Source organism: Pogona vitticeps, chromosome 7 (genome assembly GCF_051106095.1).
Source record: "Pogona vitticeps strain Pit_001003342236 chromosome 7, PviZW2.1, whole genome shotgun sequence".
NCBI classification, from domain to species: domain Eukaryota; kingdom Metazoa; phylum Chordata; class Lepidosauria; order Squamata; family Agamidae; genus Pogona; species Pogona vitticeps.
In genome coordinates, this window is record NC_135789.1 from 3,590,300 (window position 1) to 3,832,587 (window position 242,288).

At 48.1% G+C, this 242,288-nt stretch overlaps 2 protein-coding genes and 2 long non-coding RNA genes across 20 annotated transcripts; 2 read left to right on the top strand and 2 right to left on the bottom strand.

The window, feature by feature from the left end:
• Positions 1–77,525: 77,525 nt before the first annotated feature.
• Positions 77,526–81,774, bottom strand: LOC140701626 (uncharacterized). The gene is made up of 2 exons (XR_012080532.2): positions 81,485–81,774; positions 77,526–78,930 (listed from the first exon to the last, which is right to left on the bottom strand). It is a non-coding gene; the product is annotated as an uncharacterized LOC140701626 (long non-coding RNA).
• SAMD11 (sterile alpha motif domain containing 11) lies at positions 79,239–195,943 on the top strand. Of its 17 annotated transcripts, none has more exons than XM_020782262.3 (14): positions 79,239–80,233; positions 87,339–87,430; positions 120,940–121,118; positions 131,993–132,043; positions 149,981–150,105; positions 159,728–159,820; positions 166,767–166,961; positions 171,686–171,836; positions 180,623–180,738; positions 181,162–181,240; positions 182,339–183,045; positions 188,935–189,059; positions 192,415–192,525; positions 194,533–195,943. In XM_020782262.3, exons 2-14 carry the CDS (start codon positions 87,359–87,361, stop codon positions 194,779–194,781), a joined length of 2,253 nt encoding a protein of 750 aa, XP_020637921.1. In that variant the 5' UTR covers positions 79,239–80,233; positions 87,339–87,358; the 3' UTR covers positions 194,782–195,943. The 17 variants fall into 17 exon arrangements, with proteins under 17 accessions (XP_020637921.1, XP_020637918.2, XP_020637914.2 ...); XM_020782255.3 differs by lacking the exon at positions 79,239–80,233 and adding an exon at positions 83,138–83,858; XM_020782258.3 differs by lacking the exon at positions 79,239–80,233 and adding an exon at positions 83,138–83,858 and having other exon boundaries at positions 87,339–87,379.
• A 300-nt stretch (positions 195,944–196,243) lies between these two features.
• NOC2L (NOC2 like nucleolar associated transcriptional repressor) lies at positions 196,244–239,963 on the bottom strand. Its single transcript, XM_020782267.3, has 19 exons — positions 239,870–239,963; positions 237,824–238,006; positions 237,135–237,309; positions 236,872–236,991; positions 236,460–236,580; positions 235,542–235,632; positions 233,772–233,850; positions 232,695–232,805; positions 231,668–231,781; positions 230,534–230,722; positions 227,399–227,538; positions 222,814–222,925; positions 217,461–217,574; positions 216,475–216,576; positions 215,001–215,144; positions 213,996–214,109; positions 212,571–212,709; positions 200,681–200,833; positions 196,244–198,029 (listed from the first exon to the last, which is right to left on the bottom strand). The coding sequence occupies exons 1-19, from the start codon at positions 239,887–239,889 to the stop codon at positions 197,902–197,904; spliced, it is 2,349 nt and encodes a 782-aa protein (XP_020637926.3). The 5' UTR covers positions 239,890–239,963; the 3' UTR covers positions 196,244–197,901.
• LOC140701627 (uncharacterized) lies at positions 219,458–220,089 on the top strand. Its single transcript, XR_012080533.2, has 2 exons — positions 219,458–219,692; positions 219,958–220,089. It is a non-coding gene; the product is annotated as an uncharacterized LOC140701627 (long non-coding RNA).
• Positions 239,964–242,288: the final 2,325 nt, after the last annotated feature.

A 242,288-nucleotide genomic window follows, 5' to 3' on the forward strand; every position in this document is an offset into this window, starting at 1 on the left:
ACAAACAGCTTCCCCTGTTGTATTGGATGCGTGAGTTGACATTCGGTCTCTTAACCTCACCGAGATCTGACCCACAGGATCTGTGTGGGTGTGAAGCTAGGGAAAAAGGATTTTAAAAAAGGCTTGGAACTATTACTATTTGAATTGCACATCCCATAAACCTCTGACCAGGTTAGAATGCTGTCCCATTGCTAGTACTGAAGTAAGATTCAGTTCTTAGCAGCGGTCTCTGTGATTTACACCTGTGGGTTTTGCACCCACACAGAGATGCACCCAGAACATTAAAGAGCCAGGTAGGTTTTGCTAGGAAGAAATCCCACCTCAGCTCCTCCACTGCTTATATAATCATCATCAGCATCAGCATCTTAGAACTGCAAAGCTGGAAAGGACCCTGTGGATCATCACATCTGTCTCCTGTTGAGGAAGCTCAGTGGAGGGAATCGAACTCCCAACATCTGGCTCCAAGCCAAATACCTTAACCACTGAGCTATCCAGCAGTTCATCCTTAAAAGGTTTCCTCCGTTTTGTTTTTTTTTAAAATCTACCATCCTAGCAGATCAGCTGTACTAGTTCAAAGCCTTACTTTGCTAAGTTGTTTCTGCCATATTTTCTTCACAGAGAAGGTGCAATGCTTACTCTCCTCTGGTCAGTTACAGCGAATTCACCTTCAGCTTCCTAGATGTGAATTCACAGCAGGTCAATTTGTGTTGTATAATCGCATCCTGAGAGAGAAAGATTTTCATGCCTTTATTTGTCTGGGGTTTTTTTTACCTTTTATGTCTATCATGGGTTTATTTTAAAAAGGGGATGCTGTCGACTGTTCCCTCCAGACAGATACACCAAATGCCATCTTTGTCACAAAGAGGGACATTCTTCTGTTTTCTCTTTGCTGCAGTTTTAGTGAGTCTCAATCAAGAAATAATAAATCATGTATTCACCTTTATGTTTGTGAGGAACGTCTCCAGGTGGCCAATCTAGCAGCTAAAAATAAGCCTCTCAAAACAACTTCTACCTCTATCAGCAACAGTCGATTTCTAGTTCCCTATTTGAGCACGATCCTGAAAGCAGTCCAATTAGCATTGGTATCTACAATTCTAACACAGAGAACCATGTCCAACTGCACTAGTGTTGATAGACCAACTGTAGGCTTTTCTTCCACAAACGTCAGAGAAGTTAGTGGAATTATATCATTATGACTATTTGATGTCCTCATTTAGCTGACTTTCTAAGAAATCCCAAGTCACGAGGAAGAGCGGGCTGGGCAGGCACGAAGAGCAGCAAGTTTCATTTGGCTTTCGTAATGTGTCAAGGAAGTGGTTTGAAAAGCCTAGCTGAAAATCCATCCACATGCCAAGAGTCTTCTGAAGGAAATCCCCTAGTGTGAGTTTGATCTTGTCAAGGATGGGTTGTGCGAATCCAGAACCGCTGTACTTGCGTGGGAGGGTGGCTGCTTGTCAGCCAAGGCCGAGCAAACAAATATGTTTGTGTGTCTGAGAGAGAGAGTCCTGCAATCCCTATGTGTATGTATTTTAATTTATTACATATGTACATAGAGGCAAACAGACCACTCACAATTGGGGCTGGGGGGGGGGAAAAATTGGAAGATGTTATCAGCCCCATATCCCTTTTGGGAACTGCATGGGAGTATGGTTTCAGTGCCTCAGAAAACAAAGCCGTGACCATGTGGGTGGGATGTACACTTGTCCAACCTCATTCTGAGAGACTGCCGTGCTCAAGTCCTTTTCCTTCCAGTCATTTCCACCCTCCCCGAATCACTAGGCCTTGGGGTGAAAATTTCTGCTCCTGCTGAATTGTAACTAGAACACCAATTCAGCTTTTCTGCTCACAGCTTTCGAAAAGGGATGCATTTGATTTTTAAAAAGAAAGAACAGGACAGCACTTCAGAGATTCTGAGGCTGACCTGAGGAGGTTGGTGAAGGCAGGGAAATGAGAAAGAAAATGGGGTGGCATTGGTGGATGGGTCACCCGTCTCAGTCAAACGAGGTCCTGTCAACTTCTGTACTTCCTTCGGCCTGTTGATATAAGCTGGCACGCCTTTTCCATGTCAAACTGCAGGATAGCTCCCTGGTTTAGGATGTTGGGCCTTCTTCACAAGGGTTGGATTTGACTATCCGACCTATAGGGTCACTTTCAGCTCTGCCGTTCTGCGTTGATGATGATGATGTTGTTAAAGGAGCTTCCAAGTTTCATTCAAAGGTGCAAAAGGAGAACCACAAAGACGCCTATGCATTAAACATGGGGCAGACTTCTGGTTTTGTCCTCTAAACTACAGAACGCCTGATAAAACCAGAGAGGTACAGCTAGTTTAGGCTGCGGGAAGCCTGGGGGAATCAGCTGAGAATGCTTGATTGCTTACTATCTTTTGAATAAGCTGGACATTTCAGTCAGCTTTTCTTTTTCTTTTTTTAAATCCCAAATAAATATAAATGTGTGAATGCAAGATTTTAAAAAACAGAATATAATCAATAATCATGAAACGGGTTCCAGGGCATTAAAAACACTGAAATGCTATGGTAGTTAGCAAGCGTGAATATACTGTGTAAACTGGCACTATTTCTTCAAGACAACCTCCCCTGGTTTTCTTGATCTGGAGCCCTCTGCCTGGAGTATGACATCTGCAGAGGCCCATAAATCATCCCCTAGTCCCCGCTGTCTGCTGTCCAGCAAGGTCTCCGTGCATCCTGGCCCTCTCTTGCCTCGAACCTGTGGGGCATTTCTCTGGAAACTGACGCACATACGGCTGGCGGGCCAGTGCTTCCCTCCAGATGTGCTCCTTCGCTGAGCCAGCTGCATCCCAAGAGATGATGGAGATTGATGCCAGGAAACTTGCCGTCAGCTTGGGAGGCTTTGTCACACTAGCTTTGCTGCAGCCCGTTTAGTTTCTTTCTTTCTTTCTTTCTTTCTTTCTTTCTTTCTTTCTTTCTTTCTTTCTTTCTTTCTTTCTTTCTTTCTTTCTTTCTTTCTTTCTTTCTTTCCCTCTCTGCCTGCCTGCCAGAATTCAGCAAGATGTGTTGTTTTTGTTCTCTATAGGTTTATCCTAGCCTCTTCTGGTTTAATATGTGTAGCTTGAGATGCATGCAGAAAAGTTTTCCCTCTGTTTTAGCCATTGTTTAGGATGTGGATGTCTGTGTTATTTCTTGCTTCCCAGTTACCCCCATTTTTACTGTAATTCTCTGGCAGTGCACCCTTTACATCCCTATTCAAGGAGGAATTAAACATTTGATTTCTCAGCTTAACCACTGAGCCCCACGGGACAGAGGTTAAACTGCAGGGCTGCTGCCCAAACTCTGCTCACAACCCGGGTTTAATTCCAGGTAGCCGACTCAAGGTTTCGTCAGTCATCCATCTTTTCAAGGTTAGCAAATTGAGTACCCCGCTCACTGGATGGGGAGGCAATGTGTAACCTATATAATTACATTATAAACTGCCCAGAGAAGGCTCTAAATTCCATGAGACAGTATATAAGCAGTATAGTTTGCTTTTGCTTTATATCCCAAATGTGCTTACCAAACTTCAGTCTAATACTTGGGTATTCAAGAGGGCGATATCTGGTGCTGAGCAGTCTGGATAATATAAAAGATCTCACTTTGAGGGGAAAATAACAGGCAAGAATTAACAGTTTGGGCATTCTGTGTCTCCCCCCCCCTTTTTTTTCTTTTTTTGTTTTGTCTGCCAGAGACTTGGGATATATGTGATGCAGAACCAAGTGGGTATATTCAGAGTGTGATTTACTGTGCCTTGCTTGAACAGCAGGGGTGGGAGCCAGTGAGGGGGCTGGGCTGGTGGGGACCTCAGCCCCCAGCGGCCTTGGATGTGATCCGCAAGCGACGGCTGTCTCCACTCTGATAGATTTGCTGTCACCTCTCTTGGGCAGGAGGTGACAGATTTCTGCATCGCGTGAAGCCAAAACCAATAGCCATCCATCAACCCCCGGACAGATGGACAGTCAGGAGTAGGAGGGGAGACGGAAAGGATGGAGGGGTGCGTGGGTGGCTAAGAAGCAATACTTCCCAGGTGGTCCCCTCCCCATGCGCTGGTATGACAGACGAATGGGCCCCTCATGTGTGCTCAGGCTAGTGTGCCATTGCAAGGGTATATGCGCCTTGAGGAGGAGCATCATGAGTCTCTAGGCTTGGGTAATTAAAAAGATGCACTGCCCATTAACACCATTGTCTCATGTTCTTAATATAGGCCTATAGCACTTCGTTCCATAATAGGTCGCTGCCTTCCAACCTTACAGGTTTGTTAATTTCCCGGCCCTCTCTGGTGGGGGTACCCTGGTGATTGAACCCAAAGCCCTGGAGATGGTTGGCTTCCAGTTTGCTAATAGAATGCTCTGACTGCTGAAGAACTCTGTGGCTTGTTGGCAGCTCCGTGCACTGAGGGACTCACACCCTTCTGCACCCGACGACACCAACTCCCTCCATAAATTGCAGCCGCCTCTGTTGCTCTTTGTCACCATTTACATCCCTTCCCTTGGAATCAAAGCCTGCCCCTCCTTCTGCTAGGGTGTCCTCTGTTCCTTTCTTGTGTTGTGCCTTAGAAGGAGGGTCACTGGTGCTGTGTGTGGTCACATAATGGACTTTCTGCTTCTCCAGAAACAGTTGTTGTGTGGGTCCTCTTCTTGGCAGAGTTTCCGTGCTTGGTAGGTTTTTCACTTCACAACCTGCAGATGAATTGCTTCTCCATCTCTCTCCCCTGCCACCATGTTTTATGAGTTCTCCCTTTGATGGTCTGCAGTGCCCTCTCTTGCAAGGTTTGGGTGTCCATAAAGGCTCCACATTCTTTTCTCCCACAAAAAAGGTCCTTCAAATAACAATATCCCCAGAGAGGGGAAAAATTCAATTAACTCCCCTTGGTACCTTCACCCCGCTTTCTGTAATTGCTCAAGACTTCCTTCAGATATCTTTTCATAGGCCTTTACCCCAATTTTTCTGTTGGAGAACTGCTCTCCTCTTGGATTTTGAAGTTAACCCTAGATTTCCAGAAGCGGGTGGGAGGTCTGTCCTTCGGCTAGCCTAAGTCTCAGCTTTGCTGGAAAACAGTCAAACAGTTAATGGTTCTCATTTGCTGGCCATTTTTTAAAGCCCAAAACTTCTGGTGCGCTAAAGGTTAAGAACCACTGCAATTGCTGATGGCCTTATCCAAAGGAACATTTCAATTATCTCCTGATTATAGAGCGGTAGGAAGCTGCCATACATCAGGTCCGATTGTATCCCCATTCTTGTGAAGGGCTGTGTTTATTCTCAGTGGTAAATACTTTTCTCCAGCAGTCTTTAGCAGAAAAAGATTTTCCAAGGAACTTTTTCCTGATAGCTTTGGGTTGGAGGTGGTGTAGTTTGAAGCTGGGAAGGTCTGCATGTGTTGAAAGTTGGACTGTAACAAAGGAGTTGCCTCTTCTGATTTGGTAGGAATTTATTTAGGACTTGGGAATTCCTTACCAAAGCTTAAACCCGGGATTCCCAACCATGGGTCCCCATATAGTCTTGGATTACAACCCCCAGAAATCTTGGCCAGCACAGCTAGTAATTAAGACTTCTGGGAATTTTAATCCAAGAACATCTGGGGACCCAAGGCCGATCTGAGCCTTCTGTGCCTCTTAACAGGAAGGCATGGACCATATACAGACCTGGGCAAAATCCGGCCCTCCAGATGTTGCTGAACTGGAACTCCCAGCAATCCTAGCCCACACAGCCAATAGTGAGGAGTGTTGGGATTTGCAGTTCAGCAACACCTGGGGGGCCGCATTTTGCCCAGGTCTGCGGTAGGCCAAACTTGTAGCTGATTGCTCATTCTGATTCCAATTTCACATAGAACATAGACAGTTATATTCTGGATGCATATAGACAACATTAACAGCTTTTTGGGGGTCAGATCAAATGTACTGTCTAACACAGCCACCCAGATACCTCTGGATATTCACGAGAGCAAAGAGCTAAACCTCCCTCTTCCTCTTCACACTGTGTGTGTGTGCGTGCGCGCATGCATGCAAACCAAACACCCGTGTTCCTGCATATTGTGCTAACAGACCCGTGAGACAATTTGGCTCGTGTCTTAGCTGGTGCCCTGGAACTATTGATCTATTAGCCTCTGGAAGAGGCATGGTGGGAAGGTATTTCTTATCTGCTGAAGTGAAGGAACCAGCAAAAAAAAACAAAAAAGTATTTGCAGATAGGAATTTTACGACCCTAAAACAACGTGAGGCTCGATGTCACAAACCCAGTTAAAGATGGTCTCAGAATGAATCGCTTAGAAACAGAACTTTTTTCCCCTTGCCACTACATACAATGTCATCTGATTGGTCCATCTGTCTTATCTGTCTACCTGTCCGTCCATCCATCCCTCCATCCATCCATCAAGGCAAGGGTATAAGGAGCCTGCTTCGGCTTAGGGGACTTCAGCAAAAATCATAGGAACTACATTCCCATGAGGGTCTCTAGATAAAGAGGAGAGTGGTCTTTAGCAGCGAAGACCACCTCGAGACCATTTGCCACCTGAGGCAAAATGCAAAATAGCATTGGTATAATATTGTTAAGGTGATGTCGGAGGGCAAATCTCTCTAAGTTTGTCAACAGGGCTGGCCTAACCATTAGGTGAGGCAAGGCAATTGTTTCAAGCGGGAGACACCGCAGTGGCTTTGTCCTTCCTTCCTGGCCCCTGGACATTCACCCATGTTGAGAGGGCAGAGTTATGTGCTTGCTCTCCTCACAGGCAGCTCAGGAGCCAGTCAACCTGAGAGTCACCAGTTTGGTTCATTTCTGGCGTGACATCTTGTCTTTCAGCTTAGGCAGTGAAACAGACTGGGTCTGCCCTGTCTGGCAAACTGGCTGTCCTCTCCCTTGGCAAAGATAGAGCTTGTGGGGGGTGTCCATCTATGGGGCCTGCCCCAAGTCCTTTTGCTGCCTGAGGCAATGGGCAAGAATCTTACTTCAACACTACGGATGAAACAGCATTTTCTATTACATTTTAGGCCATTGGGCGAGATGGCTAGCTTGATGGGTTTAGGGCCATATGGGATATACTACATTTATATCCTCCGTTGCCTCATCTCTTCTCGCCGCCTCTGGGGTTTATTGATCACTGGACACAACCACAACATTCTGCCTAACGGTAGGGCCAGCCACCATTACCTTGTCTGTTTGCCACTAGCTTGAAAGCTGTGGGTACTTTCTATGAAGCTTTGAGCCTCCTCCTCTGTCAAAAGGGAAAGCTGCGGTGCTAAAGGAAAGGGTCATGTTCCCCTTTAATTCACATGTCTCCACCTTAACCTTCAAAAATAAATGTGGGAGCTCTGGCTTGCGTTTCAAGCCCCAAACTGGTTCCTATTTGCCTTTTCCCAGCAAGTCCGCAGCGGTCCAAAGGAGGGCAGATCCAACAGAGAGGGCCACTTGCTTCATGGACCTGAGGCAGACTGGCAGCCACACAACAGCCCTCGCCTGGGCTTTTGATATGGATGCTTTGCGACGGGGGGGGGGGGGAGGGTTGCTGGAGGAGGCACAGAGCGCCAGAGGGCTCGGAGCAGGGGCTTCCTCCCACTCTCCCTTCGCCAGACAGCTCCCAGTCAGCCAGAATGCCAAGACCAGCTTCGGGTTGGCGTTCCTCACCGCAGCACAAACGGCTTCTTGTTTTTGTGGGGCGATCGCTTTGTCAGGGCCATCATTTATGCTCTTAATTCTCTCGGGGAGGGAAAGGATGTGGTGCCACCAAATGAATGGATGTTTTGACTCAGATGGGGGCTGGATGAATAGGTTGACTAAACCTTGATTGGGAACTTTGCGCATTGGCTGCTATCCCTCGTTAGTGGTTCCTGTGCTTTTACCAAAATCCTTCCCTTCCCTCTCTCCCCCCTCACTTCCTCCCGGCTTCCAAATACAATTTTTGAGCCAGGGCTCCAGTTTTTTTTAATTGTTTTTTTCCTCCCCAGTGCGATGGGAGATCAATGCTGGGTTAATGGAGCAGGCTCTCCAATCTGCGCTCGCTGTGCACAAGGGAAAGCGGGAGGCTAGGCGGCGGTGGGGGGAACGGATGGGGCTGGAAAGAACAGCTTGCTCTGGACACACAGCAGCTCTCTCTTTGCTTTTAGTTTTTGGGTTCCTTCCACAGAAAAAGTCCCTTTCAGGTCAAAAACTGAGGCCAAAGAAGGGATTACATTAGACTAAATGAAAGGTTCAGCCAGGGTTTGTGCGAACAGTTCCAGAGGAAGTGTTCCCCCCCCCACGCACAGAGTGTTGCAGGTTAATTAACAAAATTAGGAGACTATGGGTCAACTCTATGGTGTGGTTCTCTGTCACCTGTTGTCCGTACAGTACCTGAAATTCATTAATGTTCAGAGGTGCAATTCAGGAACACTTTCAGGACTGAGCAAACACAGACTTTCAGATGAAGTCTGTGTTTCCACCCAATGAAAGCCAATCATAAAGTAAAGCAAACTGTTCAAAGTACAAGAGGCAGGGAAAGCGCCTGCTGTGACAATCAGCCATATTCAGCACTTAAGGCATTCCCTCTTTGAACGTTGCATAGGGCCCTCGAATGGCGTACTTGGTAGGGGCGTAGAAACATGTCCTTAAAACATCTCACAATATATTTTTGTCACAGCTAGAGTAACAATTCCCTTCTATAATTAACCAGTGTGGTGTAGTAGATAGAGAGTAGTAGACAAGGACTCCTGTGGCCTGAATTCAAATCCTTGCTCAGCCATGAAAACTTACTGGGGGAATGGAACTGGTAAAGCCACTCCTTAAATATCTCACTTACCTTGACGGCACATAACAATGAATGATTAGTGATTGCTCTTCCGGATCTTCCCCCCCCCCCCCCGAGAATAATCCTTGTTCCTATCATCTGCTGCCTTTAGATCTTTTTGAAATAGAGGCACCGGGGACTGAACCTGGGAGACTGCTTTCTTATGCCCAAAACAACAGCAGTTTGGCCTTCTTGCCTGAACTGAGACCTGTGTTTCCTACAAACTCCACTCCTGGAAAAAATCCCAGCTTTGCAGAGAAGGGGGAAGGGGAGCCAAGCCCGAGAGATCTTGCACGGTCTCATCTATCACCTTGAATTGTGTTGCGGGATAAAATTACTCATCTGAGCCTAATGATAAATTAAATCAAGTCTGGAGTAAAGAGGATTAATGGTCCTGCATTTGTGCCGGCACCGGGAGAGGTGGTCACAAGCAGCAGCCGCCCCGGCTGGCTGCAGAGAGTTTTTAAACGCTCATTAAAAACAATAAAGCTGATTGTCGGGTGGAGATTTCCTCATTTTCCAAAGCAGGCAAGCAGGGCCTCCCTGGGGAGGTAAGGAAGGTGTGAGGTGCTTGCATTTCCTTCGCAGTGTATGGGTTTTATTATTTATCAGGTAATAATAGAGAACTTTTTTATAACGTGCAAAAGGGCTGTAACACACTTCCAATGATTCCCAGCCAACGTGACGCAAGACATGAGTAATTCAAATACTTTAAAGCTTCCAATGGGCCCAGAGAACTCTTTCTAGCTGAGGAGTTTGTCTGCAGTGTCTCTGCACAATTTAGTGTTCAATTACCCACCACTAGAGGAGGCTGCTTGCAGTATCTCTGCATGAATCACTAGAAAGGGACCCCTTTTTTTGTTTTTACAGTTACCGACGCTGCTTATTGTTGGCAAAAGAGGGATCCTGGAAAGAAGGTGCAAGCTTTAGAGACATTCCAGGAGGCAAAATTATAGAAGCTTAGTGAGGTGTTTGTGGCCCTTTCCCGAGAGCTTTCCCGTGTGTCTATTGGAGAATGATCTGCCTTTGGAGTAGGTTGCATGCAGTGTGCAACATACGTAGATCAGTTGATTTAACAAGTTTCATTCATTGAATTGCAGTATTCTTGTTAGAACTAACATTTGGATTCAATAATAATCACATGCTGTCAAGTCAATTCTGAGTTATGGGTTATGGCAAACCTTTTCAGGTTTTTCTAGGTAGAGAATATGCAGAAGTGGTTTCCTGTTCCCTTCTTCTGCTGGGGATCCCTGGGACTGCACAGCTTGCCCAAGGCCACACAGGCTGGGTCCTCTCCTGGGAGCCACAGAGGGGAATCGAACTCCCAATCTCCATAGCCAGAGACCTAAACCCCACTGAGTGTGTGTGTGTGTGTGTGTGTGTGTGTGTGTGTGTGTGTGTGTGTGTGTGTGTGTGTGTGTGTGTGTGTGAGAGAGAGAGAGAGAGAGAGAGAGAGAGCAAGTGAGCGAGCGAGAATGAGAGAGAGAGAGAGAAGCTCTCCTAACCTGTAACAGATGCTGTGATGGGAGGACTGATAATTAATATTGTGGATGTGATACAAGGTGGAAAAAGAAAAGAAACTCAGACCTGCCCCACCCATTCACTGACTATCCTCCACCCACCCCAAGCCTGATAAATAAATCTAATGCCCCAAGGGTGGGGAAAGGAAGGGCACATAAAAAAAAAATACACAAGCAGGCTGTGGCAACTGGGACAAGGGGATTTCTCTTTCCGTCTCTTGGGTTTGGCCTTGTTTTATTATTATTCCTTCTCCTTTTTCAAAAGCAAATAGACCACAAGAGGAAACATGTCACGGTACAAACTATAACCAGATGGTTAGGGTGTGGGTGGAAAGGGGCGGAAGGGGAGGGGGTTTTGCAGTTCTCCAAACGGAACATGTTTGTCAAAAAGAGGAGGCAGCGGCAGTGAAAGAAACCTCTTTGTTTTGGCTTCGTGGTGGGTTTCCCGGGGGTGTGTGTGTGTGCGAGGGAGGACTCCTTCTGAGGAAGCTTCGAGGAGGGGCAGCTGGTGGAAGGTGGACAAAACCAGCGTTTGGTTTGTAATGGGCCACCGCTCTGTGGGACCTGGAAGTTATCTTTCCACCCTGAATCCCAACTGTGCAGGACTGGAGTTGTGTGAATAGACAAACTCTGCATAAAGCCAAGACCCACACCCTCTACTTCATGGCTAATTGTGTCATAGGCTTTAAGGTTTCAACCTCCTCATCACACATAAAAGCAGTGGCTCTAAAGAAGTGGGGAAGAAGCAGGGAAGGATATTGTATTTCCTCCAAGGGGGTTGCTTTTTGTCTTTCTGGGGGGGGAGGGGGGCTGAACAGGAAGCGAAGGCCTTGGTCTTGCATGGTGATCCCTATGGTTCCCCAAAATAATTTCCAATAACAGATGAAATAAGAATTAGGATGAAAACAGTGGTGTCAGGAACAACTCTAAATATCCTCCTGCATTAATTTGTTGTCTCTCTGTCTGTGTTATCATCTTAAGTCCAATAATAAAAAAACAACCCTGAAAATGTTGGGAAACACTTCAAAACCAAATTTAAATTATTGAAAAACAGATGACACCCCCCCTTTCCCAACTGTGGCCAAATTTGATAGGTACCACTGTTTGCAGCATGGAGAGGGCGGTATTTTTCCTGTCTGATCTGTATCTGCTAAAGATGTAGAGTATCTTGCTTGAGGGAGATGTAGTCAAATGTTCACCTTTTTATTTCTCCATCCTTTGTTCCATCCAATCTTCTCCACCAATACAGAATAGCCTTCAGAGACGGAAAGATGGAATGACCACAGTATACAATAGGATTCTTCCCCCCCCCCCCATATGCATAGGAATAGTATCCGCTGATTCACTTGTCCTCTGCCTGAAAAGACAATGAAAACCCCCAGAAATACATACTTTTTCAGAGTGTATTTACCAGGGCTGACCACTAGAGAGAGCCATAGACCATGTAATGTACAGCGTTCAATACATGCACATTTTCTGGCATCTGGGGCTGCTTGGTCCTACCACGTTGTTGTCAGTAGTAGCAGGATCCGTCCATCTGGAAGCACGATTGGAGTGGTTTAATTTAGAGCATTTTATTCTACAGGCCAAAAACTTATTTTCAAAATAAAACTTGGGGGGTGGGGGTGGAAAAAGTGAAGCCCTTCTGCAACCCCTTTCTGCAACACGCTTTCCATCTCTTCCGTTTGTGCTTTCAAATCCTTCTGTTGTTTCTTTGAGTGGATGAGGTGCCCAAATTAATCTTGCCATTAGATCTGGCAGAGAATTACATTTCGATTGGGCTTTCATCCAGTTTTTCAGACCAGCGGGCCTTTTGTGTTCCAAAAAAAAAGGTAACTGCACCACACTGTGTCTGAACCCCACCAAGTACAATCTGCTAGGATGTTTCCCTGCTCAAAGCCTGTGTAAACCATCCTTCTAGATCTTAGTTTCCAATCAACTTCTTTCATGGCGAGAGAATCCCAGTGGATGAGGAAACTGGGGGCTGCCCAGATGTTGTGAGGCTGCGATCCTCCCTGGCCAATGCAGCCGTTGGTGACAGAGTGTGCGTATTATAGTCCAACAGCATCTCGGAAGCCATGGTTAGCCAACCCTGAAATAAATTGTCCCCCAGGTTAACTGGGTTTGTCTTACTGTCCTCATGCAACCTCAGGCTCCCACGAAACACATCTAGTTTGAGAACAGGACAGCTTTATTTTTTTATTCACAGGCGGCAATGGGATCTGGGCAAGGGGGAGTCAGGTGGGAATCTCCAGGTACCTTTTCCTTCCCTCTTTGCCTCCTCCATCATAGTTCCCCCCCCCCAAATCACTGGAGAAACAAAATAATGCAGCTCCCCCCCCCCGCGCTCCGGCTCTCATGCCACCAGGGAGACAGACAGGCTGTGGGAGTTCAACAGAGGAAGGCATGAAGGATGGAGGACGCACGAGGGGGCGGGGGGGGGGGGAGAGACCTGGCTGCTTGATTTGGCTGTGCTTCAGGGGAGTTGACAAAACTGCCAGGGCTGATTCAGCCAAGCAGGAGATCGTTCATTACTCAAGCCTGGCAGTTGCGTCTTGCTCGCCTCTGGGCAAGAGACGCTGTTGCCGCCGTTGCCTATTCATTCTGGCCTCGCAGCCTTCCCTTCCCCTCCCGTGTCTCTTCGTCCCTATTACTCCATTCTGACAGCTTAAAATTTCTGCTCTGCTTGCCAGGTTTGAAGGTTAATGTCTGTCTTTACAACCTCTCCCCCTTCCCTTGATTCCATTCAGAACCTAATTCCCCCCTGGGCCCAGTTTTCAGTTTGCCACCTCTGCTAATTAGTGGTTTTGGACTCATCAGGACCCCAGTAAGCTTAGGATCTTTGGAGTCCTCCTGAAAACAGGAAGCCGCTGGTGCTTTGGAAGGTTTGTTGTCTAAGGCCGTGGTTCCCAACCTTGGGTCACCCAGGTGTTCTTGAGCTGCAGTTTCCAGAAACCTCATCGAGCACAGCTGGTGGTGAAGGCTTCTGGGAATATCTGGGCAACCCAAGGTTGGGAGCCACTGGTCTAAGTGATTGGCAAAGGGGCAGAGTAATACAATGCTGTACAGTGAAAAGAAGCATGCAGAAACCCTCACATACAGGCAGGCCCCTGTCGAGTGTGGGCCTTGAAGTGGGGCGGTACATGGATAGCAGGCCCTACCTCCCACAGCACAGGGTCCACCCTTGATTTGAACAAGTGGACTTCATTATCATTTCATGTTCATTATGGGAAGTAAGCAATACACACACCTCACACTTTCTATTTTTTCTCTTAAAAATATACATCGGACTTTGTAGTATTGCATCAAGAGAACCTGGCTGGGGAATTAACCAAATTGGACATAAATAATTGAAGCAGCTTGAATCGTATTTCTTCACTCATCAAAGAGAGTGGTTCAGGGTAGCCAGAGATGCAAAATTATAATTATTAATTATCAGTTTGATTTAGTACATCAATATCATCCTTTCCCACCCACCATGGAACTCAAGGTGGCATATCTAAGCTTCTCATAGAGTTTCCCATCCAAACTCCATTCTACTCGCTTAACTTCAGGGTGGTGCCTTGTACTGTATTGCTTTCGGATAACATAGTTGGATTAATAATAATATAATTATGTCCCACCAAGTCAATTCTGACTCATGGCAACCCATTTTTGGGTTTTCCGGGTAAAGAATACATGGAAGTGATTTACCCTTCCCTTCCTCTAGGGGGAGCCCTGGGACTGTGCAGCTGGCCCAAGGCCACCCAGGCTGGCTCTTCCCCTTGGAAGCCCAGTGGGAAATCGAATTCTCAACCTCTGGCTTCAGCCAGAGACCTAAACCACTGGGTTACCCAGCCAGCTATCTTTGGATAAGACATTCTTAGCTCCACCTGCCTTAGCATTTCCCCAGCTGTCATCCAGCCAACGTTCACACCAGCTTGAGGAAAGCATACAGAATAAGAAACAGGGACCACTATATCAGCTCAACTTTTTTGGCTTTCTTTTCCTTTTCCCTCCTCCTCCTCCTCTTTTTTCTTTTGCGTTGTCACTTTCTAGATTTTTAAGTCTGGTGGGAGGCTTGTCTTGTTTTCAGTGAACTATAAGCCACTCTTAAGAGTCTTTCCAGCTATAAAACAGAATATAAACACTGTGAATAAATAAATAAAAAAGTACAGATCGTGGCGGTCCTGGAATAAACCTTTTAGGCACATGTTGTAACAACTTTGCTGAGGTTAACAAGTGGGTTTGGCCCTCTTGTTAGTTTGTTTGGATTTCTTGTTGATTGCTTCCCCCCCCTTTTTTTTTTTTGTTTGCTTATGCTGGCTTTGTTTTCTGTTTCATGCGACTTTAAGTTGTTTTGGCTTGTAGGGTTTGTTTGTTTCCAAAGACCACAGATGGTTCACTAGCTTGGTCTGTCTCATCTGGATAAAATATGGTGTTTGTGTGTCTATGTAATATACATATTTGAAACAAATCAGGTTTGCATTACATGGTCTTTGGTGTCTCGATGAAGGAATATCCTGGAGCCTTTTCTACTCTTCCTTGAATGTAGTGGACTAATTGTGCTGGTAACTCACTGCAGAAAGAGCTCGCTTCTTATGTAATATTTTTTTCATGGGAAACACCAGGAATCGAGACTTGTCCTATCACTGGGCAGACCGAGATGATTTCCTCAGGTGCCAGATGTTGGGAGACAGCAGCAAAGCATCAGGGGAAAGAGCTGCTTGCCTGCCTCATGCCCCCTAAACTAGACTCCTGTCTACAGGTTCACTGGAAGAACGGCTGGGTAGCTTAATGCTTTATGTATCTGACTGTGGCGCCAGAGGTTGGGAGTTCAATTCCCCACTGGGCCTTCTTGGCAGGGGCTGGACTCCATGATCCATAGGGTCCTTTCCAGCTCTGCGGTCCTAAGATTAATTATATTATTATTACGTCTCATCAACAGTAAGACTAAGGAACAAGTGCCAACTCAGTCAGCTTCCTTAGATAGAAGGGCAAGGAGCCACACTGAGTGTGGAGGTATTAAGAACTGGAATGCAGCTAGAACACATTTTTAATCTGCTCCTATCAACACCTTGCTGATTAAAAAAACAACCACCAACCTCTTCCCCCCCTCCCCTTAAAAGCACACCGATTTCCTTGCTTTTAAGCATCTGGCTAAGTCCTTAGAATAAGGGAGGAACCTTTGTTTTTGTTTTTCTGAATGCAATAATTAAACACATATTTTTCTTCCTGTCCCCTCCCTGCTTCCCCTGCAAGCCACCATCTGCATGGGAAAGAGTCCTAAAAATGGAGCTGCAGAGGGTGTCAGTCCTGCAACGGGGTGGGTGGGGACTTTAAAATGTGAGCTTATACCACCAGTGGAGTTCAAAACAGAACCCCTTTCTCCCCACTGTTGTTGCCTAGTCTCTCCAAATGTGCTTTGGTCCTAGATGAAAGCTGGAGAAAGAAAACAAAGAATATAAATACATTGACACACACATACACTGAGGCACAGAAATACATATAATTTCTGGGAATCAGCTTAGAGAGAAGACAGTCAGGAGACTGCCAATACCATTTGAGTGGTTTTGTAGTAATGAAGGAACAGAGTAATGATGTATTGAACCATACCAGCTGGGACAGCGGGTGATAGTTATCACCCCCTTAATTCTTATCCAATATCTGATGTACATATCTCTTTCTCTTCAAAATTATTTTCCTGTCCTCTAAACCTAACCTGGTAGTTCTGCCCAACTCATCAGCAGCTCCTTTGGCATTTTCAACCCCTTCCTCCTCTATGTCTTCCTTTGGCAACTTGCTGATTTCTTTAATTGCCCCAGTGTCAGAAGGCTAAGAAACCCCCATGCAGCTCCTTGGTGATAGGCTGCAGATTGGCCAAAGACAATACTTATTTCATTCTAAGGTGGACTTAATTTGTGGAACTCACTGCCACAAGAAACGGCAATGGCAGCTGGCAGAGGTGGCTCAAACAAACAAGGTGAGAGATGGTGATTGAGTGGTAGAAAGGAAGGATGATCAAGACTTTGGATGGGTTGCTGGCAGTCAGTTTAGGCAAGGCTAAATTATCCAGTGGTCTAACATGAAATAAGACAGTTGTATATCTTCATCTCAGTTCTCTCTCTGTGTGTGTTGACTTGCGCTCGTGGTCCGCTTCTTCCTAAGCCTACTCCAACCCAATGAAATGATGAAAGACAGTGGCTAAACACAATAAGCATATCCACTGAATATTCAGAAGCAGGAGGGAGGATAGGAGTATTAATCAAATCAACTATGGCGACTCTTGACTGTAAAGGAAATAAAGCTGCGATAAAATTCATCGTACTGGAGCGGCACAGAGTTTAATAGATGGTGAGAGGGGGAGAAGCTGCAAATGTTGAGTTGTTGAGGGTTTTTTTTTTTCCTTTTTTCCGGAGCCATTTTTATATCCCTGGCTCATGTCTTTTCAGATAAAAAGTAATAAGCTAATTAAAATGTGCCCAAGCGTATCTGTGAGCAATAAGATGGAAGCATGGAAAATAAAGGTAGGGAAGCAAGCAAACAAACAAACATACAGTACTGGCAGCACTTTCCCTTGTTCACATCAGGCCAGGAGGGTCAAAGCACAACTTTTTGATAAGCCTGGGATCAGTAGGCAGGACAGTAGGACTCGCTTTGAGTCTTGAGCTTGTGGCAGTCTTTGGCTAACTCATCTATATGACCACCTTTGCACCATTGCATCACTTAATGGGATTCTACCCAGTGATTATTTAATGTAATGAGAAACAGGATATATTCCACCCTGACTGGATAAAGTGCATGTTTGCTTATTTTATTGTCCAGTTGCTCAATGTGGGTGAGTCGCTTCCATAACCCTGTTGCTGTCTGTTCTAAATGGTTTATTTTTAAACTAGATACCTGTTCAAACAGAGGAATGTGTCCTGTAAAGTATTTTACATGACCATCCTACAGGGTGATTTTCTTTCCCCTCAACAATAAGAAGGATCTTGGAACTATTGTTGATTCCAAGCTTAATATGAGCCAACAGTGTGATGCGCCTGCAAAAAAGACAAACATTCTTTTAGGCTGCATTGTTAGATGTATAGTCTCCAAATAAAGTGAAGTACAAATTCCTCTTTATTTGACGCTGGTTAGGCCTTGTCTGGGGTACTGTGTCCAGTTCTGGCCACCACACTTTAAGATGCAGACAAACGAGAACAGGTTCAGAGGGCAACAAAGATGTTCAGGGGACTGGAAACCAAGCTGTATGAGGGCAGACAAAAAGAACTGGGCATGTTTAGCTTTGAGAAAATATGACAGCATAGATATGATAGCGCTCTTCCAAAACTTGAAAGGTTATCATCCCAGAGTGCAGGACACATAATAATGGGCTCAGGTTACAGGAAACCAAGTTTTGGCTGAATATCAGGAAAAACCTCCTAACTCTTAGAGCAGTACGACAATGGAACCCATGACCTTAGGAGGTGGTGAGCGTTCCAACGCTGGAGGCATTCAAGAGAAAATGAGACAACTGTATGTCAGCTCTGCTTTGATTTGTATTTCTGCATTGACCAGGGAGTTGGACTTGATGTTCTTATAAGCCCCTTCCAACTCCATTATTCTAGGATGCTAGGATTCAGGTAGATTCCACCCTCCTCCCTTGCCCCCCCCCCAATTCCCTGCATGTACAGCCCAACCAGAGACCTGCACAGAGCCCATAATGTCAGTTTTCAGAGCTATATTAAACGTTGTTTCATTTTCTGCAAGGATGATAAATGCAGAGAGGTCTTGGCAGGGAACACCCAACACTTGTGGGAATCCTCAGAGGCCTTTCTATCTCAGGCCCCATCTGCCACGGGGTGGGAGTGAGTGACAAAAGGTTGTTTCCATTTCCTGCTACTGAGCAGAAGCCGGGGAGGGAAAAACACAAACCAGGCCACGCTACCCACCTCTTCTGCAGAGGTTTTCTCCACCCGCCCACGCTATAGAATAAGAAGGGAAGTTCGAAAAGGGGAAGCCCAAGCTTAGGGGTTACCCCTCCGCTGCAAACGTGGGCAATCTCTCTACAGCAGCAGCAGCAGCAACAACAGCATCCTATACGACCTCTGCATTTATGAGCCTGCCTGCCTGTGTCTGAAAGAGAAACCTCTGTTGGTTTTGGGTACTTCCAGTGAACTGAAGAGGGGGCGACTAATTTCCATCAAGCAACCTGACTGGGGCCACCCCTTTGTTCCATTGCAAAAATAAAAGATGTTGGGGTTTGCTTCTGTTGTGGGAAGGGAGACACTCTGAACTCCACTCAGATGTCATTTGCTGAGCAGCGCAAGTCTGGCTTACCAGGGGCCTGCCTCTGAGCTCCTGGACTGTAATAAGCCCCTTAGAGCAGGGGTCCCCAACCTTGGGCCTCCAGATGTTCTTGGACTACAACTCCCAGAAGCCTTCACCACCACCTCTGCTGGCCAGGATTTCTGGGAGTTGAAGTCTAAGAACATCTGGAGGCCCAAGGTTGGGGAACCACTGCCTTAGAGGACATACAGGGTTGTACTCAAGCTGGATAAGTTATTCCCCTCTCTGCTTTCTTCCACGGCTCAGCTACAGTTATCTTTCCAATATAAAAATAAACCTAGAACTGCAGAGCTGGAGGGGATGCTATAGAGATCATCAAGTCCAGCTCCTGTCAAGGAGGCCCAGTGGGGAATTGAACCCCCAACCTCCAGCTCTGCAGCCATAGACCGAAACCACTGACCTACATATCACTCAGTTCCCTCTGCAGCTCTCTTGGGGTACTGTCCCCCCCTGCCTTGCTATCCACCCACAGCATCCCATTGAAGAACCACCAAGGCTGATTTCCTTGCCTCTCTCCCCCCCTCTCCCCCCCTCTTCTGTGCAATAGTTGGGCTGCAGTTCAAGATTTGCAACCCTTGGCCTGACACCAGCACACCAACAGACTAATGTGCTAAGCAGCTGTTAGGATGCCATACTTCATGTCCACACTTTAAGTCTCTGTAGCATCTGCTCTTTCCAGGCCTTTTCAATGTGGCTGTTCCGCCACCTGTGTGAAACCCTCCCTCCCTCCCACCAGCACAGCCCCTGCTTCCCCATATTGTGGTGTTGAGTCATGCTTTCTTTTCATTAATGGGACTTCTGGTCATTTCCTCTGCCTTATCTTCTTCTTCGGAGGCATCTTTTAAGAACAAGATAGTTTAAGAAAACTCTCTCTCTCTCTCTCTCTCTCTCTCTCTCTCTCTCTCTCTCTCTCTCTCTCACACACACACACACACACACACACACACACACACACACACACACACACACACACACACACACACACACACGGACACACGGACACACGGACTTCCTCTTTTCCTGTTGCCTTCCATCTTTCTCAACATTATTGCCTTTCCCCTATAAATCCTCCCTTCTCATGATGTGCCCAAATTAGGAAAACCCCAGTTTCATCTTTTTTTGCCTCCAGAGAAAGTTATAGCTTGAGTTTACATGATGAGACAGTCTGAATTAGGATTTCCACTTCCTCTTTCTTTCTTGATGAGAGACAAACAGAGAGAGAGAGAGAGACTCCTAATTAGCATTTATAAGACAGGTAGAGATAGAATTGTGATTCTCTCCATACTAGGTATAGCTCCACCTGTTGAATTCACCTGGTGCAAACACAGAAGAGTTTAGCTTCAGATTGCTTTTGAGAGATTTACCAGCATCTTTACCAGGGACATGGTGGTGCTGTGGGTTAAACCGCAGAAGCCTCTCTGCTGCAAGGTCGGAAGACCAGCTGTGGTAAGATCGAATCCACGCGAGGGAATGAGCTCCCATCGCTTGTCCCAGCTCCTGCCAACCTAGCAGTTCAAAAGCATGTAAAAATGTGAGTAGATAAATAGGTACCACCTTGGTGGGAAGGTAATGGTGTTCCGTGTCTAGTTGTGTTGGCCACGTGAGTCACGTGACCATGGAAGCTGTCTTTGGACAAATGCTGGCTCTATGGCTTGGAAATGGGGATGAGCACTGCGTCCTAGAGTCAGACATGACTGGACTAAATGTCAAGGGGAACCTTTACCTTTACCTTCCGTTTCTTCATATTCAGGACAGAAAGAACTTTAGGTTTGAAAAAATTTAAATGCAAGAAAAAGCAAAATTACAAGATTCCTTAGGCCAAATGTTTCCATGTGGTGGTAAATGCAGAAGAGAGAGACATTCCTTGTGGATTCTGCTACTGGACTGTATGGCATTTTCACACAGAGCTAAACTTGCTTCATAGTAAAAAAGGGAAATACTTCTGAGTAGACATACATATGATGGGGCTGCCATTAACTACATAGTTTATGTGGTGTACATTTTTAACAGAAAGTGGGATGTGTGTGAAGTGTTTCAGTAAATAAAAGTTTACAGCGGAGCACTTCTAGATAGGAAGGATTAGCCCGCTGTACGCCCAGGGGATGCCGAAGTATACCACTCATCATGCTTTCCACTCCTTGGAGTGTCTCCTCCTATGTCCCCCACCAATGCCTTCCACCAGGATAAGATTCTGGCTGGATCATATGGAAGTCACTTAATAGACTCTGAAGCCAAAGAGGAAGATCAAAGAACAATCAAATAAAATACAGCTAGTTAGAGAACAGTTTTTCTTTGAAATCTGGAGAAATTCAATCAATGCTGCATTTATGTGCATGCAATTTATGCCCCATCTAGTAAATCTGGTAAACGGCATTGAAGTAGCCTGACCATTTTAAATTTGTTTGAACTTCACATACGTTCATATACGTCTATAATTTCAAACTTTGTAACACTCAGATACAGTACAAATATTGAAAGAAAGAGCAATGAAAAGCAAAGGTCCCACTGATACACTAACCTACGTTTGTTCTAAACAGAAGTGGGGAACTTTTAACCTTCCAGATGTTGGCTGACAAGTCACACCATCCCTCATCTGGAGGCCCGAAGGTTTTCCATTCGGTTTTAAACTCTGCTTGACAAGGCTATGGCTGTGGGTGTTTTGTCGTACAGGGTTGTGCACTTGGTACATGCTCAGAGACAGTGTCATCACAGCCCTTCAGCCCAGGTGCTACGCCTGTTCCTGGCTAGGGAACAGTGCTCGGTGCCTGGGCGCAAAGGCTTAACGGCTCTTTTGGCCTCTCCCTCCTCCTCCTCCTCCTCCTCCTCTTTCCCTTCCCGTCTTTCGAAGGGGGAAGGAAGGAGCCGGCGCGATTCTCTCCAGCGAGCGGGTTTCCATCCTCGCCTCGCTCGGCCAGCCATTCCCCCCCCCCGCCACCCGACCCCGCTTCTCTCCTCTCCTCCCCTCCCCTCCTCCCCGCCTCGCCTGGCCTGTCAATGCGCTCGGCCAGTAAACAACGGCACCTCCCGCCTCGCCTCGCCTCGCTTCGCCTCGCCTCCCTCCTGCGCTCTCGGCGGCGGCTGTTGCTGCCGATTCCGGGAAGCCTGGATTCCTCCTCCCCTCCTCCGCCTCCGCCTCCGCCTCCCCAGAGCGCCGCCGGTCAGATGAAAGGCGAGCGGCATCGATCTGACTGCCAGCGGGGGTGTCTCGCTGCGCCGCGCTGCGCCGCCGTCTGGAGCTGTCAGTGGAGGAGGAGGAGGAGGAGGAGGCGGCGGCAGAAAAGCCAGTGGCGTCTCCACGTGGGCGGCCCGCGACTGCCGGAGCGGAGCCAGGCGGCCAAGAGGTGCCTTGACCCCGGCTCAAGGGCGCGGAAGGCTCCCCCGTTCTCAGGGCCTCCTCCTGGGAAGGGCAAGGAGGGCGGCAGGGGGCGGGGGGGGGGCGGGCAAGCACCCAGCCAGCCAGCCAGCCAGCCAGCCAGCGAGCCGCGCGTCCGCCCAGCTTTCCATCCATCCGTGCGCCCCGAGCAGGGCTCCTTCACCAACTCGGCTCTTTGATGGGGAAGGGAAGGGGGAGAGGGAGGGAGGGAGGCCGCGCTCCCTCGCCCTTAGGAAAACAACATCCACCCTGCCTGGGCGACAGAGCTGTGGGGTCTCCATAGGAAGGGCTTCCAGAGCCCTGTGGCACCTACACAACGACCAGATTTATCCACAGTTGAGAAAAGCTTGTGCTTTTTTGGGCCACCAGCTCCGATAATCCCACAACCAAGAGGCTTAAATGGAGGGAGTTGTAGTCTGAAAGGGTGGCCTTTTCTGGGATCTTAGCGTGTCTTTCTTTTATTGTTGTTTTGTCCTTCAGCCACGATGCTCAAGAATTAATGCATCTTTGGCCTTCTCAACTCAGAGGAGGGCAAGGATTTAAATCCAGGTTTTCACGGGACCAGAAAAGCCTCTGTAAGGTTTGTAAACTTACACAGAGTCACCTGGGACTAAGCCTGGTACTGCAAGGCGTTAGTGTGTTCGTGTGTGTGTGTGTGTGTATTTCCCATGGCAGTCTGAATACCCCAAGACTCTCTAGAGATGGGCTCAGGTTGGTGTGAATCAGAGATGGGAAGGAAGGCACCCTTTCATATGCTTTGACTTTATGATATACAAGCATAGGCCAGCCATTTGGATACACAAGGCAAAAACAAAATAACAAGACATACAATATTTACAATCTAAACAAAGCAAGCTGAACTTCACATACTTGGGGATACCATTGAGTCCCTTTGTTCTGTGGGAAGAGACGTTGCAGGCAGAAACTGCCAGTTTCGATCCCTGGAAAACGGAGACCCCAGGGTTGTGGCCACCAAGTGACCAACACTATGTAAAATGGTTTCATCCTGCTCCAAAGTGTTTTTATTTTCTGGAGTGTCCTATGTTGCGGGATGCAGGACTTCGAAAAATGACTCATTGGCACTACAAGACTCATAATCCTTCAGTCGTAGGATCTGGAGTTAGAGGATTCTAGGTCTTTTATTCCAAACAAGGCCCTCTTCCAGGTTCTGAATGTGATCAAGAGATCTCCTGTGCCTCATCTGACCTGCAGTAAATCCTGTGTGGAATTAAAGCATAAAAACCACAGTGGATTAAAAGCAGAGCTAAGAAGTAATTGGCTGCCAGTAATGTAGTTATGTGTAACTAATAACTTGTTGGTAAAAAGTAACGTACCGTAGTTATAACATTACAGTAAAAGTAATGTTAAAAGTTATTGCAAAGTTATGTTTTAGGTGTAGCGAATAATGTTTCTAGTTACTTCCAAATGGTACTTTTGAAGGTCATTTTCAGAGGCATTTTGGAAGAAATATTTCAGGTTGTCTCTATCAATCTTAAGGAAAAGTGTTACTTTTATCGTTTGTATTTTTTGCAAATATTTTGAAGGTGCAGTATCAGAATTGGCTGCTGGGTGGCATCAGAGAACATCCCCTTGCAATTTTCCCCCCAACCTGCTGATAAGAATAGTGCAATGCCTAAATAACAAATTGTTTGGGATGGGAGCCATAATGACAACCTGATTACTGGGTAGTAATGAAGACCCAGTAATACAACATATCCAACAAGTTCCTTTTTTTAAAAAGGGGCATTTTACTTGGTTGGTGACCCACACAGATCCACCCCACATTAGAGTTATTTGTACCTTCCTATGATGGGCCTTAAGGTGACCACATCTGGCATGGCATTAGGTAGGGGAGATGCCAGAAACCTAAGAATTCTGTGATAATTCATAGCTAATTTTTCAGATAGGCTTGAGACGACAGTACTTAACAAAATCAGTGACTTACAGCTTGAAACATAAAACTTTTTGACTTTCTCATCTATTCAACAGTGGAGGAAATATCTCTTCCCTCAAAGCCCTTCGGGGCACAGTAGTCATCAACAGGTAGGGATGGCTAGCAAATTAAAATCCCTAGTCCAGTACTTCCCAATCTTGAGTCCCCAGATGATCTTGGACTACTGCTTCCAGAAATCCTGACCAGCACAGGTGAAGGTTTCTGGGAATTTTAGTCTAAGAACATCTGGGGACCTAAAGTTGGGAACCATTGGTTAGAGGCTGGCTGATTTCCAGGTGGTACTTGTTTCAGGATCAACAGAGTCCTACCAGAGAGTCAGGTAAACCAGGCACAGGAGATCCAAAGTCCAGCCACAGTCCAACAGTCATATAAACAGGAGCCTCCATGGACTGGCTTAACTCTCCATGGTGGGGCCATCCTAATTGTCTACCCTGCAGCCTGCTGGTGGGAGGACACTTGGTTGGAATTAAACTCAAAGAAATCTCAGCATTTTGTCCTTGGCGGTGGCCATGATCCAAGAAAGCCAAATGCTGTGCAGGATAGCTTTCCTTTGAAGTCTGTCCTACAAGGCAGCTACTAGCTGCTTCTTAAAGCTGTAAACTTTTAAATTTACATCAGAAAGTGGGTTGTCACAGCAGCAAGCTGAGGAAACTTCAAAGAAACCTCTGGCTGAGATATTTTTCCTCTGTTGTTTTCGTTTATGCGTCTCTGGGACCAAGCTGAAAGGCAGGGCAACTCAGGTTCATATTCCTGTATTAACACTGGCAGTGAAATGCTCCATTTTTGCACCATTTGCTCAGATGCTTTAGTGGGGGTTTGCCTCCTGCTGCTTCTCCTCTTTGCCTTGCCAGCCACGTTAGGATGCAGGAGCTATCCTACAGTATATTCTCTTGAAGGAGGTATCTCATAATTTATTGGATTGCACCCTGTAGTTCTTGCCTCCCAGTTAGCTGGGAATGGTTTTAATCCCAGTCACATGCTGTTAGAAATATGTGCAAAACTCAGAAACTGTAATTAACTAAAGATAATGCATTTTCAGGGTGTTCACTGCTAATCCTTGCTGCTCTTGCATTGATTGGCTGACTTCTCTTCAGCTAAGCACAGGTCATTCTGGGGCGCATATGCACCTTACTTGGGACTAGATCAATCAGTGATGCATCTAATGTTGACTGTAACAGGACAACCTATTGGAAGAGTTTGCCCGCTGAATCTCTGAATGAGTTTCCAATCTGGTTTTTCTTCTGCCCAAATCCGGGTTGTGTGTTTGAACAGGGTCATGATCAGAAATACAGTATGAGAATTATGGGTGTGTGATTCTTCAAGTTGTACATGCAAATATTATAAAAAAGGAACATGTGTTAGAAGTTTGAGGAAACAAAGTTTTCAAACACACTAGCCTTTGGGTGCTGGCAGAATCAAAGGGCAAACATAGTGTTTTCATGCTGCCAATGGCCCTTCTCAAAAGGTGTCACTCAAGATGCTGATATGAAAGGGATTTACAGGGTTTTCCCTGGACTTCCAGGATATATGAAATTTGGAAGAGAAGCAATTTTAATTTTACTGATACTCAAAGTGTTATTCTGTAGCTGTCATCTGTTCCTGCCAACCTCACTCTGAATACTACAATCCCATTTGCTGTTCCCATTTTGTTAACAGACCTGAAAGACAGAGGAAAAATGGTCTTTCTATTACCAGAGCACAGAGGACTAATGCTGAGGTAATTATGGCTTTTAAACAGGACTAACTAAACTGGGAACTGGTGATTAGATGAAAACAGAAAACTTGTTTATTGCTTCAAGAAATCTTTTTTAGTGATAGTGCAGGAGAAGGAGCCTCAAACTTGCTTACAGAAACCTTGAAGTTGGCTTCTAGGTCTCTTAAGTCTGCTCAGCCTTTGCAGCAAAGCTTAGCTTCTTTTTAAATAGAAGAAGGATAAAGTGACCTCAAAGGATGAAGGAAGCCTAAGGGTATATCTAGAAGGGAAAGGAAGATGGGAAAAAAAAACAATAAAAAGGACATCTATTCTTCCTTTTCTTTGCTGACCAGGTCATTAACTCCATTCTTTGGCCCTCAATCCCAATGCACACTCAGACTGGTCTCTGTTGTGTGCTTTTTCGCTGCCATGAACACTTGTGTTGCTAGGTCTCTGTGCCCGCTTTTGGCTTGCCTGTGAACCAAGGCCCTGAGTGAATGATGTCCTTATGACAGGCGCCTTGAGATATCCAAGGCTACTTCCAGAGGCTTCTCTCTCTCTCTCTTTCTAGCACATGGTCTGAACACCTAATTTGCCCCCAGAAAGCAGCCCCGGTATATAACCTTGCACCTGAGGATACTAAAACTGGCCATCAGCCTGCTGGAGCACAACGCTCCTTGATGGTGGGGGCTTGAATTTGCTTGTGCTCCCCTCCCTCCCTCCCTCTTGGTTTTTCTTCTCCCGCACCGACTGGATGAAATGCAGTCTTTCTATGTTTTGCAGCAAAACTGAAGGGATATATGAAATATTTATTTACAACTCTTCTCTTTCTTTCTCCTGCCCTGAAGCACTTTTGAAGGGGAAAGAAAACTGAGAGCAACATGAAAAGAGCTCCTATGGTATAAATATGATGGCTTCTTTATTCCCTCATCCATTGCGTCCCACCCTGCCTCTACCCCATCTTGGTTGTATTTTGCTTTTTCGGAGTTTGGCTTGTCAAGACAGGGATGAAGTTGGTCTTGTCACATGAAGGATAGGTGGAGGAGGGGAATCACTTTGAAAGGGAGGCAGTGTCTCTATGGCAGCATCGGCCAGAATGTGAGATTATTTGTTTCCAGGTTAAGGTGCATGTAGTATGCAAATTAATCAAAGTTATTATGGCACAGAGCAGGAGATCCTAGTGTTTGCTTGATGAGGTACTGTATACTCATATCATGGAAGCCTGCTGGGACTCAAATTTCCTTGATCTGAAAGCGATGTTTTGAAAGTCTTTGTAAGCTACCTTGAGTTATTTTTGTGGAAGAAAAGTGGGGTATGAATGAATGAATGAATGAATGAATGAATGAATGGATGGATGGATGGATGGATGGATGGATGGATGGATGGATGGATGGATGGATGGATTGATTGATTGATTGATTGATCGATCAATCAACATGCTCCAGTCTACTAAATGTTATTCTGTATCTAAGCATTATAGGGAAAAGAGTCTAGCTGGTGGGCAAATTGTCTTTTTAGGATTATTTCTGGGGTGTTACTCCTCTCCTCAGATTAGGAACCCTGATATGCCTTGTTGAAGGTCTCTGGCAGTGCCCCAAATCTAGGGATCAGGAGCAATGTCATTGCAGTTTGTTTGTTTTTCAATACAAGAAATCTCCAATGTTTTGAAATATATCTGTATTCAAAATGGAGGGGGGGGGAATTGAGAATTGAAAAACCAACAAGAAAAAGCAGATTGTTGGAGAAAGTAATCCATCCAAGCCCAAAGATCTGAGTGTTCAAATCTTAAATGTTTGACATTAATCCCCAAGATTCTCTGGTAAAGACAATAATGCTGCAAAAGGTTGAAGGCAGCAGGAGAAGAGGAAGACCAAGTGTGATCTGGACTGACTTGCTAAAGGAAGCCACAGGCTTGAGTTAATAAGAGTTTAACAAGACTGTTGAGGACAGGATACTTTAGAGATGGCTCATTCATAGAGTTCCCATAAATTGGTGGCAACTTGTGAGTACAGAACAACAATCCCCAAGAATCACCATGTATTTTTCATGAGAGGATCCTCACCTTTAGAACCTTAAGTACAGTATGATCCATGCTGTGAATAGCTGTAGCTACTTAATTTTTCCAGTGCAAATGGCTGAATTATCTCTTCCCAACTCCCGTTCATTACTGAAAAAAATTATCAAAATCTGCAAGCCTCTTATTTAGGATGGAAGGGAGAGTGAAACTTACATTATTTCCCTGTCTAAAACTACTGTACTAAAATACTTACCATCAGATCAGATTCTTTCACCAAAAAACAGTGTTTTAGATTTTATAGAGGTATGAACGTTTGCAAGCCTCAGCCAATTACATGTGTTGCTCCAATCCATACGGATCTTACTGCTGAGTCCTTGCTTTGCCGTGATTTTGAACAGAGATTGAGATATATTAATTAGAACTGCCGGAGGTGACAATTAAGGAAGGAGGAGGAGATTTCAGGGAAGATGGGATTCTGACCCAGCTACTTGAAAGCCCCCCGAAGTACAATCCTTATGTCCTAAACTGAAAACCTTGCCAAGATTTCTCCCAAGAAGCGTTGGTAACTGAATATGGGCTGTGTGGGATCTGGAGACGCCTTGTTCTGATTTAATAATTAATGCAGAGTTAATTGAGGCTTTTGCTGAAGGGAGAGGGGGGTGGGAAGAGCCCTGTCTGCATTGATGTGCCGCTCTCCCTAAGGACAGGCGGTTTCCTCCAACTGCCTTCCGCTCCCTTTCCCCCTAAACTGGAGTACTCTGGTGAAAAGTGAGCTGGGGCATAGACCTGGCGTTGGAGGGGGTGGGTTGGTGGGAGAGAAGGAAGATAAAGAGTCTCAGCTAGAAGCAGATCTGCCTTGCCTTCCACCTCATCTTTCTTGCTTGCTCTTTGTTGGCAAAAGGTTGCCCAGCTTGGGCATGGAATGGAGTCAGACTGGAACACATTTCTCTGTTTGTCATGTGATCGCCAGGAAATGGGTTGCAGCAGACTGCACCACATTAGTCCAAATTGTACACTATTTCTCTGCTTGATGACACCCTGAACCTCCTTTGTCTGTCGGGTAGAAAAACTTTACCATATTCCTTTCTGATAAGGAAAAAAAATATGTGTTCCAGTATACTGTGTGCAGAAGGCTGCTGGTTGGGCATTCACAGGGTCTCCAGGTAGGGTTGCCAGAGACCCCCAACCTGGGGTCACAGGGAGCTGGTGGTGGTCAGTGTTGCAGGCTGTACTAAAGCAGGTAGGCAAAAAGGTTTTGTGGCAGAGCACAGCAGCTTCCTAAGAAGGAGGAAAAGCTTGAGTTGAGCAGCAGATGATCTGCGTTGCATCCTAAATAGGTAATTTTGAAGCTCTAGGGCAAAGCTTTCAAACTGATCTTCAGGCGATATGGAGGAAAACTCTCTTACTTGCAGTAGGCTAGAACAGGTAAACCCAACCGATGCCTTAACTTTCCAGGTCTGGCTGGGTTACGAGTGCAAAGGAACAAATGCTCCTACTGCGGCACGTCCGTCTGTGTGATCGTTTCAGCTCATCACCAAAAGTGCCACCTATCTGCCGGGTCAGCAAGAACCAGTCTTCACATGTGAATCCCTTTGCAGGGAAATGGTGAATGATGGATGCCAAACATTAAGGCCAGGGATCTTTGTGTGCTTCTACTGAGCGGAGATTCACACTAGGGCGGTAACACAGGATCACATGCCTTGTGCAAGTGTTACTGGTGTGAAACCAGAGAGTGGATGTTTATGCAGACTGCTGTTCGTGCGGGAACAACAGGCCACCCTCTGGTGGGACTTCCTGCTTGGCCGATGCTTAGTAGGATACTGGCCTTGGTATTTTTCTCTTTGGGGAAAAAAAAGTATGAATGTGTTGTGTTGTGATTTTATTGCAGAAACCACCGAAATTGAGATTCGGTGCAGAATTAAGTATTCTAAGAAATCCGGCTTTTCTGAGCATGCAAACACACACACTATGTTTGTGGGGTCAGGTTCTTGCCAGGGAGCTTTTTAACCAAAAGGCACCCTGGCGAGATAAATACATGGGAAACATTGTTGGGATTGATTAGCAGATGTGGAGGAAATATTTCAGGCCTCCTCTTTGCTCCCTCCTTCAAAATAAATAAATAAATAAATACATCCACATTATGTGATCTCTTTGTATGCTCTCCCTCCCCTCAACCCCCAATCATTTACCCTAAATAATTCCTGCACAGCCAAAAAAAGGGCCCTTAGGCTTCTTGCTTGTTTTCCTTGCCAGTGTTGTTGAGGGGCATCTTGATTTATCAAAGACAGAGGGGAGTGGAAATAATAATAACCAAACCTGATAAACAGAGCAGGGATTTGGACAGTGTGGCATGGCAGGGAGGCAGAGATTTGGATACACAGACGGAGGGGGGGGAGTTATTGGGGGAGGGCTGCTCTTCCTTCTCCCTTCCCCCAGCCCAGCCCCACTTCTTCTCCAGGGATGATTAGGGAGGTCAATGAACTGCCGGTGCTCAGGAGAGAAACTCAAGCGCTGTTGACCCTTCGGCTTCGGGCTGGCCTCTCTTTTCGCCTCCCCCTCTTCCCCCTGCTGTTGCGGCTGCCCCCGCCATTTCCACACACCCCCCCCCCCGCTCCATCCCCGCCACCACTTTCAGTTTCCTAATTAAGGGCTTTTGTGCGTGGCCTCCCCCCCTGGGCTTTCAGCTGCCACTCATTTTCTGCTGTGAAGCCTCGCTGGGTTGGACGGCGGCGGAGCCAGAGGGGGAAGCGAATGCATTCATTCAGGCAGGAGACTCCAGTTTTAGCGGCTCTGAGTTGTAATGAGGATTATGGAGGAGAAGCCCCCCCCTCTCTTTTTTTTTTTTACTGGCTTCCTTTTCAGGAACCCCACCCCCTCCACTTAAAAAAAATACTTCTAATAATAATGATAAAAAAAGGTTTCTCCTGATCTTTTCAGGCCAGTCGCAATGAAGGGCTGGCTAGTTGCCTTTCAAGGTTTAAGGACATAAAAGACTTGTCTTGGTGGCTCTCACTGCTAGAGAGTCCAGAGTTGCAATTTGAGCAGCCACTGAACAGATGGGCAGAGCATAGACTTCCACAAGCTGTGACGTCACCTAGCAAAAGAAAGCCTTCCCTTCCTACTATATATATATTTAAATATATAATTTTTTTTAAAAAAATCTCCTGATCTTGCAATCCTGCCATGCAGGCAGGAAACAAAACCATGAAAGTTGTCAAGAATGAGAAAAACAACAGCAATAACAACAAAAACAACAGTGAACTTTGTTGCAAGTTAAAAGATTAAAATACATTTATGTGGCATAAACTTTGGGGGACATCAAGGAGCCCAGATACAAGAGATGAACTGAGTTGACGTCCACAGAGGTTTATGCCGAATAAAACATGCTTGACTTGTAAGAGTCCTCATAACTCTTTGATGTACTAGCTGCAGTTGCATTGCCATCACACACACACCCCCAAGAAAATTTAAGGATAAGGCAGGCCATTGTATATCGCCTATGGGCTGCATTCATCAAGTTTTATCACTCTTGAAACTTGCAATAGTCGCATCCGTGTACATAGTCTCTGCTTAACTATCCTTGGTAAGAATTGCGTACATGTATGGTCTCCACAGATCTGTATGTATCTTAAACAGTGACAAAGGGTGCAGACAGTCAACTTCCAGCGGCTTGTCTTTTAAACTAATTACAGTTCCTTGTGATGTCCAAATTAGGAACTGCCATTATTTGTAAACTGTGGTTTAAACATGCCAGGGTCATAAACCATGGTTTCAAAGTTGCTTGTGCAGACAAACCAGAATTAAAATTAATGATGGTTCCTCCCATCGTAAGTAGTTGAACAACATTTGGGAAATCACAATTTCACATTTTCCGGCAGAGGAACTTGAAGCAAGAAAATATAAATAATCAAAACAATATGATGCAGCACAATAAAGAATCAAACTGCAGAACAGATGATTGGTTTTAGTTTCCCATTTCCAGACATTGCATAAAGCAAATAATGATGGATCTATGTGGGCCTCTCTTGGGAGGGCATTGAAGCATCTTGGTGCCACAGACAACAAGCCCCTGTTCTGTGTCCTGAGATGGCTCTGTGTGTGTGTGTGCCACAGAAGACACGCTGAACAGAGCACCCAAAGAGCACCTATTTGGGGGGGGGGAATATAGTCAAGGGTGGCCCCTCAGAAATATCCTGTAAGCTGCTTTGCTTGGTCGAGAGAGTGAGAAGCTGAAGGTTTCATTTTGTTCTTTGATAAGGACAAAAGACTTACATCCTCCCATTTGGAAAAGAAAGAAAAATAAAATCCCCCTGTTAAATACATTAACAATCCTTCTGCACTTCCAAAGGAGTCAGGCCTGCTGGAATTTATGACGTGCCTTGTGTCTCTGTTGCATGCACCAGCTGGCAGCTGGGTCGGAAGCAAGATCTTCTGGAAACACACCTCTTTATTTCTCTCGAGTGAACTTTCCTGGCACGGAAAGCTATGTTTGTGGATGCCAGGCCAGGAAGCAGACATTGCATATTAGAGGCCAGGGTCCCGCCCTCTCTCTCTTTCTCTGTCTCTGTGTCTCTCCTGGCCTTTCCCTTCCTTAAACCTGTGCAGTGCTACCTCCCCTCTAAAATGGGGCCAGGAGAGAAATGCCTAGCAACTGACTAAGCAGGGGGATGTGGAAAGGCGCTTTGGGGAAACAGCAGGACTGGGAGAAAGCATAAATAATAGAAAAGAGATACACAGCAATAGAATCGCATGCTCGGTATTCTGGTAAGGACACCAGCAAGAGGATGAAACTTTATTTGAACTGTGTTTTGAGCCAGGAAGGTCTTGATTCAAATCTTCCAAGAACTCACCAGGTGGTCCCTGAGCTTGCGTAAGAGTTTTTTATTTTTTTGTTTAGTTTTGAGAAGGACGAGACAACAACTCCTGGAATCCTCCAGTGAACATGGCTACTGCCTTTCCGGGGGAGGGTAGGTGGGGATTCTGGGATTTCTCTCTTCCCCCCTCTCCCCTCCATGTTCTGGATGGCTATGGGCAAGCTGTCCTCCAGCTTCCTTGCTAGAATTTGGGACAAATGATCCTGACTTTCCTCAGAGTATTTTTGTAAGAATTATGGGTGTGGAATGCTTCCAACATCCAGAAGACCTATAGACTATCCAGGCTAGACTACTATAGTGTGTTCTACCTGGAGCAACTATGGAAGACTGTCTGCTGGAAATGTTGGTACCAAATAGGTGGGTTGCGAATGGGAATTCACATACCTGATCAGATACTCAGTGTGATGGACTGGATACAGTAGATACAGAGTAGGACACTGCCACATGGATTGGGGATATAAACTTTAACCAGGTTGCCCCCCCCCTCCGCCATTTCCCCAACATTAAACAAACTTTTTTAAGCCATTCGTTCATTTGGTCTTGACAGTTGCCTGTATCCATTAAATCAGAGAGGGATGAACTAATTTATTCTTAGGATGATGATATTCAAGCTAAGATGGAGAATAACAAGGGCAAGTTCAGCTCACACTGGATCATGCTCATCGCTCAGTGGTAAAACCCTGTTTGTCTGAAACTCTCTTCAAAGGTCACGCACCACATAGCCTCCTATCTAACAAGGTGTCTGCTGTGGGGGCGGATCACACCTTGGTAGTGAGTCATCAGAACTAGAGACATCACTCTCAAAGTGGTGGTGAACACCTTGCTTTGTAGGCTTGAGTATTTCCAGTTAAAATACACAAGAGACCGCATGCGGCCCCTGGAGGCATTCAGTGTGGCCTACACAGGCCCCCAACTCACCGCTTCTACTGCCTGAGACTCACTCTGTTTGCAAAATTCACATTGTCACTGTTGTGCACTGTTTAGCTCTTTGGCAGGCATCTTTTTCATAAAGCAGACAGGACAGGAAGATGACCTTCCTCATCAAAGTGGCTCTTTCCTTTCCAGCATGCCAAATTAGAGCTCATCAGACTAGCTATGGTTTAGTATAAGTCTAGAATAAGAATCATATGCTGTCAAGTCCATTCTGACTTAGGGTGACCCTTTTCAGGGTTTTCCAGAGAGAGAGTACTCAGAAGTGGTTTCTCATTCCCTTCTTCTGGGAGCATCCTGGGATTGTGTAGCTTTCCCAAAGCTACACAGGCCGGCTCTTCTCCTAGGAGTCAAAATAGGGAATCAAATTCCCAACTTTTGGCTCTGCAGCCACATACCTAAACCACTGAGCTATCCAGCCAGGTGGGGAAGACTATGGACACATGAAAATGTATGTTTATGTATTTGTATATGAAGATTGTACGAACATATGTGTGTGAGGATGCACAAAAGGCTACATGCATTTCAGAGCATGCATGAATAGGTTTGATGCGAAGCCAGTACTAATCACATATTGGAGAAGTCCTTTAAAAAAACAACTGCAACATACCGTACTGAATCTGCAAGAAAGCCAAGCAGTTTGCTATCCTGGCTTGGGGTGGCGGTCCTGGCAGCCGTAATTTTAAAAATTATTTAAAAAAAGAAGAATAAGTAACTTTTCCAAGTTCTGCTTCTTGGATTGCTCCAGTGCTAGCCAAGTCTGCTCAAGACAGGATGTGTGTGCGCGTGCGTGCTCTCCGAAGGCTTGAAGAAAGATCTGTGGTAGCCAGAATAGCAGAGAGTCTCTGACAGCAGCTGCTGGTCAAAGTAGACACTATATTTCACAAGTGGATCAGGGCCCCATTGATGTCCCAGTGAAGCGATCAGAGGATGTCTTGCAAATGGTGGCAGAGGGGGGAACGAGCGAGCCAGCAATCTTCTGACTTCAGTGTGGGTTTTTTTTGGGTGGTGGTGGTGGTGAATACCTTGTTTTCTTGAGCTTTGGTTAACTGATCTGAAGAGGTTTTTTTGTTGTTGTTCTTATCCTTGCTAGTGAGGTGCAGGGGAAGATCACAGCTAAGGCAGCAGCTTTAATAGATGGCATTTCAACCTGGAGAGGTGAAGATGTGAGGTTTCCAAAGCTGATCTGGTTGGAAGAGGAATTAATCAGGACAGGAAAGTTAAAAAGCAAAGCTTTGCCTGGCCTCTGAGGGGAAGATATTAAAACTCTCTCTCACACACACACACACACCACAAAGAAAGGGCAAAATTCTAGAGCAAAATCCCACCTCCCCTGCGCTTTTAAGGGCTGGGAGAGGAGCAGCTCCGTCTAGCTGATCTGCTTATGATCATTGTATTCCTCCCAATGCTACAACTGATGTTGGGGCACGCATTGGAAACACCCAGGGAACACTCCCCTCCTGTTTCTCTGCAAAAAATTTTCTCCACTTGCCCTGGAGGTGAGTAATGGAAAAGTATGGGAACCTCATGGCCTTTATACTGTAATGGTAGCAGAGCCAGAATATTCCAGCCAGGAGGGACAGAGCTTTCCTTTGGGGGGGGGGTGTTTTCACACCACCTAAGCACCTGGAATTTTTATTCAGAAGAGAAGCTTTTCCAGCCTAGCAAAGAGGCCTGGAGCACAAGAGGTTTGGCACAGAAAGGCTGCTTACAGCCTCCCTCTGCAGGAGGGATTTATTTTGTTACAGTACTCTTTCTGTCAAGAAGGTTGCCTGCTGTTCAGTACAATAGGGTCCTCCACGGATTCACTTATCTGCTGCCTGAAAATATTAAAGAATTTTTTAAAATCCAGAAACACATATTTATATGTAGTTTCAGGTGTATTTACTAGAACAGGACACTAGAGGGAGACAGAGACAATGTTATGTACAGTGTTTGCTGCTTCTGCGGTTTCCAGCATCCAAGGAGGGAGGCTGGTAGCCGATTTCCTGCAGAGAGCTACTGTAGTCAAAACTCCTGTCAGATCTGAACCAATGGTGTGGTTGAGAAGAACGCTTTCTGTCTGAAAAACAAAACAAAACAAAGCACAATCTTGTATTCAACCTGACGCATTTCCACAGGTTGTGACTCATCAAGCAGTCCCAGAGATCTCTCCTGTTAGGAGGAAATCCAAGAGATTTCAAGTAAAAGAAGAGACATGCCACATTTGCATAAAATGGCATTTTTAATGGGGCCAAGTCATCCCTTCTCAGAAAGCAGAGGCTTCTTTCTCCCCCAAAGGGCCTGCTTCTCATCTCATACATACATATGCAGAGTAACTTTAATATCTGGCGCTCAAAGCTGAAGGAGGAAATGATTTAACAAGGCCTGCAAGACAGAGAAGCCATTCCGCCCCCCCCCCCCCAAGAAAACAAGCCGTGACTCATCTTGGGGGTCATGACCACCAGGTTGGGAAACACCGGTTTAAGATTACAACTTTGTTTTCAGAAACATGAAGATGAGCACGGCCGGCCCGCGGGCATCTCAGGAGATTTTTGTGCCTGCAGTAAAGGGCACAGAGCTGCCCTCTTTGTCTCTATAGAGAAACTCTCTGGAGAGCTTGGTTAGCAGGCTAGTTTCGGGGGGGGGGGGATTGCTGGGCAGGCTGTGGGAGGGGCAAGTCCTGAGGATGGGAAATAAGCTGAAAAAACGCATAGTGGTAGTGACTCACCTGGGCACATGGGCTGCTGCTGCTGAGGCCCCAGGTTTACTGCTTATCTACAAATCTGGCAGCAGAGAACTCTTTCTTTCCTCCTCCTCCTCCTCCTTATTTGAACTTGATCTGGAAGGCTTGCACACATATGTACAAGCCACCCGGAGCTAGGTGAGTCAGACTCAGAGTTGCTTCAGATCTTGCTAGAAGCCGTTTGCTGCCCTTGTGTGATCGTGCAAAAGGTTCAGGTGACATGTGTTTGTTTTCCTGGAAGGTCACCTGGCTCAGGTTACATGAGGCCTGTGTACAGCCCGACCCTGGTTCCCCCAAAAAATGCCTGCAGCCAAGGACTTGCTTTGTAAAGGAAGAATGCTGAGTAGACAGAAGCCATTCCGTAGGAGGCTGATGGCTCCCGACCTTTGTAGAATGCAACTCCTAACATGGTAGTCCATGCTGGCTTGGGGATTCTGGTACCTGTAGTCCAGCAACTGAATGTTTCCCCTCTTTGCTTTTTACCATCAAAGATCATATGCACAGAAGGTAAGCTGGTTGGGTCCATCGTTCTGTTTCCTAAAATGAGTCAGTCACATAAATGCCACTGGGAAACTTAGAAAGCAGGTCACCGACGCAGCATAACTGGCTATGTTTTCGTTTGTCCCCTCAAATTGTTAACCAGGAGTAGACTGCTTCTTGGCAAGGAGGTTCAGTACAACCGGCATGACTCACAGCAGTTTACCTTGTCTCGAGGGGAAAGGAGATGGCCTTCTTAGTGTTAGTTCCCTGATTCAGAACCATCCTCAGTGAGGAAACATACGGTAATTGGAACCAACTTTACCATATTTTCATCCCTAGATCAAGACTGTTTTATATTTGCCTAGCTAGTTTGTATTAGTTTTATTGCTTCCTATCTGCATTACAGCTTTATGGTTTGCTGCCCATCATTTATTGTCATAAGGAGGATGATATGATAAATATATCGTGTTGATTTTATTATATTGTGATTTTATTAGGGTATGTTGCCCTGGAATCCATCAGAATGAAGAGCGGTTTAGAAGCCCTTAACTAAATAGATAAAGATAGACTGGATTGTCCACCAGCAGAGCTTTCCTCTTGATTGTAGATCTTGATTGTTCCTTGAGAGTGTGTCTTTTCAAGTATGATTGTGAAATAAGCTTTTAGGTTTAGGGAGGGTAGATTTGGGGAGACACAGCACAGGGATTGGAGAGCAGCCTCCCACTGCTCTGCGGTGGGACTTTAGCAATCTTTGCTGGATACTTTGTTATTTATTTATTTATTTATTTATTTATTAAACTTGTACTGTACAGTATTCCACACCAATTATGGATAAACACTACTCTGGGTAGTTTACATCCAGAGTGAGACAAACATAAAATAAAACAAATCAAAATGTAATACAGTAAAAACAAATACGTGTAATCAATACACAGCTATCTAATGAATCAGTCATAGCCAAACCGTGATGGACAATCTAAAGATAATCATACCATTATAAGATAATGCTCTCAAAAGCTTCAGTAAACAGCCTTGTTTTGAGTATCCTCTGGAAGGCTGTGAGGGCGGAGGCCAGGCGTAACTCCACGGGGAGTCCTTTCCAAAGGGAAGGGGCCGCAACCGAGAAGCCCAAATTTCTGGTTGGTGGCTTCCTGGCCTCTCTCAGAAGAGCAACTTAGAGGAGCATGGCCTGAGAGGAATGGGTGGCACAGGCAGAAGTTTATAAGGAAAGATGTGCCAGACAAGTACTGAGGTCCCAAAACGTGAAGGGAGTTTATAGGGAAGAAGCAACACCTTGACTCTGACCTGGTTCAACACAGGCAACCAACGCAGGCTGGCCGGAACCGGAGAAACACCCATGTACCTATTCATGTTTGACATCAGTCTGGCCACTGCCTTCTGTACCTGTTGGGGTCTTCAGGTTAGCAGAGATCAGCAGGGTAGACCTTTGCTCATATCTGCAGCATCTCTTGTTGCTTCTGGACAGGCTCTCACTGTTAACAATGAATTAATTGCCCTTAATTGCCCTTAGCCTTTATCTGCTATTGGTACAAATCGTTAATTGCTTTCTCATCTCGTCTTCGCTCAGGTACACCTTGGAATCATAGAATCCCCCACCTCCTTTCCATGTTAGCCTCAAACAACCCTGAAGATATAAAATGGGCTGAGATATAATGACTGCCCTACCGTTAAGCATTGAGGTTCGTGGCTGGATGAGAATTGGTACACAAGTGTTTCCAGTCTTGGTCCATCCAACCAGTGGTACAGTATAGCGCAACCAGGGCGTGTTCTGGAATCTTCTGTTTAGCAGAGACAGTGACTTTCTCTGACAGTGCTACTACGTATTCAAGCTTCTAAACCACAACCCGCACCCTCAGTTTTAAGTGTAGTCGTCACACTTACGGAGCAATATACACATCTCGGAAATAAATAAATACATGGAGTAACTAGAAGGGAAACAGGTTTTTATAGTATATGTGCAGTGTTGCAAGTTGTTCTTATTATAATGAATAGTCTTTTGAAATGGTTTGGTCTTCAATAGGCTATTAAGATCCATTGTCTTTACAAAAGACCGGCTCCTTCTAGCAGTGAAAATGGCTGGAACTATTGTTTTTTGTTTGTTTTGAAGATCAAGACAGGTGCCTGCATTTTTGGACTTTACTTCTGGATGTGGCTATGGGAACTATCACAAAGGTTGCCTGTATTTCAACATTTGCTGTGTACCGCTGCGTTCAGCACCTGTTTAACCACTGAACGTCTGGCCCCTATTTGCTGCCATCTTAATTTGTGCTTTTCATGGCATGCTCCACAATATACAAAACATTTTGGGAGACTATGTTAATGTGTGGGTGAGAAGCTTTTTGGGTCCATGCTCCTCAATTACAATCTTAAAAAAACAAACCAAATAGAAAGAAAAAATCCTTCTTGGAAGAAACCAAAATGCAAAAGCAGGGAGTAGCACGAAAGCAGAACCACATTTTTCCTCCTACCCTTCTACATACCTTTTGGGAAATAAAATTTCTTGAATAAGCCCACCCCCTCTTAGGGGCTGAGTGACTGGAGGCAGATTTATAATTAAGCATCAGACAAGTATGTGGTTGGTCCTGCCCCTATGTGGCAAGGAGTGCACGGCAGAGAGAATGGCAGAAATCTGTCTTCCAGACATTCTTGCTGGGTCCCTGTTGTTTGGTGCAATAAAAAGGCAGCATTTGGAGGCTGGTCTTAATCCTGGTTGTTGCTGCTCTCTCCCTCTCTCTCTCTCTGTTGCGGGGATGGCAAATGGCTCACGTAGGAGGCGGCTTTGGGTCGGCCTTGCTAATTGAAATGTGCCGCTGCCGGCTTCATCACAGTTTCTGCTCCGCATCCCCAGTGACTCCAGCTGCGCCTGCTATGGCTGAGAAAGCTGATGGAGTCACGGCGATGGGTTAGAGTCAGGCCTGTAGCTGAGAGAAAAGCGTGGAGTGCAGGGGGAGAGGAGGATGACACCAAGCCTCCTCCTCCTCTTCACTTTGTGATTTCCCTCATTTTCCACATAGGATGCACAAGAATTGCCTTGGTGGGTTGGAGCAATAGTCTGGAGTACCCAGTTTCAGGGGGCACTGATGTCAACCATGCCTGAAGTCTCCACCAGTTCTTTGTACTTCAGATCGTGCAGGTTTCATCCAGCTATTGAAATGCACAGTTACCAAGACAATTGGCCCATTGTGAATTTAGCTAAACCTTTTCAGGAGCTGTTAAAAGCAGAAGCTGGCTGTCTTTTGTGGCACTGAGTTCCATATGTTAATAGAAAGAAACTTCATTTTGAAGGCACACATTTTCCCACTCTTATACTGGCTTGTCATGCCCATTCTAGAGGCAGGATGGCAAACTGGGGTTTGTTTGTGCAGGAACAAGCCAGCTTTCTGGATTCAAATGACAAGGCTCAACAGACCACTCCTGTTTCCTTTAGCAGTCATTCAAGTGGGAAGCAAGAAAATAGGAGCATAGATTGTTGATAATAAATGCTGTTGGTGCTCTGGACCAGGAAGAAAGGAAAGGAAGGGCAAAGTTACAGTGAATGGGGGGAAAAGCTTTTCCGTGAAGATATGTACAAAATGCCAGTTAGAGGAAAAGCACAGAGGCAGAGTGGAGAAAATGACATATCTAGTAGAATCTAAGTGCTTTATTAAGAAAGCGACAGTTTGACCATGTATAATAGCTTGTGTCTTTCCCAAGAGAGAGAGGCCCTTCTGCTTAGGCATGTCCAGGTGGAGAGGAATCAGGGCAGGCTCTTCTCCTGCTCTTCCATAATAGAATTGCACTTCAGGATAAGACAAAGAGCAAGACCATTCACTGGCAGAGGAGGAATTTCGTGTTCAGCATCTTAATAGCCAGTGACGGTCTTATATGAACTATCTGAGCAGTGTACCTTGTGAGTAAACAGTGCAAAATTGCTTATTTGTTTAGCTCCTGTTGTGAGAAAGAAGGTGCAGGCTTTGGAAATAGACAGATCACTTTATCGGTCAGAGCAAGCCACACTGCAGGGCAGACGGTGCTGCGTAGCTTTTTAGCGTCCGTGCCTTTTGCTTTTGGATGGATTCTCCAATTCAGACTCAAAAATACCTCTCAGTCCAGGTTTGACAGCAGAGACTTGATTGTAGCTGCTACCCAAATAAGTATTCCAGGAGAGGGATAGCTCCCCGCCACAGGCCTCTGCCCGATTTACTTGGCCATTAGTCACTTAACTCCCAGGAGCATGGATGGGAAATGTGATCAATGCCTGTCAGGGGGCTGGAGAGCTGTGGGCAGCTGTTGCTATGGGAGGTGCCAATATTTGCATGGAGATGGCCTTTTGTGGAGGAAATGGGCAAAAAGGGCACCCTGGCCATTCATTTTGCTGATTATTGCTCCCAGCTGAAAAGCGAAGGGAAAGCAAAACCATGTTAATCCTTCAATTGTCCCTTCCCATTCTCCTAAAGCTGAAAGGAATCAAAATGCCTCATTATACAATTTCTGGAAGATCCAAACATTCAGGAGCTTGTAAAAATTTATCCTTGGCATTATAGCTCTTCAGAGTCTTCCACCAGTGCAGCCACTGAACACACACACTGTACCACCTTGGATATACTTGATTCTGTCTTCTTTTGGAAGGGGGTCAGAGTATGATAGTACAGAGCAAAGGAAAAAAAGCCAAGTGCGTTGCCTATATACCACCCCATAGCACCTAAAGCACTCTCTGGGCAGCTTACCATTTCGTGATGCAGGCTATACATTGCTGTCCCCCAGCAAGCTGGGTACTCAATTTACTGACCTCGGAAGGACGGAATGAGGAGTTGGTCTTGATCTGGCTACTTGAATCTGTCACGATCGAACTCAGGCCATGAGCAGAGTCTAGACCTGCAGTACTGCAGTTTAATCACTGCACTACGTCTTCAATCCATTCTGGGAAGTATAGTCTAACCGCTGCCATTGATTCATGCTTGGGAACCACTGGCCTGTGCCATAGTTCTGCGCAAGAGACGATGACAAGAGGTGTGGGTCTTTTAGAGCTTCACACCAGCAGGGTAGTAACTCCTAGATTCTACAAAGGGAGCAGCCAAAACCAAAATGTCTGTTGGTGTTATCCTTTTGATCATCTCCCCAAGTGCTATGGATCTTAAACACATGCATGCCCATGTGTGCACGGAGAGAGAATGAGAGAAAGAGGTGTTTAATTTATCTTCCTGCCCAGAGCTGGGCTGATAGAATTTTGGCTGCCCCTCTTCACCTCCCTCTGGACAGAAACCCATCCTTCTCTTGGGTTGTACACCAGATTGCATTAATTGCGCTTTCAGGATAGGGTCCAGGCCATGTTTCCAGGGGCTGTTTTTGTAGTGGAGGTGGGAGAAGGAGAGACCACCCAGTCAGAAATTTTTTGGCATGGATTTTCCCTGTTTTCCCTCAGCAACCTGGGATTCAGTTCCATTCACTCATCAGCTGATGAGGTCACTCAACTGTTGCCGTGACTTTTTATATATATACTGTATATCATAAAGCTCACTGCCTATAGTTTATACATGAGGATGATATAGCTTCTTTTCTACCTTTCCATGCTGTCCCCATTCCACAGGGTGGAGTGAGTGATTTGCCGCTGAGAGGAAATACGGCTTACAAAGAGCCTGGTGCGTGGTGTGTGTTGTGAGTGGGCGGGGAGTGTTAGATGGTGCTGAGGAATTACTAGGAGTGGATCTTCAGAGGAGTGTTTATTTTAAACAGGCCTCCCCTCTGTTCCCCACTGGCTCCCTGCCATCTTATTTTATAGAAAGCACGGCCTTGACAGGTGCTAGTGGCAGGAAGAGAAATCCTGTAGGGAACTTTGACAAGAGAGAGGAGTGGGAAAAGGAGGAGGAGGAGAGGGGCTGTGGCAGGCTCTAATAAATGCAAAGAAGAGTGATAACATTTCCAGAAATGCTTTAGGTCAAAGTCTGGGCAATACTTTTGGGTATGGCCAAGGCAAAGATGGGAATGTTCTCTCTCTCTTTCTCTCAGATGGCGCTTCTGTAGTAGCCAGACTGGTTGTGGAATTCTGGGAATTGTAGTCCAGAAAAAATCAGTATATTTGCCTGTCTTTGCCCATCTATGCCTAAAGACGGTGAGGAGAAAATGGCCATCAAAAGCCAGGCCTTCCCTCCCTTGCAGCAGTCCTACTAGCTTCTGGTTTTGATTCCAGAAAATGTCCTGGCTGTCCCTTTTAAGTCCCTAAATGATTTTTGAGCATGGGTGGGATGATGTAAAGGACCACCTCCCTGCCTAGGGAGCTGCCTTTATATTAAGTACATCTCTCCCCAGGCCATTCTTCATGTTCGCATCTCTGCTGGGAGGCAAGAAGGGGTTTTATCCGCAGATGCCCAGCAGTTGTGGAAGTCTTTATCTCAGAATGGGCCTATCTTGCCCTCTCCCCCTAGGAATCTTCCACCCCCTTTGCAAACACTTAAGGAAAATCAAGCAATGAACTAACAAGTATTTCCCTTCTTCTTTTATCAGTGTTCAGGGCTTCCAAATTTTTGTTTGCAAGAATTATGAATGAAATAGTTTCTTTCCCCAAAAGTACTTGAGGCTTCTTGCTGTTGATGTCTGGGGGTGGGTGGGGACAAAGTTTCCCCACTCATCTTTTCATGGTTAGCCTCTTGGTTTTATGAATGGTTTGTGTTTAGCCTTGTCTTGTGAGCAGTTTTGCGGGTTTGTTAAAACAAAACAAACCAAACTTGAAGGCAAGACCTATCAGGAGCAAAGTCTGATGAAGACTGGTATACATACATCAAAAGCTAGCAATATTAAATATTTTTTTAGTGGTGTAATAAAAGTATTGCCTTTCCTTGCTTTTGTATTGTCAAGGAGGATATGGATTGTGTCAGTCTGGTGGACCAAGGTCCAAGGGCAAATCAGAGAGAGAGATTACTGGCGTTTCCACTACTGAAACGTTTGCCAGATTGCTCATTGCCTCCTCAACATATCATGTTGCCTGTTGCTTTCCGATTCTCTAGAAACGGTTGTATAAAGGATCAAAAACATCCTGATTTCATTCATGGCCACCTTTTCTTCACCCTAGATTTTGTATTCACCCCCCCCCCATAACTCTTCCTGTGGCTTTCTTTTTAAGTTAGCATTTTATAAACTATTCCACCCCCCTCCACCCTTCACCACCCTCCTGGTCTTGATTATCACTCAGCAGGGTGTTTCTAAAATATAATTTCTCCCTGGGGAGTAGTTTGGGCTCCTGTCTGCTTACTGCTCTTTTTGGTCTCTGTTCTGCGTCTTGTCAGACTCCAGCAAGGATCTCTGCCGGTCACACAGGGGGTGTAGAAGGACACACCAAATTTTGTACACTTCTTGGCATAGGGCTTGGGAATCTGAATGGAATAAACTTTGTGGGTCTGTCCCATCGCCACCACCTTGTGTTCAGCTGCCAGCTGGATTTCAGATGGAAATTAAGAATTTGCATCTGAATTTGCATCTGAGAAACATATGATAAGATGGTTACTCAACATCCAAAAGATCTGACCGTGTTTATTTATTTAATTTATTTATTAGATTTCTATCCCGCCCCCCTAGACAAAGTCTGCGGAACACACACACCTCAAAGCAGACCCTTGACGTCTCTGATCTTCACATCTTTCATCTCCAGAATGGGCAGAGATCAGGTCTGGATGCAGGAGATGGGGTGTGATGGATGTCAACCCTGGGTTAGAAAGATGGGTGACTCACCTTCGCTGTGTTGCATAATAACTGGCAAACATCTCAAAAGGCTGCTGCTGAGTCATCAATCTTGCACTGACCAGTGGCTTTCCCGAGTACTCCCTTTCCACTTTCTCCTTTCTGTCCTGCCATCCCAACCCCCTTCATATACACATGCAGAGACAGGCATATGCCACTTGGCAAATTATTTTCTTGCTGATGGAGATTAAGATTCAAGGCATCTGCCCCATGGTAGGGTCTTTTGTAAGCCAGAGTAAAAATGCCAGGTGGGTCTCCTGCTGGCCCTAAGCCTCTTTCTCTCTGTCTCTGCTTGGTCACCCAACTCTGCAATATATAATAGTTCCCAATATATATCAATATATATTGGAAACTACAGTTCCCGTATCCTCATTTGTCATCAAGGTACTCTTCTAGATGCCAGGGAGGAAAGTACCAATACGGCACCAAACAAGACATGGAGAAAGATGTCCGATACTCTCACAGAGGGTTGAAGAGCCAGAGCAAAGAGTCTCACCTGAACGGGAGGTTATTTGAAAAACTTAGAAATGTTATTTTTCGGATTATGGTTCCTATAATTTGTAGAAAAGCTTTCCCATTTGGGACTCTTTTGATTGCTTGACAGTTGACTCAGGGTGGAATGCCTGGAAGTCTCTAGCAGGCCGAAGATTATTTTGTTGGAGTTTTGTTTGCAACATTGCATGCTGTCCGGGAGGAACTTTTCTGGGCTGAAGTGGTTGTCTATCTGTCCAGCACTAACGGGTCGTTCCTTCCAGCCTTTGATTTTCACAGAGAGCCTTGCCTATCGGCTGAATGCTGTTTCTCTCTCTTTCCTGGGCTGGTGCCAGTTGTTTGTTCGCTGTTGATCTGTTCAGTTGGTTGCTGAGAATGTGTGCAGTAAAGAAAGCAGCATACACAGATTTGTAATTTCAAGTGCCTGTAAGTGAAGAAATGTTTTTTATTCTTTTTCTTACAAATGTCTCAGAGACTTTAAATGCCAGTTAATGAGAAAGGGGTAAATAATCTGTGGAACTTGTAGTTCTTCTCCTCTGTATACTTCTACTGCATACTAAAAGGAATTTTCTCAGGAATTCAAATCTCTGCAACACTTTTCACCCCTTCAGAGCCAGAGACACCTTTGATAACTCTGAGAATTCTTTTATTTATTGCTGTTTGTGGATGGGCTGGATATCCCATCAAGCCAGGACCCTGTTAAGCATAGAAGGGCTCAGCTTGTGCCATGCCTTGTTGCCGGTAGTCGGGTCTCCATCTGTCTTCTTTCTTGTACGTTCATAGAGCTGTACTTTTCCTGATATTTTGGACAGCAGTTCCCATTAGCCCCATCTGTCCTGAGGGCAAACACATGGGATCCTGAGAGTTGTAGTCCAACGTTTTCTACCGAGCCAAGCATTGGGAACACCAGGTACAGACAGCACTATCTGTTCCACCAGAATATGTTTCTTTTTAACTTTTCAGAACTCTTATCCCTGAAGTAATTTGTGTGTGGGATGCTTTTCAGAAACTGTATTCCCCTTGCTATTTGGCTTGGACCAGTTTCCACATACAGCATCAAGGGGACTCTGGCTAAGATTAAGCTCATTTTTCTAGCCCAGTGGTTTCCAACCTTGACTTCCCCAGATGTTTTTGGACTGGAACTCCCCAAAAGCCTTCGCTACAAGCTGTGCTGGCCAAGATTTCTGGGAGCAGTAGTCCAAGAACATCTGAGGACTTGAGTTTGGGAACCACTGCTGTAGCCTTTCACCACTGGGCCAGCTAAGTGAGTTTCCTCCGCCCGTTTTTGCTTGGTGCCAAAGCGTTTGAGCACCGCATATACTCAAATCTTGCATGCTGAGGTTTGTCATCTTTTCCAAGGCAATCCTCCCCATTTAGCTCTCTGTCAGGGTGGCTTGCTGAGAAACATATGCCACCTTCTTGCTTAAACTCCAGATGGGTATCTCATCAGAACTGGGGAGAGGTGGCATGATAGGGCTGTCATTTTGCCACCCCAACTTCTGTCAACAATGGGTGTGTTTGTCAGAAGTGGAGTCAAGGGTATCTGGTGGAAATACTTGGATGTCCCCTGCAGGTGGCCGGATACACTCCAGCGACACAGAGCACACACCGTAGTTGCCAGGACTTTGGGGAGGTGTGTGTCGTCTGTGAGACGGTTGTATAATTAAAGGCAGAATAACCGCTTAGACTGCTTCTCCGCTCCTGCAGCATGAAATAAGAGCATGACTGGGGCCTGGCTGCTGGCGATTCAGCCGTGGCAGCATGAAAAATGGAGAGGAGAGTGATAAGAAACTAATAATTTATGTTCCAAGCACAGCCTCACACCAGAGCGGAGGGGAAATTTGTGCCAATAACTCCTACTAACTCAGAAAGGCACGCAATTTTTTATTGCACAAATTATTAACGACCAGAAAATAAATGACTCTGTAATCAGATCGGCGCTGCCGGCACTTTGAGTTTCTTCCTTTATTTGTATAAATTCTGAAAGCTGGCCCGCCCCTAGAGCTCCAGGCAAAGAAGAAGGAAAAAAAAGAGGGAAGGGAGGACTTTTACTGGCCGGCGGCTCTTCCTGACAACACAGCAGATTAAACAAGGAGAGAGCAGGCACATCCTGGTTATCTCTTTGCTTGTCAGGGGTGTGTTTGCTCAATAAACAAAGCATGGCCCAGTTTCTGCCATAGAGTAGGCAGGGCTGTGCGAGGGAACCTGGATTTCGGAGCTGGCTGTATTTTGTCGGAATAGCAGTAGTGTTCTCTTGCTAAAGTAAACAGCTTTCTGCTGGGTTGGCCTCCTTTCCCATTAACACCACTGGGCTATATTTACAGTTTCAGCAGCCTAGGTCTCCGGCTGCGGAGCGAGATGTCGAGAGTTCGATTCCTCCATTGGGCCTCCTTGACAGGGGCCAGACTGGATGATCCACAGGGTCCCTTTCCAGCTTCTGCAGTTGTTGGGAAAGGCTTTTCTCTACATGCCACCAGTTTCTTCCCACCAACACAAAGTTTATTTGGGGATTCAGGTAGCGGCCATGATGCCCCATTATCTATTTTCATTCTGAACACAAAATGAATGTGAGAGAAACTGAGGCTTGACCGCAAACAGGTTTTCATGATTTAAAAGGGAAGGTCCCTCTTGCTTCTCATCCCACCTCCCTTTTCAACCGCACTGTTGGGGACGGCCTCACACGAGACCCTTTCTATCCTTAATTCAGGCCATTTATTACCACTGCTGTTATCTCCTTGATGGCTCCTTCCGAAATTATGGGATGGGGTGGAGGGAAGGGTGGCTAGCCCTTTTAATGACAAGGAGGGGGATGTTTGCGAGGCTGCAGTAATGAATTATATTCTCAAGAACTGTAAGTGTTTTATTAGGGCTGGTTAGGGTTTCTTCCCCACCTTCCCCAGCGCTTAATTCTCTCCCCACTTCTTTTCAGACTGAATGCCCAATCACTATAGAACTGTGAAACTCAAATTGCCTTCCCCCTCTCTCATGAACATACTTTTAATCTCGTTGACCTGTCGTTATGCTACGAGGCATAAATTCAGATTTGGAGATCTTATGTTCCATCATAAATTGGGCTGGCAGTCTTCCGATCAACAGAATAAAACTGTCTCCGTCGAGGTGGGTTTTTTATTTGCCGGAGCTGTTCCAGGAGACGAAGCAGAGGTAGAGTCAGCTTTTCTTAATAAACTATCATTAAAAGAAAAAAAAAAGAAAGACGGAAAATGTTAAGAGAGAAATCCAGGCGTGAAACTTGTAAGGGCAAGAAGTAAGGGAGGGGGGGAAATAAGGAGATGTTTAAATAACATTAATGTCAAACATAAACTTAGGGAAGGTGGGAAATTCTGAATTAAAGCTGGTGTAATGGCGGCGGCAACAGTGGCACCTATTCTGGTAACAGTGAAGAAATTATGAGTTGTGGGAAGCAAAAACTGAAGGCCTTGGGAGAGTGGAATGGCTGGATGGCTCAGTGGGTTGAGGTCTCAGGCTGCAGAGCCAGAGGTTGGGAGTTTGATGCCACCCCCATTGGGCCTCCTACGAGAAGAGCCAACCTGGTCGGCCTTGGGCCAGCTGCAACGTCCTAGGAGGCCCCTGGAAGAAGCGAATGGAGAACCACCTGTGAATACTCTCTACCTAGAAAACACTGAAAAACGTTGCCATAAGTTGAAATCAACTTGAAAGTATGCAATTATTAATTATAAAAATGGAAAGAAGAGCATCCATTGATTTGCTTTGAGTTCTGTAAGCTCTGGTCTGTTCAAAGGCCTTAAGAATCGGTGACCAATTCTGCAGTACATATCTTGGGCAGCAAATGTTGAATGCTGTTTAACAGGCAGCAAATTATCCGTTTTCTTTGTATTTTAGTTGTATTGCCAGGGATGGGGAGAGGTGGAATAGTGTTTTCAGCCTGATGATGCCAAATAATGCTGTTGGGCCTTGGGTATTACGAAGCTTAGCTGGAGTGGGGTGGGATGGTACTGTATTTCTTGCTCAGTCTCAGGTGGCAAAATTGCTTTGGCCAGTCTTATTTGGTGAATATCTTGTCCGGATTATGTTGATTGTTACTCTTTAAATTACTGTGATGTCTTAGAATTGTGTTAGCCCTGAAAGCAGGCTTTTGAATCTTTTGGTGTGTTAGAAGGATGGAGGGCCTTATGAAGCCCCAGAATCCTATAGAGCCTGAAGGGGTAGGTAGACATGAGTAGAAAGCAGACGGGCACTAGAACAAGGTCTTTTCACACCCAGGAATGATTTTCTCAACCCATACAATATGGATATAAACATACTTCCCCCTGTGTTTCTGCACTGCTTTGGAAGCTTGGAAAAGTTACTTTTTTTGAGTGAGAACTCTCAAGGCCCTCCAGCTTTTATGGGTGGTGGCTATGAGATGGGTGAGTTTTCAGTGAAGAAATGGACCTTTCCAGCTCGGGTTAGCCAGAAGACCCAAGGAGGGTTTTAATCTAACAAAATAATTTTTCTAGCCTGTGTGAGGTGGAAGATCTAGGGAGCCCATAGGACTGCCTTCTTGGTTTCCCCACATTCCTCTGACTTAGAAAGGGCATTAGCTTAGCATGGATGCACCTGCTTTACGTTTTGATGTGAGCCATAGGGCTAGGAAGGGACTCTGAAATGCAGCTGCCAGCCAGAGCAGACGATCCTGAGGCTGATGACCCAATGTTCCAAATGTAGTAAGCACAGGCAGCTTTCTCTGATTATGTGCTCCACCCTCCGAGGAGCGATTCTCCAAAGAGTTATCAACAGTACATAATGCTTGTCTCATGCCATATGTTTATTCCCTAAATCTGTCCACCGCTGGTGAGACTGTGGTTATCTGTGAAAGCACATAGCTGGGATTCTTTGGCTCATCCGAGTGAACCCTGATTCTCCAGTCAGAGGCAGAAAAGTGGAAGGCTGGTGCAATTCCTCTAGATAAGGAAAAGAAGTACGTGCGTGCGTGCGTAAAAGGCAGACAGTCAGAAGCTCCCATTCTATAAGGAAACCAACCCGTGGCAAGAAAATGGGAAGCCTAAAAAATCCCTATATGTAGCTGCATCTGGCATGCGAATTAACTAAATGCAAACCAGACATCACCCTGCAGATGAAGCACAACTGCCTGCAGGGACACTGCATCAGGATGTTCATGGGAACGTGGAGTCCAGTTTAAGGATAGCGCAGAGATCTTAAGCATGGCAGGCAAAGGGGTGTGTTCTGCTTTAGCTTAGTGTGACCTCCATGTGACAAACCCAGACCTACTGGGATCTGCCACACGTTAACTAAGCTGCCACCAACCATTCCCTATAAGAAGTCACACAGACCAGGGATGGATTTTTAAACAAATAAAAGAACAAGGTTTATTTAAATACAACACACAGGGAAAATAAAATAATCAGGTGAATAAGATAAAGTAACGTGGCTTATTCTCATTCATACATGCATACAGTTTGGTTCACACAGAACCCTTAACTTGAAGCACAGACCCTGAACCTATCAGTTCTGGCTAACCAACAGACACCTGAACCTATCAGGTTGGTACTCTGACACACAGTAGTACCCTGTCTGACACACAGACTCCCACACCAGCTTCTTCTTCCCAGCTGCTGCTTCGTCACATCCCAGCGTCTCCCTTCTCCACACACGCATCACATATATATACAGTACAGCCCCTCCTCCTGATGTCCCGCCTTCCACTCCCCATAGGATGGAACTTTCCCTCCAAACCCATGACAGACAGGTAACATCAGTGCTGTATGTAACACCTCCCCTCTTTATAAGTTGTTTTGTAGGGGGAAAGCTAACGTGCTTTTTCCCAAAAAAACAACCTGAATAAAACACACAACAACAGTTATACATACCATATCATACTTACTTATACTTACATTCTAAGTTAACCATAGCAATTAGGCATTTAAACATTTACCATATACATTACATCAATTTACCTTTATTCTTACAAACCAAATTCAAAAAATAGGTACATTTAACCTTTTGTCACCAATATATACGTATAGTCCATGTTTCTTTCGCCGTCTTCATTCTTCAGGTCTTCTTGACAAGGCGTCAGCAACACAGTTCACTGACCCTCTGACCACCTTCACTTCAAAGTCATAGTCCTGTAGGTTTAAAGCCCACCTCATAAGTTTGCTATTGTGGGTTTTCATTGTCTTTAACCATTGCAGTGGTGAATGGTCAGTGCACAGAACAAAATGTCTTCCCCAGATGTAAGGCTTGGCCTTCTGGATCGCGTAGACTATGGCCAAACACTCCTTCTCCACGGTTGCCAAATGTCTCTCACCTTTTTGAAGTTTCCTACTCAGGTAGGACACTGGATGCTGGTCACCATTCTCATCCTCCTGGCACAGAACTGCTCCTACCCCGCTGTTAGACGCATCGGTGTAGATGATGAACTCCCGGTCGAAGTCTGGAGCACGCAGGACTGGATAGTTGATTAGCGCCTGCTTCAACCTCTGGAACGCCTCCTCACAGTCGCTGGTCCACGGGATGCGGTCATCAGCCTTCTTCCTCGTCAGATCGGTCAGCGGAGCCGCAATCTCGCTAAACCTCGGGATGAACTTTCTGTAGTAGCCCACCAACCCAAGAAATGATTTGACTTTTTTCTTGGTGATGGGTCTGGGCCAATCACGAACAGCTTCTATTTTGGCCTCGAGGGGTTTTATCACTCCTCCCCCTACCATGTGACCCAAGCACTTTACTTCTGGGCTACCCAGCTGCAGTTTGTTCCCTTTGCAAGGCCTAGGCCAAAGCACTTCCTCCCCTGGGTTTAAGTGCCTCTCCCTGCCTTCCTGGTCATCCCAAGCTTTCTTTCTGACCTTTTGAGCTTGCAGGGTCTCTGCTGCTAGCTCTAGGTTTCTCTTTAGGTCTTTCCTTAAAGAGTCTATGTATGTCACAACGTTTTGTGGGTCATCCTGGGTGATCTGCTTCCAATTTTGTTTGATCAAATCAAGGGGCCCTTTCACCCCTCTCCCAAACAAAAGCTCAAATGGACTGAACCCGGTACTGGCTTGTGGCACTGATCGATAAGCAAACAAAAGGGATTGCAGCTTCTGGTCCCAACTGTTTGGATTCTCTGCCAAGTAAGCCCTAATCATGCGCATTAGAGTCCCATTGAACTTCTCAGTTAACCCATTACTTTCAGGATGATAGGCAGTGGTTTCCTTGTGCTTAATTCCACAGATTTGCCATAAGCGTTTCATGAGCTTCGATGTGAACGATGCGCCCAAATCTGTGATTATTTCTGAGGCAAATCCCATCCTGGACATATACCCCACCAAGGCATCTGCCACTGTGTTAGTTTCAATGTTAGTCAAGGGTATGGCTTCAGGGTATCTCGTGGCATGGTCCACAATGGTGAGAATGAACCTATTCCCCCTCTTTGTGGCCTTGGGCAAAGGTCCCACAATATCCACCCCTATGCATTTGAACGGAGTGTCAATCACAGGCAAAGGGCACAACTTTGCTTTGGTCCTATCGCGGCTATTCCCCTGCCTTTGACACACATCACATTGTTTACAGAACTCCCTGATCTGTTTTCCTATGTCAGGCCAGTAGAAATTCTGTGTGATTCTCTGCTGTGTTTTGTTCACCCCTAAGTGTGCAGCAAACATGTCAGAGTGCCCCCTTTGTAAGATCATGGGGCGATACTTTTCAGGTACCACCAGCTGACTTCTGATCCCATCTCCCCCTTTTGAGATATTCCTCAGGGTCTCTCTATACAAAATCCCCTTTTTCTCCAGAAATCTCACTGGGGTTTCAGGTGTTAGCTGGGCGTCAGTCACCTGTTCAAAACACTTTTGGAGAGTGGCGTCTGCCTTTTGCTCTTGTCCAAATCTGCTGTCTGTGGTTAAGGTTTCCACCACAGCTTCTGAACTCCCCTCTGCTTCCGTCTCTGGCTCATCATTACCCCCCTGAACTGTCCCCGTGGTGGCTTGTGAACGTGTAATCACTAGCACCCTCTTCACATGTTCAGCCAGGTCATTTCCCACGAGCACGGCTGCTGGCAGAGTCGATGAAATCGCTAGCCGCCAAACTCCCCTCCAGCCTTGAAAGTTGACAGGTACCTCCGCGACTGGGAGTGAGATTATCTGCCCCTCAATCCCTGCTACCTTTATGCTCTCATTCGGGATTATATATTCCCTAGGAATAATATCTGGATGGCACAGGGTCACCTGAGAACAAGTGTCCCGCAGCCCCCGATACTGACGGCCAAGTATTCCTACGTCCACCCCTGCTGTCTCAAACAACTGAGAATCTGTTCTCACGAGCAAGCATCGCTTGACCTGCACAAGAGGACCACCTTCCTCAGCCTGATCAGCAGATGCAGCCGTTCCAGACTGAGCAGCCATGGCAACAGGCTCCCTCAGTGACAATGAGCCTTGCTCTTTCTGGACACAGAACACAGCTTTTGGCTTGGTTCCACTAGAATCCTGAGGCACCATTCCTTTTAGCTGTTTTAATTTCTCACACTCTGAGATTAGATGGCCTTTTCCCTGACAGAAATAACATTTTCTGGTGTATTTTGATTCTCTCTCATCTTGTTTTGGTTTTCCCTCCAAAATCTGAGGTCTTAGTTTCATGTCTGAGGGCTTCCCTTCACCATGGGCCCCTCCCCCTTGCTGGCTTTTCCCTGGTCCCTGAGAGTACTTGCTGTAGGTTTCTTTAGGTTTCCCCATCGCTTTCCCCTCACCCAAGGGCTTTCTTATTTGGGAAATAAAATCTGCAATCTCGGCGGCTTCTGCCACAGATTTTGGTTTCCTTTCCCTCACCTGGAACTTCAATTCTCCATGGAGAACTGAATAGAACTGTTCCAGCGCTATCAAATCTTTAAGCTGTTGAAAGGTCTCTGTCCCCTCCTGCGATAGCCATTTCTCAAGCAGCCTCACCAATTGGGCCCCCACTTGGGTAAAAGTCTGCTCTGGCTTTTTGGTGATTGACCTAAATCTTTGTCTCAACTGTTCCGCATTTATCCCATGTCTTGCAAACACCAGTTTTTTAAACTCTGCAAAATCTTTCATCAGTTCCTCAGGCATCTCGGCATAGACCTCAGCCAGGCTACCACTGATTAAAGATCGCATGATGGTCATCTTCTCAGTTTCCCTCACTGAGAAGTCCACAAACGCTCTTTCCACTAAGGAAAAGAACACCTCAGGACAATCTCCCTTGTGGTACACAGGGAATTTCTTCAGGTCAGCTTTAGACAATTGGCCTCCCTCAGAATCCCTATTGTTATTATTGTTCTGATTCATCAGTTCCAATTTTTTTAATTCAAACGCCATTTTCTCTCTCTGCAATTCCCTCTCCATTTCCATTCTCTCTCTCTCTAATCTTTCTTCTTTTTCCAATTGCCTCATCCTCAGTTCATGCTGTTGGGCTATGAGCAATTTTCTGAGCTCTGGGTTCTGTTCTCCCGTGCTGTCACCTTGCACTGAGCCAAATTCATCCTCAGAACCTTGGTCTACCTGGGGGTCTTTCACTTCACCCATTTCTGCCATCTGGCTTCGAGTCAAGGGCATAATCCCCCCTCAGAACAGGCTGCTTTAAAAAGTCAAGCCTCAAAATAAAACGACCACTTTTTTTTTTTTTTTTTCAGAACCAGCTTGCTATAGATTACTGCTGTTCTTCAGCACTAATCTTGCAACAGTTGCGAGCCAGAGTCTACCCCCCTCTGCTGGGCCTCTCAGCAGACAAGCTAGCTCACTGCTATTTCACAGTTTTGCCTCAGCTTTTTCCCGCCAAAACAGGCTGCCTCAGAGCTTCCCTTATCTAGCCCCCAATCTGAGGTTACACGTTCTTCTACTAGTGCACCCCCCCGTGAGGTACACCTAGAAGATTACCTACGTGCTCTCAGATTGTCCCTGACTAGACCCCCCTTGCTCTGGGCACACTTGCCAAGGCTTTGCTGGACCACTGGACAACTGGACCAGTCGTATCCCACACGCTGGACACCAATCAATGTGACAAACCCAGACCTACTGGGATCTGCCACACGTTAACTAAGCTGCCACCAACCATTCCCTATAAGAAGTCACACAGACCAGGGATGGATTTTTAAACAAATAAAAGAACAAGGTTTATTTAAATACAACACACAGGGAAAATAAAATAATCAGGTGAATAAGATAAAGTAACGTGGCTTATTCTCTTTCATACATGCATACAGTTTGGTTCACACAGAACCCTTAACTTGAAGCACAGACCCTGAACCTATCAGTTCTGGCTAACCAACAGACACCTGAACCTATCAGGTTGGTACTCTGACACACAGTAGTACCCTGTCTGACACACAGACTCCCACACCAGCTTCTTCTTCCCAGCTGCTGCTTCGTCACATCCCAGCGTCTCCCTTCTCCACACACGCATCACATATATATACAGTACAGCCCCTCCTCCTGATGTCCCGCCTTCCACTCCCCATAGGATGGAACTTTCCCTCCAAACCCATGACAGACAGGTAACATCAGTGCTGTATGTAACACTCCACTTTTGGAAAGTACAAATTAGACCTCTCGCCCTTTATACTCTGCTCTTTCTCCCTCTCCCTCTTCTCCTTACCTTCCCTTCTTTTCTCTCTCTCTCTCTCCCCCCACCCCCCACCATACCAGTTTCATTGGAAATTGTCCTTTCACACTGATTTCCTCCTTTTGTTTTCTCCTTTAATGAATTTTCTTGTTTTACTTGTCCCAAAGAAAAAGCAGAGGTCTGCTTTGGAACATTTAAGGGTTGGGGGGAGGGAAGTTCTATGTTTTCAGTGTAATCCTTTTGACATGCCAGCTGAAACATAGGCCTGCAAAATGTGCAAGCTTTAAAGAGTTGCAATATCTCTTCATCAGGCGACATAGGGCTGTGGTAGAGATCGGGGAAAGGCTTCTTTAGTGTTGTGGCCACAAAGTCAGCAAAACCAGTTATTTGTCGCATTGAAGTCTTAAAATGAAACAGGAGACATCTCTCTTAGGGTTCTACCTGCCAGTTTGAGGGTTCCTGGTGGTATTTGGGATTGGCCTGGAATTCTTAAAAACAAGAAAATTACAATTACAAAGGCGGAGCCCCCTTTGAAGTTTGCTGTAATCCAGCCAATGTGATCTTATGTTCTTAATGTAGGAGCAGAGGGGCATGTACTTGAAAAATTACATCAATATACAGTAGGACCTCCCTATCTGCGGGATCAGTTTCCACTGATTCACCTATCTGCTGCCTGTAAATACTAAATAACCCCCCCCAGAAATAACTATTTCCACGTATTTCCAGGATGTATTTATCAGAACTAGCCACTAGAGGGAGTCAGAGATAATACATTCAATACTTCTCCATTTTTCAGCATCCACAGAGGAGGGAACCTATTCCCCCCCCCCATACCATGGTCCTACTGTATTCCCATGTCATTCCAGATTCTGACATCTAGAGAGGCTTCATATACATATTTAATTACATCCTTAAATTTATTTTCTGGCTTCCTAGGTTTCCTGCTACAAGTCTCAGAATTCCCCAGATAATTTTAAATTAATGGATAATTCTTGGACTTGTAGTACAGAAAAATAACTTTGCCTAGCTCTGGGCCCAGCCCCAGTGCCAAGAAAACCTTCTGCTTCGAATACTAATTATGTTGGCTTCCCTGGAACCTGAGGAATATATGTGTAAGGACTGGAAAGAGAAGGAGAAGTGCAAAGAGTAAGAAGAGGTGCCAGGCATTAAACATGAGGACTAGGAACCTGAATCTGGTTTGAGGACAACTCAGGACATGGAGTTATTGCTCAGCTGTTAAATGGAACTCAGGCCCCTGCCAGCTACCTCATCCCTACCTGCCTCTTTGCACAGAGCTTGTCTCTGTGTTATGTGTGAGTAATTGCCTGCTTCTGTCTCTCATATTGGGCCAGCACCAAGAAAATGCCTTTGTCCGTGGGATGCTGTGCTTTCTGCCCCGCCAACCACTATGGCCACCAGTCAGCACCATGTACGCACCTTGTGTGGGAAGATCTCCTTTTCTATCATGCCTTTGCAACCCTTTCCGCATTTTCTGTGAACTGAAGTTTGCCTGTAAAATAAATCCTTCTCCTCCTCGACTCCACAAGCGGATGGTTGTTCCTCTTCCAATTGCTCTGTGGGTAATCTCCCTGGCAGGCACTGTTCTCTCTCTCACTCTCTGGGGCTTCCGGCGGGGTGGGGGGGGCACATAAAGCCCCGTCGTTCAGTGCTATCTCACCAGTTTTAATCATAGCATTTTTCATTTAATTAGGGAAGGGAGGCATGCTTTGCATATTAATCTGAAGCAGCGCCTTTGCCTGCCTGCCTGTGCATTTGAGAGGGGAATTTCCAACCTGCTGGGGGTGGCCTGCCTGACAATCAATGGGGGCTCTTGTTGCTCTCCAGATCTCTCTCTCTCTCTCTCCCCTTCCCCCCCCCCACCCTCCAACACACCAGGGGTTGGCAATGCACAGCTCACCCGATGTTCCCAGATGATACCTTCAAGCAGATCTAGCCAATGCAGCCAATCCTGGAAGATAAATATAGTGGTATCAAGAGAACTATACTTCACCTGCTCTTGCCTGGCAGTCTGAAACGGAACTGAGGTCAGGAATGCTGGCCCTTGCTAGTTTTATTATTTATTTATGTCCCACCTCCAAGAACCTCAAGTTTCTGTCGCCTTCTCTGCTTTATCCTCACAATAGTCCTGGAATATCTGCCAGGCTGAAATGGGCTCTGCTTTAGGCCTAGGTAGACGTTTGTGCACCAGCAGGCAGCTTTCGAGGGGGGGGGGTGGCGGCGTTGGAGGAGGCACCACCTCTGCCTCAAGCAGTGAAATATATTGGGCCAGCACCAAGAAAGCCTCAGTGCAAAAGAAGAGAAGAGAACAATCTGGGAGGCAGGAAGCAGAATTTCTTTCATACGTCCCTTGCTGCGTTTCCAAATACTGTAAAGGCATGCCGCCAGGAAATGACTGGTGCATGCCCTCATAAATATATCATCATTATCATCTTAAAACTACAAAGCTGGAGGGGACCTTATGGATCATCGAGTCCAGCCCCTGTCGGGGAATCGAACTCTCAATGTCTAGCTTCGCAGCAAGAAGCCAAACCACTGAGTATTGCCAAACAGGTTGCATTGATCCTAAAAGGGATACAGAAGATAACTAAGCCCTCCCTGCCCCCCCCCCAAGTAATGAAAATGTTGCTCTTTGTAGAAATGGCCAGGTCTTGGTGTTTTATGAAGTAGAAGCAGTTTGGTCGAGACAGTGAAGGAGTGTTTTATTAATCCAGACTGAAGTCTCTTCAGAATAAAAGTTTTCAACAAGACACTAGTTGAGAACTATCTTTTTAAATTCTTGCTCAACCAATTGGCCTAAGCTAAAACATGGTGGAGAGGGCGGCTGGGTGGTGGTGGGATCCAATGGGTCTCTATTTCCTTTTCCACCAGTGAGAATTCCATTTTGCTAAGTCTCCCTGAGTGGGTCTCAGGCTTTGCAAATATAAATTTCCACTTGTCAATTGATAGGTCTTTGCTACTTCAGCCAACCTTTTTTTCAGGCTGCAAATAAAAACTTTCATAAGCAGGCAAATTAGTGTAATTTTTTAAATGCTGGCTTAACTTGCAGAGAACAGATAAAGCAAACTGTGCTTTAGGGACAGGTTGGGTTAAATGTTGTACTCCAGAACCAGGATGGACTTCACAGTGGCCCTATCATGCCACTTATTTATGGATTTTATTAATTATCTTTGTGCCTGAAGAAGTGGATTTTGATCTAGAAAAGCTCACACTGAAATAAATCTGTTAGCCTTTGAAGCGCTACACCATCTTGACTCCTCCCTCCTTTGTCCTTTCCTCCTTTTCACTCTCCCTTCTGGATAGAGAGTCAAAGCTGTTACTCTCAAGGAGCAGGAAGGGGAATGATGACAGAGGTCAGCTGGGGAGGAGGAGGAGGAGAGTTGGTCTCTTCTGTGCGCTCTTGATGGCTTCTGGTTGTGCACGAGCCATGAATGGGCATACCTTGGCCTACTAGCAGCACATCCATATCGCCTACAGGCCATGGCTGATCACCCTGCTTAGAGCTAGCCTGGGATGCCTACCAGCTCTCTTTTCAAACATCTGCTTCCCCCCTTTCTCCTCCCCCCATGTCTCCCCATGTTAAGGAGCTCCCTTTTTTTCTTCTCGCCCCCACCTTTTCCAACCCCGAGTGATTATAATTATAGATGTTTGCCAAACTCGTTCTGCTCAGTTCTGTTTTTGAAAAGAAACAGAGAAGGAGAAAAAAAAAGTAAAACCACAAAAGAGGAGGCGAGAGTCGGTTTCTGGGTGTGCTAAGCGTCTTCAGCGTGGGTGCAGGATTCCCCTCTTCCGAGAAGGCAGCTCGTGTTCCTCTCTCCCTCTCTCTCTCTCCCTCTCTCTCTGTGCCGCCGAGGGCGGCTGGCATGATAAAAGGAAAGCGCCAAACCGAGCGTATAAGCTGTCTCTTGCCACATGGCAGATTGCTGGCGGAACCGTCATCCTTGCTTGACAGCTCCGGATTCTCTTTCTCTCTCTCTCTTTTTAGAAAGGCCAGGGAACAAAGGAGATAAAAACAGGAACCCTCTTCCTTTAACACTTTGTGGGTTTATTGCTTTAGAGGTGGCAGCAGCCACCGCTGCCGTGTTTAATAAATCCTGGGATTTAGAAGGGGATGCATCAACCAAACCAACTCTCCCATCTCCCCCTGCTGCCTGCTTGTTAAAACTAGTTAAAACCACCAAATGCCACTGGCTTTTTCCAGCTAGTTGCTCATCTTCTGTCAGTCACAATGTTTATTTATCATGCTGTCTCGGGAATGTGCAGTGGGAAGTGGTGGGGTGGGGGGGCGTAAAGGAAATCAGGGATGCATGTTCCTAAAACAGGGAAAATTAAAAGTTCTCTCCTGTTCAAACTCAGCTGCAGTAAAAGATTAGATTCTGCAACTGGAATAAATTATGCAAATATGTATAACATCTATTATTTTGCATACTTTGTTATTAAAGTTTTGTGCAATGTGCATCGGCATAGAAATAATTTTTTAAAATATAAACTATTCAAGCCCTTCAGGCTTTGGTGATGTTAAAAATCTTGAAGTTTTAAAAACTGCTCACATTCTTTTAAAGCTTTCCTTCAGCACAAGGACTAGAAATGTTGTTTCCCAAGAAACAACGTTTCTGAAACACCATGGCAAATGGGTTCTGCAGCCAGCACTGCTGTGTTAGGTGATTTCTTCATATTTTTACAGTCACATAGGGAAGCTAGCTTACTGCTTCTAAGGTGCATCCATACAAACACTTGGAGGTTATCAGGCATCTGGCTGTGGTGCCAGAGGTTGGGAGTTCTAATCCCCGCCGGGCACCTTGACAAGGGCTGGACTTGATGATCCGTAACTGCTGGGTTTAGGTCCCAGACTTCAGAGCCTATAAAGAATAGGATCCGGTCCTTGAAAGGACTGCGGCGGTTTGGTGATCATACTTCTTTCCAAGGATCACAGGCTACATAAGCCTAGTTTGATCTTTCTTGCTTCCAGCGATGCAAGTCAACATTATGTGCTACTCTTCTCCTTCATCAAATGGACTGGCGTTTCTGATTGTGGTTGCTCTCACCTGCTTGAGCCACCCAGAGTTATCTGGCAAGGAACCACCTTTCCTGCAGGGTTCCTGCTCCTTACTTGCTCTAAACATGAATTCAAACAACAGGGTTCTTCAGTTTGATATTGAGTCTGGTAATGAATGAGGCCTGCCTTTGGGACAGCCGGTTAGAGACACTCTTTCGAAACGCACCCATTCCAATAAGAACAAGTATTGAACCATACAGGATGTTGAAAGGATCTGACTTACAATGAAGAGAGAAAGGGGAGAAACATCAGACAAACTAGTTTTTCAAGTATTGCAAAATAAGGTGGGTATATGTGTGATGCTCCCAGACTCTGGAACTCCCTCCCACTGGAGGCCAGCTGGGCCCCATCTTTGCTGTCCTTCCCCAAGCAGATTAAGACTTTTCTCTTCAGGCAGACTTTCCCTGAGTGACTGGCTGTCTAAAAGGGTTTTTTAAATAGAGTGTAATGCCTTGTTGCTTTTAAATGTCTTTTTGCTATTGATTTTATTTCGGCAGTTGAAGGAAATGCCTTGGAAAAGGGCATACAAAATAAAATAATTGTTTAATTCTTTCCCAGTATTTGCATACTTCCTGTTTTTAGCTTTTAAATTTTTTGTGTGTCCTTTATCAGAAGAAGGGTGGGGTAAAAATATTTTAAATAGACATTTTAAATATTTATTTTAAAATAAAGCTATATAGGAGGAAATAAAAGATACTGCCTTTGCTTCCTATGCAGAGCTTGGGTAACATCCAGTATCGCCAGCATGGCCAGCACCTCTGGTGAGGGGGAATTCTGGGTGTTGACTGGGGATCTGTAGAGCTTTGAGTTTCTGAGCAGGATGATGATGGTCCCAGGGTTTGTGGGGAAGGACTAGTCCAAAATCAGCGAGTCTTTCCCCACAAACCCTGGGATCATCACCATCCTGCTCAGAAACTCAAAGCTCTTGACCCCCTGCCAGAGGGCAAGAAGGGTGACATGGAACCAGAACTCTCCCTTGGGACCCCTCTCTCTGTCCCTCTTCTTGCCCAAGGGAATCCAAGCGGGCCGGGAAGCTTGGCTGACTGAGTAGCCTCTCCCTTTCACGGTTTGCTCATCCAGCACCCCTGGTGTTTACCCAAGACGAGAAAGGTCGCCCGACCAGTGTGCGGCTGGACGTGGATCAAGGGGCGCGGCTGGCACGGGGGTGGTTGGGTGGGTGCGATGCTGCCCCGGGCAGACCGGGTGGCCAGCTGCGCGCCCTCCCAGGTCTGGAGCCTTGGCTGCCGGGCCCGATCCCGTGCGCCCAGACAGACGCTCACCGGCCCCGCCACCCGCGCCGAGCCCTCTCCAGAGAAGACGCCTCTGTCTCCGGGCGGGTTCTCGGCGACTTCGCCCGGCGGGACATGCCCTGATCCGCCTTCCGCCTCAACCAGCCGAGCCGGGACAACGGGGGCGGCCCCCGTCTCCGCCCGTGCGCCCTGGGCTGCTTGGGGGCGCGCCTCCCCTCCCCTCCCCTCCCCTCCCCTCCCTCCCTCCTTCCTTCCTTCCTTCCTCCCTCCCTCGGTCTGGCCCGGCCGGCTCCTGGCGCTCGGGGGCGGGAGGGAAGCCTGGGGGAGTTTTCCAACTGCCGCCGCAGCAGCCGCGCTCGTCTGCGCCGCCCTCCAAGCTCGTCCGCTCCTCTCGCCGGGTTATTTATTACCTCTCTCCGGCGGCGGCGGCGGCAGCGCTGCGGCTCCGGGGCGGCTGCCAAAGCAGGCGGCGGCGGCGGCGGCGGCGGGAATCCCGCGCAAGGGGGATCCGGAGCCACGACGCCATGGCCGCAGCTTCAAAGAGCCTCGCTCAGGGGAAAGTTCTTTCAGATTGCTCTAAAACCGTGGGGCGGCTCTTTCCTTTTTCAGTGAGGGGAAAAAAATCATTTAGCAGTTGCTCATTCAACAGGTGAAGCTTACACTTGCGGTTGATTCAACAGGTGAAGATTAGAGTGCAGAGCGGCGGCGGCGGCGGGGTACCCTCGTTAGATTCATGCTTTCTTTCCACACTAAAATAAATGACAGACGAACTAACTAAGCGAGTCTGGTCCGTGCTTCGGTGGGCAGCCGCTTTCTGCCTTTCATCATCATCATCATAGAACGGTAGAGCTGGAAGGGACCCTAGGGATACTCAGATCTGGAAGGAACAATTTATATTCTGGCCAAGATTAGGCACAGATGTGAGATTTCTTTCCCCCTCTCTCGAATGAACAATGGACAGGTAGGTGGAGATTCAACAGGTGAAGCTTAGTACAGGGGCAGAGATGGGAGGAGGCCATACCCCTTCAGCTTCTATCTGCCTGACCCTAACCAGACCTGGCAAACCAGGGGTGGGGAAATCAACAAATACTTAGCCTCAGAGGCAGAGCTATGAGGTTGGGTGCTAGCTATGCCCTGTTCCAGTTGCCTCAGTTTTCCGTCTTCCACAACTAGGTCCTTTTATATCCCTATCATATAAGTGCTTTGGGAAATTCTGCTTAAAATTTCAAACTTAGGGTATGTGCTTGGGTAGGTGGATGACATAATGATGACCATATTGACACTCATTTCCCTTCTCTTCCTTTTGATCTATTGACAAACTTTACTAGCTTTGCATACGTGGACTGGGCTCTGATTGGGTGGAAGAGGAAATAAGTTACAGAAGTGGAAAAACTGTGCATGCCAGCAGGATATGTGTATTGATACTTACACATGTCTGGAGCTGGCTCTTTGGCTGAGGAATCAGAAAATGGGAGTTTGACTCTCCACTGCATCTTCTGGGGTGGGGGGGAGCCAGCCTGGGTGGCCTTGGACAAGCTGCAGGGCCCGTCCAAAAGGAACGGTATTAGTAAACCATTTCTGAATACTCTTATGCAGAGAAAACCTTGGAAAGGGTCACTAAAAGCTGGAGTCAACTTGACAAGTTGTTGTTCTAATCTCTAGATACATAGGCTCCAATAAATTCACAGTTCTATTTCACACAAACTGTTTGCCAATGTGAGGGGGGGGGTCACGAAGGCAATTTCCTTGATTAGAGGAGGCCGAAGTTTCCTGCTGCAAAAGAGGTTTAATTTTCCTACTGCAAAATACAAAATCTTAAATGTACTTTGCTATACATTTAAGAATGTCTTTGTGACTAGGTCTGAAGGCGCTCTGCTCTGGTGCCTCAAGGCCTTCAATAACATTTCGCCATTGCTGTCCCCACACCCGCCCCGAAGTCTAGCTGATTTCTCTTCATGTCCTCAATTGTCCCAGTTGCCAGGCCATTCATTTTCCAAATGGTTGATGGGAGGGGGGTTTAAGTAGGAGCCCTTCTCTGGAGTGAAGCTGAAACTTGTCGGGACTAATTTTCCTGGTATGTAGCTACTAAAGTCACAGTACAGAGATGAGCCTAATATACAGGAAGGAGCAGAGGCTCAGGGGCCTTGGTCAGAGCTTTGGACAAGTTATATATATTTTTTAAAATCATAATCTTAGAACGGCAGAGCTGGAAAGGGACCCTATGGATCAATGAGTCCAGCCTCTACCAAGGAGGCACCGTGGGGGAATACAAACTCCCAACCTCTGGCTCCGAAGCCAGGTACCTAAACCACCAAGGTATGGACTACAGTTCCCAGAACTGCTGGCTAGCATAGCCACTGGTGTTCTGGGAGCCATAGTTTGACAGAGTTAACTTTCCCTGGATCTCCTCTAAGATATTTATTGAAGCACATCCGAACAGACCAGGCCTTCCTAGATTGAGCCAAAGGTCCATCTGCTCCTTTGTTCTGTTCTCAGAGCAACCGGCTAGAAGTGCACAAGCTAAGGGTGAAGGCACTGGCTTAATTTTCCTCTGGCATTTCTCCCCTGTTTGGAAGATCATATCGCACGCTGCTGTTGCACGCATGAGCTACCTTTGCACATAAGAATGGCCTTGCCAGATCATCAGACTACCCTGAGCAGCCAGACGGTGCTGGGAAGTTCACCAACAGAGTGACAACTGCAGCCTCTCTAGATTTTCCTTAGCACCTGCTCCTGGTGGGCCGTGCTGCTTTTATACATGGCAGAACTATACGATCGGTGTTGCAATTAAACATTTGACAGGTACCGCAGGTGATCAGAAATGTCGTGCAGGGGAGCAAACTAGCTGCCGGAAGATGGATGAATCACTGTGTCCCATCTCGGTGAGTCCTGCCTAGAAAGCAAGGGGGGGGGGTCCTGGCAGGAGAAACTTCATTTTCCTTGTCTAAAGTATTGTCTTCCATCTTTTGCCAGCTCTAGCAATCTTGGCCTTTTAAATGTTTTTTTAAAGTGACTTTTGTATGAGCTAAAAGCATTACACTCCTCAACCTAGGACACATAGCCTCTGCACAGCTGGGGAATTGGATGAAACACTGTATGAGGCCAGATGATCCAGTTTGAACTGCATCCTTACAACCTACTGCAAAATCAGAGCTTTGGGAAGTTACATTTGGAGAACTGCCCTCTAAATGGGGGAATATTGGGAATGTGTAGTGTGAAAAAAGGCAGTCACCCAGGTCAGGAGGAGGATCCATGCCAGGCAATACAGAACCCTTGGTTGTGCACCTCAGCTTTTCCTCCTTCTGTACCTTTGGAGGTTGGGTCACATCAGACCCACCCATCCTCAAGCATCTCCCCCTCCCTTGTCCCCCCCCCCACAACAGTTCTTCTCCATTTTCCTCAGCCCTCCTACCCAAAAAGAGAAGCGGGCATAAATATCCTTCTCCCTTCTGGCGAGCAGTCTTTCTTTTCCACTGGCTGCCTCCGCACGCCGTCTGCAAGCCCAGCAATGTCCCTAGAGCTCCCTGGCCCATTTATTTCCCCATCCACTCTCTCTCTGCACTGCCTGAAGCACGGCTAATGCATCTCCAAAGGTCTTTGGTCCTCATTAATTACATCGGGAAAAAGCCATTGCAGCTGCCTGGAGGGTAGGGTTGGGGGGGTATATCTAGCCAGGGGGATGTGTTGGGGTGGGGGTTAGGATCAACAAGCCTTAGAATGAGGCATATGAAGGTATGGGAAGAAGCCTTACAGCAGCCTCCCACACTCTTTATTTTGATGCTCTGGTATGAAATAACCCCTTGGCTCCTACACCCATCCCCTGGGTGTTACTTGAGGGTCTTCGGGGTGTCTTCCAAGCCTAGAACAGCACTTTATATAGTGCCATCGGGTATCAAGACACACACAGTGTGGTGTAGTGGGTAGAGGGATACACTAGGGCTCTGGATACATGGCTTCAAATTCCAGCTCAGTCATGGACACTCATTTGGTGTGGAGAACTGATAAAGTCACCCCTTCAATATCTCGCTTAGGGAGCCTCATGGCACAGTGGTTAAAACTGCAGTAGAGCAGTCAAGACTCTGCCCGCAACCTGAGTTCAATCCCAACAGGCTCAGGTAGCCAGCTCAAGGTTGACTCCGTCTTCCATCTTTCTGAGATTGGTTAATTAATTGCCTAGCTCTTTGTGTGTGTGTACACATTGCAATGTGTAGCCTGCATTATTAAAATGTAAGCTGCCCAGAAAGTATTTTAAGCACTATGAGCTGGTGTATAAGCTTTGCTTTACCTTGAAAGCCTTTTTTAGGGTCCCCAAAAGTTCCTACTTAACAGCACATCATATGGAGTGTCCACAGTAGGAAAGTGTGCAGAATCTGATTATTTTGTTGTTAAAAACTTTCCAAAATCTGGCAATTTTTGCAAATATGTAATAGAAATAATTTGAGACTTTTAAAAAATAAATTATATATAGGAAAAGGGGGAAGCAAACAGATTGCCCAAGTCTATTGATTCACCCCAGACTCCAAAAGGAATTTGAGTATGCTTTTGAATATGATTTTTGACTATCTCACAGAATTCTGATTTCAGATAACAGTGTATTTCACTTTGTTCCAAATTAAGATTGCGTTCCCCTGGGCAGGCTGCTTAGCCTGTACTCTGTTGGGGATTTCTGCTGCTTTTACTGGTATCCCATCTCTGACCAGGGCTGATGCCAAAGCCAGCTATTGCAGGTGGAACAGGAAAGATTGTCATCTCAGCTTTGCCTTGGGCTGTGAACTCTTTGCCTTGGGCCGGCCCAGACTCTGTCTAGGTGGAAAGGCAGCTGCCATTCAGCCTTGCTCTTTTTGAAAAATTAATGCCTGTGTTCTTGGATGCACGGAAACCAGAAGGGAAAGAGTTGAGCACCAGGGCCAGTGGTTGAGAGAAGAGTTTCAGTGGAGAGCCGTTAATGCTCAGCAATACAGGATTAAATGCTTCTTGTGTCGAGAGTAAAGAACCCTGGGTTAGGTGGACCCACTATTTCAGCGTACTGGCCCACAGCACGTTGTCACTTTAGACAAAGGACATCAAGAAGCTTGTCTCAGCAGTAGTGAGATCTTGTTCAACAGAGGAGGTACTGCAATGCCCTCCACCATACCCGAGAAGAATAAGCTAGGTGAGGGGGTGTTCGCAACACTTGGCTGGAACTCCCCAACTTGGGCTGCCTCACTCTGCCAAAGGGCAGTGCCAGCCCTGTATGGTCCTTTCATTTCTTCTCCATGCCTGGCAAAGCAATTGAAGGAAAAGCAACCCTTCTTTACAAAGCGGCGGCCGTTTCTTCAGGTGGCAGAATTTGTTCTCTCTTCATCCAGATCTTGGGTTATATTGGGAATCAAACCTGGATCCGATTCTGCCCCCACCAACACAGTTTATACACTAAAGCTACAACCTCCTCTGTGAAGATGCTGTGCTATTTAAGAACTGCCGGATAGCTCAGTGGTTTAGGTATAGGTTGGGAGCTTGATTCCCCCACTGGGCCTCCTTGACACGGGCTGGATTTGAGGATCCATAGAGTCCCTTCCAGCTTTGCAGTTCTAAGAATATTAAGACTGTTATTAAAAGCCTGGTGCATTTTATAGGTAAATATCACCCTGCCCCTTAAGAAGGTACCCAGATTTGACAAGGAATTTCCATCAAGTTTAAAAGGGGGCCCGTCACCTGGCATATCACCTGCCTTTCCATGATTAAGCTTAATCTTAACCTTTACCAGTGTAAAGGTGTGAGGATAGTAGCAAATAATGAGAAATACCTCATGCAATAATGCTAATGAGTTGCTGCCTATCAGAGCAGACAATACTAGGCTAAGTGAACAAAGACTGGACTTGATGATCTATATAAGGTCTCTTCCAGCTCTGCAGTTCCAAAAGGAGATAATAGGGCTTTCTTTGGTGCAATTTCAGTGTGTCCCACCCTAGATGGTCTCTGAAGAAGAAAAGATAGGCTGGCTAGGCTAGCTTATGGAACACCTCCACTCTCCAGCATAAGTTTATTTTTTTTCTTTATTGAGATTGCAAGAAAGGGATGTGAAGTTTACTGCCATGTGTGAGAACAATAGCACTTAACCTTGGCGAACTGAAAGGATAAGCATTGCTCAAAATCTCATTAGGATAAGCTTGCACTGTCTTTGGCCTGGGCAAAAGGAAAAAGCAAGCAAGCAAGCAAGAATTGAAGGGAGGGTGGGAAGAAGAGAAAAGGGAAGGAGGAAAGAAGGAAGACAGGAAAGAAGACAGGAAAACTGATTGATGGACTTATTTTGGGGCATCTGAAACCATCCATAGCAGACACATCCAGTTTAAAGGAAAGAAAAACATATGAGAAAACTGTGTGTTTGTGTGTACATGCATGTTCCAGAGGGAGAATAGGCTTTGAAGAGAGGTTTAATTAACAGAAAGCATTTGGGGGCTGGACTTGGTGTGGCAAAAACAGTTGAAAATGATTTGCTGAATTGCTGATCTGGAGTGTGTGTGTTGTCATTGTGAGACTTCTGGCTTGGCTGATGTCTACAAGCCAGCCACATATGCCTCCTCCCTGGTGCCCTACCTGTTTCTTGTTTGTGATTTGCACAGGTTGGCCTGGGTGAGAAGCATTTTCTCTCAACATAGGGAGAGCTAGTCCAACCCCAAGAGGGAAAAGCTCTCCATGGCTACTGGCCGTGATCATCGTTTGTTACATCCAGTGCTAGAGGGGATATGCCTCTGAAAGCCAGTTTCTGCCCTCGTGTCCAGCTTTGTGAGCGCAACCGCTGTGGAAAGAGGATGCTGAAACAGATAAGCTGTTTGCCAGCTCTAGCATGAAATTACAAAAACGTTAGATTCCTCTTACAGTTTTAGGTCCTGGCATCCCTTCTTTGCCTAAAAGACTTGGAAAGACTTCAGCTTAAGAGCCAGAAAGAAAAAAACATTGCCTGCCAGCCTAGACAAGAAGGAGCGAGAGACAGAGTAGTGGCTTCATGTAGTGTCACAGGAGGCGATTGAGTGCAGCCCATCTCACAGAGAAGATGCCTCTCTTTGCATGGAGAGATGCTCAGAGAGGAAGGAGGAGGGGGGGACTGCTTTTTGTTTTCTAGACCAGTGGTTCCCAACCTTGGGTAACCCAGATGTTCTTGGACTGCAATTCCCAGCAATTTCAGCCAGCACAGCTGGTGGTGGAGGCTTCTGGAAGCTGTAGTCCAAGAACACCAGGGTTACCCAAGGTGGGGAACAACTATTCTCGACTGTCCCTTACAGCCTTTGACCTACACTGACATGCTTTTAGCCTAGATCTGTACCCTTAGACTGCTGAACTCACTTCCTCCTTCCCTCTCTTTATCTCTAATGTGTGTGTATTTCTCTCTTTTTTCTTGGTTATCTTGTCCTTGTTTCTGTGGGGTAGACAGCTCCAGCTCTGTAGGTCTACTATAATTAGTTAGATTTTAGCATTTCTATCATTTTTCCCTTCTCTGTGCATATTTCTGATAAATACTAGCCTTCACCTTTATTTTTTTAAGAAAAGGAAATCTGGATGTGTTTTCTTTCCTATCTTCGTCTAACCTTTCTGATAATCAGGTGCTGCATCTACTCATTAGCTGGGCTGCAGCTTGCTCTGCTAAACGTGTGTTAAAGCAACTTCCTCTGTGGCTCGGGGAAGGTTTTCAAACTTGTACATCTTTGTGACCCATATAATACATCTCCAAGCAGTGACATAAAGAACCAGTGCAGTAGAATTTAGAAAGTTACTTTTCTGGACTCCTGGAAGGGCCCCAGCCAGAAAATCACTAGACTTCTTGAGATATTAAAGAAAAAGGTAATTTATTCAAGTTCTATGTTATGATGTGACTGATCCTGTCAGCCTCTTTATAACATTAGGTAGAAATGCTGGAGCAGGTGATACATTTATTAGACTACTAAGAAAGAAAAAAAATAAGTCAGCCAGGTTTTATTGTTCAAGTCCACTTCCTCAGACAAAGAAACAATATCTTGTGCATAGTGCAGAAAAAAATTATTTGGAATAAATGCACCTGATGGGTGGGGACTGACAACCCAGGTATTTCCCAGTTGCTGGTTTGGCTCCTAGTTTTGCACATTGCAGTGAGTGCTATGTTGCATCTTTGGAATAGCCACGGAAAGTATGAGGAGACCTTTTCTCTCGGTTTCTGTCTAGCTGTTCCTAAATATCATTATTCATGGGCAACTCGTGTTTAGAAGACGTTTCTCTGATGGTCCACAAGTGGTGAAGGCAACCACAGAGGGGCTGAACTGTCGTTGAGTTTTTGCAGCTGCCTGGGGCGGGGTAAGAAGTGCTGCAAACACATGATGCTTCCTTTGGGGGAGGAAAGGCACTGCTCTGCAGATTAGGATCATCTGGATGTCCGCCCGCTCCCTTGTGCTCAATTTTGAAATAAGCAGAAATTACAAAAATGCTGGAAACTGCCAGTAATCTCTATGCATGAGCAAAATGACCTGGTCAAAGGCCTCAGTTCCATTTCTGTCCCTGCCAGATGAGAATCAAGAATATCAGAAGAGCCCTGCTGGATCAGACCAGGGGCCCATCGAGTCCAGCTTCCTGCATCTCACCGTGGCCCCACCAGAGGCCTCTGGGAGCACAGGAGACAACGAGATACCTGTCTCCTGATATCCCTCCCCTGCATCTGACCTTTGGAGGTACCCTCCTTTTAAGCCTGGAGATTATACATCGCCATTATGGCTTGTCACCTGCATTGGACTTTTCCTCCAGGAATCTGTCCAATCCCCTTTTAAAGGCCTCTAGGCCAGATGCCATCACCACATCCTGTGGCAAGGAGTTCCACAGACTAACAACAGGCTGGGTAAAGAAATATTTTCTTGTGAATAATGTTGTGGTTGTTACCTGCGGTCATGTTGCCTCTGGCTTATGGTGACCCTGAAAGTAAGAGATTTCCAAAAGGTCCCATCGTCACCAGCTCTGCTCAGCCCTTGCAAACTCAAGTCTACCTAAGCATGTATTATTCATTTGTAGATTTGACTGTAACAGTTTTGAGCTCAACAGAGTAGCTAGCTCACTGCAGTAAAGGCTATTTTTTTAGCTGTTTATGGCATGCACATTATTCATATGGCTTTGCCAGTTCATTGAATAGGAGAAATTGGGTCCTACCTATGTATCTGGATGGGAGCTTTTACTCCCTTGACTGAGGAGGGTCTAATCTTCATTTTCTTTTGAACTGCTGGGTCTTCTGCCCCCACTTTGCAACACTATCTTTTCCCTTTCTTGATCTGTCTGTGTCTAAGGATATAAATACACATGCATGTCAGTGCTTCATGCACCCAATGAAATATTTTCTGACCCATGAAAGCTGATGTCATGTAATAAATCTGTTGTTAGGTGTCCTTTTGGCAAGTCAAGATTTTGTTGGACAAAGACTCCCATCACCCTCAGCTAGCATGAAAGCAAGGGTATTGTGGTCTATCATGGGCATTGTAGTCCCATGCATCAGGCCGGGGGCAGTTTATAGTAAATGATGTGTAATGGAAATGATCAAGTTTGCCAGTCTCTCTCTGTTCTAGCATTTAAACTTTAACAAGTTGTCAGATTGTCAAAACGTTGAAGTTTATGAAGAAATCTGCAGATTTTATTTTAAAAACTGAATCAAATTAAATTCTCATCTATCATGTTGAGCTCTGGATGCAAGGGAACCATCAACATAATTCTTTCTTGGTGGTCACCCCATTCCTATATTGGTGGCCGTGGTTTCTTATCTGATGGGAAGGGCAGCTATGGTTAGCTGTAGGAGAGACACCATTTAAGATTTTCACAGTACACCCTGAAAGCATCCTTCTGGTGCATTGTAGGAGAGTTAAATGATAGTGGCCATCTGACTTTGCTGGAAGAAGTGGAAAAAAAGGGAGTCAGGGTGTTGATAGCTTTTTGGTTGAAAACCGAGCATCAACACACAGAGGAAAGAATCTGAACCAGTGGATTGGAATGGACATTATCACACGGGTCCGTGTTTTGTTTTATTTTGCTTTACTTTTCTTATCTTTTCTAAATCTACATGTTTAGATAGATATTTTCAGACTCACTTCCTTCCTCCTTCCTCTGTCAAGTCAGGAGCACCAAAATAGGGGACTGCACACCTTGTGCATGGGGAAGCTGCCTCTTCCTAAGGGTTTCTGTAAATAAATGCAGAGCTCTTCCCTCCTGTTCTATCCACAGATGGATTTCCTGGGACAATTAAAAACATTAAGTATCCATTCACATTTTATTATTATTATTATTATTATTATTATTATTATTATTATTATTATTATTATTATTATTATTATTATTATTATTATTATTATTATTATTATTATTATTATTATTATTATTATTATTATTATTATTATTATTATTATTATTATTATTTTGCATAATGGCCCATTTCTGGAACATTTTTTTCCATTGAACAGTCACAAGCTCGACACTAGACCACCGCATTCTGCTAGGATAAATACTAGATAATCCTTATACTGGAAGCTACGCAAGGACGCCATGTGTTGACACTAGACCTGGTAATGTACTCGCACGGACGTCAAGTAAATATTGGCTGAACTTACTGAGTATTTCAAGATGTGTAGATGTGCAGATGAAGAGGAGGAAAACTCCCTTGCTGTCAGATCGCTGGCTAAACCATGAAGTCCATTCCCTTGCTCCTCCTCCTGGCCCCATGCCTTGCGAAATGCAACCGAGACCCTTCTTTTTAAGACCACAAGCTTGAAACAGAGGAAGGGAGGGTAGAACAGGAAGCTTGGATGCCAAATGACAAATGCAAATAGACAACCCTCGCCATCTTTACCTTTGATGTCAGTTTGACCCGGGCTGGGCTCCCAAGGAAGCAGCTGGCCTGGAGCCGAGTTCCTGTCAGCAATGGGGTGGAAGACGGAAGCTGCGGCCCCGGCCAGCTCAAACAGGAGCCAGTCTCAGGCTGTGCCTGTCTCCTTTAGCAGAGCAGGTGGCTTGGCGCTGGAGGCAAGGTGAATCTCTCTCGGTCCCCTAGATGTGGCTGCTTGATAGCACCGTAGAAATGATAAATGCGGCTATAATCAGAATAGCTGCACTGGTGGTTGGAGGCCCTTGTGAGTTTGAGGCTCGCTTCCCTTCAGGAGGGTAATTGTTTTGAAGAGAAAGAGACGTAAGGAGAAAGAATTGGAGTGTGGAGTTATATAAATAGCTGGATAGCTCAGTGGTTGAGGTCTCTGGCTGTGGAGCTAGAGTTTGGGAGTTTGATTCCCCGCTGGGTCTCCTTGACAGGAGCTGGACTTGATGGTCCAGACGGTCCCTTCCAGCTCTGCAGTTCAAAGATGATTGTTATTGGCCTCATTAATTCTCAACATCAGCTGCAGATGCTTCTGGGGGGGTGTTATTAAGAGCATGCTTTGATCTGTCAAAATTGCTTACCATGAGTATTACTATTAGCCGAAGCAGTCGTAATGATAACCACCATGTCCTGCATTTCCTGTATTGTGCTCGGGTACATGGCTCTCCTCTGCCACACTTAAGTCTTTACAGCAGCCTTGTGAGGTAGCTCAGTTTGAAAGCGAGTAGCCCACTGTGAAATCCGATTGTCAAGTGGAATTGTTGTTCTTATGTGCCCTCAAGCTGGAACCAACCCATAGTGATCCTAACAGGGATTTCAAGGTAGATGAGATATTTAAGGAGTGGTTTTACCAGTTCCACCCCATTGGTGAGCTTCCATGGCTAAATAGAGTTTCAAACAATCTGCTGGATAGCTCCGTGGCTTTAGGTCTCTGGCTGAGGACACAGAGCTTCAGTTCCTCCTTGAGAGGGGCTGGACTTGATGATCCATAGGGTCCCTTCCAGTTCTGCAGTTCAAAGGTTATTATTATAATATTAGAATAAACCCAGGCCTCCCAAGTCCTGGTCTGCACTCTGTCCACCACACTGTCTATATGGCCATTAGAGTAGGCCCATTGTATCAGTGGAACTTACACAAGTCTTGACTCACCAAATGCCCACTAAGGGAATGGGCCGACTCTGGTTGCCACTTGTTCAGCCATTGAATTTCATGGCCCAGAAGATGTGTGAACCTAGATCCGTAAACCATCACTACCTGCCTCCGATTCGAAAGATGCTAGGAATCAGTTCTTGCTCTTTTGCTCTGTACGAAAAAGCTTGTTTCCTCATTCCACATGTCCAGTGAATTTGTTCAGTATGGTAGGGGGAGGGACTTTGTACATGCCCAGAGGCTGTTTTTCTTTTTCTTTCTTCTTTCTTTCCCCCCCCCCCCTCACATTTGTTATTACCTCTATGAAAAGGAGCATGGCCAAAAATCAGAGGAGCAGGCCTGGTTAAAGTTGGATCAAGGAAGACAAAACTGTCAGGGTCAATAAAAGTGAAATTAAATGCATATACAGTATAAGAATGGAGAGACTCTGAGTTTTATATGCCTTTTGTGCATATATAAAAATTCAGCCAGCAAATTTCAAGACTTATTAAGAATGTGATGAGTGTGTGTGTCTTTTCGGTTTGTTTATTTGTTTTGTTTTCCTACTCTTGTCTTAACCTGGAACAGAGGTGAATTCTGATGGTATATTTGCCTCTTACTCCCAGAAGTATCAGAGAGGTTTCTCTCTCTCTCTCTCTCTCTCTCTCTCTCTCTCTTTCTCCTTGATCCCCTATCTTCTCAGTTTGGCTGTGTTGATTGTGAGCACTGATCCCGAGGGAAGTGGAATGGTAGAAAAAAAGCTGAGACGGTTGTGAAAGAAATTAGGTAGGGTGAAAAGCCTTACATCTTTTTTTTAAAAGTACATTAAGTGTGAAGGACATCTGATTGCTAAGAGGAAGGCAGGAGCTGCATGAAGGAAACTAAGGATGGATTTTGTTTCCCTCCATATTAAAAAAAATAGATCTAAATTAATAATCTGGGGGCATCATCAGGATAATTCCACCTCACCCCCACAATAGCACATTTTGATGTTTAGTTTAGTTTTTTAAAAAAATTACAAACACTCCTGATTTTGGATGAAGTAGCTTCTGTTCTTATTGAACTCCGGAATCCATTCAGCACTTCTTACCCCATCTTCTCAGTCTGAGGAAAAAATCTGCCTGGATAGCTCAGTGGGTTGAGGTCTCTGGCTGCAGAGCCAGAGGTTTGTGGAGTTGATTTCCCCTTCCCCCCCCCCGGGGCCTCCTGGGAGAAGAGCCAGCCTGGGTGGCCTTGGGCCAGCTGCACCGTCCCAGCGCGCCCTCCGGAGAAAGGAATGAAAAACCACTTCTGTGGATTCTCTATCTAGAAAGCTTTGGAAAGGGTTGCCATAAGCCAGAATTGACTTGATGGCACATCATTATTACTATTATTAAGAGTTGAGCAGAGTGTTGTTTTGAGGGGAAATACATGGTCAAGCCAATTTTTTAAAAATAATATGTTTAAATGCCTATTTGGGGAAGGAGTCTTACTAAAAATGTAAGATTTGTGATTTGCCCATTATTTTGTTCCTTTTCAACAAGTGATTGCAACATAACTAAGAGCACAGTCACATCCTGGTTTGGATCTCGAGCCCCCTTTTCCAATTATGGCTCTTTCTATGGCTGGGGAGCTCCTGTTTTATAGACCAGACTTTGAGAATCTTCCCGGCAGCCTGTAACATTGACACGGGCAGGTCCTTTGAGAAACTGGGTGATACCAGCTTTGATGACCCCCTCAGAGGCCTGTGAGTGATATCCAGGCCCGGGCTTGGTGTGGCATGAGCTGACAATCCCCAGACGCTCCCCTTGGTCTGCTCTGCTACCATTGTGTCAAACTGCCTTGCACGCCACAGCCACTGCGGCTGGTGTGATCTGCTGCCATGGGTCTGTCATCAAAGACTTATGCCTCTCTTTTGATGAATTGCACACGGGTCTGTCTGGAAACTGCCCTTGTGGGAGACAGTTGTGGTGATGACTTGTTGGGGTGGCGGGCGGGGGGGGGGAGAGGAGTGGGACCAATGAAGCAGACCAAGGAAATGAGGCTTCCACCTCCTTTCCACGCCTCCTACTGGGGAAATAAGCCATCTATAAGGGCAGCAACCCCCTCTTCCCTCATTCTTCCCGTAAATCTGTTTCATTTCTCCCTATCTTTCTCTATTAGTTGAGTGATAGATGCGTTTCCTCACTAGCTTTTTACAGTTTGGTTTTTAAAAGCCCTATTTTATTTTATTTTATTTTTTCGAAGGGGCCCACCATGCCTGTCAAATCACCAAACACATGGCTCGTAATTGCGCAGGCTAGCCTGGAGCAAACTCCTGGCTTGAGAAACAAAAACTCTGAAAACAGAACAAAGGAAAAAACCTAAAACTAAACAAAAATCCTAAAAGGAAAAAAAAAGATAATTAACTGGGGGCGGGCACCTCTGTGGTATGGAGAGGATGTTAGATAAATGACTGAAAAAGTGCAGCCAGAGAACTATTGATCTTTTTATACCCATGCTAAAAGAAGAGGAGCTGGCTGGATAGCTCAGTGGTTTAGGGACCTGACCGTGGAGCTAGAGGTTGAGAGTTTGATTCCCTACTAGGTCTTCTTGATCCACAAGGTCCCTTTCAGCTCTGCAGTTCTAAGGTTATTATTGAACTGCTGGATAGCTCAGGGGTTTAGGGATCTGGTTGTGGGAATCTGATTTCCCATGGGGCCTCCTGGGAGAAGAGCCAGCCTCGGTGGCCTTGGGCAAGCTGCACAGTCTCAGGGATCCCTCCCCTCAGAAGAAGAGAACGGGAAACCACTTCTTAGTATTCTCTACCTAGAAAACCCTAAAAAATGGTTTGCCATTAGAACGGACTTGGTGGCACATGATTACTATTAAAGAAGAAGAGGGAGAAAAACCTGCAGAAGCACATCAGGATGAGTAGAGAGAAAAGCAGCAAAAGACTTTCTTTTAAGGAAAGAGGACAAGCCACCTTCTCCTATCTTAGGACTGCAGAGCTGTAAAGGACCCTACGGATCCTCAAGTCCAATCCGGCCAATGAGGCCCAGTGGGGAATCAAACTCCCAACCCAGAGACCTAAACCACGGAGTTCTCCAGCAGGTTCACCTTGAGTACTTTGCCAGGTGGGTTGAGGGCGAAAGTGCCCACATCTCACAGCCCTTGACCTGGCGGAGCCTCACCCGGCTGTCCTTGAGTGCCCTTTGGTCCCTGCATAAAAATTTCACAGCCAGAATCAGGGGCGGGTGGGTGGAGAGGGGGAGACAGGAGAGAGCCACCTGTTGACATTTTACAACATGAGGGCAATTTTTTTTTCACTGTGGATCTTATTTTTTGTTTTGTTTTGTTGGGTTTACCTCTCTTCCCCTGTCTTATCGGAGTTTTGTTTGATTAAAGCTCCGCATGGCGTGGTTGCCGTGGCAACTGGTTTACTTCAATTAATCCCTTGCCTGGGGAATAAGACTAAAAGGAAGCAGGGGGTGGATGGGGAGGGGGGGTAGAAAGAAAAATAAACAAACAAAACTGGCATCTCATAACAGAGAATTAAGGGCCCCCCAGCAGATCCAGTCTTTCCTGCTGCTGTTGAGAAAAGCCCTCACTTTTTCCATATATTATTATGGGATAAACAATTTGGAACCTTTCAAGTACTGTATTTCCCCTCTCTGGAAATACCCCACTACCTGCTCCTATCTTTTGGGGCATGTTTCTTTTTGAGAGGGAGAGCTTTATTTACTAGACTTGTTTGGGAAACTGGTTTGTGTTTCTGTTGATGAAATATTTCTTCCTTCTCTCTGGAAAAAACAACAACCCAGTGTCATATTTTGACCTTTGGTTTCTCCCTTGGATTAAAGTGGAGGAAAAAGTGGGATCTTCCCAGTCCTGTTGTATTTTATCAACAACAACAACAAAAATAATAACAACAATGAGTCTAATGTCCCTCTTCCTTGGGCCCGCCTCATCTGACCCTGTGTTACAGCACTGTCAGACTATCTCCTGTAATGAAGCAATTTGGCTTTAGGCTAGTGTGACCTCTGATACTGATCCCGCCAAGCAGAGCTCAGGCGGCAGAGCCAGGCAGCTTGCACAAAGAGTGTCCTACATTTGGCTTTCTCTCCTGCCCGGAACAAAAGGTCTAAGGAAAGTTCCCAGGTTTCACCAGCTGTATCTCCACTTAGAAGAATGAAGGAGCAAGCAGTAGGAAAAAGGCTGGTCTCTGAAATCTGCTGCCTGGTGAGAGTAGACTGGAGGGCCAGACTATGCTGTAAAACAAGCGTTCTATATGTGAGGGTACTGTTTCTACCTCTGCAAAAGTCCAGGGATGGGTATCTTGAGGTAGCCAATTTTCCATCCTTCTGGGCCCCACAGAAACTGTTTTAAAAAAGGCATAAAACTGAAAGGTAGAAGTCCATGTCCAGTTATGGAAAATTTATGGCTTAAAAAACTCTAGAAAACCTTGAAAAAGGATCGCTGTGAGTCAGCATTGATTTAATGGCACATGATTAACTGGGTGGTTAGTTCCATGTTTCAGGTTTCTGGCTGCAGAACCAGAGGTTGGGAGCACAGCCCATCTCTGTGCATCCTAGAAGAACCAGCCTGTGTGGCTTTGGGCAAGCTGCACAATCATAAGGCGCCCCCTGGAGGAAGGGGATGGTAAGCCACTTCTGAGTCTCGTGGGGCCTTAGTCCTGTTTTGCTCAACAGTCTTTGATAAGGATGGATAAGCATTTAAGCTTGGTGTATTTGTGTATGAATTTATCAACATAATTCTACATAGTTCTTCATATGCAAGGTGGAATGAACAGGAGTTTATTTAGTAGCAGCAGCAGTGTGGAGGGAAAACAATTGCCAGATTTGTCTATCCAGGGTTTGAGAGCTAAACTCATAAAGCTCTGAGTTTGAACCCAAAATAGTTAGCTAGCACTTCTGCTTGGAGGCAGCCATGAACATAAAAATGTCCAGAGTGCATCTCTATCCAGAAACAATGTCCTGTGGCTTTTTTCTTGTTCTGCACTTTTAAACTCCCAAAGCTTTGACATCAAGAGCATTGGGCTTTGGACAAACCATTTTGGCACCCAGATCCTCCTTGGCGACAGCAAGCAGAGAGACAAAACATGGAACCCTCAGCTCTGTCATGGAGACACATCTTTCTTCCTCAAAACTGAGAGCTGGTTATTGCCAAACAAGCTTTAATCTTCCAAAGGGGCAGGAAAAAAGTCAATTTTTCCAGCAGACTTGGTGCGAGGCTTGCATCTCTTCTCTTCCCCCCACTTGTAGCTTAAAAAAACAACAACCAAACAATGAAATATTTGCAAATAAACAGCTGGTGCATATTAATGTACATTTTAAAGTCATGCTGTCAAACCCTTTTAATGGAAAGCAATAAATGTGGCAAGTGGGAAATCCCCTCATATGCCCAAGCTGTGCACTGCCTCTGAGGATCGACAGGACTTCTCATTTCCTCAATAGACAGGCAGCTGTTCCACAGGGGAAGGTGTGGGACTTGAGTTACGATAATATATCTGGTCCTTTTCATGAGTGATATGCAAGAACAGCTGGACAGGATCAACACCAGGCCAAGGAGAAAGTGACTCCCAAAGCTCTACTTGATAAGTGGCTAAATCAACAGCCAAAATCCTCTTGCTCAGCATAGTAAATCACACTAGACTTTGCCCCATTGAATCATTAAGGATTTAGTGAGTGATATCTCTTTCATAAGTTCCACTGATTGAAACAGGCCTACTCTGGTGCTAAAGTAAGTCACATAGAGTTGATTTGTCAAATCTTCATTCATTCAGTGGGTCTACTCTAGTGTGACTTACTTTATTAAGCAACAAGATAATAAGTTTCAAGAGAAAGGTGCCCAAATCACTAGGTCCAGAGTAATTTTTCCAGCTACTTGATAGTCTAGCCAGAACATTTTCAATGTTGTACGAGATCTTTAGCTGGCTGGATAGCTCAGTGGTGGAGTCAGAAGTTGGGAGCTTGATTCTCCACTGTGACTCTTGTGAGCAGACCCAGACTGTGTAGCCTTGGGCAAGCTGCACAGATCCAGGGTGCCCCCTAAAAGAAGGAAAGAGGTAACCACTTCTGAGTATTCTTTACCTGGAAAAACCTGAAAAGAATCACCATGTCAGAACTGACTTGACATCACTTTATGATGATGATGGTGAGATCTTTATAGGTTTAGGCAAAACCCAACCGCTGCCTCTCCAGCTATTGCTGAGTTGAGATTCCCATCATTTCCCAGTTTTTGTTAGGGGTCTTAGTTGCACTCCAATGTTGTAGGGCTGCCATTTGTTCCCAAAATCCAAACAGGAATTCCATGCTAGAACACTGAATTTCAGGGTTTTTTTCCTTAAATGTTTTGACTGTAAGTTATGTGTTTTGTTGTTGTTTAGTCATTAAGTCATGTCCGACTCTTTGTGACCCCATGGACCAGAGCACGCCAGGCCCTCCTGTCTTCTACTGCCTCCCAGAGTTGGGTCAAATTCATCTTGGTCCCTTCGATGACACTGTCCAGACATCTTGTCCTCTGTCATCCCCTTCTCCTCTTGCCTTCACATTTTCCCAACATCAGGTAAGTTATGTACACCTACACAAAAATGCATCCGGCACTTGGTAAATTGTCTTTAAGAAGAATGGATGTATAATGAGATGCTAAAGCCACCTATATCTGAGCAGTGGTAAGATGCTTTGGGGCCTGAAGAATCATCCTGTCAGTGTTCAGTTGTGAAAGGATCCAACATATCCTTGATGTGCCTGAACACAGTGTTCCTTTACTGCCTTCTAACAGGAAGGGCTAATTTTTATGGCGGAGGTGCAGAGCACCCTCTGGAGAATGGAGGTGCCTTTGAGTTGGCCATTCTTAATGCATTTGCCAACAGAACTGATGTCACTGCAGGATCTCAAAATAAGGTGCTTTATTCTCCACCAAAGTCTGCTTCAATTGCATGTACTGTAGACAAAAGGCTTGTAATGGTGGCCATGCGTGAATGTTTGGGACTGTTTGGGAAGGTTGTGTCGTGTGACTGGCTTGGAGTTTTAAGCAGCCTCGCAGAGCTGGGATGGAGCATGGCTGAAGTTGCTCAACTGGTAATCTTCCATCCCCATGGCCCATCAGAGGTTTCCCTCCTGGGCCACAAGTTTTATTTGCTGTTGTCCGGAACCTTGTTATTGTCCTTCTATTCATATGACTGGTTGTGAAATGTAGACGTACCTCGGTGCCTCTTCAGATTAGCTGCAGTAAGCCATGTCAGAGCTGCGTATTGCAAACTCTGACTGGCAGCAGTGGCTCTCTAGGAATTCAGACAGAAACTTTTCCTAGCCCTGTCTGCCATTTCTTAATTGTTTCCTATCCCAGACCCTACCTGGTTTCTGAAATCTGAGGAGACTGGTAAATTCAGGCAGTATGGTCCTTCAGACAATAAGCTTTTTAAAGCCCAGAAACTTTTGACTGGATCTGGGTTATTTTTCGCAACCTGGCTTGAAGTTATAACTGGGGCTTACTCCTAAATTGACATTATAGAATGGAGCTGGGCCTTTTAAAATCTGTGGGGTAAAAAAATCAAAATTAATTAGCATGTCATCTGGCAGTGCCAACTTTGCCCCACCCCCCTCCTGGGATGGGGGCCAGAGTATCTTTCCAAATTGGAATTTGGCACTAGAACCGACTAGGGCCCTCCTTTCCAAGCTCCTAATGGGATAATTTATGAAAAGCCTTCGTTTAAGGGGAACATATCCAAAAGTGGGGCTCTATTTTTTTAAAAAAATTATTATTATTATTATTTTTAAGTGCAGTGACTCGGTAAGGCTTGGCCCGTATCCTCACCTTGGCCTGGAAGTCTGCTTAAACTCTAGAAGAGGGAATATCTGTGTTTGCAGAGACGGGACAGTTCACTCAGCACGTGTCACTCCGGGTTGAGCTAGCCTGCTTATGAACACCGGTCCTTCTGGGGCGAAGCAGGAGGCCCCCCCGCCCCCCCTCTGCGGAGCGAAGGCTGCTTAAAAGCATCCAGCGGCGCGTCTTAACTTTGTCCCTGAAAACGAAAAAGAGAGCGCGCCTTGTGCGCGGTCCATGGAGCATGGCGGTTGTCCGTCGCGAACCCCCCTCTCGCAGCCTCCTTCCCCCCACCTTTCACATCCCCCCCCCGCGCCTGTCTCCCCCCCCTCCTCCTCTGAGCGCCTTGTGCCGTTTAAATGGGCCAAGTTAGGGAAGCGGCGGCGGCAGCGGCGCAGGGACGCTTGTCTGGCGGGAGCCTCTCGGCGAACTCCGCGCCGAGTTTGACAATCTGTCTCTCCCTTTTCCCTGTACATATTTCAGTCCCAAGCGGCGGCGGGGGCGGGGGGAAGAGATAAGGGAGGAAGAGGGCGAGCCCAGACCTCGGAAAGCCGCCCCCCCAGCCTCTCAAAGGAGGGGCAGGCAGGGGAGCGCGGGGGCGGGGATGCCCGCGGGCGCCCCCGGCAATCCGTGACCCGTCCGGGGAGGCGCCGTGGGTTTGTCCCAAATTAGCCCAAAGAAACAGAAGTTCTTCTGACAGCGCCCCGCGTAGGGAAGGACGCTGCGATCATAAGGAGCCCATAGGGTTTTTTTTTTAAAGGGGGGAAGAGTCGTGGGGTTACGAGACGCGGGCCCCTTCGCAGGTGCACGCGTGGGATTATTGCTGGAGGGGGAGGAGGCAAGAAAACCTCGAAAAGTTGCCCGTATACCCACCAAACCACCCCAGGCAGGCAACTTTGGCAAGCCTGCGCTTAACCGGCTGGAGTTGCCAGTTCCAGAAAAGTGGGTCTCATTATTTGTCGTAAGCGGCGGAGACGGGAAGGGGAGCGAAAGTTGAGTTTTCGCCTTACAGTTCTTCATTGGAGGCGTGGGACCAGCCCCCCCCCAACACTCCCTCTGGAAGACTGAAAAATAAAAACCCGGCGGCGAAGCGGGGGCGGCGTGGGAGAGCAAAGGCCGGCCGCCGGGGGAGGTGGGTGCGGGGAATCCTTCGGCGGGTGTGCCGCGGAGCGGAGGTCGGGTCGATCAGCTGCGGGGGGGGGCGGCGCGGCGGGAGTTTTGTGTGTGTGTGTGTGTGTCGCGGGGGGGGGGGAAGGGAATCAATAAACCTTTGGCGACCGAAACCATGTCTCCGGCGGCAGCTGTGGCGGCGGCGGCGGCGGCGGCGGCGCCCTCGCCCTGGCCAAGATGTCAAGTATTAACCCAGAGGGGCAGATCTGCAGCCGCCGCCGCCGCCGCCGCCGCCCTGAGCTCCTCCTGGGCGCATTAAGCTTGGCTTGCTGCCTGCGGGATCCCGGCGCCCTTTGGCTGCTCTTGCCGCCGCGCCGCTGGGGAGCTTTGGAAGCGGGCTGCTCCTCGGAGGGCTCGACGCCGCCGCCGCCGCCACCGTCGCCGCCGCTCCAGCCTCCGCCGGCGCCTGCGAGGTGCAGTTGCTTCTGCTCCTCCTGCCGCCGCCGCCGCCGCCGCCTCCGCCTCCTCTTTCGCCGCCGCCGCCGCCGCTGCTGCTGTTCCTGCCTGCGCTGTGGCTGGTGGTGCCGCTGCGCTTGCAGGCGGCTGCCTCCGGGCGGGCAACTCGGAGCCCGGGCAGGGAAGCCGGTGCACGCCGCCGCCTCCGCGTGGTCCTCCACGTCTCCCGCCGCCGCCGCTGCCAGCATGCCGGCCATCAAGCGGGAGCGGCCGGACCGGGAGGAGCTGGCGCTGGCCGCCTTCAACCAGCCCATGGAGACCCTGCCGGACTACCTGGTCCCCTTGGCGGCCGCCGCCATCCCCGTGGTGACCCCGCACCCGCCGGCCTACGAGCAACTCTTCGCCACCGCCGCCGCCGCGGCCGCCGCCGCCGCTGCCCATCATCATCACCACCACCACCACCCCCCGCACCCGCACCCTCACCCGCGCGCCTACCTGGACTTCCACGCCGCCCCCCAGCCCCCCCACTCCCACTCCCACCCGCACCCTCTCCCGGAGGACCTGATGCTCGAGCGCTTCTCCTCCATCCCGGACTTCCAGCCCTTTTTTGACAACGGCGAGCCCTGCATCGAGGTCGAGTGCGGGGAGAACAAGGCGCTGCTCTACATCAATAAGTTGTGCCAGGGCAGCAAAGGGCCCTCCATTCGCTACCGGGGCGAGTGGCTCACCCCCAACGAGTTCCAGTTCGTCAGCGGCCGGGAGACCGCCAAGGACTGGAAGAGGAGCATCCGGCACAAAGGTACGGCGGGGAAGGGTGGGCGGGCGGACGGGTGGCGGTGCCTGCGCGGTCGGTGCCGGCGGTCGCCTAGTTTAGGAGGGCTTCTCCGCGGCCAAAGGGTGTCGGCTTTCGAGAGGGTTAGGGCTCTTCGTCGGACTGAGCCGCCGGCCGGGAACACAGAAGCGGTGGGGATTTTAGGCTTCCCTCCTCCTTCTCCCTCCCACCCCGTTATTTCAGGATCCAAAACTTTTTGAAGACGACCTCGGCTCGGATAAAGGGGCGTGTTGGAGAGCAGAAGCAGCAGACGTGCCTGCCTCACCGGGCTCTTCATCCGGGGTTTGGTGTGTTGGCTGAAACAGCACGTAATTTGCTACAATTCTAAGCGGCCAGGGTTCGGATCTTTCCCTTCAATTCTACACACGTGTGTTCAGAGGCATGTCGCTTCTCACGTTCCGGGTCAGCCAGAAGCGTTGGGCTCCGTGAAGTCGCCAGAGTCTTTGATCACTTTTGACTGAACCAGAGACTGGTGAAGCTGGGAAGGCTGCACCCTTTTCGTTCCCCTCAGTGGGGGTCGCATTATGCACCTCTCCCTCCCTCCGCCGTGAAACCCCCCCGCGGACCACCGCGTCCTAATAACTTGTCTTGCAGTCCAAAAGACCTAGCACTGTGTGTGTGTGTGTGTGTGTGTGTGTGTTTGCGGGCGCGCGCGCGCACGCGTTAAGGGGGGGGAGGGCAGAGCACCCTCTGGAGTGATGTGGGCGCGCACGCCTCTCTCTGTCTCTCTGTCTCTCTCTCTCGCCTGGCTTCTCACCCTCTACCTCCTGCACTCTCTTCCTCTCGCTTTGGGAAGGCGGCTGACCCGCTTTGAGGTAAAGCGTCCGGGCGATTTCGAAAAGAGGCGGACGCAGGACCGGCACAGAGCTGGGGAAGCCGGAAGAAGGGGAGAAAGAGGCGGTGGGCTCCGGGGCTGGGGGACGGGTCGGCGGTCGGGCGGTCGGGCAGGGGCGCGACGTGGGCTCGGAAGTTTCACGCGCGGTGGGAAAGTTGCACCGAGAGGGAAGGCGCGACACCAGCGACGAGATGGGCTTTCAGCCCCCCGAAGGTGGGGGGGCGGGCTCTGGGGGGGAGTTGAGGATTTGCCCGGCGGCGGCTACGTGGAGAGAAGGGAGCGGGAGGGGCGGGCGGGCGAGCGAGCGACTCCTCGCTCCTTTGCTCCCCTTCCAGCCGGAGGCGCCTGGCGCGGAGCGAAGGGCTGCTGCGCCGGGAACACTGCGCCGGGGGGGGGGCGGAGAGAACTGACCCGAACTTGCCGCTTCCCGAGGCTCCGGGTAAAGGCTGGCGCCCGGAGGCTGGGCTGTGCAGGGGAGGGGGCGGCGGCGGCGGGTTGGGGGAAGGAAGGAAGGAAGGAACTGGGGCAGGGCTGCGGGCAGGGCAGGAAGGGATCGGGTTCCGGGCGAAGCCCGACAGCGCCGGCGGCCCCTTCGCGTGCGCTCTGGAGCTGGCGGCGGGTGGGTCCGTGCGCGCCCCGGCTGGGACGAGCGGCGGCGGGGCTCCCTCGCCTGGCGACGGAGTTGTGGTTTGGCGCGGGCGCCTTTCGGAGTTGTGGCTGCACAGCTGTTGTTTATCTCCAGCTCCGCTTGCGTGTGAGTGTGTGTGCGTGCGGGCGCGAGAGTGTGAGAAGGAGAGAGAGAGAGAGAGAGAGAGAGAGAGGAGGAGCGAGCGCACACGCGTAAAACTGAGCCATTTCGCCCCTGAAGTGTCGCTGGACGTGCGGGGACCTGTTCTGGTCTACTTTTTGGGGAGCGGAGCGTCCATTCTGCTCTGCCCGGCGCTGGGTGGCCCAGACCCCCCCCACACACACATTGTATACCGTATAGAGGTTTCCCTTGTGTTGGTGACAAGCTTTTTTGCTCACTCGGAAGGTATAAATTTTACGTGGATCCTGCGCCTCCTGAACTGGGGGGGGGGATTTGCTTCGGAATAAACGGAGAAAGCTGAGTGGGTGGTGTTTTGCAGGAGGGACTCCTCTCTCTCTCTCTCGCTCTCTCTCTCTCTCTCGCTCTCGCTTTGCCGCTTTCTTATCCGCGCGGGCTGGCTGACTGCGGCTTCCGCGTGGGTGCGCAGGATCGGAGACTGGCGTGGATGGATGCCCTTCTGGAGGCGCGGAGGAGGGAGCCCCCCGGAGTGGAGGCGCCGGGCTGCTGGGCGAGGGGAGAAGCAGCCTGCCACTCTTGGGGCGTGTGTGGGGGTGTTGGCGTGCGTGCGGAGCGCGCCCGTTGGGGGGGGGACGCCCCTCCCAAAGCTGATGCGAACAGAAACCGAAATGAAAACCGGGCTGTTGGCTGCTCAGCCCGGATCTGCCGCCGGAAGTGAGCAGATGGGTGGCGGCGAAGGCTGGGATCTCAACTGACGGCTGCTCTTCCTCCTCCTCCTCCTCCTCTTTTTATTCATTCGCCTATTTAATCGCCATCACACTCCTCCTTACTTTCCTTCCCAAGCCGCTTGAGCAGCCCAAGGATGGTGCGTTGGTTGGTTGGGGGCCACGTCCCCCTTTTTTGGCACTCTTTGGGTTTTTTTTTTCTTTCGGAAGCGTGGCGCGGCAGGGATTCTTTTGGGGGGGGGCAGTTCTATTCACTTTCTGCCCCCTCCACCCGGCTTCCTGCAGCCCCGGGCGCGCGGTGGAGGCCACTGAAAAAGATGGGGAGGCGCGCCAAGAGTCGGAAGGAGAGGGCTGGGGCGAGCGGCGGGGGGGGGGGGACGACGACAAAATCCGAGCGGCAGCCTTGACATGTCATTAGCCCGAGGCTGGAGTCGTCAAGCCGGGAGTCCGAGAAGCCATTAGGAGGTGACTGACACGTCGCCTTGTTTATTGATCGCCGGGAAGGAGGGAGAGGGAGGGAGGGTGCGTGGGCGGGGAGGGCTCGCCGCCGCCGCCGCTGTCCTTCTGCTGATGCTGCTCCGTCCTCTGGGGAGAGGGACGGTCCGTGGCAGGCAGAGAAAAAGAGGTCGTCTGAAGAAGCCGCGCTGGGAGTCGCCGATTGCCGCCTCCCACGCTCCCTCCCCCCCCCGCCCTCGCCTGCCTTGTCTGCCGGTTCGCCTCTCGCTGCTGTTTCCCGGGTGGGGCTGGGGGGGCCGGGAGAGGCAGCCCTGATAGGTGTCAGCAACTCCAGAAGAGTTTGGGGGTGGGTGGAGGGGGTGGGAAGGAGCAGGCCGGCTCTCCCTCCTTCTCCCAGGTTGCCCCCAACCCCTTTTAACAAGGTTAGATATGGGGGGGGATGAGGTCTCAGGCTGTGGATGTTTTTCATCACTCCTTCAGGGCAGAAAGTTCAGTGAAGGGCACAGCAAGCCAGAGAGGCTTGGTGGGATGGGAAGAGGCTCTTGGGTAGGGTGGGGGTTTACGCCTGTCTGGTTCATTCTGTCCAAACCCCATCCTAGGCCAAACTAAAAACCTGTTTTTTTCTCTCTCTCTCCCCCTTGCCTTTTTTTCTCTCCTCCTTCCAGGGAAAAGTTTGAAGACTCTTATGTCCAAAGGAATCTTACAGGTACATCCTCCAATCTGTGATTGCCCTGGGTGTCGAATTTCGTCTCCAGTGGTAAGAGGATTGTTAAAACCCCAAATGAAACACAACCCTTTTCTCTGTTCTAAGTAAAAAAACCTTCCTTGTTTCTCCCATCTAATATTTTATATCTTTTTTCCCACCTGTGCTTTCTTTACAATTGGGTGTTGGGAAGGGCTGAGACTACTCCCACCCCCACCAGGCCAAATATCATGCAAAAATGCCAGTCCAGTGGATATCTTAGCGCATGGTAGTGTGGGGGGGGAGGGGGAAGAGAGCATGCAACCAAACCTTCAGGAGAAAACTGAACACCCATCTGTCAGACCTGCTTTGATTTAGATTCCTGCCTTGAGCAAGGGGTTGGACTCAATGGCCTTTAAGGCCCTCTTCCAACTCAGCTGTGCTGTGTGTGATTCTATGATTCTTCTATCTACAACTCTCTTGCATCTGTCCCTCCTTGTGTATGGATATACACAAGATGATTGGAATTTAAAACGCGAGCATTGCATGGACTGCAAAATTCTGTCAAACAAATACTGGGGGAGAAATAATCATCAGAAGGAGGAGACTCCTACTTTATGATGATGATCTTGGGATTGGTGTGCCTTTAAAATATGTTTTCCAGGATTCACATGAATGCAATACCCTTTAGTTGGACTTTGCTTGCGTGTACTGTAGATGCTTTTCTTATCAGCAGAACTTATGTTAATGGCAGTTTAATTACACTGAAGATGGCTTCATACAGCTGAAATTTCATCTTGTGTCGTAGTTCAAATATATTGTACTCTAAATGGAGATGGTGGGAAGATGCTTTGCTTAATGGCTGTTCAAATCATAAGGTGGTTGCTGAAGGAGTAGGTTTACCTTGCTGATTGTGAGTCTGGAATCTGGAAGGGCAGTCGACCAACTTGTACAGACCACAAACATGTGACACTGTAGATGTAATACTTGGTTTTATTGTTGTCGAGTCACTTGCATGGGAACTTTTTCGCAATTGCATGGCCCCACCCTCCCTAATAATGTCATGTCCATCTTAGTATTTCTAAGAATCTTTTATTAGCTGTAAAGCACACACAGAAATGTTGGAAAATGTGCATATGGAACTGAATTGTGAATGACATTTGTACCTCTGTAAGGCCCCACTAAGTCCTGCAGGCACTCATCTGAAGGGAAATTGATGATTTGTGAAGCATATTTGAGGAAAAACGTCCACAGGGACTGCCTTGACGAGGCTTTGGTGCATTACGTGAAAAAGCTCCTTGGCAGGAGAACCCCCTGGAAACTACTAGTGATAGCTAGATGGATTTAATGCTGATTTACATGAATTGTGCAGAAGTACCCTCAAAAAGGAATGGGCGAAAGAAAGACTGGAGTAAGAATTTCTGGCACACAACTGCAGCAACAACCTTGGTTTCTTTTAAGGTGAAAGGTGGGGTAAACAATGTTTTAAATAAATAAGATTTAAATAAACCTGCACTAATTTATTTTGTTAAAAAGGAGAAAGGCTAGGTAACCATCAGTTGGTTAGTGCTTGAGAAGACTGCAATCTCAGTTCAGAGCTGGTGCTCAAAACACATTCCTGAGGTTCGGTAATTCTAATCCCAATATTTTGCACCAGTCTCTGGTTGGTTGGCCTGCCAGTTCTACTTCAAAAACAAAAACAGATGCTGCAAGTATGCAGAAGGTCTGTTCTGGCAGAGGCAGCAAAGGAGGACCAGATTCTGCCCCGTTTATGGAAAGCCAGATCCTACCTGTATTGGTCAAAGCACAGGGGCTTCCCACTAGCATGTTTTGGCAGCGAAGGGTCTAAAAGGATTCCCCTCGTCTACAAGTGGGAAATGGGATATTTTTCTAGAAGTCCCAGTGGCCTCCCAGAGGCATGTGGGCACAAGGACATCATGCCCTGTAAGACTGTGTACATTTTAACCCAAATCCCAGTGGTGCACAAGATACACACTCACGGTGAAGGCACTGAGAAATCTCTTTCTATAACCAAAACTCAGTCCTAACGCCATCCTTTTGGCGTTAATGTTTGCTTCTGATGACCCCCCTCCCCCAATCCCCACCTTTCATCATTTCCGCAATCTCATTCCGCCAGTCCAAAGTCACGGAGAGGCAGCAGTCCGTTTTGGTCTATGGCAGATTTCCAGAGACCTACTAGTAGATCCCAAATGTTGTTCACCCACCCTGATGTAAGCTGCAGCTGATATCCTTAGAGATAGCGCTTGGCGCATTTGAGGAAGTGGGCTGTATTTCACAAAGCCCAAGCCAATGCTGCTGCCTGAAAGGATAGGGTTGCACCCCCGTGTTGCGTGTACAGGATCTGACCAAACTGGCAGATGACTCTTCCTTAAACACTGGGTGTCGGTGAGGACCTTTGCTGTACCTTAAGGCAGCTGTCTAGCTTCGTGGCTGCAGGGAGCATGTGTGGCAGGTGCAACTCTGGCTTTTAGCACCTGGCTGTTGCTCAGTGCCTCTTATATTTCCGCTGGCTGAGGCAGCCACTTCATTTTATCTAACAATGGAGCCGGCTGTGAATCTGAGGTCAATGCTGGAGACATTTTGCCGATGGTGCATTCAGAAGAGCCCTGCTGAAATGGTCTGACTTGGCTTGATTGCTGCAGGTTTTGGAGGAAGGGTTTGTGTTAGGTATAGGTTTGTATGTGGACACTTCTGTAGAAGGGTTTATGCATTTGAAAATGTGGAGCCTTCCTCAGCGTTCCTCAGCTTCATACTTTACAAAGGGGTTGCGAAGCAGGGGCAGGCAGAAGGTAGCCGAGGATCTCCAGATTGTTTGCAAAAGTTTAGTAAAGGTTTCTGGTTTCTGGTATTGTAATAGCAAAATGATTTCCTCACCCACCTTGAGTTGAGATTCTGAATGGGAGAAAGCTGAAGGTAGACAGTATCAGACTTCTGCATTAAAAGACTGTGAATTTAGTTCCGTTTTTCTACATAATTCTTTTTTGTAAACTCATCAAGGGCTCAGATGTACCCATACTTCCATTCTTTGTCTTTTCCCTGGTTCTAGTTAGTGGATCTAAGGATCCAAGTAAAAAACAGAGAAGATCTGTCTGTCCACTCCTAGTAAAAATCAGTGGCACTTGACTATGTGTAATGTTATGTAGATAACATGTTTTTGCTCTAACCTGCCTTGTAAATAAAACTTTCTCCATTTAGATGAGGCAACTGCATTTATATCCTTTTCTTAATTAGGTGTGGAAAAATTCCTAAAGCTTTCTGTCGTGCTCACCTGGAGCGAATTCTTCATTCGTCATAGGTGACCAGCTGAATTCATATTTCCAGTTAGCCATGATTTGTTGGCCTGAATAAGCCTTTACTTCTTACTTCTTATTTAACGTCTTACGGAGGTTGTCCAGAAAGTTTAATACAGTATTAGACTTTTCAAAAGCAAAGAAGTAAGTTAATTTTTAAAGTATGATGTCTGCAGCCTATCCACAAATGTCCCCCACGCACACAAACTGCAGACTTTTAAAAAAGTTGTTGCTTCAGTAAGAATGCGATTCCCTTCATGGAATGGTAGGCTCAGTAATCTTAGCAAGGCTAGAGAACAATGGGTATCCTTCTAGAGCGATACAATCGCCGAGTAAAGGAAGTTATGCCCCAGTGAGCTTTGGCTGTTACTCAAAAGTAACCCTGCAAATGGGTTCAGGTTAAGAACTGCCTTTCCTTGGGCAGAACAAAAAAGTAGGACATGTCAGGAAACCTTCTGGAGGCAGCTCTGTCTTACAGCATGTGGATTTAAAGTCCTTATCTTAGGAAAGTGGAACCCATAGTCCCCAGTAACTAACTCCCTAGTACATATGTAGTTCAGGAGATGTTGCTTTTGGGAGGACAGCTACCCCAAATCTTTCTGGGAGTTGTAGTTAAAAAGGAACTTTCCCTAAGTCCTTAAAAACTTCTATGTTAAAAAAAAAAGCATCTTGCTTATATACCGCCCCATAGTGCTTAAAGCACTCTCTGGGCAGTCTACAATTTAATCATGCAGGCCACACATTCCACCCCCCCCCAGCAAGCTGCGTTTTCAATTTACTGGCCTTGGAAGGATGGAAGGTTGAGTGAACCTCAAGCCCCAGCTATCTGGAATTGAGGTTGTGAGTAGAGTTTTGGCTGCAGTACTGCAGTTTAACCACTGTGCCACAAGGCTCTTAAAAGTGCCTTGGTCTTGTGGCCTGTGTTATTCCTACCCATTTTTGATATAACCTCATAGAAGTAACTGGAGTAATCTACACTGTAAGTATAGATAGCGGATTACAGAAGAGGCATATTGTCGTAGCTATTCATTAATCTTTTAAATAGGCCAGCAATCCAGCAGCACTTTTGGTTCTTGCAAATATCAGATTAATATCTCTCCCCTTTCTCCATCCCATTTCTCAAATCAAATGCGCGGTATCAGAAGCTTTAATCAACTTTAGTGAAAAGTTTGAGGCCAACCCCTGCCACCCAGAAATGAGTCGAGTGTGTGTGTGTGAGAGAGAGAGAGAGAGAGAAAGAGAGAGAGAGAGAGAGAGAGAGAGAGAATGGCATTTATCTTGAGTTTGGAGATAGGTTCCTGCAGGAAAAAGGCACCCTACTGCATCTTTGTTCTGAAGTGATAGTGATATTTTCCCCTCCAGAACCTCATTTGGAAAATGTGGTGGCTAATTTTCTGGGCTGGTGGGGGTGGCAAATCAAGAGTCCTTTGGAATTAGATGTCACTCCAGAATGAAAGGGTCAGTTTTGTACATGCCACACACACACACCCATGAATGGTGCTGCTGACTCACCGGAGGTTCAGTATGAGCTAAACATCACTTTGCTGTTGCTGCTGTTCTGTGCTGTCAAGTCGCCTTCGACTTAGGGTGACCCTATGAATGAGCAATCTCCAAAATGTTTGTTCCCCTCAACTGCTCAGCTTTTGCAAACTCGAGCCTGGGGCTTCATTTAGGGAGTCAATCCATCTCATACAGTGGTGCCTCGCAAGACGAGCGCTCCGTTTTACGACGAAATTGCATTACGATGAAGTTTTTGCGATCGCAAAACGATGTTTCCTATGGCGTTTTTTCACTTTGCGATGATCGGTTCCCTGCTTCGGGAACCAATTCTTGCAAAACGACAATTTTCCTACAGCTGATCGGCGGTTTCAAAATGGCCGCTGGGTAAAAAAAAAATGGCTCCCCGCTCTTTTCTGGGATGGATTCCGTGCTGTACGGGCAGCGAAAATGGCCGCCCTATGGAGGATCTTTGCTGGACGGTGAGTTTCAAGCCCATAGGAACGCATTAATCAGGTTTTAATGCGTTTCTGTGGGCTTTTTAATTTTGCTTTACTATGTTTTCATTCTACAGCGATTTCGCTGGAACGAATTAACATCATAATGCGAGGTACCACTGTATTTGGTTTTCCACTTTTCCTGCTGCCTTCCAACTTTCCCAGCATGAATGTCTTTTCCGGAGAATCCTGCCTTCTCATGAGGCCCGTACATCCATGGATGATGGGAAGGGCACATATAAACTTGTAGTGTTCCCGTCAGGTAGGGAAAACCCAACATCATTGGCTGAGTCTGAGAGCCAAAACTAGTCCAAGGGAAAATTATCTGTGGAACTGTGCTTTTATACAACAGTTGTAATTTTGTGGTGTCTAAGGTAGGCATGGGTGCTCCCCCTTTGAAGGTGGGACATGAAAAAGATTAAAGTGCAGATGTTGAAATAAACTGCATTTAAACAGATACAGGCAGGTGAGATTCATCTCATTTAAGGATGGGCCATGAGGTTTGCAGTTGTTGTTGAATTACAAATCCTATCAGCCCCTGACAGCACAGCCCATGGTGATGGCTGATGGAGTCTGAAGTTTCACTGCATTGGAAGAGCCTGGGAGGCTTTTCAAAGGGCAGGTGGGGGGGCATCCATTCCAATTATAAAAATGGGGACACCAGGGATGATGAGTGCCTCCCCCTCCTTCTCCTGCCAGTTGGAGCGGAGGCCTCTTTGGCCAGCTCCCCTGGCGGAGGTGCAGAGAGAGAGAGGGGTTGTGGGTTGTGTTGCCTTGGCGCCTCCTCTCCTCCAGCCAAGCGTCTCTGGTTCTCTCTCTCTCTCTTCCCCCCCCCTTCTGCCCCCACAGCCTCCACATCCATCAAGCAGCCCAGCTGAGCGAGAGAGAGCCCACCCGGCGGGCAGGGGGAGGAGGAGGAGGGGGGGGCTAATCAGGCGGAAGGGCGTGGAGGGGAGGCAGGCGGAGAGGTCACGGTTGGGGCAGGCGGTGGAGAGACCAGACCGCACTGCTGGGTTTCCTTTCCTCGCTGGCTGGCTAAGCAGGAGGGGGAGCCGAGCACAACAGATGAGCGGAGGAGAGTTTGCAAAGCTGGCGAGTCTTTGCTTCCAGCGCCTCCCCCTGTCCAGTTTTTTTTTGCAGAGCCGTTCCTGCAAGCAAAAGTTCCATTCTTACCATTTCTTTGGGCCGCTAATTTCCCAAGGTTTAGTTCCTGTGAAACAGACATTTCCTGCCCTTCCTTCCAAGACGTGGACGGGGAAGAGCAGCTGGAATGGGATGGGGTGCAGCCCCCAGGGCTCTTGTTTTCTGAAAAGAGCTCTCTTTCCCCTCCCCCCCATCCCAACCTCACGGATTCACACTTGTCTGCATCTATTCCTCAAGTTAGGTAGCAGAAACTGTTGAGGGACGACCAGACGTGCTTAGAAATGCAGCCTGTGGGCACTGATTTCACTCTGTACTGGATTAGAAGGAAATTTCCCTGATTTTAGTGGTGTTTGCTCTCTTGTAAATGGACAAGATTTTGCTGGGATCTCCACAGGTCTTGTGGGTTTCTTCATTTGTCATTTCTTCCTGCTCTGAGTTGGGATTCTTTCTGATACATTGAGTTTGATTTATTGGAGGGAATGTCAGGTAGCGCAAACTTTTGGAGCCAATGTTTGAAGGTAGAAAAGGCTTGAGATCAGACGAATCCCCACCCCTTTGTATGTATCTTTGTAGCATATCGTTATTCTTGCTGGGGGGGATGCATTTTGGAGTCTGGCATATGTGGGGTTGCTTGTAGGTTGGGGATATGGAAACTTGGATCTATTCAGATTTTGCCGAACACAGTGCCCTGCCATGCCCAATTACAAAAGGACCCTGTCACCCATGGGATCGATATCTATTGATTCACTTATTTGCTGGCTGAAGATGCTAAATAAAAAATTGCAGAAATACCTATTTATATGTATTTCCAGGGTGTGTTTACCAGAACTGGCCACTAGAAGGAGACAGAGACCATGCAATATATAATGTTTGATATTTCCTCCTTTGTTTTTCAGCATCCACAAGAAATCTTTGGAACCGCCCCCCACCCCCCTCCACAGATACCACAGCCCCATTGTATTGCCTGCACTGTTTAGGACTCATGTGAGTTGAAGTGCAATAATATCTGGAGCTCCCCCCACCCCACCCCAATGTATCTGTTGTAGGGAATTGGTTTCTTCAGGGCCCTTTCAGCTTTCTGATTGTGGTAGAAAATCTTTCGGTGTGATTTTGGGTGGTGAGATGAAAGCCTCATCTAGTTTAGTTAATCTCTGGCTTTTCCACTAATGAGCTCAAGGTGGTGCGCATGGTTTTTCCTCCCTGGCCTGCTGTTTTCACAACAGCCCTGTGAGGTAGATGAGGGCTGAGCGAGAGAGTCCGGAGGCTGAGATCACTCGACATCTTTTTGTGTCTCAGAATTTCTCGGCTGGGACCTGAGCCTCAGTCTCCTAAGCGTTAACCCAGTGCCCTAACCACTGCACACACTGGTTCCATTCTCTTGATCGTATAAATCTTTGACTCCTTTTAAGACATAGAAAGAAAGAGGTGGAATGTGCTGGTGGGTGCCTTGAGAGGGTAGGCTAGGAAGTGTTAAAAGAGAAAGATGTTTAAGTATACGACTGCAGCTTCACTGTTGAGCAAATAGGAGAATTGTGTATGACAATAAGAAGGAAGATGGCTTCAAGCTGGGTTGTACCTGCCGAGACATCTGAACCTCCCCTTTCTTTCCGGCTAGTGTGGAAGAAACTAGAAGGATACAGACTTTAATCTGCTGGCAGAACTTGGCATGTCCTTGGCTGGCTGAGCCACCAAGATTCAGACAAGCTTGTTAACTTAGAGGAGAGACTGAGGTGGGATTTGGGGTGGGGGTGGGGGAAATAAGACAAGCTGGGGATGCGAATAAATTAAGGGGAGGGCCAAACGAGGCATCAGTCTTGTTAGAGATGTGTCAAGGGCAGTGGTAAAGGTGAGCTCCGATAAGTAATTTTGCTGTCAAAATTATTTAGGGATGTCATTAAAACTGCTCGGGGCTGTCTCCCATGCTCCAGGGCACCAGCGACTGTTTTTAATTTGCTGGTGGCTCCGTGTGTCCCTAACTGTCTGGCTTGGTTTGGTCTCCCTGGCAAGGTGGGAGACTCTCTCTCTCTCTCTCTCTCTCTCTCTCTCTCTCTCTCTCTCTCTCTCTGTCATCTTGCTAAACGCATGCTTTTAAATTCCCGAAGGGTTGGTGTCCACTCTGTCCCAGGACTGAGATATAGTGCCTCTTCTCTCTATAGCTTGTATTAGGAGTAGAATTTTTTTTTTTAAAAAAATGTCTTTACAAAAGAACAGGGAAAGTGGAAAGTTGTGTTTTTTTGGTTTTTTTTTTTTTTTGCATTATGTGCAGACATTTTTTAAAAAAAGAAAGGGACCTTTTTGTCCTTTTCTCCCAGGGACGGCCTAATTCCTCAGGCTGTCAGCTGGTGTTTCTGCTCCACTCTGTTGGTTTCCTGCTTTGCAGCGACTTGGCAGGAATCTTGCTGCACCACAGATGTCAAGGCCGGGTTTCCGTTGACAAGGGTGCTCTCTCTCTCTCTCTCTCTCTCTCTCTCTCTCTCTCTCTCTCTCTCTCTCGCTGCCCCGCCACCCCTCCTTCCTACACTTCAGCCTTCCTTCTCTGTTGCCCGCCCACCCACAAGTGTCTCCTTGCTAAAGGCGCACCGCTTCTCCATCCATCTGACAGAGCATTTCCTTTAGCCATTCATGCTCCTTTCTAGTGCTGCAACTTGAGAGGTTCTGCCAGGAGGCTTCAGCTACAGAATTCCTGGTTTGGAGGTGGGAACCCGACTCAATGACCCTTGGATTCTTTGTGACCCGGGAGCTCTATGATTCTGTGCGCCATGCGCCAGTTGGCACTGAGACATCTTCCAGTTCATATTCTAAGATTCAGCCTGCTTTTATAAATACAGGAACTGCCTTATACTGGTTTCATTTTTTTTTGGTACTTGGTATTGTCTGCGTTGGCACTGGGCAAACTAGATGTCCTTCGAATGTTTCAGACTACAACTCCCAAAGTGCCCAATGGCTGTGGATGCTGGGAGCTGTGGTACAAAAGGGAGGAAGCGACCAATCGCTTCCTAGATGTGCCTCTCTCAACACAGGCGGCGGCCCAGGATGCTGTAGTTCAGAACATCTGGAGAGCATAAATTCATCCATCCCTGTTCTGTGCAGTCTCCCGAGCATCTCTCTTGAGGCTTCAGCCGGGAGACCTGCTTAGATGTGTTGGCTGTTAAACCTGGGATGGTCTTGCATGTACTGTGCAAAACAGATGCTTTGCTATATTTAGCGAGGACCCTCGCCTTGAAACGTAGGGAGGGAGCTGTTGTCAGAATCCACCATTCAGTTTCGCTCCATGTTCTTGACAGTGCTCAGTATGGGGGTGGGGATGGGGTGTTGGGCTGGTGGCTTTCTTCCAATGACGAAGGGGAGGCTGGACTCGGCCAGCCTTTCCTCTTGGCTTGCAAATACCCACGGACTTGAGAGCCACTTTCTTCAGCTGTTTTTGTCCAGAACTGTCACTCCTGTCTATTTGGCCTTTCTCCTTCTTGTTGTTTGCTGTCAAGTTGCCCTCGACTCATGGCGATCCTATGGATGATCACTCTCCAAAATGTCTGTCCTCGGCATGCAATGCTCCGTTCTTCCAGACTCAAGCCTGTGGCTTCCTTTCTGGAGGCAGTCCATCTCATACTGGGCCTTCCTCTTTTCCTGCTGCCTTCCACCTTTCCCAGCATTATTGTCTTTTCCAGAGATTCCTGCCTTCTCATGATGTCCCCAAAGTAGGACAGCCTCAGTTTCAACGTTTTGAGATCAGCCTTTTCCCCAGCCCTTGTTCCTGGACTTGCTTTGTTTTCCTGAAAACTAGCAAGGACAGAGAGGAAATTGCATTTTCCCCTTGGGTTGAGTCTCTAATCCAGTGCAGGATTTTGTTGCAACGTGTCTAAAAGAGAAGCGGAAGGGTGGGAATTCCCAGACCTTGTGGAAGGGAGCCTTGTGTGTATTCTGGATCTGGTTAGAGCTGGAAGTTTTAATTGCTCTTGATTCGTTTCGCACATGGTGGAGGGGAAAGCACCCTTGAGCGAAATCACTTTCCAATTGCACTTGCCAAGTTGGCCAGCATTTCAACCAGGCCTGTCTCAATATTTTAATTATCTGGATAGATTTATTATTTGAAGGTACAGTTAGTCAATGAACAAATGTATAAATTCTCTTCAAGCGAGCAACGATCTCATTTTTAGCACCGTGGCATTCTGTTCTCTGAACTCCCCAAGCCCCGGCCTTAATTTTGAGAGCAAAATCCTGTTATTCATAACACATTTTGCTCACTGATGATCTTGCATCCATCTGTTGAACTTTGCTGCATTTATTCAGTTGCTTTGGCTGAAGATTTCTACATGCTTCGAAATGTTTGTATGGAAGTGAGATGTATTGTCTGGAAAAGACAATAATGCTGGGAAAGATTGAAGGCAGCAGGAAAAGAGGAAGACCCAATATGAGATGAATTGACTCCCTCAAGGAAGCCACAGGGGCTGAGTTTACAAGAGCTAAACAGGGCTGTTGCGAACAGGAAATTTGGGAGATTGCTTGTTCGTGGAGTGCCCATAAGTGAAGAGTAACTTGAGGGCACATAACAACTGAATGTAGCTGAGGAGGATCCAGGGAGGAAGAACATGCGTGGACAGCTTCCCTTCCCTTCCCTTTTTGCTTGGAAACACAAAGACTAGGAGAATTAAGTTTGCACAAGGCCAGTTAAAATGCTCAGGCCAGTCAATCTGAAATCCTGGCAGTGGGGAGATAGAAAACTAGAGCCTTGTTTTTTCCTTCATGTCTTGCTGTACATTTTCAGCAGAAAGTGGGATGTTTGGTGCAGGTTGAATGTGAACCAATTTGTGGGATGAAAGCTGTGCAGAGACAAGCAAAAACTTTTTCTTTGGTTTCTGTTTGCTGTGCTTTAAATGCTAAAATTTGCCCATCAGCCATCAGTAACTTTTTAACATTGGGCATCTTTGAAAAAGGCAGTGCTGAGTTGGCATCATCTGCGGAATAAAATGCTAGCTGGGATGGAGATTTTCTTGGAAACGGTGAGGGGGCTTTGGGTTTAAGAGTGTGTCTTCTTTTTCTCTCATTCAGGCGTCCTTCATCATTAGACCATGTATTCTCATTAGTCCTCCCTTTGCTGGCCTGTATAACACGGGGACCCCTTTCTGCCCCTTGCCTCCCTTACTCTTCCATCAGCTAGGGCTTCTGTTGTGCAGCTCCCTTGCCTCTTTCCTGGTGTTCCCTGGTGAATCCAGGCATCAGTCTCTTCCACTTGCAACACTCTCTACTTTTCCCTTTTTTTCCCTTCCTTTACCAGATTTGGGGGAGGGGCGGTGGGAAACCCATTACAGGCAGACAGATGGAATAGCTTCACCATCTGTTCTTTCAGGTTGGAAACTCTCCACCTTCAAGGAGCCTGATCTTTCTTTGGCTTTTGCATTCCTGTTGTTCTCTGGTAGGCTCTTGTACTGGTTACCTGTCATTTTCAACATGAGCATCTAGTCGCCTGCAAAACTGCACGTGTAAGGAAGCCCTGAGAAGCTATTTCAAATGGAAAAGCAGCTTGGGGGGGCGGGGGGGTGTTGCAGTTTTGAACCAAGGAGGAGTAGGTGTGCTTAGTTCTTCCTCCCACAAGTTTTGAATGTTTGTGTGTGTGTGGGGGGGGAGGATGCTGAAATTGCAGCTGCTCGAGGCTCCCGTTCCCAAAATAGTGACTTGCCCAAGGCTGATTTTAATTAGCACAGAGGCAGGAAACTTTTCTTGTGTTGGGGTCCAGTTTTCCCATGCTAGAAACCTGTCATGCCTTTGGCTCTGCCAACCCCTGGAATGTGGTCTTCGAGGACTTCTCTAAAATTCATTTTGGCCCCCAGGAAGGAAGAAGGACGCTGGTGGTTTCTTCCTTTGGGAGAGGAGGGCATGCCACAGAAAATGTCTGGCCTTATACGGTTGGTCATTGAATCAGTAAAAGGACAGACAAAAAAGGGGCCATCCATAGAGATTATGCTACCTGAAGCAGGGAACAAATGTGTGCCCTGGTCTCTTTCCTGTGCAGAACCCAACTGGGCTGGCTGAGGAATTTGACTTCCACTATAGTAGCAGAGATTTCTCCCTGAAGCACGAAGGGGCAGGCTAATTTGGAGATGCACAACACGCCCGTTGAGACATGCTCCGTAGACAAAGGAGAATGTCCAGCAGACTCAGGACGAGCGTTTGGAGAGCTGCCCGAGCTGTTTCTGATGCCAGAGACAACAATTCCTCTGCTCTGCCAGCCAGCCCTGGACCAGGATAAGGGGGCACATCTCACTAACAGGTGCTGCCAAGGTATCTGGTACTTCTTGGGACAGAGTGATTCTGGGCATAAGGTGGGAGAGAATGAAAGAGAAGCCTGTTCTCAGGGTATGAAGACCCTCGTGGTAACCCTCACTTCGGAATATTTAGCAGGGTATCCTGGAAGCTTGCACCACACCCAGAATGTCACCTTGCACTCAAGGGAATTTCCTGCCCTTGATTTGCTAAACAAACAAAAGAGATTTTCAAGAAGGGGATTTCAGCTGTTTTTTTCAGTGGCTTCCATTTTTGGGTTGAGGCAGGAGCAAGCGGGTTTTATGCCGACCATCAAGTGGAATCTTTGCTGAGTGGCTTGCCCACATCAGACCATCAGATTTGCATCAGGGAGCGGAAAAAGACGGAACGTTCGCCATGGTGTCACCCAGCGTGTTCTGCGGAAGCCAAGAACATCTTAGTTATTTCTAGGGAGTTGTAAAACAGCATTTTGAAAAGCTTATTTTGAACTTCATTATTGGCCCTTAGGTTGAAGTGATCCCTGCAGCCTTTCATGTGTTTGGTTTTGCAGTTGTCTTCTCTGTTAGGGTTTTTATGATGGTAGTCCTCATTGAGTTTCTGTTGACGGCCTTCCTAAAAAAAAAAAAAAAACCTGGAAAATTGATAAAGGCCCACCTGAGAACCCTTGCCAAAAGCAAGGGTTCTGGCATTTGTCTTCTTGTTGAAGGGTACTGTGGACTGCTGGATAGCTCAGTAGTTTAGGTCTAGCCAGAGGTTGGGAGTTCGATTCCCCGCTGTGCCTCCTTGCCAGAGGCTGGACTTGATGATACCCAGGGTCACTTCCAGCTCTGCAGTTCTAATAGGAATATGAAATTTATATTTCCCCAGAGTCATGTGAGAAAAATAGAAGAATGACTTAGCAGTGTAAACCCATGGTGCAGCCTGCCTGCTTGCCTGCCTGCCTGCCTGTGTATAGTGTTGCTGTGTTCATTAGCAGAGCCCTGCCTTCTGTTCTAGCTTGTGGCTGAACATGAGGGCTAAGGAATGACTCGTGCAGCCTCTCATATCCTCCTGTGGCCAGTCGGGTATTTCTGGAAGTCCTTCCCCCCACCTGTACAGGGACCACCCTCCCATTAGAAAGACTGTGTAATGGCAGTGCCTTTGCTCTGGTTGGGCATGCGTAGGGTAGCAGCTGCTCACTAGAGGCTTGGAAATCTGAAGTCAGCCCTGTTGGATCCAGCCACAGGGAGGGGCCATCCAAAAGAAACAGAGAGACCCCAGGTTTCCAATTCCTGATTTAGAGAGGTAAAACCAGGTTGCATGTGGAAAGGCCCCAAACCTGCTGATCCTCATTGCAATTTGGCACTTTTATTACAACTGTAGTTCTTTCTGATGGATTCTGAGTCACGAGTAGATACTTCCACTCTTCTTGCTGGAGGGAGGCACATCTGTATCCATGAAATATTCTCCAACGCTCCCTTCTGTCTTGCTCTTTCTTTCCTTCTCTCTGGCTTTCGGGTTTTTTTCCCCCCAGTCTGGAAATGAACATGGTAGGAGGTATTCCAGTTCTGTAGCCATGGGTTTTGCTGTGTTGCTAAGGCAACAGGAGAGAGCACCTGAAGGAACAGCCAAGCCTTTCCCCTTTGCTGTAGCAGAGCTTTGGTGATTGATCAAAATTAGGTAGAATTAGGTAATTCTGAAAATTCACTGTGGTTTTCATACCGAGCCTTGATTAAACGAGCAAGACTACCGGTTTCGTGCAGTAAAATAGATTGTTCTCTCATCAGTTATTTCTCCTGTTCCCCTAAACCACCTTCTCTCAAACTGGCACTGTGCAAATTTACAAATCCCATCACCCTCAGCCTCGTAGCCATGCTGATTTGAGATTGTGGGATTTGGAGTCTACTGCCCAGAGAGTGTGTCCCAGTTGGAAGAGGTTGCTGTAACTTTGTGACAAGTGCTGAACAGATCAGAATGAAGTGGAGACTATAGATAGCTTGGAAGTAGAGTGAGCTGTTTGCCTACGGTGATTAAGAATTGAGACCAAGTGACCAAAAAGAAGGCTTTAAAAAAAATATTCTTTTCACCTACTAGTCCTTTTTAGATTGGCATGGCCTTGGCAGGCGAACTGGTAACTATCAACACCCATTAACAGTTTGGGGGCGATACCTTATTTTTGGACCACTCAAAATTAAACAAAATGCAAGCTTCCATGGATAAAATTCCGCTTCTTCAAGCTTAGCACAACTCCTTAGTGGACAGCGCAGAAAAATTGTACTCGAAAGTCCAGAAATGGATGGATTAAAGCTTGCGTTTTATTTCATTTCCAGGGATCCAGTAGAAGACATCACCTACTCTTACATTTGTGTACTCTCGGGGACCACGTGGCCTTTTCCTTGCCACGAGTAGCCTTACATGCAACTCAAAAAAAGATATGCACGATCATGAGCCAGTCACAGGCACACATTGGACGCCAGGGCTTCCCTGCCTGTTCTAGAGATAATTCCTGACTCGCTGTGGGTGGTGAATATTTCTGTTGAAAGGCCAGTGACATATTTCCCGGAAGATAGATTGAAACCATCACCTGCTGTTTACAGGTTGTGTGTGGCTTTTCTTCTTGAACTGGAGACTGAGTGCTCCTGTCATAAGTGTACTGCAAAAATGTTTCCCCCACCCCCTCCTGTAACCTCAGTGTAGTGATGGGAGAGGAATGAGGAGTGAGGCGTAGCCTAAAGCGACTTCAAGAGTCTGTTTGCTATGAATGAAATCCCCTCCCGAGCCCACCCACCGTTACAAGGCAGGCCCTTTGGTGGCCAAGAGGGACAAAAGAGCTTTTGAGGTTTCTCTGCTTTCCTACATAGCGCTCTCTCTCTCTCTCTCTCTCCCCCTCTCCTTCTCTGCCCCCCCTCGCCCCCTTTCCTTCCTGAGAGGCTTGGCAGATTCTTGAAAGCACACCTTCTCGAAGTAAGCACAAGTGAAGCACTCATTGTTTGGAATTAGGTGCAAGGATTTTTTTTTTTTGGTGGGGAATCATACTTGATAGAGTCAGGAGAGAAAAATCTTTGGAAGTCTGGCTGGCAATAATTGAGCTGGACCTCCACTTGGTCTAAGAAAAAAAGGACAGGAAACTTCCTTAAACTTCACGTAGCAACGTAAACCAGATTCTGAGCCGCCCAAAGCCAAATGTTGTGTTCTGTATGAATCCTGGAGGTGTTTGTGTATATTTTCCACAGTTCTCATTTTGCAATCAGAGTTAAGTTTCTGAATATGATTCTACGTACAGGACATAGTCAAGCTGATTTCTTGGCCAGCATCTGCCAGAATTCCCTGACCATTAGAGTTCAGAGAGTTGTAGACTACCAAGATAACTTATGTAGTTCTTTCTGCTATTTATTGAAGCATAGATGTACAAGTTCATAATACAAACAAGCAAGCAAACAAAAATTATTTCATGCAGTTTATAATGTGTTTGTACGCTGCATGCACGAAAGCGCGCATGCACACGCACACAAACACGTATACACACGTTAAAGTATGTTGAGATTTCCTGGTATTTGAATTGCCCGCTTTTGTATGTCTTTTTTTAAAAAAACTTTTTGGCCAGGGAGGGGAAAAAGCAGGGATAGTTGAGTTGTCAAAAAGCAAATTCCAAACTGACTACTTTTGTTAGATGGTGTGCAAAAACAAACAGTTGTGTAAGCTTTTGAGAGACTTTTCTTTATCAGACAGAGGAGAGAAAAGGAAGGAGGGTAAAGGCTTGCTCTTAAATCTGTCTTTCTGCAGATTGTTACGGGAAATTCTGGTCCAGTCTTCCTCGGAGTCTGTTTGTTGCACAAAACAGGATGAGTAAGACTTGCCACCAAGATCTGGTGTGCTGTATCCGTTCCTAGTGGCAGAGTAATGAAACCGTCTGGATGACTGGGAGCCAGTTCTCCCTCCCTCCCCCCTCTCTCTCATTCAATCACTCACACTCTCTCATGCACGCACGCACGCACACAATTTCTCCTGGACTACTTTGCAGGTTGTGGTATAGAATGACATGGAATGGGAGGACCATTTGTGAGAATGGCCATATTAAAAACAAGTAGTGATATCCTTTTTCTTAGGCTGTGCCCATCCTTTTGCCTGACCGATGGTCTATGAAGCCCTAACCTTAAATATAGTGTTTTGTCAGGGATGTAAGAACTACGTTTCCTTTGCACCTCCCTTGACCTGCTGCCCTGAACAGTGAATCTTCTGTGGCTTTTCATCTTTGCTCCAAGTCTCCTTTCCACACCTGGATGCTCTTTGAGCCCCGAGTCTTGTCTGGGTTGCATTTGTTTTACATGTGTTCCCACCCAGCCAGCCTTTCCGGTTTGGCCCCTGCACTGGTTTCCATGATCTGAATAACTGATGAGGCTCTGTTTTGTTAAGACTTGCACCTCCTTAAACAAACAAACTCTCCCCTTCCTGGGTTGTTTGCTTTTAACAATCTTGGAAGGATGTCAATGACTGGAGGTGGTTCAGGAGGGGGAACTCGTCCGGGCATAAAGCATCAGCAACCACATTGCACGGTACAGTAACTGTAGGGGAAATATGACAACTCCTGCGCTTCCTCCCTTTGCACCTTGTTCATAATGAGAGCCGTCCTCCTCCAGCAAGGGACCAGCATTTTGCCCATAGGCAAATAACAGGCACGTTGAACCCAGCCAGAGCACTTGGCAGTGTGAACCTACCAAAGACATGCCCTGCTTTTCCATTGCTGGCTTGTCTGTCTGTTTTTGCACTGTCACGTGCATGCTAGGAAATAAGCCACTCTTGCTTTCAGAGTGCTACCATGGTGCTGCAGTATCTCCCTGTTGGCAGAGGCACTCACAAAATGCTGTCTGTTCTGTCTGTCTGTTTGTTCTTTAAGGAGCCTTGTTGGCATCCTGATGAGCCAAGATGCTGATGTTGCATTTGTGGCTTGGAAATGAGGGTGTCTAGTTCTTCACCTGTTCATTCAGGAAATATTCGTGGAGTCATTCATTCAGCGTGGTGCTGTCTTCTCCAAGCAGTGTGCTGCAAGTAAAGTGCTGTCTTTTTTGGTGAATCAATAGGTGAAAACATTTCCCCTTGGTTGTTCCATTTTGTATACATTTCAATAACAACCAAAGTATGAAGCAATCAAAGGAGTGGCCACATGTTCACGAAACAGAGAAATTATAAATTAATGTGATGAACATCCCATCAGTGGTAGCTCATTCTAAGCCTGGCTTAAATACATTTATCAATTGATTATTGTTTTTTGTGTTTATGCTTTTTATATTTTGTAAGCTGTTTTGAATGGCTCCCTCCCTCCCTGTTCTTTTTTGTTTTTATTTTTTGAGTATAATGGATATTTGGTCCTGTAGATGAAACTTAGGAGATGTATGATCAGCGAACATCTCTTCTATTTTGTAAACAGAATAGTGTTTATTCTTGTTACCTTAATCTTGTTTTAATGGCAATATCCTTATTTATTGTGATTTTCTATGCACATTTTTTTAAATAGTTGTGCACTGCCTTGTGTTCCTCTACTGGAAGAAAGGTAGGATATCAGTAAACAAACAAATAAAACAAGTTTATTTTTCCTGTTGAACTGGGATGTACTAAGAGATTGTTGTTTCACCAGGTAGAGTTGAGCAAAGACCCATCCTGGTGTTTCAGTTCTGAAGCTCTTTGGATAAAGAGAATTAGGAATATATATATATAAAGTTGTTCAATAAAGGTATCACTCTACTCTTGCATCTCTATGGAGAGATGTTTAAATGAGAATTACAGCTGAATTCTGCTCCACCCTCACTCTACCATTTCAGCTCTGTCAGGAGCTGGTTTTGCATGTCTCTCTCAGCCTGATGCCCTGACAGGTCAGAGAAGGCAGAATCAATGAGACCTTTGATCAGGAATTCACCGGGCTGTGATCAGGAAATTGTACTAATTAAATCTGGGAAAGATGCACACTGCTTTTCCTTCTCTCTCTCTCTCTCTCTCTCTTTTGGTTTGGGTGCAACACAGGTAATCTTTGACTTGTTCCGCATGCTGTACTTAGCATTTCGCTCTACTTGACCTGTGGATTGTGTTGCACACCATATGCAGAAGTGCACATGCACGAGAGAGAGAGAGAGAGAGATTGAGAGAGAGAGAGAGAGAGAGAGAGAGAGAGAGAGAGAGAGCTCTGTAAATCAACAATGTTAAAATCCACAGTCCTCGGGTTTGGGGCCTCCTGAGGCAGAGCTGAGAAGTCATGTGTAAACAAATAACGATGTTACCTGCAATGCTACATTTGCCTGAAACACATGGCTTCCTCTGTTAATGAGGGGCTAGTTGTTATGACTTTCAAAAAAACAATAGTATGATCTGTAGCATCATTATAATTTTGCCCCCTAGGATGAGTCATTCTTATTGCTTACTTTATAATGTTGCTGGGAGATGCATTTTCAGGGACTGAGGGTTGTTGGGTAAACTAATTTTTGTTGTTAAAGGAGGTGTTTGAAGAGGAACATGTCTTCTGATAAGAACTTGTCTGAAGATTAGCTGAGGCTTCTTATCTGAGGCTGTCTTACTTTGGGCACATCAGGGGAAGGCAAGATTTTCTGGAAAAGACAATCATGCTGGGGAAGGTGGAAGGCAGCAGGAAAGGAGAAAGGCCAAATATGAGATGAATAGACTGCATAAAAGAAGCCTCTGGCTTGAGTTTGCAGAAGCTGAGCAGGGCTGTTGATCACAGGGCCTTTTGGAGGTCATGCCTTCATAGGGTCAGCAGAATTCGGAGGTGACTTGATGACACATAACAATGAGTTAGTTAATTTGCAGAAATAGTAAATTACTTTGATGGTGCTCCAGGTTCTGTCCTGCTGCAGCTGTGGTTTCAGGATCTGAGGACTGTTTCAGAAGTGGGAGGAGAAAAGAAAACAGCTTTATTGATTATGGGGGCTAAGCAAGGGGAGGGACTTGCTCTCTAGCCTGGGGCATCTTGATCGAGTTACTTGTCAGTCACTCACAGTTCCATCTGGAAAATTGGGTTAGCAACGGCCAAATAAATAAAGAAGGGAGCAGGGAGAGGTTGACAGGCAACCAGGTGCTGACCTCAAGCAGCTCCTCTCCGGGTTAAAAAATACAAGCCAAATGTCAAGAACCTTGTCCATAGCTCTCTCTGCAGGTCTGCTGGCAGGGACTCTCTCTCTCTCTCTCTCTCTCTTACACACACACACACACACACACACACACACACACACAGAGAGAGAGAGAGAGAGAGAGAGAGAGAGAGAGAGAGGTTGTGGCTGCTGGAGGACGTGTCATGAACTTGTCCTCCTGCCCTTATTTCAGCTGGCAAAGGTGTATGTGTGAATGCAGTTGAGAAAGCCAGCAGAATTTTCTTCAATAAATCTGGGTGCCCCAAGATGTGCCACGGCTGGGTGGGTTTGTAACACCATCTGTGCCAGTGGTTTCCATACTCTCAGGCCATTGGCTGAATTGGCTGGGGATTATGGAAGCTGTAGTCCAAAGCATGTTGAGGGCATCAAAGTATACAGCTGTTGCAACTTGTAGGGTCGATGTTAAGTAGAAGAGGGTGATGAAGGTCAGAAGCCATGAATACTGGCCTTGCTCATGGGCCGTATATTTTACCCTTCCTTACAGCTTGGGGCAGTGCATGCTAAGATCTTCACCTCCTTCATGGAAGTGAGACAGAACTATATAAGCAACAGTGAACAGGAGGAATCATGTAATAAACTGGAACAAGTCCAAGGAATTTAGGGGAGGGTGTACCTGGTTTGACTTTCCTGCAGTTTGTTATCTGCCCAGCAGTCCCACGACCTCGGCTGGGCTGGGAAAAGGTGTGCTTAGCCCAAGGGGGGGCTCCTTGTGGTCCACGGCTCAGCAAGGATTTGGATCCAGTTCTTTGTGGTTGAGCCTCTGCTCCCCATCCTGTTGTTCTAGAGGTTTGGCGTTAAGCAATCCTCTCTCCAGTGGTGAACCAAAAGTATGCTGTTTTGCACAGTAGAAATAAATGAAAAGGTTCCAGAGGGCCCAAGCGGTTCCCAGACAGGAGGGCTCCCACCGCGTCTCAGCCTCCAGCTCTGACCTTGCATTGGCTTCCACTGAGGTTCGTCCGTCCCCATCCTATCCTGCTTTTCTTGGGCTCTTCTTCTTTTTGCTCCTGATCCAGAAGCTCTTAGGAGAAGGTTGTGCTTCTGTGAGGCAGCAGCTCTTCCTGCTACTCCAGGATGGCCCCTTCTTGAATTGACTGCGGTTCCATCTGCGGCTGCGTCTCTCTCTCTCTCTCTCTCTCTCTCTCTCTGTTTGAGTGAAATCTTTTCACTTCATTAGAATGGGAAAGGGAAGTTTCTATGTGTTCCATTGCATGCTTGTTGCTGGGGAGGCGGAGGGGCATTGGATGGTAAAAGACTTTAGCCCTCCTGTCCTGCTTGTGGGCTTCTCAAGTTGGTGGCTGTAGCCAACTGCTGGCATTTGGAAAGTGTGTGAGGATGTAGTTTCAGTTCTGCTTTGGATAGGCCCTTAGCAAGAATTGCACATGGGTGGTGGTGGTGGAATGGATTGAGAGAGAGGAAGTGAAACTGACAGATTCCTCTATTCCTGACCATCACAGAGGGATAACTTGTCTGTTGCATCAGTGCTCTTATAACAACAACAACAACAACAACAACAACAAACAACAAACAACAAACAACAACAGAACTGCATAGCTAGAAGACAACCCATAGATCAGCAAGTCCAGCTCCTGTCAAGGAGGCCTAGTAGGGAATTGAAAAACAACCACAGAGCTATCTAGCAGTTTAGTTTTATTGCACTCCTCTTTTCCATTTAGTAATTTTTTGGGGGGGGGGGAACGGGCACACGCCCAAAGCCCTGACCTGGGTGTTTAAGAACAATTTGGATTTGAAGAGTGGTGGTGTCATCATGCAAGTGCATGGGAGCGAGGCATGCTCTCTGCTTCTCCGTATCTGACGAGAGCTGGAATACACCCTAGCGTTCACTGGGTGTTCAAGTGGCTGCGCTGTGTTTTTGCTCCAGGAATCTGTGCTGTCAGGAGGTGGTGGTGGTGGTGGGGGCTGACACAGGGCTGGCTTGGAAAAAAAACACTTGGGAGGCAGGCTCGGTATTTATTCAGCCACGTATTGATCGGTCGAGCCAGGTTACGGCCTTGCACTGTGGTTTGGGGTTACAGCCAGTAGGGTGGGCCTGCAAGACAAAGCAGAAGGTTGTGCTGTTGTGAAAAGAATGTAGCTTCCTAAGAAAGTCGGATTTCTTTCAAAGACAGTGCACAGGTTTCTAATCATTGTGGTCTCAGAAGGATTTTTTCCTTTTAAAGAGTGGTCAGAAGAAAGAGTTTTAGTGTCTTGTTCACCTTCTTCGCCTCTTAGTCATGAAATCATCATCATCATCATCATGTGCTGTCAAGTCACTTCTAATTTCTGGTGACCCTTTCCAGGGTTTTCCAGGTAGAGAATACTCAGAAGTGGTTTCCTCTTTCCTTCTTCCTGGGGGGGGGGCACTCTGGGATTGTTCAGCTTGCCCAAGGCCACCCAGGCTGGCTCTTCTCCCAAGAGTCATAGCGCAGAATCGAACTCCCAGCCTCTGGCTCCATAGCCAGAGACCTAAACCACTGAACTATGTGTCCAGCTTTAATATGAAATAATCAAAAGCTTATGTAAAATAGTGAATATTGTATAATTAATTTCATACAGGATAAAATTTGTACATTAACCTGTGCAAAGATACTTAATTTTTGCAAAATGTATCTACTTATTGCTAAACTCGAGTTTGTTCCTTATGAGTAGAGGTACACAGAACGGAGCTTTGTTTCCTTGCTGGAGTTCCCCCTCGTCTAGTGAGGACCAGACTGAGTCAGATGGAATAGCGGCTTCCCGCGGTTTAAGCAGTGGACCTTAGGTTTCCTGCCTGCCTTTTCATGCTATGTGCCTTGCTTGAGATTGGGAATGGAAATAAAGATGTGCTCACCCTTGAGATTCCATCTTTCTGCCACCTCCCTTCTTCCCCCGAGTTGCTCCTTCCTATATTTCTACTTGAGCCACCACAACGTCTCGCCCTTTCTCTGCCTTGCCTCTCCACCCGTAGCTGGTGCAGATGTGTGACGACTCGTAGGTTGCTAATGACTCCTAAATATAGCAGCTGTTCTGTGCACCTGTTAAGCTGTAAGATGACGGATTGGCCGACCCTTTCTTGCTCTTTGCTGGAGCGGCTGAGTTTCGCTCGCCACGGGCTTGCCCCGTTCCCCAAGGAGAGGGGCCAAATGAGCTTTGGAAAAGGAACTCCAGGCCAAGAGGCAGAACACTCATGAGAGCTGGAAGTTTTCCCTCCTAGCCATTTGGGTAGCAGCCCTTCAGAAGGTTGGCTTAGGTTTAAAAGACTTCCTTTCATTCTTTCACCTTTCTTTTCGCCTCCTCTCCCACTGGGGGAGAAGTACTTTGAAATATATCCTAAGCGGCTTTGGAGACTTCATCTCAAGTAATTCAGCACGGGAGAATGATTGGCATGAAATGAGTAATCCGAGGCTCATTGGGAAGGTTGAGTTGGAAGGGGTCCTAGAGGTCATCTGGCCCACCCCACCATACAGAGCAGTGGGGTGCAGCTATTTTAGGGATCAAACACATCCCTTGTTGTGATGGGAACCAGTGCCGTGTTAGTAATTGTCCATAACTTAGGCAAACTACTAGCAGCATGGACAGCGACTGTTCTTTAATGGAAGGATTAATCCAGAAAGGCAAGCTTTCCAAACTCAATACTTACTATTACAGCCTAAAGCAAATTATTTTTAGGAACTAACTTTCCAGTCTCTGCCTGGAATGTTTGACTTTGCAGATGTTCCTGTCACTTCTTCCGTGTTATGTTGATCCCCCAAATCAAAACCCTGTTAAGGAGGGAGAATTGAATCGCTTGGCCGTGTCCTTTGACCAATTTAAGGCGAAATTTTAATTTTGCTGCTCAAGGCAAAAGTGGTGAACAGCCACACCCCACCCATATACACCTCATGTGACCCTAAAGCCAATCAAGTCGATTTCACCCCTGGGAGGTATAAGTAGCTAGTCTTTAAGGTGCCAGAATTTATTTTTGTTTTTGCTTTTATTTTGTGTTTCTTGTTGAAAAAATCCCACACATACTTCTTTCTCCTGTAAGGGGATATCATTTTACTGCCTCTTCGTGCTGTTCACGACAGTCCAATTCTGCTGCCTGTAATGACCCCCTCACTCTGCCAGATGGTAGGGCTGGACCTGTTTTTTGAGTCTCTGCCTTCTTAGACATACATAGAAAAACATAGTTGGAAGGGACCTCAAAGGCCATCGAGTCTGACTTATTTACTGAGCAGTGTTTTTAAAAATGTTTCTCTTTCTGACTCTCCAAAATGACAGATTGCTACCTTACTGGTACCCCTCTCGTCTGCTCCTTGGCACTAGACATTATGGCCAGTGTGCAATTACTTTGCTAAGCCCACCGAAGTCATGAATTTTCTCTTCTTTACTCTCTGCCCTGACAATAATGAGATTCCGCTTTGTCTGTAGCCTTCCCTTCCCCCCCACCTCACCCCCCCTTCCCTGAAGCCCACAATAACCAACAAGGAGAATCTCAGGTCTTCAAAAGAAAGAAAAAGAAAGAAAATCCAGGAAAATCAGTCTTTGTTACATGGCAAATAAAGCAAACCTATAGGGAAAATAACCATAAATGTTCATTATTTGTACAGGAAAATCAATTGGCAGGGCAATTGACCAAACAAAGTAACGCAATTTGCTGGAAAATCTCTCTCTCTCTCTCTCTCTCTCTCTGATGCTCTTTTTCTCTCTCCCCTCCTTCCTCCCTGTCACTCCCCCCCCAATGGAGGATCCCCCATCAAGCAGGTGGTGAATGGAACCTTTGTAGCTTCCACTTGTTTCACAAGATTTAGGGGGTTTGATGTAAAATACATATTTTTTGCAGTGGGGTGGTGTAATGCTTAAGACAGGGTTTGACTAGGACTTAGAAGATCTTGGTTCACTTCCCTGTTGAACCAGTGGAACTCACTGAATGATGCAGGTCAGTGACTCAAGCGCAGCCTCTGCCTAGCCTATCTGACAGACTTATTTTTGGGAGAATGGTGTGTGGAAGGGAAGAGCCACATGGTCTTGTTACATGAGAGGCAGAATTTGTCACAACGTAGAAGTGCAGAAGAATGTGACACCTTTAATTAGACCACTTTTTAAAAAAATCATACAATTAATACAAGCTTTGATTGATTAAAAATCCCTTCTTCAGGCGTGATGCACCAGTGACTTGTGGGCAGTGCAGAAATTTTTTTGAATGAATGTCTTAGAAATTCATGGCAAAAAATTACCATGCATCTTCTTAAAGTGAGTTTAAAGATGGTTACTTCCTTCAGCGCAGGTCACATAGTTGGAAATTTCCACTGTGAAGTACTGATGTTGCTGAGAGTGCAAGAGTCACTTGCCAAAGTTGAACACAGAACTGTGTATCCAAAATCCATGAAGTTGTGTTGCAATATTGCAATATAACTTAAACCATCTCTTTTCTGGTTCCTGAGCATGGTAAGAATAGCAGCCATGCTCAACTATCTGGGGGTACTTTACAAAGACACTTGTGTGTGGCAGGTGGCCGAATTCTGGCAGAAACATGGGCTGCCGGAGCCTTGGCCAAGGTCACATGTGTGGAAGCAGGAATCGTTTTTCTCCCTTTGATCCTTTCAGAGTTCAGGTGATCCTGTTACTTTTCAGCAGCCCCACCTCCTGTGCAAGAGCAGGAGTGAATTCAGAAAGGTGGCATCTCAGCTTCCCATCTGGAAGTGAGTGCCCTTTTGACCTCCAGGAATTATCCCTCTTTTCCCAAACAGTTGGCGATCAAAGACCCTAAAGATGTGAAGAATTTACGGTAAGGCTTCGGTGTCTGTTTATTGCCACCTCCAGTAAATACTAACAGATTATCTCCTCCAAAGCCCTAGCTTCTCTTTCGACTATCCCCCCCCCCCTGCACGGTTTTCCTGAGCAATACGGAGATTTCAGCTGGAAGGGTATCTAGAACCTGGTAGTCCTTTACAGTGGAGCCCAATTTAAAACAAGCAAAATATCTAACCCTACCCAATAATCAAAACATCAATACTAATACAGTATAAAAAGAAACACAGCATAATAAAACATGATAAAATGCAGCAGCTTTTAAACGTTGAAGCACTTATAATGGTGGTATTATGACCTTACGAGCTAATAATTTCACTGGTGGATACCTTTAATGAACAAAACAATTATTACTGTGGTCACATGGGCAATAGGAATAAATTTCTGTTCATACTTTTTAAAGGTCAGGTTCAACTCATGCAGTATTTTAACTGGTGGCCACATTCACATTCACTGAATGGAAATCAATTGATTTCTAGTGATTTAAACCAGTTTTGGTGTCTGCACTGCTGAAATTGACTCATTTCCACAAAACCTCGTTGAATTGAATCGATTTTAGAAGTAAAGTATTTTTAAAAGGCCCTGCCAGCCAGTTGAAAATAACTCGCTTTATATAAATCGATTTCACCCTTGTGTCATGTGAATAATAAAATCTAAATCTATTTAAATGATGCTTAAATGCGATTGTTACTGCTAGTGTGACTGCAGGCTAAAATTCTGTGTAATTCATGTGTATGTGTAGAGGTGTTTTGGTTTTGTTTCTCCCCCCCCCCCCATTTCCATTTTTCCTGTTCTTAATTCATGGAGTTGTAAAATGTGGCTACTGGATGGTTTGAACCCGTGTTTTTATTGAAGAGATCAGAATTCTGGTTGGCCACTCCAGCAAATAATATAATGGGAGAAGTTCTGAAAGGAGGTGGCACTGTGTAGAAACCCAAAGTGGCTCTTACTTGTACATCTCCTGTTGTGAGCCAGAGTTAGAAACGCTGATGGCAGGAAGATATGTTTAGTACAATTCTTCCTGGAAGAGGATCTTGACTTTTTGACCAGTTGGTTCAGTTCCTGCTGAATAGTTTCACCAGTTTGTGGGCTGTTTCCTGTGTGGGTCTCTCTCCTCCTCCTCCTTCTCTCTCTCTCTTTCTCTCTCTCTCTGTCTGTCTTTGGTTTAATTCAGAGAATATGAAAACTGGTGTTGCTGAATAAACAGCTGCCTCTTTTCTCCTGCTGCTGCTGCTACTCCACAAATCAGCCACTCTCAAGAGTGACTTAAGGAAGCGTTATTTTGAGGCAGAGGTCAGCTCGGATGGCTCCCTCCCAGATGCTTTTGTTTAATTGTTTTGTTCACTTATATACCGTGTCTCCCGAAACACAGAGACCCAAGGTGGCTTACACGAATGACAGGTGTGTGTGTGTGTGTGTGTGTGGTGTGTGTGTGTGTGTGTGTGTGTGTGTGTGTGTGTGTGTGTGTGTGTGTGTATAAGAGGTATACAAATTATTGTAATCAAATGCATCTTCATTGTTGTCCTCATTGTACTTATTAGACTGCAGAATTAGAATAATTTAAAATATTTCAGAGAAACAACAGTGCGGCAATCCCCCCCATCAAAAGCCTTTTCTGCAGCCTATTCAGTTTCCTTCAGGATTTTGAACTGCATTTCCTGTAATCCTTTACTATGATCTCTGCTGGTTTAAATCTGATGGGAGTTATAGGTCCAGCTCATCTCAATGGGTACAGTTACCCATGTAGGTTAGGGACATTTTCTTTTCTTAGATGTATTTTATACCCTGCCTTCTCAAATGGTAAGGAGCCCTATAATGTGCTTTAGGACTCTAGAGGCAAAATACAGTCATACATTAAAAGCAAAGGAAGGTGTCAATGGAAACAGTAAATAAGCTCATAAAAAGAACAGCCCGAGAACAGTAGGCAAAGAAAACACACCATGCTCTTCCCGAGAAGGGTCTGGGAAAGTAATATTATTCTCACCCGATGCTGAACACCTGTAAGAGCCTCTGGAGGCTGATCTCAAAGACAGTTCTTAAGGAGAGACAAGTGGGTCGTTCAGAGATGGCGAGGGATCAGTTTTTATCCCTCTCTTATAATACTAGAAAAAGGTGGGCAAATGGCGAGCCAGGAACTGCATGCGCCTCCCTGGGCAGTTTCTGCACCTGCTCCCTGACCCTTGGAGGGAAAAATATATATATAACAGGGCAGCTTTTTGTGAATGGCTCAAGAGGAGAATGCTAGGTTTCTTTTTTGCCTCAGGCAGCAAAATGTCTTAGGCTGCCCCTTGGCTGCCTCTTTCCCCCTACCGCTCCCTGGGACCTGCAGCCCAGGGTCAGCCACCAGGGTGGTGGTGGGGAAACATGAGGGAAGGAGGCTGCTTTTGACAGGTGGGAAGGGAACCCCCCCCCTGGGGAAAGCTTGCTCCTGTGTGTATTATAGGTGCGTGAGAGCTGGGGATAGGGCTTGCTCTTTTATTCCTCTTCTCATTACTCCAACAGTCAGCCACACAGAGGCTGAGACGCTTGTTTTATCAGGGGGCCGGAGTTTTAATAGCAAAGCCGGTTAAGTGCTGGGGAGCGAGGCGGTGGCAGTCCCTGGCCCTGGATTTGCTATCAAAACAATCAGCAACGTGGAGGTGCCGGTGTGGGAGATGTAATGAAAGCTTGGGGGAGAGATTGGTGGGGGCCTTATTTTAGAGCCCAGTGTGACCCTTTTCGACAATTGCAGCTGGCTTTAAAACAAGAGGGGAAAAATACCCAAGAACAGCAGAAGGAAAGGACTTTCCTCCCCACTCCGTCTCTCTCTCTCTCTCTCTCTCTCTCTCTCTCTCTCTCTCTCTCTCTCTCTCTGTTGCTGAGGGATTCTCTGGTCTTCTTGTCTGTACAGTTTCCTAATTTAAAACTGATTGGCTTCCCCTTTTCTTTCTCCAGCCATGTTTTCTTGGAGCCCAATCAAATCTGTGTCATGAGCAAGGGAATGGAAACACACCCTAACTTGGGGATTTCCTCTACATATGGCACATGTCTGAGTTCTTTGCTCCCCCACTTCTTGCCTTCCCCCCCCCCCTTCCCTTTGCTTCAGCACAATGGCAAATGTGTAACCCCTTCCACTCTGCTCCAACGGAGGCAGACCAGCCCGGAGGCCAAGTGCAGGAGCAGCCACAGACTGGTAACATTTGGGAGGGTGGTACGGGGCAGCCACAGTGGAGGTGATCCTGATTCGTGGGGCACAGTCTGGTGCACGAGTGCTGAGCACCTATCCTTCACCCTCTCCGTCAAGCAAGGAAAACATAAATCTATGACCATAATTCCCAATCTTGGGTCTCCAGATGTTCCTTGGATCACAACTCCCAGAAATCCTGGCCAGCACAAATAATGGTGAAGGCTTCTGGGAGTTGCCGTCAAAGAATATCTGGGGACCCAAGGCTGGGAATCCCTGCTCTCTGAGGATCTGTGGAGTATGGCATGGAGAACCTGGCAGCCGCGAGGAAAAGCAGCCTGTGTGGAATTAGCAGGAGAGCTGCGCAAGAGGCTACTTGGAGATCTCCAAAGCATAGGCATGGGGGGGGGGAGCGGGGCGGGCAGGGGCCCTTGGAAGATAAGAGGCGCTCCTGTCTTGAACAAGCCTTCGTAAACGATATCATAGATACACAGAAGCATCTCCTCTGTAGTTCAAGGAAGTGGGTGCAAGCAGAGGCGGGCAGGCAGAATTCCTGCTGGGCTTGGAGCGGGGAACCCGTGAACCTCCAAATTCTGTAGCACTCTTGGCTTCCCCAAGGGTCTCTTCCAGCTCTGCAGGTTGTTACCAGGTAGGATTCCCTTAGAGTATGTGACTTCTTAGACAATCCTGATTCAGTCCACATTTCTTTCATAGGGTATTTGCAGCCATGGCAAAAAAAAAAAAAAAGGTTGAGAGAGGAGGGCGGACAGCTTGCCCAGTCTTGCCTTTCTGTGCCAGTAGCACAGGGTCAGTTTCCCCTTCAGACTCCAGAATGTCTGGCTCAGGTGTGACATTTTTGTCGGCAGTCTTTTTACCCTTCCGTTTCTCATTGTTCTGAAGTGTGTATAAGAGACAAAGGGGCACGCTTCTTGCTCATTTGTGTTGCTTTGCTAATATCATCACCCATGTAATACCCAGCGTTAGGTGCTGTGTTGGGGGGTGGGGGCGGGGGTGTGTATAGGGTGTGTCAGCTTTAGGATCAAAGCCGCCTTGATTCCCTCTGCAGAGAGAAAGGTGGAGTAAAAAGTAAGTTGAATGAATGAATGGTCTTATTGGTGCTGTTACCATTATTCTTGTTTTCCTCGTTTTCTGCTCACTGTGACTATTGGTCCTTATGCTTCAGGATTGTCTGTTTCTGCTAAACACTGGCTCGGTAGCATTGCAGTCGGGTGGTTTGCTTCTCAGCCTTGCTGTTGAGGTCCTTTTACCTAGTAAGGTCATGAACCGAACCCGGGACTTTTGATATGGATCTCAAATATTCCGTCAATCACCTATGGTAGCTTCTCTGCTGCCTGCACCCACATGTTTTTCTTTTCTTTTTTCTTTTTCTTCCTTTCTTTTGGCTGGGAAAAATATTAAATAAATAGTCCTGAAAATAAATAGTGATGTTTGCACCTCTCCCTAAGAAGGCGCTACTTTCCACCTTGTTCGCTGTACAACCTTATGAAAGCTGTTCTTTCAAGTCTTTCTTCCCCCCCCTCTACCCCCCACCACATGTTGCAAATAAACGGCCTTAGCTGAGTGTCTCTGCATCTCTGGGATCAATTAAACGCTCGCCAGGGACCCGCTGGAAGAAATCCTTCTTTTTTCTGGCAGCTGTACTACATCACAGCCAGGGTGTTGATCTGCTTTGACCTTCCCTCTGAGAACAGAGAACCTTTCCTAAACCGCCCTCCGCTTCAAGCCTGCATTTTCCACCTCTCTCCCCCACAGTCCCTACTCTGTCTTGGTGGTTTTGCATCCTGCTGAAAACTGTGTACTGCATGTGTTTGCTAGTTTGGTTTGTCCAGAAGAGTGTGGCTTCGTGAGGCCGACAGTTAATAGGCGAGGCAGTTGAGTCCTCATAATTTGGTCAGCCTTGATTGACAATCCTAAATAAGAATCTCACTTTCTTCCTGGGAGACCAGAGCTTGTGATTTCCTTTTTGTAAAAGAAAGAAACCACCACACACCCTATTAACTCCTTTCTTTAGAACAGAAACATTTTAAGCTCTTTCCCCTTCGTTGACTTCAGTAGCTAAAGATCTTTTTGCTGGAACTGAAGTATTAACTCTATATTTCTGCTCCTCTGAAGCTCTTTCGAGAAGGACGTGGTGGTGCTGCGGGTTAAACTGCAAAAGCCTCTATGCTGCAGGGTCAGAAGACTGACGGAGTGAGCTCCCATCGCTTCTCCCAGCTCCTGCCAACCTAGCCGTTCGAAAGCATGTAAAAATGCAAGTCGATAAATAGGTGCCACCAGGATGGGAAGGTCACGGCGTTCCGTGTCTAGTCATGCTGGCCACGTGACCGTGGGAGCTGTCTTTGGACAAACGCTGGCTCTGTGGCTTGGAGACGGGGATGAGCACTGTGTCCTAGAGTTGGACATGACTGGACTCAATGTCAAGGGGAACCTTTACCTTTATCAAGAGGCCCTTTGAAAACTTTTCCAGTGACTCTGTTGTTAGTCCACCATTGTGTCATTGGTTGTGTCTAGCAATGCAAGAGATGCTCTTAGGGGTGTGGATGCAGGAAGCAAGCAGATCAGCTGTTCCTGAATCCAAACCAGAGTTAAGTTCTTCAGCTCTGGATTTGGCAGGACTTCATTTTCATTGGGAGTCTGAAGGGCAGTAAGAAAAAGATGCTGCTGTGTCAACCAGATTAGGTTCAAAGGCCAGGACCCCTCACCGTTTATATATTTACGTTATGTTATGTTATGTGCCATAAAGTAACATCTGACTTCATGATACAGTACATGTTATAACAATTCTAATAGTGTTTTCAAAGGTATGAGAGATACTTAAGGAGTGGTTTTGCCATAATCACCCCCCACAGGGGTTTTGAACCAACATCTCCCAAGTTATAATCCATCAACCTCTATCCATTACACCACACTGTCTTTCCTTTATAAGTTATGCTCAGCCAATCCGGTAGCTTCGTATGACACTCCTGTTCCCTTTTGCACCTGAAGAGGGTGCCGTTGCACAACTGTATTCCAGGTATGGAGCACTTGCTGCCCTCCAGATGTTATTGGACTACAACTCCCATCAACCCCCACTGTTGCCTGGGGCTGATAGGTACTGTAGTCCAACAACATTTGGAATAGTCTTGACAATTAAGAATGGTCCTAAGAATTGTGCTTTTGATTATAGGCTTGTTGCTACACATGGTGTAACAGCTGTTAGTGACTAGGTGTGAAGAGGTTGAAAAGTTGAAACTGATACTGTAACTAGTAAGATGAAATTTGCCTAGAACCTAGTGTTTTAGAAACTAAAGCAGGTTTCTTTTTCACACAACATCAAGGAGAAAACATTCAGCGTGCCAGTTTTTAAACAGGGCCCCAAATGAAGAAAATAACATTGGGAGATGAGTAGATGGGGATAAATTTATACAGTCATAGCTGCAAAGGGTCCTTTCCTCAAAATAACATTAGTATTAATTTTGGGCACATGTATTTATGTGTGGGACTGGGGGCACTGATGGTTTTCCCAAGCAGGATTGTTAACTTTGAAATATTTCAAGTGTTTGGTATGTGCTGTGATTTCTCTGCTAGCCAAGGAGACAAATGTGAATGAAATAGAATGCCAGCCTTCCAGACATTGGCTGAGCTTTTGTGAAGTCCAAGAGCGTTCATGAGCATTGTAATTGTGGTGTTCTGATTCTGATGCCGTAGAATGTTAATAAACATTCTAGTTCTTCTGGGTGGTGTGTCTGCAGTAGAAAGCTCAGAGATGAGCCCAATGACACTAAGTTTCATGCACTGGTACAAACAAATATTTCAGATATTGATCACCCAGACTAATTTGCTACATGCAAAGCTGAGCTCTGCTTTTGATTTACACCCTAGGCACCTTCTTAGCTTTCTCCCCTTAGTTCTTTAACTAACTATAGTTTCTCGAGCATGCTTCCCCCATTGCTCTGCTCCTGGGACTCTGAATAGCTTCTGAGCGGGTCATTCTTTCCTTTTGCTTGCTCCCCTGCTGCAGTTCCTTTCCTCTTTTCTCTTGTTATGTCTAATGAGTCCCTAGGCTGCCACTGAGACTGGGTAACTGCTCGTAGGTACCATAACGGCTGTTAAATGACTTTTATGAGCCTGATCAGCACTGTCTTCCTTGTGGAGTCTCACTAGAAGAAGTCCCACAGTTGTTGGGGGGGGTGGCAGTTTGCACGCTGCTGATTCTTAATTGATAACAATAAATTGCAGTGGGCGGATGCACAGTGAGATCTAGCCAAAGGGGAAGTGGGGGGGGGGAGGGTATGATGCTCTGATAGTCAGGAACCAAGGCACTGGACCAGGGAGTAAACACTAGGTGCCAGTGAAGTTCTGATTCGTGAGAACAGCGTTAGCTGGAAGAAAAAACTAGTCTTACTGAGAATGGAGTAGAAGCCTAGCAGCATCTGGTTTTGCTTATGAATATGCAAGAGCAGGAGTGGGAGAGGTGATCTGAGGGTAGGGAGTGGAGGGGGAGAGACTACATCACCCTTCCTCTCCCCCCCCCCCATCTCCAAACACCATTCTCTGCTGTTTTCTCCTCCAGAGTTCCCAAATACTATTGGTAGAATTTGGCATAGGTATTAGAATTTAGCACAACTTAAAGGAACCTGCCCTTTTAAGTCAAATAAAACCCTGCTGTAGCAGTTTGAGCAATGTATCTTATTGGAGTCTCTTGCTGATCACATTTGTTATTCTCTCCCCCCCCCCCCATTCTCCTTCTTCTCCTCTCCCCCCCCCCTTTTGTTTCCTTCTCCTACTTTGGCTCTGACCTCTTTCCATTTGCCAGAATCGGGGTCGCCTGGCCGAGAAGAGGACGATCCCCTTGCCTCCCACCAGGACCCCGAAGAAAGAGCTGCCTTCTATTTTCTCACACAGCGAGGACAGTGAGGAGAGTGACAAGGTCAACGGCCACCACCCTGATGTTAAGCAAGAGGAGGATCTGCACATTCGTATCATGAAAAGAAGGTACGCTTTCCCTACACATTGCTAGTGTGACACTCATCCCCCTCTCCCCACCAACCCCCCCCCCACCTCTCAGCCCCAAGTATTAATTAAGTTCACCCTGATGTCATGGACTGCAAGTTATGTGATTCTTAGACAGCTCCTAGTTGAATGGCTGCACATCTCCTGAAAATCATTGGCTGGATTGCTGTGATGTCATGCAGTGCTCATTAAAATCTGCACGCCCAGTGAAGGCCCAGCTTAGACTCCAGCAACATTCGTTGCAATTGCATATTTCAGAAAAAGAGTTAATCCAAGCAATAGTTTGCATTGTTTGATTGCTTCCCTGCATTCCCCCCCTCCCCACTCCCAAGAAGTTAGAAGCGCAGCCTGTGGTACCTGGGTCTTAATTCCAGCCAAAAGTGGGAACATGGGAAACTTAGAAGCCAGCAGGGGTTTGGCCCACTTTTGTTGCAGAATTATAGGATCTTAAGCTGGGAAGAGACCCTTGAGGTCATCTAGTCCAAACCCCTGCTGAATGCACATGTCAGAGCAGGAAGCTTATGAGCAGATGTAAAACTCTGCTCATGGCCTGAGTTCAATCCCAGCGGATTCAGGTGGCTGGTTCAGGGTTGACTCAGCCTTCCATCCTTCCGGGATCAATAAACTGAATACCCAGCTTGCAGGGGAGAGCAGGAATGTGTATAAATCAATTGTGAACTGCCCAGTGAGTGTGCTTAAGTGCTATGTAAGCAGGACTCTTTGCTTTCCCTTGTCCCACCACACACAGTCCTGCACAGTTAGGTCTTACCTTCTCCAAAGTCCAGCAGGTGTCAATTTCAAATACACAAATTCCTTGCTGTCTCCCAGTTGTCCTGTCTCATTTGGAGGAAATAGGAGCCAATCATTCTTGACCTGCTTACCAGGAATCAATCTAACAAAGGAATTATCTTCAGGATAGTTTTAATATCAGATAAGGGAGAGGAAAGTCCTCGAATACTGTAGGTAGAAACTCAGCTGCTGTGATGTACTTCATAGCTGTGACTGTTGTAGTTGGTTCTGGAAGATGCAAAGAGTCAGCAGTGGGACCTGGACTTTATCTCTTGCCAGGAAAATAAAAAATCATTTTAATTCACAGGCATGGGGGTGGTGGAGATTAGAAATAGGAAATCTGTTCCACTGGGAATATAGGTGTTGGCTTCCAGAGTCCGGATTCCTCCGAGCCAACGTGCTGCTTGTAAGATGCTTGTCATGGCAAGACCATAAAAATGTAATGCATCCTCATCTCATGGCTCTTCTCCTCCCCAACACGTATTATTACGGCTATTCCTGATCATCCTCCCTGTAGCCTTGCGTGCTCCCTAATGCACGGAGTGGCTCAGTTTGGGAAGCAAGTCTTATAAAAACAAAGGGGTGGGAAGCGAAAGCGTGTAATTGCTTTCCCTCTTGTTTTTTTCTATGTGTGTATTGCTTGCAAGTGACAAAACCATTTTCTTAGCCTTTAGTGAGTTACTGCATGGCCTCTTTCTCCCCTCCCTCAAATTATTTAACTCCCTGTAATTGCCTGTTCTTTCTTTTTAGCTACCTTTTTCAGTCCAGTGCTGTTTGAATGCCTGGCTTTATCTTACTGAGAAAGGAGAATGCCAAGGATAGAACTCGTGGTTTGCATTTAGAAAGTCCCAGGTTCCTCCAGGTATGGCTCAGAAGGCCTCTTCCCTAAAACTCTGGAGGAGGTGGTGCCAGGCAGGACAGAGCAGTGAAAGCAGCCATTGGCACATAATTTGGACAGGGATGTCATTTAGATGGGTGAAGGTTTTTAATAATAATCAGCAAGAGCTGAGTCTCTCTCCATTCCCTATCCCACATGGGTCACCCCTCCTGTCACTGTTCAGGATTAATACAAGGAGTACCTCCTAACACTCCTAAGTCCTTTCCCCCTGGTATGCAAACTTACATAAAAGATAGATGTAATCACTGGTCGCTGAGTGAGTTCAGGTATGGTTGGGAGTTTGATTCCCCCACTGTATCTCCTGCAAGTTCAGTCAGCCTGGGTAGCCTTGGGCAAGCTGCACAGTCCCAGAGCGCCCCCTGGGGGAAGGAAAGGGGAAACCATTTTTGGAGTCTTCTCTACCTGGAAAGCCCTGAAAGGGGTCACCACGAGTCAGAATTGACTTGACAGCTTATGATGATGATGAATAACAATATCTATAAACATAGAAGTATCTTTCTTCAGTGGGGCGAGAAAGACTTTTTGTTTCTGTAATGGTGGTGCTCAGGTTTTCTAAGGAGAGTGACTGATAGATTCAGCATAAGAAATGTGGGTGCCCCCTGGTGTAAACAGTACTGAGTGAGATGGAACAGGGGTCTGACTTGGTCGGAGTCCTTGGCCTTTACCCAGTTCTCTGTTTCCTCCTTGAGAATGGCCCAGCCAAAGTTAAGCCCTTTTAGGTCCAGTAAATTTCAGTGGGAGGGAATTAATTGCAGGCCTAATAGTTTCTAACAAAATGAGTGGGATTAGACATTGTTTAACATCCAGATATTGCAAATCTCTCCTGACTCATGGTTAATCTTTTAAAAATTGCATATGTACAGGAAAGGAAGGACCTCTTTTGCATGCCAGTTTCAAGTCATTTTTGTGCCTAGCAAGAAGGGGGGGGGAGCCCTTGGCTCTCCGCTTTGCTGGAGCTTTAGTGACTGCTGGTATCGGATTGTTGTTTGTTGTTGTTGTTTAGTTGTTAAGTCATGTCCGACTCTTTATAACCCCATGAACCAGAGCACGCCAAACTCTCCTGTCTCCCAGAGTTGGGTATAATTCATGTTGGTCACTCTGATGACACTGTCCAACCCTCTCGTCCTCTGTCGTCCCCTTCTCCTCTTGCCTTCACACTTTCCCAACATCAGGGTCTCTTCCAGGGAGTCTTCTCTTCTCATGAGACGTCCAAAGTACTGGAGCCTCTGTTTCAGGAACTGTCCTTCCAGTGAGCACTCAGGGTTGATTTCCTTCAGAACGGATAGGTTTGATCTCTTTGCAGTCCAGGGAGACGCTGTCTATGTTTTTCATCACTTTCCTCCCAAGAAGCAGGAGTCTTTTAATTTCATGGCTGCTGTCACCATCTGCAATGATCATGGAGCCCAAGAAAGTAAAATCTGTCACTACCTCCATATCTTCCCCTTCTATTTGCCAGGAGGTGATGGGACCAGTGGCCGTGATCTTAGTTTTTTTGATGTTGAGCTTCACACTCTTTTTTGCGCTCTCCTCTTTCACCCTCATTAAGAGGTTCTTTAATTCTTCCTCACTTTCTGCCATCAGAGTGTTATTATCTGCATATCTGAGGTTATTGAAATTTCTTCCGGCACTCATAATTTGGGCTTGGGATTCCTCCAGTCCAGCCTTTCGCATTATGTATTCTGCATATAAGTTAAATAAGCACGGAGAATGTACAGCCTTGTCGTACTCCTTTCCCAATTTTGAGCCAATCAGTTGTTCCATATCCAGTTCTAACTGTTGCTTCCTGTCCCATATATAGATTTCTCAGGAGATAAATAAGGTGGTCAGGCACTCTCATTTCTTTAAGAACTTGCCATACGTGGTCGACACAGTCAAAGGCTTTTGCGTAGTCAATGAAGCGGAAGTAGATGTGTTTCTGGAAGTCTCAGGTTTTCTCCATAATCCAGCGCATGTTAGCAATTTGGTCTCTAGTTCCTCTGCCCCTTCGGAATCCAGCTTGTACATCTGGGAGTTCTCGGTCCACATAGTGCTGAAGCCTACCTTGTAGGATTTTGAGCAGAACCTTGCTAGCATGTGAAATGTTTAGTTATAGGATTATATAGTTCAAATGCAGCAGAGGCTTCCTACCCTGCTACATAACATTCTCAGCTAGCAAGGAAGCTTTAGCCTTCTTTCCAGCTTGCCCGAGAAACCCTTCTGGCAGACGTGGTCATCCCTGTGATGGCTTAGAGAAAGCTGTCACTGATAGAACGTGGAGGCAGCTCTCTGTAGAGAAGGGAAAGGTCAGTATGTCTGTGGGATGTGGGTGGGAGGAACGTCAGAAGGTCAGGCGAAGCGGAAGGGTTCTGTCAGGATGAGGAGCATGACTCCTGGTGAGGAAGGTACTGGGGGAGGGAACGGCTGAACGAGAAAAGGGCAGTGGAGCCAGGAGACCGGAAGGCCGGAGGAAGGATTTCTGAAGGAGGAAGGGATGCAGATCTTGGCAGGAAGGAAGTGAACAGGAAAGTGAGTGCTAGAACATATCGTGATCAGAAAGCCGATGACAGTGGATGCAGGCTGTGTTTCGTGTTCTGGCTAGATCTAGCCAAGCAGATCTTTAGCTGTGGGTAACATGAAACACAGCCTCTCTTAATGCAATAATAGTTTGGTCTGCTTCAGATTTCTTTCCAGTTGCATTTTGGATTAAGCAGTGTGTGTGTGTGTGTGTGTGTGTGTGTGTGTGTGTGTGTGTGTGTGTGTGTGTGAGAGAGAGAGAGAGAGAGAGAGAGAGAGAGAGAGAGAGAGATGTACTGCTTTTCCATATGCAAGAGTCTCTCCACCACCCGGATCAGAACAGAAACCAGGTGGAATATCCTCAGTTTCTATCCTTGCTAAGGAACACAGGTTTAGGTCTGTTCATTGCAACCAATGTGAGCATGATCATGATGGCAATCAGTGAAATTCAAATGGGCCTAGAACCTGGAAGAAAAGACTGCTTTCTAAAAGTAGTTTGTTCCTGTTGTTACTCATTGTAGTGTTCAAAAAGTAATTTGCTTCTGTTAACTTTCTGCTGTGTAAGGACTGCTGCCTACTTGGCTGGAGTACTTCTAATGCTTATTAATGTTTTCGTTCCCTTTAATTGCTTTTTAAAAAAGACTTTAGGGTTGGTTTGAAAGGCATAAAACATTAAATATTCTCGTCAAAGTCAGGGTCTATAAAAGCAACTTAAATGCTGGATAGCACAGTGGTTTAGGTCTCTGGCTGCAGAGACAGAGGTTGGAGGTCCGATTCTCCCACTGAGTCTCCCTGACAGGGGCTGGACTTGATGATCTCTATAGGACACCTTCCAGCTCTGCAGTTCTAAGATGAATTAATAACTTTAAGAAGTAGCTAGAAACTGTTGCTTGCAAACCAGCAAAACAACTTCATTCTTACCCGTTACATTGGTTTCAACATGTACTGTAGTTTCTATGGACGGAAAAGAGCAGATACGGATTAAATGGTTTTCAATGCATTCCTATGGGAAATGCAGATTCAACATAAGAACTTTTCAACTTGAGAACCACCTTCCAATACGGATTAAGTTCTTAAGTAGAGACCCCACTGTAACAGAGCCACACACTTGTTAGCAGTTAGTCTTTAAAGTGCTACAATGTTTTTATGTGGGGTTTTTTGCCTGATACATTGTTATAGAAAAGTGACATTTTTTGCAGTAGTTACTTTGCTCCAAATGCTGGTTTTCCAGGAAATTCCTTGACTTGGCTACTGAAAGGGCTCTTCAACTGCGAGTTCCTCGGTCTTGCCAAGTTGCCACGGAGCAATTTTGGGGTGCTGCAAATCTTTTTAGTTCTGGGCAGGTTCTAGACACTCCTGGATGACTCTGGCCAATGACTGTCCTTCCGTCTAGCCTTCCTCGCAGGGTGGTTGTGAAGCAGGGAGAAGAAGGAATGCCATGCAGGCTGGCTTGGACTCATTGGACAAGTGAGGGTGTGTCAATGCAGCTAACGGATAAGGAGGGCCTGGGACCCCTCTGTACAGAGGAGAACGGAAGGCTCTACAACTGGGAGCATTATTTGGTCAAGAGGGGGAGGGAGTCTGGGGCTTCTCCAGCAGAGGCGAGGAAAGCTTGATGGATGGGGTTCAGGGAGGGTGACATGCAGGTCTGAGATGATTTAGAATTCCCCCTGATTTTACCGCTGCCTTATGACGAATGGGCAGGGCTTTTCTGCGGTTTAGCGAGAGGAATGCACTCTGCCACCATACACCCTTCCCCATTCCCTTTCTCTCCCCTCCCCACCCGTCAGCCCGCTGCCCCCACTTCCCTTCTGTTTTGCCTCCAGCAATCCAGGTCACCCGCATAGCTCCTACCAGGCTTCTATTTTCTAATAGCAAAATTGCCCGTCTCCTTGAAAGCTTTAATGGTTCGTGGCTGTCAGTCTGTCAGCCATATCCCAGAGCTCTTTAAGCGGAAGGCCGTTTTTGACGTCCCTGAAGGCTTCTGCTCTTTGACTCTCTAATTGATTAGAGTTCAAACCAAAGCATGCATTTGCGCGCACGTTTCTGCTCCTCTCCCCATTGCATGTTTGCAAGGTGCAGCTGCACACTCAGAGAAATCTCCCCCAACGCCATGTTTCAGCATTTTTCTGTGGCCAACACTGCTGAATCTATATGTGCCTTTTAACCGGGCCTCTCTGTAATCTCCTCTATTCAGATCCTTGTAATTTAGTGCATTGGTGGTGACCTAACTAATGAGCCCCTTCCATATACTGTTGGACTACAGCTTCCAGCATTCCCCATCTTTGGCTTGTGCTGGCTAAGGCTGATGGGAATTGTTGTCTGACAAGTTTGGGAGGAGACTACACTGCCTGCCTATTATATATGGTCACGTCATGTTCCCCCAAGGAACACCCTGATTAAAAGATGCAGAGGAAGGAGGGACATGAGCTCTCTCAATTTCTTCAATTTTATTTTTGCTCCAGCTGTGGAGGTGGGAAAAAGCTAAAGCAAAGTGTGCTGCTTCGAGCATTCCCTGGGCAGTTTACAATTTAATTATGCAGGCTGCACATGCCTCCCCCTCCCCCTCCTCCCTCTGGGTACATAGTTTACTGACTTCAGAAGGATGAAAGGCGGAGTGAACCTTGAGCCCACTACCTGGGATTGAACCTGGGTCATGATCAAAGTCTTAACTGAAGTTCTGCAGTTTAATGACTGTGCCCTGAAGCCAACACAAAGGGCAAGGAGGGAGGGTCTTTGATATCCTCCAAGCAGCACAGTAAGTGAGAGGCAGCAACACTATGTTGGAGGGCAGAACGGTGAGTGGCCCACAGCCTGTGTTGCCCTCCCGAGCCACCTTGTGAGAGAGGCTGTGCCATGATGTGGTTGGAGCCACAGCCCGTCATCTACCATTAGGCAAAGACGGCCAATGATTTCATTTCTGTTCCTGGCCAGAACTTACCAAGAATTCCTTCATGTTCAAGGTGGAGGGGGAAAAAAAACTTTGCAATTAAGGGTCAAGCTAGATAACACCGTTCGCGTGTCCTTGTATTTTGTCTCCGCATTGCTTCCCGCAGTCCAGTTCTTCCGTGCTCTGCTATTTCCTCCCCCAGTGCAGCTGCCCGTTGCTGATGTCACCACTTCATAATAATGACTGTCACCCTAATAAATAAAATGCATTTAAGATCCATCTGGGAAACGAAGGCTGGATTTGATCCAGAGTGCCAGGAAGCAGCAGCCGGTCTAATGAGGACTTAGATTTGATAGCGAGTGGAAATTGGTGCTTTATGATGCACTATTACTGATAGGCAGGGGAAGGCGGACGGATGGCGAAGGGGGTTCTATTGGAGAAGTCCTTTCCTAGGAAAGAGTTGGGGATGTGTGAGCACATGGGTGAATCACGAGCCATGTAGGGGCCCACCTGAAAGCTTTACATAGTTGTGGAGTTGGAAGGAGCCTATCAGGCCATCAAGTCCAACCCTCTGATCAAGCCAGGAATACAGATCAAAGGATATCTGCTAAGTGGTTGTCTAAATTTCCCTTGAATGCCTCCAGCGTTGGAGTGGTCAGCCACCTCCCCAGGTCATGGGTTTCCTTGTCATACTGCTCTTACCATCTGGACGTTTTTCCTGATATTCAGCCGGAATCTGGCTTCCTGTAGCTTGAGCCTATTACTAAGTGTCTCGGACTCTGAAAGGACTGAGAACAGATCTTGCCTTTCCTTGTTCTTACTATATTTCAAGTATTTGAAAAGTGCTGTCATATCTCCCTTCAGTCTTCTTTTCTTAAGATGTAGCACAGTGGATGAAAGTTCTTAGAGCCATCTCTCTCCCCCCCCCCCCCCAATTTCTTGATTGTGTAAACAAAGACCAACAAAAAAAAAGGAGGAAAATCTGTGGGAACATGGAGAAGCCTCTTTGCTCCTAGGGACTGGTCTCTTTCCAAGTTCCCCTCCTCAGCACGCTGTCCTCCCACATGCCAGCTTCTTCTCTCTAGCACAGCCGAATCCTTGCCTTTACTTCTTGATGGACCCCTCTGGCTGTTCTTATCCAGCTCTTTGTAACTGATGCACCTTGTAAGGAGAGTCAGGGGAGGTTTTTGTGGAGAGAGAATCACCAGGAGACATGGCCCGGCTGTTCTTCTCTGAGCACGTCCCCTCCTGCTCTCATCCCTCTCCAATCTCCCCCTCTCCTTTTAATTATTAGTAATTTATAAGGAGTCATTGTGGCCCCTCCAGTCCCACCCAGAGATGCAGGCGTGCAGCTTGAGAGCCGGCAAATGATTAGTAATGTGATTCAATTGAATGAATAACCCGCTAAAGCAAAACGCGGAAATCTAATTGGTGATAACGCCATAGAAACTAGGGAAATGTGAAGCGAGCGCGCCATTAAGCTACCCAGAAAAAAGGGAGGGGGCTAAATTGGTGGGGGCAGGAGATAGAAGATAATTGGAATTTAATTTCGTTTCTTACCTATTCATTTGTTTAAATGCGGGTGTTTAATTATCCCGCTCTGCAGATAGCGGTGGTTGTCAAGGTGCGGATATACTTTCTCCTCTGTGGCGCCATGTATTTCCCAGCCCTTTGCTGAAAATGCTCTAAAGGTGTAACCTAGGAGCTTTTAATTCTGAGCCATGTGAAGCCTTAGAGGGGAAATAGCTTCTGTGTGGCTACAAGGAATGACCGTGAATTGCTCCGTAATGTATTAAAAGTGCCAGATAGCTTTTCAAGATGGGGGAGTTTGTTTTTTAATTGAATCCGCCAAAATCCTTAAAACTGCACAGAAAGGCGGTAAAATCTGGTGGTACGGCCAAAAGCTTGGTGCGTCGTAGGTGTACATGTGCATAGGGAAATTTCCTTTGAAGTTTCTGCTGCTATCTCGGTCTGGGGTGCTTTGCAAATGACAGACTCAACAGGTCCCTCCCTGCTCCGCTTACATTTCGAGATTTGTGCAATGAATCAAAGTCACGCAGCGCAGGCGTAGCTGTGGGGGATGGTCGCATCTGCTGGGCGACAGCATTCCTAGCTCAGCTGATCTGCCTGGGAGTTCAGAGCTGTGTTACCGTGTTCAAAATTGTTCAGGTAGGCCCTGCAGATGGGAGAGAGCTTCACCCTCTGGTCAGAAATTGGATTTTTGGAAACTGGACCCATAAAGAATGGGGGTGACTTCTTTCCCCCCTCTGCTTTTACAGTGTGCATTCAGTATCTGGGAATGAGAGTGATTAACAACGTGTGGTTGCAACATAGGCTGAGCAGTAGGTCAGGAGTCAAGGAGCAAAAACTTCCTTTGTTAGGCCCGGTTCTTGCAAAAGAGTAACAGGGAGGCTGCAAAATATCAAATAAATCTACTCACAGCGGTTGCCAGAGATGTGGAGATTACCCCGGTACAGTACCTGGAACAGCCGAGTGGCAGTAAGGATAAAATCACATCCGCCCGCCGCCACCGCCTGGCACCGTCTAAATTTAGGCTGCTTCTTGTCTGGAGTCTTGTCTCTCCGGCTTGCAGGCAGAACGTGCCAAATTAATTTCGGCAGCAGGGAAAGGGCTAATGATTTATTTACAGCTAGGGAGAAACCAGCACAGGGTGGGACGGGCTTGAGGGAGGGGGGAGCCGTGCAGTGCCAGCCGCCGTTCAGGTCTCCTTGGCTGCGTCGGCTCACCCTGTGACGCGAGTTAAGGTCTCTCACCTCCACCTTTCCCCATTTAATGTGGCCACGCGCAGGGCTTTTCCAGCACGCCACAGATTGCTGTGTTAAAACAGGAAAACGAAACCACTTTTGTCCGCAGGGGGGTAATAATTTCCTCATTGCCTTACAAGAAAGATTTAAGATGTAGCAAAGCCTTCCTCCCTCCTATCTGCCCACTTGGCCCCATCCACTTTTATTCCATCAGTTAAGATTTAGTTTCAATTCACTGTTGAAGTTTTTTTTGTTAAAATAAAAATTCACAATTATCCCTGGTATTTGGGGCAGAAAGAACATGGGATTTTAAAAATGTGATTTTTGGGAGGTAGCTGAACTGATAGATTCCTCCATCCAGGTGCTCTTACCAGTCTGAATTTGAATCCCATGAGCGTTTCTCTGTGTTCATAGTACTGAATTTGGCTGCTTTCTCTGTTTTTCTGGTGTGTCAGTACAGAATGCTCATCCCCATTCTGGAAACAGCTATATGTATTGAAATTAGCCAATGCAAATGGACTTTCAGTTCATTTCAAGGCATTCTCAAAAATGCACACATTTCTTCATGCTTGGGATGGAAATCCACCTCCAAGAGTTGTTTTTATTTTTTAAAAAAATTAGAATGCAGGAGGGGAAAAAATCCCCATTATTCTTAACCTTTACCTGACTGTGACAATGTTCATTATGGCCAGCAGTAAGTTTGAAGATAGGAGTTTAAGTTTGTTTGCAAGCCACGATAAAGATATGCGTGTTTCAAGACAGGTAAAGTTGTGTCAGGTAACCTGCTGAACAACTTTGGGCAGACACACATCTGCTGGCAAAACCAGTGGGAGGAGATGGACTCAGATCCCTTTATTGTGGTTAAGCGGGAAGGAGAGGTTAACACCTTTGCTAGTTTACAAGGTTGTCTTTCTCTGAGTTTTAATGTCATGTTGGTTGCTTGGGAACTCTTTCCACTGAATGCTCTTTTCTCTCTCTCTCTCTGTCTTTCCCTCTCCTTTTTCTCCGACTTCCTCGACAGGATACATGCACACTGGGATCTTAACATCTCTTTCCGCGAGACCTCTTGCAGGTACCGATTTTGAGCCTGTTCTTTGTATGGTCGGCCAAGTTAAATAAGGAAGGCCTTTCTTCAGTTTTGTCTGTGTGGTCTTGATCCTTGTTTGTCTTTTCCTTCCTTTTAATCCTGGTGGGATTAAAAGGAAGGAAAACACTCCGGAAGTCATGCTGAAGGCAGGTGAAAGGAGTGAACTTGAAAACCCAACAGTGGGTGGGTAGAGAAAGTGAATCATGCCAACCTGTGTCCAAATATGGCACCATCTATGAGAAAACAGGAATGGCCACTACTGCATGCAGGATGCTTGATTCTGCTGGTCCCATGACTTCACTGATTTTTCTTCTGTGTTTATCTTTAACTGAGATAAACAACATCTTCATAGGAGAGAATCAGTATGGTGCAGTGGTTAGTGTGTCAGAGTGAGACACACGAAAGCCAGGTTCTACTTTGCACTGAACCATGAAATGTATCCAGTAATCTGGAGACCTTGTTCCTGTCTGCCTGCCTGCCTGCCTACCTATGCACTCCTCCCCTTAACTCTCTGCATGATCTATCCCAGTGGTTCTTAACCTTTGTTACTCAGGTGTTTTTGAACTGCAACTCCCAGAAACCTCAGCCAGCACAGCTGGTGGTGAAGGCTTCTGGGAGTTGCAGTCCAAAAACACCTGAGTAACAAAGGTTAAGAACCAATGGTCTAGAACAGTGGTTCTTAACCTTTGTTACTCGGATGCTTTTGAACTGCAACTCCCAGAAACCCCAGTCAGGACAGCTGGTGGTGAAGGCTTCTGGGAGTTGCAGTCCAAAACTCCTGAGTAACCCAAGGTTAAGAACCAGTGATCTATCCCATAGGTGGTTGTGAGGGTAAAATGAGAAGGAGATCCATGTGCTTTGCTGAGCAGATTTAAGGAATTCTGCAATGTAAGTGTAACTTATAATACAAAAGCAAAGTGTGCTGTTTATATACTGTCCCACAGTGCTTAAGGCACTCTCTGGGCATTTTACAATTTAGGCAGGCTACACACACACACACACACACTCTAATGAACTGAATACTCAGTAATACTGACCATGGAATGATAGTCACCTTTTAGCCAGCTACCTGAGCCTGTTGGGATTGAACTCAGGTTGTGAGAAGAGGTGTGGCTGCAGTACTGCTGTTTAACCACTGTGCTGCAAGTCTTCTAAACACAATCTTGCCAGAACCACCCCAGTGGATAGGATCAAACATTTACCTACCTACCTACCTGGTTTCTGTTAGTAGCCAGCATCCCATCAGGGTCCTAGAGCATGAGGAGCAACCACACTCTTTTTCTGCTGGACACAAGCATCTGGTATATTGGGGAGGGGGGGTTTACTGCCACTGCGCATGGATATTGTGTTCAACGTCTGTAGTCTAAAAGCTGCTGTCAGCCTGAATAGCATGAGAAAGATTTTATTTCCTTTTTTATTTTATTATTTATACCCTGCCTTCTTCCACCCCCACCCCGAAGAGGACCCAAGTCAGCTTACAACATTAAAAAAAAAATACAATTTTTTTAAAAAAATACAATAAATGATTACAATATTTAACAGCAGGTAGGTGCAGTGATGGGAAGGCAGTACAAGGCATAGATATAAAGCATGCGCAGCTGACGTGGCTTCCCCCTTCGCCGTCTTTGTGAAGATGGATTTCTCTGCAATGAGATGAAGGTGTACATTTCTTTCCTGGCAGGTCATGGGAGAGAAATCTTCCTGACTGTTTACTCCCAGACATGGCAAGACTTTGGAGTTTAGTCATCCCAAACGGGTCCCGGTGGGAGGTGTTGCATGTATTGTCTTGTGTGCGTGCTTTTTTTTTGTCTGTCCTCCCCGCCCCCGCCCCCCAAATATGCCTGGCAATATCCTGACTTGACTTTACCTGCCTGCCGTCTCCTTTTGATCTCCTTTTTCTATGCCTCTAGAGGTTTCTGCGTTTCTTTTCTTTTTCTTTTTAAAAAAGCACAGTCTGGTCACCTTGGAGTCGCTGTCTGTGTTGTCCTTCATGAAAGAATGTTTAATTAGATACAAACAGGCTCTGAGCTGTCCATGTCAAACTGCAGCGAGGTGAAATTCGCCCCCCCCCACTACTGCCGCCACCACTTCCCAGAAAGAGGAAATATTACAATCTCTTGAGGCCTGCTAGGTAATTCTTTCTCCTCCGTGCTTTGAAATTAATGCACGGCTGATGTTTTAGTGCTGTTTCTAAGTGCACCTCTCCTTATTTTATTTTTGCAAGGAAGAGACTCACCGAGGTGACATCTCCTTTGTAAAAAATGCATCATTCACTCAGACGCTTTGTTTGCAGGGAAGGGGGACCGAACACCTTAGGCTTTAGAACTGCTCCATAAATGAAAGGCTTTTAAGCTCCTCCATCCAAGTATCTTGGTTTTTTAAAAAAATAAAAACCATATTGTTTATCTCATGCAAAATCCTGTCATGAATTAAAGGCAAATCAACACCCCCAAGGCTTCAGGGATCCTTTGATGGGACTTCTCCCCCCTCCCCCTTTAAGGGATCGAAATGGAGTAAGGGATTTGGATATTGCCAGAATTAAGGTTCAGGGGTGGGAGAGAATTAACCACAGGTTTATTTTGCCATTTCCTAGTCACTATCTCTTGGTTACATGTCAGGAGGGTGTGATTAACTCCATGTAGGGTCCACTGTGCTGCTGGGCAAAGTGAGGCAACCACTTTGGTGGGAGATTGAAAGGTGATAACAGTAGTAACTTCCTAAGATTCCCCCTGCATTGTTTCAACTGTCCCACTTCTGTTGGAGCACAGAGCAGTGTGTGTATCACATAACTTGTTGCAAGTGTTAAGATCATCAGAGGAGGTCTTTCTTTCAGTCCCTCCACTTTCCCAGGTGTATTAGGTGAAGACATGGGAGAAGACCTTCTCTGTCGCTCCTCCCCAGACTCTGGAACTCCCTCCCATTGGAGGCCAGACTGGCCCCATCTTTGGTGTCCTTCCACAAGCAAAGACATTTCTCTTCAGGCAAGCTTTCCCTTAGTGACTCACTGCCTAACTGGCATTTTTAACTGGATGATAGTGCCTTACTGCTTTGAATGTGTTTTTGGTTGTTTATCATCTTTTAATGTGGTATTTGTTTGATCCTTTTTAGTATTTGTATACTTAATGTTCTTAGCTTTAAATATTGTCTCTCAATGATATAAGCTTTCTTAGGTTCTTTTTAAGGAGAAAGGCGGGGTAAAATATTCTGGGAGCTGAATTTTCTCACCTAATCATAAAACGTTCTTGAAAGTCGATGCTAAAAACCACACCCTAAAACTCAAGTTTTCTTTGCATCCTTTGGCTGTTGCTCATCTTTCATACCAGAACGTTTTAAGCTGGGCCAGTGTCAACACGCAACCTCAAGAATAACAACAGCAGATCAAAAGAGCCAGCCACGAGGAGGTGTTGCTGTGGTGGGGCTGAAGCTTGTTTTCTCACTCACGCACCAAAAGACCTTTGTTGGATGACATACCTACTTTGTTTTCAAACAATAGCCAAAGAGGGCGTAATAAACAGGCCTGCTTCTGCTGTTTAACTCAGAAAGCATTTTAACAGTCACGAAAACAAGTAGCTCCTGCAGTCCTAAGAAAGATGCCCTGCGGATGAAGCAGTGTCTGGCTCCCTATAGAATGAGATAGCTCGGCAAGGTTCAGGGATCTTAGCCTGATAAGCTCCTTTCTACCTGAGCCCTGTTAAGGCACCGCTAGAGGAGTTCCACCCTGAATTATGCTAAACTACAGATGGAGCTACCATCCATATGATGCATGTTGTGCATTTCCTGTATGTGCATTCAGTGTATGCTCCGGTCAGAATCAGAACAAGGTGACTGAAAAGTTCTTTTAAAAATTAATTTTGAAAATTACAGTCACAGAGAAAGAGCGCTGTGCCCCTGCGATGCTACTTTTAAAATAATATTTAAAACTATGCATATCATTTCAGATTACTGCCATGGGCAGTTCTATTAAGATTGTTGTGACCAGAAAGGGGATGGCCCCATTTAAAGTATGGTTATTCATCATCATCTTAGAACTGCAGAACAGGAAAGGATACTATGGATCATCAAGTCCATCCCCTGTTAACAAGGCGCAGTGGGGAATTGAACTCCCAACCTCTCGCTCCTCAGCTGGATGCCTAAACCACAGAGCTATCCAGCAGTTCATAGTGTTCCGGGATGTTATTGTTGTTGTCAAATGCTGTCAATTTCCCTTCGACTTACGGCGACCCTATGAATGAGCCTGTGGTGCCCAAGCCTCCCTAAGGAGCGCTTAGCACTCGGTCAGAGAGTTCGTCAGGCCACTTACCTACCAGCTTTGCGCTGGAGCGAGTCCCAAGACCTCAGCAGTGCGTAGCGGAAGCCCTTTGAACAAGTCTGACCTTAAAAGAACACTTTACTTTTACCCAGTACTTTGCAAGTACAGACACATGGGCTTTGTGATTCCTTAGCACTCACAACAGCTCATTTAGGTAGGACTCTTAAAGATAGCTAGTTTGTGGCCCTCTCCACCTCCTGTGTTTAGCCAGACCTTCCTGTTCAAGAGACCAGTCCTTTTGTAAGAGTTTTTATATTTTTTATTAGAAAAATAGAGTTTCATAGAATCAGTTTATATTGCTCAAGCTTTAGCATAAAGAACATATCCAAATAAAATAACTAATCCACATTAAAATTAAGAAAAAAACCACTACTAAGCTAGGCTAAGGTGGGCTAGCCCCACCTCCTTCTTTCTCTTTACTCACGTTCTCTCTCTTTCAAACCACATGCTCAAAACATCAAGTTCTTTTTCTCTCCCATCATCATGGAATTGAACTTAACTGAACTTCTCCCGCATAACCCATCGTCCATGTTCTACACTCTCTAAGTCCTCCCTTCTTCTTGACACTTTATGGCTGTTAACCAATTAGCCTAAAGGGGCTGTAACATCTTCCTCCTCCCTCAATTCCCATGAAAATCCAGGTGTTTTATCTCTTCTCCAATTAGATCGGAATGTTGAGCCTTCCACCGGGCTCCTTGTCCGATCTTCAGCTTTACCTTGAACCACGCTATACCGATCTTCAGAAAAACACTCTCATAGCACTTAGAAAAACACATTCCAATGTCTCTCAAATCGTTGTCACACAGAACCTGTCTGACTCCATGTTACATTTCTCTGACTACATATTCCACACTGCTTCAACTCCATCACAGAACCATTTCCAAAATGCCCTGTCCTCGACAGCCCTGCTCACCTCTTGCGAACTCAAGCCTGGGGCTTCTTTTAGGGAGTCGGTCCATCTCCTGTTTGGTCTTTCTCTTTCCCTGCTGCCTTCTACTTTCTCTACCATTAATATCTTTCCCAGCGAGTCTTGGCATGATGTGCTCAAAGTAGGACAGCTGCTGTAACTCTCTTTCATTTTAGTGTTTTCCCCCTGCTGTTTGAACATTCTTATTTAAAAAAAAAGATCTTAGAGGCTATCTGACAGCTGGATGTAAGAGATAATAAAACCAAGCAAGTGGTAAAAATATCACCGTACAGATGTTACACTGAATGCACAACAAACTATGATCCATTTACTTGTTCAAGAGGTCACACTGCCCAGGCTAGAAACACTCCTCTCTAAAATAAGAGGAAGAGGTACTTGGGTTATCTGTGATTATAACAAACAAGTTACTTTCCCCATTCTCAAAGAAAGTTTAGCCTTCTTTAGTTTTTCAAAAAAAAAGACAGAAAAACATGAGACAAATAGAAACAGATGTTGACTTAGTCAGGGTCTCTAGGAACAGGAGGAGTGATTTTACAATGAATCCATATCTGGAAGTGATTGAGGCTTTATCTGGTCTGTTTGGTCCAAGAGCATTCTGCAGGAGGCAGTCCGCATTGCGCCTCTTTCTTTGCAAATCAAAGAAGTAGTAGTGACGAATGGGAGTCTTCCCCCCCTCCCCCTAAGAAAATATGGTCCCCTACCACAAATCGCCCTCTCTGGAAATTTCCCCATCATTTCTCTAGCAGTCCAAGGGAGGGTGACCCTGGGATACAAATTGCAGTCCAGTGGGGCGCCCCATTAGGGCTATGTGTGGTGGTGCCTCTTGGCGTCGGCCGTCCTTGTATTAATAGCCCCTCATTGCAGTCGCAGTCAGGGAATGATCGATAAGGCAGGTGGTTGATGGATGGGGAGAAGGAAGATTTATAGGCCCCAGTCACGGTCGTGTTTGGCGTGCTGACGCTGGGAGGGGGGTAACGGTAGCAATGTTTCCCCCCTTTTCTTTCCCGAAGTATGTTGAGAAACAATCCTCTCTTGATTTGCAAGTAAAACCTCTTTACCCCTTTCTTAAATCACAGCTGAGGGGGCAACCTCTATGGCAGAAAAAATCCCGAGGGACCCATTTCAGCAGCGACTGGGGCTGCAGAGAGGAGACCAGGATGAAAAATCATATTCTAGCTTTAAGTGCTTTTTTGTGGCTCACTGTAAGTCTTAGGGGAGGCATTTCAGCATTTTCGAAGGCGAGGGAGGTGCTGATGGTGAAATTAAACAAAATAACGGTTTTTACCCCAAAACTGGTGCCATGAAGATTGGGGCATGGCCATCATCGAAACCCCAGTAGACAAGTGTTTGGGACCCTCCAGAAAACTGGGCTGGGCTCACGATCTGAAACTGCCCTCCAGAACTGTGACTGTTTTGGCATCTTTGTAGCCTAGGGCTACTAGGTAGGCAGTTGTTTGATCTAATCTAATCAACCACAGTGACAGTTAATCTGGCCTTCTTATCACAACAATACACCCACAACAAGACACACTAATCACCCATCTACAGAAAAAGACAAAGGGCCATCTCACAGCCATAAATACTCCACTCCTAAGCCAACTACACCAGAGCACAGAGTACTGTCCTCTGAAGATGCCGGCCACAGAGACTGGCGAAACGTTAGGAAAAACAACCTTCAGAACATGGCCAAAGAGCCCGAAAAACCCACAACAACCATTAGATCCTGGCCGTGAAAGCCTTCGCAAATACATTGTCTCAGGAATGCTGTTTCTTAACTTAGTTTTTGAATTGTTTTTCTACTTGATCTTTAAAATCTTAATTGTTTCTTAAATGTGATATTTATATCATGTTTTAAAATTCCTTATTTTATCTGTTGTGAGCCACCTTAACTCCCCTATGGGGAGGAAGGAGGCGTATAAATAATTCAAATAAATAAATAAACCGGACACCAGGGGAGCTCCTCGATGGTCCCATTAACGCCACAGAGATGGCCTGTTCAGTCTCGGTGCTTGAAGCTCTCTTGCTAGGTGGCCACCAGGCTCTTTCTGCCTTTCCCTCCCTCCCTCCCGTCTCGCTGATTAGACACTCGTTCTCAAGGCTTCAGAGCCTTGACCCAAATCCTTGAGAGGCTCGTCTTTCAGGTTTTATCCTCCTGGGCTGTTCTGTCCGCTATCGACCGGAGAAGAAAGGTATTGGCCGTTCAGCGAGCGATTAGGGGAGGTTTTGTCATGCTGCGCGCAAGGCGATAAGCCCAGGGGTGGGAAGGGAGGGGTGCAGTGGCTGAAATGCAAAAAGGAGGTGTGTGTGTGTGTGTGTGTGTGTGTGTTGGATCAGGTTGAGCTGTCAGCTTCTCCCGGATCGGATCGCAGAGTCCTTCCTTTTGGCTGACTCAGAGGTCCTGGTTTTACCGCCCCTGGAGATCTGGAGGTGTTGACCCTGCTTGCCAGCTCAAGTTGTTTTCCAGTTGCAGGGGATGCTCTTGGTCAAAGCTAAAAAGGGACTCCACTGGTAAGAATGTCTCTCCTCTACACCCCCCTCGCCACCTGCCACCCAAGGAGGAGGATATTAATGCCTTCTTGTGGTTGTGCAAGTGTACGGTTGTAAAGAGAGCAACCAAAACACACTTGCCATCCAAGGAAAGGCTTACATATTTTGTGTCTAGATTCAGTGGAATTTCGGTGTCTATGCATGCATCTCATTTCACTCGGTATCTGCTCTGTACAGACATTTTTCTTTGTTTGCTTGCTTGGTTGTTTAAAATGTGTTTCCCCCACCTTTCTCCTTAGAAAGGACCTGAGGTAGCTAACATCATTAAAAGATTACATATAGAAGCCAAAAACACTATGTATACATATATTTTAAAAAGAATCAAATATCACACACACAAAAACAATGATAAACAAAAGCAATACTAAAATCACATTGAAAAATAGCAAGCCACAACACTCCATTTAAAAAACCCACCCAGGCAGCCCCAGTCACTGAAGGAAAGTTTGTCTGAAGAGGAAGGTCTTTACTTGTTTGTGGAAGGACAGTAAGGAGGGGGGGGGCAGCCTGGCCTCCAGTGGGAAGGAGTTCCAGAGTCTGGAACTTTCCTGTGCCACCCACAAACACATGTAAGATATGGGTGAATTCTGTCTGTCGGGGGGGGGGTTGGATTGTAATCCCTGAATGCTCATGATGAAAGAAATCTGTCAGTCGTAGAAGAGCTACACACTCAGTGTACCTCTTTGATAATGCTATGATTCAAGGGTCCCATCCAGGCTTTGAGGGGAAATCTTTAAATCTGATACTTGACCTGCTCTTTTTATTTATTTATTTATTTATTTATTTTGGTGAAATCTGCAAAATCCTATTTTGCAAGTAGTCGGTTTCGAGAACCTGAGTCATTATATCTTTTGAATTTAGTTTCTAGGCATGGATCACAGGGCGGCCCTTCTCCCTCCCCCCGCTTCAAGAAAATATGACTAAGGGTAGAGGAAAGCATGACAGAACTTTATAATATCAGAATGGAAAAAAGTGGACAGGGAGGGCACTTTTTCTTCATTTTTTTTTCATAATAGCCGCAAGCGCTGTAGATTTATCACAAGGTGCTTCCAGGCAGAAGCATGACCATTCAGAAGACACGGTGGAGCTGCTCTGTGTTTCCTTCCATAATGGATGTTCTTTGGTGAGAAACAAGACAGGAGAAATGCTGTTTGCCAGGGTAAGGCTGTCTCCCCTTTAAAACTCTGTGAATGAGGCACCAGGTTGGAAGAACAGAGGCTTATGCCTGGAAGTGGCCATGCCCTACATTTCTTCCATGAACACAAGTGTGCACACACATACCTGTGCACTGGTGCACATCTGTTGTCCACTATGTTTTGAATATGCTGCTCTTCCGGGTTCTATGACCTCCAACTTTGAATCAATGCTCTTCTACGCTGAGCAGAGGCCACCCCCCCAATAATGGCTATAATTTTGGTTAATTTTTCTGTTTTGTTAGTGACTTGTCTGCCCATTTAGGATCACACGTGTTGCATATGTGGAAGTGACTATAGGCCCACAACTCTCTCTGTTCCTCACCTATCTCATTTATTTATTTATTTATTTATTTATTTATTTATTTATTTATTTATTTATTTATTTATTTATGATCAGGCTGTTTTGCGCGTTCTTCCCAGCTTCCATCTCAGGTTTTCAGTGGCCCATGCACTCTGAAGTTTTCTGAAGTTTTCGACTTCAGAATACCCAGATCCAGGATGCTGATGGATGAGCTGGAAATTTGTGATTGGGTTCCTGGTTTACTAGCAGGTGTGTGCACACCTGCACACACATGCTCTGCTCAAACTGGCCTTGACACCTTTCATACCACTGAGGTTACAGACCAGCCTCTATGAAATAAGACTCTTGGGCCATCAGTGGGTAATCATGACAAGGATGGCTGGACCAGACCTTCCTTGTGAAAGGCAGAAAAAACGTTTCTGTTTTTTAAAGGTGGGAACACACAGGCATCGGGATATTGCACTTTAAGTAGGATGCTGACAAGCTGGAACAGGTTCAGAGGAGGGCGACAAGGAGAATCAAGGGACTGGAAACCAAGCCCCAGGAGGAAAGAGGGAAAGACCTGGGCACATTTAACCTTGAGAAAAGAAGATGGAGGGGAGATAGGATTGCACTCTTCATGGGAGCGACACTCCCGTAAAATGTCTCTCCTTGTGCTAAAAAGATGCTTCTAAAAGCGAGTGGATCATATTCCCTTTCCAGTTTTTGGTGGGTTTGTTTTTTTTTGGCCCAGATGAGCGGGCAGCCAGCTGCTTTCCTCTCCATTTCCTTAATGTTTCAGCATCTCTTCAGCTCTGCCTACCCCACTGCCGTCACCGCTACTCCTCACTTTGCATATTGGATTTTATTTTATATGTTAAGGAAGGGCAGAGGGCTGGGACAGGTTTATGGCGACGGTATCGATCAGGGAAATTTAATATGATTCCTCCAGCGGTGGAAGGATCGTTAAGAGATGGCAAGACGGGTGAAAGTTTTTTTTTCCATCCTTAAAAAAAGGAAAGGAAAAAAGAGAACCAGTAGTTTTATTATGTATTTCATACCACGTTATCATTCTGAGCTTCTGGTCCAGGCTGAGTCCAGTCGGTTTGATGCAGAGAAATGGTTCTGGGTGAGCTTGTTCAAAAAAAAAATTGAGGTGGAGAGAGAAAAGATGCGATATAGATGCAGTGACTACGAATATGTGCAGTGCTGTAGGATGGTAATTATTAGGTTCAGGGCAGATCATGGTTTTACAGGGACAGCCATTCCAGGTCCCTAGGCAGAAGAGAAATGAATGAATGAATGAATGAATGAATGAATGAATGAATGAATGAATGAATGAATGAATGTGGGACAGATGCTGTTAGGTTAGTCTTCTTGTATGCAGAGCATGTGGAACCTCCCTGCTCATTTAGCTGAGAGAAGACTTGAATACCTGCTCTAGAGTTTATTCTCTGATTTTAGATCTGTGCATTTTGTGGGTCTCTTTTTGCATTGCTGAAAGTGAGAGAGGAATTTAATTTAGAGCTCCACAAGAAGGCTTATGAGAACAGAAACATTTCTTATCCTTTATTTTATTTTATTTTATTGGTGGTGGTGAGCGTTTCCCACAACCCCTGCTGTTTGCTGCCTGGTGTTTATGGGGTCCAATTGTTTCTCTGTTTAAACAAGATGGAAGCCATGGGCCGGTTAACCCTAAAACTGTGCCCGTTCTTGTTGTACTAGAACAGTAAGAGAGCGCTGGAAGTTTGGAAACAAACAGGAATTAATATGAATGGTTTTCTATATTGTGTGTGTGTGTGTGTGTAAAAGAGAGAGAGACAGACAGACACAGTGTTAATCGTCTGAGAGGTTTTATAAAACTGACCCGATTCCATGGTTGGCGGAGGGTTATCTTTCTGCCCAGAGGTCATCTCACGCTGATATGGCCTCTTGAGATCCATTTCCTGCAAGCTGCACAGCTATCCTGTTGCTTTTGGTGAATCATTATATGTCCATTATAGAGGATGGATTAAGACAGCAAGCCTTTTGAGGGAAGGTAAAAACGAACTATTAGTCCCACTGAATGTGGACAATAGATTAATTGGATCATTCTACAGAGACATTAATAGTTGTGTTTGTTTTCTGTTATGGGCTGAATATGTTGTGTGTGTGTATGTGTCCACACAGATAGAAATACATAATATCCAAGTATAGATACACAGATAATCACATCATTTAAAAAAATTTTTTGGGATTTTAGAATGTTAACTTGAAGTTAATTTATTATTTATTTTTCTTTATTTAAAATATTTTTACCCCACTTTTCTCCTTAAAAAGGACCCAGTTTTTAACATCTAAAAAGCAGCATGTATACAAATATTAAAAACATTCAAACAAATACAACAAACAATTTCAGTGGCAACTTCAATGTTAGAGTTAGCTGGAAACTGATAATGAAGCTACAACTCTTGAGAAAAAGGCAAAATATAAATGTAATTAACAGGGGCCAGGATGTAATCTTAGTAGCAATTGCAGTGTGAGATAGATAGTAAATGCTCCCCCCCCCCGAAAAAGTTGAAAGTAATTTGAAAGATGCATTTTGTTTCCTGGAATACATGCCTACATATGTTTTGTTGTCCCACTGGTTAAAAGGATTTGGGAGGCTTCAGCAATTGGTCGGAAACCTGCCGTAACTATTTGATGGCCACGGGGGTGGGGGGCAAAGCTGGGAGGAGAAGAGCCATGTATGTCTTTTTTTCATTGGAAAAAAGAAGGGGTGCAGATGGGAGAAATACAATATATAGTAAATCAGTACAGTCAAGAGAGTGATAGGTGGTAAAACACATGAGCCAAGTGGAACTGCCTTTGATTTCCAAGGAAATATTTGTCTTCTGTTTCTAGCCAAAAAGCATAGTCTTTTGAGAAATTTTATTACAGTACTACAGACTGGCCATTATGCAATGAGGCCGGATTTAGTTACCAACTGCAATATGATGATGATGATAATGATGATGATGATGGATGCAAGCATGCATGCAAGCAACTTTTGCAGGCTCATTTACAAGGCTGGGCAGCGGTTTCTGTCTGGACAGTAAATCAACTGAAATGAAATATGTCCTGCAGTTGTTGACCAGGAAGTTCTTACTTAATTTGGATGGAGACAGTTTCCAAGTTTACAACTATTTCCTCCATTTTCAAAAATGGAGGATGGAGGATCAAGCGCAGTGTCCTGTGTGAAACAGTTGTTGTTGTTGTTGTTGTTGTTGTTGTTGTTGTTGTTGTTGTTGTTGTTGTTGTTGTTGTTGTTGTTGTTGTTGTTGTTGTTGTGTGCTGTTAAGTCACCCTCGGCTTGTGGGAACCCTATGAATGAGTGATTCCCCAAATGACTTTTTCTCAACTGCTCCGCTCAGCTCTTCCAAACTCAAGCTTTGGGGAGGTGGTCCATCTCATAATGGGATCTTCCTCTTTTCCTGCTGCCTTCCACCTTTGGCAGCATCATTGTCTTTTCCAAAGAGTTCTGCCTTCCCATAATGTGCTCAAAGCAGGACAGTCTCCGTTTCAATACTTTTGCCTCCAGAGAGAGTTCAGGCTTGATTTGATCTAGGAGGCACTTGGTCATCTTTCTGTCCAACCAGGGTATCTGCAAAGCTCTCCTCCAGCCCCACATTTCAAGCAAATAAACTTTTTTCCTGCCAGAGCCCGAAAAACCCACAACCATTTTCCTGACAGCTTTCAACTTTCTCACCCAGACATGATGACTGGAAATGCAAGAGTCTGGATGATCCTGGCCCGGCTCTCGAGTGACACTTGGTGATCTTTTCTAGTTCTAATACGATAGCATTACATGTGAAATGTAATGCCGTCTTAATACCCAGATAATTTCCTTTCAATGCCTGCAGCTCCTTCCTTTCCCATTACTTCTCAGGACTCAAGATGACATCAAGTTGGCTTCTCTCCCCCCCCCCGCTGCCTTTTTATTCCTCTCTGCTCCTTAACGTCATAACCCCTTGCTCGATAAGGCAATGTAGGGAATCTCAGCAGCAAAGCATGCTTCTTCATGCGGCCTGATAAAGATAATTTCCTCATGCAAATTTTCTAATTCCACTCTATGTAGTTTTTAAGGTGGGGCTTCGATAGTGTGCCGTGCGTTCATTGCCTTGCTTTGGTAGACCTGGCTTTAACAAGGGGTTATAAATCATGTGCTGAAACAGAGAGACTAAATAAAGGGAGACAGGCTGATCTCTCCCAGTTGGAAAATAACCCCATCTGCTCGTGAAGCAGCACCGAATGGGGTGGTAGAGTCGGCTGTTCCCTCTTCAAGCTGTAGAATCCTGCATTTTTCTTCTTCTTCTTTAAGGCACACTAGAACTGTATAAGGAGGGTAGACAACGCAAACCTGTCTGGTTTCCCATTAGCCTAGCTTTTTCCTATCAGAGGTGGCACTTCTGTAGGGAGTTTGGGTGTGTAGACAAACCTGGTGTCAAGCCTTGTCTTTTCTTCCAAGTGCTTATTTGCCCGCTGGAGAGCAGAGGTGAGATTTGGCTTCCTCTTCCCATCTTTTTCTAAGACTGGAGGTGATTGGGATCTTCCCAGCCCTCCCCACGCTGGTACCTTCTACCTGACTACAGCTCCCATCATTCCCAGACAGCATGGTGGCTGTGGGTAGTGGTCATTGTAGTCCATGTGGTGGCCATTAGGGCAAGGAAGGCTAATACAGCCCAAACCAGCTATGAGATAGGGATCCATTTTGATCTTGAGCTGGCTGGGTAGGGATATAACTTAATAAATTGGAGCATCTGATTTCCTCATGGCGCCTCCCTAGAGGGGAGCCACCCTGTCTGGTCTTCGGTAAGCTGCCCAAGCCCTGAGCACCACAAGGAGAAGGAGAAGGTAAACTACTCCTGTACCTAACAAAACCTGGGAAAGGGGCACCAAAAGTTAGCAAAGATGTGACAGCACACACACTTCATTGATTGATTCTGCAGTGCCGACCGGGAGATGTGGACCAGCGGTGGCAGGTCTGTTCAGCCCAATCAGGCACTGCTCCACTTCAGGCTGTATCTGGTCATCCCATTCCCTGCAGCTTCTTTACCAGAGGTGGAGAGTCAGTGGCCGTCTACCTGTGCTCTCCCTTCTGCTTTATCACCACTTTGCATGAGTCTGCGTTGGAGGGAGGGAGGGGAAGTAACAGTAGCTACTGGCAGGCTGGCATGGCCATCCTCCCCCATCGTCATGTGTTCTGTTCCACCAGCTACAAGGGCCACCAGCCAACCACTTCTGAGTATTCTTTTCCTGGAAAGCCCTGAAAAGGGTCACTGTAAGCCAAAATTGCTCAGTGGAGGGACAGATCCTGTCTCACTGGGGGGACAGATCCTGAAGCTGAGCTTCTAATACTTCGGCCATCTGATGAGAAGAGAAGACTCCCTGGAAAAGACCCTGATGTTAGGAAAGTGTGAAGGCAAGAGGAGAAGGGGACGACAGAGGATGAGATGGTTGGGCAATGTCATCAAACCTACCAGAATGAATTTGACACAACTCCGGGAGGCAGTGGAAGATAGGAGGGCCTGGTGTGCTCTGGTCCATGGGGTCACGAAGAGTCGGACATGACTAAACGACTAAACAACAACAAAGCCAAAATTGACTTGATGGCACATTAAGACTGGGGACTATGAAAAACGGTGACCCCTCTCTGATTCTCTGCAGTCATTGGTGGCTCTGTCTGCTTTCTGGCTCGTTCTGTTCTCTGGAAACCAGGTTCTGGATTGGGGAACCCAATGCTGCCTAAAATGCTGCCCCACGGCCAAGGCCTCTAAGATAGTCAGATGCGCTGTGTGCTTCTACCGGAGAGATCTCGTGGGGTGCCCTTAACTGATTAAATTCTCCGCCCTGCCCTCTACCTCCCTTTCCTGTTATGCCGATGGCAGCTTTTATCTGTCCTCTGTCCCCACCATCAGAGCGGGGGAGGGAGTATTGATCTGCACGATTAAGAGGAACCGATAATCGCCTTGAATTAATTCCTCATAACTCCTTTACAAATAGTTTGCTTAATGCGTCTTGAAGGTGGCATCTCAGCAAGGATAAGTCTTGGAATGGCTGGCAGTGGTATCAGAGCTGGGGGGGGGGAGAGGGAGGATGATGGGAGGGAGGGGGGTTGAGGAGAGCATCTTAAACCCAGTCAGTGATGCAATCTAGCGCCTTCCTCACTGGTGTGGTTTCCTGGGATTACACAAGGGCAGTTCCACCTTGAATAGCCAGCCTGGTCCATGCATAGATGTAGACATGCGTGCATGGTGGTGGGGGGCGGGCGGGTTTTGTTTCAGCAAAGATGGCATGAGATGAGGTGAGGGACGGAGGCGGCAGAGGAGGAGGGCAGCTGGCCCAAGGTCCATTAACATCTGTGGTGCCCTGTGAAAATCTGGGGCCAGACGCCTGTCAGCAGCACCTCCCTCTAATGAATTTTTGGCCATAAACTTTATCTGATTAAGGAGAGCTGGTGGACTAAGAGATTATCACTCCCTCGCCACCTCGTCCTCCTTCCCTCCCTCCTCGCAGCTCAATAGCAGCCCTTCTGGTCTGAGCTGGGAGGGGGGAGGAAGGCGGCGGGGGGGGGGAAGAGTTGTCATGGAGGGGGGCTATTTAAAGAGAGGAGGACTGGCGGGGTAATAGAGCAGATGATGTATCGTCCCAGTTGTCCCAGTGGTCACGGTGGTCTTTGTGGAGGCACCAAGCAAGCTGTCACGTGTGGTTCCTTGCCCCAGAGTGCAGGGTAAGGCCACTGGTCATGTGAGTATGTACCCACACCCAGCTTAATTGGTTAATGTTAAGCAGTGTTTTAATGCTAAGTGGTGTTTTCACTCATTTTCTGCTTCTTGAAACATTGTGGGGTGCAAACCTAACCCTGGTTATCCAGTCCACCAGCCGGGGGGGGGGTTAGGCCTGCTGCATTGTGGGTGGGGGCTTAAAAGAGGGGGAAGCCTTCCCAACCAGGTTGGATTAACATTTCTGGATGTGTGTATTTCCCCCGATTTGATGCCTGAATTCACTTCCTTTCGACATCTCTGCCCATGCTGTTTTCCTTTTGCATCATAACTGTTAAGAGACCGTGAGCCCGCAGGCAAGGCTGGCATTCTGTTTTAATCTCTGTACATTGTTCAGACCATGTTAGATGAGTTAGAAGTGACTTCTGTGAGGACTGGTACGACGACCAACTCTTGTAGCTTGTCATGTTTTCAGCTGAGCAGACCAGAGTATTCCTGGAGATGGTCACCTTTAAACACCAAGTGATACTGAACGGCTGGCAATACTTACCAGGGAAAGCAATCCCAGGAACAGTGGAATGAGAGCAGCTGTCAGCTGAGAACGGTGGGCTAAATCAGAGCCTCGGAGAAGACCTGCTCTTGTGTTCCCAGCAGGAAGAGGAACAGGGCTTTACAGACTAGTTGCCTGAAACAGAAGCAGGAAGAGTTGATGGGCCATTAGATCACCTGGAATGTGTGTGTTTGTAGAGTCTTCATTTATGGAATACAGTAATTGCATTGAGGACTTCAATGTCTTTTAATCTTGATGATGCTGGCGATGAGTTTTTGGGTGATGTTGTCTAGAAAAACTAAAAGCCACATTTCCAAATCCTGATCTGGACTGGGGGCTGTCAAAATGCATTGCATCCTTCATCATATCAGAGTATTTATGGGTGGAGAGAAGACGCTTTATGACTGCTGTTTTATTGAGAGCTGTCTGACTTCAGAGAGTCCTTTGGATGTGATTTTGTTTCCCATGGTCTAGCTCTCCCTATGCCTTGCTATTAATTCTCATTTTAGCAGATCTTGCATGATAAGGAGACTATATAAAACCTGCAGAACCCATTTAACCATGGGGTACATCATGAACTTGGTCTCCCTTTCTCCAAACCTTTTCACCTGACTGAACAGTCATCATTGTCTGATTCTCACCATAGACTTCTCAGTCGTTGCACTGATGAGAAAAATAGCATTCGGCGTGTTGTGTCTTCATTTTGCTTGGTCCATCTTTCACATCCTCCCCTCTTCTCCTGGTTTGTGTTCACCCTTCCAATTATTGATCCAGTCATACGATTCTCTCCTGGATTTCTATTTTCCTTCCATTTGGAATGGGCAGACGTCCACCTTACTTAGCCGAGGGTTTCCTGGCAGAAAAATGCCAGCTGTGAGAAGAGGGCATTTGGGGGAAGGACCAGCAACCTGGCTGCTCAGGTTATCGATGTCAGACAGGACTGGCTTGAGAGGTTGGGGACTGGAAGCCCTCTCCCCCCCTCGGCAACAGTTCAGATACTGGCTGTCCTTGACAGCAAGGCTCGTTTTGAAAGGAGCATCTAAGAAAGTCTGAGATGATGCACACTCATGCTTTTGCAAGAGATAGGTGGGTGGGTGGGTGGGTGGATGGATGGATGGATGGATGGATGAATAGATGGATGGATAGATGATAGATAGATCATAAAATAAAAGTTAAAAAACTATAAGCAACAGGAGGGGAGAGTCCTCATAGTGATATAAGAGGGTTATATGAGAACATTTTTGTTAGTGGCTCCCATGGTAAACCTAGGGGGAAGGGTTCAATTAGAACAGGAGGAGCTTCAGGAGAATCTTTTTTGTTTGCGAGGGAAAGCCCTCGGCTGTCCTAAGAGTCTCTCTGTCTTTCTCCTCAGCCGGGACAACGACCTCACCTCCTTCATCTCCAGCCTCCACCAGAGTCGCCCACTCGGGATGCCAGAGACCCAGAGCCGCTGCGAGTTCAAGAGAAGCAGCTTAGAGGTCGGCTTGGGAGGCACAGGTAAGTTCTCGGCGGTGTCCTCTCTTCCCTGCGCTTTGCCCCTCGCTTCCACTGCTGCTGTCCCCCCAGGGAGACTTTGTGGGAATTGGGGAAAGGACTGGCTCTGGTGAGCTGCAGCCTAGCCGTCCAGGGCCTCCTTTAGAAAAAAAAAGGGGGAGGGGGAAGATAAAGGAGTCTAAGCAGAAGAAATGAAAATCCTCCCGTCTGATGGCCTTGCGTAAGCACTGCACCGGAGAAACAAAACACCCTCCGGGGAGTTTTAGCGGGGCAGCGAAGCAGAAAGCGACCTTGGTTGGGTTTGTAATTGCATTAATCAGAAGCTTGTCGCGCGGCGCCTCGGCCCCTGCCCGGCCCCTTTGCTCAAGTGGCTTTGCTCGACTTGCTCCCTCCCCTGCCCGTCTGACCTTTGCAGAGTCAAGCGCACGAACAAGCGAGCGCGCGTGGAGGGGGGGGTGCTCCAGCTTCTCTGGCTGCCGAGGAGACAAAGGGGAGGAGTAGGGGGTGTTGTGCGAGGAGAGAAGGCCTTGGGGCAGGCAGGTGGGGGGGTCTTTTTTTTCCGCCCCTTTTCTCCCACGGAGAGAGCACCATGTTTGGGTGCGTGGAAGGGGCTGGGCGTCTGCCAGTAAGTGAAGCAGCTCCCAGGTGGCCCTTCCCTTCATCACCTCCTCCTGGTTTTCACCATCCCCTGATTCTAAAACCACTAATGGGTCTGAAAAGGGGCCGCGCTGGCCAGCCACGATGAGACCAGTAGGATGAACAGGCGAGTGAGAAGGTGGAAGGGAAAGTTGAAAGCTATTTATTTTCTTATTTATTTGGACGTTGCAGTACCTGTGGAGGGCCTTCCCAAGAGAGGTTTGCCTGGAACCCACCCCCTCTTAAATGTCAGGCTAGGATCTTCCTCGTCCAGCAGCTCTTTAGTCTGTTATTTGTTTATTTACTGTCGTTGCTGTTAAGCCTTCTTGCCGGCTCTGAGCATTCTAAACCTTTGAAGGTTCTGATACCGTAACACGTTCCTTTTGTTTTAGCCCATTTCTTTTTTTTTTTTAATTGTGAAAAAATATGAGTAAAGCACTGTGAGGAGATACTGCCCATCAGATAGTATACACATGTTACTAAGTTCATTAGGAGTGGTTTTGTTCTGCCCTTCCTTAAGGCCCTCAAGGTCATCCAGTAAAAGCCAGGGTGGGGTGGGGGGTCCCCACTGAGCCGTGCAACCTTGGGCCAGCCAGTCAGTGGGAAGACGCGGGGGGGGGGTTTCCCCTGCTTGAAGGTGTGCAGTAGAAGAAGATGGGCAGCCACTGAAGGAAGTTCTTGCACTGAACACCCAGAGCCAGAGGCAGTCTATCTCAGGCCACCTGATACGAGGAACCTCCCCTTTTAGAGCCATCCTTTTGGGGTAAAGAAAAGACTAGACCTGTGGACCGTGCTGTGCCCGATCGGATCAGAATAGAGTCCTTTCTCACAAACCACAAGGCTGGGGATGGGGAGGGGGAACCCCAAAAACAGACAAGAGTGCCGTTGGCATCTTTCTGCTTGTTGTCGCCCCCAGTGCCTGGTTTCCAAAAGCACGCAGACCCCTGAGACTGGAGGTCATATAACCCCCCCCCCCGACCGGTCACCCCAATACAGTAGCTGTATCCTGTTCTCTGCTCTTCTTTTGGATGGTGAAGAGCTAAGTCTCCATCCTGAACTTTGGGAATATGCATTTCGCTGGGCAAGGTGGGCCAGGCCGTGTCCTCTGCTGGTGGTGGGCTCTTTATAATCGAATTTCAGCTGCCCTTGCTTTTTGCGTGATCAAACCCCCACCCCCACCCCTCCTCCCATAGAACAGCTTAAGTTTAAATGCACACCTGCACTCTTCCCATAGATGTATAGATATAGGATGAGCGTATGCACACATATATAGAAAGATTTCTCCTCCGTGTGTGTGTTAACCGATGGTGTCTATTTTTAAGGATGCTTCTTCCACCCTTGGTGGGACTGGTTTAATTTGGTCTTTTGCCCGTCCAGCACATAAAAGCAAGCAAGTCACATTGGGGGTGGGGGAGAGGGAGCAGGCGCCAATAAAATCTAATTGCCCCATCGATTGCTCTCAGAACCGCCCGCCACTGCCGCCGCCGCTGGTTGCTGCTTAGAGATTGAGATATTCTTAACGCGTTTGATGCAATGCTTAGCTATATCTCGCTCTGCCTGGCTCGCTAGGGACTGCAAGGTATTACCGGGATCTCTTAATCACGGAGCATGGATGCGTGTGGGCGCTGGGCCCCCACAACCGCTCTCTCTGCCCGGCACCGAAAGATTTATTATAATTATTGCTGGGGAGCCTCGCTTGGCTCTGCGAGAACGCCGAGATGGAATTGTGCTCAACATGTGTGTGTGTGTGTGAGTGTGTAGGTAAAATTGCACAGTTAAACTCCCTCAAACATTGCCTTCCTGATAAGATTCACACAGGAGGAAAGTAAATTAATGAAGGAGCGTTGCTGGGTGGGCTTTCTTTAACCTGCCCTTCTGGACCAATTACTCAATATTTTTGTTTCCCATTCCTTCCTCCCCCCCCTTCCCCCCCCCCCCCTCATTCATGCAGAATGAGCCTAAGAGAAGTGTTATGGAAAGCAGATAGTGTTTTGCGGCTGACATTTGCATGCATGTATTTCAGTGAAGGGCTTCCCAGCCTGAGTGTTCTTTAGCTTCCGAGCACCGGATGGGTCTCGTGCCTGCCTGGGTCGGCCCAGCCCTGCAGTTGGGCACAAGGAGGTGGGCCGCCTCAGGTGGCAGATTTGAGGGGTCACGAAAAGCAGCAGGTGGCTAGCTGTTTGCGTTGATTTTCCTGCTTCCCCCTTGTTTGGCTGGGGAGCCGAAAAAAAATCCTTAAAAGATCCTTCAGCTGCTGTGGCATAGCTTGTCTCGAGAGAGGCGGAGGCACCGTTTGCCGCTCTGACTCGGGCAGCAAAATATTTTGGGGCAGCCTTGATTGCTGCAGCGGCAAACGGTTGGCTCACGCTGCTTTGCAGCAACACTTGTGGAGATAAAAGCTGTGGTTTCGGATCAAGGTGGGTGAGCTGACCTTGCCCAGTGGGTGAGGAATAAACAAGCGGAAGGCTATCCTTTAACCTGGGAGTGCTTCCACACTGGTGCTGGGTTGGGTCAGTGGTGTTCTTGCCCCCTCCCCTAAAACAGGGTCAAAATATACATGGCGATTAGTACCTCATTGGAGGAAGGAATTCCTGAAGACATCATCTGATTTCATGCTTCCCGTAGGTTGCAACTTAACTGACTCTGTTTTGTGATTGGTCTTTGGAGGGAAGCAAGTACGGCTGCTCAGTTGCAAAGGTTTGACCAAGTTGCATCTTGAAAAGCCAGCAGATTTCCGCATCCTAGTGTAATGGCTGCCTTCAATATATAGTTTGGCCCTCTGCTGAAGTGGCCCTATCTGCATGGAGCTGAAACGTCATGCCGTCTTGCAGTGGCGTCTGGGCAGGCCCAGACGGAGCCAAAAGACCTTTGAGATCTTTAAAAGCTGTGTAGGGCTGGCACAGAGCCTTTCTCCCCTAGGTTTTTTGGTCTGTAGTGCATGGCCGTGGAGAATGCTTTTTTATGATTTGCTGGCTTGGTTTTTACCCAGGAAAGAGCTCCTATAGCAAACTTACAAAGATCCGTAGTCAGGCAGCCCTTAGCTTCAGTTTACAGGTGTAAAGATTCAATGCAAAATAAATGGAGATAGAAGAGGAAGAACCTGAACTCAGACACTAGGAAAATAGTTCAAGGAGGAAGAGACAATGGGCCCGGCGGACTCGACTGAAGAAACCGGCTTCTCTTTTTCTGACTTGCTTCCCTGTTCCCTTAGTAGTAGCGCTTATTAAAGTAGTCCCAACTAAAGGTTTGCTGAATCAATGGAAATTTAGTAAGTCAACATTGCATAAGTTTCATTGATTCAGTGGGCCTATTCTAGGTGAACATTGCAGCTTGGGTTATGCCTTTATTATTATTATTATTATTATTATTATTATTATTATTATTATTATTATTATTATTATTATTATTATTATTATTATTATTATTATTATTATTATTATTATTATTATTTATACCTTTTCCTGCAGATTCATGGCAGGGAAAAACACTGGGGAGAAAAACCAAACCGTTATGTACAGATTGGTTTGAAATTCATTTGTCCCTTCCTCCTCATTTGTTTTTGCCGTTCCTCTTCCTCCTGGTAGCAGGGCGTGAATCTGAAGAACAGCTTCTGAGTAGTTGCACGGATTTCCCAGTGCATCCTTAGCCCTCCTCACTTACACACCCAACACACACACACACACACACACACACACACACACACACACACACACACACACACACACCTCTCTGCCGCCACAATGGATCAGATAAATGTGAAGCCGCTTCCCAGGTGCTGCTCCCTTGCCACAAAGGGATTTTCTCCGTGTGTGAGAGGGAGGATGATGGCATAAGGCTCTTTTTAATCTTAATTGAGAGCGACACACAAAGGGATGAGCGGAGGAGCCCGTTCCGACTGACAAAGGCATGGCAGCAAAGCTGCTGGTTTGCACATCAAACACAGACTTAGAGGCTCCCTGAGAAGCTTGGTGCGTGTCTGTAAACAAATCCAATCCTTTCTATCCAGTTTGGCTAATTCACTCTGCCAGGGCATGCAAAACAGGAGATGGGCGGCTGGCGGGGAGGGGGAGGGAGGGGGACAGGAAGAGCATTACGGAGGGAGAGCCGGTGCGCCTGTCATGAGAAGATCTGATCCTCTTGGGTGTCCATAGGGGATATTCTGGCTTGGGTCTGTTAAATCTTCCAAAAGTCGATCTTTTAACAGCTTGCTTTTTTTTCCTTCGAAATACCTCCGACTGTTCTGAAGTCTGTTTGTATGTAAAGGTTTCATTGCTTAAATTGCACCCCCCCTTGCCTTTGCTCTGAGTGATGACATTCTACAGCCACCTCCAATTGGCTGCCTGGTGTCATGACCTCATCAGGGTCAGCTGTGTCATATCATGACATCATCCTGGTGGCTGTGTTTGCATAAGCTCTGGTGGGCATAACATGGGCCCCTTTAGGTGCATGTTGAGCTGCCTTTTCTCATCATTCCCAGCCATCATTCAGGAAGTGAAAGGAGCTTTATTAATTTACTCCCTGATGAGACAGGCTGGCTTGACATGTTGAGCCAGGTTGTGGAGAGTTTCTTAAACCCCACAAATTTTCTCACCCAGAGTACGAGGACAGGATGAGTGGGTTTTTTTGTTGTGGTTTTGCAGGGGGGGGGTAGTATTTGGGATGGGTGAAACAGTATCTAAAGAGGCCTAGAAAGGTAGCTGTCAGATTTTAACCCCAAATAAATCCCTCTCTGAGTCCTTCCGCTGCCTCTCAGACAGAGCTGGTAGAGTTCCAGAAATACACCTTGTTGACACTTTCTGCACTTGTCTCTGGGAAGTCAACGCAAGCTGTAACGTGACCCTGTAACTTCTCCGTATTTCTTTTTCTTTGCCGTCCATCCACGGCTACGCATTTGCAAACACGTTGTTGCTTTTTCCGTGTGCGGATGTGGAGGGGTGGCACTCGTGCAGTTGGGGCGCTGGATTGGGACAGGCTCCAGCTCAGCTCTCAGCCCCGAAACCTGTTGGAGAACTTTGCGCCCCTCGCTTTTCCCTCACTTTGAGGCTACTGCACAGGGTTGTTGTGAGAACGAAGGAGGGAAAAGGAGGAGGAAATGAAATGAGGAGCGGGTCCTAAGAGTGAGCAGTGTGTGTGTGTGTGTTTAAAACAAACTAGTGAAAGGTGGGGTGCTGAAAAATGGGAGGGGGTGATCTACACTCCAGAGCCTCCCCTGAGCTATTAATTTGTTAGGTTCCCCTCATTCCCCACCCCCACCCCTTGGTGGCTCCTTGCCCCGATTAATAGTTTTCCTCTGCCAAAAACGACAGACTTGCCTGGGCAGCCCGGTTCGATGCCACCCTTTTCTCTCTGGGAAAGAGACGACGTACCCGTGGGTATTTAAACAAGACTTGTTAGCTTAAGGCTTCCGTCTCTGCAGCTCCCCCCCCCCCCCCGGCTCCTCTCGCTCCCCTTTTTCTCCTCCTGGGACTCAAGTCCAGGGTTCCACGTGGTTTGCAGCTGCCCTCCAATGCAACACAGCCGGGATGTGGGTGGCCTGGCGGTTGCCCTCTCATTCCCTCCCCCCCGCCCAGTGCCCTGGAGTGACACGTCATGCAGAAGCAGGTTGGTGGAGTTGGGAAAGCGAAATGGCAGGCATGGGCGGGCGCCCCTTTCGAGGAGCTCTGGGTGACTTCCTAACAGCAAGTTTTAAAAATGGATAAAAAGTTTGCTGCTCGGCCACCGTGCAAAGAGGTTCTCCCTTGCCTGTCCCCTTAGGAAGGCACTCGGGTGAGGGGGAAATGTTTTACGGACCCACCTTTTGGGAAGGCATCGGGCCAAGGGTAGGGGTGGGGTGGGGGTCTCCAAAAACCAGGAGACATCCTTCCATGCTGGCCCTGCCCCAGGCTGTGACCCCCCTTTCCCCAAGATCGGCTTCCTCTGAACACTGAGGGTGAACCTCCACTCCTCATACCCACCGAGTTTGCCCTGTGAGGCCAATAACTGAGGTCCAGTGTTTACTTTTCTGTATATGTTACCATTATTTTCCTCTCCTTTTGTTCATTCCCTAGCCACTTTTTTTTTGCCTCTGGGTGTGCATTCATGTGTGTGTGTGTGTGTGTGTGTGTGTTTCTCTTTGCTCTAACACCGCCCCCCCCAATCTTCTTTTGGGCAGCCACCCCTCGTCCTCTCTTAGAGCTACTTGGGAAGGAGACAATTTGGAGGCTTTCCGCTCCGCGCTTGGCCCGCGGAGAGACTTCCCCCCCCCCCCAAGCCAATCAATGGCAGCCTTTTCGGCCCCCGGTGGGGCTTGGCAAACACGAGATCAATAAGTTATTAGCACCATTCTGTCAGCTGTAATGTGGAGATTGATCAGGGCTGGGCCTCCTGCACACCCGCTTGGCACTTCCCCAGCCTGATAAAGATGACAGATTAAGGGAATAAGAAAAAGGAATTAAGGAGGCTGGCTGTCAAAGCTTGTCACGGCGGCCCCCATGGGGGCTGTGAGCGAGCGCGGTTGGACGTTTACATGACGCCGAGGGAGGGCACGGCTCCTTTTGGCAGCTCCCGGTGGACTGGCTCTCCTCTGAGGAGGGCGAAAGGCCTTGGCAGAATGGAAGGGTTGCAAGCAACCACCCTGGGACCGCCAGGCCCAGCATCTGGAGAGGCATTCATCCGTCCGCGTAGGTCTCCCTGCAGATGGAAGTGGATAGTGGACCCAAGGTGACACAGGTAGGACCTGGTGTGAGACACAGATGGGGAGCCCTGGGCCCAGATCTCATTTTCCTGCTGGGTCCTTACGTTTTCCCTTTGTGGTTCCCCGCTAGGCTATCCCTGCTTTGAGGGTTTCCCAGGTTTTCACACCGTCTTAACGATGATATAATTTACTAATTGTGGCTAACTTTGGTGGATTGATCGTGTGTTTTTAAAAGCTGTTCATAATTCTAAAAGTGATCTGCAAGCAATGTGTATCATTGCAACTAAACATACGGTACAACGTAGAGTAAAAGTGACAGACACGGAGCAGGATTTAACCATTTGATACCCACACATAATGGTGCTAGGGAGAAATCCATCAATCCAGATGTAGGATATATGTGTACAGCTTGCAAGTTGAGCTTAGGTCTCTCCCTTTGTTTCAATGCAGTGGCTCAGCTTGTTTTCCATACTATGAATTTTTACCACATCTTTATGACCCATCGCATGCTGTAAAAATATATCTGACAGGGCATGTCTGTGCGCTTCTCCTCATAAATGGCCTTATTATAGGAAAGTGTCTGATGTTGTCTACCAATTTCTGCCTTTGCCCTGTCTGTCTCTTTGAAGTAAGTTGGGAAAGGCCATCCTGAAGCAGTTTGCATCATTAAGCCGAGCCTTAAGATGGCTCTAACAGAGGAGGCCCAGAAACTTGTTGTTGTTTAGTTGTTAAGTCATGTCCGACTCTTCGTGACCCCATGGACCAGAGCACGCCAGGCCCTCCTGTCTTCCTCTGCCTCTCAGAGTTGGGTCAAATTCATGTTGGTCGCTTCGATGACACTGTCCAACCATCTCGTCATCCTCTGTCGTTCCCTTCTTCTCTTGCCCTCACACTTTCCCAACATCAGGGTCTATTCCAGGGAGTCTTCTCTTCTCATGAGATGGCCAAAGGATTGAAACCTCAGCTTCAGGATCTGTCCTTCCCTTGAGCATTCAGGGTCGATGTCCTTCAGAACCGATAGGTTTGTTCTCCTTGCACTCCAAGGAGAACAAACCTATTAGCCAAAACTCTGTTAGCCATTTTCGTTCACTGATGCCCAGGATGTCAGTGTTTATTCTTGCCATCTCCTGTTTGACCACATCCAGTTTACTAAGGTTCATAGATCTTACATAGATTGAAATTCATACATGCTTTTAAATGCAGTTTTTCTGTACATCTATTTGTATGCTCTATTCCGTCCATTCAGCTGAACAAGGACCTGTGGAGCCCGTTCTGCATCCTGAGATTTCACACGGACTAGAAGCTTGGCTTTCATTTTGGGGAAAAAAGAGTGGGAATTTCCAGGAAACAGAATTCTTTGGCCGGGCTTTTCTTTCTGGCGCATCAGCACACGTACAGAGCATATGTACAAATGGCGCTGTTTGTTTTGTACAGTGGGTGGTCCACCCCCTTTTTCTTGAGGGAGGAGGCTATTTTTACACACTTTTTTGATGGACGAGAATTTGACTTGTATGAGATGACAGCCTGCTCCATCTCCCTTGCCTCCTCATTCAGCCACGTAGGGCTTATTTTTGTTTGTTTGTTTGCTGCTTTGCTCCAAGTTCCCTCCCCAGTATTATTAGTAGAAGATATTGATTTTCTTTTTTAAATCTGCACAGGAGGAGAAGGCAAAGTAGGAGAGAGAGAAAGAAAGGGGGAAAGGGGGAGGGTGTTGAAGTTGCTGGAACTGCTTATTAGAGATGTTGCATTGGGCTTGACTAGACAGCAGAGATACAGAGGCAAAGTCAACCCAGGCTAGAGGGAAGAGGGTTTCCTTGATCACCAGGCGCCGCAGGGAGAGGGGAGGGGGGAAAGGAGAAAGATCCAGAGGTTGTGAAGGAACGTGGAGAAACAGGTGGTGTCTATGTGTGTTTCTCTCTCTCTCTCTCTCTCTCTCTCTCTCTGTGTGTGTGTGTGTGTGAGAAGTGATTCTTTTTTTCCTACTCCCTTTCCTGCTCTTCCCACCACCAGCCACCAAGACCTCAGCTGTTTTGCATCAGAGCCTGAAAAGTGAGGTGGGAAGGGGTGGGGGTTGGTGCAAAGAGCAGGTGATCCAGTGATGCAGTTAAGCAAGGAAATAGACGAGATCTCCCAAATTTATGGCTGGAAACAGTTGATCAGCCCACTTATAGGACCCCCTTCTCTGTGTGCGAACACGCATGCAGGAGGCCCCCAGCATCAAAAGTTGAAGGTGGAAACCTGTCTCTTTATCTAATTCTCTTTCTTTTCATCCTCCTCCCCTCGCCCCCACCGCCACCCCACCCCTATTTTTTCCAGATGAAGTTTTAGGCAAAAGACGAGCCTGCTCACCAAACAGCAACAGTGACTGTCCCCTTGAAAGCAAGAAATCCCGAAGTGAGTCCCCAAAAGGTAGGAGATTTTTCCTTCCTTCTTTCCTTTATGTTGGGGAAAGTGGGCAGGGTGAGGTGAACCTGAAGTCTTGAGGCTTTGTTCATCCCAAGAATGAGGATTCCTCAGAGTAATTCGCTCTTTCTCAGATCATTAGGTTATGCGAGGGATTCCTTAATTAAAATTAATTTATGCTGATCTTTTCATCCCCGTTCGTAACATCTGAGCAAGTTTCTATTTTTAATAGCCAGTGGGAGCATGATTTTATTATGTATCGTCGGTTCTTTTCATTGCTGAAGCTTTTAAGGTTAGCAGAAAAGCTCTGGGCTCCGTTCCCTTGGCTTTCTCTCCCTTGCCATTTGGAGCCACCTTGGATCCGTCCAGGGTAAAAATATTTGAAACCCATAAATATGAAGGTGAAACATTTTCTTTAAACAAACAAGCAAGCAAGCAAGCAAGCAAGCAAGCAAGCAAGCAAGCAAGCAAGCAAGCAAGCAAGCAAGCAAGCAAGCAAGCAAGCAAGCAAGCAAGCAAGCAAGCAAGCAAGCAAGCAAGCAAGCAAGCAAGCAAGCAAGCAAGCAAGCAAACTCTGCTGGACTTCAGAGACCTATTGCAGTGATATCCAGGGACATGGGCCTGCATAGTTGCCAGACCAAAGGGGGGGGGGCTTTTAAGATAGCAGTGGAGTTGGGTAACGTGGGGGGAAACACCACCATGGGTGATGAGGGGGCAGAAGGACTCCCCCTACCCCGCCCGGTTTGTGTTGAGCGACACCTGGCAGGAGTAGGACAGAGTCGATCCGCTCTGGAAGGAGACCAGGGCAGGTTGGGAAAAAATGGGAGATGGTCGCCCCCCCCCCCAGCAGCAGCCTGGGTTCTCTGTTCCTCAGAGGTTTCGTTGTTTAAAGTGGAAACAAATTAGGAATCGATTGCACTCAGATTGATTAGGATTGCTTAGCCTGCATTCTGATTGCATGATGGCCCGTGTCATTAAAAAAAGAAGAAGTCTTGAGCTTGTCGTGGCTGTGGGGAGAGTGGATGGAGTGAAGCGGAGGCCTCTTGGTCAGCTCCCTCTGTCCTGCCTGCCCTGAGACTCTCCGCTGGCTTAGAAACCCTGGACTGCTGGTGGGTAAGTAGGTGTTTGTTCAGGAGATGGTAGCCAGACGCGCTGCAACTCAGGGGTGGCCGCGGGGAGAGTGAAGCGTGTTCCCCTCACCCGTCGAACTTGGTGTCTCCCCTTTAGCCTCTTGGTCGGTTTCTCCCTGCTAGACCCTCTGGAAGATTGGGTTTTTTTAAGGACTCCTTGTGCACAACCCCAGGGGCTAGCAACTTCATTTGTTTGTTTATAAAACAAAATCCAGCAGAGAATGTTGGCTTGTCCTGCTTGGAACCCGGGTTCCTTGGATAAATTCCCATCCACGGGGCCTGAAATCAGGGTCCTTTCCTCGTCCTCTCTCTGTTTCCTGCACTGTTTCTCTCTCCTCCTCGAAACTGCAATTAGACAGACATCAATATTCCAATAGGGATCCAGGTGGGATGATGAAATGCATTTTGCTACCCAGGGAGATGCCAGCTTGTCCGTGGGGACTGAAGTGGACTTGGTCAAAATGCTGCTGCGCTGATCTTCTAGCCACTCTCAGCACCCGTCTGTGGGGTGTCTCTGATTGCTGCCCCCCCTCTCCCTTTAGTCTTTCTTCTCCTCCCTGCCTCTCTCTCTCTCTCTCTCTCTCTCTCTCTCTCTCTCTCTCTCTCCCCCCCCCCATGACATCCTCTGAAAAATTAATCAAGGTGATAGCCTTTTAATCCATCTCTTGGAGAAGGCAGCTAAGCTTTAATCAGGCTTTCCTGAGACCTGGCTATCTATTGCTTTTGGATCAATGCTGCTTATTCCAGACACCAAAGAAGGTCTCCCTTTCCTTTCCTCCCCCCCACTCCTCCCCCCACCGCACAACCAGCCCCCACTCTGCAAAATCCCCCCCCCCAAATCCTACTTGGCTGGTCTCTTGGCTTCCCTCTTTTGAAGACAAAGCCGCTGCTTATCCCATCAGACTTGAGATCAGGCAGAACAATTTGGGTGAGTGGGGGCTTCCGTTTATTTGCTTAAAGGGAATAAATAGATGGAGGGAATTCTTCTCCCAGGCCAAGCAGGGGTAGATACAACAGAGTATTTTGGCTTATTGGGCTCTGAGCCTGGCTTTTCAGAAGGGGAGCTCATCAAACTATGAATCCTCATGGGGACCGTGACTCTTAAAGTGCACCCAGTTTTCTATCGCTGCCTAGAGGAAGCGCTCTTCTTGGGATGCGTTTCTCTCCCACTGGTTGTTGAAGGGAGTGGCTTTGAGCCTTTTGAGCGGGCCAGCTGGGCTACAATTCCCCGTCTTGACCATGGCGTCTCCCTTTGGGAAACTTTCCACAACCCGTTCCTGCCCCCCCCCCGGTGTGTGAGGGATCCCCACTTCCTGTGTCCCTCCACGTCCCCCCTCCCCTTCTATGCGTTCTCAATGTACAGACTGAGAAAAAATGCCTCTGTGGACTGCTGGATCTGGGGAGAGGCAGGGATGCTGTTGTAACATATCTGAAGTGTGGATCGAGCACTTTGGCTTTGTCTCCCTCCTCTCTTTATTTTTGGCTATGGACAAAGGAAGCAGAGGCAATGAGCGTTTCCTTTCTCTCTTCCTTCCTTTCTCTAGAGGGGAAGCGGGAGGAGGAGGAGGAGGAGAGAAGGCACCTGTAGCCAGCCAGGAAGTGCCGGGAACCTTCTTTTCCTTCCTCTCTCCCCTCCCAGAGATCAAACGGCCAACCCTATCTCAGTGGAAGCAGCTGCCCCCCCATCTGCCCCTCCCTGGGTGCCTCGTGTCAAACTGTGCAGAATGCTCCTGTGTCTCCTATGGAAATACAACCCTATCGGAGGCTGCAGGCTCCGAGCAGGGCTCCGTCCTGCTGGCAGGTCCTGCCAGGAGGAAGCGTTCTGCCCCCTTCATCTCCCAGGAACTTGGCTCCCTCTTTCTGCTGCTGCCTCTGCTTCTCCCCCAATAAATTCTCCCCTCTGACATCACTTCTGGTGGAGGTGGAGATCAGCTCCCCTGTCCCCTGGAGAAGGGTGCATTATTTAGAGGTTGCCGTAGGGCTGGGTGGTAGAGGAGATTCGTGAGGTGCTTTCTCTCTCTCTCTCTCTCTCTCTCTCTCTCTCTGGGGGAATGTTGAACCAAGCTAATGTAAGGATCAGGGCAGGAAAAATGTACTGTAGAAACATAACATTGCAGAGAGATTATTGTTGTTGTTTTGACTTAGACACCACCCCATAGTGCTAAAGCACTTTCCGAGCAATTTACCAACATAATTACCCAAGGAAAACTTTCATGTGTCCTGCATTAAGGATCCTTTGTGCCCCACGTTATAAATAATCGTGTGCCATCAACTCCATTCTGACTTTTGGTGGCCCTTTTCAGGGGGTTTTCCAGGGAGGGAATACTCAGAGGTGGTTGCCTGAAGAGAAAGTTCTGGCCTTCCAGTGGGAGGGAGTTCCAGAGTCTGGGAGCAGCCACAGAGAAGGCCCTCTCCTGTGTCCCCACCAGATATACCTGTGAAGGTGGCAGGACCGAGAGAAACACCCGAGCCGGCTCATAATGGGAGAATACGGTCTTTGAGATAGCTTGGACCCAGGCCGTTTAGGGCTTTGTAGGCTAGAACCAGCACTTTAAATTGCGCCTGGTAAGAGATTGGCAGCCGGTAGCGCTGCTGTAACAGGGAAGGCCTGTGATCCATGTAACCAGCCTTTGCGAGAGCAAAATAGAACTGTCATTAAAGTACTACATTATTTTGCACACAAACACACCCTGATAACAGCAAACAGTTGGATCTCAGTGAAGAGGACACGACCTTAGGGGAATTCCTGGAGGGGTTGGTTTAGTATTCAATATTCTCAGTCAACCAGGAAGGTAGATTCCGTTTCTAGGCTTGAAGCTGTATTCTGTCCCCCCCCCCTTGCCCTCGGAAACCGAACTGAAAATTCACAGGTAGGATCGACTATAAAGTGAGGAACATGGGCAAGCTTTGGGTTTCTCCAGATTTGTTTCCATCTGAGCTAGCCTGATCAAGAGTTCTGCATAACTTAAAAGACTTGCACATGTTTTTAGACTTGACTGTTGGTACTAATAAAGGTAAATGGTCTGCCTGTGGGTTTTGGTTTTTTGGTTTGTTTGTTTTGGCTTATTCTTATGCATCCACGTGTCCTTTCCCCCCCCCCCCTCTCTTAGCGGAAGCTGTGTTGTGTTTCTCACCAGGTTGGGCTGGGTGTCGGGTGGAAGAGCGATGGTTCTTAGCGGGATGTTGGACGGTTGTGGGGCCTCAGCAAGCAGTACCTGCCACCCCCATGGGGGTGGAGGGCTGATGAAAGTCCCCGCTGGAGGTTGCAGCTTGGCCAAGGAAAAAAGGGACCGCCGGGGAACCGCTTCTCCGTGGCATCTGTGCGCCGAGCAGAGCAGAAGGCCGGGGCAGCTGCCGTTGTCTAGGCTGTGCCCTCTGAGCGGCTTCGCCGGAGTCCCTGTCACACCTGGCGGCGGCTGGGGATTTGACGGGATCACGCTCCCCTCCATTAACCCCGCCAGGGCTAAAGACCAAAGCAGACAGCCAAGCCCGCCACAAAGCAGGCGTAGCTGCTGGCGGTGCCGATTGAGTAGGTGTGGGTGGGGAATTCCCCCCCCCCCCCGTTGTTTAAGCAAGGCAAATCTCCCCTCGCAAGCCTCTCTCTCTGCACCTCAAATCTTCTTTGGCACAGATCAGGAGGCGTTTACCGTAATTAGGCGTGTTGTGATCATTCTGTCTCCTCTTCTGCCATGGCCTTTTCCAGCTTAGTGGCGTTGCAGGGAAGACGGGAATCCAAAGCTCCTCCGATTTCCCTCGATCCTCAGCCTTCCTCCCCCCCCCCCAACGCTGCAGCTGTGAGGCAGCTGGTGCATTTCTGAGCTCTCTCTTCTCCGGGGAGGCGGGTGGGCGGCGGGCGTGGGAGGCCCTGTCGTTCAAGCCGCTGGGCAGTGGGTGGGTAGGGTGGCTCTGGTGGCGGCAGTAGTGGCGGCAATGGTGGCAGGAATCGAAATGTGCAATCAGGGAAATTCCACATTTCTTGCCTCCCTCCCTCCCTCCCTCCCCTAGGGTGGAGGCCGACTGCCACATGGGCAGAGATTTGTGTGCTTCACAGCGGGCTTCCCTTCCCTAATTAACCCCCTTCCCCATTCTGAATCAACAGTGGTACCTGATGTGTGGGTGCATGTGTGTGTGTGTGTGTGTGTGTGTGTATGTGTGTGTGTGTGTGTGTGTGTGTGTGTGTATGTAATTGAGCCCCCTCCCAAATCTGTATGGTTTCATCCATGGTGATAGTTTTGTTTTAATGTTTTCCCCTTATGTATAAGGTACCTCTCAGGTTGATAGGACTCTTAGCAGAGATGCCATTTACAAGTTGTTTTTTAAAATGAGGAAGCTGAGAAATTTTCTTCAGAGGGAGATGTGGGGAAGCCCTGTGCGCTGGCTGATGAGGTCTTTGGCCTGGTCCCGTAGCTCAGTGGTTGAGATCTCTGGTTGCAGAACCAGAAGCTGGGAGCTTGATTCTCGCACGGGGCCTCCTGGGGGCAAAAAGCCAGCCTGGGTGGCCTTGGGCCAGCTGCACGGTCCCAGGGGATCCCTCCCAGAAGAAGGAAAGAGGAAACCACTTCTGAGTATTCCTTTACTTGCAAAACCCTGAAAAGAGGATCGCCATGAGTCAGAATTGACTTGATGGCATAGGGTGCTGATGATTAGCCCCTTAGAAGCTGCTGCTGAGACTCCAGGACTTTCCTGTTTTCCAAGACTTCAGCATGTCCAGCTTTAGAAGGTGAGGGGAAGGAGCAATACCAGGGCACATGGTTTAGAAAAATCCTGTTTAAAACAACGCATATGATGAGGAGCAGAGACCAACGAAGTCTACCTAACGAGCACTGATAAAAACCACTCCTTCAGTCACGTTCATCCCTTGAAAAGCCCACTTAGGGGGACTGCAAGTTGGATAAGACTTGATAGCGCTCAGCACCAGGGGGAGGGACACAAGGGTGCCCAGGTTTCATGCCCTTCTCCCTGAGCCCTCTCCCTGGATCAGTAGCTGTTTCCCCTGCAGGGGGAGACTCAGGCCAACTGCCTCCGGGCTCAGACAGGTCCTCGATTACAATTTGGACTATTCAGATCTCTCCCCCCCCCCCCCCACCGTCCTCCTGCCTGCTGTTTTAATGGTATTGCTGGGCGTTCCTCTGAGTAATGAAAAAAAATTGGCCTTATGAGATAATATGAGATAAAGCCGGGTTGTAGGAGGAGCCCCTGCCAAATCCAAGAGCCGGTGGTGGCCTTGGTTACGGTAAACAAACCACCACCACACTGCTGAGTTTTTTTTTTAAAAAATCTTTCTCTGTGCAGGAGAAAAACCCCAGAGCACCAAAGTGGGGTTGTTGGGGAAGCATTGTAGCATGGAAGCAGCCCAGCACCCCCCCAAAGTATAGAAGCCCAAAAAGGTGGACCAAAAAGATGATATTTGGGCCTAGATGAGGATCAGGCTAAAGCCCCTTTCCCCGTGGGTCGTTGTGGATCTTGCACCTTGCTCTCCACAAGCTGTCCAAATTGCAGTCTCTTTCCTCCGGTGATCACACCTTGATTTTAGGAGTCCAAGACTTAGAGGATTCAAGGAGAAGGGGCGGGGCACCACTGATCCTTTGGCATCTCCCATCTATGGCAGCTGCTCTACACAGCCTAACGGCATGTCCACCCCTGCTGTCCGTGTCTCGTGGTACTTTTGATGTTTCTTTTTTTTAAAAAAACGAAACATTGGAAATATCCATAGGAGATTCCCTGCCTGGCTTTTCTCCTCTTTTTTTAAAAAAAATCATTTTTATTCTTGCATCAGTGTGCCTCCCTCCTGTCATTGATGCCTTCCTCTTCTTGCTCTTCAGAAAATTCCCACACGCCCCTGCTGGAAGGGGCCGTCACACAGATGACCCCAGAGGAGCATTACAGGCGGATGATGTCGGCGCTGAACGAACACGGCACTTTTGAGGAACAGCAGCAGCAGCAACAGCAGCAACAGCAACAGCAGCAGCAGCGCATCTTCCAGCTGGCAAACAGCATGGCCGTTCCCAGCCACAGTGGTAAGATCACGTGGGGTTCTCGGGGGTTTCAGGGTGCTGAGTCTCCCATTTCTCCACTCCTGCATCCCTCCAGTGGCATTCTCTGAAAATGTTGCTGGGATTCAGGGCTTCTTGGGAGGTGGGAAATCTTAACTGTACTACAGCCGCCATAATCCTCTAACCAGCAAAGCTAGCTGGGAGGATTCTGGGAATTGGAATCCCCCCCCCAAAAATTCATTGTTTATTAATTTATAAATGTGACTCCAGGATTCCCCCCCCCCAAAAAAGTTTAATGACAAAAGAAGATCTGTGTGGCCGTGCAAATTAGAGGATTCTGGGGATTGTAATCCAAGCTCAGGAAAGTTTTGAACCCTGCCGCTAGTCAGCACAGATAATACTAAGCTAGAGAAGGTCTCTTTATTTGGTGATGGCTTTCCTCCTTGATCGCCTGGAAGCAATTCTTAACTCACCACAGGTGACCAGGCAGAATAGATACTTAGAAGCCAAACCAAATAGCCAAGAAGAGTGACTCTCCCGTCTGTCTCTAGCTCTGGAATAACAGATGCTTCCTGGGGAAGATAAACTCCGGTTGAGCTCAGGTATAAATGTTAGTGCTGCCAGTACAAAGCGCTTATTATCTGCGGGCAACTCCGGTGGCACCAGCTCACGTTTAATAATTTAGAAACTTTTTTTTTTTGCTTAATTGCTTCCCTCTCCTCTTCCCTCCTCCTGTCCCCCTCATGCCGCTCTCCATCAGCATTAATCCTGCGTTCTCCCCGCCTGAAACTGCCATCCCTGGAGCATGCATCTGTCAATCACGCTTGATTTCCAAACCGCCAGAGAGCCGGAGAGCATTGCATTGTAAATAACGCATCCTGTATTTTGTGCCCCGGTGGGCGGGCGGGCAGGCAGGTGTTGCTGGAAGATGAAGGGGGGTGGAGGGGGGAATGGACGGTTGCGGTCATTCGGAATCGATGCAGGTTGTAGAAGTGGCCACACAGCTGCTGCGTTGGGTTTCTAAGCTGCAGGAAGGGCGTTCTTTCTCTCTCTCCCCCCCCCCCAAGATAATTAATTTATAAACGTGAGAGAGATATACAGTAGTTGCCGAGATAAAACCTCTCTGTGTGATGGAGCTGTGGATTTCTTCCCTCTAATTTTTTTGGGGGGGCGGGAATTAAAAATGGCTAAGGAAATCGGTGTCTGTCTGTGTGAGAGCCAGCCGGCCAGCAAGCTGGATTGGCTCTTTGGACAGAACTGTGTAATATGCCTATATTATCTAGCCCAGTCCACATTTCTTATATATATCTGGTGCCTAATAATAAGTCCATGTGTGTGTCGGCGTGACCCTGTATTTGAAGGATGGGAAGTACGTTTAACCCTTTCCACACCGGCTGGTTCTCTCCCCCTCCTCCCCCCAAGCTGTACCTTCCTCTGAGACGTTTTCTCCGACAACAAAGCAGCTTGTCTTCTAGTTTCGAAACCCAGAGTCATGCCGGGGTGGTGGTGGTGGAAATGCCAGTTTGGGAGGAGATGACAGCTAGGAAGAATGTGAGAAGCACCATCTGCAGCTCTTGCCTGTTGATTTCCCCTTTTTAAAAAGAAAGCCCTCCACCCGGAAGACCTAGTTCGACTCCACCCATGCCACCCATGCAAATATAAAATCTTCGGCAGCTGTTGCATGTGATGATTTTTGGCTGTGCAAAAGTTACATGTGTGCAGAAGTTGAAGAGCCACATCTCAAGGACACAAAGGCAGGGGCGAGGACCCGCAGAACAGCCGCCTGTCACACGACCAGCTTGATCCGAACAGGCTCCCTTCCGTTGCTCACCACAAACAGATATTGCGGCCTCAGAGTTTTCCTCCTCCCTCTCTTTCCTTCCTTCCTTTCCCCTCCAGTTTTCTCTCTTTTTCTCACTGTTCGCCTGGGAGGATAAAGGCATCAACTGTCATAATAAATAAACCTTTGTCTGCTTCCTCTGAGCACAGTACAAACAGCCGCTAATTAGCACTCGCTAATTACCTGGCCGTGGAAGGATTAGCACTCTGGGTTTAGAGGAAGGAGGGGGGAGAGCAGAAGGCAAGCTAAGTCTCATCAGCGGCTGAAATGGAGATTCAACTTCAGGAATGCCTATTGGCTGGGTTGCTCAGTGTCTTGGGCACCTGGTTGTGGAGCCGGAGGTTGGGAGTTTGATTCCCCCACTGGGCCTCCTGGGAGAGGAGCCAGCCTGGGTGGCCTTGGGCCAGCTGCATGCAGTCCCGGAGCAGGCTCAGAGGAAAAGAAGGGGAAACCACCTCTGAGTACCTTATACTAGAAAGTCCTGGTGAGGGTTGTCATAAGATGGAATCAACTTGATGACATGCAATTATTGTTAATTCGTTACAGCAAGGATTAGGACTTTCATTACAATAGATGCCAGAGAGTGGAAGGACAACCAGAAGGAGTAGAGTTGAGGACTGCCGTAATTAAAGGGGGCGCAAAGAAGACTCGCTGCAATTTCTATAAATGTTATAATGAAGGAAGTTCTTCTTTCAGAGCTGGACTATCTCTGTAGCTTATCTTTCCATAGGACGGTTGTCACACTGTCCACTTCCCCCCCTTGGAGACTTCCTGAGAGGCATCTGGTCGGCTACTATGGGAAGTGGAACGAGGGACCTTGGTCCGATCCATCAGGGCTCTCTTGCGGCTAAAGACGAAATGATCATTTGAGCGGCGGAAAGGCAGAAGTGGGGCATAACCAGAGTCAAGGGGCAATGTTAGACCAAGGCACCCATGTTATTTTGGTAGAAGTGGAAAATCTCTCCACCACCTCACCCTAGCAGTAAAAATGACCACATTATACAGCTGACAATAAACTGCCTTTTCAAGATGTCCCAAATGGTGTTCTTGAGGCAGCTGCCTCTGCCTAAGGACAGGGCCGGCCCCGCATCTGGGCAAAGCAGAAGTACTCCGCGGAGCAGGAAAGAGATTCCCACCCCCATCTCCTTTGGTTTTCTTTTTTAAAAAAAACACACTCTCCTCTTGGGCTTAGTTAAGCAATTTCCTCTTGACTCACCAAAGCCAAGAACTCATGAGGAGCTGTAGATGTAGAGGGTAGGATATGTATGTGTGTGTGAGTGAGTGAGAGAGAGAGAGAGAGAGAGAGAGAGAGAGAGAGGACTGGCTCAGGCTTCAACACACCTTCTTTAGCTGCATAACTGCACGTAAGAACTCTTTCTAAAAGTCTGGTTTAAACAAGAAACTTTTGACTGCTCCTGTTGCTGCCAGTAGACGTAGATGCTGTGATTCCATCTCTGTTTCTCCCTCCCTCTCTGTCCCCCCCCCCCCCAATCTCCACCCTGGCTTCTTCACATCCTCTTGCATCCGGGACTGTTGCCCGGAAGAGTCTCCTTCTCCCTTGTCCTCTAATTCTCTTAGCTAATCCCCTTTAACGCTCTGAAGGAGCCGGTTTTCATTAGTGCTCAGGAAGAGAGAGAGAGAGAGAGAGAGAGGGTGAGAGCGGCTTCTTTCTTCGCTCTGGGGTGAGCAGTTTCTCTGCGCAGGAGAGAGACAGAGAGGAAGGCTCTTGAGGGCGAAATGGAAGTAGACATGTTTTGGGGCAAAAAAAAAAAGAGGACCGATGAGGATCCATGGAAGACCCTGGGACTCTCTGTAAGGTGGGAAATGGTGCCAGGAGAGAGCCAGAAAGAGGGATCCCTCTGAAGACATGGACAGGGGTAGGTCAGAACGCGGCTCAGCCACCTTGTCGCCACCATTTTCCTCATTTGCAGAAATTATGGGGGAACTAAAGTTTTGTTTTGACCATGATGTAATGAGGGATAATGTCACTCCTTTTTCAACGCAAGTGCTTTTAGAGTTACTCTCTTGTGTGTCTGTGTGTTGGCCTCGTTTTTGGCGTGTGTTTTTGGACCGAGGAGGCGGGGGGGCTGGGAAGCCCTCGGATGCTGTTTTCAAACAAAGTAACTGTTTTAGTTAACATCTGGATAACAAGGAAGGAAGAAGTTGCTGTCTTCAGTAACACTAACTGGCCACATTTCGGGACCTTGAGATTGAAATGGACGGTGACCAGGTTTGTCTGCCTCTGCTCTCTGGTCCACCCAGATTTGATTTCTTCATGGCCCAGGGTTGAAGGCGAGAGAAGAGGGTTTGGTTTGCTTTTTTTCATGGATCATTTTGATAAGCTTTGTCAAAACAGAGTGGCTGAGCAGCGTTGGGGAATTGGTCCAAGCATCTCAGATGGCTGGGCATTTATGCGTAGACCTGCAGCTGTAGCTGGTTTGGTCTCTAGGTCTGAAAAGGTCAGGTCCGTCATTCCCCCCCCCCCCCCCGGTTTTCCCTTGGAGGGTGAGACAGGTGGAGTAAGCCCAAACGCTTGTCAGGCTGTAGCATCCTCAGCAAGACTTTGCACCTGGCGCCAGAGTTGCTTCTTAGTGGGTTATCGCAAGCCCTGTCAGGCTGCAGAACGGTGGCCAGCTTCAGGCAAGTTTCACGGCCAAGTCAGGGATTTGAACCCGGTTCTTCTGGCTCCTCGTGTGAACACTCTGATCCTTATGCCCGCCGGCTGTATGGTTCCCGATTGCAAGGAGGTTCTCTTTTCATAGGCTCCGGGGCACTCTTGTTGCACTCTTAGGAAAGGGGCACCGGGGGCCACCTTGGGGGGGAGGCCATCCCGGTTTGGGTGGATTCCCACAGGGGTCCCCTTGCATTGCCCCAAGAACTTACATGAGGTTTTGTCCTTCCTCTGCAGATCTCCTCCGAGCAAGGCAAGAGGTGGCTGTGGCCGCAGCGACGCGCAACCCCGGCAGCATGGAAGCCCACCTCCCCTCGGCCAGCAATTCCTCCAGCCAGCGCAGGAAGCAGGGGCTTCCCCAGCATCGGGACTCGCACTTCCCGGAGAGGTACTTTGACTCCCCAGGATATCTGGGTGGGGGTCTCTCCCCCTAAACTATAGGACTTAGGGATTCTCCCCCCCCACTCTACCACACCTCCCTCCCTCCAGACGTGTGGCAGAAAAGAAGCAAAAGCAGCTCCCCCCCCCGTGCAGAGGTGTGTGTGTGTGGGCTGCTTGGAAAAAAATCAGAGTTTCCAGAACCTCCCCTCACATCATGGTAGGTGACAAAAAAACCAAACTTTTCTCAGCTCAGGGTCACCAGACCATTAAAATGTAGTTTAAGGGTCTTTTTGATAGTTTTAAGGGTGGGCCTGGCGTAAATCTCCTGGAAAGGATGTTTGTGTGTGTGTAAAAGAGAGAGAGAGAGCAAGGCAGTGATGTATTCCCACTGACCTGCCTCCTAACCTCCTTCTGCCCCAGAGCCTCCTGCAGACAGATCTCTGTGTCAGGAATGCGGCTGGCGGTTTTTTGCTTGGTGTTTTTTTTTTTTTTTTTTTTGGCTCAGCCCGTCGGCTGGGAAACCTCTTGCAGACTCTGTGTGGCGTCCTGGAGAGCGGCCAGGCGGCTGGACCGGAACGTGGCTTTGGTGGAGCACGGCTGGGAAGGAGAAAAGAGTGGGAAGCCGTGGGGTGGGGGTGGCAGTGGCAGCGGAGGGATGGATGAAGGCGGGCGGGCGGGGGGGAAGCCTACACACAGGGGTGGACGGATGTGCTGACGGATGCGTTGTGGGTCGTCGGGTGCCCCCCCCCACGGAAGAGGTGGGCTGTTCCAGATGGCTGACTTTGCTGGCAGCTCCTGAGCAGGCGTTTTGAGCAGAGGTGGTTCTCACCCTGTCGTAACACCCAGGAAAAGTGCTGCGTTGCTGCTTCCCCCCATCCTGGAGCGGGAGCTTGGTAGACCAACACCCACCCCAGAAAGATACGTGAAGTCCAGAGCGAGGCTGACCCCTCACTTCCCAGCCCGGAAGCACCAAGACTCCAGGCCAGGAGAAAGGGTGACATGGCCGGGGGGGGGGTGATATCAAGGCACAGGGGCAACGGGGCGAGGGAGGGATGGTGGTGCCTTCCGCAGGGTTCACCCAGGGGGTAAGGAATGGCAGATGCCACCTCCGGGGCACCCTTAAAACAGGCCCTGTCCAAACAGGAGGGGGTCCCTCTCTGGCTATGCTGTGAAAAGATGGGCCTGCTCTTCCCTTGAACAGTGGAGGGGCCGCCCCGGGCACCCACGGGGGATCCCCAGGGTCCAGGTAGCTTCCGGGCCCTTCCATCTTCGGTCTCCCCTGGTGGTCCACACAGCCTGCAGGCAGGATCCTGGAGCAAGAAATAAATGAACAAACAAAAATCCATCCTTGGGCCTCCCCAAAGGGGCCAGGTTCTGATTTGCAGCCTGTCTTTCTTCCACCCACCCACCCTACGCAGCAGCTGCCTGTGTCTACGTCTGCGCCCACGCAGCAGGTCCCCTGTCGCCGCTTCATGAGCTTTCGGGCCAGGTTCTGGATCCATTTGAGGATTGCTTCCTCTTGAGGAGGAGCTCTGTGTGAGTTGCTCGACTTCTGTGCTGGCCAGATGAGAGTCTGGGAAAAGGACAAGCTGGAGAGGCACGGAAGAGGAGAGACCCCTTTGAGGGTTAACCTCTCTCTCTCTCTCTCTCTCTCTCTCTCTCTCTCTCTCTGCTACCCCTTGGCCTTTAGCCTTCTGCTTTTTAACTGGCTGTTACGGCCCTCTTGCTGCCTTTTCGGGGTCAAGGCAAGCTGCCTGGTGTGTGGCTGGACCTCTGAGAGGTGCATTGGAAGCTTGAAAGACAGGGAGGCGGTGCGTGGCAGGGCTTGGGGGGGGGGTGGCCCAAAGGGACCGGGCGATGGAAGAGGGGAGACCGCAGCACGGCAGAGGAACAGGAGGAGAAGAAAAGCAAGATGCTTTGGATTAAACAGGCCAAACTGCAGGTGGATTAATGGCCGTGGCGGCCTCTCCCGAGAACAAGGCAGTAATACATGTGTGTGTGTGGAGGGGGAAGAGGGGCCATGGAAGCAGCTTGGCGTGGTGCTAAAATTCCATTTCAGTTTCCTGTTTGGGGATCCCCGAAGGGATTCAGTCAGTTCACAGAGGCTGCAGCTGTGGCGGGCAGCAGCGGGTGGGCGAGGGCAAGAATAATTAGCCACTGTAGAATTTAGCCCTTAGCTGGAGGCAGAGAGAGAGAGAGAGAGGAGGCAAGGGGGGGGGGAGGAGAGGCCCCGCAGGCAAGCCGGGCTGATTTGCAAAAGGCAGCCCTGTGTGTAAGGAAGAAGGGAGTGGCTGAAGCCTCCTCCTTCCCGCTGGCTGGCGTTTGTGGGCACAAAATGGCCAAGGACAGCTACCCACCAAGAGCTGGGAACTGGGTATTTTTGAAGGGCCGAGTGGCTTTCCTCGGCGTGCTGGGGTCGGGTCAACCCAGCAGGACTGGAGTATTAACCCTGGGATCCCCGAGCCAGTTTGGGGAGCTGCTTGACAAGGTTTGGGGAATGCCTGGGGAAATGGGACAGGCAGGGGGCCAGATCTTGGCCTGGTAGAAGGCCCGCCTCCTTTGCATGGTGGAGGGTTTATTCCTGCTGCCGTAGAACTGGCCAAAATGATTTTAGGTAGCAAGTCTTCACCACTGTGGAAGGCAGGAGAAAGGGGTTAAAAATGCAATGCACGGCTTTAACAGTATAATGTGTAACCCTGTAATGACTTAAAGTATTGATTATTTGAAGGCCATTAGCGCTTATTGTTAAGGAAAAGTCAATACTTTTAAAGCCTTGTGAACCATTTGTCTCCTCTTAAAGGACATACCAAATTTAACAACTCGCTGTTAAAATCCCCTTTTGCACACAAGCCCCATAGGTGGATGCGTTGTGTACCTCTGGGGAGTCCACGGACAGACCAATCCCCCCCCCAGTGCTTTCGCCACCTGCCCCTTTGTTTCCGTGGTGGGGGGCCATCATGCCCACTACCAACTTATGGCGGGCGACCCTATGAATGAGCAATCCCCAAAATGTTCTATCCTCAATAACCTTGCCAACTTAAGCCTGTGGGTTTCCTCAGCACCGACGTGTTAATTGTCCTTGGCTGCGCTCACCCAGTTCTCTCACCCAGTTCTCTCTGGGCTGACAAACCCAGAGGCGTTTAGGGGGTTAGGGGGCAGGACCGGAAGGGAGCCGAAGAAAAAGGGGTCAGGAAGCAGATTTTGGTTAAATGTTATGGGAAGATTGTTAAGTTTTGTTTAATAACAATCTTGACAGATACTGGCCTCTCCTTTTCAGGAGGCGTAGACAAGAGGCTTCTCTGTCCAGGAGCCTGGGGTTCCATTCCCCGTGGCCCCATCATGCCTTTAATATGGGGTTGAGGACCTCCAAGGTCCGTTCCGCGTCTGTGATTCCAAGCCTCACAATTCCCTTCCTTTTGCCATCATAAAAACAAGTCACAACCATAGCAGGACTTTGCTCCCGTGCTCTAAAGCCAGCACTGGGTCAGTGGTCTGAATCTTTGCCTGGTTTAAATTCTGCACCAAGAACGCAAGCTGTGTTCCAAGTCCCTACATAAATTATGCAGATGGGGAAAATCTGCCTTTCCGCTTTTATCTAGCCTGACATGCTGGCAACCTGGCATGGTCCCCCTCCCAATAGTTTTTGGCAAGGATGATGAACATTAAAAGAGCACAACAGCAGGCCTGCTTGGAACCTATCCCCCCCCCCCCCCCGCAAACGTGACTTGACCGAGCCCTTCAGCAAGGGTTGGTCTGTAGGCTTCCAGGGGTCTTTTCTCCACCTTAAGGGCTAGGAACTTGCTCATCTTTTTCCTTCTTTAGTAAAGACAAAGCTGGTGTTTTCATCAAGCTGAATGTTATGCTAGCAGTTCTACCCTGTTTTGCTGCAGTCCTTGCTCTAAGCTTAGAGGTGTGTGCTGTTTAACATCCTTCTTGCAGTCTTTTCGGCATCTTTTTGCCCTCACCCACCTTGGTTTCTTTCCCCACTAATATTTCCAAAAACTTTAGCAGCTAGAAAGAGAGAGAGAGAGAGAGAGAGAGAGAGAGAGCAATATAGCCTTCCCTCCTCAACCAGACCATAACCTTCCAGAGCCTCTGTGGCAACTGTTCTCTCCCCTTCTCTGTCTTCTCTTCACTTGCACAACCACCAGGCCCTGGAGGAGCCACAGCAAATCAGTGTCCCCTCAAAAGGAGAGAAAACAGACTCTGTTGTACATGGGCGTCTGGAGCCAAAAAGTCCATATATGTGTGTGTGTGTGTGGGGGGGGGGGAGCAGCTGAGGCTCAACCATACCAGGAAGATGCTGGAGAAGAGTGTTCCTAGCTAGGTGCCTATTTCATTCCAGCCCAGTCCCCGCCCCCAGTCAATGAATGGCAGGCAAGCCAGCCTTGGCTCGACCTGTTGTTTGGGTGGGCTTGTGGAGGCATACACAACCCTTCTCCCCATCCCCACCTTCTCCAGATTTAAATATTCCACTTCCAGGGAATATAGGCTTTCTCATTGTAGAAGAGACGCATTAACCTCTTTGTTGGAAAGAATTCCGGGTCGCGTCCTAGAGCGGGTCCCGTTGGTCAGCCCCGTGTGCCGGCCGTAGTCTTCATGGTGTACAACAAACCGGGAAGGTTCTTAGGAAACGACTTCCTCTATGAGAAGGCGGTCTTCTGAACTGTCAGGCGAAATGATCATTGAGCTGGTCAAGAATTCACCCTGGTCCACCTTTCCAAGAAAACGTTGGGGTTTCTGGAGCGCCACTTGAAAGCCATTGGGGTCGCTCCCTTCCCAACCTCCAGATGTGTTAGGAACTGAGGAAACGATTCTTCCGACCGCTGGTCTCCCCAGCCTGGGATTAGCAGTTCTCTAAGGCAGCCGCTCCCAACCTTGGGTTCCCAGATGTTCTTGGACTCGAACTCCCAGAAGCCTCCACCATCTGCTGTGCTGGCTGGGGTTTCTGGGAGTGGCCGTCCAAGAAAGCCTGGGTGACCCAAGGTGGGGAACCCCTCGTTGAAGGCTTCAGAATCCTTTCCTGGTCCTTGTCTGGTCCTCTGTGGGTCTCCCCTCCAAGTACTGACCGAGCCTGGCCCGGCTGAGCTTCCACACCCAGACACGACGGGTGCATCAAAGGCCGTCGGGAGCGCCCAAAGGTTCCCAGCTGGAAGCTCTCCCACATCGGTGGTGCTGAAATTCAGCTCCCAGAGAGGACTCCAGCCCCCAAAGCTGTGCCAGTGGGAGGAGGCCTTGCAGGGGCTGCAGTCCATCCGGGTCTGGCAAGAGACCCGAACACCTGTGGAGAGGACGCTTTGACCCTCCCCACAGAGATGCTAGGAAGACCTCGTGAGCCGAGCGAGGTTGGGCGGAGGGATAAGGCCTTGAGGGGAGGGGCTGGAGGCGGAGGCGGGAGGCCAGTCCCTTGGGATCTTGAAGTTCAAATTCCCCCACTGGGCCTCCTGGACAAGAGCTGGACTGGATGATCCGTGGAGTCCCTTCCAGCCCTGCTGTCCTAGAATAATGGTTCAGGTGACAAAAAAAAAAGAGAAGGGAAAGTGGTTCCCGAGGAGGCAGGAATGGAAGAAGGCAATTGGGGGGGGGGGGACGCACCAGGTCTGCTGGGAGACGCCTCTTTCTCTTCCTCTCTCGGAATGCCTGCTTCCTCCCACTCAGAGTCTGACAGGCACAAAGTCCACGGGGACAGGTCGGAGAAAGGGCAGGCGGCCCCCTCGGCCACAGAATGGTTAAACGCCACTTGATTTCCTAAATTGCTTCTTATAAAACGAAGCAGGTGCGTCTGCCAGGCGCGTCTCCCCATGATTACAGCTAATTGGGATGTGCGCCCCCCCTCCTGCGCTTCCCGGCCCCCATCGCCGGCCTCTAATGGTCCGTCCCTCATCCCGCTCGGCCAGCCGGCTGGCTGTGTCCGGAGTGGCAGCCCGGCGGCTTGGCAGCCCCGCCGACCGACCGAGGCCTCAGCTAATTGTGAGGCCTGGGGGACGAGGGCAGGTGATTACACACTTCATGGTGTAATTACATAAGCATCGCTTGGCTGCTGCCCCGGCGCTGAGCCCCGAAGGTCATGCGCTGCGTTACCTGAGATTAATTGGCGCTGCCACTGAAGTGCGAGGCGCTGGCGGAGCGGTTATACGATTAGCATTAACATTTCAACAGCGACGGATCGATCCGTGGCTTTCCTCCAGACACTGGGAGCTGTGCAATTAGTTTAGACGAGAGCACAGCGGGAGGAAGGAAGGAAGGAGCCGGGTGGGGGGGGGAGGAGAGAGAGGCAAGGCTGAAAGCTGGCAGCCGTGGTTGGGGGGGGCGTGCGGATGGCACGGTGACGAGAGACAAAGTGGGGCACAGAGATGGACAGATGGGAAGGGGGGGCAAGGGAGGGGGGAGAAGAAGGGGGAGTGAAGCCGTCCGTCCGTCCATTCGTTGTGGGGCAGATGGGAAAAGAAGAAGGGGCTGAAGGGCTGGGTCTTGGGGGACAAGTTTCATCCATTAAATTACAGCATTTATTCATCATCATCTTAAAACTGCAGAGTAGGAAGGGACCCTCTGGATCACCGAGTCCAATGCCTGTCAAGGAGGCCCAGTGGGGAATTCGAACTCCCAACCTTGGGCTCCACAGCCAGAGACCTCAACCCCTGAGCTATGTTCCTCCTTCCTTCGGTCTCTCTTGTATCATCTCTAAAGCCTTTTTAGAAAGAATACATCAGCCCTCTGCTTTGTATATCATTCTGTTTCTCTCTGCACGCTGGCTAGAGGTTGCCTATACAGTGTATGTGTGTGATTAAAAAATATATATATGTCTTTTTAATGAACCCGTGAAGGTTTGGTTTTAGGTTTAGATCTACCCAATATTTGAGAATATAAAGCGGGTTGAGAATATAAAGCGGTTGGCTTAGCAGAAGTTAATCATATAAAAAATTCTTTCCCACCCCCCATGGAGGCGCCGAGATTCATGTGGAAGCAAAATAAACACATTTGGAAAATAGACACATTTGTTCCAGGCACTGCACTGACGTCACAAAACTTTTGAAAATGGGCTGAGTAACAGCTAGCCTGGGTGTCCTTGGGCCAGCTGCCCCATCCCAGGGATCCCTTGCAGAAGAAGGGAAGGGGAATCCCCTTCTGAGTCTTCCTTTACTTGGAAAACCTCGGGAAGGGTTGTCGCCAGTCAGAATCAATTTGACGGCAGGTGATTGTTATAATAATAACAGGTCATGTTCCAAACGGGGTGGCGTGGAAGCGAACGCCAGGACCTTCCCTGGGCTGGGTGGGAAACCCCTTTTTGGAGGGATAGGCTCTGAAGTGGATGTTGGGAGGGAGAAGAGATGAGCCTGGAAAGAACGCAAGAGAAGAGCCGGCTTCCCGGAAGAGACCACGGTTCCCTGCATTTTCCCTTGGCTCATTACGTTGAACCGATGCAGGCTTTCTCTGCAGCCCTTAATAGCTTGTAGACATTTCCGGACACCAGATAAGATGAGGACCGAGTAGGCAAGGAGGCTGCTGAGCCCAGATCTGGGGAAGGCAGCTTTCCCAGAGAGCTCCCAGTGTGACTCTCTGGGTGGTTAATTATCCAAGCGTCGAAAAACTAGAGAGGGGAGATAGTCTGAGGCATTACCTGGGTGTCCAGAGATCTCATGGAGCCTGTCAAGTCTCGCTCCTGAGTAGACGCAGATGGGACTGTGTTCTAAACCTCCCCCAAGTTGACTTTGTAAGGTGGCCTCTCAGGCCAAAGAGGGAAGCCTTTTGCTCTGGACCTTTGTCTGCGAGGCGGACCCAGTGGCTGCTTAGAAGGCACCCTGCAGGAACTAAGGACAGGAGCACAGCATTTTTGGTGGGTCCTGGAAATGTTTTGAATGATTCCCACCCCCGGTATTGTGAGTTCTTGTAGCAAAAAGTGGCTAAAGAAAGACAAATAAAACTACAATCTGTTGGAGAGAACTCTCTATTATCCTTGTGTTTGGCTCAATCAGAGTTGTTGATCTCAGGTGCTGCCCGGTCAGCTCCGAGTTAGGGTGATCCTGTGAATGAATGACCTCCAACAGGTCACCACTCTGAGACCAGGCCCTCCTCAAGACAACAAACCGGTGTGCGTTACTGAAGTCGTCTTGCACAAGAGCTGATAAATTAAACTGCCCACAGTGGGTTGAGGTCTCTGGCTGCAAAGCCAGAGAGTTGGGAGTCCGATTCCCCTGCAGGGACTCCTGGGAGAAGAGCCAGCCTGGGTGGCCTTGGGCAAGCTGCCCCATCCCACAGTGCCCCTAGAGGAAGGAAAGGGTAGCACGCTTCTGACTCTTCTCTACCTGGAAAACTCTGGAAAGGGTCACCGTGAGTCACAATTGACTTGATGGCACATGTTGATGATGATGATGATGAGTTTTTGTGTCCTCTTGTTTCCCATACCTGTGTCTCCAGCTATGCTTACCAGCGCTTGGAAAAGTTCCTTTTTTGGGGGGGGGACCGGTTTCTAGAAAACCCCACCACCCAACATTACCTTTCTTAGTTTCTGAGTGTGGGATTCTGGGAGTTGTAGTTGAAGATAGTTCCCAGGCTCTTGTCCTTAGCAGACCTTTTAACCATTGCCCTGTTGCCTCACAGTTTGCAGAGCATGACTGGTATCTGCCCCATCAGGAAGGCCTCCAGAGCAACACCCACAGTTACCTGAGATCTTTGCCTAGAAACAGGGATTAGTTTTAATTCTCCTGCCGCTCGCTCGCTGTAGGGGACTGAGGTTCCTGCCTTTCTGAATGTTTGCCCTCCTCTTTCTTTGCCCTGCTTCCCGCTCTGTCTCAGGGAGATGTCCCACCCGCCGCCTCTCCTCTCGCCCCAGAACGCTCCTCACATTGCCCTGGGCCCGCATCTAAGACCTCCCTTCATTGGGGTGCCTTCCGCCTTGTGCCAGACGCCAGGTAAGCGTGCCCTTCTATGGGGAGGACAGCCCCTGATAGGGCTAAATGTGGGGTGCTCCAGGAGCCTCCAGTTTAACAGCATTACTGGCTTTGGAAATGCCAACACGAGTTTATCTCGGAAATGTGAAAGATCACCCTTGTGCAGTTTCCGGGGTGCTCCTGGCCCTGTGGCTTCCTCCTCCCTGCAGGGGATTGAGGGAAAGGTGGTGGAAAGAACCCGGGGCCAGGGGGAATAGAGGCTCGGGATGGGGCGGGGAGGAGGTTCGAGGTTCCCAACCCCTTCTTGAAAGGCAGAGGATGCCACGAGTCCTCCAGTGGGCCAGAACCTTGGAAGTCCCACTGGGCTGGGCTGGCTGAAAACCCGACGTCTCCTCTAAGCGGCCTCCTCCTCAACATTTGCACCTCCTTCCCCTCCTTCTGCAGGTTATGGCTTTCTGCAGCCTGCTCAGGCTGAGATGTTTGCACGGCAGCAGGAGATGCTGAGGAAGCAGAACCTCGCCAGGTGAGACGCTCGGTCCGTGCAAGCCTCTTGGCCAAAGGGAGGTTTCAGGATGCTTTCTCCCCCCCACTTCTTCTCCCCCCTCCCGCCTGTAGCTGGAGCCACCCAGGGCTTGGCCCTGACTTCAGTCTCCCCCTCTGCCTGTCCACGGAGGAGAGAGATTAGCTGGTATGCTTCCTCCAGCCAAGGAGCCGCAAGCCGTGCCAAACACATTATTATCATTCTGTTCCAATGCCTCCCTCCCGGACAGCTCCTCTCCCTCGAGGAGAGCAGGAAGGCTGCTTGGCCAGCCCCGTGATGGGCCTGGCTGTGGCTTCTGCTGTCTCTCTCCCATGCTGGCCTCCAGCTGGGTTCACCTCGCCCCTCGACCAGGCGTGGAAAGGGATGGAGCTGCCTGGGCGATGCGTAAAGGGGGGGGGGGGGCGGAGAAGGAAAGGGGCTGCATTATGGTTTATGAATGGAAAGGAACCTGTAGGCCTTGCTTTGCTACTGTTGAGACGGCTAGGCAGCCCTTGTGGGTCCTGTAGGCAAGGCTTGGGAATCATGTGCCTGTGGGCCACACATGTGACTCCTTAGGCTGCTTATAGGGGGGTGGGGAGTAACCTTGGGACCAAAAGGGAGGCAGGCAGACTGAGTCCCATTCTCGGGGAGGAACGGCTCTTCTCTTAAACACCAGGCACCCTCTCCTTTTTAGGTGCGACAAGCAAACAAAATCAGAAGTCAAATTCTGACTACTTCATTCATTTCCCCCCCCTCTCCTCTCCACATGGTCCACCACCCCATTTTCATTCATTCTTCTTCTCTCGCACCTCCTCCCCCGGCCAGCCATGGCAAAGTAGCTCCCAGACCTTTAGACTTCGTCCATTCCTTATAGAGAAAGTCTCACCATTTCTAAATATGTTTCCTTCTCAGCTGGGAGTCCTGTGAGACAGATTATTTTGAATCCTATTTTACAGATGGGGAGCTGCAGCCGGGGGGGGGGGAGGAGAAATGACACGCCCAAGGCTGTGTAGCAAGCCTGTGACAAAGGCAGGGTTCAAATACAGGTCTGTGAGTTCCTTCCTTGTCCAACCATTTTGCCTTGAAATCCCTTCCATTCAGGCTTGAGATGTCAGCTGAGATCATCCGCCAAAAGGAGCTGGAAAACCTCCATCGCCAGAGGCTCCTGGCAGGTGACCCACTAAGTTTGCACCCAGGCCTCCCGCCGGATCACCCGGCCTTGCGCAGCGTCCACGACATCCCCGAGGGACACGCGCTCCGGGACGAGCTCTCGCGGAGGAACGCCATGCTGGTGCTCCGTCACAACACCACCCCTTTGCTGTCGCTAAACCATCACGGGGTCCCCGGCGCCTCCACCACCCCACCCAAGGAGCAGCCGGGGAGCCGGCGGGGCAGCCGGAAGTCAGCGCACCACCGTGCTGAGACGCCCGGCCAGAGTGAATCCAAAGAGCTGTTGGAAAGCCGGCCTCCCGACGGCAACGCCGACGAAGAGATGAAGGACTCGGAGAGTGACGCGGAGGTGAACGACGAGAAGTCAGATCGCCTGAAGCCTGAAAACCGCGGGTCGGCCAGTGACCTGAAGGAGTGCAAAGAGTCGGCCAAGATCTGTGATGCCACCAAAGAACTGAATGAAATGGTGGCCAGCCAGAGCGCCCCCTGCAGCTCTTCCAGCGCCGAGTCACCCAGCCACCTGCTCGGCCCGGTCATCAACAAAACTGAGACCAAATACCTCCCTCCAGCCTCCATCCCACCTCCTCAGCCTCTGCCCTTCGGGTTCCCGTATACCATGAGCCCCTACTTCCATGCCGGTAAGTTTGTGTGGTGCGCGGATATGCCATTGGGAACCAAGCATGCAAGCCGGTCTCTTGGTGGAAGGCATTGCTTCACACGGGGGACAGTAAGACTGCAGAATTCACTGCCACCGGATGTAGAAATGACCTTAACTTGGATGCATTTAAAAGGGAGTTAGTTAGATTCACTGGCTAGATGTCAGGGTGGCTTTATTTGAGGAGGAAAGCAAATATGGCCCTCAGTTGAAAAAAAAAAAAGACCAGCTACCTGGCATGCATCTGTAGGGAGGAAAGGTAAAGGTAAAGGTTCCCCTTGACATTTAGTCCAGTCATGTCCGACTCTAGGGCGCAGGGCTCATCCCCGTCTCCAAGCCATAGAGCCCACATTTGTCTGAAGACACTTTCTGTGATCACGTGGCCAGCGCGACTAGACACGGAATGCCATGACCTTCCCACCGAGGTGGTCCCTATTTATCTACTCGGATTTACATGCTTCCGAATGGCTAGGGAGGAAAGGAGGGTTTAAACAAAAGGCGTGCAGGCAGGCATGAACCGCGAGAGGGGTTGTTGCCTTCGTGTCCCGCCTTGGGGCTTCCTGGGACGTCCCTCTGGTTGTGGAGTGACCCGAACACCCAGCTGGCTTGGCTTTTGGTCTGATCCAAGGCTGTTCTGTGTTACGTTCTTATGAAACTAAGAGCAGAGAGGGTCCAGAAACCACACGGGAGAAAAAGGGTTACCCTCCTTTTGCAAGGGGCAAGGTGAACTCAGTGGTGCAAAACACGAGGGGCCTCTTCCAGTGCAGAGGGGAGGAGCCGCTTCTTCCTGGCAGGTGTGATGAAGATCACCAGCCGCCTCCCTAGGGGAGAAGGCGGCTGGGAAAGCTTCCCCCCCCCCGCCCCTTCCTGGCTGTTTGAAAAGGAAATGTGTGGGTTCAGAAGCATGCGGGATGGGTGCCAGCAGGGCGTGACGCACTCTCCTCCAAGCCGTTAAGAACACCCGTGTAGCATTTCTTCATGAAATCTCCTGCTACTCCTCAGTTCTGTTGCCAGGTGTGTAATGGCTTCCTCGTGGCAGATGCACAAACACACACGCTTTTTTAACAACTTCCATGCAGAAAGCTTTGCATGTGGTTTCGGTCTCTAGCTGAGGAGACAGGTCGGGAATTTGATTTCGCACTGTGTTGCTCAAGAAGAGAGACAGCCTTGGGTGGCCTTGGGCCAGCTGCGTAGTCCCAGGGATTCTCTTCTCCCCCCCCCCCCCCCGCAGAAGGAGGGAATGGCGAGCCACTTCTGGGGATTCTCCACCTAGAAACCCCCCCAAAAAGAGACACCATGAGTCAGAATTGACTTGATGGTGCATTATTATTATTATTGTTGTTGTTGTTGTTGTTGTTGTTGTTGCAACAAGGGCATTTCTGCGTTATCTTGGAGGTGTATTTGAGGTCCAGGTGATCGGCTGGGTTGTAGGGCAGAAAGACCCACTGTTGCTAGAACTGTAACTGAGCCTCTTAAAAAAAAAAAGATGTAAATCAACCATGTAAACTTGAATTGGCTAACTTTCTGGAATGATGGGTGGGTTCATTCACATAATCACCACACTCGATTCTTGTGGTCCGAATGACTTCACTAATTCACTTCAGAGAAGTGGCTGAGGTGTCAGAATGAGATGCAACAATTTTACAAATTTGCATATGCTATTAGACAGTATTGGGTGTGTGTTTGTGTGTGTGTGTGTGTGTGTGTGTGTGTGTGTGTCTATGTGTGTGTTTAAATGCTTTAGCACCTTTGGTCCTGCCTAACGCTGGGTGAAACATAGACACGTTAAGGGAGGAAGATGCATAGAAGGGCTGACTGAAAGATGGAGGACAGAGAAGCACAAGGGGAAGATATAAGATTGGAGAGTGATTCAGGCGTCAGGGAGAGCGCCTGGCTCTGCTCCAGGGAGGAAAGGGGGTAGGGAGAGAAGCCCAGCCCCCCCCCCCCGCGCCCACGCACTTTGGAGGCGGAGAGGCATTTTCTATCCCCGTGACAGAAAATTATCGACGCGGCAGTCCATTGCCGGGTCGATTCCCCCAGCTGCCTTATGAAAACCTGGCCGCTGCCAAATGACCTCATCTCGTCAGGGTTTCGGCGGCATCTCGCCCCCCCCCCCCCCCCGTCCTCTGGAAAAGGTGAAGGATGGAACCGGCGAGAGAGGCTAAAATCTTCCCATCGATCTGCAGTCTGGAGAGCAATTAACACCAGCCTTCTGGGGCCACCCCGTTGACCCTCTGGCTCTCTGTGGGGGCGGGGGGGGAGGAAGGAAGAGGGGGGGAGAGAGAGGGAGAAATAACAAGACGGATTAGAACCTGCCATATCGGGAGCTAGGCCCACACAGAAGGGGTGGCTGCTCTCCTGACCGCTTGCTTTCACTTCCCGATCCAAGGAGGGTGGGCGGGAGATGAAGGGAAGGGGGCGGGCTGGGACTTGGCTGGCAGCATGAGGGGATGTGGGGGGAAGACTTAGAGGGAGGGAGTTCCACTGTTCCAAGGAGTCTTTTTCCCCAGCGTACGAAATCGGGAAATAGCATAGTAGAGTTGCAAGGGGCCTTGAAGGTCATCAAGTCCAACCCCCAGCTCAATGCAGGGGATCCAAATCAAAGCAGGTCTGGCAGAGGGTTGTCCCATTTTCTCTTGAATCCCTCTTATCAGTGGAGCACTTGCCACCTCCAGAGGCCATGGATTCTGTTGTACTGCTCTAACAGTTAAGGGGTCCCCCCCCCAATACCTACACTATAAGCCTGTGAGTTTGTTGTCTTTGGTCCTCTAATGACCTCCTGGCTCTCCAGAGCTGACCATCAGATCAAGCGTGGGCTTTTGTATGCGACCCTCTATTTCGAGAGCCTTAGGTCTCCTAATGACGCTGCTGTTTGCAGTCAGAGGCCTGCGAGGTCAAGCTGGAAAAAAGGGGCTCCTGTCTCCGTGGACATCGGCCCTGATGGGGGTGCCAGAGTTTCACATTCACACGCCCTTCCTTCGGCTACCACTCGCGGTTGTTGGCATGGAGGGCCCTCCCCAGCTTGCTCTTGGGTGAACACTGGAAATTTCTACAGCATGAGGGCCTTCTCTTCGCAGTAAGCTTGTTCTGGGAAGCAGCCCGCAAAATTGGGTCACCCGCCCTTTCAGTGGCTCTTGTGATTTATTGTCCTGTGAATCCAGGAGATTTTTGGATGAGTGCCCATATGTTGTCCCTGGGAGAAATTATTGGAGGCGGGGGAGTGCAAGAAGAAAAAAGAGAAACTGGAAAAAAAGAGAAACTCTTGAAGAGTTGACCTAGATCTAGAGTGTACACATGCAGTCGTGAGAAAGCACAGCCTCTTCTGGTTTCTGGGCAGTGGTGTGGATTGGGGCCCAAGGTGCTGGCCAACCAAGAAGCAGGAAAGAGGGTCTCAGTCGGGAGATGCTGGGGGGGGGAACGGAATCCAGCCCATAAGATTCCCCATTATGCTGGAAGAAATAATTGTTTGGGAAAGCAGGCAAGAAAATAGTTTTGGTCTCTTCCTCCTTAGACTGAGTCCAAGGGGAGTTGTCCCGTTGAGCACAGCGGCAGGAGATTTGGGGCAGGAGACGAAAGAGAGCCAAACTGGAGCCTGTGTCGGGGCTTCCTAGTGACGGAGGGAGGGAGGACAGAAGGAAGGAGAGGGTGGATGTTCTCCTAATAAATATTTTGGCGTAGGCTGAACTGGCGTGGCTGTGGTTCCAAAGTCTTGCAGGCTCTTCCAGGGGAGATCTTCCATATGTGGGAAAAAATGTGTTTAAGAGGATCTCCATAAAAAAGATTTTCCTTCACGATAGCTGAACAGAAAAGTATTTGGATTGCTTGCCCTGGTTCTTTGAGGGTTTGGCACATCTGTGCTATTCCTGGTCAGACCGTTTCCCCTCCAAGTCTGTGCTGACTGGCAGCCCCCGGGGGGGGGGGCAGAGACAGGGCCCTTTCCCCAGTTCCTCTTTCTGGGCCGCCTTAACCAGAAACGGGAGCCAGGAGTACCACGCAAACCGTGCGGGTTCTCGGCCGTCGGGTCTCCCCAGGGGTGGTTGGCGTGCATCCGTGACGTGGAGGAACAGCACTGGGAGTGATGAGAACTCAGTATTTGCTTGGACCCCTAGCATGACCCAGATGAGTATTTGGTTCAGCCTCCACCCGACTCCCGCATGCCGGCCATCTCTTCGACTCAATGTCCCTTCTCTTCCCCCCCCCCCAACTTTCTGGATGAGGCTTCCTTCTTTCTTCCTTCAGCCGTCCTTCCTGGTCTGGCTAGGCTCTGGATTTTCTCCTTTCCCAAACATGCAATGCAGATGTGCATCCGAGGAATTCCCTTGTGACTCTGAGGGGGCGAGGCGACTCTGCCTGTTTTGCGTGCAATCAGCTCAGACAAAACGGAAAGTTGGCTTTCACACTCTTTGAGTATCTGCTGAGAGAAGGGGCGGCTTGTCTGGCTGTTCCAGCTGTGGTCAGTAGTGGGGCACGGAGAGAGGTGGGGAGAGGAGCTCCGTGGGAAGGGGGGGGAAGAAGGGATAAGCCCTTATTTTCAGAACAGGAGACCCGACACTGTCTGGGAGGGAGGGAGGGAGGGAGGGAGGGACGTCTGTGCAGAAGGCATGCATCAGATTCTTATTTGCCGGATAAGCGAGACTCAATTGAAAAACGGACAAAGAAGTTCTTCACGGAATGGCTGGGTTGAGAACCCCGGCTCTTCTGCTCTGTAGATCCGGAGAGGGTCCAGACCAGTCTGGAGCCAAGGCTGGAGTCAGCCAGCTGAGCAGAGGCGGCCGCCGGCCGTGGCGGCTCTCTTTCCAGCTCCACTGAGTTGCTGTCCTTGGCCTGCCTCAGGAAGGAGGAAGGGCGTAATGTGAAATCCATGGGCTGTGACAGCCAGAGCACGGAGGAGGAGGAGAAGTGATGCTTTGCTCCGGCTGCAGAGGGGAAGCCGTCTCTCTGGAGCCTCTGCTGCGCCCGGAATAATTGCCTTTGATCCCACTTCCTCTAGTTTACCGAGTCAGAGTCATTTTTCCAAACAGGGTGAGGTGGGGGTGGGGAGAGAGATGCCCCCCCAATATTTGGCATAGAATGGCTTCTGGTCCTGGTTGCTAAAATGGAGGAATAGGGGCATGGATGTCTTGAATTGGTCAACAGAGTTCTGTGAGAGGTGGAAGCCTGCATACCAGATGCCAAAGCTTTCTGTTCTGAATCTCCGGGTTCCTCCATTCGATGGATTGGATTCAGCTCTTTTCTGGGTTGGCCATCTTACCCTTGGTTGGGGCATTCTGGACTTTTAAAAGAGTTCAGTCTGGCTGTTGATGATGGGCGACGTTAGTCAGTCAGTGCTTTTCAGACTTACGATGCTTCAGGAGCTGAACGATTAGAAACTCCAGGCCAGATCTCGTGGCTATTCTGAGCTAGAGGAGCTGGCCAAGGATCTTGGCTGGCTCGCCAGAGTTTTTAAGCGAGGGTCGGATCCTCCCCTCCCACCACTGCAGCTGAAGACCATCAGACACCTTGAAGACATTAGTTGGAAAGGTTCCCCCCTTGCCTTGCCCCCCCCCAGTTGATGTCTTCCTCTCGCATCTCTCCCCCGCCCACCCCACCCCAAAGACTAGGAACCTCCAGCAGGAGGCGGCCACCTGCAAATTGACCCTGCCTGGTGTTTTAATTGACAAGCCTGTTAAAGATGGATGTGCGTGGCTAGAGGGAGAATGCTGCAACCCATGAGGGGAGGCCGGCGGCGGCAGCAGCGGCTGTCCCTGTGCGTGTGCGTGTGTTGGAGTTGCTGCTTTATGACCTTCCATCTCTCCCCAACCCCAACCTCTCCCCCCCCCCGTCTCGCAGCTCTAAATCTTTTCCCCTGTTTTTTTTTTCAAACCTGACCCAGGCACGATGGGAGGGCTCTTTCTGGATGGGGAGGAGAGCCCGGCATTGGAGGACGTCAGCAAATGGACGGTGGAAGACGTCTGCAGCTTTGTGCGGGGCTTGTCCGGCTGCGCCGAGTACACGCAGGTAAATTCCAAACTCTTGTGGGAGAACACAGGGCACCCCGTTTTATCGATTTCCACAAACCCCATTTCCTTCCATCCTTCGTATCACAGCATTACACAATTTGAAATTAGGGACGCATGTGAAATACAGGTAAAATTAAAAACAAATTGAAGTATGAAGATAAGTAGATGATTATTATTATTATTATTTAACCAGAAGCGGGCTACTTCCATAGCATTATTTTAGCCTTTTGCTAGATATTCTTTTGTACACATGATGGTACATAAGTTACACGCACAGGTATAAATCCAGGCAGTCTCAGTGCTGCTTATCATCCTGGTCATTTTGACAAGCTTGTCCACTCACCGTGCGCCAGCAGTGACGACCGGAGCCTTGAGCGCGCTCAGTGGTTGATTCATCCTGTGCAGTGGGGGTGGAGGGGGAACCCCAGGGCCCCTTGTGCCGCGAGAGTGCCCATTCGTCACGGCCAGGGGCCGGCGGGCGGGTGAAGTGGCGCAGTGGGAGGCCGCCGGGCAGGATACAAACCCCATGTCTGTTCAGCTCCGGAGCCCGCCAAGGCTTCTAATAAACACCCTATTGAGCCAGAGGCTCCTGAGGCATCTGGGACAGGCAGGAAGAGAGTTGCTGAGGTGTGCTCTGGGCTGGAGGAAGGACCTGATCGATTGGGGGGGGGGGGAGAGAAAAGGTGTGAGCGGTTTAGGGCTTCTCTTTGGGTAAAGAAAACAGCACAGCAGCAGTGCAGAGAAGTGAGGGCATAGACGTAGATTTTCTACTCTTGCTCTTTTTAAAATTAGTGGTTTGCTCAGCTGCAGGATCCCGATTCTGTAAATGAACACCACCATGTGGGGAGATGGTCGGTTTATATATTTCTGTGGTCTGAGACCCCCAACCATGCCTGTTCCCCGTTCTTCATTCCACCCCATCTCAAACTGGGCTGGAGTCTTGAGACTTCCTGATGGCTTCCAGAAAAGTAGGGCTTTTGAAAAAAAAAAAAAAGGGGGGGGGACTTCATGGTTCATCCGAGATAGAATTCTAGGCAAGAAAGCCCAGGCCTTTAATGACAGCAAGCCTGTTTGTAAGTAAGTTCTTTCCCAAGTTTCTAGTCCTTAGGAAAAATGCTTAGAAACTCCTAGGTGAACAACAGTTCATTCAGAGAATGGAAATGTTAATCGCCAGACTCTGAAACCTGCAGTGAATGTTTAATTCCTTTTTATAAACGCACGCGCACGCACGCACGCACACACACACACACACGGCTCGTCTCCCTCTTTTAGCGAGCACGTGGGGTTGAAACATAAAAGTGACCAAAGCGGCGTTTCCTTTCCAGCAGGGCCGCGTCCACCAATTTTGCAGCTGCCCATTCGGCGCCATTTCTTGACAGCAGCTCCCCCAACATGTGGCTGACGCGCTCGGCTCTCTGATCTCGAAGCCCCTTTCAGCTTCCATTCTGGTTCCCGCAGATCAAAAGCCGGCAGGAAGAACGGCAGGGGAGCTCTCCTTTTGAGGTGCTAACAAAGAGCACGTTCAAAGGCACGGCTTCCGAAGCGCGCATGCATGCACGCACCGCTCCATCCTTGCCCCTCTCCGTGGAAGCCCTTGTGCTCCTCTGAGCAGTCAAAGAGTGTTAGAACGACACCCTGGGTGCCGAACGAACGCAGCTGCAGTCGTCAGCGTGGAAGGGGCTCATCCTGCCTGCACCCCATGGTGCTGGAGGTCCTGGAGGCTTCCTCCTCCGATAGGGGCGAAAGGAGCGTCTCCTTTCTCACCACTCCTGCCGCCAGCCGGCCTCAAGGTCTGCCAGGCTGAGGGAGACACAGACAGGCTGCTCTCGGAAAGAGCAGAAGGAACGAACTCACCCTTCGGGGCCGACCCAAGGCGGGCGGGGGGGGGGGGACTCTAGGTCCCCATGCAAACGTGGCCCTGATTGTGCAGGCAGAGATTTGGGAGTGAGCCCAGTTTGGCCCAAGGCTTCTTAAAAGGAGGCTTATTTTTCTTTTCCTTCTCAGTTTTTTTTTTTTTTGGTCCACAGCAGGCTCTGCTTTTAGCAGGTTTTTTTTTTTAACAGTGCGAGAAAGGCAGGCTGCTGGGCAAACCTCGCCCCGTGGAGCTGTGTCTGCTGGCTGTTTCTCTCTTGCAGAAAACCGCAGCTGCCGGGGAGGTCTGGCGCATAGCTGACCTCTGCTCCTGCCAGCAAAAGCCGCCTGCCGTTTTTTGCATCAGGCAAAAGGCGGGTGGGTGAGGGTGGGGGGGCATCTCCCAGTACAAATCCCAGTGTTAGAAACAGAGCTCACACACACACACACACACACACACACACACACACACACACACACACACACGCCTTGCCCTTTGGTGCTCTGAGGCCCAGGGACCCTCCCTCTGTGCCACCTCCTCCTGTCCTTCAGAGTTTGGTCTTGACTCCAGGGAGGGAGGCCTGAAGGCAGCGCCGGCCCAGAAGCTCTTCTTGGCTCCCGGCCAGGCTGGCTGGCGAGGACGGAAGGAAGGAAGGAAATCAGTCAGTCTGCTGGGTCACAGGGCAGGGGGAGTCCACGCCACACTGGATGCAGCTGTCCGGAGGGAGGGGAGCACAAGCCTTGTTGGTGGCTTAAAGACGCATTTGGACAGCGGCCCTGTTGTCTCCCAAAAGCCAGACGAAGGCAGGCAGGCGTGAGGGATAGGGGAAGAAATGGAGGAGTGGAAATGAAACAGCTCATCCAACTGAGCGCTGTTTTGGAAATGTTCCCCTGCTTGCAAGTAGAAATCCAGCACAGTGGGGAAAGGCTTTGGATAGGATCTCTCCTTTCCTCTCCATGTGCTGCTTCTCTTATTTGCAAGTAAGATTGTTTCCCATAAAACCACTATATTGGGTGTATTTAAAAGTGGCGTTTTCCAGTCTGCGTTCTGAAGCACTCCAGTCTAATCTGCTGTCTGATTCTGTTGTGAATGCATTAAGCCTTGGGAGTACTAAGCACTGTGAAAACGAATCGTGTAGTGTAGGGGAAGAGCGAAGATGCAACTCTTTACAATGTTGCTTCCCTAACCTAACCAAATGGTGAGTGCTGGTGGGGGTGTTTCGAGGGCAACAGGTACAGTACATGGTTCCTGCCCTAAAGGTACCTGTCCCAGGTAGGAGGGGGAGGAGTTGTGGAAAAAAAGGCTTGCAAGATGAAACAAAGGCCTGCAAGGCGATTCAAAGGCACACCGCTTCCAGGTTTATCTAGCCGTAAAATACATTTAAGGCCTTAAAAAAAAAAGAAAGAGAAAAACTTGTGGGATGCTGGCCACAAAGGCCTGCTTCCGGGCTACTTCTGGTTCCTCTCTTGTGAGCACGCTGCTTTTGCTTCTTCCTCCACAGGCCTTCCGAGAGCAGGCCATCGATGGCGAGACCCTGCCCCTTTTGACCGAAGAGCACTTACTGAATAACATGGGGCTCAAACTGGGACCCGCACTGAAGATAAGGTCACAGGTAGGAGAAGCCAAAAGCAACAACGCGCAAGCGCCTCCTCTACAGGCGCTCCTGTGCCACCCAAGCCTGTTTCGTTTGGGGCGAGAATATGAGCTTTGGGGATTCATAGGATGCCGTGGCCCGGTTCCTGGTTACCTGCTTTTTGTTTAAAAAAAAAAAAGTTCAGTTTCTCCCTAGAAATAAAGAGTTCCAGCCTGGGGCCACACCAACACTGAATCACTAGGAAGTTAGAAACCTTGGTTCAAATCCAGTGGCCGATACGAACCTGCACAAGGCAGATTGCCGTTCTTTAAAACCAGGCATTGGTTGCATTCCTAGGTCTGCAGACGGTCCTGTCATCGGAGAAGTGGCAGGAACCCAACCGGCACGTTCGCAAAGAGTAGCAATTGGCCACCAGGACGAAAGCCATTCCCCTTGTGTGTGTGTGTGTGTGTGTGTTGCGTGCTGTCAAATGGGAACTGACTCATAGCAACCCTAATGTGGCTGTTGGGGTAAAGACATCCGAGCGGTGGTTTCACCAGTCCCACCCTCCAAGGCTGAGCAGGGATTTTGAACCCAGGAGGATTCCCCGACTCCTCGCCCGTCACTCTCCCAATAGGATTCTGACCCCTGTCTGTAATGTTTCACGGGTCTAACCAAAGGCATTTCCCAGGCTGAAAGGTTCTATCCTCAGCATATGGACCAAAGGGCTGAAATGGTGGATCAAGACCTTTTGTGGGCCTCTCGGTGTCCCTCCCGCTCCTCTCCCCAGGTCTTTAGGAGAAGAGGGGTCCTTTGCGCCTCATCCTTGAACCCTAAAATTCTGCCCCCCAAGAGTGTTCACTCTTCTCCGCCAGCCCAAGGGACGCCAGCGATGTGGGGCTTGTATTGAGAGGAGGGGCAGCCTTTCTCTCCGCACGGTCTCTTGTCTGGCTCTCATACCTACACAGCTGGTTCCTGTTCAGGCTTGAACAAAAATAATATGTGTTGTTTTTTTACAAAACAAGCACCACCACCAGGGGCTCGTATTTAACCCCCAAAAGCTGAAGTCTTATTCGATTAGCAGAATGGATGTTTTTGTCTTAAAATCATTTACAGTACTGCTGCTGCAGTTTTTCCTGTCTCCCGCCCCGTCTTGCTACACCTCTGTGTCGCCCACCAAAACCTCAAGTCCCAAACCCTGTAAGCTAGGTGTGTTCTCAGAACTGGGTTAGAATTGCTGGATTTTTTTAACCCCCCCCTTTTTTCCCCTCCCTTTCATTCTTGAATCAGTTTTATTTCCTGCAGAATTGATCCGCTGGGAACAATTGCCCAGAGAACCTTTTTATTAGACCCCTCGTAAACAGTAAGGGCTGCGGGGAAGGTAATAAAGTTGCCCTTATTGTTTTAACATAATATAACGAATGTATATGGCTGCTGGGCGAGGAAGCCTGCCCTGTCTCAGGGAAAAACTGTACTGAATGACACTGTAGGAGTGACTCAAAAAGTGGGGTGTCCCCTGGGGACACTGTGGGGAATCGCACAGGGCTAGAGATAAATGGCGCACGTGGGAGTCACTTTGTAAAGATCCAGCAGGCTTTAAAGGATGTGGAAGCTGAGAAACTCATACAGGCCACATGTTTCCAAGATTTCTTACTCCCCTGACAGCTGAAAGACTTGACCTTGGGAGAAGTTACTTTTGCGGGGGACTTTGAACTCCCAAAACTCCACCAGCCACACTCAAGATAGTGGCTGGGAATGATAGTTCTTGGGAACTATAGTTCAAACTGTTGTTCAAAGAGTTCTTGGAAATTGCAGTTTGAATTAAGTAACTTTGACATTATTTGGTACAAACACTCCGACTCACTCGGTTTCCAGCAGGCCCCCTTTTCTCGAACTCCAGGAGGGCAACTGGGCAGCACACGGGGTTTCTGCAGACACAGGGTGGAAAAACTGGGCAGGATCCTGGTAAACTGAAACCCTTCTGCATGGATTTCCCCACAAAGACATCGCCTCTTTCTTTATTTTGCTGTCCCCCCCCCCCCACAGGTAGCCAAGAGGGTCGGTCGGGTGTTGTACATGGCCAGCTTCCCTATGGCTTTTCCACTGCAGCCCCCAGGCCTGCGACCCACAGACCGAGACCTGCCTCCTGCCGAACTCCGCCCGTCGTCCACCGGGAGCGTCGCCTCCTCTCCTTACAGCAGCGCTCTCCTTCCCCCTAGCCGGATCTCTCCAAAGCAGGAAAACGGAAACCCCTTGTTGGCTGGTCTCAGTGACGCAGCGAAGCCTCCTTCTTAACTGCCCAGCCGCCTGCCCCCCCTGCCCCACGGCAGCCTGGCCCTCTCGCCTGCTATTCAGCCCTCCGGCTCTCCTGGGGCCGAGGCCCTCCGAAGAAGTCTCGAGGTGGGTCCTTGGACAAGAAACACATCCAAATTTGGGATGATCCCGATGAGGCGAGGGGGGAGAACTAATCCAAAGATCTCTTGGAAGCAATTCACAAAGGACACATGGTGGTTTTTGCCTGGGGGGGAAAGGGGCAAATTAACTTTCCGGTTCCCTTCTTTTGGCCTGTATGGAAAAAGCAGCTCTGGAGAACTTCTAGGGAGAGACTCAAACCCGTTTGCCACCTTCTCTCTCCCCCCCCCATTACCTAGTCCTGCAAACTTGCGGGGACGCCCTCAGTCTGAAACGCGTCCCCTCGCAGGAACCCATACCCTATTCCTCTTCCAGGATGTCTATGCATCGCTAACAACTTTTGAAGCAATACCAAAGACAGACGGACTGACCCGGCGCCCCAGTTCCAGTCCATGTTTACTTCATGCTTGGGATGGTACGGCACAGCTCACTCGGGGGGGCGGGGCGGGGGCGGTTTCAGGTTTTTTCTTTTTTTGCTCTTGTTTTCGTTTGTTTTGATGGCGTTTTCAGAGGTTTGCTGCTTAGCCGTTGCAGAGGGACTGGAAGTAAGAGATCCCGCCCTCCCCAAGTCCTGCCTGGACTTGTTTTGTGAAAGAGGAAGACGAAGAAAATATATATATTAATAATAATATTGTGTTTAGGGAGAAAGGGGAGTGTGGAAGATGCTGGGGGAAGAGAGAGAGAGGATGGCATTTCCCCCCTCCCCAAACTGTGTGTATACAGAAGATGTGTCCCACTTTTATTCTGTTTTTGTGTGTAGGGAGTGTGTGTGTGTGCGCGTGTGTGTGGGTCTTGTGGAGGGGGAGAGGAATGGGAGCGCGCTTTGTTGCAGAAGATATGGAGTTGCACATTTTACCTGGACCAGGTAACAGGTACCTGAGCGAGCCCAGCTGCCAGCCAACCCTGCTGCCTCCCACCGACACCCCCCCCCCCCCCGGTCCAACCTCGCAATTTGTACAGTTGTGGAAAAAAACAATCATGTGAGTGATGCTTGTCTGTCTTCTCTCTCTACTTTCCCGTTCTGTTTAAAAACAGCTGCACGTTCTATTTGGTTTCTCTCTTCTGTTTGCATTTTTTTAAGAGGGGGGGAAGCAACCACACAAAAACCACCACCGCCCCAATGGGCAAAGATTGCTTGGTGTGGGCACCTCAGCTTCTTCATTACATATTGTAAATGGTCACGATCCATCACCCAGAGGCCATTCCTTTACAGCAAACCAATTTAAATAATAAAAAAGTCACCTGATTGATAACATGCTTTTTGATCCTCAGGCCAACGGTGTGTTGAAAAAAAAAACACAGCCATTTACTAGTGAGCACACGATGCAGATTTTATAAGGGGCGGTTTTATGTGGAAATTCTTGTTTAATAAGCCAGGAGACGCACAACCGAGCAACACCTTTCTTTACACAAGTAGGAAGACTAGGCAGAAAGCTGCCATTAACAGTGGCATCCTGTTAACGTGCCAACTGACAGTTCTGGCGAGTTGCTTACCAACAACTCGGAGGTGGAAGGCTGCGTCACGGCAGGGTTTGACGTTGGTGTCCAGGCCCTGGCGTGCTTGGAGGCAGCGATCCCTCAAGCTGTGGAAACACAGGAAGCTCCATTAAAGCTCTAAAGGCAATTCGGGTTTGCCTCTCACGAAAAAGGCAAGGGCGGCGTGCCACGGCCTGTCTTGGTAAGCAGACGCACATACACACTCCCTCTACAAAGGTCTGTGCCCAACCACTATTATCAGCAGGACAGGTAAACAATGACCACAAGGAAGGGTGATGAGCCACCTCTGGTCCTCCTGATGTTGAAGTTAGTACTACTATGGACTTCATGTATCACCACTGACCAGGCTGATGGGAGTCGGAGTCCAGTGCCACAGGGCTCCCTTGTGCTGCCGTGGAAGCTCCTGGCTGAAAACGGGGGGCTGACGTCAGTCGTCCCATTCCATCCATCCCTGTCTTCTCAACGCAGGACAGAGGACAAAAGATGCCGACACCGGGGGGGGGGGCACGGGTCCAACGCGATCGCAAGCTGCCCTGGGGGTGCAAGGGCTGCTCACAGGTGCCTCGGCTGCCCTGCGCCTGTCGGAGGCCTTGCATAGTAAAGCCAAGGGGGCAACCTGTCAGTGTGTGTGTGTGGGGGGGAGGGGCAGGGGAGGCGCCAAAAGGCCTGCTAGCCACTTAGCAGAGCCTAGCACCGCCTGGTTGAATCCTCCGGGTCATGGTCCTGCGTCCGGCCTGTGGCATCGGCGGTGACAGATCTTCCATAACAAGATCTCATTGGGTGTGTGTGTGTGGGGGGGGGCACAGGGTCTTTTTATGGGCAGGCTGCTACCCCCTCCCTCCCTCTGTGGCTCCTGGCTGGCATCTAGCAAGATGAGGATCAGGATAACAGGAAGGGTGCAGGGGGAAAGCACGTGGGCAAGAACCCTGTGCCAAGAGGGTGGACAGGCAGGAGAGCAGCCCCCCCTCCCATTAAGCCTGAGCTGCTCTTCACGGAGGGAGGGGGCGTGGATGGGCAAATGGGGGAGGAGAGACCCACTGCACAGCAGTAGCTTGGGGGGGGGGGAGAAGAGGTCTACAGAAGGTTTGGAGGCTCGTTTTTCTTCCATGAAAAGAAAACCACAGGAACGTGGCAGTGGGGGAGCCCAGCTCAGCACCCCCCCCTTATTTACAAGTGGCAGATTTTAACGAGGGCCTTTTATGGCCTCGCCTGAGCCGCTTTACTGGCCCCGGCCAAACCACAGGTGGTTTTTTGTTTGGTTTGGTTTTTTACTGCACTGGTTCCCCAGACGGTGAAACACTGCTGGCAAAGGGGTGCACGTTCCGAGCGGTTCCTTTGGGGGTGGCTGGTGGGAGACGCCTGCCTCAAAGCTCCCCCGGAGGGTGTGTCTGAACAGGAGCAGCTAAGCTGGCCCCCTGGCGCAGGCCCTACCTCCTCCTCCTCTGCCCCTTAAGTCACTGCGTGGTTCTGCCGAGGAGAAGGGGACCCTCCGCCTGAGCGTGGCTGTCACTCATCCTCCTCATTGGAGAAATCCAGGTCCTCCACCACGTCGTCTGGCCCCTGGGCCAGCTGCTGCAGCTCCGCCCGAGACACCTGCTTCCCGACACCCTTCGGCTTGGCCCGCACAGCACCCCCTGAGGAAGGAAGACAAGAGAGAGAGAGAGAGAGAGAGAGAGAGAGAGAGAGAGAGGGGTGTAAATCCTGCCTTATGAGGTGGGGAGGGGGCGGGGGGGAGGAAGAGGGAAGCAGAAGCGATTCATTGCTAATTAATCACAGGCACTAATTAATTTATCTGGGCTGCTGCATCTCCCAGATAGCAGGAGGGGGAAGTGAGCAAGGAAAAAGCCTTTTCACCGCAGTTTGCAGACCCAGGCCTCGGCAAGCCTTTGCCGCGGGGGTGTGTGTGTGTCAGACAGGCAAATAGGCTGCCTACATACATAGGACTCATAAATGCTGTGCACATGAGGAGAAGCACAGGTTTACAATTTGCCTTCGCTGAAGGCACACGTTTTGGGGGAATTTCAATGTCTGTGGAAACAAATTCAGAAACCAACGTGGACCGAGATCAGAGAGTCCTTCCTTTTTATGTGTCCGTAAAGGCCACCCTCTTGTGCATCATTCAAGGAAGACTTAAAAACTCTGGATTTAAAGCAACAGTCAATGATATTAGTCCCCTTTCCCCCAAACACCACAACGAAGCATTTAAGAGTTAAACAACATAGCTCTTTTAAAAAGCAACAGCAAAACAGGATTTTGTATTTACTGTTCACTTGATAGAACAGTGTTTCAAGCTGGACAGTCACCGGAAGTACAGTTATCTGAAATTCACACAATTCACTCGGCACCTTCAGCTTTCTGTATCCCCGAAAATGATGGCAGGGGAATCCAGAGCCTTGGGCTGCCCATCTAGGTGTGGGTACTTTGTGTGGCCTTGTCTGTGCGATGCTCCGGCCACCATGACACCCATTGGTGGTGTTTTGGGGTCAGGACTGCAGCACTGAAGGGCTTTTCACACACACACTCTCCACCCCCGTCACTGCACATCTCACAGGGCTAATTCCAGCCGAGGGGAGAAAGCCCCAAGTACCACCCTGAAAACCTGGGCCAGCCAAACACTTGGCACGAACCCACACGGAGGCAGCTGGGGGGGGGGAGCAGCCTTCCGGCCCCCGCCGCACCAGCCCCTGGAGGCCCCAGAGAGTAATTCGCTCCAAGACCTGACGAGGAAATGCCGCCAACCGCTCGCAGCCATTGTCAGCTCGCGCCTCCGCTGTTCATCTATTCTGGGCAACGGCACCGGGGCTCCCGTGCCAAGACTCCGCCATCTGCCACGGTGAATCAGTCGGCAGGCTGGGCACGGATGGCGTTCTCTCTCCCTCCCTCTTGCTTTCACTTCAGAGGTGGTTGTGTGTGTGTGTGTGGAATTGAGTGGAAGGCAGGGAGGGGTGCCCCATCACCCCGCGAAGGGAGAAGGCTTATACCGAAAGGATGCTTCTCATGGAGAAGGAAGAGAATACTGCCAACAGAAGGGGAAAAAACCCAGAACCACCGGGAAAGTTGACAATCTACCATTTTCTCCTGGCACATTTGTATCAACACGCATTTCCATGCCAAGACAAAATCGCTCCCGCTGCTGTGGCTGCTTCTCCATCCCACTCTGTGGTGGTGCAGCTGGCGCCCTCCCCAGGCTAAAAATGGGTGGAATCAAGAACACCTCTCCCCCCCCCCCCCCGCAAGCAAGGCGGGCGGCTTCTGGCCCAGCTCCCCCTTGACTTCCCTTCATGAGCACTGAACACATCCTGTCAGGAAGGCAGCCCGCGGGTAAGAAAGGGTCCCCAGACAGCCCTGCTGAGAGGCACCGTTATAATACGAACGTTTAAAGAGCAAGAAGAGGGGCTGCCACCTATTTAAAGATGTGACAAACACCCAAGCAGGACGGTGAACGGAGGGACCACCTCTTCTCCCTCCACCGCTAAGGGTGACAGAGAGAAATCCTTCAGAGGATTTTCGCCAACACGTTTCATAGCCCTCAGGAAAGCAAGGAGCCAAAGAATCAAAAGGAAACTTGCGGGTCACCCCAGAAGAGAGATGTGGGGAGGCCTCCCAGTTTCATGGCTTCCTCCCCCTTGTGTTTTCCGTCTGCGAATAAATGCCCCCAAAGAGGGAGCGACTCTCTCCGTTACAGCCGGACAGAAGGGGAGCTGCCCTTTATCCAGAGTTAGTTCCTCTCTTGTCCTTCTAACCCAGCCTTGGCTACTTCTGACTGCAGGGACTCAGCATTCGGGAGCGGGGGGGGGGTGTCACAGGCCAAGAAGGCTCTGTCACGCCTAGAGCATTTGGGGCAGGAGCCGCAGAGGACTGGGACTGCAAACGTCTTCTGTACACAAAGTGGATGTTCTGTTATTGAACTGTGACCTCTGAACAGTTCATCAGTGTTAGGACCGTCACGTCGGTGACCACTGTGATCTTCAGCATGTGGAAGACGCATGTCTTGGGATTGTGCGCTCCTGCCAACACCACCATCACAGCGGTGCATGTGACTCACTCCCATGTTGGCCACCTTTCCATTTCCAAAAAAGGCATCTTGGATTTCTATTTTTTCCCAGGAAACAAAACTGCATCTCCTTAACCCTCAGGTCTGACCAGAGAACGCCACTCTTTCAATCCCATGCCAGCGCCACCATCCCAAAGACAGAATGTCCAACTCACACCATGGCAGTCATGCCAAGGCAGCTCCCCCTCTAAAACCCAACAAGTTCATCCCACCTTAGAAGCAGAAACTTACCATCAGAATCACTAGAGTTTTCTTCCTCCTCTTCCTCTTCCTCTTCCTCCTCTACTTCATACTCTCCATCATCATCGTCGTCGTCGTCGTCATCCTCTTCTTCACTACTGTCGACTGAAGCACCATCTGGGTCCTTCTTGGCCTTTGACTTCTCTGAATCGGAGTAAACAAAATAAACATCAGAAAAGGCAAAGCCTTTCCCCATTCAGGGTCCGGAAAGGGGTTCAGAAGTTTCTCTAACCCAAAATTTGGTTCCAAGGCATTCACCCTAACTCACCCCAAGTCTGCATGCTTGCCTATCTGTTTTATTAAGGTGAGGGGAAATCTGCGTTCTTTAATGTAAAAGATTTAAAATAAATTTTGTGTTCTAGCATATACACAGCAGAACTAAACAGGAAACTACAGATTATTAGAGCAGCCTTTCAGCAGAAAGAAGAAAAACACAACACAGATAAGCAAACCGCAGCTCACAATCATTTAAACAAGCACGAGTTTGGAGAGAGAGAAAAACTGAAGGCAGGAACTGGATGGTGGGCTAGATCTTAGAAAAGTTACTCTTTTAGGACTAAAAATTACCCCAGCCGGCTTATGTTCCGTGCTTGAGGAACCAAGTGTGGGGTTTACAAAGAAGAAGAAAATAACCACAAAGTTTCCTTTAATAAGCATCCTACCATAATAGTTCTGGATAGAATTGATATCCTTATGCTGCTAATTGGAAGTAGGGGAATTAGGAAGACTGAGGCTGGGAGGGGGGGGGTTGCCTTAAGACACTCAAAGATGCAATACATCCGAGACGGGAATGGGGGAGGTCCCTTGGCTTCACTCCTCACCATGACACCCGCTTAGCTATGGGACACAGAAGTGACTTAACGGTCTTTAAAAGGGCACACGTCTGGTGGAAACAGTGCACTACACTCTCCATCGTTCACATGCCCTTCTTGGCAAACGGCCTTTGTGGCCCTTGCAGTTAGCAGCTGCTTTGCTTTTGCCCCCGACCCCCCCCCCCCCAAGGAAGCCAGCTTCCTTGAGCTGCCTGGATAGCTCAGTGGTTTCGGTCTCTGGCTGTGGAGCCGGAGGCCGGGAGTCTGATTCCTCCCCTGCCCCCTTGGGCCTCCTTGAGACAGGATGGACTGGATGATCCACAGGGTCCCTTCCAGCCCTGCAGTTCTAAGATGATGACAATGATCAAATGCAGCCGACCATTCCCTCCATGGAGCAAAATGCTGGGATGCCTATCTATATTTTATGTTAACTCCAGAACAAGCAAGGCAAGAAATACAGCCAAGAACACCCCCCCCCAAATAAATACAAACACACACACACAAACACACAGAGTCATCCCTCCCACCCCCTGCAGCTACCCAATTAGCTAGCCCTTGGCTGTGGATAGACCTCTGCCCTTTCCCGGCTTTGCATGCAGCACTGCTAACAATGTACAGGCAGCTACAGACGCGCCGCAGGTTCGGAGACAAACAGGGCACCCATTAAGCTTGCTTGCATCTACCAGCCTCATTTCGTGAACGGCATCACAAAAGGCTGGAGGAGGGAGCAAAGGCAGAAAGGCAATGTGGAAGCTGCATGGTGAAAGACAAAAGGAAAAGTTTAAACCAGCACATGGTTAAACTCTGGAACTCCCTGCCACAGGATAGAACTCACGTCAGCCAACTTGCGATAGATGCAAAAGGGAACTGGACGAACGCATGAAGGCTGGGACCAGGGATGGCTACTGATCAGGTGTTGGAGAAAGAAGGCAGAGGGACGGGACCTGGAAGGTGCCCTTCTCCCGGGGAAGGACATGAATGGGCTTCTAGACCAGACAAGCCTTCAGGCTGGCTCTGGTTTGTAGCAGCACCTTCACCTTCCTGGGAGTCTCCACTTTGTATCATCATCATCATCAACAACAACAACACAAGGATTCTCTTCACCCCTGATGTACTCAGGCTCCAACTCTGCCTTTGCTGGTGGGCTCATCTCCCCCTGTTCCCACCCACCCCTCCAGGGCAGACGCAAATGGATGGCTACGCAGCCTCCCAACCCAATAATGCTAACCAGCCTCTCCGCAGGCCTCTCTCCGGCATCGCAGGAGAGAAAACAAAGAGACCCCACTCAGTCTTTTTGGGTGGGAAAGAGGACCGGCCGCAGACGTGCCTTGGCAACAGAAGCACCTCCCAACCGGGAGCCCTGATGGAAGATCCGCGGCAGCCGCCAGGCAGAGAGAGACCTGGAGGGACTCCCGCTCCTTCTGCCGCCAAGCCGTCGGGGAGGGCGCCCAGACGGATGGACGCCCGGGTCCCTATCACTGCAGCCTGGCTTTCCAGAGAGATATTAGAATCGCTCTTCTAGAAAGACACCCCCGCAACAAGCAAGGAGATTTTGGGGGAAAGCCTTTTCTTCTTTCTTCTTCTTCTCTCTCTCTCTCTCCTTGACAGCCTGCTTCTTTATTTTGGAGGTGGACCCACTCTGGGGACTGGGGACCCAATTCTCCATCTCTGGGACTGGCAGGGCGGCCCGCACCCCTCCCTCTTCCCCAGGGAAACAAACCAAACTGGAAGTGTCTGGAAGCCCCCTCCCAACTTCGCAAACATGTACTACATTTTATAATGGTGTTGGGGGAGGACACCATGCTTAGAAGGCAGCTCTTCTTCCCACCCCCACGCCAAAAATCCCTGGAAAAAAGGGCCCAGAGGGGCCGCCAGAGTCACACTCTTCCTCTATTCCTTACTCTTTATGAATGCCTAACTTTCATACGCTCCGCATCCAGAACTGCTGGGTAGCTCGTGGTCGAGGTCTCTGGCTGCAGAGTTAGAGGTTGGGAGCTCAATTCCCCCCCCCCGCGCCCCCCCCGGGTGCCTCCTTGACTACATGATCCACAGGGTCCCTTCCAGCTCTACAGTTCTAAGATAATGATGACACCGAACTTGCCGAGCTAATCCAGACAGCTCTTGCCCAACAAGAACCAGGCTTTCCAAAGGCTCTTCCTACGTGTCTGAGAAAACCCTTTCTCTCCCCTGAACAGAACATGCCAGGGAGAAAAACGATCGCTTGACATCGGAGCTCTGAAGAGATCTGAACCCTGGCCTGCAGATTCCAACCCTCCTCTCCCCTGCCTCCCTCCTCTTTCCTCCTAGGGGGATGATGGCAACGACAGATTTGGGGTTGATGTGGGTTGCCCTCCCTCCCACCAGAGCCAGAAGACCTGCCACCCACTCTGGTCTTACGGCCTTCCTGCCCCATCCCATCGCCCCACAAGAGTACGAAGAGAGTCTCGGCGGCCCCCAGCAGAGCAGGGAAGTGGGGAGAGGAGACGGGACTGCACAAAGCCCTCCGAGGAGCCAAGAGCATCTTCTTGGCCTGGTGGTCTCCCCTCACATTTCCTGCCCCACCGGAATCCCCGAAGCGGAGAGAGAACTGGAGATATGAGGCTGACTTTTAATACAATTTGGTCGGGAAGCGAGGGCTCTAAAGGCTGCATTAATCACTTTAACGATGAAGCTATTACTGGAGGTGGAGTGGGGCGGGGGGGGAGAGGCGAGGATGGGAAATTCACTGCCTCTCGCTTAAGGCTTCCCATAGGACCAGTTCACACGATTGTAGGGAAAAGGGAATTTTTACGTTGCACAGGCAAAGGGGGGGCCCTGATGCCCCACCCCTCTTTTAAAGGTTAACAGACTGCTGCTGATTCCTGTTAAAAGCAGGATGCCTTCACTCCCACCTTCTGCCACTAAAAAAGTATACCAGGTTATAATCATCATCATTTTAGAACTGCGGAGCTGGAATGGAGCATATGGATCCTGTCAAGAAGGCTCAGAGGGTCACTAAACCCCCAACCTCTGGCTCCACAGCCGGAGACCGAAACTGCAGAGCTATCCAGCAGATGTACAAGATACACAATCATCTTTCAAAATCTCTGATGATAATAGAATGATGATAATAATAAACCTTTGAATTGCAGGCTATGGATTGTCCAGTCCAGCCCCTGTCAATGAGACCCAGTGCGGGAATCGAACCCCCAACCTCCAGCTCCCCAGGCACAAACCTCAACCCCTGAGCTACCCAGCAGGTCATTTAACTCAATTTGGAAGGGACTTCAGAACTCTATTATCCTGAAAATCCCCTGTGAGATGCACTTTGAACTTTGGAACTCACTGCCACTAGATGACACTGATCACTGAAAAGCCTTTTTGAGCAGATTTAGAGAAATTTGTGGAAAACTCAAGGTCGATCAACGGCTATGAGAGTTTAAAGTGAAACCTCCCTATTTCCATGCAGAGAGTAAACACACTCTCTGCAGGTAGTGGAGAGGCTATTGTTACCTTTGGGCTCTACCTGTGAGTGCCTAGCCAGCCAGTGTAAGAAGGTCAGCTGGGTGGACTTTTGGTCTGATCCACTAAGACATTCCCACCACCCAGGACTTCTGGTTCCTTCATCTATAAAATGGGCATAATGCAACAGAGGACCTTTCAGAGAAAAATGGCTTTTAGGGCGTGCGGAAAACATGGTTTGTTTGTTTTTGCTCTCCATCTAAGTGCAAACAACAGCCTTATTTCCTCCATTCTAGATAAGCAAAGGAGCTAGGAGGAGGCAGTGTAGTGCTACGGAAAGATTATAAAAATCCCAGGTTCAAATCCACACTCAGCTAAGCTCACACAGCAAAGTCAAACCAGAGGGTTGTTAAGTGAGACACAGCCAGAGAGTTAGAAAAAAATAACTCTGTGGCATCAAGTCAGTTCTGACCTACGACGGCCCTTTTCAGGGTTTTCCAGGTACAAAAAACTCAAGAGGTAGGTTTCCGCTTCCCTTCTTCTGGGCAGGGATCCCTGGGAGGGTGCAGCTTGCCCAAGGCTACCCAGGCTGGCTCTTCTCTCAAGAGGCCCAGTGGGGAAATCGAACTCCCAACCTCTGGTTGCACAGCCAGAGACCCAAACCAGTAAGAAAGAAGCTTGGAACTCCTTAAAAATATCTGAGGCTCCAGCAAGACAGTAACCAGACAATCCTACGTAAATTTACTCAGAATGAAGTCCATTAACATTTGGGCAGGGCAGTGTAGCTCCATTTCTTGTTTTCCGTCCCAGATTGCTAATGTTTCTACAACTTTGCCTTCAGTTGCTCCCTTCCCGTCATCAGCCGCCTTTGCAACCCTCGTTAGAAAGGCGAGATAAACGATGTCAACCGCAATAACAACTGTGACGTCCACGGCTTCCTTTGGCACACTTTCATCCCCAAGTCTAGTGAATTATATCTTTCATTTGGTCAAAATGTACAAAATTGGGGACAGGAACGCGAGCTCCGAGAGAGAGGCCCCTCCCTGGAGGAACGATTTCACGATTATCATCTGCTCTTATTGCATAATCTATTCTCTGTTCCTTCCCCCCTCTTTTTCCTCCACCCCCCCCCTTTTGGACCGGCTGGCATTTGAGGGTGACTAATTATCCGATAAAGGGAAGACAATCCAGTCTCCCCACTTCAACTCCAACCTCTTGGGGTGGGGTGGGGGGGGAAGGACCTCCTGTTACAGATTTGGGTTTGCTAATAATGTATGGGAAAATTTGTCCCTGTAATGAGTGGGGGGGGGGGAAGGAGAGGTGTTATCTTCCTTTCAAGCTCTGGTCACTGCGCGCACACACACACACACACACACACACAGCCTTCCCCCCCCAACCCAACCCATATTAAATTGGCGTAATATGATTACGCGCCGGATAAATGAAGAAACCCGCTAAAGTTCATTAGAGGTGCACCGTCAGCCTAATGCGGACAGATCGCTCATTACGGGGCCCAGCCAGGAGAGAGAGAGAGAGAGAGAGCGGGATGCGCCACCGCCGCCCGAGCCGCTCTCTGCCGGCTTTAATTGCCTCCTGACAAGGCCATCCACCACCTCTCCCTGAGCCATTAATAAGCGCCCGCAGCCGCCGCCTCCCCTTCCTGGAGCTCCGTCAGCCGGTAAATGAGAGGAACGCCGCGGCGGCCGCCTCTTCCCACTGCGACCGCAGACAGGCCATTGATCAAATCTGGCAGGCGCGGGGAGGCCATCTTGCGCCCGACCCTCCTTCTGGGAAATTCGAGGCAGCTCTGCCTCCCCCCCCCCACTGCTGCCAGCCTCCAAACTCCCTCGCCCTTTTTCCGTCTTCCTTTTCAGGAGCGCGGCTTCAGAGCCAGGATCGGTCTCTTTGAGCACGGCTGGTCCCTGGCCCTGCCACCAGGGAGGGAGAGGGGTGGTCGGGATTCACAGCCGGGGCAGCACAACGTCCAGGCATCCGCGCGGGGGGGCAGGAACTGATGGTCGGCCCCAAGTGGGCCCACCGACTGTACGATTCCTACCCCTAGTTGATTATTAATGCTTTGACTATCTTTCCGGTCCCACCTCCAATCGAGCCAAGCCACACATATAGCTTTCTTCCTCACAACAACCCTGCAAGGTAGAGCTGGGCTGAAAGGATGCAGCTGCTTTCCGATCACACCCCGGGAATTTCATGGTCCAGCGTGGACATGAGCTGGGGTCTTCTGGGCTCTTATTATCCCACATCTTAGTCTAAACCACGACACGGCACAACCAGTTCTCTACCAAGACAAACCAAGGTCTGGCGGCTGGAAGGGAGCAGCAACGTCTGAGGCATCAGGATACATCCATGAACGGACTCTGCACCACAATCTCTGAATCCAAAATTCTGCCCCAATGGGAAGGAAAAGCCACCTCATCACACACCTTGGCCACCATGGTTTAGGAGAGTCAAGATCATCCCTTTCCCCTCTCCTGTCTTAGCTACCACTATCCAGCTTGCTTATTCACAAGTACTCTTCTGTCACGGTTTCCCCTGGGGAATAAGTTCTGCAATGGAGAGACCACCACCAAGAAGGTAAACTGTGGCATCTATCTGCCGATCACTGTGGTTCTGCTCCCTGCTCGGACACAGGCAGGCAAAGTTGAAGCCCTCATCAGGTTTTGAACTACGCTTCGCATGACCTCAACTGCTAGCCAGACTGGCTGGGGCTTATGAGAGCCCTAATCCAGACACAACCGGAGGGTAACAAGGGGGCCTATGCTTTGCTCAGTGTAAAGGTTCTTAAGAGTTAAAGAGATGAAACAGTACTAAAAAAGTTCTCCACTTCAGAGCGAGAGGCGATAAATGTGCAACCACCACGGCACATCTGCACAACCTGTGATGGTTCGCTTGAAGAATGTGGTTTTCAATTTGAAACACAAAAAACACACTTGCCATGAGATTAGAAACTGGGAAGGCAAAGATGGCTGAAGAACAGAACAGGAGAGGAAATGTATTATGCCCTAGTTGCTTGTACGGGATCGTTCGCAGAAACAACAGAGTCAGATCAAAGGATGGGAAGAAGCCACTGCAATGCAGAAAGGGATGAGGGATTGGGGCCCCTCTCCTCTACACCTTCGTAAAACCAGATTTCCCAGCTTGCAGTGGTTAACAATCAGGAGCCAGCCAGCTCTCCAGACGAAAACTTATTCCGCAGAGATTATAGTCACTATAAAGCGCTAATGAGTGCTTAACTACTGCAATATTTAATTAAAAAAAAAAGGAGAGGGGCTGTGAGCTGCTGCTAATTAACAGAAAATTGGTAATTTCCTAGCTATTAACGGCTTATTTTCCACTCATCTGCACTCAGGCAAGAAACCAAAGCTCTGGGATAGAGAGGAAACAGGCTCAATCAACAAGGACGGACTGGGCTCCTGCTTTGGGGATCTCTCTGGAGTTAATGAGGGGGGGCTGGGAGGACCCCCTGCCTCCCCCTTTCTTCTTGGAGCCCCCCCTTTTCTCCACTTGCCCAGGCCCCTCTTTCCCTAGTCCCCGAATCCAGAGGGGGGGGATGTCCCCCTTCCAACCAAACGGATATTTGGCTCTCCTTGCAGAATGCGGAAAATGCTTAACTGCTCTTTTTCTGCCCGATTTGAGTCTCCATTTTATTGATTTTTTTTTTAAAAAATGTTTTTCTATTGATTTTTCTTGGCAAAGCTTTCTACCAAGAGAGATGCTTTTATATCAGAGGTGGGGAAACATGAGGCCCTGGGGCTGAATTGGGCCCTACGAGGTTCCCTACCCATCCACTGCGCCCTTTCCTGCAATACCGTTCTGTAGCTTTCCCAACGCGAAACACCGTAATGACTTTCCAAAAATTAAAGATTACAGTTGGGCTCAAATCCTATCCATCTTCCCACCCTTCTCCTAGGACAGCCTCTTTCTCACATCATAACAGCTGTCGCGAACTAAAATAGGGAAAATCTTCTACACGGCTGTGAATACCCTGCTTTATCTGAAAACTACATCTGCTGCCATTCAGAGCTGGCAATACTAGCTCAAGGGTCTGGCTTTGCTGCTTTCTTCTGCTCCTAAACGTGACCCAAGTTCATCCAAGTCTTAGATGGCATGAGAACCGAAGGATGAGAGAAAAGAGAGAGAGAGGTGGCAGAGCTCAGCAGGGTTGTAAGGGTTATTCTAATACCAGAATTGCTCAGATATGGGTTTTTAACCTTCATTTTTGTATTTTCTTCTTCTTTCTATTGGTATTATTACTATTTGGTAGCGACCTTTTTCGAGTGCTGGTGCAACCCAGGAGTTGTTTGGTTTATGTCTATTTTGTTTTTCCTTCCCTGTAAGTTTGGGTCAGGGTGGGAGGGAGTCTCGTTTCAATGGACGGTGCTGCCATCCTGATGGTGTTGGGCCGAGGAAAGTACGCTGTGGGAGGCAGGCCTACCTACCATTACAGGACACCACATGCCAGGCAACTGACACCTGTTATGTGCTCTGACTTTGCCACCCCCCAAAGTGGATGAGCGCTAGCTCACCAGCTCAGCTGTGCCTCCAGTATGACCATCCTGCTGATTTAACGCCAGGTCTATTTAGAGTAAGTTCCATCTGACCCGATGAGGAAGGGAATGCAGACCTGGTGTGTATCAGGTAGACCTGGGTGGGCGATCTGGGAGGCATGGCCCTCTCTCAGATGTTCATCCCCCCCGCCCCCCCCCCCGGATTATACCCTGTGTGGCATCAGGGCAGATTGGAGGGGAGGGGTGGCAACAGCCCACAGAGACTCTATAGATGCCAGGAGGACTGCTTCGCTTTTCAAGGCCAGGCCTAGAGTGTTTGCACCTGACTGTGTGGCATAGGGATAGGTTCAGAATGGTGCTGGTGTACCGTTCTCCCCACGACCCAGCCGTATCCCTGCCAGCGCTGGCTGAGTTCATTTCGGCTGCGATGTTGAGGTCACCCAGACGATTGATAGCCAGGGACTTCAACATCCACGCTGAACTAAAGCTTTCCGGCCCGGCCCTGGAGTTATTGGGTGTCATGACAGCCATGAACCTGTCCCAACATGTCATCTGCCCTAAGCATTCAGCTGGTCACGCTCTGGACCTGGTGTTCTCGACTGCCAAGGTGATAGTGAACAGAAGGCAGGGACTGTGAACTCCCGTCCACTGTCATGGACCGATCACTTCCTACTGGGAGTCGACCTGTCTATCGCAACCCCCTTCCGCGGGGAGAATGGACCCATGAAAATCTTCTTGACCCGGAACAGTTCCAAGAGGCTCTGGGAGAGCGTCCGGCCAACCGGATAAGACAACCCTGTCAAAGCCCAGGTCTAGAGATGGTATCTGGGGAGGACCTGGGCGGCTGACACGATTGCCCCCAAACGCCCTCTCCGCTCCAGAGCTCACACAGCCTCTTGGTATACTGAGGGGCTGCAGGCTATGACGTTATCAAGGAGACGGCTGAAGAGCAGGTGGGGAAGGGATCAGTCGGCACAAAACAGGGCTGCAGTCAAAACTACAGTACGGCAAATAAATATGCTACTGCCCTTAAACAGGGAGGAGGCTTTCCACACAGACCCAGCTGACCACCTTCCTCCCCCCATTTCTTTTTCCTCTCCCCTCCCCTCTTTTCCTCCATCCACTCTTAGATTAGTCCGTGCCATCTGATTTTCCTTCCTTCCTTTCCTTTTTTAAGGGTTTTTGTTATCAGGTTTAATACAGTGGTGCCTCACTTGACGAGGATAATCTGTTCCAGCAAAATCGTAGAACGAAATCATCGTCAAGCGAAAGTAAAAATCCCATTGAAATGCATTGAAAACCAGTTCAGTGCGTTCCAATGGATGAAATACCTCAGCATCCAGCGAAGATCCTCCATAGGGTGGCCATTTTCCGGTGCCTGTAATGTGAGGAATCCGTCCTAAAACACAGCGGCGAGCCATTTTGCACAGCGGGCGGCCATTTTGAAGACCCGACGATCAGCCGTAAAGATCATCGTTAAGTGAAAAATCGGTTCCCAAAGCAGGGAACCGATCTTCTTAAAGTGGTTTTTCCCTATTAAAATATCGTTTTGCGATTGCAAAAAACTTCATCCTAAAGTGATTTCCTCATCTAATAGTAATAGTCAAGCAGGGCAACACTGTATTTCTATTTTCATTTGTGTTTTCTATTTTACGAGACTGTAGCCCGCCCAGAGTAGTACTATGACACTAATGGGAGCAGGATAAAAATTGAATAAATAAATATATATATAAATAAAATAAATAACTACCTCCTAAGCTCCCCTGCACACAAAACAGTAGGCTGTCATTTCCTCTGCTTGCCACACACGCTGCTCTCTCTCTCTCTCTCTGTGTATGTGTGTGTGTGAGAGAGAGAGAGAGAGAGAAAGAGAAAGAGAGAGAGAGAGAGAGAGAGAGAGATATTTCCAGCCGTGACAGCTCCTGCTGTTCTCCCCACTAAGAGAGGCTCGTGGCTGGGGTGGGGTGCTCCGAAAGGTGTCACTTCCTCTCGTGTTGCCAAGCTCCGCCACATGCCGACAGGATTTCCCCAGCCTCCTCCTTCACGGGGAGAACTGTGTTGCTGGGTTGGCAGCTACCTTAAAAACACAGGAGGCCTCACCAGCCCAGCCATGTGCGTCTTAATCAGCTCTCCGGGGGCGCCTCAACACGGCTCCCTGCTATGGCCCGCTGCCCCCACCACACACAAGACACAAACTCTCTCTCTCACACACACACACACACACAGACACATCAGTGCGCTTTCGGTCCCTCTGGTGTGCCAGCTGCGCTCTGTATGACTCAAACCCACACCAGCGCTGGCTACAAAAGCTACGGAGTGACCAGAATCAATGCCGTGCCGTGCTCGGCTCACTCCTCCCTTGAGAGCTACGGGAGGGGTTTGATGTAACCTGATGCACCAAAGTAAAAAAGAAAAAAAAATGAAATCCGGACTTAACAGGATAGAAAAATCCAAGAAATCCCCTTCCGCCTGGCTGCAAAACTACACCCCTTTCGTCTTGTATCCTGTGACTGACCCAAGCCATCCGAATCCCTCTGGGAAGCTTGACTGCGAGGATGGAAAGTAGGTCTGGTGACTGGTCTCCCGCTAGTGATGGATTTATGCACAAGCTACGCAAGCCAGGGAGAATGGGCAGGCAATTTAAACCAATATGGGAGGGGTGGGGGTGTCAACGAGGACCCTCTGAAATTTCCACAGCCCCTCCCCCCATGTCAAAAATACCATGAAAGCAACCAAATGACAACTGGACATGGCTAGGAAGGAAATTCTCTCTCTGTCTCTCCCTCTTTTATGCACATGCAAAGAGCCCCAAAATTAAGAAAGCTGTTTTTCCAAAGAATTACTCTGCAGTGAAGCGAGCAAGTGAGCGAGCGACAGGGGAAGCTTTGCTTGCACGCTCGAGCTGCTGAAACCCTCATGCCAAACCAGAGAAAAGAGGAGTTTGTAGACAGATTTGACAAATAACAGCAGACCTCTAACCAGTCTGTGGACGGCTTCAGTCTCTTCCCTGCCTCAGACAGACTCCGGCGTGGCGGGTTCATTCAAACCTCAGCCCCCCACCCCCCATGCCCTGCCGCCAGCAAGCCACGGGGGTCTCCATACCTTTGACAGACAAGCTGCCACCGCCTTCCTCCTCAGACTCGCTGTCCATCTCAAAAAGTTCCTTGAACTCCCTCTTGTCCTCTTCCTTCTGCTCACCTGGCTTCTTGCGTTTGATTTCAGGGAAGTTCAGTTCTTCCAGCTGTCGACGAGAAGGAGGAGGAACCGTCAACAAAGAATGGAGAGCGAGCTCCATGACGAGCGATTTCCCCGTTCTTGGAGGAGGAACAGACCCTTGGCCGTGTTAAGAAGGGAAGGAGGGGACCAGGAAGAGGTCTGAAGATGGACATGGATTTGTGAGATCAACTTTGATTTGGATTCCTGCGTTGAGCGGGGGGGGGGGGTTAGACTAGAAGGCCTCCGAGGCCCCATTCCGACTCCAGGATTCTACGGCTTTTCATTAGGTCTGAGAATCAGAAATGTAGGCTTTCCAAAACAGAACAGAGAAAGAGGCTGCTTTCAGAATGTGTGAATGGGCCACACAAAAGGAAACGAGGTTTGGAAGTTGGGAAAATGGCTTTTTCCGAATTACAGCTGCCAGGATCTCCCGGTCGGCACACCCAACTCAGAGATTCTTTTGGGGGGGGGGGTCATCATTTATAAAGAGGTGACCACAAGCTCATTGTCTGTAAAGCTACATGTGAAAAAGATTGCTGGCTGGCTGGCTGAAACAAAAAACAAACAAAAAACATAAAAAGGAACTTTTCTAGTTTCCCCAAAAAACGATAAACTGTGGTTGGAAATCTGATACCGCAGGGAGCCACAGAAGCCATGCTAAAAGTTGGGGAAGGCGTTTATGGGCCGCCGTCTACCCACAAGTGAGTCAGGAAGACACCACTGTGCCTGCTGGGGAGGAAGATCTGCAATCTGCTAAACCATTCAAGAAAAAAAGGAAGGATGGGCAAAGAGCATGTGCCCCTTGGTTTTGAAAACATGTGTGTTCGCATTTACAAAAAATTCATCTTGGAGGAGGTGCTTCCACTTCTCTCACACACATGGGAGAGAATCCCTCTTCAGAAACACAAACCGCCCTTCCAAATGTGACATAAATAAAAATTAATCAAACCCTCTCCCCCGAAGAGTCCAGGAAACTTTATAATCAGTCCACCAAAACAGCGGCCAAAATCCTGTTGCGTGGCTCCACGCGCCCAACGGGGATGATGTCATCAGCAGAGGCAAAGTGCCACTGCTTCAAGGCAGTGCCAGGGTGTGTGCAACTCACACACCCTGGGAGGAAGTGGCATACACCCCAAAAACCACAGAAGGAAGGCATTGATCGGCCATGGTTTGCTGCTGTTATCCCCCCGCCCTTGCACATGAGGAGCAAGATGTCAGTGGATGTTTTTAATCAATCAAGCCAAAGGGTATTAATTAACTGAAAGGTGCAGCTGTGATTAGCACATCCTCAGAAGGGCTTAGGGTCCTTACCCGCTCTTTGCCGCTGATCTCCAGCTGAATCTCCTTCTCCCTCAGCTTCTTCCAGTGCGCATAATACGTCATCAGAGGGGTGCCTTCTTCCTTGACCCTTTTTTCCCATTGTTCCTGTCAAGAACGGCAGCAAAGGAAGAAGAAGAAAAAAAGACACCCAGTATGAGCAGGGAGTGGCTGGGTCTGCGGCTTTCACTCTTCCCAGGGGGGCATGAGATAAGCCTGGATGGCTACGCCCATTTCACAGGCAGGCCAACTGAGACGGAAAGATCATGTCCTTCTACAAAGCAACTCTCATTCCTCACACTGATAGGGGCACATAGAAACTAGAAAGGCCGTTGACTAACTTCCATGTCCATCCTCTCCCCTCAAAATTAATGATCAAGAGATATACTACCCCTAAACATAGAGGCTCAATTGTTACCGCTTACAACGGTTGACAGATCTCTTCTCTGGAGCAGTGCTTGAGGATCTGGGGTCCCCAGAGGTTCTTGGACTACAACTCCCAGAAATCCTGGCCAGCACAGCTCATGGTGAAGGCTTCCGGGAGTTGTAATCCAAGAACACCCAGGGACCTGAGTTTGGGAACCACTGCCTTAGATTTATTCTGTATTGAATTATTCTTTGGTCTGTTCTGGTGTTGCCTATAATACCCTTGTAGTGTATTAGAGTGCTCCAGCAAATAATTGTGAGCGCCTGCCAAAATTACAATCCCAATATTCTGTGAATGGAAGCACGAGGGTTAAAAAACGGCATCAGACTGCTATAACTCTGTAGTGTAGACACACTGAGCTTTAGTCAGCAACTGTAAGCAATTTCCAATGGAGTTTTGAAAAGACCTAACCCTTCTCTCTGTCTTCCCTTCATCGTGTGCAACTGTCCTAACAGGGCCAAACTTACAAATCAAAGCACATCTCCTGGGAGAGGGACAGCGAGCCAGCCAGCCAGCCAGCCGGCCTCTCTCTCTCTCTGTGTGTGTGTGCATGAGTATATAGAGGCACTCACCACAGCCTCTCGGTTGGCAACGCCAAAGGTGGCTTTTTGGCGCCGGTTGGTGATGTAGGTGGAGTTTTCCTGCAACTTCTCCAAAAGCTGACGGATCGTCTTGCAGTAATTAGCGACTTTGCAGTCTTTCAGGAAGGACTTCAACTGGAAGAGGTGGAGGAAGAAGACAGGAAAGGAACGAGACGACGGAAAAGAAATTCCATGAACTGCTCCCAGTTTTCTTTTAATTAAATAAAGTTCTAGCCAAGTTACATTTAACATCCAGTCAGAGTAAAAAAAAAAAAAAAAAAACCAGGACAGGCAGAATCCTGCATCCCCAAGAGCTCAGCTGTAATTTCAGGGTGCAACCATTGCAGGGAAAAAATAGTGACTGTGTCCTGTTGTACTGTCTGGAGAGTTCAGGGATTCAGGATCTCTAGCTGCAGAACCAGAGGCGGGGAGTTCAATTCCCCTCCTGAGAGAAGAGCCAGCCTCGGTAGCCTTGGGCAAGCTGCACAGTCCCCAGGGTGCCCTCTGGAGGAAGGGAAGGGAAAAACACCTCTGAGCCCTCTGTACCTGGAAAACTCTGGAAAGGGCCATCATACATCAGGATGATGATGATGACCATCACCATCTTCTTTCCCTTAGTCTTCCCCCTCTGGCAAGAGGGATGGATGCTGGTTGCTTTCAAGAGACAGTCAGGCTGGGGAATCATCAGGAATAGGGGGGAAAAGAGGGAGCTGGTCGGGGGAAACGTATTTTCTCCAGAATATTTCCGGAGCATAGAGGAAGAAGAGGGCAGGGTCAGAGTCCTTCAGCAAGGAGTCGGGAGTTGAAGCCAGAGTGGCAGGAAGCCAAGTAGTGTGTCCACATCGCTCTGCCTCTTTCCAATGCCCCACAAGGCCTGTCGCTAATACCATTTATCTTGGCCGGCACTGGGTCCTTTCCTCTTCTTCGTGCAAAAACAAAAAACCCAAAAAAGCAGATCCACAAAACTCAGAAGGAAAGTTGGAAACCTTCCCTCTGGAGCCCGTAGGCAGTGGAAGTTGCTGTGAGGCTGGGAGCCAAACCCCAAGCCCGCGAGGGAAGGAGGGAGAGGATTCCAAGAACGGAAAACCCAAGGCAGGGTGGCCGACGTTGGCCCAAAGAGGAGTCTTGAAGAGAGAGGAGAGGAAATGCGTCGTCTCTGCCCTCGGCGTCTGGCTGGATGGGATCGCCACCCAAGCAGAAGGGGAGATGCAAAGGTTTAAAAAGGCACCCCTCTGTTTTTGTACATTGGAGAGGTAGGTGGGTGGGAGGTGGCAAGCCTCACCCCGGGGGGGGGGGGGCAACAAATCTGTTTCACGCGTGACAACGTAAGAAGAGGGTGGGAGAAGGGCACAGAACGGGGAAATGGCCACAGATTTCAGCCCCTTGGAGATACTCAGTCTTCCTTTTTAAATAATGATATATACACAAATCAGACATGCAGACACACGCAGAGCAATCCCTTTACCTGCAGGATGGCGGGGAGCGCCAGCTCCGGGAAACCAATTACGTAGGCCTGGCTGTGGAGATACTCTAAGGTCAGGTCGTAGAGCTGTTCCAGAAGCCCATCCTTGGGGCAGGGAGGAAGGAAAGGGAAAGGAAATTAACCGCTCTCCCCCTCCAGGTTCCAGAGCAAAAACAAAATAAAATGACATGGTTTGCTGGGTCACCTTCATGAGTCTTGAGCATCTGAATACAAAATGGCCACCTTCCCCTGCCGTCACTGTGAACAACAGTGGCCAGCATACCCCTGAAAGCCAATGGCACGTCCCGCTGCCCTTCCTGCGAGAATCAGAGAACTGGGAGGGGACCCACCCTAGAGGTCCTCTGTCTAAGCTGCTGCTCAACACAAGGCATGGCTCTTGCCTGCAGTTCTCCCTGTCCACAGCTGCCCAAACCTGTTCAGTGAAGGATTATCCACCCAGATTCTTAACACAGCCCCTTAGTGGGGGTTCCACCCCCATTTTTGTGTGTGTGTGTGTGGGAGAGGCTAAGTGAGAATGCCCTAAACATCTTAGGACACAAGATGCTCCAGTCCACCGATCCTACTGAGTCGTTTGTGCTGTTTCCGGTTTCATACCCTTGATGAGAAACCAAGTCCTGCTGCACATTCTGAGCGTCTCCTTCTGGGTTGTGCAGAGAACACACGAGTTTTGGGGGCAGGACGACAATGAGCTTCTTAAGTGAGCTCCATCCTGCAACATTCACCACTTGTCCTCTTTTGTGTGTGTGTGTAAAATTTCTGTCTTGCGACTGCATTTATCCTTTTTGCAAAACCAACCTGAAACATGTCTCTGAAGAGGGGGTGTTTAAAGAACTAAAATAACCCTAAGGTAGAACTTCACAAGTCCTAGGTAGTCTACCTGCACATCACGGTTCCCACCTTCCCACTGGACCACCAAGACAAGAACCTCCAGGGTCACGAAACCCCAGCAAAACGCACACCCTCCTTACCCGGAACGCTTTCTCCTGCAAATTCGCATTGGAGAGCTTCAAGATAACAGCAAAATTAATAGGTTTGGAGCTCATGCGTCCAGGTTTCTTGTTGAAATCCACCTGCTGGAAAACCTGTGGGAGCCGGAGAAGAAAGAGACGTGGCTATTGCAAGCACCGCTTCAAGGGAGGAGCGCCAGAGGCATTTTGCAGAGAACAAAAAAACAGCCTGAATTACAACGAGCACGAACCAACGGGTCTGGCCTGCTGAGGTCCCCCCTTCCCAACACTACTCATGATGGAATGGCACAGTGTCTTTCCCATTCCGAGTATACGGGACGGGCCACTTCGCCCTCCGTCATGGGAGATGCTACGGCCGCTTCCTTGGAAGCACCCATCCTCTGCTACTTGATGCAACTGCCTTGCTCCACCCAATCAGAGGTCCGGTCCTGAACCACACATCATGTGACCCACAGTATCTGAAGCTATGCAATGGCGGTGATCTCTAACTCTGTGCAGACTGAGCAGACAAGCTGAATCCTGAGAAGACACGCAAGCACACACCAAAGTGGCAAACACAGAGGAAGAGGCGGGAGTGTATTGGAGGCATTTTCCCCAAGAGAGGGACAGACAGAGAGAATAGGAGCTGCCTGCTCACCTTCATAAGGCTTACAACAGGTTACAGGGGGAGTTGGAAAAGCAAAAGATGCATTGGGGATGCAACCGAGGGACTTCTTTATTGATAACGGTCTACACTCTTTCCTCTAGGGATACCAAGACAAGCATGTGCCTTTCCCTGTCCCCTGGTATAACAACAACCCTGCGGAACAGGCCGAGGATGACTGGCCCATCCAGTGAGTTTGAGAACATAGCAGGGAACTGAAGTTACAATCCACATTATCCTCCTCCTACTCCTCTTAGAACTGCAGAGCTGGAAGGGACCCTTAAGTATAGATCCAAAGTTTCTATCCAGCGCCAACCACTAAACTACACTGCCTTTCCCACCCTTCTGCACACAGAAGGAGTTCGAGGCGAAGAGGATTTGGGTCACAAGAGCTTTTGGATGGAGATGAGAGAAGCCAGAGGACAGAAGCTGTCAGACCCAGACTCCTTTTTTTTAAAAAAAATTAGCATATGCCGCTCGTGAGTCTTGGTTATTTTTATCCTCTGCTGTTGAAACTTTCCATGATGGATGATCCGATCTTGATCCCACGGCTCACCACCATGTCAGATTTTATTTTATTTTTTTATTGGTAGCGCAAGTCACCCAGATAATGTAGGTCCAAGGAGCCCACCCGTACCGCTGGGCAAAACAGAGAGAAACAGATAAACAGGTTCCCACCTCCCTCTCGGAAGAGGCCGTGTGCTCAACCCACTCCAGGCTGAAGCCCACCCGGTCGGGGGGCTGGGCTCGTGAGTCCTCAGAGCCTCCGCTCTGCCTGATCCAGGAACCTCGGCCGGATCAGGCTCTCCCACTCTACAACCATCCCTCGGGGTCTTTCGGAGAGGCTACGGCTCCCCCCTTGTCAGCACCTTGGGAGTTCCAGCGGTGGAGGGGCCGCGCATCCATCAGCCACCAGACGTTTGCTGTTTAATGTGGCAGCTGCCTGTGTGGGTGGGGTGTCATCATCATCATCTTTTTTTAAAAGTGCCTCTGAGCTCAGCGGGGTTAATATTCTTTCCTTCCCACACCTCTCCCCCAGGACCCTGTAGGGTGAGGGGGAAGGAGATGGTTTTTAAATTGGTGAGGCAGCCTCGTCCCCCCCACGGGAGCAGGACTGGAGATGTGCCGTTTAGCCGCACTTGCCTTCCGGCGCTCTCCCTGCTGCTGGAACGAACGCCTGTCAGGTGAAAATTATTATAATAAGAGAAATGCAGAGACAAGAGGCGGGGGAGGGCTACGCTGCGCCAAGCGTGGGACCCCGTGTCCCGTTCCATCGCCTCCACCCCTTCGTCAGACCTGCCTCTACCATACGGGGGGGGGGGGGTACGAGGGACGGGACACTGGTCCACCGGCTCCTGACACAGGCCTCGCCCCCTGCAAAAGGGAGAGGGTGCAGGGGCCTCTTTCGTAGGGTGGGGAGGCGTTCCTCTCTGCACCCGGGAACCAGAACGTCCCCGTCAAGGCCCATCACCCGTCTTGCTCTTATTTCCGATGGCAGGGGCTGGGGGAATTCCAGGGCCGGGAGGGACCGCACAAGACGCCGGAGCTGTCATCGGGGTGGTGAGAAGGGCCGAGGAGAAGAGAAGCAGGTGGGGCAGGGAAGGGGGGAGGTAATGGGGATAAGAGAGGAGAAACGGAGGGCCTCCCCTCTCTCTGGTCGCTTAGGAGAGCTTCCAGACAGGCAGCCAAAATCCTATCATCCCCCAAAGCCTTTGGTGTTTCAGACTCCCCCCCCCCCCCCAAGAATGATTGAAACCAGCTTTATAATGTTTTCAGCCTGCTTTTCCATAGTGTGTGTTGCTGTGAGCATTTTGTCTTTACAACAATTGTTTCAAAAAAAATTTCATTTATCAGATCTGGCAGACCAGGCAAAACAAACAGCCAAAATAAAGGCAAGAATGGAAATGGTGGATGCCGATGTGAGTACGGGAACGGGAGCAGAGCGTCTAAAAGAAGGATGGGATCCCTTTTTAATTCCGGACCAGGGAGGATCACCTAACCCTTTGCTCTCTTTCTGGCATTTTCTGGCTGCAATCCTGCATAGACGAGGAGTCAGCATTTTTCAAGCCCCAACTCAGCGTGCCAACAGACGAGGCCAACGGAGATTTCTTAACTCCGGCCATTTGCTTCCAAAATTATGCTTCTGGTTTAATGGCGCAACAGGATTTCAGTGTTTGGATTTCATGCTTCTGAATAGCTGCAAACCATCCAGATGATTTTGTTCATCTCCATCTTAGACATACTTCCTTGAAAATTAAGTTTCATTGGAAAAAAACAGAATATATTTCTTGCCGAATTCAGAGTAGACAAGCATACAAGCTTCATTGTCACTCCTTCTGTTTTGATGACAATTTTATGTTCCAGCTTCTTTAACTGTTGAAATGGGGTGGTTTCATTCTCACTGTGTTAATTCTTTTTTACACCTCCTGATCCATGCTTTTTAACATTCAGTTTCTTAACTCTGCTCTGTTTCTTTGGTATTTGCGCATGACATGAACCGCTCTGTAAATATTTGCGCCACTTTTCAAACTAAATAAACACACAGCCTAAACCATCCTGCCTGGTTTGTTGTAAGGAAGGTGGGCTGGTAGAAAGGAGGAACCTTTGTAGGCCTCACTGTACCCAAAAAAAATAAAATAAAAAAAAATAAAAAAAAACTGTAGAGAAGAAATATAAAAAGCAGAAATTCCCTTGAGATTCCATGGAGGAACAGAAGATATATTCTGCGAATGGTTTAAAAGAGTTTATGAGCGTTGGGGGGGGGGGGGTTGGGGGGCAACATCGTATTATGCCTTCTTACCCTGACACACTTTTAAAAAAGAAAGGAACACAAACGGAGTACTCTGACAGCCACACACACTCTTCACAAACACCCCCGCCCCACCCCTGGCCAGTCTGCCCCCCCATCCAAGGTCGTGGGTGACCCGCCTGCCTCTGTCTGTCTGTCGGCAAGCCCCTGCGGCCTCCGATGCGGTTGGCGCAGCGGAAGCCAGGAAGGAAACGCAGGCGAGAAGCGCAGGAACGGCTGGCCTGATCTGTGTGGCTTGCCAGGGAGGGCGGTGGAGGGGGGGGAACAGGGCTTCTTTTATCTCCCGGAGGAAACAGAGCAAAGAAGAGGGTAGCGAAAGGCGCTGATGGCAAAACCTGGCCGGCGAAACCTCTCGAGGCCAGGCTTAGAGGAAGGAAGCAGCAGGAAGCGGAGAGCGAAGGGAGAGGCTCAGCCCAGAAGCCGCAAAGGGGCCCACGGCGGAGAGGTCAGGCCGGCTGCTACGGGACCCAAGAGGATGTGGTTAACGAACAGACATTTGCAAGAACACACAGGCGCACACACAAAATCATGGGAGGGTTTTTGCTTCCCTACAATTAGCGATGAACCAAGGTGGCTTGGCCCCTTCGCCGGCTTGTCCCCACTTCCTGTGGTCACATCCTCTGCCAGCTGGCTCACTTCCTCGCCACCTCTTAAAGCAAAAACATGCATGGACATTCATGCAGGCGCATATGCACCAACGCTTGGGGGGGGAAGAGGAAGTGGGCGGGGGGGGCACAATCTCTTATCAAAATCTTTCTTTGGGTTACAATAGAAACCACAGAACACAAACAGCAACTCCCCAACCCCAGCCACTGTTCACGAAAGCTGCCACTTCTTGTCCAGAATCCTTGCTCCCCAACTGCATCCCATATCAGAGGGTGTTACAACAACCCCCCACACACACACACACTCATTAGCTATAGGTGTGCAGCTACTGGATATAAATATTTAAAAGATCCACGAAACAGTCAAAAGGGTGGTGGAAGTACATACGTACTTCCGAAGTTTCTGGGGGTTGGGGGGTTGGCAACTGGAAACGCCATGGCTGGATTCGGCCCATATAATGGGGCAAAGTTGCCAGGTTAGTGGCCAACAAACACTTCTGGAGGGACTGACAGGTCATCCATCATGGTAAGGTGTGTGTGTGTTGGGGAAGATGCCCTCCACTTCCTCCACCCACTCCCACCTGAAAAGAGGCTTCCAATCTGGGCAGTGCCAGCCAGCAGCCACGGGCTCCCAATCAACATTCATAATGGCTTACTGCACTGGTTCTTAACCTTGGGTTACTCAGGAGGTTTGGACTGCAACTCCCAGAAGCCTTCACCACCAGCTGTGCTGGCTGAGGTTTCTGGGAGTTGCAGTTCAAAAGCATCCAAGTAACAAAGGTTAAGAACCACTGGCTTACTGGAAGGTAACCAGGGTGGGAGGAGAGACTGGAGCCCTCGCCTCCATTTCCCAGGGCACCATGAAATTAGAATACCCAGAAGCACTGCCTTAGAGCGGAGAGTTGGTCTCAAGAAACAAGGAGGGGAAGGTCCTGGGAAAAAAAGAGGAACCCTCCCGTCCCATCCCACCCAACCCCCCAACACAGAAAACATTTTTTTTGCCCAGTTTTCTTGCTTCCTGCAGCAAGAGTATTGACTTACGCGTGGATTTCAACCACAGTAACCAAATCCCAACATGCATTACAGAAATGAAAAAGCATCTTTTCCCCCACAATTAGCTGTGCCTCTGTTTTATCTCCTCTTTCCATCATCTCCTTTGTCTTGAATTTTCGGAGCGCTACCCCCTCGGGGAAAGGCCCGCCCTCTTGAATTCTGAAAAGCGCCAAGCGACCTTTGTAAAAACGCCGCATAAACGACCACACTGAATTCTGTACGGGGGCCACGAGGGACACTCACCTCCAAAATGAAGGGCAGGACGGGAATAAAGGTCTGGGTGCTCTCCGACAGGAGGGTGAGGGCCCGGACGCAGTGCATGCGCAGAGGGTAGAAACGAGCCGTGGGTACCAGCCTTGCAAAGGGAGAGAGAGAAAAAGGAAAAGAATTACAGAGGTCAAAATGGTTACTGTCCATTCATGAGCTGACCACTAGACCACACGGGCACTTGCATACTTGTCCTTATACCATCACTAGCAAAGCCCAAATGGCAGACCCTGTTTTCACTTAGATGGCCTGCCTGAAGCGAGTTTGAGAGTTACCACTGTGGAACACATGTCTTGGGTCAAATAGGCATCGGAGTCAGTGTGATGAAATGACCAAGACCATCTGTACTGCTGCGTTTACAATCACCATGTACGAACGTGAAAGCTGGACAGTAAAGAAAACTGACAGGAAAATAAACATGGATCCCCTTGAAATGTGGTGCTGGAGGAGAGCTTTGCGTGTACATGGACAGCGAGAAAAACAAACAAGTGGGTTCCTATATCAAATCAAGCCTGAACTCTTTCTGGAGGCAAACAGGATGAAACTGAGGCTGTTCTACTTTGGGAAGGCAGGATTCTCTGGAAAAGACAATAATGCTAGGAAAGGTTGGAGGCAGCAGGAAAAGAGAAAGAGCCAATACAAGGTGGAAGGAAGCCACAGGCTTGAATTTTCAAGAGCTAAGCAGGGCTGTGGAGGAGAGGGTATTTTGGAGATCCCTCGTTCATAAGTCGGGGACAAGTTGATGGCACGTGAACAACAAAGTCAACAACCCTGACATTGTGTGACACACAGAACAGGTACACAGAATTAAGGCAGGCCCAGCCGACCTGAGTGATCTTCTTATTACCTTCCCCAGCCCTTTCTACTTTTAATGACTATTATTGGATCAGAGCCTCCATTCTCAGAAGTAAATCCAACCCACCCCCTACCCATGCCACTGCCTTCACATTCAGCCAACGAGGATTGCTGAGATCATTAAAAAAAAACCCAAGGAGGGCGAGAAGCTGCATCAACCGCACGGTATAAATCACGGGCCACCCCTTCACCCTCCCCTCCCCCACCAAATAGTGAAATAATTATCACTGGATCCATTATGGAAATAAATCTACTTCCTCACCCAGGACCTGGCAACCGGCAAAGAGGGGATGACGAAAACCTTCTACAGGAATTAATTGATCGGGGGATAAACCTGTTAAAAGGTATAGATTTACTGTAAACCTCAGCCGTTAATTTCCAAGCACGGGGAGAGGTGACAGCCAGCTTAAAAACTTCCCAGAGGCTAGGGACGAGTCCAGGAATGAAGTATGTGCGTCAGGACAGTTTGTCGCCTGCCCGAGTGAAACACTGAAGAATTCGTGAGCCAGGAAATTGAAGTAAATAAATAAATAAATAAATCCAGATTGAGCTCAGATGCTTTCGTGACCCACTAGAAACAGAGTACAAGACCCTAACGAGGTCAAGTTACAAAGACTGGAGCAGGCCAATAATCTTGGAAGTCATAAAGCCGGCTTTTACAAGCTGCCCATGCTTCATGGCAAGCTGAAGCTTGGAGAAGTTCCTTTTTTCCTGAACTAGCCCATGCTTGATGACGAGAAGAGCACTGAGAGGGAAACGACAGACTCTCCATCTGCCCACATTTCCTGGCTGACACACGGCCAAGGTTACCTGCTGTGTGGAGTTATCCCGGGGGGTTGTGCTCTGAAAAAGTAACTTTTATACGGGAACTGCTTTGAGTCCCAGACCCTGGAGAAATTTCAGAGAGATCAATTAAAAAAATGGTAAGCACACTGGGCAGAAAGAAAAATGGATCGCTCCATGGTTTAGGCCTCTGGTTGCAAAGCCAGAGGTTTGGAGTTCGAATCCCCACCGTGCCTCCTTGAGAAGGGATGGACTGGAGGATCTACGGGGTCCCTTCCCGCCCAGACATTCTAAGATGAATGAATAAATATATTTTTAAAAACCAACCTTCAAGGAAAGTAAAAAGAAGGAAAAAAATGCTGCACAAGTCTGGTCAAAACTGAGAGATGTCCACCCCCTCCCCCCTATGTTACGCTGCAAAGCAGCAGGCAAAAAGCCGCCAATTTCGGCTTCTCTCGGCAACCTCTGTGTTGCTAGTTATCTTGCTGAAGCACATTTTAAATTCTGCCCTGGACCTTGCCTGGAGCCAAACATCTCCAGCGGATGGCAATCACACAAACACCCACCCCAAACGCTCCACCATGGATCTGCTCCCGATTGGGTTCTCAGTTTGACTCACTGCTGCTTTATTATTAATATTTTTTCCCTCTAGGGCAAAGCGCCACCTTCTGGATGAAACGAGAACCGTTTCAACAAATTTAAGTTTGAAATAAACCAGCTCAGTGGGTCCCTTCGCATGCCAGTGTCTGGAAAATGAGTTTAAAACAAGCAGGACAAAATCTGGCTAAGATCAGCTGCTCGCGGGCTTTCCTCCACTCCTGCTTCTATGCAAATGTGAAGTCGATACAGATGTAATTGCAGGGGGGAGGGAGAAGATGAATATTTCCGCCCCCCCCCCAGCACCAATGCCTATTGGGCCTATTAAAAGTATTTCTCCACCCCACACGGTGAGACACCCTGCATTTGACAGTCGCCAGCAAAATTTAACTTTCTGCTCCCGTTTCTCCTGGAGACCTGCTGAGCTCACCTTTCCAGGAGGCCTCGAAGGCAGCTGATTTATCTGCCTAGACAGGTGGAAAACTGCCTCAGCCTGTCCTCGGGACAATTAAAAACAGCGCCTAAGTGACGGAAAGGCGTCTCTCGGGGGAAGAAAGACGGAAGGCAGTGGGGAGGACAGAGATGAGCGCTGAAAATCGTTTAAACCTGTTTATCTTCATCAACACTCGGAGGAGCCCGGGAGCGCAAGCAGGGCGGCATCGGAGGGGGAAGAGAAGGGGGCACGCAATCTGGACACGGTTCTAAAAGGATTTCCAGAGATTGCTGGGACCTAAGAAAATTTACTGCATGCCCGCAAACTGTCAATAGTTCTATAGCGTGGAATCAGCTGTTGTGTTTGCAGACTTTTTTTAAAAAAAATGTGGCAAGATTAATTCGTGAAATTTTTGCACAGACCTGTTTTTTCTCCCCATGTATAAAGTCTAACTTTGAAAACAACCAGTTACTTTCCAGGTTTCACCACTTTTGTCTGTGAGCTGGTTACCTGTGCTTGTTTCTACCGCCCCGGCTGTTCTGGTACAGTGTATAAAGAAAAGTTCATGCACAGCACGCTAAGAAAGCAAACAACTGGAGATCAAGACTAGCTGTCACAGGAAGCCAACAGTTTAAAAGAAAAAGTGGGTGGGAAGGTGGGATGGGTCACAAGGACAACAAAAGGGGAGAGTGAAAGAGGTTGAGGGACACAACGCAACACATGCGTCGCCTTCTGAGAGTCCAGACCAAAAGAAAAAAGAAAGAAAAAAGAATCAGAATTGAAAGAACCCAAGGGGTCACTTAATCCAGCCTCCACCTAAATATATGTAACATTTAAAAAGCCGGTCCTACCATTAGACAGATTGAGAAATCTGCAAGCATCTTTCCTCCGTTCTCATCAGTATAAATACAGTCATAGCAAGCGGAAATAGCAATTCCCACCCTTATAGTACTCTAAATCTATATATTTTAAAGCCAGTCCTACCCTTAGACAGATTGGACAGGCCTTCCAGATATCTGGATGGCCATTTTTTAATCCCTGACTGTGGGTCATCCTGACTGGAGCTGAAGAAAGTCCAAAATATTTCAGAGGTAACAGGTTGTGTCCTCCCCAACTAATCCACCAAACTTCCATGGCTTATAACAAAAGATTTGAGAACAGAAGTGTTTTGTGTTCTAAACAGAGTGAAAAAGACGGGCTAAGATTGGAGGAGATACCCCAGACTATAGGGTTTGAAGATACTGTGAAATGCCAGAAAGACAAGCGTGGTTCCCAGCACGAGTCAAACTGTATCCATCTCTTGAAGCAAAAAATATAGAAGCTGGGGCTGACCTACTTTGGGCCCATCCTGAGAAGGCAGGATTCTCTGACAAAGACAATAACGCTAGGAAAAGTAGAAGGCAGCAGGAAAAGAGGAAGACCAGATATGAGACGGACAGTCTCCCTAAAGGAAGCCACAGGCTTGAGTTTGCAAGAGCTCAGCAGAAGGATAGGACCTTTTGGGGATGGCTCACTCATAGGGTCATTGTAAGTTGGAGGCAGCTTGACTGCATGTAACAACAACAAGATTGACCAACCAGCTGGCTGGGCAGCTCAGTGGTTTTAAGTATCTGGTTGAGGAGCCAGAGGTTGGGAGTTTGATTCCCCACTGGGCCTCCTGGGAGAAGAGCCAGCCTGGGTAGCCTTGGGCAAGCTGCACAGACCCAGGGTGCTGTCAGAGGTTAATGGTAAATCTCTTCTGAGTACTTCTCTACCTGAAAAGATTCGCTGTAAGTCAGAATTGACTTGATGGCACATTATCAACATCATCACCGCCGCCACCACCATTTTGAAGAGTTAATAAACGTGAGCACGATAGGACAAGATGGCAAGCTCAAGGAATCTGCTACTTACTTAAGGCAGCCAATGATGACCTGGGTCAAAGGGTAAATCAAGGGGGCCAGGACATCATTCGGATAGAGGGTGCTCAGCATCCGACACCAGAAATAGAGACAATGGATGTACTGCCAGTTATAAACTGACTGGTAATTCTCCTGCAAAGGAAAAGGAGGTGGAGAGGAGAGACGCAAATGGAAAAAAAACACAAAAATTTAAACCTGCTCCAAGACATATGGTTAAATTAACTGCTACTTACAATCATGTAAAATAATTGTAACAGCTATTGATGTAATAAGGGCATAATTAGTTCACTGTGTGCTATAAAGTACCAAGGAGATTAATGGAATCACGATTATTATCACTGCTATGGTTGCTGTACACAGATTTTTAGTCCTGTAAGCAGAGTGGCGTCGTGGACAGAGTGACAGACTAGGGCTGTGAAGACCTGGGTTCGAATCTCTGCTTGGCCATGGAAACGCTCTGCAGGGTGGGTGGGCCTGGCAATGGTAAAACCACTCAACAGCAAGACTTTACAAGGTCTTGAACCTCTGGATGAACCTTGAAAACCCTCCTGACTCCACCAAAAATCCAGCGTGATTGACAAGATGGAAAAGGCAGGACACTGCTGTTCCCATCCAGGTTGCTGCGTGAGGCTTCTTCAAAGCCACACGGCTGTGAGAAAATGTATTTGATAAATATGCATGTTACTATTGTGCCATGGTTATTATATCGTCTGATAAATCCTGCTCGTTGGCCACCAGTTTCTTGAAGACGTTTATTTACATCTGCATTTAAGACATGATGTGTGTGTGGGGGGGGAAGGTCACTGAGCCGCGATTTGAGATCGCACAGCCCACCAGGAATCCTCTAATCCACTGGAAGGAAACAGAGGACAGGGAGCCACAGGGGATGGGGATACGGTGGTGGAAGGAAGTGGAGAAACCGAATTGTTTTGGTGTCAGAAAAAACTGGAAAGCACTGGAATTCACAGCATCAGGTGGAACATCTGCAAGCAGATGATTCACCCACTCTTGGATATAAAACAGCTGGCCTGATTTTAAAATCCCAGCTGGTGTGGTATGTGTGTTTCGGAGTCTGCTGTCTACCCATGCTATGGAAGATCATCACGGGCATGGTCCAGGAGCTGCGTTCGAGAGCAAAAGCAAACGGGTAACTAAACCTGGAGCCGGGGGGAGGGGGGTTCCGTTCCCCTTTGCCCTGACATCCCCTTTGACACGACCCTTCTTTTTCTCCCTCTCTCCCAAGCATCTTGTCAGGCTGGACTGCAGGACTGGAACTTAACAAGGAGATCTGGGTTCAAGTCTCACTGAACCCTCAAGACTCACTGGACCCATAGCCAGCCAGTCCCTTTAATTTCTCGCTTGTTCTTCTTCCAGTTTACGTTGCTGTAAAGAAAAAAAAAGGAAGGGAGCCCTGTACAATGCCTTGACCTCGCCGGAGAAAATGAGGGATAATAATTTACAATAATCTTAGGACCGGAGGGCTGGAAGCGACCTTAGGGATCCTCAGGTCCTGGCTCTGTCCGTGCTGGACAGCTCAGCGGTTTGGGCTCCTAGCAGTGGAACCAAGGACTGGGAGTTCGATTCCCCCACTGGGCCTCCATGCGAGGGGATTGGACTCAGTGATCCAGTGGGTCCCTTCCACTTGACTGCTCTAAGGAAGCCCAACCACCTGGCTCTGCAGCCAGTAATCTAACCGCTGAGCTCTCCAGCAGCTAGAAAGACAAGGAGCAAACCACCGACCTCAGTTGGCAGACGCCGTCCCTCTTCTGCTTCCCCCCCCCAAAGACAGCAATAGGGCGAGAGACACAGGGAATGGCTAACGACCTGCTGCATCACTACCGAGGGCAGCTATTACTTTAGCCTCTCTCCCCTACCTGCCTTTTTGTCATAAACGTAATTTATTATGGCGATGTGTCGATTTATGTCGGCTGGGGCGGACAGAATCTAATCTGCCCGCTCCTTTGCTCCGAACGGCCTCTCCTGCGGTGCAGCTAACTGGATTTAGGTTCTGTCTGGCCCACGGCTGAAGGTATGAGGAATGAAGCCGATCCAATTAAGGTCCTAGACGTGGGTTATCTTCCCTTTGCTTATCTGCAAAGTCTGAGCATCTTTGCCGGGGCGGGGGGAGGGAGGGAGGGAGAAAGGGTGGCTTAACGCCTACCGCAAGCACGGGAAATGTAACCAAAACCCGCTAATCTCTGGCGGGTTTGTTTTCTTTAAACACCAGTAAAGGAGGGGATTAGAAATTCGCCTTGGATTTGCTCGCATCAGACTGGATGAGACCCAATCTGGGCAGGGGAGGGAGAACTAAGAGCCTGGCTGCCCTCTACTTATGCTGGGAAAACAAATAAATAGACAGTGGTTAACAGGGTCTGAGCTGCTGCCGATTAATTTTTTTTTTTTTTTAAAGGTGACAGGTTGCCAGGAAGACTCCAGGAAAAATTGGGGAGACGGGATAATCTTCTTAGTAAGAGAAGTCTTTTCGGAATGCGACGAAATGACGATTTTATGATCGGCCAGAGGAAAATGCCAACCAAGGCAGACTGTTCTGGGGCAATCCCCTTTTATCCTCAACCCCTGTCCTCTGAATCCCCCCAGACAGACAGACTCACACACATTTAGTGTTGCTCCCCAACCTCCAACAAGCGGGGGGGGAGGGCATATGGGCATGTCAACAAAACACCGAGACCCAGACCCCCTTTGGGATAATGTTGCTGCATAGCTCAGTGGTTTAGGTCTCTGGCTGTGGAGCCAGAGGTTGGGAGTTCGATTCCCCCCCCTCCACTTGGGCCTCCTGCGAAGAGAGCCAGCCTGGGTAGCCTTGGGCCAGTGGCACCATCCCAGGGTGCCCCCTGGAGGGGGAAACCACCTCTGAGTCATCTCTACCTGGAAAATCCTATAAAAGGGTTGCCATAAGTCAGAATTGGCTTGACAGCACATGATTATTATTTGGTTAGGCCTGAGAAGAGCAGCTATGATATGCCAGGTCCTTAAAAACCTGTTATACTACCAGGACAGGTATACTGCACTTAAGAGGTGGACGCTCTCCAGCCTCACAGGGAGATCTAGAGAGAGAGAGAGAGAGAGGCTATCTGCTCACCCCCCCCCCCCCGGCCCACAACCTCACCTTCTTCTTCACCGTCATAGCGCCTCGGAGATGGATAGCCAGCTGCCGGATGTAGATGAAGGCATGCTGGTAGGAGACGGAGACGTCAAGCGCATACATCTCGGTCAAAGTCCGCTGCATGAAGTTGATCATGGGGAGCACGTTGGGGGAGGTGAATCTGGAGTTCTTCACGTAGGAAATATACATTTGCTGAAAAGGGGAAGGCAAAATAGAGGCAGTGATGCTTCTTTGTCCCAAACGGCGTCAACTAGTAAATTGTCACGTGCTGGCCACAATCCCGTCACGTACACCAGCAGAAGTTCAATGGCAGCAGCACACTGCCCCTACTTTTAAGTTGATATCTGCATTCCTCAACACACACGCCCTGGCATGGGATGAGCCATGAAAGTGTTGACTTCTTAACCAGGGGTAACTTGCTGCTGGGGTTTATGTGGATGGATTTGCTCCAGAGTACCTTACAGGATTGCGCCCGTGTTTATTCATTAGTTACACTTAGCATCCTGTCTCTTAGCAACTTGACAAGCTGTACGGGGATCTTCAAAAGAAGCGCCCTGCGAGTGACCACACTATCATGGCTTGTATTAAACAGTGGTTTGTTGCGTACACCAAAAACAGCACGACAGTGTCACACAAATCATGGTTTGTCTTCTCTGTTTCTGGCACATTTCTCCCCTACTCAAGGGATAACCCCGTTCTAGGTTCAAACATAATGGAAAATCATAATCTGAATGGCTGGAAAGTGCAGTGGTTGAGTTATCTGGCTGCGGAGCCAGAGGTTGGGAGTTTGAATCTGCTGCCCAGCTTCCTTGACAGGGGATGGACTCGATAATCCATAGGGTCCCTTCCAGCTCTGTAGTTCTAAGGTGATGATGATTAAACAAGAGTTCATAAGCCAATAACCATTTGCACCTTCTAATTTGGTGCTTCTGTATGTTCTGGACTAGTTCACTCTTACGCCACATCCTATATGGCCAATAATGAGAGGATTAAGGGCACTGTAGTCCCCCAGGGCCTGGAAGCTACCAGGTTGCCTAGCCCTGATACAGACACTCAAGGACAGAGACAGACCCTTGACCTCAGCAGACATTATAAAACCAGCTCTCGTCTCCATTTTGCTTTCTGACATGGCCTTACCTTCAGGACCGGGTTCAAGAAGGCCTCTTTTCTGTGCCGGCAGATCTTGTTGAGCACCAGAAAGGCCAGAACCCTCACCGTCTCCTCTCCTGTGCTCCAGAGGCGAATTGCTTGCTTTTTAAAAAAAAATAAGCAAAGAAAACAAAAAGGAAAAAAAAAGATGAGGACCCAAAGAACGGGAAGAAACCAGAAAGCATTCAAGCAACATCGCTGTGGCTTCCGTCTGACCTCAAATGCCAGGCTGCGTCTGCAGAGACCGGGAGATGGACTGTCTCCGATGGCAGCTGACATAGCAACTGATTGCTTCTGGAAAATATTATCTTAAGAAAGGAGGTCACTTCTCCAAGGTTTATACTTCGGCCAGCCTCGTGTCCTTACAAATGTCTCTGGGCAACCTTCTTGAATGAGCTTCAGCTGAGTTCTGGGTTCGCCTTCAGGTTTTTTTAGGGCCTCTCCTGAGAGTCTTTCAACGGCTCAGGAGATGCCCTTTCCCAAGAGGCCACCCCTTCTTCTGCAAGTCACCCCCCCCCAAAAGTCTGTGCTCTCCTCGTCCTGAACTGCTGGATAGTTCCATGGTTTCGGTCTCTGGGTGAGGAGTTCGAATCCCCGCTGGGCCTCCCTGACCAGAGGCTGGACTTCATGGCCCGCAGAGCGCCTTCCAGCCCTGCCGTTCTAAGGTTATTCTTATCCCTCCCTGCTCCGGGTGTGTCTCTGTCGGAACAGGTGAGAGGTGGGTTTGGATTTGTTTTCTTTTTAATAAGACCTTTCAAGCATCTGCAAAGCTCTTAACAAATCCACCCAAGTCAACTTGAAATCGAAATATTTTGCATGTGGGAGAAAGCAAAACAGATACGTTTCTCCACCCAGGCAGAGACTCTTCTGTGTCAGGGTTCATGCATTCGATCACGTTTGCTGGGCTGAATTAAGACCGATACCTCTTTCATTTTATATGAAGGGATTGCTCATTTTCAGGGCCAGTGACATGGCAGGGTTACGATTACGCCCCCTGGCTGGCTGGCTGACTCACCTTGACCAGCATTCGGCACTGCTTTGGAAAGTTCAAGTAGTAAGGCACAATGGAGTTGACATGTTGCAGGACAGCCGCTCCCACGGAGGCTTCCGTCAAACAAGACAGGAGCTGCAGAAGGAGGACAGGAAACATCAATCATAGAGGAACTGATGCTCTTGAAGACATCAGAAGCAATGGTTTCCTCTCTAGGTGAGACACAACCCTCCTTACAAAGCTCTAAAACCCAATTTTACAAAGTAAGAAGAGTCCCCCTAGGCTTCCTGAAATGGCCCATCCTCCTCCACTTTAGATCTGCAAGTCTGCTTCGGTTCTGTGCCAAAAGCTGTAATGTCAGTTTCATCAATTCAGAAGTCGCTTCAAGCCGTGGTTAATGCAAACCATGGTTTTCAAATTCATCTCAAGCCATGCTTCTGTTTCTGTTCTGCCAGTTAATCAGATATTCAGATAGGATACCGAACTATAACTGTCAACAGCTGCCTGGGGAGGAATTCTTTCCTAGCCCTAGCTGGCCAAGTCATGTCCCAGCCCTAGCTGGAGTCTGAACCTGTGATATTCATCACCAACGTGGATAAGATCTGTATGAGCCTGCTGTTGTGGCAAATCCACTGTACCCTACCAGAAGTCATCGGAACGGAATTGGGCACCAGACCTGCCCAGTTTTCAATCCCCAAGTAATCACAGCTCGTTTGTAGAGCAGCAACTTTGAGTGCAGGACATCCCAAGTTCCGTCCCTGGCATTTCTATTTCAGAGGCTCTCAGGTGGCCAGTGAACTGCTTGTCTGAAATGCTGGAGGTCCTGTTAGGCCAAGCACATAACATTGGACTGGACAGATAAATAAGCTGGTCCACTTTGAATCTCTCAGCCATTCCGGGGAAGGTCCAAAGGCGAGTAGTAGAGGGTGTGCTTTGCATACAGGAATTCACAGGTTCAAACACCAGCTAGGGCTAGGAAAAGATTCTGGCCAGCTAGGGCTAGGAAAAAATTCTCCTCCTCTGGACAGTTGTTCACAGTCAGCGCTGACAACACTGAACTAAAAGGACCACAGGCAACTTCGAATGTTCTACACATTTTACCTGGATAGTACAGCCAAGGTATGTTTTGATATCCAGGCGCAGCTTGCCCCAGAGCGGGCTGGAGGACGGCAAAACCATTCTGAACAAAGAAAAGAAAAAAAGGAGTGGAGAAAGTGACCTATTAATCTAGTTTGGTAATACAAAACAAAACAAAAACAGGTAAAGCTGTAGCTGCCTCACCATCTATTTACATATCAAATTGTATCCATAACAGACCCAGGAAATACGTTTTGGAATTAGGTGCAGAAATCAACATCTGGAAATCACAGCCTTTCCCTACTCCCTGGCCACTGATTTCTTTTCTGAGCAAATTCCTAGTTCTCAAGCCTGCACAGTTTAACTTGAAAGACCCGGAGAAATTTTCAAAAAGAAAAAAAAAAAGAGCTCATCAAAAACCTTCTTCGACACAACCAGAGTCATGTTGTTATGTTTCCTAGCCACAACCAATAAAATCACAATGTAAAGGAGTTAAAATGTGGACAATAAATTCATAACACAAGAATCTGAGTTTCTTTGAAAGGAGCACTTACTTAGAGATATACCCTAAAAAGATCCCTGATCGCCCACTGTTCAGTAAACTGGTGTAGCTCATTTCTATTGCTATCCTTCTTTGATTTCACAGCTAACCCTGGAGACAGGTGAGTTTTCTAGCCATTTCACAAAGAACTAGGGAAACGGATCAAGCTGCAAAAAGACCACCCAGCAAACCTATGCCCAACGGATGAAACCGGAAACCCGGGTTCTGTTGGGTCTCCACGGCTGAATTTACCTAGTTTACTCAGCTTGGCTTGGGAGGCTTCCTGGCCAACATCTAACCCAGTTTGACCTTGTCTAGCTTTGGATTTCTGCCAAGGTCACGCGCAACACCACATGTGGGCCCCCTCACTTCACCCTGGCCATTGGTCACGATCCCAACCAGATCAGATGGCACAGTCAAAGAATGCCATGCAGCCGACGCCCACATTGAAAGAAACAAGGGATTAATTGTACTGTGCTTAACCCAGCTGTGCTCCCTCCCGATGGCTGTCTGCCTGAACTGGCCTGGACAATTCGGAAAATTTCTTGTTAGTAGCTTTGCTGTTACTGGGCCCCCTGGAGCAGTCGAGAGTAGAAGGGACCAGCTACAAAATACAGAGGGGACACGGGCTGTCTGGCAACCGGCAATCTCATCTGCCAGGCTGCCCCCGGAGCGTGGACAGTGTTTGACCTGTCTGTCCTCCATAGAGATGATTGCCCTACAAGGCGTGCAAATTCCTCTACAAAAATGAATAATCATCATCTGCCATCAAGCCAGTTCTGACTTAGGGCGACCCTTTCCCAGATTTTTTCCAGGTAGAGAATCCTCAGAAGTGCTTTCCCCTTCTTTTCTTCGGGGGGAGGGAAAGAGAAGAAGTCCCTGAACTGTGCAGTCCCCCCCCCAAAAGGCCACACAGGCTTTTATTCAGAAAACTGGGATGCGGTTTCACAAAATGAACTTACAAAAGTTTAAGAGACTGCTCAATGACTGTGTAGCCGTTTGAGAAGCCTTGTCTTAAAATGTGACTTGTGTTTTCTTCCTGTATTTCACAATAATAACAAGAATTGCTTATTCATGACGATTTGTCTATAAGAGCCTCATGTCCTGGTCGAAAGGATAAACCTCCGGGCAGCGGTCAGAGGGTTTAGATTACAATGCCTGTATGCTGGACCACCAGCCATGGTGGTGGCTGGCGCAGATGGGCCTTGTAGTCCAAAATTTTAAGATAAGAACAATAATGAAATAACACTTACTTGGACTTGTTTTTTGCCGCTTTTACCTGCAGGAATTTCTGCAGCAGACCAAAGAGGTCACGGACACAGAAGGACACAAGGGTGTTGAACACTAGAGGAGAACAGTGGGGGGAAAAAGCACAGTTGTTTGGGGTTCCTAAATAAACACAACACTTCCTTCTCAGTACAACGTACACACCAGTTCCAGGTCTTTCTATCTGCATGTGTATATAAACATGTGTGGCTTGATTTGAATACAGCTCTTATCATTGCCCCAAAATATGGCTATGATGACAACAAATGTACTTGGGTTGGGTATTTTGTTGTAACTTCCACTCTGCATCCCAAATAATTGGGGGTGGGTGGGGCGGAAACCAGCATTATTCAGCACTCCTTCAACAATTCAAAGTCTGCAGGCTGCGCCCTGGGACCATTTGGACAAATTTACTTGCAACCAAAGACCTTAGAATCTTGCAGTCCAAACAACCACAGGTGCTGCTTGAGCAATCCCTACTGGAGTGGTTCCTCTATAACCCAGAGTAAAGTCCACACTCGTTTGTTTGCCATGTGCTTTAGGAGAAGCACCAGAGAAACTGAGGATAAACCCCACTGCTTGGCATTCCAAGTGTTATGCCAAGAATAATTCAGCACGGTGTGCTTTTCCAAAAAGACAGGCCACAGGAGAACAACTGCAGCTGTGAACTCTCCTTTATACAACATACTCCCCGACTGCAGAAAAGCAGCAAGTCAGTGTTCCAATACACCCTGTTGATTATGTTTCTAGGGGCAGTGACCTCCGACTGTTGCTGTTTTTAACAACTGGGAGAGTATTTAAAAACACACAAGTGTGTCTAGAACCCAGCCTTCACCCTACCCCCAAATTACACACTGCACCTTCCTCAAAACAGCAGGGGCTGAAGCCAGGCCTTGCGAGCATACCTGTGCTGTCAGTGACTTTGAACTTCCCAGGTTCCATGCCTTCCGCATCTCCCTTGGCTGTCACGACACACGCTTTGAAAGCCTGGGTGATCTCATGGAAGAGCCTGGGTGAGATTTGCTTCTAGATAAACACAAGCACAGAGGACGGGAGAATGTTTAAAACAGCAGCCTCTCTTCCCTCAACAGCTAGAACTCTACTCAGCTGAGGAACGGGGAGGACAAGAGAACATTTCCTACACATTGCTCAGTCTAACTACATGCACCACCTTCTGCGAACTATACACTAACATGCAAAATGTAACAATTTGCTTAGGATCTAGGAGTCAACAATGGTAAGCACATACACACATACCCTGCTCCATCAACATTATCTGCAACACTATAAAAGTGGTATTTTTTTAAAAAATCTTGCCTCTGCAACTGCTTTCCAATGTTCCACCATCTTCAAGGTCACAGTGATGAAGTCAATTTTTTCCCGTTTTGCACTTTTCTCCTTCCCATCATCGCTATCGTCGTCGTCATCACTTGCTTCCTGTGAAGGATTTTTTAAAGAAAGGAAATTAAGATTTACTGGCAATACTATTTTTTAATTGTGGTATTTACTGTAAGCCTCTGAAGCATCATCACTGAAGAGTAATTTAGGCACGGATGTGCGTGTGCGTCTTTTAAATCTACCTCCAGTTTGTCAGGCAGCACATGTCGGGCATCTTCCTCGTCAGAGGTGTCTGAGTCATCAAAATTAAGAAGCGTTTGGTCATTTTCTTCCAAGAACTTATAAAACTCGGGATCTCGATCCTTCAGCCGGGAGAGCTGGTCTTTATGCTGGGCCGCCTTCCCCCTTTTCACCTGCCTGAGCAGAGGAAAGATGTTGGTGTTTTCACAGGTTCAACACAAAGGCATTCATGAACTGAAAAATTTTAAGTCCCACCACCTCTACAGACGACTTAAGGTACCTCGCCACAATGACAGCTTTTCAAAGTGCAGCTTTTGCTACAGTTTTTCAAATGTAAAAAAGATGGTCTGGATAAGATTGAAGGGCTGTCACCCGGATAAAGGTATCTCACCCAATTGAACACATTCATCGTGCAGTACAGTCCCATGCATGCCTAAGGTAGAAATCATTGTCACTAGTCAAGTTGGGGGCTATAATCCAAACCCACCCACCCCCATTTCCAGTCTTTGATTCTTCCCCAGTTATTACATGTCCAGATCACTTGCAGTAGGTAAAGCCATCAAGAAACCACCAAGAAGCTTCCAAATAGCACCAGGAATTAGTGGAGGGTGGGGGAGAAGAGTTTGGAAACTACTGGATCAAGTAATCAAGTGCACTTACAGAAAGTTGAAAAAAATCTTTCCTTTCTCACCTTTCCACTGGTTTTGATTTGAGCGTCGCTGTTTTCTTGGCACGACCCTTTCCATTTTGACATTGTTTTCCAGCCGCCCCATTTTGCTTGGAATCCGAAGCGTCTGCTTCCGAGTCCTCATTGTCCATGTCAGAGTCAAACCCGGACGCCAGGAATTCATCAACGCTCAGATGAACAAGTTTTCTGGTATCAGAGAGGAGGAACAGAGAGATGGCTCTAATTCGCTGTCAGACCGCTCTGTCGCATTTTTTCAGACTGCATTTTGCTGGGGCAGATTGGGCTCCACTTCATCATTATACTTAGTGGCTGAAGTCTTCTTGCTTAGTTATGCCCACAGAAGGCAAACAGTATAAACGCTGCTAACTGGCCACCCCCAGTCTAATGGGAAATCCCACAAATCATGAGGACGTGTAAATTGGCAGCAAAAAGCTGCTGCAAGTAACACATTTTTTCCCACTACACAAGATGATTTTGGCTATGCCAATTTAACATAACTTTTAGACAGTACCTCGCTGTTAAGGCTATTTATAAATACAGTAACTATATTATAAAGTAGTCTACAACATATACCACTTTACAGAGCAGTAATTTATAAAAAAACACATTCCAAAAATCTAGAAACCTATCCCCAGACTAGTATTAACATTGAAGTTAGACACACATGTAACTTCCACGACACAGCTTTCTTCTGATAATTAAACAGGGTCCCTTTAGAACTGAAAGACGAGTATTTACAATATTAAGACAACAATCTTGTCCAGTTTTTAGTTCTGTGATTACGATTTTGCATCCGAAAGATTTTACATAGCAAGTGCTCTGTTTTATTTGATTTCAAGTTTCTATTTACATTGCAGTCCTACATCCATATACTGGACTTCTGTGTTTGGGGCAATGGGGAACTAAATCTGATTTCAAAGTCATCTTTCTGAAAATACCCAGTGTGGTGTGGTGGACAGAGTGACAATCTAAGACTCCGGAGGCCTGGGTTCGAATCTCCACTCAGCCACAAAAACTCACTGGGAGCGTGTAACTGATAAACCACTCCTTAAACATCACACTTACCTTGAAAGACCTATTAAGATCACCATGGCACATAACAAGTCTTTCTGAGAGCCCTGCTTCATTTGATATCTACTTTCTTGGTTATATGCATGCCATGTTTTAGTCTCCCCACAAAGTGTTTCTCCTCTTATGAACATGCTTTCACGTTACATTGTTTTTGAAGTAGAGACAGGCAGACGGGATGTAAATTAAAATAGGTTTTGTGACCCACCTGTTTTTTTCCTAACAGTACATCACTTGCATTATCATGTATCTTTTTCTCTCCACAATTTGCAATTACAGTGAGCTATTAGCATTAGCACACGTTTTATTATTCCCTCTGAATTCCATAAAACTGACTTTAAGGCAAAAGGCACCACCCTATTTACCTGGAAACAAGGCTGTTTACCTGGGAATTTCTTCCCAAATAGACACATGAAATTACACTAGAACTAGAAGCTGGTGGGAGAAAATAAAATTTAGTTGTTCAGAATACCATTCCCAGAAATTACAACTGAATACCAAAAACTTCCACATCAGGTCAAAAATACGAGTGTGTGAGTGAGCGAGTAAGTGAGAGAGAGCAAGAAAACTCCTCAGAAAATAAAAGCTCACATTAAAACATAGCACTTATGTCTCTAAGGCGCCACAACGTGTTGCCTTCTTTATTTCCCCCCCCCCCCCCTTGACCGGATACGATAAACACACGCTAACAGGGCTCCTCCTTCTAAAACTACAATAATTCCGAGGCTGTAAAAACTACATTTTCCAAACCGAGAAGCTAGCATAATATTCCACTCGTGGTTTTTACAGGCAGCGCAACGCAAAAAATAAGACGCGAAGGTTTGTATGTATGTATGTTGTTGCTTTTGCCTTATAATTATTATTATTATTATTATTTTTGCAAATAAAGGCAAGGCCCTAGGCCGCTGGCAGAGTCGTCGGGAAAGGCGACGGCCAGCTCCGGCCCTCTAGTTGCCAGCCCATATGGGCGCCCCTGCTTACCGCTTGCCGGCCGCCGCCATGCTCGCGCCTACGCTCCTTCTTCTCCCCCCCCCCCCCAGTTGCAACCACGTGGTTTCCCAGGCACTTCCTCTCCCACAATGCACCGGGGGGAACAAGAGGAAAGGAGACCCAGAAAAAGCCGGCCAGGTTGATTTTGTGTTTCACGGGCCGGAAGGGGAGGGAAAAATGAAAATTAAAAAAAAAGACATAGAGAGAAAGAAAAGTGTTTTATTTAGCTGCCAAGTCTGGGGCGAGACCTTTATTAGAGGTTAAGAGATCAAGTGCCGGCATGAAAAGGGGCTCTCTTTCAGGAGCCCCGACCCCTTGCAAGGTTGCTTGATAAAAGGAGCAGTTGGAGAAACGCAGCAATATTGATTTTTTTTTTTTAATGCTTTGACGGGGGGGTGTTTGATTTCTCTCTCTCACACACACACCCCAGTCTTTAGATAGGGAGAGGAAGGTAGAAGGTGCCCGTAGTTTTAGCTTCAAGTACAGCTTATGGGTTTTGCTATGATGTAAGGACAACCCGGTGGGGGTTCACCAAAAGCCGAGCTTAAGAGACCTGGGTGGCTTAGCATGATGTTTTCTCTCTCTCCCCAGGTCTGGGAGGCTGTGATCACTTAGCAATGCCCACTTGTCAAGGAGATAAAAAAAGCAAATGTACGATTGTACTGTTAGCTGGCCAAGCCATTTTGCTTAAAACCCACACGGATCCCTGCCTGAGATCCAGCATTTCCGACCACTGCAAAGCCCTGGGATCCATGTTTTTTGGTGGAAAATTCGTAGGAAATTGTGAAGATCCACTTTTGATTTCACAGATCTGCCTTGGGCCATTGATTTTTTCCTGCTTCTATAGTTTTATTGTCTTCTTCATAAAGTACTTGGTGCTTTACTGCGTAGAAAATAATAGGTCTGTGCTGTGAGGGAGTGTTTTAGAGCAATTCCATAGTTTATATTTCTTTTCTTTGCTGTACCCGGCTTGGAGTAGCGATTGGCAGAAACCGGCAGTATATAAATTGAATCGTAAATAAATAATAAACGCAAATCTAGCATTAAATGGAAAGTAAACAATAGAAGAAAGAAATGGAAGGAAAGAAAGGCGGTATAAACAAGGGGGAAATATGCAACGGTTTAAATGTCAGGCACTTGTGCTTGGTTGGTAGTTTGCTCACAGCATTAACACAGGAACTAAAAATAGAGACAAGGGTAAGCATGAGAGGGAGGGCTGGGGAAAGGGGCCACACAAGGATAAAGAGGGCAGGAGTATGCGAGGATTCCTATACAGATCTATTCCCAGGCCTTTGGATATTGGCGAGCTCGTTTTCCCACCCGTTACATTGCACAGAGGCCAACCTTCCTTATGGATTTCTTTAATTTGCATTTCTGTCCATTTACTGTACATGAGAGGTTTTATGACTTGGTTGTTGTAATCATGTTGTGGTGCCCGCCCATCTGGGTCTTTGCCCAAAAGTGTGGCATATAATGGAAAATAATATTTATTTATTTGATTAGATTAGTAAATAAATAAATATGGAGTCCGAGAGCATCAGCCAGAGAATGAATGGGGAAAATGAGCTTTAAGAAGGATTCTTAGGAAAGTTACATCAACCCTGAGTGCTCACTGGAAGGACAGATCCTGAAGCGGAGGCTCCGATCCTTTGGCCATCTCGTGAGAAGAGAAGACTCCTTGGAAAAGACCTTGATGTTAGGAAAGTGTGAAGGCAAGAGGAAGAGGGGACGACGGAGGACGAGATGGTTGGACAGCGTCATCGAAATGACCAACATGAATTTGACCCAACTCTGGGAGGCAGTGGAAGACAGGAGGGCCTGGCGTGCTCTGGTCCATGGGGTCACAAAGAGTCGGACACGACTTAACGACTAAACAACAACAACAGGCAGAGCGTTGGCCCACCATTGCCTTAATTTGGAAATCTTTTAGGGCAATTTTAATAGAATTTTTGCAGATTTTGTGTCACTCTCTTATCTGTCTTTAAGTAGCAAGAAAACTGATTTGTTTTCTGCCTTAGCACTTCCAGAAATATTTCTACGGTGCAATATTAGAAATGGCCATTAGGGGGAACCAGAGAATATTTCTTCAGCTCGTTTTTTCAGCAACTACTCCAGTTTCTGTATAAAGAAAAATAGAAACAACTGAAACAAAACATCCGTCTTTTGAAACTCAGTTTTTACCATGGGGTTCTGTTTGGGGTTTTATTTGTTTGTAACGGCTCCGTAAAATGAAGCTTAAATAGCTTAAATTGCCTCCCTACGGATACAAATTTATACCTCACGATTCCTCCTCCATCCCTTTTTTTTCTTCTTCCCCAGAACGAAAAGTGGAAATTAGCGTTTCTCTCCTCTCTAGGACGGGCTGCAAACTGCGGGGCGGGCGGCGACGTGACACACGCCCAACAAAATC

What these genes read in the sequence shown, in the direction of transcription:
- SAMD11 (XM_020782255.3), top strand. Translation starts at nt 83,306, where the DNA reads ATGCCGGCCATCAAGCGGGAGCGGCCGGACCGGGAGGAGCTGGCGCTG. An exon ending in ATTCGTATCATGAAAAGAAG is followed by an intron (nt 121,119 to 131,992) that starts GTACGCTTTCCC and finishes CTTCCTCGACAG; the next exon opens with GATACATGCACACTGGGATC. An exon ending in GCTGCGCCGAGTACACGCAG is followed by an intron (nt 189,060 to 192,414) that starts GTAAATTCCAAA and finishes CTTCCTCCACAG; the next exon opens with GCCTTCCGAGAGCAGGCCAT.
- NOC2L (XM_020782267.3), bottom strand. Translation starts at nt 239,889, where the DNA reads ATGGCGGCGGCCGGCAAGCG. An exon ending in TGCAGGAGAAAGCGTTCCGG is followed by an intron (nt 216,577 to 217,460) that starts GTAAGGAGGGTG and finishes CCCTGCCCCAAG; the next exon opens with GATGGGCTTCTGGAACAGCT. An exon ending in TTGCCAACCGAGAGGCTGTG is followed by an intron (nt 214,110 to 215,000) that starts GTGAGTGCCTCT and finishes CGTTCTTGACAG; the next exon opens with GAACAATGGGAAAAAAGGGT.